Source organism: Bombyx mandarina, chromosome 01 (genome assembly GCF_030267445.1).
Source record: "Bombyx mandarina strain Sakado chromosome 01, ASM3026744v2".
In the NCBI taxonomy this organism is placed as follows: Eukaryota; Metazoa; Arthropoda; class Insecta; order Lepidoptera; family Bombycidae; genus Bombyx; species Bombyx mandarina.
In genome coordinates, this window is record NC_143208.1 from 11,200,596 (window position 1) to 11,426,027 (window position 225,432).

Genomic DNA, 225,432 nt, shown 5'->3' on the forward strand with positions numbered 1-225,432 from the left:
TGGCGGGAGCGCGAACAGTGAAGTTGTGGGATTTGTTTTATTTTATCTGATTAGTGTTTTTTCAGGTTTAAATGAATAATCACGGTGGTTTATTAACTGCTTAGTATCTGTGAAAGTACATGTAAATGTGGGAAAACGAAACAAAGCCGCTGAATGTAACTTCTCTGAATCCTCCAAAAAGTCTACTAAAAAAGTGGCAGTAAATGATCACCATTTTGCTGAGATTATATTTCATCTCATATCATCTCATCTCCTTTCATTTCGTTTTCATTTCATTTCCTGCCATGTTTCATATTAATCAACTTCATTTCATTTCATAATATTATCATTTTTCATAAAAGTTTTCATTAAAATAAAAATAAGATTTGACCTAAAGATTTTAGTTACCAGGTCATAAAATCCCTTAAAAAAATACACAGCAACACACATCAAATCACAGATTATCACAGTTTACGCCACACGATATGTACATATGACAAAAAATATTAAAATCATTTTTCAATGCTAGATGTTTCATTGTAGATATTTTTATATAATAAGTAAATTAAACATAGCATGCAACAATGTGATAAAAATAAGTAGAAAAAATGGGGTTCACCCATACAATTCTTCTAAGTGTAGTGCTTTATCTTCCTATCTTATTAATTTCTTCTAAAGAAGTGCGTGAAAAAAATGAAAATTGCAATAGCACTGAGTCTGAACGTGTTCAATACGAGTTCACTACCGATGTTGTTAAAAGTCAGCACATAATAACATTTAAAGGATACTATCCCAGGAGCACAAGAGAAAATTATGTAAATGCCGCTCTAACCAGTGCAGGTGTAAGTATCCAAATATTATTATGAATTTTTATGAGAAATGCAACAGAATAATAATTTACAGTAAAATATAAAAATACAATGCTAGGTTTTAATAAATCTAAATATACGTTTCATTTTCAGAATTATCATATTATTTCAACCCTTCTATTGTACATATGCCTTCTTATGAAACTTTACTTGCGTCATGAAATAATATTTTTAAATACTTACTTCATTTTTTACTTTCATCTTGTAGTAAACGCATTGTATTGTAGCTAAAGATAATATTTAAAAAATAAGTAACTTACTCCTGGAAAAGATTTTAGTTACTCAAAAACTAAAGTCTTTTTTGCTTCTCTTTGCCTGTCTATGCTACTAACCTTGAGAGGTTACACTATATTCACCCGACATGTACAAGGTTTACCCTAGCAACTTTGCTTAGGACAGTGCTTTGCTGAATCTACCATCAGAAACGCTACTCACTAAGAAGATCAGGCGATAAACTCAGTGGGTAAACCATTCGTCACATTTGATTTGTTCGACAAGAACTATAACTGCTGGTTGGAATACCTTAAAGCACCAATAGTGGATCAAAAGGATCTGAAGTTAAAAGACATCTTCAACCATTGATGTTGTAATTATAGAACTAGGACTAGGAGTAGGACTAAGCAGACTTTGGCCCTTTATTCTTTTTAAGGTGGATGATCTAATTCAGTTTTATATATCAATTGCTTACTAAAACCAAGAGCATTAGTTGCACATTTGACTTCATGCAATAACTTTATGAGTAATTTGAGTGCAATTTTGGCCTCATCCATAAAATCTCTTAGAATTAAATCTCTCAATAGTATCATCAAGATAAAATTATACCTCATTAGGATGACAATGATATTATTTGCGTAAAGCCCTAAATTGATGTCCTTAAATGTACAAATAAGGATTTTTTCTTGTTGCATTTTATTTTTTTATAATCTGAACCGACACTCTCATTGAGGAAATGGTATAAAACTACACACAGATAGCCAAATATATTTCATAAATAAATAAATAAGCCACTATAAAAGCAGAACTAAAATGAAACAGCCATTGCATTTATACAAGTCCTAAGGTTAATATATAGTAGAGGCGGATCTATTGGACATCTATTTAAAAAACAATTAACAATGCTAACTGCAATCATATTTAAAAAAGGCTTGGGAAGCTTGGTGGCTCTCAATTAGTGGTTAGTGCTTGGAGGGATAGGAAACCAGGTCAGAAATATTATCTATCTATCTCTTAGGTTTATGGCGTTTTCTTTTAGATTTCGCCAATGTCAAGTGTATATAATACTCTGCTTTCTATTTCTATTTCTATTTAACGAGCAAGGTCACAGATATTCACTAAGAATTAAGTGAGTAGCTAAGAATGTTTGATGACAGGATCTCTGTTGATTTACCTAAAACAAATAAGACGCACACAATATATATACAGGGGTTAGTTCGATAAAAGTCAGACAAACTACAGCTTATTATGGTTAATGAATGAACTAAGAATGTAAACGAAAGGAGAGTTGACAAGGGAAATAAGAGATTTGAGATCAATGGGGTGAGGAATATCAGGAGGAAGGAGATCATAGAGGGAGGAAGATAGACGACAACTGAAAAACATGTGATTTGGAGAGCTCAGAAATATTAAATGTCTAACCTGTCATTATTATTTTTTAAATAATAAGTACATGTTATTGCTATCCCACCCAACTAACAGTATTCCAAATTTAAATCATCAATATGAATAAAAAATATATGACTGCTTATCTTGCAGTGAGATATTGTGTTATTGACATTTAGTGTGAATGTATGTATTGTTATTATCAATTTCTTATCATTTAATTCAGCCAGTCTTAGTGTAATTAATAATAAAAACTACAGTGTATACAAAGAACAGATAGTAATATGACACTATCAACTTCCGCATTTAAATTATGTTTTTATTTGTTAAATACCCATGCCAAATTGTAGTTTTAGTTATTTTAGATTTATAAAATTTTATAATATAAAGAGGAATCCTATGTTCATAGTCGAGCAATGACATATGTAGTGGTCAAGACCTGTGTCTATAATCGAGAAGTGGCTCTCCAAATGAACTATATTGAATTTAATTTAATTCAACCATCAGCTGTACCAGCTCCACAGTACACTTCCATTATGCTCTAAACAGAAGGAGTCCATTCAAATTTTTGATAATCCTAATCTATGGCTTTTCTAATTGCTCTAAACTTGTGCTTTTAAATTATCATGGCTTCATCATCGATTCAGAATATGCGAAAAACTTGAAAAACTTAGGGCTGGCTTTATATGTACATCACACAAATTTTATAAAGCATTATGTAAAAAAGATGATTTAATCTAGAAGTATCAGGTCTGAGCTGTAACAAAAATAATGTTTGTTGTAAAAAAATACATTAATTTTACTACCCAATATTTTGTTCACAGATAACAGACTGGAAGATTATTAAACGCAACAATCCAGCCAAAGAATATCCTAGTGACTTTGATGTTGTCGTCCTAGAAAATGCAGGAAGAAAAGCATTGGAAGCCCTGCAAGATCACCCCGCAGTTCGACGGGTCACAGCCCAACGTCAAGTCACACGGTCCATAAAGTATGTGAAAGAGGTAAGACAAATATAGACTAAATAAAGCAAATATTTACTTACTAATTTATTATTGCACGGGCAATTTATATTTAAAAGTGATTGTACTTTTTTTTTCCGGGCCGAGGGCCGAACCTCCTACGAAGTCCCCGCGCCTAAGAGGCGCGCGGGGTATGTGAGACTCAACGATCTGCAGGTGTTGAGATCAGACCGCGGGCCCAAGGAATTTAGGGCCCACCCACTAAACGACTCCCCTGCACTCTTACACCCGGCGTCCGATCTCCGTCCGGGGTCAAAACCCGGTCAGAGTAGGGGGGTTCCCGCGGTCAACACTACAACCAGACACGCGGCGCCACCCCGAGGACGCCCGACCGACCGGTCGTCGAGGCGATAGTCGACGACCAACGACGTCAGTCTCCGCGGTACGGCGGCCCTTCAGGCCGCCCGGGCGATGCCGCTGGTGTTCCGGGATACCCCGCTGGGCCAGAACCAGCCTGCCGGGTCGGAACGCGATACACCGCCGACCGGGTTGCTCTTCCACAGTATGTTCGGCGACGACAGCGACGACGAAAATGCGGACCGCATCGCAGTCCGCAGCCGCCGACGCGTCGTCCCGTCCTCCTGGTGCCAGCGCGCTAGAGTGACGGTAGCGTGCGGCGCAGTCTCAGCCCCCTTAGGTCGCCCCGTGACCATCACCGGGAGGAGACTGCCTCCTCATAGGGGCCGGAGCTGGACAAACGCCCTCCTCCGACTCCCGGCTCGACGGCGGCGGCACGGCGCCGAGAGGGAGGAAGAGTTCTCCCTCTCCCGTTCCGCCGCCTCCTTCTGCGAGATGGTGGACTCGCAGAAGTCGAGCATCGCCTGCCAGGACTCATCGCTGCCGAGCATCGCAGCCACGACGGTCGGAAGCGACAAGTCCGGTCCTATTTTTGCAACGAGGACGCGGCGCTGCTCCGCGAAAGCGGGGCAGCACGCGAGCGTGTGCTCCGCCGTGTCCTCGTTGCAGCCACTGCAATGGTGGCACTTCGGCGTCGGCTCCCTCCGGGCGACGAGGTGCAGGTAGCGACCGAAACAGCCGTGTCCCGTGAGCACCTGCGTCGCTCGGAAGGTGAGACAAAAGTGATTGTACTGGCTTATCACTATAACAATTTAGAGACATAGTGCATGAGTTGTGAGTTTCATTTGGAAGACGGTATGTATAAAATCTATAGAGAAAAAAAAAAAAAAAAACCATAGCCACAGTACAGAGTTGGAAAAATATCTGTATGCTGATTTTAATCTTACTTCAATTAACTTCCTTACAATTCTTACAATTTTATCAGCATATACTCAAAGTACGTATTATAAATAGAATGAAACCTTGGAATCGAACCAATGAACAACAACAACATTGTATCTTCATGTGACACACTACATTTTATCTCACAACATCTATACTAATATTATAAATCTGAAGAGGTTGTTTGTTTGAATGCCCTAATCTCAGGAACTATTGATCCAATTTGAACAATTATTTCAGTGTTAGGTAACCATTTATTGAGTAAGGCCATTATAGATTTTTCTGGATTTCTCCAGGATCTGTTCATCAGATCTTGATGATTACGGGACCATTTGGGAAGTCTATCCTTTCGAACAAAAAAAAGGATTATCCCAATCGGTTCAAGCATTTTCGACAAATCGGTGAACATTCATAGATAAAAAAATTATGATCGAATTGTTAACTTCCTCTTATGAAATCGGTTAAAAAGCGTGAATTTGGTACCTTAAATAGAGCTCCTTAACATTCTATTATTCATCAAAATATTTTCAATTTCTACGTAATTGCAGAGGCGGGTAAAATTTAGCATTATGCCAAAGAAACTATTCCACGTGGCCGAAGTTGCGAGCAAAAGCTAGTGTGATATATTTTCAATGAACATCTTTAGAATTTATAAAAGTAAATTTCAATATGAAAGTATTTTGTTTATTTTATATTATTTATAGCATTGATTTTAAATGTACCAGATGAACCGACGACATAGTGAGAATTACTGGGTCACGTTGGATGCAAGTGCAAGTGGCATTAGACCGCACTGGAGATCAGTTGGAGAGGCATATGTTCAGAAGTGGACAGTGGACAGGCTGAGATGAATAAACGAATGAAAAATCTTGTTGCATCCTGTCCACAGTTTGCTTATTTTGTAAAAAAAATTGTGCACTATCTACCATTAAGTATTTGTTATTAGGTATGTTTTCCTAAACCTGATCCAAATATTTACTTTCACTTACATTTTATTCATTCAAAATTGCCAAAGAAGACAGACAAAAACAGGCCACCAGATAGTAATTTGATGTCTTATAAACATCACCAGTGTAATGCAGTTGGCACAGTCAAACCACCAAATACACTTTTAACTCACTTTTGTACATAAATGTCAGAGTATTATAGTAATACCGGCATAATCGAACCTGTAGACCGAATGGTAAGTAGTCGTAGTGGTAGTCGACGTCGCCCAAAACACGTCATTACGGATCCTCCCGATCCATTAACGGTGCTTTTAGGTACCACAAGCACTGTTCATCGTACTCGTCGAACCCGTCGCTTACGACGAAGGGACGAGCGAACTAAGCCATAGACACAGCCCACTGAGTTTCTCGCCGGATCTTCTCAGTGAGTCGCGTTTCCGATCCGGCTGTAGATTCTGCGATGCACTGCTCTTGCTAGGGCTAGTGTTAGCAACATTCCGGTTTGAGCCCCATGAGCTCACCTACATGTTAGGGCGAAGCTAAAATAGCCTCTCAAGGCTATCGGCATAGGTAAGAAAAAAAAACCACCACCCTGCCTATTTCTGCCTTGAAGCAGTGATGCGTTTCGAATTGTAGTGCGGGGAAGTGGTTGTATTGTAAAAACCGAGACTTTAGAACTCATATCTCAAGGTGAGTGGCGGCATTTACGTTGTAAATGTCTATGGGCTCCGGTAACCATTTCACACCAGGTGGACCATGAGCTCGACCATCCATTTAAGCAATACGGAAATTACGTTTATTCTTAAGAAAGCATCTCAATTTTAATACATGGCTTACAAATAGAACTACTTCATTGCACCAAAAATATTACAATTACAGTACAAGTTTTCTAACATTGTTTAGTATCTTAGTAGTCATCATTAGTAGTCATCTTAGTATTTCATTGTTTCTGTCGACGATATAATTCAAAAATGGAATTCTATTTAACAAAAACTAGAATAACAGATCTGATTTCGTAATAAAATACAAATTGAAAAGTTGAAAAAAGCTTTTGGCGGGATTTAGTATTATTTATTAATCGATTTAACAAAATTCTCCACAGCAAATACACAAGGACATCTCAGATTGGGAATCTTTCTATGACACTGTATGTTCTCTTTGTTTAGGATGAGTGTGGATCAGGGGGCTGTTTGTATTCTGGGTGGCGGAATTATCGCGGAAGAGGACTGCACTCTCTTCGGAAAACTCGTGACGTAAGTAATTTCTTTATTTATTGCTTATATGTGCTAGCTCACAGCCCACCTGGTGTTAAATGGTTACTGGAGCCCATAGAAATCCTCAACGTAAATGCGCCACCGACCTTGAGATATAAGTTTTAAGGGTCTCAAGTATAGTTACAACGGCTACCCCACCCTTCAAACCGAAACGCATTACTGCTTCACGCCAGAAATAGGGTGGTGGTACTCACCCGCGCCGACTCACAAGAGGTCCTACCACTAATCCATTTTGAAATGAGATCGTAGTCTCAATTGTATTGTATAATGGCTGTTCAAACTGGAACGCATGTCTGCTTCGTGACAGAAATAGGCTGGTGGGATGGTACCTACCCGTGCGGGCTGACGCGCGCTACTTCGAGAGATTACGCAAGTTTATGAACTATGCTGATTATAATTTTCTTAAAAGATGTTATTTCTTTCTAGAGGACACGTGCTAAAATTTGTATATCCTATTAGCCTATAAAAATATGTACCTGCCTGTGGAATTCGAACACGGGCAAGTTGCTTCGATACGATTACTCGAAGCGTCTTATCCTTTAGGCCAAGATAACTTCAACGTTATTAATATATAGGGCATCATTATTATTGTACCCAGGACCATCCAAATCTTATTATTTCCATTCTATTCTATTCTAAATATTCTATTCTAAATTTTATTTTATCGATTTCATGGCACACATAGGATGATCGTAATATATAGTGATATATATTACTTTTTTTATCCTATTGTATTATCCACGGTCCTTGATACGTGGCAAACTTTCAACATAATCGAACGTCTTGAAATTTGTATCAATTACGTATGAAATATTCCTTTACATAGATACGTTGATAAGACCAGACCAATAAAGACGTTTTAAAAAAATAGCTATTATACTCTTGGTTTATACGCCATGCGCGCTGGTCGATGATACCGAGAAGTTGTAAATTCGTTTACGTTTCATGAATTACGTCATTCCGAAGTTTGGTACACGCATAATAATATAATTGGGTTTATGAACGCTTTACCATGATTAAACTTCGTTCAAGGCCCGCCGCTAATTCTAAGCTTTTGTCATTAATTTATCGCCAACGCTACATTAGGGCCGCGTTTGATATCAATAACTCACCAGCATTGACGTTTCCCCCAGTCTTGTAGCCGAATGGGCTTTTCCAGCTACGTCCGGACGGGTAGGTTAGCTTTCGGGCTCAACCTGACAAAATTGCTGACACTAGCCCTAGCAAGAGTAGTTCTTCGCAGAACCTACCGCCGGATCGGAGTCGCGATCCACTGAGCAGATCCAACGAGACAGACACTCAGTAGGCTAACCATTGACTTATTGTTTATTTTAGCATCCTCCTGAGAACTTCGCGTTTCTTTCACAAAACGATATCGAAGGTTATTCTAAAGTAATTTTCAACTTCGTCATCTCTCCAGCGAGCGGCTATGTTCTGAAATTTTTTGACTAAATACAGAGTAACGCCTCCGGTAAACCGGAGCCCATAGGACCTCTCGTGAGTCCGCCCGGGTAGGTACCACCACCATGCCTATTTCTACCGTGAAGCAGTAATTCGTTTCGCTTTGAAGGGTGGGGTAGCCGTTGTAACTAATTCGAGACCTTAGAACTCATATCTCAAGGTGGGTAGCGGTATCTACTTTATATATGTTTACGGGCTCCAGTAACCGCTTAGCACCAGGTGGGCTGTGATCTCGTCCATCCATCTAACCAATAAAAATATCTACAACGTAAACGCCGCCACCCACCTTGAGGTATGAGTTCTAAGGTGTCAGTATAGCTACAACGACTGTCCCACCCTTCAAACCGAAACGCATTACTGCTTCACGGCAGAAATAGGCAGGGCGGTGGTACTTACCCGTGCGGACTCACAAGACGTCCTACCACCAGTAAGTCTACAATCGATTTTAAAAATTTCAGAATAGCAGTCTTTTAAAATGTATCATTGATTGGGTTTCATTACAGATGTATTCGTACAATTGCCTACGATTACAGTTAATTTACGTCAATTGATATTGTTGTAGAATGGATACACGTCACGCAAACTATTACGGACCGTCCCACGCCAGATCACCTCTGTGTTGAAAGCAGACGTTCTTTGGTCTCTTGGTGTCACAGGTACTATTTTTTATTAGTATTAAGTTAATTTTATTTAGAAACTAGCATTAAAAATTAACATTATTATTTATTGTCATTATTATTAGGAAGTCCAACACTCATATAAATATTAGCCTATCCATTAAGTACACGTAGTTTCTACATGAATACCGAGTTTCAAGTCAAAAGGTGGCATGGTTCAGTAGTTATAACGGAAAATCCGTAAAAACCACTGTAGATTTATATATTAGTATAGATAAAATATGAACTGTGTATAATTATATCTTAAGGCAACAAACACACCAAAACTTGGTCAGACGCAACGCCGAATGAGTGGGGATGCGTGCAAGCGCATGGCCCTATGGGTTAGTAAGAAACTTGTCAGGTGTACTAATCCGCATTAAATAATATAAAAAAAAGTTTTCGGAAATATCTATATATATATACCTTTTTTAGAAATTTCATATTCATTTATGCAGCGTGGTCACATTATTCAGCAGGTTTTAAAACCAACCGACCACACGACATACTTTTATACTTTTATTTAATCACCTTAAGTAGGTACTGCATTTAATGTAGCAAACAGTTAATGTAGGCATGATGTAAAGGTATCACTAGAACTGTAAAACTTTATTAAACTCAAATAATTGATGAAATTCTACATAATGATCAATATAATCATCATCTTGCGAAAAAAAATTTGCATCTGCACCATCGATTTCGTGGTATGATTTTTTTTAAATAACGCCTCTATTTTTGCCTATAAATACGTGTATGTATTTCACGCATTGTTTCTTATACATGATCCTTTCAGATGTTTATTTATTGAATTTCTAATTCCGGTTGTGATATTCGTATTCTCGCCACAAGGCGATGTTTGCGAGAAAAATAATTTAAAAAATTTGCTAAAACAAAATAATATTTCCCTAATTAAAATATCAATCAACTAAATCACATCGTGGAAATGTAAAATGGATTGATTATAAAATTATGCTCCGATATTATTTATCATCTTTTTTTGAAGATTATGATATTTTAAAAGAAAGATAACAATTGAATTTAAAGTATCTATTAATTGAATTTAAAGTATCTAATAAGCCTGAAGTCCCGACAGTTCAAAACTGTCTTTATGGTTTGCGTTTGAATTTGAAGACCTCATTTTGCCTTTATCTTGCATTAGCACCCTGCAACTAAACGATAACATGAATTATATGAATGATGATACTATGAACGGCCGCCTGCCAAGTATTGGAATCAACTGTGAGAATCGATCTTAAAAGATGTTTTTAAATTGAATGATTTACTCTTTTTTTTTTTATTGCTTAGCTGGCTGGACGAGCTCACAGCCCACCTGGTGTTAAGTTGTTACTGGAGCCCATGGACATATACAACGTAAATGCGCCACACACCTTGAGGTATAAGTTCTAAGGTCTCAGTATAGTTACAACGGCTGCCCCACCCTTCAAACCGAAACGCATTACTGCTTCACGGCAGAAATAGGCAGGGCGGTGGTAACTACCCGCGCGGAACCACAAGAGGTCCTACCACCAAAAACACTCTGCTATTGTCCCACGTATTTTATTTGTTTAGGTAGAGTGTTGTCTTAAACGATTGAAGAGAGCGCCTTTGAAAGATGCTACTTTACAGAGTAACTTTTGCTTCAACTATTAGCAATATATTGACTCTGTTTTTCGCCACATGTCCATTACAGGTGAAGGTATAAAGGTGGCCGTGTTTGATACCGGCTTAGCTCGTAACCATCCTCATTTTGGGCGGATCCGTGAACGTACCGACTGGACGGGAGAGGACACATTGGACGACGCCTTAGGCCACGGAACGTTCGTTGCCGGAGTAATAGCTTCGAAGGCCGACTGTTTGGGATTCGCTCCCGACGCCGATTTGCACATCTTCCGAGTATTCACTGATAATCAGGTATTTAAATACGAAATATTTATTTTTTTACGCGCACGCTTTAGAGAGAGAGAGAGAGAATACACTTTATTGCACACAAAAACACAATTTACATACATTTGTACAATAGGCGGTCTTATCGCTAAAAGCGATCTCTTCCATACAACCGTTTAATTTCAGAAATTCTGGAAAATATAAATAATATAGCAGGTATGTTGCGGTGTACTATATATAATACATTATTATAGAAAATACATACATACAATAAACAAAATATATACCGTTAATATATAATATGAAATATATACCAATATACATACTTACATACAATACATACTAATATACTTACATACACATAATGCATCAACAGTATGGAAATCATAAATGATGATGCAAACAAACAGCTAAGCAGATAGTAGTGTTCCTTAACCATTCTTTTAAAAAAGGTTTAAAGTTGGAGCACTCCGGACTGCTTCCAGCAGAGAATTCCACAATCGAAATCGATTTACTAAATTTTGTTTCTTAAAGATCGCTATTTAAATCTCAACAGGTTTCATACACTTCGTGGTTCCTGGATGCGTTCAACTACGCAATAATGCGCAAAATAGACGTTCTCAATCTCAGCATCGGGGGACCGGATTTTATGGATCATCCGTTTGTCGACAAAGTCTGGGAACTTAGTGCTAATAAGGTAATTTGGAAGCAAAATATACTTCAAAATTTTTAATAGTATTCATATTTATCATACGTTGTTAAATCATAGTAATCAAAGGTGGTAGGACCTCTTATAAATCCGCACGGGTAGCTTCCACCACTCTGCCTATTTCTGCCGTGAAGCAGTAATGCGTTTCGGTTTGAAGGGTGGGGCAGCTGTTGTAACTATACTGAGACCTTAGAACTTATATCTCGAGGTAGGTTGCGCATTTACGTCGTAGATGTCTATGGGTTCCAGTAACCACTTAACACCAGGTGGGCTGTGAGCTCGTCCACCCGTCAGTATAGTTACAAAGACGCCACCCTTCAAACCGAAACGCATTACTGCTACACGGCAGAAATAGGCAAGGTGGTGGTACCTACCCGTGCGGAATCACAAGAGGTCCTATCACCAGTTCTCCCTGTGATGGTGTATGGGGCCGAGATATGGATGCTCACAAAGCAAATTATGACCAAAATGCAAGTAACACAAACAGCTATCGAACGGGCTATGTTAGACAAAGACGTACCATGTTCGTCTTTGTCTAAATGCTGCTAAAAAAAATTCGTTAACGTTTTTATAAAGTTTACTACGCTTTATGCTAATGATTGGTGCTTTTCTGTACCTCAAGCACCGGTCATCGTCCTCGTCGAACCCGTCGCTTGCGACGAAGGGCTCGACGAGTAAATTAACCCTCAGACACAGCCCACTGAGTTTCTCGCCGGATCTTCTCAGTGGGTTGCGTTTCCGATCCGGTGGTAGATTCTGCGAAGCACGGCGCTTGCTAGGGTTCGTGTTAGCAACGTCATCAGGTTTGAGTCCCGTGAGCTCACCTACTAGTTAAGGTTACGCTGAAATAGCCTCTCAAGGCTCTCAGCTTAGGTAGGAAAAAAATAAAAGTAAATGACTTATTTATTTGTTTATACCAGGTAATAATGGTATCGGCGATTGGTAACGACGGTCCTCTGTACGGCACACTGAACAACCCCGCTGATCAAATGGACGTCATAGGCGTTGGCGGTATAGGGTTCGATGACCGCATCGCGAAATTTTCGTCGAGAGGAATGACAACATGGGAGTTACCACAAGTGAGTTTAATGTCATTAAAGAAAAAAAAAGATTTGAAAAAGAAATAATTTATAGTTAACGTTTTGTAGCACTTAGATTACCGTGCAGCATTTCCGAGTATGCAGATTGTCTCATCGTAACAGGGTGATGCTCTACAATACTTGCATACATTTCGTCTTGACCTATGGAAGTAGTTAGTATTCGCTCGCATTGACTGCATGCACATAAAATCTCTCCAGGTCATCCAATCTCGTTCTGCAGATTTCGGAGCAGTAATGTTTGCAGCATTCATAAATAATCGTGGGTGTATCGTCTAAACGTTAATGTAACGCGAAGTTTGATTAACCACTGTCTTGAAGATTATAATGTGGATAATAATAATAATAATAATAAAGGAATAACTCATACACGGTCATCCGACTTCAAACTGTACTATGGAATCCCCTGTACTATGGAAATCTGTGATTGATAAACACACTTGTATATGTCTAAATATATATAGATAATAAACGCTCAGACGAAAAAGCAATGTAGGAATCGAACTCACGACAATCGAATCAGTCCAGCGGTCGGGCTCTAGTTATTGTACAAGCGAGTCAGTCATACGTCTATATGCGCGGAAAATCTTTGCTAAAATATACATAAATTAAAGACATAGGTTTTTTTTTTGTTTTAGGGTTACGGTCGTATGAAGCCCGACATTGTAACATACGGCAGTGGAGTACGTGGATCGAGCGTGAACGGTGGATGTAAATCACTTAGCGGTATGACCTTAATCATTTTATATGATACACCAGATGGAACGAAGACCTAGTGAAAATAGCTCGGTCACGTTGGATGCAGGTAGCAACTGGACATCAATCGGAGAGGCCTATGTTCAGCAGTGGTGGTAGGAACTCTTGTGAATCCGCATGGGTAGGTACCACCACCCTGCCTATTTCTGCCGTGAAGCGGTAATGCGTTTCTGTTTGAAGGGTGGTGCAGCCATTATGATTATACGGAGACCTCAGAACTCATATCCCATGATGGGTGATAGCATTTCCGTTATAGATGTCTATGGACTCTGGTAACTGTGAGCTCGTCCCCCCATCTATGTAATATAAAATAAAAAATATGGCAGGTTGAGATGATGATGATAAACGTCGTAGAAGGAAAAACTGCTATATCTTTGAAAAAATTGTCACTCGAACATAATGTAACAAGATAAGGCTGGGTTAAAGATTAAACTAGCGGCTCACATGATGTTAGGAAGCTACCAAAGGTCATATACATCACGATTTACATGCCCCCCACCCATTTTTACACTGGAGTCTCATAAAGTCTCCAGTGTACCTACTGTATAGCGAATACGCGATAAGGGTAAAAACTCCTTATTCGCGGTTCCTTCATTCGCGTTTTCACATTTGATGGATCTAATCGTCACATTGATAAAAAGGATTCCGATATGTAGGTATCCAACGGAATATCCTGTGTGAACGCGTTTTTCCATATTCATTTCTGTATTCGCGGCTTATTTACGGGTCATACATATACCCCGAGAATAAAGAGCTTTTACTATATATACCACTAATAGATATATGTAAATAAATCTGTCGGCTTAATTATGATAAAAAAGAGTCTTTCCAAAAAACAGGTACATCGGTAGCGTCGCCGGTTGTAGCTGGCGCCATAGCGTTACTAGCGAGCGGTGTTCCACGTCAGAATTTAACTCCGGCATCTGTTAAACAAGCCTTATGCAGCACAGCGCTAAGACTACAAGGGCCTAACATGTTCGAACAGGGACACGGGAAATTGGACCTTATCAGCGCTTATCAGGTATGAACTCTGGTTCCTTAATAGGGTTCCTTAACAAACTCCTTTGCCTTAAGGCTTGCAATAAGAATAACCAGAATGTCGACTTGGTCAGTTTTGGACCGAGAATATAATTTTTAGCGCTGTTCATCGTAATTATCTCCTGCCTACTTAATTCGGTGGATGGTGAAGGCGAAAATACTACATTTTGAATTGAACCAATTGTTCTTTAAATACTATTATTATATATCTTTAAATACTACTACATATATTATACTTCACTTAGTTTTCTTGATACTATAAGTAACATTAATTATGTAATAATTACGGCAACGTACTATTTTCTTATCTGTATTCTACCCAGTTTGTTTTGGGTTTACTGGCCAAGCCAGCCGGTCGCTTAAGCCTTGTTCGGACTAGGCGAGTATTTTAGTCGAGTACCGAGTAATTTAGTGGCTAAACTACTCGCCCGAAAAAATAGAACAAAATGGATTGACTTGACTAAATTATTTACTAACCTACTCGACTAAATTTTTGGTGCTCAGACACATTTAGCTACTAAATTACTCGGTACTCGACTAAAATACTCGCTTAGTCCGAACAAGGCTTTAGGTCGGTTTTATTAATAAAAATGTAACTTCAGTGAAGCGAAAAATACATAAATGAATCTAAATCTTGAAGCTTCAATGAATAAGATCGAATTTCGATAGTTCAGCGAACACTGGTTACCATAACAAAATGTCAGTGTTATTTATTAAAAAATATCCTTTGTTCTCGGTCAGTTCCTCAGGAAGTACGAGCCGCAAGCTACATTAAGCCCGAATTACATCGACCTCACCGAATGTCAGTACATGTGGCCGTACTGCACGCAGCCGCTGTATTACAGCTCGCAGCCAACGATCGCGAACGTGACCGTCATTAATGGACTCAGCGTTGTTGGGAATGTGGTAAGCTATAATACGTTACGTTTAAAACTACGTATAATGACTGATAAATTCCTGTCCTATTTACTGGTGGTAGGACCTCTTGTGATTCCACGCGAGGAGGTACCATGCCTCTTTCTGCCGTGAAGCAGTAATGCGTTTCGTTCTGAAGTGTAGGGCAGCCGTTGTAACTATACTGAGATCTTAGAACTTATATCTCAAGGTGGGTGGCGCATTTACGTTGTAGATGTCTATCGGCTCCAGTAACCACTTAACACCAGGTGGGCTGTGAGCTCGTCCACCCATCTAAACAATAAAAAAAATGTACATTTGTATATCAGAAAGAAGTCTCGTGGCATCCACATCTGCCCCATGGCGTTCTTCTCTCGGTGTCTTCAGATTACAGCGATGTCCTTTGGCCTTGGTCTGGCTGGTTGGCCCTCAGCTTCACAGTCCGGGAAGAAGGGGCTAACTTTGATGGTATCATCGAGGTATGTACATATAAAACTATAATATAAAAAAACAATATTAAGCCTTCCCGCCTTTATATCGTACCGCTCCCGGTCAGGATATTAGGCTAAAGTAATAAATATATTGTATTGTTATAGGTCTTTGATACGTGGTAGGCAGTGGTTTGGTACGCAGCGGCTTGGCTTTGCCCCTAGCATTGCTGAAGTCCATGGGCGACGGTAACCACTCACCATCAGGTGGGCCGTATGCTCGTCTGCCTACAAGGGCAATAAAAAAATAGTGTACAAAAGAACATTACATATTTAAAAAAAAAACAGACTGCAAAAACATAGATGAAATTATGTCTGTTCTCGATAAAATCTTAAAGTATCAAAATTATCTATTAATCGTCTTGTGTTAGTGTCGAAAATATATGTGAATAGTTGTCTTCAAAAATCTGTTCATCATCATCGTAACTGTGTTCGAACAGGGTCACGTGAACGTAACGATCGAAAGTCACGACGATACAGGTGATAGAACAATAAAGAACGCCACACTCACATTGCCGATACGGTGAGTCCACACTGTATGCTCTAATAATTATAATAAGTTAATAATCACATCTCCAAAATGTTTGCCTTGAAAATTATCTACATTTACGTGTGTGTTGAACTAAACTTTAAATGTTTTGTTTGTAAAAGTAGCAATTTATTACATTTTATATTCGATGCTAGCAATCGATGTGTTTAGTACTGCAGATTAAAGAGCATTTCTTTTTTCTCCTACGTGAAGAAAGTGTAACTTTTTCTCCCTGGGTACAAGTGCGCATGCGCGTTAGTGTCTACGTCTGCTCTCACGCACATAAAATTCTCTGCCATTGTTGTGCTGAGGTAATTTGCAATATTGTGTTTAGTGTAAAAGTGAAATAAACACTTGGTGCACAATGTACTATTTTCTACTAGTATATACGACACGGTGTCAAATGCCATACAATCAATCAATGTCAAGTAGTTAATAACTACTAATAATAAAGACTGGTTTTGTTGAAAAAGACGTAACTGTCAAATGAACAGTTCAAATAGCGATATTGAAGTCGCGATATTGAAACGCTTAGAGAAAGATAATTCCACTAACAAAAGTTTCTCAGTTTAATATTAAAAAAAAAAAAAAACAATAAGAAAAACCATAATGCCAATGCTTGTTTACATCATAGAGCTCGAGTGATCCCAGTTCCGGTGCGATCCCGGCGTCTCCTCTGGGACCAGTTCCACAGTCTACGTTACCCCGGCGGCTACTTCCCTAGGGACGATCTACGAGCCAAACACGATCCCCTCGACTGGCACGCTGATCATATACACACCAATTTTAGGGACATGTACAGGAGATTGCGCGAACACGGATTCTACGTTGAAGTCATGGGTGAGTACTGGGCCGCGATATAAATAAGGAGTATTAGTGAGTACTAGCGATCCCGCAGTGGTCGAAATTCGACTATAATTAACTAAAATTATAAGTTTGAACATTATTAAGGTTCTATGGTCAAAGATTATTATTATACTTTTTTATTTTATACTTTTTTATTGACAGATTTCTCCAAGACTACACTTAGACAAATATTAATTGCAATACACAATAAAACAAACAAACAATATTTAATCTATTCTCAATTTGACTACAGTCTGTAGGCAATAAGAAAAGTTTGATAATAAACAAATAATATACATGCACTCCTTCTCTATATTCTTTATAAGTGTGGGAAATTTTATACTCCTCCGTCCGTGAAATTTGCGTAAAAATAGATACAAAGTTTTTGCTTCACGTATATATATTAAATATATAGATTAGTCCATAGACAAAATAAAGTGGATGCCACCGCCCTCCTCGAGACATGAGGTCTAAATCTCAATTGTTTGGTATAACGGTTGTCTCACCCTTCAAACGCATGGGTAACACCAGAAAGAGTGCTAGTACCTACTATGCTTATTAAACAAATTAAAAATGTTGTCGATAGGATTTTATATTCTTTTACCGTAGAAATCATTCGTAGACAATGTGCTTAGTGCATAATTCATTAGAAAAATTGCTACCTGCCTGTAGGATCCGAACACTGGCACAGTGGCATCGCCCGATACGAGTATACCGAGCGTCTTATCCTTTAAGCCACGACGACTTAAGATTAAGGGTCGTGGTACGCTATGCAAGCACGCCAACGTCACCGCTCCAACCCAGCGATTAGCTTGTCATTTGAATTTGACCCTAAAATCGTATGTCGTATAATATTGTTACGCGCTGGGGTTCGGGATAAATAAAATTCTACCGAATCACAAGTTAACACTGAATACTTAAAACACTTCACTACACTTTAAAATTCTCAATTCGCTTCAAGTGATCCGTTCGCTGTTTCGCTTCGAGTAGTTCCGATTACTGACTGACTGCGTGCTTGCTATCCCTGCAACGTTTTTATAGTCGGTACCACATCCCTAGAATTATCGAGAATATTCCACACATCTCTAGTATTGTGTTTCCGCGATCTGACAATAGATGGCGTTGTACTTCTCGAGTGTTCTAGGTGCTACTAGATCCTTCGATATTCGTTCGGCGATAGATGGCGTTACTCCTACCGGCGTAACAATATATTTCATAACGTCAATATAAAAAGCCAACAGCGGTAACTAGCGGTAGCAAAATTCAATACATAGCCGTGCCGCAGCTATGCCCTTACAGTGTGCCATGACCTTAACTGTGATTTAATAGGTACACCCTTAACATGTATCGACACGTCGCTCTACGGCGCCCTGTTACTCGTTGACCCCGAAGATGAATATTTCCCCGAAGAGATGGCAACACTGAAGAAAGCCGTTGACGCTGGACTGTCGTTAATCGTTTTCGCCGATTGGTACAACGCTTCCCTTCTGCGGCACGTCAAGTTTTACGACGAAAACACAAGGCAATGGTCAGTACCTACTATGAAATTGAGCATGACAAAAAAAAAAAATCTAATGTGTTTATAATACAGTTATTTCGAGACATCATCATGATTTACTTTAAAATGTTAAACTATAACTTGAAAAATCAATTAGATAATATATCATTATGTATTGAGGTTTTATTAAGGACTAGCGACCCGCCCTCGCTTCGCTTCGGAAACATTAAAAAACACATGAAACCAAAAATAAAAAATAAAAATAAAATTAAAAAAAAGTAGCCTATGTTCATCAGGGACAATGTCGGCTTCTAATGGAAAAAGAATTTTTCAAATCGGTCCAATAGTTTCGGAGCCTATTCGAAACAAACAAACAAACAAATCTTTCCTCTATAATATTAGTATGGACTAACACAAACATTTTAAGGATTTGTAATATATTTTTATTGTATTTATTTTCAGGTGGATTCCTGAGACGGGAGGATCAAACGTTCCCGCTTTGAACGATTTACTCAGCATGTATCAGGTGTGGTAACTATTTACTAAATCTTCAATAAAAATAATATGACAGAAAATGTTCTGTTGGCTCTGTATCTTGGCATAATACATAGTATTATAATACTTACTGCTCTGGAGAAGGATCTCAGTGTTGAATTCCATGTCCTGTGTGACACCCACGGGAATAGATGGTGCCGGTCTAGGTCATCACACGCCACATTTATTTTTATTGCATAAATGGGTGGACGAGCTGACAGCCCACCTGGTGTTAAGTATTCACCGGAGCCTATAGACATATACAACGTAAATGCAGCCACCCACCTTGAGATATGAGTTCTAAGGTCTCAGTATAGTAATTGTGTTAATTTGTATTTTTACCTAATAGGTGGCGCTGGGCGATCGAGTATTTGAAGGTTCGTTCAAACTAGGCGGACACCCGATGTATTACGCAAGCGGAACTCATATACACAGCTTCCCTGAACACGGTGTACTGATCACGGCACCGCTCAACGATCAAGGGCAACAGGTAAGAACAGTACATACAGTCACATAGGGCGATGGTATTTAAATGAGCAACTCGTATAGGTCAATAACACATCCTGTACCTCACAAATTTTAACGATGATTTGATAGCTTTAAATATCTTAATACTTATTAGTTTATTATCGGTAGGTATTGCTGAAGTCCATGAGCGATGGTAACTACTCACCATCAGGCGGGCCGTATGCTCGTCTGCCTACAAGGGCAATTAAAATAAAACATAAAAAAATCACTTTAAAACGTGTTACAGTACCCGCCGATAAATATTGCACATCGACCGTGGGAAAGAGACGGTTAATTGTTGCATCGTAGAGCATTATATCTGTCGCACATTACCTAATTCACACTTAGTCTCTATACACACCGGATCGTAAGTGTTTCGTCGCACACAGGTAACGCTCTACAACAAAAACAAAATTAGACGACTGTCTCTTTCTAAATATCGATGTGCAATATTTATTGCCTGGCACTGTACATTGTTTTTTTAAATTAAACTTTTTGTTCTCTCAGATAATATCAGGTGAAAAGCCGGGGGCTGCGAACAGCAAAACGGAAGTCACACAACCGTTGCAAGTCCCGATACTAGGTCTCCTACAAACTGATGGAGATATTCATGACTATTCAAACGATACCGTGGATAAAGTACCTAAGGTAAATAGATTTGATTCTGATACGGTTAAACATAAAATACAGGATATGAATACTATAAGCTGTTCGAATTACAAATTCGAACCTAAATCTGTAAAATAATATAGTATTTAAATAAAAAATAATTATATAATATTTTCATCATTACATTTCGGAGTTAATTTCCCGTCACCGTCAGTTATCGATTTTGAACCGTGTGTTCTCTGAACGTTATAACGTGTCTTGAAATCCTATCAAGCGCCAGGCAGAATTAAAGCTCAGTTACTCCTTTGGGAACGATGACTCCTCTCAATTAAAGAACCGACATGGCCGTCATAAGGCCATAGAACAAGACTTGACATATCTATATAAAATTAGGCACAGACAAAAATAGTTAACTATCGTTTCGTCCTCTTTAACCGATTTTCTCTTTGCTTAGTAGATATTTATATATATATATTGTCATTAGGTATAATAGCCGGCAAACTTCTTGAGCATTTGTTGACGTAGTGGGGGTAAGTTCGCGCATGGTACACTCACGTGCAAAAACATTACTTACTCTGCGTCATAATGCTATTAAATTATTAAAATCAACATATGTATTTATTTATATATTTATTAGAACATCAACAAAACATATAGGTTAATAATTGTAATAATTTAATCTTGGGGTAAAATAGATATTCCTTCTATTAAGTCAAAACTAGAGCTGTTGCCAGGTCTTGGTTCAGTTGAAGCGAAGCTGGTATTTGTAATTTTTTTTTCGTTATCATAATCTTAACCATCATCATCATCACTGTTTTCATCACACGAGTCGCTATCATCGTGATTAGTCGACATAGGGCTCATCAGTGTAGTTTACAACTCGGTCGATTCGGTCTTCTTTTTTGTCTATAATTAATTATTTTTTGAAGATATTCGATTCGTAATAATCGAATGTTACTTTTTTCAATTACCAGCTTCCGATTATTTTCTGTTCTTTGTTTCCATCTAAAGCTTAGCTCTTTCATAATACGTCGTAAGCTTCATTCCGAGCCATTAAAATTTATATCTTCTTTAAATTTTTCGAAGCCTTTCTACGGTACGGAGTTTCGCTGCTTGTTATGTAGTTATTATGATTACATCTTTTTATTACAGATTGAACGAAACTATCCATTCCGCTAACTTTCTTCTTCCCTGATCTTTTCTTACCCGGAGTCCGAAACACGGCGGGCAAGCCAGAGCCTTTAGCTTCCTTAATAATGCACCTAACAGTACTCACTGATGGTTTTGTTACTTCCGAAGTCTGTTTTAATTTTTCCATATCATTCTTCCCCTGTTTTATAATGAAGCAATATACGTCGTACACAATTTTTCTACCCTTTCTTTTGAATACTACACCAGTTTGTCACGGCATAGTGTATGTTTTATAAAAAATCAACAAACACTCATCAAATAGCAATGGCAACAAAGTCCACAAGCAATTATAACAAATAACTTAACGATTAATAACGATAGACTTTCCACTGTACGCAAGCGTACTTTTGGGAGCAAGCGGAATGAGGGCGCGGTGCGGGACGCAAGGTTCGACTGATCTACCAATAACGCGCTCGATACGATTTCCCCTGCCGTCGCGCCTCACCCTCACCACCAAAGTGATCTAAAATTCGGTTCTGCGCAGTCAAGGTCATTTGCTCAAGAAGTTTGCCGGTTACTATATTCTTCATTTCTTTAATTATTGTATTCCATCTTCGAGCTGATGAATTGCCAATGTTATGTACGCCATTATTGTCACATGCATCAGGTCATGAATTAAATAGTTTAAGTTATTTTCCTATGTTAAATGTTTGTGATGTGGCTGTACTTTTTTAAATAAATAAATAAATATTGATGAGCTTTAAACTCATGAGAGCTTGGGTTTGAAAAAGTTACTATCATGTCCATAGAAAAAAAATATATAATAGAAAGGTGAATTTCAAAAATTGATCGTTAGGCGGTTTATCTGTACGAAACGTGTCGTTTTTTAAATTGCAGTCTGGCCGCCTGGTCGTTTACGGAGACTCATCTTGTCTGGAAGGTGGAACCGCCCGGAACTGTCACTGGTTGCTTTTGGCCGCTTTACAATACGCAATAGTGGGTCACGTGCCTCCAGCTCTCAAAGAAGCCGCAACGCCGCAAGAGAAACGCGTCAGAGATGTGCATATAATCCCTTCAGGTGCATAACTTCAAACTCAACACATTATTTAACCAAGTTTAATTATCCTACGAGATCAAGAAGAAAATTTCGTATTTGTGTGACAAAATACTGTCAGATTTGTACTCCTATTAGCCATGAAGCCAATGACGCCTTAATAATCATCCGGTCTACGATAGGTAGATCGCATCTGTACGTAAAGGCTTCGTAAAACAGAACGCGTACTTAGCGCGCGTCAGAGCACTAAACTGACGGTGCGCTATGACGCCGAGATGTGTTGTACTACTATGGTAACATACCGTCAAATAGAGCGCCAGCGCTATAGCGCTTATTGCGCTGGCGCTCTGACGCGCGCTAATTACGCGTTCTGTTTGACGAAGCCTTTTAGGACGCTTCGACGTCAGGTGTTGTAATTTTTTACAAAGTTTATTTTAGCGTCCGCGTGAATGTGTATTAAAATACTGGATAATGCCCGGAAAATTGATAGAATTACTTAGAAAATACCCTTGCTTATGCAATGCCGCATGTGAATCAAATCACTCGACATCTTAATACTTTTAAATTTTCACACTGCTATCGAAAGGCACTATGATTTGGAGGATGTTACGTTGCATCAAGGAGCGTTGGGCTCATTTAGTCAATTTGTGTGACATGAAAAGAGCGCGACGTTAAAACGCAGCGCTAAGTACGCGTTTTGTTTGACGAAGCCTTAATAGTGGCATTTCGTCTCTGACTTCATTGTTGTTGCTGTCGTTGTTGTAGTTCTAGAGTACCGCTGTATGTCAGGGTCATATGTACCCGCTGGTACATATGACCCTCACAAGTTGTCTCAACTTCACCCTGTCTTGCGCTTGCTCCATTACGTTAGTCCAGGTCAGACCAGCAGATGTCGCTCTCCGCAGTACATGCCAAGTGTGTACAAGGCGACCAGGTCTTCTCTTGCTGTCATTGTGCTCTTATAATATTCTAAGTGTAGTAGTCAATATAGCCCGTTAAGCTGGGACTTTCATTTTAGTATGCGTATGAAGATTTTACTGAGCATCGAAATCAAAGGAACACAAATCACTGGAAAAAGCGAACACTAACAACTTTCTCCAATTTAATCTTATTCGTAGAGATTTCGTTTCAACCGGACACTTTTCTATTCAACAGTGAAGCGAATGAATACTGAATTAAATTAAAAAGTGAGTTGCGGGAAAGTAATGGCAAAATGAGCAAAGAAAAAAAAATTAACAAAATTATTTCTTTTATTTCTGTCGCGAATTAGTTACGCGTCCCAATTCGAGTATTTGAGATAACAGTAATACAAGAAAACTGTGATTTTGACCTCATGCTTCAAGGCTAGTATTCGCGTTGTATGTGTTAACCGTTTCACATTAAGTAGGCTGTGGCGTTCGTACAAAGCAATAAAAATTAATAAATAAGAGCGAGTACATACACATTAGGCGCTTGGAGTAGCTTTGGGCGCGGCGTTTAACGAGCATTACCAAGGTGTTCATACTACTAGCTAATATTTTATTTTTATAATCTGGACTTTGCATGTCCCATATGTTTTGGATTTGGATTATTTGGACGCTTTTGGATTTCATCTATAATCTGATCAATTTCTGATCAGGACCGCGCGTTTTGAGATCCAAAAGTTCTTTCGCGCTCTCAGAAATTGAACGCACGTTGCGCGGGCGTCAGCTGTGCGCTTGTAGATACATGCGCCGCCATTTTGCTGTACATTTGATCGCGCGCTTTCGTGTACGGTGCACGTGTATAATGGAGATCGAACACTTCGATACAGATTTATTTATAGATGAAATCCAAAAGCGTCCAAAGCGCGCAATGTGTACCCGCTGTAATTGTTGCATGAACGTAAATCCATAGAACTGCCTCGACGTGCCGAAGGGGGACGTCTCCATGTCTACTCTCGCGTCCTATCGCCGGATGGAAGTGGACCACGTCCAATACCAGAATGCTTCAGTCCTACACCGCTACCGCCCCAGCCAGTACACGCTGCTCCATCTGCCAGGACATTGGCTCCTAGACATCAGCCTACAGATCCTAAGAGTATCGGTGAGTATTTTATTTATTATTTAATATATTTTGTACACACAGCTGTTAGAAGAAACACGACAATAAAGATACATAATACAAGGGCACTACTTATTTCATGTTGAAATCTCTTCCAGTAGGCCCGGCCCGCAAAAGGAAAGAAGAATTAGGAACACAAACCTAGTGCATACAGTAAACATTACATATAATATTTGTAAACATTACATATTATTATAATATTATTTGATTTGTTTGAATTTAACGAATATAAATATTGGTATACTAGCGACCCGCCCTCGCTTCGCTTCGGAAACATTAAAACACACATGAAACGAAAAAAAAAAAATAAAAAAAATTTTAAAAAAAGTAGCCTATGTTCATCAGGGACAATGTCGGCTTCTAATGGAAAAAGAATTTTTCAAATCGGTCCAGTAGTTTCGGAGCCTATTCGAAACAAACAAACAAACAAATCTTTCCTCTTTATAATATTAAGTATAGATTTCTAACAATCTATTCTAGTTAGACACACACTAGGTCACGACTTATTATTAGTAAACTTGGAAGGAAAGTATTTTGTTTTAAAAAGGCTTTCAAGAACAGTATTCGTTTATTCTCTGACAATTCGAAGGTAACATAGTTTATATATGTGTGCTACAAAAGCACTCAGTTAAGTATTTCCAACTGTCACACACTACACTAACTCATAAAGCTTTAGTCTACGCACAATGACTGTGTTGTCAAAGAGATGGTATACCACAAAGTTAACATGACATCACTTCTTAAATATTTAATATTATTCTTTGAAATTCTGCTGATACAATACAACAAAGTTATAGTTTAATGAGTCTGTCTAAAATTGCGCGCCAAAACGCTGCTTGTCAAATTTTTAATAATTAAAGTCACCGTTGAGTGTTAAATTTTGAAATGAATTAAAAGTTCCATGGTGTTTGTTGGGCCAACAGTGAAATCATTATGAACGTAAGATATTATGTTTTCGAGAATTTATGAAATCAGATGTTCTGACAGGCGTTTCTTGACACTAGTCCGGAATATATTTTTTTGCTTTTATAGTGTTATATCTTTATGTTTTCATGTTGTTAATAATGTCACGTTAATTTTGAAATAGCAATATATATTTTTTTATTGCTTTGACGGGTGGATGTCCTCACAGCCCACCTGGTGTTAAGTGGTTACTGGAGCCCATAGACATCTACAACGTAAACGCGCCACCCACCTTAAGGTACAAGTTCTAAGGTCTCAAGTATAGTTACGACTGCCCCACCCTTCAAACCGAAACGCATTACTGCTTCACGGCAGAAATAGGCGGGGTGGTGGTACCTACCCGAGCGGACTCACAAGTGGTTCTACCACCAGTAAGATTCGTGAGATTGTAGGTAACCTACTACCCAGGAGTCTAATACTTGCAGGTCCTCCAGAAATAGAAGGCACCGAACCAGCGCCCAGAGCGTGGCGAGGAGCAGGCGCTGCGCCTTCCAGAGTTCATCCGCAGTCGGAAACGACACCCACTAGTCTAACGAACCGAGCTATCACACTACTAGCGATCGTCACTGCTATATACACTGTCGCTCAGCTGTGGAAGCGGTGGGGCCGCAGGATCCGGAGACGCAGAATCATCTCTCTAGCCACCTAGCACAAGGCCAAGCCTGCTGAAGGCAAAAAGAGAAACCACGCCTGACGAAGTCGTCAGAGACTATCACCGGGGCCAAAATAAATAATGTATAGTGACGTCATTATTCGCCACAGTGATAATCTGGTGCCGAACTCATCACGATTCCCATATTGATATGTGATAGTAAGTGTTATTGTATAATGATATAGATAGAGTTACGTATCCACGTACTTGTAACAGTGATTAATGTAGCGAATGCCAAAATCGAATTGTATGTTTATAATTACCTAATTAATATTAAATGACTTTTTTTACATACTTTTACAATATTTATTGTAACGGAACATGCGGTGTCCATTTTAAAATAATTTATTTAAATTTACTTAAAATGTATAATTTTTTTTTTTTTAAATAGTTAATGAGTGTGTGTTTTTTGTTTAGTTAGTGTGTAATTACGTTATATTTTAATATTATTTGCATTAATGACCGACCAAGATATGAAATTCATTTTAGTTGAGAAAAATACGTTTAAATTTGACATGTTAAAAATTAAATTAAAATTCCAAGGGGCGCTGAGGCTTTCCTTAAGCGAACCATTCTCTATATTGTATCTCTATATATTTATCAGTTTAGTAAACATCTAACAATATCAGGTAATGAAAACGAAATACAAACTACATATTTCTTGTCTAGACTATGTTATCTCACGACTTCAAAACAACTAACCTTGACCATTTACTTGAGCTATTGTAATTATCTCAATTGTACTATAGAAATACAAATTAATATATCCAAGGTAACGGGTCCACTAGATCTTTACACTGTGTATCATATTTTTATCTTCGTCGTGTCCAAATGGGCTACGTATATATAGTCCACATTAACATGATCAGATTCATCCGAATCATCTCTGTATTCTTAACATGTTTTTTTTTTTTTAATTATTAGCTTAATCTTTATCCATCTACGTGTAATGGAATATTTCATTGCAACTCTGATCAACTTCAAGATGCATGACTAATTTGAAAATTTCACCCACGTGTCAAGGATAATTGAGAATAAAATATTTATTTTATAATTTTACACCATCTATTTTACAACGAGGCGAGATAACGAATCATCAGTTTTAAAAAGTATCGTGATCAGACCAAACGCTCTGTACTTAAAACAATACGTTTCGAATGAAGAATATCCCTTTTTTATTCAAGTCAGTGTACGTCTTGACCTCCTATAAAGTACCCCTCGACGTATGAAAGGGAATGTGTATTCATATTTTGGTGGTTGCAACCTTTCCAGTTTCGCCGGGGCAGAGGGGGTAAGGCCTTTAGGGGTGGGATTTGCTAACAGCTGCCCCTAGCGCCTCTATCTATCTTAGCATCTACTACCGAATCGAAATCGCGATCAACAACACCCTATCGGATGATACGAAAAAGTATAGACCAAAAATTTTTTATTATGTCTAGTATTATTACCTACCACTATTTACTCTGCACTACCTTTGGTTGACTGGTAGAGAATGCCTTAGGCATTAAGTCCGCCAATGTAAATTTTACATGAAGTGTAATAAATAAATAAATTATCTATGGAATTCTGTCTAGGAAAATATAATTTAGGTCACGTGCCGAGCATTATATAAAGGAAATACGATTATTACGATAATAATTAATACGAAATTATAATGGAAATACCATTTACCGAGAAGTAATGCGGAATGGATTTTTCACCTACGTATCGAATGAAAAAACGTTTTTAACACGTTACCATAGTAACGGTTACCATGGCTACTTTAGTTTATCCCTGCACCTTAAGCTGTAGTTTCAGTAAAGAAAACTTTGGAAACAGACATTAAGGAATCGAAAGGAATGTCGTGACTTGTTTTTACTGTTAATTACGTAAAGTTAATACAGTGGTAGTAACTGCATTGATGTATGAATTCGCAATAAGAATATATAATAATGTTCGTTATTAGAACAAAACTCATTATTTTACTTCGAGTTCCTTGTTAGTGGCATTATCCTATATATTTAAATTTAGTATTTATTATTATATTTAAATAACATTAAGCTATTTAACGTAATATAAATTAATAATAATTTATAGTATAGTAATTAAAATATTTTAGGTGCACTTTTAGATGAAAATATTTACGTTTTATTTGCAACTTGTCTACTCGGGTTTTTTTTAAATTTTATTGCTTAGATTGGCGGACGAGCTCACAGCCCACCTGGTGTTAAGTGGTTACTGGTGCCCATAGACATCTACAACGTAAATGCGACACTCACCTTGAGATATGAGTTCTAAGGTCTCAATATAGTTACAACGGCTGCCCCGTTCTCCAAACCGAAACGCATTACTGCTTCACGGCAGAAATAGGTAGGGTGGTGGTACCTACCCGTGCGGACTCGAGCAATAGCAGGCGATATGAATACAATAAGATCATATCAAGGAAGGCCGGAATTTCACTCGGTATATTAAAACTCGTCTGGAAGATGCGGCATAGACATCTTATATTATTGTATTATTTCGAAGAGCTTTCGTAGGAGGGTCTTACGTGTTTTTCACTCTATAAAATATTGCCTAAAATGTTATACTACGTAAGTACTTAATGTGTAATTATAATACGTAATTTAATTGCGATAGTTATTATTTAAATATTATTAGTTTTATAAATGATTATTATAAGGTCATGATATCGAGAGCATAATACTATTAAGGTGTGGTGAACAAGATTATTTCAAATATATTCAAAAATATAGGTACACATATTATATGTCATAAATAAATTTAACATTCCATTAATTAAAAATTCTTAAATGTGTTAGTCATTAACTACATAAAAAATAAATAACCTTGCATATTAATCTAGTATATAGTATTATACATAAGTAGATATAATTTTAATGCAATATTTATAACTCGATAGTACTCATAAAATTGTTTCAACGTATCCCCGATCCAGTTTGTTATAAATAAGATATAAACATTTTCACGTAACATAACAAATAAACATATCCAACAACTTATTTTGAAGTTGTTTTTTTTTTTTTTTATAATAAATAAATATTTACTAACAATCACGCCACGTTAACTGGTCCCGTGATAAGTTCGTAAAGAACTTGTGTTACAGGTACCAGATAATGGATATAAATATAAGATTTTTATTATACACATACATATATTTAATATACATCCATAACCCTGGAAAAGACATTGATATTTATCATACAAATATCTTCCCTTGGCGGGATTCGAACCCGCGACCCCCTTGTGTAGTGACCATGTCACTTACCACTACACCAGACGGCCGTTTGATTTAGGTAAATTACGTTTATGAAATGTTCGATCAAAATTTTTAAATGAAGCTGTCACGTAAGTTCTTGTAGAGATTTTCGGCCATTGTACGTTACGTAATCACATGTACTTATAAACAAATAGCGTTATTATATATGAGTCGTCTATTATGAAAGGTGGCAATCTGTGCATTTGAAGAAAAAAATGTTATTGATATGTCAATACAGATTGATTTGAATATAATCGTCTCCTTCAAAGAATACGGTTCAAAACCTGCATTAAATAAAGGTTAATACTTAACCTGTTATTTATCTAAGATGTCGTTCAGAAGAGTTTTGTGACTGCCAATAATTGTCCAAAAGTCACATTGCCGGCTTTGATAATAGTCGACTCATTTCATCTTTACGTTTAGTAGTATTTATTGATAACGGTAATAATTTAGTGACTTAAAGAAAGAGGCATCTGAAGCTTACAAATGTTTAGTGTAAAAGCTGTAAATGTAATTATAATTAATTAATTATAATGCATTGAGAATATGTTAAAGACGATACTACTTAGCTGTGATGAAATGGTATATTATTTATTTATTTATTTATTTATTTATTTATTTATACTTTATGCACAAAACAAAACTTGTACACAGGCGGACTTAATGCCATTTAATTATTTTAAAATTATGTACCTAGTGTTTGATTTCGGAACATCAAAGTGTCAACGAGCGAAGTCTGCTATGACACTTTTTAATACGCTTCTATTAGCTTCAGACATATGTATGTATGTTTGTAATGGAATCTTTGAACATGATTTTGACCCCCTTCAAAACGTCGGATTAACTCGAAATTTGGTATACTTATTAAGGACTGATGACAATTCAATAGTAAAAATATCGAAAAAATTTAAATTCAACTAAAAAATAAATAATAGATTAAAAAAACTAACAATATACACATTTATAAAAAATCCAACTAAAAATAAAAAATAAATATGAATGAATTTGAATTAAAAATAATGTAAGAAAAAATGATTTTATTGTAAAAAAAAGCGTGGGGTGCACGGTATCAGTAGTTAGAAATATTTTATGAACAGATATGAGTAGAAGGGTTATTTTGATAATATCCTGAAAAGCACCCCATACTTTTTTTTACAATAAAATCCTTTTTTCTTAGACTATTTTTAATTAAAATTTATTTTCTATTTTTTACTTGAATTTTCTATAAAAGCGCATTTTGTTAGTTTTTTAAACTATTATTTATTTCCTATCAATACCAGCCGATGAAGCGGCGTCGATTTTAAGATGGCGGCTAAGCGTCGGTTTTCAAATTGTATTTTTCGCAGGTCGTCGATCCGATTGTTTCACGGGAGAGGGGCCAAATGTTGCGTTGTGGTAAATAAGCGTGGACTGTATTTATTGCTTTTGAGATATTTATGAAAAATTAAAGATTGAATATAACAGAATTATGAAACCGATGCGTTGCTCTTGGCGGCTAGAATTGAAAGGAAATGATAATAGTTTAAAAAAACTAACAAAATACGCTTTTATAGAAAATCAACTAAAAAATCTATTTAAACTATTATTTATTATTTTCTTTACTGTTGAATTGTCATCAGTCCTTAATAAGTATACCAAATTTCGAGTTAATCTGACGTTTTGAAGGGGGTCAAAATCATGTTCAAAGATTCCGTTACAAACATACATACGTCTGAAGCTAATAAAAGCGTATTAAAAAAGTGTCATAGCGGCGTCGCTCGTTCACATTTTGACGTTCCGAAATCAAACACTTAGTATTACATTGCTTAATACATTCGCACCTTTAGAATGAAACTGGCACATATAAAAAAAAACACACATATACTTATATCACAAAAATAGTTTTGAATCTATTATTTGAAGGCAAAATAAGGAGGTCGCTTCCGTATTGAAAATATTAATAAATTACTAACTTAAGCGAACAACAACACTTATTTGTTTTCAAATTAAGCATAAATTAATATGTAATCGTTTACAAAAGTGCTTCTTCATAAGATGTGACTACGGAAACCGCGCGTCGCCTACGAAAATATTTGTAAAAACTTTCGTAGCACAATCTTATTGTATCAGGGTTCGTCAACACTTCCATCTGAACTGTTTCAAAAAACAGATATTGTAATAAGAATATTTTTTTTTCATTTTTTTTAAATAATTTATGTATCAAAAAACATACACATCACTATTTCTCGCGTAATAAATAAATTTTAACATTGTCATCACTAGAATTGTGCAATATAATTTTGTTTAATTAATGTATTAAATTAATAAAGTTATGTCTACGTGCCTTTTTTAAATTCTTAAAGTTTATTTATTTATTTATTAATTAATACTTTTTAGATCGCCAATAATAGGTTGATCAAGTTTTTCCTTAATGTTCCTTCATCGTGGAATTCGTTCGCAAACACGTGTTAAGTATGTTCTTCTTCTTTGTCGTTTCCTCATTACTGAGGGTCGTGACCGCCTTGGTCCAGTTTTTGCACCAGCTTCCTCCCATGTTGCCTGCATTCGGCCTGCTTAATGGCGCCCGGGACGCTGGTGTTTGTGGCCTCCTTGACAATGTCCGTCCACCTGGTTGGCAATCTTCCTCGACTTCTCTTTCCTTCCACGTGACCTACAACTATTAATTTTTCCAAGTTAATAAAAATTAATATCTGACTGTTGTATTTATACTTCAGCACAGTTGGAGCTATCGGCAGGAGCCATTCGTCCACAAACGTTTCTTTGCTATTATTGAAAACGTCCAATGTTTATCATACTGCGTTTTTTGTAATGATTTATGTCGATATGAACTAAAATTGCATCTCAAAAGGATATCGCAATAAAGCTGGTATGAATTTTAAGTGGAACACAATAATGCTTCATAATAACGAGACGGTTCCTATGCGACAGATTCAGACTTCAATCGAGCCCTAACAATTGTGTTCATTTGGGGCGTTATTACGCTTTATTGACTCAATTCAAATGTGCTCAAATAATCGAGAGCTGTGTAAGTCGAAAAGCAGTCTTACGCGTATAAATATAAAGTATGCAACGATGCAATTGCATATCAACTGTGCGAATATTGGACTTTGTACGGCTTATTAACAGACTTCAAAAAAGGATGAGGTTCTCAATTCGTTTTTGATGTCGTCGTCGTTGTCATTTTGATTTCGTATTTTGATGTTTCTTGACTTAGCTTATCAAAGTTTCAAAATAGATTTAGAAATTCTTTTAGTTTATTAGTTGAAACTTTTAAGAGTTAGGAAAGTAATATACTTTCAGATTGGTTACATAGAAATTTCATTAAAATGTGTTTAGTAGTTTAATTTTTAAATCAACAATCATTTAGTAAAAAAATATAAACATTTTTTACAATCATCTATTTGTCTATACTAGTAATGTTGATTATAATATTAATAGTAATGATTATTAGGTAGGTAACAAAAACTTCATTTTTGAATGACCATTTTTGCATTTAGCGCTATGCGCGCATCGTAATAATTCGTGTTTAAAACTGGTCCAACTTCATAGTGTCCAATTTATTTTGTATTTTGGATCATGCGCGTGCAATGGAAACTGCTAATATTTTATCATAACGCATATCAAAAAGCACAAATCACGAGCGGCAAATTCAATTTTCTTTCAAGATCGCTTCCTGCAGCGCTACAAAATTTTACAATAATATTTTAATTAACATGGATTAAGGGCGGCCTCTTTTGTTATTAAAACTTCCCACAACTCATAAGACATGTATAAAATAATATATATTTGTAAAATTCAATTTTAATTTTCGCATTGTTAATTAAGAGAAATGTATTAAGGTCAATAGTTGCCAATGACCTCGTTTTCAGTCGAGGCTATTGCGATACTTAGTGATTTTTTATTCAGTAACAGTTAGAGCGCGCTTTGTTTTCATAGCCTTTCGACAAAATAGATTCTTTTTTTTATTGCCCTTGTAGGCAGACGAGAATACGGCCCACCTGATGGTGAGTGGTTACCGCCGCCCATGGACTTCAGCAATGCCAGGGGCTGAGCCAAGCTACTGCCTACCGTTGAGTACTCTCCACAAGCCTCGTTTGAAGAAGGACAAGTCATAGCGCTCGGGAAACACCGTAGAGGGGAGCTCATTCCATAGCTGGATGGTACGTAGCAAAAAAGATCTCTGTGAAACGCACTGTGGATGAACGCAGTGGCTCCAGGTAGTATGGATGAACTCTACTCCGGTGGCAGGCGGTGAAAAACTGTCTCTTTAATAAAACTTCAAACCCATATATTATTAATGCAATGAAGAATTTTATTTTAATAATCTTTTCCATATTGTTCAACAGCGTAATGGCTAATGTCTCATTTGAGTAGACGTCTTTGAACTACAAAACGCTTCGAAAGGCCTCGCTAAGGCGACGAGGTCATTTTCAAGTTGCACATTTGTTGCAATCACAATAAAATCTAATTATAACATGTCCATTATATTATAATAAAAAGCGATTGTAATATTTGTTTGTACTTCTCAAATAAATTTACTGTCTGTTCTCAAGTATTTACGCTACACAAACAAATTCAGGAAACCTTCAGTGAATGAATAACGAAATGCTTACCCACCAAAAACAATATAAGAAAAAGAGAGTTGTACTATGTAGTGCCATTGTATTTGACGTACAAGTGATATAATTTATACAAAATCTTGACTTCGCAAACAGAATAATAGTTAAAAAAACATGTCTCTAACGAACTTTCTGTTCGGGCAAGGAATGCTGTTGCAGAATGTCGTGTACATAACCCAGTTAATGTGTAGCTTCCTTAGAGTACCGATACAGATTATGAATTAAATAAATATCTATTAAGACTTAAACCTGTCATACCCTTTACACTACGCTGCGATCAGATTGTGAGATTAGACATTTAAAAAAAATATCATCTTATTAAAAAGCGTCCCAAATTTCCCGGACTGACAGGCTGTTAGATTTATAATTATTATTATGTAGAATAATAAAGAGTAACTATACATTTTGATAGAAAGAACGCAGACAGTACGTAATTTACCCACGTATGTATTTATAAGAGACTTGAGGGAATAGATCCAGACACATAATATACTGTAATGTTACATAAGGGGATGAAAATCAATGGCGGTGCGTCGGTGCAGTCCTGCTGCATCGCGTCCGGTACTACGGTGGCCAGGTCGGCGCGCACGCGCTCTACATGCGTAAGCCATCGCCCAAGCGATCGTTGCCCAGCGTTCACTCACTGCCACAGCCGTCAGTTAGCCGGCTTTATCGCTCAGTTAGCGCGCGTGAATCGTCGAGTTAGCACTATTCGTTAAAAATCAGCGTTCGCGATGTCGTCGCGCATGTACAAGCCCACTGATCATGTCATCAAGAAATCGTATTTACCATCGATCCAAAAATACAAAGAAATGTATGAAAGATCACTCACTGAATCGGAACTGTTCTGGACCGAGGTCGCCCAAGAATTTCAGTGGCATGTAGCACCGAAGCCGGGTGGCTTCATGAAATACAACTTTGACATTACCAAAGGAAGGGTCTTTGTAAAATTTATGGAGGAAGCCGAGCTGAATGTGTGTTACAATTTGCTCGATCGCAATGTCAAAAATGGTTTCGGGGATAAAATTGCCTTTTTCTGGTAAGTTTAAATAAAATACTCATCTATACATATATTGTGTATGTGTATGTATGCTGTGCGAATGCAACGACAAGATGCGCAGGTCTATTGATTTTGATACAAACAGTATCTATTATTACATAATGTGCACCGATGCAGCTCCCGTCATTGTTTGCGCACAGCGAGTTTGCAAAAGCTTTAATAACTTTTATAGGTTTTTAGTTGCAGGTCTTCGTCGTGGAGCTTTTTCAGTTGATCAATTCGTATACGCAGTATGAATTGACGCTTAAAGCTCACAGTCTGCCATTTTTATTTGTATGTAATGTGTACTTTACACTTATTGCTGAAAAATATGCAACCACCGCTGTTTTTTTTATATTTTAATCGGAATATTTGAATAGAAATTAGAATCACACACACATAAATAATGTACTACTTTAACATTTAAATTGTATTGAAGAAGCTTTCGTTGGTTTCATTAGGTTTACATTGGAAATTATTTTGCTTTATGATATAAGTCGATCGATCGATAAAAGATCTCAAGTATCGGGACTTTTATATTGAGTAACAGTTTCCTAACATATTATTATATTATTTATGGTAAGAAAAAATCTTTACCGTAAATCTTAAAGAAAACAATTAATTACAAACATTGGTAAAAAAAAACTTTAATACTTGACAATAAATGCCATAGTTCTAAATGTACGTAAGAAATTTTTCAAGTTTATTTCCTTATTCTATATTGTAAACAATACTTGAATTTATATTTTTGTCACAATGTTATGTTGTACCTAAAACGGATTTAAAAAAATAATTAAATAATAAGAAATTATCTCACAAAGATATTAGGTAGGTACCAAATCAGAATATTAATTTAAGGAAATTTAAGAATTTAAAAACATTAACGAACTTCAAACATATGTACGCTAAATGAAATATACAATTTCGCAGTAATGAATTTCAAATTAACATATGGAAAGTACGATAACAACATTGACTACACGGTCACATTAGACTTTCGCAATTTGGTTGATTTAAATCAACAACAAGTTAAACTTTTAGATTGTTAATTAAGCAAACATAAATGTGTTTGGTTTAATTTATTGAAATCTTAGTTTATGAAAGAATTATTATTTGCGGCATATTTTTTAAATTATTCTCTTGAAATTTTCATTTGTATTGAATTAAAATAAACATTGTGAATTGGCTACTTACTCATAATATTATGCTTAGACGTAAATGAAACAAAAATGATGATACAAATGACTAGAGTTATTACATCAAAACGAATATTTATCTTATCACGAAAACAACTTATAAGCAACCATCCAAGAGATGTTTTGCATTTGAGATAAAAACACAGTGCATCCTTTTTATTTCTTGATAATTTAAGTTCATTGAATCGAAAAAAAGGGGTTAAAGATCAATGTAACGGGTAAGGTATTCATTGAATATTTAAATCAATATGACCTGATATGGATTCAATTTATTTGCAAGAAATGCGCTTGGGAACCATATATTTTTAGAATTATACTTTAGCCACGGACTTAGTACAGTCTGATCTGGTTTCGTGAGAGAATTCGGCTCATTCTGCCTAACCTAATTTACAAATAGTTACAACTAGTGATTATTTTTTGATTCAGAGAGGTCACAATTATTTTTTATTACGTCTCTTGCACATCATCTCAAATTAACACATGTAATATTTGCCGCATCTTGTTGGCTTTTCCCTTCTCTCAGTAGAGGAGCTTGTGAACGCACCTTTTTTTTGATAATATGATAGCGATTCGCTGGACAGAATTCTTTTTTAACCTGTTGAGGGTTCAGCCAGAAGGAAAGACGTTTTTAACAACTGCCCGAGCGCCATGAAATACTTCCTAAATACTTAACATCGTCGGTTTGTGCTAATTCCTGCTGTTTATCAGTTGCAACGACATCCCGATGCATGTCCACATTCAGCACGGGCACAACTCAAATGTAAAATACTCAGATCTTGATTTCGCCCGATAAATGTGGTTTCTCTCGATCGATCTTAATGATCGTATAACATACGTGTCTACAATATTAAAAGCTTTAAACGTACCAAGATTGTAAACAGTCAACGTAGCCCTAAACACGGATCCTCCCGATCCATTAACGATGCTTTTAGGTACCTCAAGCACCGGTCAGCGTCCCCATCGAACCCGTCGCTTGCGACGAAAGGCTCGGCGAGTAAATGAACCCATAGACACAGCCCACTGAGCTTCTCGCCAGATCTTCTCAGTAGGTCGCGTTTTCGATCTGGTGGTAGATTCTGCGAAGCACTACTCTTGCTAGAGCCAGTGTTAGCAACACCTCCGGTTTGAGCCCCGAGAGCTCACCTACACACTAGGGTAAGGCTGGTATATTGAGCATAGGTAGGAAGAAAAACCAACCATGGTACTTGTAACGGGTAGCTATAACAGAACATAAGATATTTGACAGCTGCCTGAATCTTGCTAACGACATTTTCAAGATAAGTTTGAGACAAAGTAAGTTCCGAAAAAGAACACTGGAGCCGGCTTACAGATCAATTTGATCTGCGCGGTGTAAGATCTTCCCTTTAGCGTTACTCCCAAATTCTCATAGGTCTCAGATTCACAAATAAATTTTAGAACCACACTACTTAAGTTGTAAGTATTGAAAGTTTACAACTTCACCTCTCTGTACACCTGTGACCGTATATTTAACAACGCCAAAATTCATTTACTAAAATTGTCGGTTACTTTAATTTATGCTATCGATGTGCGGTACTCGGGTCTGGTTTTCTAATAGATCTGTATTCAGTTCGCATTCCTGGCTCATTAGTCGTGTAGCCGATGGCTTTCCGTGGAGGAGAGGGTTAATCTGCGCGAGATAGCTTTACGCGACACAATCCTGAGCAATTTCCGAGTTCTGTTTGGCGTAGAGATCGGGCGCTCGGGTGTTAAAGCAACGGAAGGTTTGTTTCGTGGGTGTAAATTCCTCATCTCACCCCACAGCCCGACATATAGAGTGATGATCAGGTGATTCAACCCTCCACCAAAATTAAATTTCGTCTCAACTGCACCCGACGTAAGCCGGACCTATTTTACCGACAAAATTTAAAGATTACAAAGGCTATACAGTGTACTGCGAAGTACAAACATGGATAGACGCCAAAGTTAAAACACAAAGAGATTTAATGTCTTTGTGACCAGCGATCTCAAAAGGAAATCACATAGGTATCTGGAGCATTGTAAAGAATGCTAATGTTAAAATCTGTCATAAATTTAAGGTCCAGAACTTTTACAAAATGTTAGAAGACTTATGTTTTGTTCCAGTTGAATTCTCGTAGAATATGTTTATGTTTGTTCCAGTTGAATTCTCGTAGAATATGCTTATATAGTTCCTACTTAAAAAAGTATATCGCCGCACCTTAGGAATCGAAGTGACTTAACTAAAAATTTTAAGAAAATGAGTTTTGTACTTTGAACGGCTTATAAACACGTATTTATAAATCAATTTAGGGCTTAAGGTATTAAGATTCAAATTGAAAAATTACGATTCTTCCGGAACATTTTTGGCGTTTACCTACTAAAAAAAAAGAACTTTGGATTAAGCCACTTCAATTCTAAAAGTGCGATATATATAGGGGAAATTTCAAAATGGACAACGAAAATACATAGTGTACTACGTCTTACAGCCTGAATTACAGAACATAATATAGAAACTTAAAAATGTAGGTCTGACATATTTCATTTAACAATAACATGCATTTACGACGCCAAACTCTGCAAGCAATAATAATAACACAATAAAATAAAAATAACATCTAGTGTATAGATAGATGCTCAGACGTATAGACGACATATGTAAATTGTTTCTGATGTTATAGTTTGGTAGGACTTACCGGCTTACAAGACTGCGTTACTCATTTTACTCCGCACCGGTTGTTTTAATACAAACAAAGTTTGCTTATTTATGAAGCAAAAAACCTAGTTTCCTTACAACAAAAAAAGGATTTTTTGTGTCTATTTCACGATGAGGTCATACTTTTACGTTCTAATTTCCTATTAAACTTGGAAATTTCTCTTATAATATTACGATTTGACTATTAAATTTAACGATCTTTATTCAAATATATCCAAATAATACAAGGATTGCAAAATTTTTTTTTGAATCATTTCTTTCAGTTATATCACTTATTAATCTTCCCAAATACTTTCCGAATAAAATACTAGTAAATTCTGGCTATGATTATTGCTCATTATTTGATGGACAAACACTTGCACAAACAACTCACGCGTCACTTATCATACGTTGATGGTGCTATGTCGAAACCTGCTCTGTAGTGTCACTAATAGCTCTAAGTACTAAGTTTCAAATCAATTATATAAACGCGTGAACGCATACAACACGAACGAATAATCAATCAACCCTATAAAAAATACCCGATTAGTAGATTCAGGTGTAACTATCATATATATTATCACAATTTAATTTCAAACTCCTGTTTGAAGGTTCACAGCGGCAATATCACACAACTCCAGGTAGGCTGTGAGCTTTTCTATCCACGGCTAAGAAAACATAAAATAAATTCTGAAAATAATTGAGTTTTTTTTTAAATCATGATTATAACGAGTGGTGCAGTCAATGTAATAACTAGCGGTACAACAAATTAAACTTCAAACTGACTAGTATATTCAAGTAATTGTTGACCTTCCTAAACTGTTTGTTTCAAGGTATTACTTACGTACGTATTGTGCTAAGCCAGTTACCAAGCTAATATATATATTTTTTGTTTTTATAATTTTGAAATCTTATTTTATGTTTGATAACTAATGTGAAAAAATTGAAATCTAGGATTTGGATTGGATTAAAAGCTAGTTTCCGAATTTCAGTTTTGTTATTTAGTAAACGGTTCATTATTGTATGTTTATAGCTAACTTAAAGAGCTAACCCACTTGATAGATTGTAATTAAACTGTAAGGACAGTTCTAAAACTTAGAGTGAGTTGACTGAGATTGTATTCGCTTGAGGCTATAACAATCATCACTGCTTTAGTTCTATTTTTTGAACTTGTGTTCAAAAATTAGATCTAAGCTAACGTCCCGATTCTCTTCTTAGGTACAGTGATATTATACTCGTAGTAAAGAGTGTTTAAATGAAACTTGTACATACGTTTAGTATAGAGTTAAGAATTTTAGAATTGGGGTTTGATAATGAAATGACTCACTAATTCTATACCAAAATCTAGTCGTTTCGGTATTTGAATATTGGGATTATGTATATTATGTAGAACAAATCATGCTTATAATTTAATACATTCGTATCGTATATTTTTGATCCGTAGATCATGTAGAGTATTGTAGAGTATATGACACGAACTTCTTCAATATGGATATGTTTTATTAATCAATTGCATAATTTGGAATTCTTTGTAATCTGGTTTAATTCCTATTTATAGGAGTAGTATTTCTTATTTTCTTTGAATATTTATGTCATTAACGTCAGTTATTTAATTTTTTTTGGTATTTAATAGTGCGAGCTTGGTTGGTTGCCTATTTTTAATATGTTTTGCTATGTGAATGTATTAGACTGTTAGTTTCCTAGATAAATAAAATAAATAACTAACGTTTTTCTTTTGTTTTTTCTTTTGCGCCTTTTTCAATTTTAGGGAAGGGAACAGTCCGGATGATTATACGCGCATTACATACCGGAAACTGCTGGACTTAGTGTGCCAGTTTGCCAATGGTTTGCTGGCCAAAGGAATCCGTAAAGGAGATCGCGTTGCAGTCTACATGCCCATGATCTTGGAGGCAGTAATCTGCATGTTAGCCTGCGCTAGAATTGGTGCTGTACACACAGTCGTGGTATTTATCATTCAGCATTTAAGAATACATTCATATTTAATAATAACTATTTTGGCAAAAAAAAAGTAGATTCTTTTGTTGTATTGTTCCTTAAGATATTATGTAATTATTTTCATTATCATTTGATACTAGTATAACCCGACCACGCTTCGCTATTACTATCGTCAATTTTATGAAATACACAACACAAGAAGCAATAACCATTACAAAGACCACGCCTTAAATGCCAACAGTACCAACGATAGTTGTACAAAGTTTCGAATTATAGTGGAAAAAAAAATACGAAACCCATTTTGATACAACACTAACAAATGAATATTCGTTTTTAGCTATTAAAAAATCTCATAATGGTATTTTAGTTCGCAGGATTTTCATCGGACGCTTTAGCGGAGCGCCTTTCCGACGCTAAAGTTAAACTTTTGGTCACCGCTGACGGAGCTTGGCGCGGCGAACGCATGTACGTGTACAAGAGAACCTGCGACGATGCCATAGAGAAGGCTAGAACATTCTTCAAGCATAGAGTGGACATGTGTATGGTCGTAAACCACCTCGATAGAGTTACACCTGGTGGTAGTTTGAAAAGCGAAATCAAAGATCTCGTGAGTACACTTTCTTCTACGTCGCTTTCTTCATTGCTGAAGGTCGTGTCCCTGAAACTTGACCGTGGCCTGTCTCGTGAGCTGTTTCCATCTCGTCCGGTCCTCAGCTTCTCGAATGGCGGTTGCGACTGGCAATATATATTGATATGCTTTTTTTGCTGTAATCCTAGAAAACATTTTATTTTTAGTATAATTGGAATGAGGAGACAGATATCTGGTGGCACGAAGTGATAGAGGGGGAATCTAACATTTGCCCTCCGGAATGGGTTGCCGCCGAGGATCCATTGTTCGTGCTCTACACAAGGTTTTTATCTTTAATATATAATATTAATCTTATTATATAATTTTCTACGAGGTTTTAAACGTAGGTTTATTAGTGAAGGATTGGAAATGAATATTGAACGTGTGAAAATGCTCGTAATAATACCTTATAAATAATAGTTTAAGAAAATTAACAAAATACGCTTTTATAGAAAATCCAACTAAAAAATTTAAAAGAAATTTAATAAATTTGAATTAAAGATAGTATAAGAAAAAATGATTTTATTTTAAATATCTTGGGGTGCTTTCCAGGATATTATCAAAATAACCCTTCTACTCATATCTGTTCATAAGATATTTATAACTACTGATACCATGCACCTCACGCTTTTTTTTAAATAAAATAATTTTTTATTTCACTATTTAAATTCATTTCAAATTTTCTAGTTACATTTTGTATAAAAGCGTATTTTGTTAGTTTTTTTAAAACTATTATTTATTTTTCATTTTTTAGTTGAATTTCAATATTTCAATATTTTTTTTCAACTTTTTTTTAAATAATGAATTGTCATCGGTCCTTAATAAGTATACCAAATTTTGAGTTAATCCGACGTCTTGAAGGGGGTCAAAATCATGTTCAAAGATTCCGTTACATACATACGTCTGAAGCTAATAAAAGCGTGTTAATAAATATAATATTCTTTCGGTGAAGCGGTTCCACTGGTAAGCCGAAAGGGGTTGTGCACACTACCGCCGGGTACCTGATGTACGCAGCCGCCACGTTCCGATACGTGTTCGACTACCACAGGCGCGATGTGTATTGGTGCACCGCTGACGTCGGCTGGATCACCGGACACACATACGTTGTGTACGCACCGCTGGCCAACGCTGCCACCTCGGTCATGGTGAGTAATGAAACGAATGGATTTAATGACACGTTCTAACATCGGATGATGATTATTGAGGAAGAAAAAACCTTATCCCACCGCGACGGAGCAAGAAACATGTATTGACGAATCCCCCGGATTCACTATCGGTGTTTTTAGGAATTGAGGGTCCGTCACCGGCCACCGTCCTCGTCGAACTCGTCGCGAAGAGTTCGACAAGCTAACTAGACCATAGGCACAGCCCATTGAATTTCTCGCCGGATCTTCTCAGTGGGTCGCGATTCCGAACCGGTGGTAGATTCTGTGAAGCACTGCTCTTGCTTGGGCTAGTGTTAGTAAATTCTCCAGGTTGAGCCCGTGAGCTCATTTACACGTCCGGGCGTAACTGGAATCGACTCTTAGGCTACCAGGGAATAGGTAGGGATAAAATCAATATTAAGAAAGCAATCTCAGGTTTCAAAATACTGGTGCTAAAATTAAAAAAGTAAAATACAATTTTTTCCAATGTTTATAATAGCCTGATATTAATAGATTAGAAACAAAATCATATTGAGTTTAATAATTAATTTATTTCAGATCTATACTAGATCTATATCAGATGATTTCTAGATCGGCTTAAAAATATTTTAATAAAAAAATAATGAATTTCACTTTCAATTCAAATACTATTATAAAGCAAGCTAAGGGATCTGGAGTATGAGAGCTCATATTCTGGGAGCAACCCGGGGGTGAGGTCCGTCTGGGAACCCTATTCATGACTTATGAAATCGTTATCGATTTGTAATAAATAGAAAAAAAACCGCAGCCGCACACCAAAGCAATAGCTTAAAATAGCATCGTCGCAGCTGATAAAGGTGCGCCATGTTCTCGTTTAGGTGTTATATATAGATCGAACATTGACATCATTAACAGATAATGCATCGACACAAATAAAACAATGGCTTTCTACATATTAGGGAAATATCAGATCTGTAGTTTTACCAATATACCTATATATACGGGATCGTATAATTTGTGCATGGAAAAGTAGGTACTAAGATTATGGGCAGAGGAGGAAACCATTTGTGAACATTTATTAGAAAAATCATACAAGGCACATATAGTCGCATCACATGAAACGTGTATGTATGTATACTGGGCTAAATTGCGTAAATATCTGGACTGAATTCAGTACAATTGCAAACCATAACGATATATTCGATTATGAACTATTATAGAGATGTGTAAACGTAAACAAATATTGTGATAATAAAAATGTTACTAATGTTGTTAAAAGATTTAGGTAAAACACGTTTGCAATGTCGAGTGTGAATGAATTTAATATGCATATATGGCAATATTTGACTGTGTATATCACGGTAAAAATAATGTGCATCATATCTATATTACAGATAACATGTGCGGCAGCCCATTATCACGGATTGAATATGCAAATGTAACATATAATTCATTATCTTTTCATTCATAACTAAAACAGGTCATGTATCTAATGTTTTCGTTCTTATTATTGTAGTGAATGCCATTTTCGTGTTATCGCGTCATTAAATCTCATAATAGGTTTCGTGGAGATGTTATCAGGCTTGAGGTGATTGATGTGATGTTTGAAAATTCTCAAAAATATCAGGTTCGGAGCGGCTCCTAGACTGTATAGATTACAAAACGTGAATACTCACTTTGAATAGTAGACTTTTACGTCTAATTGCATTGGAATTACGGTTTTTTATATGTGAAAACTGAAAAGAAAGATTGCTTCGTGGCAAGATTGGTCAAAAATATCGTACGACGATTTCAAAGTTTATTAAATAGGATCGTGATTTTTGTATCATTATCTTAAATGAAAATAACACTACTAGTCCTTATGAATACTGTGATATTATTAATTTCATATATAAAAAACGAAACAAAATAAATAACTAACAATATTAAAACGAAGTAGAATACTAAAATATTTTAGTCGTAAAATATTATAATAAAAGATTTTTTTTTGCATAGACGATTGAACGAACTCACAGCCTCCTTGAGACATGAGGTATAATTCTAATTTGTATAATATAACGGCCGGCCTATATTAAGTACATTCAAATATTGTACATACAAAAATATGGTACCTGCCGCCGAGATGCGAACACTGGTCAGTCGTATCATACGGGCGTCTTATACCTACTTTAGGCCAAGACAACTTCACATGACAACGAACTTCGACTGTTTGCATAGAAATTGTACAGATTGCCAATCTATCCTACTATTTTCACGGATATAGTACCTACATTGACCTTGTCCAATTTTACAGCATACGTCAAAATATGAAATCGAAAATAAAATCCTGGGTATTCACAGCTATTCTAATAATATTTGTGTTTGAGTTTTTATTTACAGTCACGTCTGGATTGGAGATTTTTGAATTTTGAGAGGAAAAAATAACCAAATTACGAACAAACTTTCGAGTATGCTAGGAAAGAAAACGTCATCTTTTATTCTTTTTTTAATAGTTCGAGGGGACTCCCTACTTTCCGAAGGTCGATCGTTACTGGAGTATTATCAACAAGTACAAAGTGACGCAGTTTTATACTGCGCCCACTGCAATCCGGGCTCTCATGGCCCATTACAACGAGGAAGATGGCAATCTGACCATGTAAGTTCTGATCGTGTGCTTACCACGTTTTTAAGCGATTTAACTGTTTCTATTAATTTATGGAAAACAACCAATAATTTATTTATTAAATAATCTATGTTATCAAATAGTTAACATTAATGACTAATGATAATTATCAAAATAATTATTTTACGCGAATCATTTGCCGCCCATCACTTCAGCAGTTATATTTCTGTAGGTATTCCAAAGTCTTATCAGATAGTTGTAAATGTAACAATGACCTTTTAGAATTCATTTAATATGTTTTATCACTTTATAATATTAGTTATAATTTTAAGTCAATCATTCTGTGAGTAAGATCAGAGATAACCCTTTGAAGAAAGTTCGTGCAATATAAGATTTGCTTTATATTTCGCATTTCAATGTTCGATAAAATAAATTTAAAACCAATGGGCTTGTTGATATGGCATTTATTTTCGTCTCGATTAAAAACCATTTATCTTACAAATATGAGCTACATACGAACGCGTCTATAATATCGAATTGTATGTATAATGTAAATAAAAAGTATATAATTTATTGTAATGAATTTTGAGAAGAAACTTTAAATAGAATCAAATTAATCTTGGCAGTATGTTAGATCAATACTGATCGAACTTCAAGGTCGACTACACTCTTACAAGACAATATTTTAATGTTTGGTAACACAAGTACGTATGTATCCATTGTATTTTTATAAAACATACAGAAGAGATAAATATATTATGTAGTATTGTAGGATTTCCGTATTTATATCACTGCCTATGAAGCAGATAAGAACTATTATTATGCACTTTTGATATTCAAATACTAACTATAATATTTTTTTTTCTATTCCATTCTCTTCTATCAGCCATCATCTTAACACTGACTCCTCTCTCTCTCTCTCATATCGTCATTCACACGCTCTATCCATTTCTTCTTCGTTTTCCTAAACACTATTTTCATAAAATTGTACATTGAAAGGCCGGATTTGTCGAGTCTCCGTGTGTTGGGAAGTGTGGGTGAGCCTATAAATCCGGCGGCCTGGCTGTGGTACTACACCAGGATTGGGAAAGAGCGCTGTTCTATCGTGGACACCTTCTGGCAGACAGAGACCGGGGGCCACGTGATCACCGGACTGCCTGGCGCCACTCCCATGAAGCCTGGTGCAGCAGTAAGTTACCCAAGCTACAATTTTGAAGCGATTACAGGACTTTTTTTTAATTGTAAATATAGTGTAATGGCAATGTAATCACCCCTGACCGTTGGATATTGTGATCCACAAGGAGAAGAAACACCCGGTCTACTATTCCTCGATGGACACCTTTCGACCGAAGCAGGGCTGGGATCGTACCGTCATGATCGTGCATCTACCGAATAAATCCAATCGTACACGTGTAAGTTTTTGTACATGGTATTTCTTGAAGTGCTCCCACAACAAAATTGTCATGGCTGAAATTTAGTTTCTTCATAGCGGCTTTATATTTGAACTGATGTGAACTGTGCTACAGATGTGCTTTGAAAGTATGTGTATGCAATATTATATTATTATGAACATTCTTGAAACGATTGCTATATTAAAACGAATTAATTTAAGTCATCTATCTACATATACTATAGCTCGTAATAAATAATGTTATAAAAACGCCATAGGTTTGTTCGTGACAATGTTAATTTGATATGGTTTACAAACATGTTATTTCTATGTTATCTGCCATGAACTTTTGTCAATTTGTCAATGTTTTGTATTGATGATCACTTTGTTGGTGCGACTTAATAAATAAATAAATAAATAAATAAATAAATAAATAAATAAATAAATAAATGTTATTAATACACACGAATAACAAATGGACGTTTAGTTGGACGAAAGCCTATATATCATTCTTTCTAACAACTTTAACTCTCTAAATAAACAATGTATTTATTCATAGTATTACAAAAACACAAAGTATTTTAATTATAATGTTTACTATTTGAAGTTCTGATATGTATTTGTGTACGAAATTCTAATAATACTAAATTTCTGTCAAAAAGTATCTAATCGTTGACATTCTATTTGTATCCGTCTTCTATAATCGGAAAAAATGTTCGCGGTTATACCTTTAAGAAAACAATACCTTGGATTAAATTTTTAATGTTGTTTTAATTATTCTTATAAATATGTTACTTTGTAAGTATATGTATTTGTTACTATATTTTTATTTCGTATGAAATATAAAATGTATTTTATATTGTACCATGTATCTACATATAGTAAAAGTTTGAGGTGTTGAATTGATTCGTTGGATCAAACGAAATTTATATTCTTTAAACTAGCAGTGCCCGCGACTCCGTCCGCGTGGAATAATGACTTTGGGCAAGAGTTTTTGGACATATCTTTTGATTTATAAACACTGTCATTTGGGTATTTAGAAAAAATCTAATTTAAAGTAATGCTTCTCTATACACGACATTAGACGTATAGCCATCGAGGATCGAAGCATACAGGTTGCTAGGATTGCTAACACGTGACAGATAAAGCTGACCGTGTGAAAAGCAATTAACACTAAAGCCTTCGTCAAACAGAACGCGTACTTAACGTCGCGCTCTTCAATTGACTAAATGAGTCTCTCCTTGACGCAACGCATTCGCCAAATCATAGTGCCTTTCGATAGCAGTGTGAAAATTTAAAAGTATTAAGAAATCGAGTGATTCAGATGTTGCATTGTATAAGCATGGGTATTTTCTAACTATTTATATCATTTTTTCGGGCATTATCTAGTATTTTAATACACATTCACTCGGACGCTAAAATAAAATTTGTAAAAAATTACAACGCCTGACGTCAAAGCGTCCTAACGCCGCGACAGAGCGCTTCGTATTTATAGTGCTGGGGCTCTGTTTGACGGTATGTTACCTTAATAGTACAACATATCTCGGCGTCATAGCGCGGCGTTAGGCTCTGACGCGCGCTAATTACGCGTTCTGTTTGACGAAGGCTTTAGATCTACACCCACAACTTTTAGCGTCTGACCTTGGGCTTTATTTATTATTATGTATTTACATATAGTTAAAGTTTGGGATGTTCAATTGATTCGTTCGATCAAACGAAATTTATATTATTTAAATGAATGTTTCCTTTTTATAAAAATTACAACAGTAAAACGGTCATCGTACAAAAATGAATCTATGATTTCCGTTTGAGCTCCATACACCCACTTTAATGTGATTTGTGTTTATATGAATTCGGCGATATATTTATTTATGCGACAGGTATCTTTTACTTCTCTTCGAATTTAATATTTAAGATAAATAATGACATAATATATTGGATGTTTAGATAAAAATTAGTTGTTTGTTGAATGCATCTATGTAACAGCTAGTTGGTGTTGTAATTAAGCAGAGATAATACCTAAAAGAAAAGAGTTTGGTACTTACTTATTATTGTTTTATAAAGGGCTTCCCGTTCTTCGGTGTTGAACCGAAAATCTTGAATGAAGATGGTGTCGAAATAGAGGGACCCGGGGAAGGCTATCTAGTGTTCGCACGTCCATGGCCCGGCATGATGAGGACTCTGCTTGAGGACCAGGATCGCTTTGAAAGGGTCTATTTCAGCAAGTTTCCTGGTTACTACTGCACCGGAGATGGTAAGATCTAGGAGAAACTATACATATTTAATGTAACTTTTTACACTTAAAGATTCCCAGGACTTCGCGGTTTTTTTTTCTGTCATTACATAGCCATTATTTTGTAGGCGTGAGGCGCGACGAAGATGGATACTTGTGGATCACAGGCCGTATTGATGATATGCTTAATGTGTCTGGACATCTCATGTCTACTGCTGAAGTAGAGGGCGTTCTCGCCTCAGACCCCAGGGTCTCTGAAGCGGCAGTAGTGCCAAAACCCCACGAAGTTAAGGGCGAAGCACTGTATTGTTTCGTTGTACTCAAAGAGGGGTTGCAATTCGACGCTGATTTGGTTAAAACATTGACCTTGCTGGTGAGACAGAAGATTGGAGCATTTGCCGCCCCTGACACAATCCAGAACGCTCCCGGCTTGCCTAAGACTCGTTCTGGAAAGATTATGCGCCGCATTTTAAGGAAGATCGCCGTGGGTGACCATGAAGTGGGCGACATTTCTACCCTGGCCGACCCCGGTGTCGTTGAAGAACTCTTCAACAACAGACCTGCTGAAACGAAACCAAAAACTGGCTAGGCGGGCTCGCGACGAGAGCCGTTTTTTGTTCCTGATAACGTTTGAGGCATTTATTTATTTTTACATGACTATACTTTTTTTTTCCATTTCCAGTATCCGTCCGCGGTATACCAAATCAGATATTTGTCGAGTACTTCCAAATATTTTTATTGTATTGTCTGACGTTGATATGGATGATGTAACAGGTCCCCTACGAACATGATCTATTTTTTTTTTGTATTTTTTGCTTCCAAATGTACTTTTTATTATGGATAAAAAGATCCTCGTAGATCGTTTGGTAAAAATTCGTATTCGAGAATTTCGTGCTGTGTTATTTGATAGTAAGCACTACTCGATGGTGCAGGTAAAGTTCGTAAAAGCGAAAAAAAAAAGAACGATCATTTGATGATGTCTATTTTATTTATTGAGCACTTGGTGTTTTAATTTTAATGTATTTATCGATAACCATTCCATAAAAAAGAAATATTACGGATTATATATATATTAATAACAGTGTTTTGTGTACTTTTTTTTTTTTATAATAAGAAACTCCGCATGTATTTTGATACGCCATTTAAACAGAGCATCACGAGTAAGTTAATGTTTATTTTAGTTATTTAAGAAACGCGAAAGCCTAATAATTTTCTGGAACAGGTATTTTTGAATCTCAAGCGTATAAACGTAAGTCGTAAGTTATGCATTGGCTACACCGGGCACTCTGGTGTAACCAAATATTAGAAATTATAATATATTATGTAGAACTAAACCCTGAGCGTGGTAGTCGCACAAAATCTCTCTTTAGAATTATTATTATAAATGTGTTGTACTACGTTTTAACACGGCATTGTGTATTAGATCGTGTCGCACTTCACCATACTCTACATAAACGTGAGGGTTATTAAAATATTAAGATTAATGAGTCTCTTGGTGTTTGCTTAACATTTAATTTAAGCATCATTGTAGTTGCTACTATGAGCAGGTACGCATTTGACTTGTAATCACAGTATGGTACAGCCAAGTATTAATATGAGCTTACTGTAACATGTTCTACGTTATAAGGAATAACGTTTATAATTAATCCATTTTAATATAATACCCACCTATGGACATGATAGTTTGAATCTTCGTATTCAATATTTTGTCGTTTATGTCATTCTAATATGTATTATCATAATCATGTTCACGTGTTTAATATGTTTAAACGTATTCATTCGTGGTAGGCTTCAGGAAGCAAAACTGTACGAATATATCTTACCATCGCGATATTCGATTTTGTGAGAAAATGTTCTTGTGATTGTACGTCTTAAAACATATCAAATCGTGATATCATTTGATGATATTAAATAAATTGGTGGTCGTAAAATACAATGTCTATTTATTTATTTATTCAACGATAATATCTTTAAAAATTCACAAACTAATTAAATCACAAAACATTAAAACACACACACAAAAAAAAACTGTCATATTAAAATTATTACATGAATTCATTAAAAAAGTTTAGAGTAAATAAAAGAAAGAACAATAATTAAATAAGATAAAAATAAAGATTCTCGCAGAAAATACATATTTTTTATGTGTATTCAGTGCATGGAAGGAATTTGAAAAATAGAAATCGATTTGCAGCTTGAAAATGAGCAAAACACACGACAGTACTATTTAATAAAAAAGAAAAACATGTACTAATCCCTACTTTAGTATTTTGAGATATACATAATCAAACAAATTCAAAATAGCTTTAATGCAGAAATGCCCCGCTTTGGTAATTCCTTCAAGACTGGTTATGACTTGGGACAATATGGAAAAAAGATTGGTGAGTACAATAAAATAATTTAATGATACGGATAATCGGATATTATCGAAGCATAAATGTGCAAGAACTACACGACAAATTGAGAAACTAATTTTAAGTTAAGATTTATTTATTTTTCTTTTATCGAACAATTCGTGCTAAGCTTTTAGTGCACAACGACTATCTGTGTTTATGTAGTAACAGCAGCGAAATACGGTAGACTGTCGAGATTACATTTCTTATTACCAAAAAACATTTGTTGCGAGTGTGATGTTTTATTATAATTTTTTACTTCAATTAAAAAATGTATTTGACGTTTTGGTTATTGGAAGATTTTATTTGGTTTTCTGCTTCTTAGTTGGTACCGGTACAGACTGAATAGTTCTGAAGTAAAGGCCGTAGAAGACGCCGGCGGCTAGGAAGAGGATCGTTGTTAGCAGCACGATATATTCAGCACGATTCCTGTGAAAAGACGTTTTGAAACATATTCAATTCGCTCTTTTAGTATATAACGCAATAATCATTGCGTATTCCCACTGAGTTTCTCGCCGGATCTTCTCAGTGGGTCGCGTTTCCGATCCGGTGGTAGATTCTGCGAAGCACTGCTCTTGCTAGGGTCAGTGTTAGCAACTCTCCGGTTGAGCCCCGCGAGCTCACCTACAAACGTTAGGGCGAAGCTGAAATAGCCTCGCAAGGCTATCAGCATAGGTAAAAAAAAAAAAATGTGTATAAACAACCCTCTATTTTGAAAACCTCAAAATGTTCACGTTACTGAACCGTAACAGTAGGCTATTTTCGAACATATTAAAATACTGTTTTATCCTAATTCAAACACTATTGAATTTTCTTGTAGGGTTCAATTTACCGAAGCTGAGATGGAGATATCCCTTTTTACGTTGCATTATTAATTAGTATGAATTATTTCTTTCTGTATTATTTATTTCTTTATTTAATATATTTTGTACACACAGCTGATAGAAGAAACACGACAATAAGGATACAGAGTACGAGGGTACTACTTATTTCATGTTGAAATCTCTTCCAGTAGGCCCGCAGAAGGAAAGAAAAATTAGGAACGTTTTGTTTGGTTAACTACAAAAATTAATCAAAATGGCTATTTTAATAATTTTATAGGATACTTACGTGAATGGCGTACCACAAATAGTGTACCAAGTAGCACCATTTGGAGGCTTCTTGCCGCCAACGCAGTGGAAGTCAAAGTAACCCTCGTCGTACTGGTCCGGGCAGAAGTACTTACGTTTGTACAAGGTCTGAGAAAATAAATCGGATTTTTTATTTTGGCCCAGGGTCAGTCGTCTTCGTTTGCATCTGACAGTATATTAAGCAGAGTTTCTTATTATTTATGCATTCTGTTCGATACTGTATAGATTTTAAATAATTGATTTAGTTTTCCCGAGAACATTGGCACAGAATTAAGGAAAGTAATAAGCAGGTTTAAATAATAAATCTTGGGGCATACCTTCACAGTCGTTCAGTTAGCGACTCCTGTGTATTTTACATAAGATTGAGACGAAATAAACGAATTCTTCCTGAATTAATGGTGTCAAATCCTAACAAAATGCCTCTTGGATTTCTTAATAAAGTTGAAATTTTATTGCTTAGAAGCTGCGAATTTGCTATTTTTAATCACCATGCAATCGATTTAGTATAAAAAGTGAGAACAAATTCGACCTTTGGTCATTTTTTTCTTTGCGAACGTACACAGACTCATCATCATCATCAGCCTGCGGCAGTCAAACCTGGTCTAGTCTCATAAACAGACTAATCTCCCCGAAATATTAGGAATAATTGAATCATATATATAGTCGATCGTAAATAATGCCTATAAAATAGAAATTTAATATTTATGCGGAAGACAAAATAAATATAAAAGCCTTTGCTTCCTTTAACTGGCTATTTAACTGTTAAGTTGGTTCATCTATTAATGAATAAACAAATGAACAACTCATGTTTTGAGAGATGCGGCGTCATCCGCGTCAATACATGCTTTTATTAGCAGCCCGAAGCTTTGAGCTTTTCGAAACGTCCGAGTTAATTGAAATTTAGCACACTACTTATCACCAATGACCATAAAATAATTTCCTACCTACTATATACACCTACATAATATCCTACCTATCCTATCCTTCAGCACACAGAGGTCCACTACTGGATTTAGGCCTCCCCTCAGGTCTTCTAGTTACAATATATCAACTATTTTGTTTATGACTCAATTTTTATTTTAAAATCATCATAAATACATATATAAATATATAATAATTATAATAACCTTTTTTTTACCATCATTATGTTTTTCTGTACCAATGTACCACACGTCGTTGTATCATTATGTTTGAAGTCGTCGTGGCCTAAAGGATAAGACGTCCGGTGCATTCGTATATAGCGATACAACGGTGTTCGAATCCCGCAGGCGGGTACCAATTTTTCTAATGAAATACGTACCTACTTATCAATTGTTCACGATTGACTTCCACGGTGAAGGAATAAATAACATCGTGTAATAAAAATCAAACCCGCAAAATTATAATTTGTGTAATTACTGGTGGTAGGACCTCTGGTGAGTCCGCACGGGTAGGTACCACCACCCCGCCTATTTCTGCCGTGAAGTAGTAATGCGTTTCGGTTTGAAGGGTGGGGCAGCCGTTATAACTATACTGAGACCTTAGAACTTATATCTCAAGGTGTGTGGCGCATTTACGTTGTAGATGTCTATGGGTTCCAGTAACCACTTAACACCAGGTGGGCTGTGAGCTCGTCCACACTTCTAGGCAATAAAAATAAAATAAAAACTATTTTACTAAAAATAAACATAGATGGCTAAATTTCTACTTTTTAGTTCGGCTATTTACAAGAAGGTGTTTTTTTTTGTTTTAGTATCATAGATTATTAAAATTATAATTAAAATACATATATAAATACTAATATAAATGCGAAACTGAGTTTGTTTGTTATGCTCCCATGACGTAACTACTGGACCAATCTAAACTCGATTTTTTTTTTCAAAAACAATAATATGTCAGTGTTGTAGTAAACGAAAGATAAAAACACAGAAAAGAGTACCTTTCATCCAGCAAACAACTACTATTACCGAAGGATAAATTTATTTCTATTAACACTAGTGAAGCTGCATGTAAACACTAGTAAATAGTAAATACAAACAAGAATCGAGCAGGACATGAAATTAGAATTTTCTTTTACCCACATATACGTTATTCGTTCTTTAATGTGTTGTAATATCTTTTTATTTTATTTTGGTAAGCAGATTGCGAACGTACTCTATATTTTAATAAAAAATTACCGGTTTTAAATAAGAAACAAATGGAAAACATTATTGTGCGAAAATCATAGCCTTTTGAAATATTACAACGATTTTATTACCATTGTACTCTGCACGCTAGTAATAAATCAATACGATAGAGTACTTAGTGCCTTAAGAAAGTTTTCAGGTGAGCAATAAGTAATGATATCATAATTTAAAAACCCCGTTGCCTTTTGAACTAGTAGCTGTGCCATTGTGGAATTCAAAAATCGAAATTAATTTTCTCTTCCTTCTAATATGCCTCATTTCAAAGTAGCATAACATGCCTATTTCGGGTGGAATTCGGGACGAGCCAAGTTATCGTTTTCTGGCCTTCTTCAGTTTCGAATAAATAGGTCGTAAGATCAGAAAAGCTCTCGTTGGCTTAGCCGCTTTGTTGGCACTACATTTTTACGTTGATAAATTCTCATAACTTAAGAAAAACCTCTTTCCCCAAAAAAAACCACGGGAGAAAATTATAAAAAAAAAGTAAAATAAATTTCTCCTAATTCTTGGATGAAACAAATTACGAAAATGAATATAATCTTGATCTAATTCTAAAGAGGTCCCGTGCCATCCGCATGAAAATAATGCGAAATATATCTCTTTTTTATGTACAATATATTTATATGATTACTGGTGGTAGTACCTCTTGTGAGTCCGCACGGGTAGGTACCACCACCCCGCCTATTTGTGCCGTAAAGTAGTAATGCGTTTCGGTTTGAAGGGTGGGGCAGCCGTTGTAACTATACTTGAGACCTTAGAACTTATATCTCAAGGTGGGTGGCGCATTTACGTCGTAGATGTCTATGAGCTCCAGTAACCACTTAAAACCAGGTGGGCTGTGAGCTCGTCCACCCATCTAAGCAATAAATAAAAAAATCGCGGCCTCTTTGATATCAATCAGAAAGCGGACCCAACACCTACCCCAATACCTGGTGTCAAAGTCATAATTGTAAAGCATAACTGCTGTCCCGTCTTTAAAACATGAAGGCATGTGTGCTCTGCGGTAGAAATATGCAGGATGGCGGGACCCACCAGTGCACACTTTCAACACCCCCTTACGCGGTAAAAGTCGGTTAGTAATATTGATTTAATACTCAGAAAACGTTTCCTGCTTTGTTGTCGTTTACGACACGAGAAGAGCTTGGCTTATGCTATTAAGCAAAAGGACCGCACAGGTAATTCTTTACTATATTTTTTAAGCGTAGAGCAGCTAGCTATTCGCGGACGACGTCCAAGGTATCTGTATCTTTTCCGTTATTATTACACGACATTACAAAAATGCGTTTTTATGTACCAAAAATCAAAGCTCCTTACATTTATAGCTTTGAAATTGTTTCAACCCCATCTAAGACGTCATTGATTACAAAACGTAATATAAGTTTGATATCAGTTTTCACTCTAAGTGAAAAGATTTACAATTTTCTTAGGAAAACAATTGAATAATTTATTTTATAAAGTTTCTAAAGGAGCCGAATAACGCAGCCCCGCAAAGCTTTTATTTGGAGTAATTCGATTTTTCATCCAACTATGCCACTTTCAGGTACCGCTCGCATTATCAAATATAATTTTTATTTTATATATGTATTACTTAAATTACAGCAAACAGAGATATTCATTTATCACAAGCCGTTTCATGAATACAATTTACATATATACATTAATAAAGTAAAACGTTCGTCATTGGTAATAGCATCACTTGCAAACGTCTGGATCGATTTAGCTGTTTTGGTTATTAAAAGCTAAATGTCGTAATTGTCTAAATAGGCCTTTCATCAAATAAAATTTATTGTATGAACAACTATCGGCTAGCTTTTCATTAAAAAAATCGCCAAAAAGCTTTCGGCTAGCAAAACACAATCCTTTTTCCGATTTTGGCAATATTAAAACATAAAAGAGATGAAATCTAATTCATAAAAAAGGGTTTTTTAGACAAAAATCCAACCCATTCCGTCTGTGAGTTTAGCGCCGCGTTGCGGTATTTCCCACGATTCGCTTGGAGTTGAACTCGTGTAGCACCTAGAGGGCACCAATTTGAAATTATCAGGTTTCCATTATTTTAGGCATTACCAAATCTTTTTTGATATGAAACTATTAACCGACTATTAAGCTAGTAAATATCTAGAAAAAATCCAAAAATGGGAATTCAAACTCATAAACAGAGTCTCGTGTCGAACAGACTTCGACGAACTTTGCTGATCGTAGCATAGAATTTAATTTTTTTAAACATCATTTTAATCAAATTAATGACTGAATTTGCACGAAAACATTAAATTACCTATATTATACATCGGTTTAAATTTATAAAACACATTTTCGTAAGAGGACTTCCTTAAGAATGAGCATCAATTTTTTTAATGTTAACTACCTATTCAATTTACATCAACTACTTTTTTTGATCTTCTTATTAAATTTCTAATTGGAAAATTATAATTTTCATTATTTTTCAGTGACTTTATATCCAAGGGTAACGGAGTTATCAAGGAAAATCCTGAATCGCGATATCAAGAATTCGCATGAAATTAGTATATAAGGCGGGGAACGTTTTATACAGTCGGGAGTCCGTGGCTACACAGAGAACCGGTGGTTCGGGGGAGAGCCGGCCTAATTCACCCTTTCATATGTTGTCGTAAAAAAAATTGAGAAACACAAAAAGAATAGAGATCCTTGAGATTTCACCACTGCTGCTGTAGCCAATTTGACTCTCATTTTGTTTCTCGAAACAATTTTTTAAAACTTTGCTCTAAAATGTTTATAATGTTATTTTTGAAATAAAATATGTGGAATTTTTAAAAGAAAAAAAAAGTTCTTTTTTGTAATTATATAATTATAAAAACATTTAAGAGTTTAAAAAAATAAAAAAAACGCCCAACAGCGCTTAGTATGAAGAGGGGAGAGGGGAGTGCTGCCCTTTGCTTTATTGATTTCTCTTCGCCTGAAGGGCGGCCCTATTCGGCCAGACATATCACAGTTGAACCTTACTAAGAACTATGATTCATCATTTTCACAACTTTCGAAGCTCATTTATCGCTAACTATTGATATTAAAAATTAATTCAGAATATTTTTATTCTTATTTAACGCAACGTGAAAATTACTCTGCAAATACGATATAACCTTACATAATAAAAATAAAACATAATTAGAAAGCAAATAGTGGGGCGTAATTCCCAAATATGGTATTTAGAAAAAAAAACAACGTTCAGTAAAAATTTGAATCGACACTATTCAGAAATCAGAAGAACAGTAAGAGAAACAAAACTCAATTATAAAACTTAAGTGTCACAACGTTTCATAAAATATAATATGCACCTGGATATCTAATTCCAAACGTGCACATCGGGAGGGAAGAGTACCGGTAATTAGGCTTAGGCAGCGTTATTATGATACTATTTAAAATCGTCAAGTTCAAAGGGCGATTATCAAACAAGATTGATTCAACGAAACATGTTGTCAAATGCATTAAGCTTCGATCGTCGAAGACACAATTGATGTGTAATAACTTCCGTATTAAATTTTAAGGAGCAAGGTATAATGATTTTGCGACACAATATATGTATGTGTCACAGACAGAAACGCTGACGTGTCTGACCGGGTTCACAAGCGCTGACAAAACGTTATTAAATCTACATTATGTAGTGTTAAAATCAATGCACTTATTCAATTAGAGTATACAAAACAATGGGACTGTTTGAAAAGGAAATATGCTCAATTTATAATAATTGTATCAAGTGGCGGTATTATTGCAATTACATTCATTCGTACACTGACTTCTCGTCAGTATAACGGATACCGCAAAACGAAATCAATTGAATACTTGTTATGTTTGCAGTTTTGGGAGCATTTAATTTTATTTAGTTTAATTTAGCCTCCTGTTATATATGTTTATGAGTTATATTTAACGGAAGATTCATGAGATATTATAATAGATTTATGTCATTTGTATTGCTATAGAAATAACTATTACCACATCAAGCTTCTGTTTGCTGTAAAAAACTGAAACAGTCTTATAGAATTTCGGACACGGTTTGCGTTAACAAGGCTTATTTATGGCTCTCATCGTTTCGGTTACATTCAGTAGGTAAAAAAACTCATGAATACTCCGGCTGAGAATATTGAATTACAAAACTTATATTGAAAACTATTAGAGCACTTTTTTAAATGGTTTGACGCTAAAACTATTGGAACAGTCGTGTTCGTTTTGAGGCAATCGTATTCAGTTTGAAACAGTTCAGCGTGTATAGTTTCAAAGACTAATAAATACATTGGATTCGCTTTTCAAATTTACTAATCACATTACGATTTCTATAACTGCAATCAGTCAATACAAAACGAATCGTGATCTCCGGTCAATTATTTTTGCTAAAATAAAATTTATGGAGTGCAAGAGAATTATTTGTAACTATACAAGTTTAAAAGCTTCCTAGTTGCGTTTAATTTCGCCGCCGAACATTGGGTAGTATAATTCAGAATTTACATAATTTAGGCACTAGTCTGAATTATGTAAATTTACGAGAGAAGAAGCATGGAAGCTCGCGAAAAATATGAAAAATTAGAAATCGATGAAAATCTAAAATCAATGAGATTTTATAACAGTTATATTGTTTATATTTAGTAGGTTTTGAAAATATTTTTAATCTCTTTTTTTATTTATTTATTGCTTAGATGGGTGGACGAGCTCACAGCCCACCTGGTGTTAAGTGGTTACTGGAGCCCATAGACATCTACGAAGTAAATGCGCCACCCACCTTGAGATATCAGTTCTAAGGTCTCAGTATAATTACAACGGCTGCCCCGCCCTTCAAACCGAAACGCATTACTGCGTCACGGCAAAAATAGGCGGGGTGGTGGTACCTACCCGCGCGGACTCACAAGAAGTCCTACCACCAGTAATATTACGCAAATTATAATTTTACGGGTTTGATTTTTATTACACGATTTTATTCCTTCACTGTGGAAATCAATCGTGAACTTTTGTTAAGTACGTATTTCATTAGAAAAATTGGTACCTGCTAGCGGAATTCGAACACCGTTGCATCGCTATATATAAATGCAGTAATTCCACTGTGTAAGTCCACAGATAACAGTAAGTTCCATAGCTTAATTTCTTAATTAAACTATCCTAAACGCCTTCCTTGTGATCGACTTGGGCTACGAGAAAGTCCGCTATCGGTTTTTTTGTCAATCTACCAGGCATGTATTTTGAGGGGATCACATCATTTTATTTAAACTGAGTACAGTGGGGGGGGGTTCATAATTTGAAAATAATCATCAGTCATGTTAGAAGTGAACACGACATTGACCCCGCTTTGAGGCCGGTGTTGCTAAACTTACCTGTCCAAAAGGCGTGACTAAACTAGCTACTTCATTGCATGGACCGACCGGCTCGTGCAGTCCAGTAGACCATTCCCTCTCTGGGTGGAAGAACACAACAAATATCCAATATATTACGTAGTGGAGGGCCAGTTGCAGTATCAGGATGTAATCTACAAGAGTAAGTCTGAAACAAGATTTTATTACTATTATTTTTCTTAATATCATAACACAAGCTTATGACTCGTTTGACAAATGATGATTGAATGATAGGACATATTTAATTTCAATTTTACGATTTTCGTAAATGTTCTTCTAGTTAGGTAATTAAAATCGTATAAATTTAGGACTGAATTAAATCTACTTTTAAAACGTTTTGGTGATAACGGACGACCACAAAAGCTGTGTTTGAAGAATATTCGAAATGATTTAAAGTAAAAAAATAACCGCTAAATGAAACCGCAAAAAATGTTTTAATTATAATCATTTAAAATTATATTAAGTGTCAGGGAAAAGTGGTAGAGATACATAAGTGGGATGATTTAAAAAAAAAAAAACTATTTTAAGATTCATATCTCTGGGTCAATGAACTTGTACGGACGCGGCTAACGTCCGTCAGTTGCCATGTGCGATTCTCGTTCCCCAAGACCTTGGGGTCTTTTACATGGGGACCTTGGGGACCCCATTTACATTTTTTAAATCCTTTATCTAATCCCAAGATTAGATAAAGGATTTAAAAAATGTAAAACCACAATAATCAGTATTAATATTTTTTTATTTTTTTTATTGCCTTTGTAGGCAGACGGTCATACGGCCCACCTGATGGTGAGTGGTTACCGTCGCCCATGGACTTCAGCAATGCCAGGGGCAGAGCCAAGCCGCTGCCTACCGCAAATTAATAGCTAGGAAACGATAATTGGTTTTACCAAATTATTAGACAGCCGTTCCACAAACATACATATTATTATACCTAATTACTGTTATTCCTACAACAACAAAATAGCGTTGTTCACGTTTCAATCAGATAACACTATTTGCTTTCAATCTCGAGGGATCTAAGCCAAGGCTGCTTCTTGATTACTACGCTCACGTGCCGGAAAGCAATCTCCTAGGTTGCATTATCTAGTATCCTCTCGAAGTTGCTTCGGAAATGGTTTCTTGTAATGAACTTATCGGAATTGTACTCACCTTTCCTTGGATTTCTCTCTATCGCTAAGCAGCCCGTGGATCACGAAAGTGCCATAAATCGCAAACAAAAGGAAGAATGTGATCTCTGAATGTATTTTGTATATGTCGTGGAGCGGATGGTAGATCGGTACGAAGAGGAGTACACCGCCTGGCATCCCCAGGATCGTTGCTAGAATTAACGTTTTCCATTCCACCTTTTTGCTAAAATAAACGAGCCATTTAATTACTTTTTTCTAACTGAACTGCACTGAAAATTTGTGTCCTTGACTAGTGAACGTTTTTTTTTTTTATGATTGAAGGATTACTGGTGGCCCGGAGGCCTTTCCAGTTTCACCAGGACAGGTGGGCGAGCAAAGGCTCAGCCAGGAGGGGTGGGATTTGCTAACAGCTACCCGAGCGCCTCCGAAGGAGACCTAACAACTCAAGAGTAGCTGCTTCGCGAATGAATCTACTACCGGATCGGAATCGCGACCCGCTGAGAAGATCCGGCGAGAAACTCGGTGGGCTGTGTCTGTGGGTTAATTTACTCGTCAAGTCCTTCGTCGCAAGCGACGGGTTCGACGGGAACGATGACCGGTGCTTGAGGTACCTAAAAGCACCGTTAGTGGATCGGGGGGATAGGTCTATAATAAAGCATACTCCATTCTACTTACCCCGCAGAAGCCCACTGTCCCACTTTCGGCGCATACCAATTTCTGATCGCAGTAAAGAAGTAGAAGAAGCTTGCTGTGAATGTAGCGTGGAAGTAATAGGAGTTCCAAGGAACCCAGTAGTGACGATCGAATATGTTAGGGTCAGTGTCGTGCCAGGTCCAGTGTACGAACTTGACCGCCACAATGTCGTAGGGAATGTCTATCAGTACAGTAACCAAGCCCACCGCGAAAGGCTCCGCGTAACGTGGAAGATTCAGCTTTGAGACTGCATACGCTGCGTGGTAAATAAATGCGGGATCTGGAATCAACAAAATTCTATTATTAATATAGGATTATTTAATTAATTTATTTATTTATTACATTTTATGTATTGGTGTACATCGGCGGATTTGATGTCTAAGACATTCTCGACCAGTCAACCAAAGGTAATGCAGAGAAAATAATAGTTGGTACAATAAACCATAAATTAAACACATATTGCCTTTTTATACCGTTGATGAACGAGCTAATAATCCAAAGAGTATGTAGTGGATACAGGAGTCCTTAGGCCACACGAACGACGACACCTAGTTTGAGACATGAGGTCAAAGTCTAAATTATATCGTAATTCAAATTACTTTATTGGAGGTAAGACATGCACGGGTAGGCAAGACCATTTTGTATATTCCTGCTTCCAAACAATTAGTTAGTTTGAAGAACGGTCAACTGCCGATATAATTATCATGACGCAGTGGTAAACGAAACGCATCTCAATCATCATATGTAAAAAATACTTGAATGTTTTATTTTTAACAAGATGTCATTATCATATTCTCTTTATTCTTTATTGTACACGCACAGTTAAAACAATATAATAATTACGAAAAGTTATAAAAAATGGCGAGCTTAACTCAACAATTGAGCTATCTACCAGCTAACCGTTCTTAAAGAAGGTGAGCTTTACGTAGGTGGGTAGAAAAGTACAATCTAATCAATTTAAGTTAGTTTAATTTTAATTTTAATTTAATTTAACTTAGTGATACAGTACACAATAACAATAATAGTAACAATAATAAATAAAAACACTAATACATAATATATCAGACTATATACATACACAATTAAACACATAAATAACATAAACATACACGTACATATATGTATAATGAAATACATATTCATTGTACGTATTTGTAAAAAAACATTATCTTATTGACGCTAATCATTAAAAAGCTGTATATTTTACAAGAATAACGTAAAAGCAATGACGTGTTCTTGAAACACTATTTCATGGTAATTTATTGTATTTTAGGCTTATTCGTCGACACACACATACCTACTAAAACGAGTATGAAATGCTTATCCTTAAAATGTTATGTCATTCTTTTAACGAAGTTCATCTATGGAGATAATGTAAGTATCTAGTTGCGTGGTTGGTTTAATTCTAAATTTGATAACAAAATATATTTGTTTGTTTTCGTTACTGACTTTATTGTTTTTATAATAGTATTAGTCATTAGATTTTGAAGTCGTCGTGGCCTAAAGGATAAGACGTCCGGTGCATTCGTATGACGCGATGCACCGGTGTTCGAATCCCGCAGGCGGGTACCAATTTTTCTAATGAAATACGTACTCAACAAATGTTCACGATTGACTTCCACGGTGAAGGAATAACATCGTGTAATAAAAACAAAACCCGCAAAATTATAATTTGCGTTATCACTGGTGGTAGGACCTCTTGGGAGTTCACACGGGTAGGTACCACCACCCCGCCTATTTCCGCCGTGAAGCAATGCGTTTCAGTTCGACGGGTGGGGTAGCCGTTGTAACTATAGTGAGACCTTAGAACTTATATCTCGAGGTGGGTGGCGCATTTACGTTGTAGATGTCTATGGGCTCCAGTAAGCACTTAACATCAGGTGGGCTGTGAGCTCGCCCATCCATCTAAGCAATAAAATAAAAAAAAGTCAGACAGTAATAGCTGAAACATAAGCCTTGAGAATAAAATGATTTGCTATTTCTTTTTTCTATCGCAGTACATACTCCAAGCATAAACATAATAAATGGAATTATTATGGAGCACTCCCATAACTTGATCTAAAATAGCTTCTTAATAAGCCTATGGTTATTGGTTGAAACTATATTTATGGGATTTGATGGTAGAGTTTAAGGACTATTTATATCAGACTATAGGCTTCGTGCACCAATACTTGCCAGAAGGCCTTCTGCTCTTCCTAAGCCTACGCTTGGTACTGCTCTGTATTAATCTCGATTTGATTATTATTCGTGATTCTCCATTGACTCATAATGAAAGCAAACCGTTTTTTTATTATTGACTACTGGTGATCAAAATTAGAGTAATTACGACAAAACCGCGTGTCAAAACGACTATAATAAATGGGTAGTAAACTTCAGACTATAAGGAAACTTGGATTAGTTCGGAATAAAGTGATGCTGTGTAGGTAGGATTTGGAGGGTATCGTTCATAATAAGCTTTTACCGCTAAGGAAAACTATCGATTCAGATCTCTACTGCCAACCACTGATAATATTGAAGCAAGAAATAGAAAAACAAAAATCCGCCAATAACAATGAACAGAAGGAAAGAGATTTTCATAATAATAGCGCCAGACCACACACAGTTATCGAGGAGATATTTATCTATTGTTTATTTATAAACAGTTTCACAGTTTAGTTCTGTAGCTTTTTTTTTCATTTGATAAAATGAGACATTTATTTTTGTACATTATTACATGACACCAAGTATTATTACGTATGCTTTTATTACATGTATGTTTTTTTTTGGACAATGTGAGGTGGGACAATCAAAGTAAATAAATATTATGCTGTACGTAAATTAAAATGTGTTCACAACATTTTAATGTCAATATTTAGTTTGGTAGTCAATAGTTAGTGATTTCAACTGCTCTAATAAATACAATTGTTTAAAACTGTCCACAAAGTTTGTCTTTCACACACAATAATTTGTAACAATTCATTAAGCTTCACTTTGTTTTGTTATCTTGTAACCTTGTTTATTGCCTTACATGTACCGTTTTCAATTGTATATTTTTCAATTAGTTCTCTTCACTTATCTTAACCCTAACGGCTTTGATCTTCAATGTATCAGTGTGCTTAGCGCGAGTTTTTTAACGTTCTCGATAGCGTCAAAGTTAACTAAAATTTGTATTGACTTGGAACGATTGCCTACGTTTGCGCTAGGGCAGCTGTTCCAACTGCATACAAATTTGAGTTAACTTTTACGCTATCGAGGACGTTAAAAACCTCGCACTAAGCACACTGAAGTTAAGATAAATCAAATTATTTGGAAACTATACTTTGTGCATATGTTCTGCGGTACAAGTAATTTCTATAATTCGAAGTCTTCGTTTTGCAGTCATTGAAAAACTGAAAATGCAGTGGGGGTAAACGATGTGAAAATTTGTAAGCGAAAAATCAAATTCATGCGCTCTAACTGAACACAAATAGTAAATACGAGTTCCTCCCTTATTAATAGAAATACGACCGTATTACTAAAAAAATAGATCATTAAATAGAAATAGTAATCTTTGGTTCTATTATTGTAATTTCTTCTTTTAAAGGAGGGAAAGAAAAAACTGTCAAAACCAATATTGCTAATACGGGGTTCGTCAGTAGTTTCTCAACAAAAAAAGAAAATCCGTTAAAAACCAGAATAAGAGCCCAGGACCGGGCAGTAATGACTGCATCAAGCTCGCTAAAATACTTTTATTGATACCTCTTACAATAAAATATTGGAAGAAGAAATTGTGTCAGAGCAATGGACAGAATCGGAAATTAACTTACTATGTAAAAAGAGCGATCCTAAAGACATAGGAAATTACCGTCCGATAAGTTCTTGCCTATACAAACTCTCTGAATCCTATCTACTACACAGAATATCGCCACAAATAGACTCATGCCAACCCATGGAGCAAGCGGGATTCAGAAGTGGATTTAGCACAATACATCATATTCACACCGTAGACCACTAGGTCATCGTATGTTGAATATAGAAAACTGCTCTACATGGCTTTTGTTGACTTTTTTCCTACCTAAGCTGATGGTCTAGCTAGAGAGACCATATCAGCATTACCGGGAGAGGTTGTTGACTATAAGAAAGATTTCGACTCTATCTCCCATAAAAGATCTGGGAAGCATTAAACAATCAAAACATAAACGTAAAGTATATAAATATTATCTATTTGTGGCGGTACGTGTACATTCAATAAGGGAACACTTAGTAGATGACTTAATCAAGTCTGTCCACCTCGTGGGTGATAGGCCGCGAGAACGTTGGAGAGATGGAGAAAGTACTAAGCACAAAAAGAGATTCTCAAATCGCAATTACCGTTTAAATTGAAAAGGATACTTTTAGATACAACAATTTTACCCTGTCTAACCGATGGCTGCCAAACGTGAATTTTGATCACAAGGCAAGACAAAAAATACGGACAATACAGAGGGCAATAGAAAGGAACTGCTTAAACATAAAGTTGAGAGATAGAGTTAGAAACATTAAAATTTGGAAAATAACTAAGGTAAAGGATGCTCTACACTTTTCTCAGTCTCAAATGGAGATGGGTTGTCCATGTTGGAAGATACGATTATAATCGATGGACAATTAACACCACAAAATGGAAATGACCACAGGGCGTGAGAAATAGAGGTCGCCCGGGTACCTGGTGGTAGGACGAGATTGTATCCAAAGCAGGAAGAGACTGGATGACCACTGCTTAAGATAGGGAAAATTAGAATTCTTTGGTGGAGGCTCTTACCCTGAGGGGGTCTACATTAGAAGGAGATTAAATTGCATGAGTAGTAGATTTATTAATGTTACTTAGTAATATAATTACTAAATACTAACTTAATTAAGCTCTATATAATTATTGTGGAATCAAATAAAGCTATTTTACTATCATTATTATTTTCTTTTATTTTTGTTTAGTTCCTATTGGTAGCTTTATTGTAATCATATATATTTTTAATACCAGCTTCTTTCTTGAAGAGTTTTCTTTTTCAAAGCAAAAAGGTGCTGAATTGTTTTCAGATTTGGATTTTTTTTATTGAGTAGCTTTTATCGATGCATTACTGCATTCAAAATAATTAATTTGGAAATAGTTTTATTTTTTTAATTCAAAGTATAAAGATAATATTATGTGCTTTGCTTTGCAAGGTGGACAACCGTTCTACAATTAAGACTTCGACCAAAATGGGTGACGCCGGTCAAATTACTCTTTCTATGGGCGCAGAAATATGGGTGACGCCGGTCAAATTACTCTTTCTATGGGCGCATAAATACAAACCTTCGTTGTCGTTAGTGAACAAATAGATTATACCTTAACTGTAAATAAAGATAATAAAATTTAAATACTCACACAACAAAATTATATGTAGGGGCAACCGGGCTCCCAGGAATATGATAGGGGTCTGCGAATGCCAGAAATTATCGTACTCTGGCAATACGAAATGCCAGAAGTTATCTGCGTAAATCCCATGAAGTACGGTACCGAGCCAAAAATAAGGCCATCTTCCGCCTTTTTTAAAAGCTGAAAAAATACGTCACTTACGTCACTACGGATTAGAGACTTCCTATTCAAATAATGACATCATTAAGCATAGCAACAGTCAGATCAGACCAGTCTATAGTTTGTTACTCATCAATGTCTGGGCACTACTGATGGTAGGACCTCTTGTGAGTCCGCGCGGGTAGGTACCACCGCCCTGCCTATTTCTGCCGTGAAGCAGTAATGCGTTTCGCAATGCGAAACGCAACCGTTGTAACTATACTTGAGACCTTAGAACTTGTATCTCAAGGTGGGTGGCGCATTTGCGTTGTAGATGTCTATGGGCTCCAGTAACCACTTAACACCAGGTGGGCTGTGAGCTCGTCTACCCATCTAAGCAATAAAAAAAGTCTTGTACAATTTGTGACTATAAAACTCATTTAAAAATTGGTAGTGTCACCGGTCCGTCTTCAGTCCTTCAAGCATTAAATTAAGTTATGGTATAAACACTAGTTTATTAAAAAACCAGAGCGAGGCTTTATTAATAACTATATATACTAAATATATATAAGATATCAAAGAAGTAACTAGGATATCATCTTAAAGATATATATAGTTTTATATTGAAACGATTATAGTGGGAGGACGAGCTCACAGTCCACATCGGATAGTTGGAGACAAGAGGCCGAAGTCAATCGTATATCCGGTTCCGCCAACCTTTGTACTGCATACCATGATTGCTTGGCAGCAGCTTAGACAGAATGATGGTACTTATTTAGTCTTCATTACAGAATTATTCAGTCATATTAACGTATCACTAAGACAATGTGATTTAAGGATTATACTTACCATGAAATAATGTTAAGAGGCCAGCCAAAACGTAAACGGCCTGAGATATTATATATGTAGGTTGGGCAGCCCACAATTGCTTGATGTCATTTTTTCGGACGCACCAATCCAACCACTGTTGATAATAATAATATGTTAAAATATTTTCAAAGAAAATAAGCACAGTTTTCAGTAAGACCAGGTTATTGTGTTTTGTGCTCGCTGCCACTGTCCTGGACTTCCTATTTATTCTCGAAGCAGTCGCTTCAAAAAGTCTAATTTAATAGTTCGACTTCTTTTCTGAAAATGGGTTATAATTTCAAATATGTGGATGGGGATAAACGTGGATGTAAATATATTAAAATACATTAGGGCTCCAGCAATCGCTTAGCATCAAGCGCATTATAGCATCCACTTATTTACAATAAACAGGCATGGTGGATTAGCATATAGGTACATAGGCTAGAATATTGTTTGTTGTTGTATATTACTTCTTACGCAGGCTTAATTTTTATAAACAAAACTACTTATGCGAGCTTAAGACACAAGAATGTTTAATTTAGATTTTTGGCATCTTCAAAAATATTTTTTCCGATAAACCCATTCACTATACTTAAAATTAGTTTAATAGTAGTAATTAGTGTAATTTAATAGTAGTAATTAGGATAGTTTTTCATTTACTCAAAAATTAAAACAGCCCCCATTGAGAAATGAATTATTTTCATTTATTTGTTTTAATTAATTATTTTTCACAAGGTGGGTTTAAAAGGTTCAAAAGGTGGGGAATATTAACAGTTAAATGAAACACAAATATGTATTAATAATCAAGTTCGGCCTTCATTTTCTCTTCAAATCAAAGATTACGGAAGGACTGCGGAAACAATTATTTGAATTGAAGCCAAATGTTTCTTAGCTTATCAAACTATTTCATAAACGTATGTATGATATTATAAGTTCGGTCACATTCTAATCTCTATATTATATAAAAGTGAATTGCTGTTCGTTAGTCTCGCTAAAACTCGAGAACGGCTGAACCGATTTAGCTAATTTTGGTCTTGAATTATTTGTGGAAGTCCAGATAAGATATAAAAGGTAGATAAATATGAAAATGCTTGAAATTAAATAAAAATAACAATTTTGTTTTTCCTTTGATGTGTCCCCCTTCGGACGGATTCGTTTTGTTTGTTTCAAGTTTATTTTATACAAAAGTTTAGGTTTTTTATTTACCGATTGAGGCAATACGAAGTCAGCCGGATCAGCTATATAGTTTACTATAAATTTCAAACACCAACCATTGATACTTTGATAGATATTTAAATTCGTATTTAATTAAATTAATATATTAATTTATCACGCACGGTAAGCTCATCAGCACTCTATCAAGGATGGCATGAGCCTTTAGAACATCCAGATTAGAATAAAGTCCACATAGCATCGATAGTATTTAAACGAGAAAGTCACATCATATTTTAGAATATCTCAGGCATCACTTCTTTTTTTTTCCTACCTATGCTGATAGCCTTGAAAGGCTATTTCAGCTTCACCATAACGTGTAGGTGAGCTCACGGCGCTCAAACCGGAGTGTTGCTAACACTGGCCCTAGCAAGAGCAGTGCTTCGCAGAATCTACCACCGGATCGGAAACGCGACACACTGAGAAGATCCGGAGAGAAACTCAGTGGGCTGTGTCTATGGGTTAATTTGCTCGTCGAGCCCTTCGTCGCAAGCGACGGGTTCGACGAGGACGGTAACCGGTGCTTGTGGTACCTAAAAGCACCGTTAATGGATCGGGAGGATCCATAATGACGTGTTTTGGGCGACGTCGACTGTTTATCATTCGGTCTACAGGATCGGGTATGTAGCTTCCAGCGGCCACGACATGAGGATTCTCATGTCGTGCCGCCTTCTCAAAGTGGCGCAATGGTGAATGTAGATACTTATTGACTGATGGCATCACTAATTAAAACATATAGAACGGCTGATTAAACATTATGCAAGTTGCATTCAACAACTAGTGTCGGACGGCCGTAATTCAAAATAAAACCAGAGATAGCTTCCCAATACATTATATATATATGATGATATATTATATATGAATATTTGTATAAAACATTAAATTCTGTAGACTGCTAAAGAATTTAATGTATTATAAAAATATTCGTCATACTACGTTTGTTTTCATGTTGATATTCTATATGTGTCAGGCAAATATCAGAAGTCCAATCGCTCCAGAGCTTGATTAGAAATGAAATTTGACTACCAGAGTCGATGAGTGCGCAAAGAATATGAAAGAGACCAGATGAGTCACGCACTCCAACGTTAGCAGTAGCTAGCAGAACTACTGCGCTACCACTCATGTTTGTAAAAGTCTGCGTCTGTGGCTCTTGGCTAGAAGAACATGGTGGCAGTCGATTGGTCGATAAATTACTTCTGGACACATCCTCGCGGACTGTGTCAGATACATCTCGGTGGAGAAGCGTGGGATGGTTCTGACTACAATTTTTTAATTGATACGTGTTAACAGTTAAAACCGCTAGCCGCTCGAGCAATAATTAATGTTTTCTTCAATCAATTTAAAGATAAAGCACGTCGCAATACTAGTAGGTCCTGAACCGAAATTTCATCTGTCTCCATCGACCTCGATCTACCTTTCTTAAGTACTCTACATACGATGCCTTCCATTTCACGGAATGCGACATTCTTCATCAATCAATATTTCATCAATATTTGAAGGAGAGAATAAAATAAACGAAATTGTTTTGTAATTACGGAACCAGTATAAAATTAATTAAAAAACTTCAAGGTCAATAACCCGTTTGCAAACGAATGAACCAGGTAAAAAAGGCGTTTGTGTCAGTTCGTATACCTGATGTAAGTATTTGAATATTAAAAATACAAAGAACCGTTATCACCAAACGATATTTATAGGTAGGTAGGTAGTACGGAAACGAAAACTGAACAAAATAAAAATTCACTAATAAAGTTATTATTTTTGTCGATACGTGGACGTTATTTGATTGCGACAAAACAATATTGGTTTAGAGAGAGAGAGTATTCTTTATTATACCCAAAGGGAATAAACAATTCGAAACATTCAATACAAAAAAGTACATTTGACGGTCTTATCGCTAAAAGCGATCTCTTCCAGACCAACCATCAGGTCGACAAGAATCACATACGGAACTTGTCCAGCAAGGTATCCTAGGTCCCCCATGTACGTCTAGGATTTAACAAATTAGTAATTACACGTACGCATCTGGGACTGCCACACGGAGTTCCTGGACGCGTGCTCTGTTCTAGATTCACTACGCTTTTAATTGATAAATAAAATTGAGCTTCACACGCGATCGTCAAATTCACAAAATGTCACATTTATAATTTGCAACGAGGACTAGACGGTACAATCGTCATAAAACAAACTCTTAAGGTTACGAGTATCGCAATTGCACATCTAAAAAGTGGTGCTATTTTTTTTTATAATAAAATGTGTTAATTAACAGTCGCAATGATCGCAATTGAGCTAGCAAAGTAAATTAAACTAGTTAATAAGTGTGCCTACATGGCAAGTGTTAATATTCTTTTAGGATATAACATAACCAGCCCACTGAGTTTCTCGCCGGATCTTCTCAGTGGGTAGCGATTCCGATCCCGTGGTAAATTCTGCGAAGCACTGCTCTTGCTAGGGCTAGTGTTAGCAAATTCACTCAGGTTGACCTGTCCGGGCGTAGCTGAAATAGCCTCTTAAGCTATCAGCGAGAACAGGTAGGAAAAAAAGATTTGTAAATAAATGTTATACAATTAACGAAATGTTAAGATAAATTTAATTTAATTACTAAAGATTTTTTTCGTAATTATTATGAACTGACCGTTTCCATCTCCGCTCTAGTAGTCTCCATTTTATGTAACCGTTCGATGTCTGCGCTTGATATGTACTGAATATAATTTGTTGAATCTTTTCGCTGACGATAACATATCGATATCCGTTATTTTTTATCGATATAAGTATTGTTGGCCAAGTTTATCGTGTAAGATTTATAAATTAACCTAAAAATATTGGAATTTATCAGAATAGTATCAGTATTGACAAATGCTAATAAAGTCATAATGAAAATGGTTCATAAACATAGAATGCAATAAACTAGTTAGGTACTAATGCGCGTGTCGTTTTCCCTAAATTCCACCATTTGGCATGTGCTGGTTAGTGTTATCAGGAGGATCAATAAATGTGTTTTTATGCAATATAGTTTATAATAAGACTATAAAAGTCAAATCGGATTTAACTGTACGTGATGTAGGCTAATCGATCCCGGTAATAGACAAGCTATAATACATTTGGCTATCGAATATCACGAGTAGGTATAGGTATTTGAGAGCTAACAATCTATACTTCTATATCTATACTTCTATACTAATATTATAAAGAGGAAAGATTTGTTTGTTTGTTTGTATTGAATAGGCTCCGAAACTACTGAACCGATTTGAAAAATTCTTTCACTGTTTGCAAGCTACTCCCGAGTGACATAGGTTATAATCTGTTTTGAAAAAAATTAGGGATCCTGACTAAAACTACAATAATGTAACCCAAGGTGTAAAAAAATTACCTAAAATATTATTTACGTCGTGTGCCCTGCGAAAACTATTGATGATAGAATAAAATAATGTACTACGACTTTGTAGAACACATTATTATTTACGAAAAGTGTCGCAACAGCAAATGTCTAACTATTATAGTTGTGCTGCAATAAGTGTTATTTTATTTTAAAAAGTAAAACAACGTCAAATATCGTTGAAATTTTTGTAAAGACTAGAGCGGAGCCTGAGCGGGCGGCCGCTTTTATATAATATTACTGTTATATTTTTCTGATATATAGATATATTCGTTTGAATATCTGTAATATTTGACAAGGCGCACTTTACACCATGAATCATACGTAAACAATCTTTGTAATATACCTTTAGTCCTTTTATGGTGAAAAGTGAAAACTATTCATTTGCTGAGTAAGTAGTCAGTAGAGGTACTTTGTTTAGCAAATTAATATTTCGAAAACGATGACAGCCCACGGGCGAACCCGGGTCACAACTAACCAACAGCTATATTTCAACAATATTCTATAAACCGTTAATGAAGTTTAAAAACTCAAGCGATAAATCGCTTAATGAACTTTCGAATAATTGATGTACAAGACAGAATTTAATCTAACCTAAAATTTGTGAAGCTAGTTAGTTTACATAGTTAAATATGTTTGATATGTTTGATATCTAAATAAATAGTTGACGTGTATTGTCTATCGACTGTTTCCATCTCTAGCAGTATTTAATCTACTCGCTACGTGTCTCCAACTAGTGCCAACACGAGTGCCACATATTCGTACCACCTGAAACTATACACTATCCGGCTCACAACATAACAATATGGAGATTATTGTTCGAAATATTTTTTTTATTTGGAAGTCAATTCAATGTTATGTTATCATTTGTCTTTATTATTTAACTTGTTCGCACATGTGTAGGTATATTAAACATAATTACAACGGTAACAGCATCATTTACTTTGTCATGCCGACTGAAATTAATATTGTATATAACATTTGAAAGAATCATTAAACAATTTTATGGACTATTTGCTATTATTATTAATGATTACTTTTTTTAACGACAACGAAAGGGCCTTGTAAAATTCTAAAGTCCAACATACCCAAAACTGCCGTTAAAAACATAGTAGTATAATATGTATTAACAGTATCTCCTTTAAATAACTTGAAACCTATGAATGGTATTATTTCTACCATTACTTACGAGAGTTTAACGGGAAAGAGAATCTGTCTTATACGTAATCATTCATTTGTATTACTTTAGGTTCTCAACCATCCGACCAATATAGTCTCAGGCCCTGCCAATTTATTTTTTTAAATACATTTCAACTCTTAAATATAATGGTAGAGCGGCCAATGTATGTATTGAGGTCCGGTGGACAGATGCACTCACCGCTCAACTAATGATAAATTACTGGAGCACGTAGACATCGCACAGTACTTCATTTCTGCAGCCCACCTCAAGACTCGATGTCAGCTTTAAATCCATCAAAATGAATTGTTGCTATGTATGTATTATTAATTATTCTTATCTAATCTGTTATATATAACAGGCTGGTTAAAATAAGGTAGAGTGTACAAAAGAAGCAGCAACACAACAAAATTAGAAAAAAATATTTTGGGAGTCGTCGTGGGTTATGGGATAAGACATCCGGTGCATTCGTGTTGAGCGATGCACTGGTGTTCGAATCCCAGGCGGGTACGAATTTTTGTAATGAAATACGTACTCAACAAATGTTCACGATTTACTTCCACGTTGAAGGAATAACGTCATGTAATAAAATCAAACTCGCAAAATAATAATTTGCGTAATTACGGGTAGTAGGGCCTCTTGTGAGTTCGCGCGGGTAGCTACCACCACCCTGTCTATTTCTGCCGTGAAGCAGTAATGCGCTTCGGTTTGAAGTGTGGGGTAGCCGCTGTAACTATACTTGAGACCTTAGAACTTATACCTTTTTTTTATTGCCTTTGTAGGCAGACGAGCGTACGGTCTACCTGATGGTAAGTGGTTACCGTTGCCCATGGACTTCAGCAATGCCAGGAGCAGAGCCAAGCCGCTGCCTATCGGCAGCCATATCTCAAAGTGGGTGGCGCATTTACGTCTTGGATGTTTATGGGCTCCAGTAACCACTTAACACCAGGTGGGCTGTGAGCTCGTCCACCCAATAAGCAGTAAAAAAAAACTAAGAACTAAGACATGGCTTACCCTCGTCATTTGCCAATAGATCTGCAATAGTTTTCTCGGTATCGAATGGAATATTACCTAATTGATCTCAGCTAGTAGGTACATAATGAGCCTCGAATGAATTAAATATTCTTGTTCTTTTATTTTGGATTGAATATTGAGTTGAAACACTAATACCCAATCACATTGTCAAAAAATATGATCAAACATTTAAAAGATTTATCGGTGTTTAGTTATATGGTGTCCACTTAATTTAAATTCTTCATGGCTTAAATCTTAGAAAAGAAAGACTTTCGATTTAAGAACTATATTGCTTTTGCCTGTTTAATTAAATAACACAACAGCAAACATTTTAAAATAACTACAGGACTTTTACCGTGAACGTGAGGTATTAAGTTATGTAGATTGTTTTATTTTATAAATTTAGTGTTTCATAATTCATAGGTAATTTAGGATTTAATACAGGATTAAAAGTATAATAATACTGACTTATTTGTCGGTTACTATCTGTAAAAATGCACAAATGTAGAAAAATAAAACAACCACAATACTTAAATGAACTCTGACTGTATACCTACCTTTTTTACAAAGATATTATTTTAGTTTATCTCATTCAATGTCTTGAATGTTGTCTTATTGGGTTTTTATTGTATTTCTTGCTTTAATTTCATTTAATAATTAATTTCATTCAATTTTAAATTTGAGTTCGCTTTTCACTTCAAACATAATTTCAGCCTCTGTCACAAGAGCTTTGGCATAATTGGCTATGTTCTCTCTCCTGTCCTATAAAAATAGAACTCTAAGGATTTATTTTATTTTCTCTGAATACTTACCTACTTATCTATTAACCTAATCTGTGATACATATAGGTATATACCTACCTACAAGTGTTTAATCTATGCTACCTACCTACTACCATAGATTATACACTTAATATATTTGAGACCTACTACCTACATAAATAAATCACTTGCTTGGTAGGATAATAGGTTACAAAAAAGAAGGAAGTAGATACAGAATGTTTAACAATATTTTTAAAATATCGCGAAATTTAAATATCATTTCCAATACTTTTATTAAAAAAGGATCTGTCAGTAATGTGAGATTTAATACGAATATTGCAAATATTATGCGATCACAGAAGGTCAAAAGAAAAGAAGAACCGACTGAAATATACAAATGGATCTTACTGGTAAGGTTAAAAAGATATGATTTTATTCAATTTTGAGTTCGATTTTAGGCTTTCATCTTACAAACCATAAGAGTAAGCAGGTCTAAGAACTGTTAAAAAATGTAAGTAATTTTATTTGATGTTGATTAATTCAAATTTGGCAAATAGCCTCTTACTCGAGCATCTTTAACAACAAAGTAGTTGAAACATCATAAGTGTATGAATGAAAATGAAAAAAGAAACATGAGATAAAATAGTAAAAAATTCTTGATGGTATATTATTTTTTTATCATGTTTATTTCTATAGAAAATTCTGTCTATTAATTTGGTCCTGTTTGTAATGTAATTTTAATATTTAGAACATTAGAAATTGTAAAGGAAAAAAGAAACATCAAATCAAACAGCAAAACAATCTTGTAAAGCAGTAAACTATTCCTTTTGGCCTTATTTTCTGTGTAATTTATGTTAAAGATAAAAAGATGACTACAAAAATAATGATGATGAATCATGAACATTTGTATTAATTTTTGTAACACTTATTAAGCTATTACATATTTTCTCATCAATATAATATATGTAGATAATATATCACACAGGCATATATTTATTTTTAAATTTTTCTTTCATTCCAGATGATACCGGTTACTTCCTTTACTCTTGGTTCATGGCAAGTGTACAGGTGGCAATGGAAGCTGGGGCTCATTGACATGATGCAAGCTAAATCCAATGCTGTCCCAATCGACATGCCAAAAGAGTATGCTGATTTCCAATAATGAATTTAACTTTTACTTTCTGTAAAATTATGTTTGCCTTCACAGTATTTCTGATTTTTTTAAGTATTACCAGAATTCATAGACACTGCAATATGAATGCAGCGACACACCATGATATAATCTTAAAATTTAAGGTGCATTGTATCTACTACTACTATGGGTACCTTTCTGCACTTGTAGTTGATACCTACTTTCATGCTAACTCACTCCCATAATATAGATTGTATGCTAAATTAGAAACATTGTGAGTTTGATTTCATTAAATTTTGAGATGCTTTTGAGATGCTCAAACAATTATTATATTTATCTAGAATTATATTAATATATCTAATGAAAAATTGTGTTTCTCAAGCTTTTCAGAATTAGAGAAAATGGAATATTTACCAGTGAAAGTAAAAGGAGAATTTTTGCATGAAAAAGAGATATTAATAGGTCCTAGAGCACTCATAGAAGAGAGTTCTATCACCAATAGAGTTGGTTCACTTGTATCTGACCCAAAAAAAAACCAAGGGTGGTTGGTGATCACTCCGTTTAAGTTAGCTGACACAGGGTATGACCAAAATGAATGAAATACAATAATACTATTATAAACAATATGTTAAATATAGAATTTTTTAATTATCACATTTTGTTAATTTCAGAGAAGTCATCTTGATAAACAGAGGTTGGATTCATCAAAATTTAAGGCCCAAAGAAAAGCGAGAGCCATCTTTAATAAAGGGTCCTGTTGAGCTAACTGGTGTTGTAAGGTTAACAGAGAAACGAGCTCCTTTCATGCCTAAAAATAATCCAGAAAAGGGCTCATGGTTTTACAGGTTGAATTTTTTTTATTCAATGGCCTAACTCATTCCTCATGACAACTCTTTGTGGAAAAGCCTTCTTTATTGCCAATAATGAACGACAAGCTTGCAGTCCATCTGATTTTAAATCTGCAGTTCATTTGAATATATTTGAAACTATTAAATTGTTTTTTTTTGAGAAGCTTAAAAAAAAGCAAATTGAGTAAATATTTATTCAGCTTATAAAAAAAAATATGAATTTTGTCTGAATAGGTTAAATTATGTGCAAGAATGTTCATAATTAATAGTTTTGGATATTTCTGCTCTGATCTACGATTACTATTATGATAGTAGTAGTCCTCTGAAGAATTGTTTTAAAAGATTCAGTCCTGATTGAACATGTAACTGGCAAAGTAGTTTAGTTAAACATAAATATACGGTAACTTTGCAAGTAGAACAATTCATAGTTATTATGTGGATGAATGGCTTCACTTTATATACAGCGCATTTTCAGAGAACTATCATTCTGGAATTGGAATGTCTCATCAGCCTTAACTATTATACTAAGGCATGTATTTCAAAAGATGGTTGAAGAGTCCTTAGATTTAGGGAATGAGCTGTTTTGCTAAGTTTTTGTCTTTGTTGGTGTTCATGAGTGACAGTAATTAGAATCTGGTGACTCCGTAAGTTAGTCTGTCATCAAAAGCATTAAAAATGTTATGAATATTTTGATCATGATCACTTGTTGAAGGCAGAGTATAATTGTGAACATTTGAAATATTTGTACTCACACACCCATACTGACGTTTTGATAATACAAAAAAAAATATAATATGTACATATGTTTAATCTGGCAAATTGATTGATCTTCATTGTTTTATTTTAATTTTCAGAGATTTGGATCAGATGAGTGCTCATATTGGATGTTTGCCGATTTGGTTGGATGCAAAAGGTATCCCAGACCCACCTACTGGTTGGCCAATCCCAAATCAAACCAGGGTAACATTGCGGAATGAACACTTTTCGTACATTGTCACATGGTATTCTTTGTTTGCATTTACTAGTATTATGTGGCATCGTTTCTTCATTAGAAAGTTACCATTATTGTAAATAAAGACAAAAAGTTTAATAGGTTTAGAGCATTATTAATTTTAATGTTACTTAAGTCAAGCGCTAAATAAAATTGTTATTTTATTTCAATTATTTATTCAATTTCAATTTATAGCTAGTTTACAAAAAAATACATAAAATCATATTAGTGATGTTACGGCCATTCGCACGTCTTTTGTATTCACATTCGTGACCTTTTTTTTTTATTACTTAGATTGGTGGACGAGCTCACAGCCTACCTGGTGTTAAGTGGTTACTGAAGCCCATAGACATCTACAACGAAAATGCGCCACCCACCTTGAGATATAAGTTCTAAGGTCTCAGTATAATTACAACGGCTGCCCTACCCTTCAAGCCAAAACGCATTACTGCTTCACGGCAGAAATAGGCGGGGCGGTGGTACCTACCCGTGCGGACTCATAAGTGTTCCTACCACCAGTGATTACGCAAATTATAATTTTGCGGGTTTGATTTTTATTACACGATGTTATTCCTTCACCGTGGAAGTCAATCGTGAACATTTGTTAAGTACATATTTCATCAGAAAAATTGATACTTGCCTGCGGAATTCGAACACCGGTGCATCGCTATATACGAATGCACCGGAAGTCTTATCCTTTAGGCCACGAAGACTTCATTTTTTCGTTTTCGACACCGTTTTTCTCTATGTGTGGTAGAATGGTGAGTTGAGATATTTCATTTATTTATAGGAACGATACCTACTCGTTTTGAAACATACAAAATCGCGTGCGTTTGCCGTTAGATCGTAACTCGACTGGCTTATAAAATAAACTAATGAAATTCCAACATCCATTCCTTCCTATTGAATCTGTAAACTTATATACATAATTTCTTATTCTTTAAGAAAAAAAAAATATTTAGCACTTATTATTTATCTATGACCCTGTGATAACACTTTGTCCTTCGCACTTACTTACGTAACCTTTTTGTTTCCGTCCCTCGTTTGGATGGATTTTACTTACAATAGGTATGTAAAGTATAGTATGGTCGAAACTAGAAGATGAGCTGAATAATTTATCTGCAGAAAATGCGTAACAATTTATAGAATTATCTCGCTTTGCAAAATCTCCAATTGGTTATGATATACGGACATTAAGGGTAGGTCAAGATAATTTTAGTGTCTCAGATGCCCACTCTAGTACCCAGACAACAATGGGCCAATTTTCCTATAAGTATCAAAGACAAAAAAATATTTTGTATTAATAGGATATTATTTACAAAATTATTTAACCTTCCTGATCGCAGCTCTCTTAATGCTACAGAAACCATCCCATTTCAACTAACCAAAAGAGCAAAAAATATGAACTATTTAAATAAAAAAGTGGGTTGGATTTTATTTCAAATATCTTTTGTTCTTACGAATTTGGCGCAAAAGGGACATTAGCAATCTCCTATACCCCTATCTGTAACGTCTGTGGCTTACTAATAACGGCATGTATACGCAAGAGTTTAACCAAAGATGTATTTTTGTGGATATCACTAGAATTGAAAAAACACTTGATTTGAGATCTTTTATTTCAATTTAAAATAAATGAAATAATATTAAATAATTTACAAAAGAAAGTCACGGGATATATGTTTTTATAACAAAAACAGATTATATATAATATATATTTTCAATACATCTAAATAATGGGTTACACTTCTAGTCAATAAATGGCTAACAATTACATTTAAAATACTTTAACGTATGTGTCGTCGTTATACTGATTTATAACATTTTCAAGTAAGTTAAAAAGTTAAAATTTGGGACTTAGACTTTACAATTCGACATTCATAATTATTATGGGTTTACAAGAGGCAGTTTCCAGTTGACATTAATGAGTAACTATTCAAGAAAACAAAACATGACAAATTATTATGGAAGCATGGTTGTATTTTGGAGACTAATAAAATAATCTAATTAATATGTTTTCAGAGTGCATTTTAGTAGTATTTTCAGAAGAAGACGTTTTCGTTAATTCAAGTAGAAATACGACATTAACACGCAAGTTATTCAATCTTTTTAGATCGACTCGTGCGAATCCTCGCATGCGGGGTGACTACGATACTAATTTACAACTAAATGCCTATACACTACTAGCCTATCTTTAGACAAAGATGCTCTTGGCTGGGCCTTTGCTTGCCCACCTGTCCTGGTGAAACGGGAGAGGCCTCTGAGCAACCAGTAATCCCTTATTAATAAAAAAAAAAACAATGATGCTGTAAAAACCGATTAGTCTAAATCATAGTATGGAGTTTGATAAAAAGAGGCGTTAAATAAATCATTGTTGAAAATGTAGTATAAAATATTTGTTTTTTTTTTTAATATATAGATATACGTCATATAAAATAATTATGTAGATTGACTAAGTAAAATATTAAATTACGTTAATTAGAAATATAATTACATGTAAAATATACATCTCTAATAATAATACAGAAGGATAATCAAAACATAACGTAATTACAAAAACAAATGTAAAACAAGAATTGTTATGTATAAATTTATAGGATTAGAGAGCATGTCTAAAATGAATAAATAATAAAATTTCTTGACCTGTTAACATATTACTTGAAGATTTCCATTTTAAACAATTAAAAGTATTTTACTTAAAAAAAAAATTATTTAAAGCAAGAGATATAAAATCATTTATATATATATATATACTTCTTCTAATGTAGATAATAGGCCATTTTCAAGTTGCGTTTTTTTGAAATCATATAAAATTGTCAAGGAATAAATGTCAAGTAACGAAATTATCCAAATAACCAACGAATTATTGTTTCTCCTGATTACAAGTAGTCACTTTTTAAACTTAAGAATAAAAAGCATACAGGATATAATAGAAACATTTTCGGACATCGTGAAGTAAGGACGCAAGAAAAATTTTGTTATTAGTCTTAATAATCCAATTTTGTAGTTCCGCTTGATTGTCATTACCAATTGGTGCTTAACTTGATAGATTAAATCAGGATGAAAATGTTAGCATTTAATGAGAAGATTTATGCTAACTTTATATAAACACAGGCAATCTAACTCAAAATTCAAGCGGGCAAGTCAAAATTTGATACATGTATTTGTGGTACATGGGTAGTATCAATTTTGGGTATAGTCTTAAAATCGCAGAGGCCCAGCTCCTTCAATTTCCACTCCCAACCCATGGTTTGTACTGCATGTAGTGTTTGAGCCTCGGTATGCTGACGTCGAAGCATTCCCTCCTATTTAGAAAAAATAAAAAAAATCAAGAGTTAGTAAAAATAGCTTCTTTTAAAAATTCCTTTTGAATTTATTTGTAAATACACGTGTATTGGAAACACTCACTTTAATTTTTTCCCATTTGTCATCCACCTCTTGAAGCCAAGAGTTAATCTGCCTTCCGTTGCAACGTGAGCGCTGCGCATTTCGTTTCTCTTCCTGCTCTGGAGCTAGCACGTTGTAAACTTCTCTGTCACGAAGAATCGTACAAACAGAGAAGGGCAGGGACTGTCGAATAATAAACTACTACAGAATTTATTTACACAATTGGGTGCAACTTGAATAAACTACAGGTTCACTGACATTTCTTTTTATAAAAAGCTAAGCATAAATATCATTGATGAAATCAAAAACTTTATATTTTTATATCAAGATTCATTACATAATTCAGCACGTGTTTTACTTAATTTTGTCGCCTCTTGAATTTTAAACATAATATCAGTCACCTGTCCAATTAGGATTGTAATTACCTGATTAGCTACGGCGCGTTCAGCGCGCCCGTGCACTCGAAGTATTTCTTGTTCAACTGCCAGCACAAGCTTTTCTTTTTCAACCAGATGTTGTATCCGTAAACGATGCCTTACAAACGAGATTATATTAATAAAGAAACATTTAGTTAGCAAGTAATCTTACATATAAGATGACAAATGTTCTAAAAGCCCCTAAACCATTATATTGTATGATCAAAATATAAAATACAACTAAACAAACATGGTTTCGTCAAGATGTCTATTAAATAAATCCGGTATGCTACTTCCAAAACATTACCACTACCACAATTTCCACATTCCACGTCATGGTTCAGTTGTATGTCGAATACTACAAAAGAACAGTCTACTTTCCATATAATTCCTATAATTTCCTTGCGTCTACGCCTACGCCGCCATCTTGGTTATTTATGATATGGAATATTAATGCTAATACATTGCAATTGGACTTCAACTGAATGTCTCAATATGGATGGGAACAGTAATCCACTAATCGTTTATTACTAATAAAAATGTACATAAAATACTGTGTGCACCTTTCTTTCTCCTGAGTCATAAATTCATTTATCATTTGAGGTGGCAAATTGTGTGGTATCTCGATTTGTGGCTCAGGATTGACATTCCTTTGTAGAGTGTATGTACAACGATTCATCAGATATTTATTGAAATCTTTTGGAGGTTTTGGTTTGACTGGAAACAAACCACGTTGACGGTGATGAATCTGTGAGCAAAAAGAAACTTTTTACATTTCTATCTAGTGAAATAAAGTTTTTTACCATACAACCCTACATTGAATCTAATAATATACCTGTTTCCGTATATGTATGTACATCTGATACGGGTTGCTGTGTGTGATATTATGACTGAGGGAGCTGGCTTCTTGTGTGGAATCGCTTTTCGATTCTCGCGAATGATCCTTGGAGGATTTTAGTTTTCTTTTTCTTGGATGCAACTCTAAACAGGAAGAAGAGTGGTTAATCAATATATACTATATACATAAAAACGTAGTTAATTTATTCGATCGTTATGATTATTATTTCCTTTGGCTTAATTTTGATGATTATATCACTTTCAGAAATCCTAAATATGGTGGTATTTATCCGCTTCGATATTACGAAAACTTACCCAATTTGGTTTTGCCTTGTTCCGATCTACTGGAGCCACTCGATGTAGAAACAGTGTGATCATCGTGACTCTAAAAAATGAATATTAATGCTCTTCAATTTTACATGTTCTTTTAAAATTTAACTATGAATTCTCTGTTTAGAATCATTGCATAAATCAAGAACACTTATTTTAATGTGAATATTGGTCTAGAGACAGACCTAAATTCAACAAAATGTGCTAGTTTGGTTGGTACAAGTATCTTCTGGGTGTATTTTATTCAGAATTTCGCTGATTTATAAATATTTACTATCAGTACTTTTAAATTATTTATAATATTGCTCAACGATCCGACGTTTTTTTTTCATTTTAGTTGACAAATAATTAAATGACTGTAATGACACTAACTGTAAGAATAGAAAATAATCTCAAATGACTCCTACCATTCTTTTTATTTTTTTAAGTATGGCAATTGATGGGATTATTGCCAGTGTCAAGTTTTTAAAATCTTCAATTATTACATATATTCATACTCTGTTACATGAAAAATTAAATGGTGTGAAATGAGAAGTTGATTTATTTAATACTATTTTATTATCAATTGAGATGAAATTAAATGAAATGAAATAAGACGGGATGAAATTAAATCTCCTTAAAATGGTGGTTATTTAAGCCTTCAGTGGACTGGAAGAATCCGATATGCTACGTCCAGCGGTTTTATTTAATTTTCCCACATACGTGCACTTTCATAAATGCTAAAACAGTTAACAAGCCACCGTTATTACAAGTTCAAAGCCTGAATAAACTCTAATATAACAAAATAAAACAATCCAGAAAACTTTGTTTTTGGTGTTCCCGCCAAAAAAAAATTATGCGTTCGTACAACCCTTAGTTGCATAGCATCATTAAAACCAAGGCGAGCTAGACTGGTTTTACATTTTATATCAATAAAACATTAAAAAAACTTACAGAGGGCGGTGGACTTTTGTTCGTGTTTAATTGGTTTTGTCCAGCGCCAACGTGCGGTGACGTCCTCTCTTTGTCTTTGTCGTCATTGGTTCTATGCGAACGCAGCACTCTCTGCCCGGCCTTACAAACAAGACATTTGTTTTATCTTGAGATTATGTTTACCTGACTTAGACGCGTCATTTTACTCCATTTCGCATGCTACGTAATTAAAAAATACTATTCGAATATTTTTGCTATGCAATGTCTCATATTTGAATCGATAATAAAGCGTCCTAATCAGGTAAAGTGTTTACAACATTTAATAACAGAGTACAAGAATATAAACTGAAAGGAATACACAGTAAAAAGGCACATTTACCTAAATCTTTGAGTTCATTATGATCGCTTTTTGTTCATAGTTATTTATGGTTCAATTATTTTGAATAAATTAAAACTAGTTTGCCAGACCAAAAATTTGTTATAAAATATATATATACGACTTTTTAACATTATATTAGATCATAATTTACTCTAAAGATACTAGAAAAAGAATAACATAGAACATCGAGGGCTCAAAAAAATAAAATAAAAACAGACTGAAAAATCAAATCAACTCATTAATACAACACTTATAGTTTGTTATTAATCCACAAAAAAATAATGTTTTTCATAAAGATGCGGATTAGATCTCTTACATATGTGGTAGACTTCCTTGGCCACGTTAACTGAAACGTGCGAAATGTCGGAAATTGTAAAAATAGTTGTACCCAACTTAATTATTAAGATAATTTAACATTAGGGGGAGAACAATAAATGTCGCGCGATGGTTTTTGAAATTCAATTTCATCAAAACACATTAAATCTTTAACTGCTTGATGCTAATAAAATTGATTTTTATTTATTATAATTTAATAGTATATTGTGACATTAATTGTATACAATGAAATACTGTAAACTAAACAACCATCGTTATTGAATTGATAAGAATATAATATTTAGGGATAGTGTAAATCAAATATACATCTAAGTATTGTTTTAGTACCGACCTTGACGTATGGCTGCGAGGCCTGGGCATAAAGTAAAACGAATATGCATTAAAACTGCGTTCAGTTCAAATCTTAATGTAAAGTTTATGATCAAGCAAAATAATGAAGTAATCTAATGAGTATGAGGTGAATTTCAATGTGCTTTGTTAGTTACACATTAACGTTATATTTGACGTAATAATAATATGATCTATCAGAATAGGAACAATGTCAATAAATTGAATCAATAACGAGTAACCTATTGTGATTATTTCATAAACCGTATATGTATATACTATATATGTACACACATAATATACATACATATGCATATATACATACTACAAATTTTTATTAATCTGGTGAATTAATTAGGATTAAATGAATATAGGGATGTTTCACATTTTTTTGTTTCGTTTTGCATACATATATGTTTCTCCAAAAAATACCATTGAAATATGTATGTATACCTATTGTATAAAAAAATCATCGATTTGAATTGTAAAATAACAAAAGTTAATATTTTATAGTTATTAAGTGATGGATTAGTAAATACGTCGATTTTATCGAGCTTGTCCCATCCAACACATCCCAGACTCAGACCGCTATCTTATTGCCAATAAAATCATAAAACTTATCGGATGCACAGATAATTATGTTATTTAAAAACCACCCAGCTCCACCACCATAGCTTTTCGTTTCAGAACTGTTTTTTTTTTTAATTTGCCCTGTTTTGTATTTTCGATGAATCTATTCATTATAGATTAAATGAGTAACATCCCTATTTGTGACTCTTGCTATTATATTATTATGTAACATGATTTATGGAACTTTAACGGGAGGATGATTTAAATCGTTTTAGCTGATGACGTTAAACATGAACCAACCTTCCCGCCTTCTATTGTTCTTTTGTCGTCCGAATTTCCGTCCGAGCTGTCCGATGTCTGTCCCGTGTCGGTGCTTGTGCACGGGATTACGTATGGCAGGGTTGACACACTACCCCGACCTTTCCCGCTTCCCCTTTGACCTGGACACCCAAAAGTAAAGACGAGACAAATTCTAAAAGTACTGATAAAAGCAGGAAGTGCATAATATAATGTGACATTTTTACGTCCCGAATAACCGGGATGAAGAATTTTGTCACTATTGTATGTTCCATTACATTAAGTTATCATCCAAAAGATCTTTTTTTATTGCTTATATGTGTGGACGAGCTCTCAGCCCAACTGGTGTTAAGTGGTTAATGGAGCCCATATACATCTACAACGTAAATGCCGCCACCCATCTTGAGATATGAGTTTTAAGGTCTCAGTATAGTTACAACGGCTGCCCCACCCTTCAAACCGAAACGCATTACTGCTTCACGGCAGAAATAGGCAGGGTGGTGGTACCTACCCGTGCGGACTCACAAGAGGTCCTACCACCAGCAAAAAGAAATTATCCCTCAAATTATTAAGAAGTGAGGTTATTATAGTAGATATAGTAATCAATGAGTGAATGAATGAATGATGAGAATGATTAAAAACCAAAAATACACTACTAACCTTCGCCTTCTTGTTCGTTTCTACCGCCAGAGCCCCCGGCGCCACCCGGTATCACGATCTTGAGTGGAGGAACTTTAGGCCCTGATGATTCTTGCGTTTTCTGGTCGTCCGTGTCTTCACTATTATCTTTACTACTATGTGGCTTTGGACTTGCCACTGGACTTTTTCTATCTTGCTTGTTTTGCGATCCCGATCCACCTTTGGAGCTTGAGGACTTACTCTGAATATGATATAATAATTATTTTAACAAGGATTGTGTGGGAGCCGTTTCCGAATCCTAAGCCTACGGGGGTGACAATAATACTATCAGAATTAAAAAAAAAAAAATTACTGTATTTCAAAATAATTCACAATTCAAGCATTGTTGCAGACGATAAAACTGGAAAAAGAGGGGGTTTCACTGTTCTTCTCTCACTCTCTTCTCTTTCATTATCTTTTAATACCGTGTAACTGCTTCTTCAGCGTCTTGAAATCAGATTCCTCAGGTCTTTTGTTTTGTTTTTGGAAATACATAGTGGTTGCGCTGGTTTAAAACTGTTAGTTTTTGGTTTCGAAAAATAGCAACATTTAATTTGGTTTTGCAAATCCTGTCCCATCCCTTATCCCTCACTTTACCTACCGACGCGTGCGAGCGAGATCGTGTGGCGACATCGACTCGGGAAGAAATGTAATGGCTGGACTACCGCGCGCGCGCTTCGTGTCTCTGTTGTAATATATATTCGTAAATAAGTGAAATTGTTGGGCGTTTCTCATCGCGTAGCGGTACGAGCCTGCAGTAAGGACTACATAAGGTATTGTGCATCCTTCCTTTACCGCAGAACTGCCGCTTCTTATCGTTTCTTTCCGCAGTCTGTGTCCTTCATTTGCAACGACCAAATTTCAAATATTTCGAAGTATTCGCTTATATCGCGTCTGCACATAGGAATCACATCGGATAGCTCAACAATTCCACTACAAAAAATTAAGCAAAGTAGTTGTTTCTCTGGCTGAGCGTGAAGAATCATTCTGCGAAAACGCTGCTTTCGAACTTTATCCAGAACACTTGTGACAACCAGATATTAGAGACAATTTTGCATCACAACTTTTCGGAGTAGACAGTCCGTGCGAAGAATATGGCTATCATGTTTCTCACGCTGTATCTTCTCTTCACCTTTTTTATGGATATTTTTAGTAGGAAACGCTCAGCGTGAAGATTGGCTTTCATATTCGAACAATAATCGATCATGATCGATTAATAAATCCCATGTTTCGTTGCGTATGAAGACGTCAAATTCGGTCAAATCGTGGGGTACCATCTATCTAGGGTTTCATCTTGAAACCCAATCGAAGTCGAATATAATACTGTTGCGACTTTGCGAACTAGGGCCATAGTGAAAATTAGAAAAAGCATAAAGCTAACATTTTTACGTGTTAAATTCACAATACCAGTAATAAGACTATTCATGTAGTGAAAAAAAAAAAAAAAAAACTAGTTGACTAAATATATCGCTTTGAAATACAAAAAAAAATTAAAAATATCCTCATCGAGCCATACTCAAACTATGTTTGAAATGTCCTTAATGGTGGGCAGCGCTTTGGTCCATGTTAATTTGCAACGGTTAGTACTTACCATTGGGTGGATCGTATGTTAATTTGCTATCCACGGCGTGTGATGCATTTAAGCGACAATTAACAGAAACGACATTGGTCGCAATCTCAACGGCCTTTATTCCAAGAGACTAACGACTTCGACTTAATGTCTCAAGGTGAACCACAGTGTTCGCATTATCATCTCAGATAGCGACTTAACATTAGGTGGGCCGATCTATTCAGCGATGCTTATATAAAATTATTGTCTTCAAGATTTATTATGAGTCATGAATGTGTCATTAGAAGAAAACAAGAACACGAGAACTTATGATTTGAAAATAATACCTTTCCACCGGCACCTTTTCCTTGAGACTGCATTCCGCTTTTTCCTGAAGAGCCGCCACCCGATCCACCCTTGCCAGAGCCCTGTGCCCCTCCACTTTTGCCGAGTGGGGCAACGCCTGTCTTGCTTGCAGGACCAGGAGGTTTACTGTTTGTTAACATGTAAAATTAAGAAGACTTACAAGCATCATCCCCATGTGCTCATCGCTGGTGTGTACTGTATCTATGTATTAAGGACAAATTTACGAATAAGCTATCATTACGACCTTCCGGAAGTATTAGTATTTTTAAGTCGAAATTCTGAGCAATGTTAAAGATCGAAGTCTTATGGAAAATATAGTGAAGTAGGCTTTTAAAATTATGACGGGAATACTCCAACAAAACGAAGCGATACTGCAAGTTTTTTTTCCTTAAATGACAGTAAAAATAGAGTATCAGTTTATTGTTAAAACGATAAAGATATTCTTTACCACGCAAAGCTATCCAATAAAACGTACCGTCCGGGTCCTCCCCTAGCAACAGGGGCTGGTTTACCCATCGGTTCTTTTTCTTCATCTTTCCTCTTCTTTCGTTTTGACACTTCATCATCAGCTCCGTCAGTTTCTTGGTTATCTTCTGCATGCTGTCGCTTATTACTCGTGATGTCGTCTTGACTGGACGACACCACGCCACTACTTAGCTGCGAACTTTCTGCGTTAGAGAAAAAACTTATATCTTTAATTTAAACTTTTCTAATAAAATTAACAATCTTTGTTAATTTACTAAATGTTGATTCGAGATTATTTATTTCAATTCTACTATAAGCAAATGATGTTTATCGTTGAGCACGATGATCAGGATAAGAAATGATAATCTTGAATCTCTGATCAAGGAAATTACCAACACTTAAAATTTATTTTATAGTTTCGTTTATATTATTACTTATATTTTACTGTGAACCAACCACAGCAAATGAATATTTCTTTGATCATAATTCATTGACATTTTTCTTTTTTTCAAGTCAACAGTGTATAAAAAACGTTACAAAATGAAAAATTATTAAAACTAAGCTTATTCAAGAAAAGTATATAATATAAATTATTATGGAACAATTTTGATTTTCATAAAAATCTAACTGGTTTTTCATCACATGTGTTCCTTTTCCAGGCGACAGGAAGATCTTCGCCTCCATATTGTTTTAAGTCTTTCAATTTGTTAGTTTCTATTGTCTTTCGATTTGTTAGGTTATGAAAATTATCTCAACATTATCCATCTTATAATGAATTTATATAGTCTTATTAATTGAAATTCTCTTTCAACTGTCCTGCCGATACATGCCGATGCCGATCACCTTTTCAATTTACTGTATTACAGTCAACAAAAGACAATTCATATTTTCATAACGTACTCGTATTTTAGTATTTGTTGAGATTTATTTTTCGTTTAATATTCATCTATTGGATATTTTATTTTGACAAATTAAACGAGGACATGTGCAAAACATTGGTGTTCGATTTTCGAAAAACAACAAAAATAAAGTAAACTGATGATATTATTTTTACTGTCCATATCTTAATTAAAAAAGCGATGACATGACGTGGCACTTGATTAAATTAATAAAAATTAAATGTGAGTTTTCAATTGTAAGGTTCACCAAACCACACTTGAAATAGTACACTTCCGTTTTACCATCTCTGTTTTCCGTCGATCCTTTTTCTTGCGAGGTAGCATCTTTGCCTTCGAAATTTTCGCCCTGCGCTAGGGTTTCCATGTTGTTCCGCTTACTGCATTCACTGTTACCACTTGCATTGCCTTTCTTGACGTTATCATCCCTTGCGCGACTGAGGTGTGTTGCTCTCGCGTTACTATCTGTTGACAATTCGATGCGATCCCAATAAGTGTACCAAATATTAAACCCCGATGTCGCAAGCCACGCTGTCAGCATTCGTTGTCCTTATTGTCACTATGCTCAACGCAAACCTGTATAAACAAGTACAGCACAAAGCCTACGTACGTACATAAAGAAAAATTCCTCTTCTGGAATACCAATACTTTGTCGCAACAAGTAGGTAATGTGTGTTCAAAAAACGGTACAAATATGGAGCACGACATTGTATCAATTTATTAAATTAAAAATAGTTAATGCCATTTTATTATATTATGTAGAGAGGTTTACTTAAATTAAAAATAGTTAATGCCATTTTATTATATTATGTAGAGAGGTCGTAGGATAATCATCACTAGTAAAATTTAACGATCGTCAGTAGTTTCGTATCCCAGACCGAAGTTTTCAATGATTTTAAACCATTTTCTTTCCTAAGTGCATATAAAATATAAATTTTTAGTTATTGTTGTTACGCATACGCATCGCATATATTCCTAATTTGAAGGAAAAGTTTAAAACGTTTTTAACGATCATCAGTGTGATCCTGCACAGTGTCCTTACAAAATTTCGCTCTGTGTATTTAAACTTGCAAAAGAGATGGACGCACAAAGATAAAATTCAGAATAATTTTACTGTGGATCTCTAAAGCTTGAAAATATTAAACGACGCGTGTCCTACAATTACATCCCTTTCAAAATTTTGAAGTAAATGAAAGTATTTGATTGTGAAAATAAAAACTTTGAACAAATATTTTAATATAATAATTAAATTTTAGTAACAAATAACTCATAATTTTGGTTCCCAGAATGTGAGCGATTCTCCAAAGAACAAACTAGCAATTAAAAATCAGAAATTGTTACACACGCAGACATATTCAAATACTGAAATTATAAAGCTACGTACTGGTTAAGCACCGTTTTTCGAATCGAGTTATGGTTACGATTTATGGCATATTCGAAGACAGCTTTAATTTGTATTAAAATTCTGATAGATGGTTAACGATTGTTGGATATTGACAACAATATACTACTCGTAGTATTTAATCAAAAACGAGACAAAATGATCAAGACTCAAATGGTGTCTCACTTGAGTTTGATGTTGAGAAATTGACCTAAAACAGTTGGGTCAACTGAACAAAAGTATTGTTTTGAGATTTGTATCGGTACCTTACATTGTTTTATAAAACAAATCTTATTGATAAGATATTCTAAGGCAATTGCGTTGTAAAGTAACAATATTATTAAAAGTGTGTTGTACTACTAATATTTTAAGTGCTTCATTTAAAAGATAAAGATGTTGTTCATTGAATAACATTGATTTTCCGTATTATTACAATTAACTACTACCATAAATATAGTGTCTCCCTGCATTTCTTCCATATTCAAAGAGCGATTCGTATACCATTCCCTAATAGCTTAATAACTTGACGAATTTAAAACAAAAAAAATAAAAAGAAGCACTTGTCAGAATAGGACCTTCCTTGTGATGCAATAACAAAACAAAAAATTATTAAATCGGCATTTTACTTCTACTTTATCAATCTTACGATCTACAAAAATACCTAGTATTTAAACATTTTTAGTCATTTCGGTAACAAGGAGGTTTCAAATTACATTTACATGTACATTATTGCAAATGTATGTTACATACGATATTTATTGATGATTCGGTAACTACGCATTCCAAGGTCCAACAAATAACTTTCGAAACTCTTACCGAATTGATGACGGTAATAAAAATGCACTTGCACTTTATTTTATTTTCTTGTTCATTTAAGTATTAAATTATGTTGTTCGAAGTAATAGCTCAAACTTTCCAGCGCTATTATCCAAACATAATTAGACATGTCTTAAGGTACATTAAAAAAAAAGGTCCATTTTAGCGTGCCAAATATAAATCATTCTTCCATCACACGATGCAGCATCTGAAGATAAATGCTACTAGTCCGGTAACCTTCGACGAAGTATGGCCCAATTAATTATTATGCCATATGAAGTGTAAATCTCCGTTGGAAGGAGTCACTTTAAATTGCAAGCGGGTCGTGCAAATGCACGTCACGCGAGAACAAGCTTTCATTTGTTCACAAGATATTGCCATCAGCATTTTGTATATCAGCATATCCAGTAACAGAAACAATTCGAGTTGCGTTGTCTTGCGAATGAAGATCGCGAGCCTTTTGGTCATAAAAGGGATGCGGTAGTTAAATCGCCACACGGTATTATGAACATTAGAAGGCTTAACGGAATCTAGTGTAGTGGTAAGACGTCTCCTTGAAAGAATTCAATTAATTCCACAAGGGGTCCGGTGCTTCTGCGTCTTTGAGAATGCCGGGGAACACTAAATTAACCCTAAGCCCTTAATCGTCATGTGGCTGCGACCATCAGGTTGCGACTTGAAAGTGGTGTTAGGGAATAACTTTTTGAACATTCGAACAGCAGATTGACCATTGCCGCTTACCCGTAAAATCACTACTTTGTATTTAAAGGTGTTTCGTTATTTGTATTGTTTATTCTACAAATACGAGCATACGAGTATATACTCAAACTAACAGAAAGGTATTGTGGGCAGTGTGATGTTGCTGACGGAAAAACTGAGTAATGACTCGTGAGTGACATAACGAGTAGTGCGTCAGCCACCAGGACAGACGTACCTCGGGGTACTACAAAGCGGACCGGCGACGACAACGCAACTCGTAAAAATTGTCGAATGTTCTTTTATAGCTTCAGCAATTTTACTCACTCATATTTATTCGAAGGTTAATTAGCATCATTTGGCGAAAAGCAGCGTCGTCATTAATTGTTGCATATTTTAGATGTCCCGAGCGTTCTTTACCGATCCCTCTAGTATTGCTACATAGTCTAGTGGCCACAGTCGCTTAAGGATGTCACTAATGCCAGTAGTAATAAAGACGGTACTTAAAAGTACTTGTTTTATCCCTTTACTTATCACATTTTTGCCATGGAAAGTGCTAATAGCGTTATAATTTATAGTATGCATATTCTTAATATTATAATAATATTATCAAAAAAATATTATTTTGGTTTTACATGAGAAATAATTAGTAATTTCAAAAAAAAAATTCAATATCAGGTCAATTTACATTTTGCACTGACCACTTATATGCTGATATTTTGTTATCACTTATTTAAAGGAATTTTAATAATTGATGTCTGACCTTGTCTCTAATGTAAATGTACAAGAATGCAAAAATAACAATGTCCAATTTCAATTTGATGGTTATTCACAGGTGTTGAGAAAAGCCACTGTAGATTAGATTTTGAAATGGTATTTAATTTTGGTCTTTTCTTTGGACAGGTTTTCTTTAAATAACACCGAAAACGCGATTGAATAATTTTCAATGAGATAATGAAAAGCGTAAGTACTGGAGGTATTAACAGAAACACTACAAAATAAAATTTTCACAGCTAACAGTGTAGGTACTATAGGTACTTTTTTTTTTTCGGGCCGGGGCCGAACCTCCTACGAGGTCCCCGCGCCTAGGGGGTGCGCGGGGTATGTGAGACTCGACGATCTGCAGGTGTTGAAAGCAGACCGCGGGCTCAAGGAATTTTAGGGTCCACCCACTAAACGACTCCCCTGCACTCTTACACCCCAGGGTCAAAACCCGGTCAGAGTAGGGGGGTTCCCGCGGTTAACACTAAAACCAGACACATGGCGCCACCCCGAGGACGCCCGACCGACGGATCGTCGAGGCGATAGTCGACGACCAACGACGTCGGTCTCCGCGGTACGGCGGCCCTACCAGGCCGCCTGGGCGATACTATAGGTACTGCATTAACTTTGGCCAAACACATTAACTACTGTTTCCCTTTTGTTTCTATCTGTACTGAATTATTAAATATTATTATGGAAAACTTATCAATGACCTGAGTGTCTGGAACCAAACTGTTAACAAATGGCAGCAGTTGACTGAATAATGCATAATCACTAATAGATCACTCACTCTAATTAGAAAGTTTGAACTTTGAAATACTCAGTTTATAGTTACAAATGTAGATCATGTGACATGTGTATGTATGTTTAATGTTTACCAAGTTTTGTTTGACTACAAATTTTTGTAGTTGATTGTAATAAAATAATTTAGAACAAAACATTATTTACTTTTAAGGTGAAATGTAATAATATTCTCAATCTTAGGGTGTTCATTAATTTCGAAAACCAATAGATACTGCTGGTAATCACCACAACCCTCAAGTTGATTTTTAAAAGTACGGAATGATTTGCCTTTTGAATGACATACATACTTGTTTATTATATATTAGAAGTTATTTCAGTACTGACACAACAGTGCATCCTCGTAACTAGTTAGTTCTAAGGAAGGAAAATATATTGTTATTACTACTGCTGTCGATGAGGAAACAATTGTGGCATTTGGGTAACTTCTATTTAACATCAGCTTTAATAAAATTATCTTCAATTACGTTTTCTGAACAACTTACAAAATCAGTAAATTGAAAAAAAAAATTTTTACTATGATTTTATATGAATTTCTATTTTTGTGTTCTTATTCAGCATCTTGAATTTTAAATCTTTGATATGGTTTTATTAATAAAATTCAGAGGGAAACAAAAAAATCATTTTCACCCAAAAATAAAATAAAATATAATAATTAACTACATTTAAAGTTCTATGTACTTAGTACTTTAATTGGATTACTTTTTTCTTAACAGCAACTCTCCACAATATCCACAATTATGTACTTATAAATAAAACACACGCTGTGTGAATTCTAAGCAACAGGACAAGTTCAAGAATGTTCAATACCTACCTAGCTATTAACAACTACAAACTTTGTTTTGACATTGGCAACTGCTAAGTGCAATGATCTCATTACAGAGTAAATTTAATAAAAGTATTTATCATCATTACGAAACTATTTATCTAATTTGAATTTTAATTGAGCTATGTAAAACGTCACTTATCTACTAATACATATATTAAATACTTGAAAAAAATAACATACTTACCTGCATGAACTGTGAGTGTCGAATATACTATAAAACTATGGACGAAACTTCACTATTTTATGCGTGTTATCAGCGTTGACGAGAATAAAATCACCTTAGTAATTAACTATGAGAAATTAAAGATCTTCTTAATAACCACATTGTCATGTTAGGTGATTATTATGAGTTTACACAGGGGTCATAGCACGATCGTGAGTGTACGGCGTGCAGTAATCACGTAAACGTTCGTAACATAAACAAAAGCAACCAAATTGATACTCCTGATTGATATCAAAGAACGTTCTTCTTTTAACTACACGAGCTTATACACAGCAAAAAGGTTTAATGCCTTTTCGTACTCAAAAATTACGAAAATACCTATGCCCAATTTAGCATACGAAACCGTTATGAAGTTAGCTGTAAGAGCGGACCATCCGACTGTTCAGACAACACGCCCCACAACGTTCCGTAACACGAAGAATTTTGTAAGGTCCCAAGCGCCGTTAACTGTTTTGTCGATATTTTACTTTCATTAATATAAAAATCATTTCATTATGGAGAAAATTATAATAATAATTTATTTAATTTGAAATGATTTTTATTTGTTACATATCTTGTTTTATTGGTCTACAATGAAACTTTTATGCACACTGAAATAAAATGAGTTCAGTGTTACCAGCGTGAGTTTCAAATTTAGGAGAACGAACAAAAACATTTCGATTAAAATTTGAAAATAAATACATCAGTAATTATTTATATTTAATTTTATTGTATATATTTAAATAAGTCATAAAACTAATATATTTTACCGTAATTAGTTCACAAAATTTAAAAGGTAATTTTAACACTGATAGTAAATTTATTTTTCATTAGGACGCTGTATGTATTATTTTACAAATATAAGAAACGAAAAATTAGCTGTTATTTTTCCGAAGCAAGCAATTGTATCCAATTGGGTATTTTCTAATCGACTCACCGTGATGGCCTGAACTGTAGCATTCGTTTTAGATGCCCATTCGAACTTGGTCCTGCAGCATCATCAAGGTAGAGCAGGGAAAACGTATGTTCGAAACCGCAAATTTGAAAGTTAAAAGAATATTCCTCTCAAAGCTAAAAATTTGTTAGCGACTGTTAAGTAGGTTTTCGCCAAGACGGTTCAGCTAACAAAGTTCTTGTGTACTTTGGAGACCTTGAAGAGGAAATCTTCGCCGGCTTTACTATTGGATCACTAGAAATTTTGATGAGTACTTGTTAATGTCCGTTGCCATAGACCATAACCATGAATATTGTTCACATTTTTCAGTGTTCTCACCCTCGATTTCAGCTTGCCTTGGATGGTAAAACAATTATGGTGGAATTTTAGATTGCTGTCAAACACTTGGCGGTGAACGTAACAAAGAATGAACGAGACATTTTGGAAATCAGACACAAGCTGCGCGTCGGATTCAAGTAATTTTGGAACGAGTCGCGAATACTGAAGGTAAGATGATATATCCACATCGGAATAAAAATTCCATTTCTCTTTTATTATATTATAGCCTTGTTTGAATAGTTTTATAATTCTTTTTTTTTTGTTATTCATTTATGCCGATATTTACGTTTGTTCATCACAGACCGTAATTAGAACAGTCAACTAAAATCAACACAATATGAGTCAGATAAAGTTTCTGATGAAAACCGAATCAATTTGTTGTGTCTCAAGTAACGTGTTTTAACTACTTTGTTTGGCAGCCGTTCTTCTCTTTTTCTTTTCTGACAAGTTCAAAGTGTTGCCAATTCAAAATAGAAACGGTTACTTTTTTCTTTCTTTTACAAGAAAAAATATCAATAATAAAAATGTGATACTCAAAATGAATCAAGTCTCGAGGTGCCAGTGATTGCGATTGAATTTTAAGGACTGGGCGACCATAAGTTTTATTAATTAGCTGCTGCTGCCGAAGGCTAATATGATACAGCTATGCAGGTAGGAGTCACCGGTATAGTTTGTAATAGCAAGCAAATATCCGCAAAATAAAATCTTAATGCTTAAAACTAGGTGTATAATAGGCGTTATTGTTTTTTTTAGTTAATCCTGGTAAAATGACTAAAAAAAGTCTAAGAAAACAAAGTCCCAAAACGATAACAACTTATCTAAAGCATTTCTATAATACGATCACTATAGCCCAAGAGCCCGTGGGCTCTACCTGTATGTATTTGACCAGACCTGAATTTTCGTACATTGAGACCCCTATACCTACCATGCATGAGGTGGGGACTCACTAAGCTCAAAGTGGTCGACGCGCCGAGCGCTCAGGTAGAACAGGTACCGATTTTGACGGATTTTAAATCCATTTGACCACGTCTGCCGTTTTGAAATTTTGAAAATATATGATTATTATTATCGGAAAATAAGAATGGCAGACCATTATCGCGCATTTTACTTTGTGGCAGACCACTTTGAAAATGCTAAAAAAATATTTTTTTTAAAGTAATTGACCAGATCTGCCATTGATATAATAATATGTTGTTTATTATAGTCTTAAAAACTTATATTGATCACGGCAGACCTCTACATTGCGTACACACATCAACATATAATAAAATCTTAGCTACTATCCGGCCAGATGTATATTATGTTTTCCGTTCACTGTTTTAGAGGAATATAATTTACTTGCGATTTACTTTAGCAATGTAAGTATTGACCGAAATTAATATTTTTTAAATTCTATATACTAAACTTCAAATTTTTTATGGAATAATTATAAATAATACGGTATAATGCTGATCAAAAATAATTCAATTCCTCATTTTTATCATTCAACATTTAACTTGCCAGCTATACAATGCCAAAAAATCTAGTGATGTAGATGATGGAAGGTTCCAGCTATTCGTTAGCAACTATAAAGATTCAGACATCAATGAAAATTATAGAAAAAAAATTCAAAATTTTGAGGCAAGCTCAATACCACCGCGTAAGAGTGAGCTTTATCAACAAATTTTGAGGGCCCACTATATTACTTCTATTTGGAGAAATGCTTACAAAAAGCAACCCAGAACTTTAGACCCATTGGAGTATGGTTGGATTGAGCAGGACAACATATATGCCTTCAAAAGGTTCGAAGGTGACCAACTTCCATATTTTGTGAGTGACTTCATCACCAATGTTCCTGGTAAGTTGATAACAATTCTTTCTCGAACATGTTCAGATGAATTTACGTTCATTTTACAATTTATGTTTTATTTTTGCAGTATTCGAGTCAATGGATGATGAAATCGAGTCGCCTAACGATAAAGATGACTCCGATGATGATGATGATGAATGAAGATTGATATATATATATATATATATATATGTAATGCATGCATGATATATATTTTTAACTGATTTAACACTTTTAAATTTTGTCTTGACGAAATAAAAATGAGGAATTGAATTATTTTTTTATCAGCATTATACCGTATTATTTATAATTATTCCATAAAAAATTTGAAGTTTAGTATATAGAATTTAAAAAATATTAATTTCGGTCAATACTTACATTGCTAAAGTAAATCGCAAGTAAATTATATTCCTCTAAAACAGTGAACGGAAAACATAATATACATCTGGCCGGATAGTAGCTAAGATTTTATTATATGTTGATGTGTGTACGCAATGTAGAGGTCTGCCGTGATCAATATAAGTTTTTAAGACTATAATAAACAACATATTATTATATCAATGGCAGATCTGGTCAATTACTTTCAAAAATTTATTTTTTTAGCATTTTCAAAGTGGTCTGCCACAAAGTAAAATGCGCGATAATGGTCTGCCATTCTTATTTTCCGATAATAATAATCATATATTTTAAAAATTTCAAAACGGCAGACGTGGTCAAATGGATTTAAAATCCGTCAAAATCGGTACCTGTCCTACCGGAGCGCTCGGCGCGTCGACCACTTTGAGCTGAGTCCCCACCTCATGCATGGTAGGTATAGGGGTCTCAATGTACGAAAATTCAGGTCTGGTCAAATACATACAGGTAGAGCCCACGGGCTCTTGGGCTACTAGCAATTTGGCACTATACTATTTCCATTTCTTTATTTTCTCGATGACAGCTCCTGTGGAAACTTGAACGAGCGTCTTTTTTACATAATCTAAACATTATTTATAAAAATATGACGCTTACGCACGTACAAGGTCATAGCAGAGTCGGAGAAACTGATAGGGATGGAGCTATCGATAAACGTAACACGATAACAGACCCGATATTTTTTTACAATGTGTAGGAAACTAAGCTATTGCCGGATAATTTTGTACAAATTTATTAACTAATATTACATTTCATTACAAGATGTAAATAAATTATGTTGATACTTTATTTGTTAATTATATTTTAATCAAAATCTGGTGAATCGTCACTGTCACTCGATGAGCTCTCACCATCATTTATTATAAGTTCCTGTACTTCTATATTATCGATTCCCAGATGAATTTCCCGGCGTACGAAACTTATTTTCCTGCATGTCGCTTATACCGTAAGCTTCGGTAGTAATTTTTGAAATAGTAGGGTTCACTAATTCCTAATGCGGCCAAAACACGCTCTCGCACTTGCCACGGTGGTAATAGCGGGCCACCATTTTGATACTCTGCTTCAAAGTAATTACGAACTTTGATCATCAGGTCTCACCTGCTTTCTCAGAAGAGATCCTTTAGGCATTTTGATATTTGACAGCTGGGCAGCAATTAACACGGAGGAACACAAAATACACACCGTAACGTATGGATAATGTGAAAAAACTCGGCGAACAGAAATGTAGTGACGACGGTCCTGTTGCGAGTGACAGGTTAAGACAAACACAAAATGGCGGTGGGCCATTGAGTGTTTCCAGCTTGAAAAAATATATTTGAATGTTTTTGTTGTATTTGTCTTTGTTCAAAACATAATAAATATATGCGATCGATATCATTACTTATTTGGTCACAATACTACAACTATCAAATTAGAACTGTCATCGAGAAAATAAAGAAATGGAAATAGTATAACATAAGTAATGACTTCGGAAGGTTTCTTTAATGCTGCGTGCACAATTGACAATTCACATTAAATCCGGCTATTCTACGTTACAGACCGGGAGAGGGATTTTTCAAGATATAATATCTATGGCCTAGGACAACTACTTTAAATCACGTTGATCATGAGCTCGTTCACCGATGTAGTGCAACAAAGCAAAAAAAAAAAACAAGACAAAACATATTTACCTTAAATAGAAAAAAAAATTACCTACCTACCGATATTTCAGTAACACTTCAGCTTCTGCCTTTAAATTAAATATATAAAAATGAAACCCGTTTTCCGTTGTGACGACATAACATGAAAACGGCTTGACCGATTTGGCTTTTTTTTTTTTTGCAGTTTTCTAATACTCTGTACAAGGTTCTTACGGAAACAAATATTAAGAAAATCTCTCAGAAATATTGAAAAATATACATTTAATTTTGCATATTTATTTGTGAACTATTCCACGCGGACGAAGTCGTGGGCAAAAGCTAGGTAAATATAAAAATCGAAAATGTTAATTAACATTGTTTGCGACTAATATACGCTATGATTACATCAGAAGGTTCTCAAGTTACGTATATTTATTTGTTTGTTCAATGTTGTGATTTTATATTCATTCGATCATTATAATGCAACACCGGACATGTGTGCATGTAGAGCAAGCACCCTGGATCCAAACCAGCCTTTAGGTTAAGGTAGTTTTGACGTTAATTTTGAGTTTTTGTTTTATAATTTTTTTGCTTTTGTTCTATTCCGAGATTGTAGTTATTGTTTTTATTTAATTCTGGTATACTATATGAAATGCTAATGAATGTAATATGGATGCAAAATCTGAAGTAAATGAAATAAATAAATAAAATAAAATAATTAGTATTTTCTTAAAAGAAATGGTACCTGCGTACGGGTTTCCAGCAATGGCATAGTCTCATCGATCGATACGAGTAAGCAAGGCGTTTTATTCCTTAGCTCACTACGATATTGAAAACTACTAAGGTATTTTCGACAGAGATGTTTAAATATTTAAACTTTATTTTTCGCAATAATGAAATAACACTTTTTTTTTACCGTTTAAATTACACACCAATATCATTTACTTCTTTGCTTATTCCTTGTTTGTTCCTTTAGTTTTATAAAGTACTAGCTGACCTGGCAGACTTCCTAGTGCCTCAATCGATAAGTAAAAGACCTAAACTTTTGTATAAAATAAACTTAAAACAAACAAAAGGAATCCGTCCGACGGGGGACACATCAAAGGAAAAACAAAATTGTTATTTTTATTTAATTCCGAGCATTTTCATATTTATCTATCTTTTAAACATTCTCTGGACTTCCACAGATAATTCAAGACCAAAATTAGCCAAATCGGTCCAGCCGTTCTCGAGTTTAGTTATACATAGTACGTTACGTACGGTACGTTACTAGGCTGCACTAAAAGAATCGGGAATGGAATATTTCCACTATTCCTGTCATATTAAAATCTTTTTAATTGAAAACTCCTTGGTTTTAAAAATCGAATACCATTTATTTATTTAAAAAAAGATTCTCGGTCTTGTCACGAGGTTTTGTCAAACTTGTTTAGTCGTTGAGAAAATGGAATTGACTCGAGAAAATTCAAGAGCGATGATTTATTATGACTTTCGAAGTGGTTTAACACAAAAACAGTGTGTTGACCGGTTGATTTCTGCATTTGGTGATGAAGCCCCATCCAAAACCACAATTTATCGCTGGTTTGCTGAGTTTCAACGTGAACGTGTCAAGCTCAGTGATGATCCCCGTCAAGGTCGTCCAAAAACTGCAGTCACCCAAGAAAACGTTGATGCTGTGCTTAAGCTGATTGAGGAAGATCGACATGTGACATACCGCGAAATTCAGGCAACTTTAGACATTGGCATGAGTCAAATACAAATAATCTTGCATGAACAATTAGGTGTAAAAAAGTTGTTTTCCCGATGGATACCGCATTCGCTCTGTGAAGAGCAAAAAGCGGCTCGCGTTACTTGATGCGTCAGAACTCTCGAAAGATTACACGCAGGATCCTCAAATGCTGTATACAACATTGTATCAGGTGACGAATCCTGGATATACGCGTACGAACCCGAAACAAAAAACCAGTCACGAGTTTGGGTGTTCGAAAATGAGTTTAGCGGTAGGCAGCGGCTTGGCTCTGCCCCTGGCATTGCTGAAGTCCATGGGCGACGGTAACCACTCACCATCAGGTGGGCCGTATGCTCGTCTGCCTACAAGGGCAATAAAAAAAAAAAAGGTAAAGCCAACAAAAATTGTTCGTTCACGGAGTGTTGAAAAAAAAATGGTGGCCACGTTTGTCTCCAAAACCGGCCATGTTACGACTATTCCTCTTGAGGGACAAAGAACGGTTAATACAGAATGGTATGCTAGCATTTATTTGCCACAGGTCGTTTCTGAACTCCGTAAAGAGAACTGCAACCGCCGCATCATCCTCCATAACGACAATGCGAGTTCTCACACCGCGCACAGAACAAGAGTTTTTAGAGCAAGAAAACATAGAATTATTAGACCATCCGCCGTACAGCCCCGACCTAAGCCCTAATGATTTCTATACTTTCCCTAAAATAAAGAATAAATTGCGTGGACAGAGATTTTCATCACCTGAAGAAGCTGTAGACGCCTACAAAACGGCCATTTTGGAGACCCCAACTTCCGAATGGAATGGTTGCTTCAATTATTGGTTCCATCGTATGGAAAAATGTGTCAAATTTCGCGGAGAAACTTCGAAAAGCAATAAATACATTTTTAAATAGTAATGTTGTGTCACTTCGTTAATTCCCGAAATTTTCAGGGCCGACCTCGTATTGTTTTTTGCTTTTTAGTAAGTATTTTTAACGCAGTTGAGTTTTATACAATTTAATAACTTCTCGTTCAATTATTAGCACATATAAAATATTAAAATAACATATCTTATTATTCACCACAGCTGAGATGAATCTAATGACACCTCATATTGAAATTCGTTAAGATAGAAGATCGAGATACAGAGAATCTCTTTTAGTATGTATATATTGCATATAAATTGCTGAAAATTGCATAGTAAAGAAATAATATCAATAAAAATACTGATTTTCGATGCTCAAAAATCACTTCTAATGCCCACATAAAGACGATACGCGACCGTGCCGCCTTCATACTAGGACGCCTCTACCCGACGATATGCAGGCGAAGTAAATTGTCCCTTAGAAATAAGATGACACTCTACAAAACTTGCATACGCCCCGTCATGACCTATGCAAGTGTAGTGTTCGCTCACGCGGCCCGCACTAACTTAAAATCATTCCAAGTCGTTCAATCCCGTTTTTGCAGTAAGTATCTACAGTCGGCATCGATGCGCCATTTCGATAAAGCGGCACGACACGAGAACCCTCTCATCGTGGCCGCCGGAAACTATATTCCCGATCCTGCGGACAGAATGGAAAGCAGTCAATGTCGCTCCAAACACGTCATTTCGGATCCTGCCGATCCACTAACGGTCCTTTTAGGTACCTCAAGCACCGGTCATCGTTCTCATCGAACCCGTCGCTTGCGACGAAGGGCTCGACGAGTAAATTAACCCTCAGACACAGCCCACTGAGTTTCTCGCCGGATCTTCTCAGTGAATCACGTTTCCGATCCGGTGGTAGATTCTGCGAAGCACAGCTCTTGCTGGGGTTCGTATTAGCAACGTCGTCAGGTTTGAGCCCCGTGAGCTCACCTACTAGTCAAGGTTAGCTGAAATAGTCTCTCAAGGCTCTCAGCTAAGGTAGAAAAAAAAATCTAATGCAAATATATAAATGAACTTCTTTCGAGAGAGGTCTCGATACGAGAAATGTATCGATACAAGAAATACTCAAAAATATATTATTTTAATATAAAATGGCAATTCCATATTTTAAAAAGACGATAAACCTTACTTAGGAAATTCTGATCTGATAAACAGATATATAGAATAACATGCCACGCACTTTTAGGCTAAGTGCATTTAGAAGAAAATTTTCCGAACTATTTTGTTCGATGTCATGTCAATATGAATGAAGAATGGATTTACGCATATTATTATTATTTTTCCGGCCTGCCCTGGCAAGAGCAGTGCTTCGCAAAATCTACTAGAGTATCGGAATCGCGTTCCACTGAGGAGATACAAGAAACTCAGTAGGTACGCCGCATATTATCAACTCAATGGCTCACGGTGAAATTTAAAAATGGCAACCCTTGTTTTTTGATTCGATGACCCTCGGACGGAAACTCATTATTTTGACGTGTACTCAACTGCACTAGATGCGAGACCCCTTTAACGGTATAATAGCAAAAATCATTTCTTAGTGATTACTTAAGACATTAAGTATAGGAGCAATTTGGCGTGCGCGATGATTTATACCTGAGTTTTTTTCGGACAACTAATTTTGTACTGCCATAAATATAATAATCCACAGGACACATTTTATACTTATTCATTTTACTGCAGTTTCATTTGAATAGTTACCAAAAAAAGACATATTAACATTATGTACGTTATGTTCAAATAGGTTAATTACTTCAAATTCATAATGGTGTTTTAACTACCACACAAAAGTCCATGCATAGTGCAACATTCTAAACATTCCATTTTGCTTGTTAACGTGAGGTACTTTGATTCCGATGATATAGAAACTAAAGAATAATGCAGAGAATAACACAATGTGGAAGTATTTTAAGAAAAAAAGTCGAATATTTTACGTCGCGGCCACACATTGGATATACATCTATATAATAATATTAATACGTGAAGCAAAAACTTTGTATCCCTTTTTACGAAAATTGCGCGGACGGAGGATTATGAAATTTCTCACTCTTATAGAGAATACAGTGAAGGAGAACAGAATGCTAATATTTTTTTAAATTATGCATTAATAATACATTAAATCAATAAAAAAACATTAAGCAACACTACCATGTATTTGACACACACTCATATTTATAATCTATGTTTATTGTCAAGCTTTTGTTAAGCTTAAAGTCTGTGGTCAAATTGAAAATAGGTTAATATTGTTTATCCTTAATATTATTTGTCTACAGTGTAGTCTTGGCGAGATCTGTGATTATAGAAGTATAATAGTTTTTGACAATTGAACCATAATAATGTTCAAACTTATAATTTAAAGTTAATTATAGTCGAATTTCGACTGCTGCGGGATCACTAGTTTCATTTAAATAGTTGTAGTTGAAGATAGTGAGCCTGTGTAACTTTGACATTTCATTCAATACCTAACGCCAGCCCACCCCGTGTGTATTTAACACGTTGACTGCGAGACTATATGAGGAATTTTTAGCCAGTACGTATGAGGTCTTTCCAGGCAGGTCTCAAACGGTAAATAAGTAAATTATTTACCGTTTGAGACCTGATAGGCCTCAAAAACGTTTTCGAATGTACCCATACTTATAGAAATGTGGACTTGTCTTAATGCACCAAGCGAAAAGTTTTGATTGCGGCATCAGGGAATAGCTGCGTGTGGGGCTTTTAAGTCGCATAACGCAGACGACGTGTTAAGACAAATAAAGAGGATCTGCACGCGGTCACATTTTGTCCAAAGTAGCCGGTCATCAAATCGACTAACTGTGGTCAATTAATGCACGCACGATGAATACAATGCACACAGGATGCATACAATGCATTCGTTTTATTTAGGTACTTGATTGACACGATGACCTCGTCGATCTGATCGATTGAATTCATAAAACAATATCCAAAAGGACCAGTAGTAGAACAGTATTAATCAATCGAAATCGTAAAAAAACGAGCCACTGGCTTATAAAACATTATATAAATCTAAACGGTAACTAACGGTTGTTCTATAGTCGGATTTTTTATTAGACGAAGTCAACTGACGTTTACTGTGTTGTCAGTTTTTGATGAAATAAAAATAGTGTTGTGACAAAGTGAACGATTGAAAAACCTCCTGAATTAATGAAATTGCCTCGATTGTCTAGTGAATAGTTGGTATGCCGAATTGCCGATATCGGGTACGGGATTCGAATTTTAGGCGTGTTTTGTACATACCAACGAGTTTTCGACGAAATATTATGTTCCTATAGTATCTACCTGACCTGAATACCGAGTGTTTTAAACATTAAGAAAAACATTGCGGGGAAGCTTGTTAGACTGTCCTATTTCCAATACATCATATAGTTGAAACTATAGATGTATAAAATATAACAATTATAGGTAGGTTATGAAAATAAAAAAAAACTGATTGTAGTTACATACTACTAGTAACGTATATTGGAGCACTTTAATACAATTTTATTGTAAAATATAAATAATATTCTTTTATAGTTTGAATTTAATGATTAACTCTTCACACTCATTGTTCATTCATGTGATTGAACGAGAACCGAACGCATCACTATTACTTTAAATATAGCAACATTATTTCACAAAGTGACATTAGCTACTGTCAGCTGGCTTCGTCTAATTAAAAATCCGACTATAGTTGGAACGTACTCATCAAAATTTGTTGTTAGATTAGGCTATGAATTCCTACTTCACTTTGGGTATATTCCACGACTATCTATATAATAATTGACGAAGCATATACCAGATTACACGAGTATTAATGTCACTCATTCATTTTTATCACTCATTTTTATGAGTAACTGAAATTAAGTTCAAGTGCTTTATCATGTTTTGTTTTTCCACAAGAAAAAATCGCCGGATCCCCACCTGCCGCGCGGTATTTTTTTTTTATCCTACCTCTGCTGATAGCCTAGAGGCTATTTCAGCTTCATCCTAACGTGTGTAGGTGAGATCACGGAGCTCAAACCGGAGCGTTGCTAACACTGACCCTAGCGAGAGCAGTGCTTCGCAGAATCTATCACTGGATCAGAAACGCGACCCACTGAGAAGACCCGGCGAGAAACTCAGTGCGCTTTGTCTATGGGTTGATTCGCTCGTCGAGCCCTTCGTCACAAGCGACGGGTTCGACAAGCATGGTGACCGGTGCTTGTGGTGCCTAAAAGCACCGTTAATGGATCGGTGGAGTATGTGGGAGTTGAACCTCACTAAAAACTCCTGCCGCTCACAACCAGCGCCCTACCTCGGCCCGGGTCGGATCCCATTCGGGGCTATTGAGACGGCAGGACAGGGTTGACGCAGAGCATATTACATCCATCCCGCTTGATCATGTTTTAGCAAGTGTTGGCGCAAATTAGATACTAGGTGAAGATATAATTAAGATTCAATAAATAATTGGCTATATAATCTTAAAACCAAACTTGAGCTCAAGGTTTATAATATAATCCAATATGCAGCCGCAACAGTTTACAAAGTTTAGTCTTTGCTTCATTAGTTTGTAAATTTGAAACATTAAAAGCAAGGGAAGTTGTGAAAGAAAGTAGCGTGAAAAGTATTGTTAGAGAAAAAAAAGAAAATTTATAATGATAGAACCGAACTGAAAATATTTTGGTTTAAAAAATTTTTTTTAAGGTGTTAAGACTTTAGGAATATTTTAAATCGTCTTTTGTAGTCGGCTTTTAATCGTGGACGTATCACAAATTCGTAAAATAATAATAATAATACGTATTAATCAACTGCGGTGAGGTCGCGAACCACAATACATGAAGTTGATTGATGAGTCCAAGTGTCCGGAGATGACGCAATAATAAATAAATTGAGGGGCCGCGGACTGAATGGTGCCGTGCGTCGACTGCCGTGTCGTGCACAATAAAATGTACAGCTTGACTAAACTACAACATATTAAACAGCTTGCAATCAACACAACATCAACCAAAATTCGAATACTGAAATTCGATAATATTCTTATATAGTACTTACCTAATTCTTATTATTATAATTAAGAGCTTTGCTTCTCTTTAGTTTATCTAAATTTAATGTATCGCAAATATAACACTGTCAAGTACTATCAGTAGAATCACCGACATTTGTCTGACGTAATCCTTTGTTATGGTAATTTTTATCCCTACTCATTTAAATCCGAATCAATGAAAGAAAGGAGGATAAAAATTGACACTTTTTTTTTTTAAATTATATCGTAAGTTGCCTAAATATTAAACATTTTAAGACACTTAAATGATTAAGTGAAACTATTTGGTTGCTTAGCAATGTTATATCGTTATAGTACAGTGAGATCTGGATATGTGTAATCTCTAGTATAGGGATTTTTATCGATTTTTACACGTTCTGAGCGTGAAACAAAAAATTAGTTTTGAAGAATAAACTATTATAGTTTATACACTTTACTTATTTATAAAACCGAAAACAAAAAAAAAACTTACAACCTTACAACAAATAAATTACGAGTTACATTAGGTACTACAATTCTAGCTACTCTAATCTGACCATTAACTTAGCAACCTTGTTTAATGAGTGTTCTATAGGAGATTGAATAGAGATGCGATCGCGTTCGATGCAAACGTGTCCGTACCACAGCCCAGTAGTAAAGTTATCTTACTTATCCAGGTTTCACTATATTACAATGTCGCATGGATTTATACAGAAACAGAAAATGGATACATAAACAAAATGCATTCGCAAGATATTCAAAGCCTGGTTAATGTGTTACAATGATACATGAGTACACGGCAACAAGCACATACATAATACGAGCAATCAGTTTGTAGAGTATATTTTAAAACTCATATTGAACGAATTCGAGTCTTATCATTCAAATAACGAAATAATTATTAATTTTATTATAAATTTAATTCGTGAGTAAGAGATTTAAAAACACTCATATCTATTTATATATCTACAACACTCGCTAAAGCATTAAAGACCGGCGCAGTCTTTACCAGGTTAACCTTCCTCACTTAACCCAAGGAAGTTATTAAGCTCAACTTTTTAAAATTTAAATTATTTCTCTTCCGTATTTTAGTGTATAAAAAAGTTTTATGCAACTTTTTGCGAAATCATATCACATAAAACGACATTTTAATATAAAAGTACGTCACTTCGAATTTATGAAAAGAAAAAAGTCATCTCAATATCCCAAGTCCAAACAGCAAATTTTAATTATCTATTGCTTACTACATTCAAAGTCTTACGAATTTGCAGACTTTCTTAGCATTTTTTTTTCATAATAAACGTCAAATTTACAGAAACAGCTCAATGTGTGCTCCGCCTTGCTCAGTATACAGCCTTGTTCGTCGGGATATGGCTTATGTGGCATTTCGCACCGTTGTCGGTGTTATTAATGCGAAATCCGATCTAACACGCTGTTCCATCTCGGAAATCAATGGACAATCGAAGAAATACACTCTGTCCTTCACATAACCCCACAAAAAAAAGGTCCAAGGGTGTGAGGTCCGAAGAACGAATAGGCCATAGCACCGGTCCCCGCGAGTAAAATGTGCCAGAGCTTCATCATGCTGAAACACCATGTTTCTTTGGTTCTCATAGTAATTCCAGTTAGCCACAGGAAAGTCGTCAATGGCCTTTTCGAATTCCGTTTGTAAAAACGTTAGATAGTTGTTACCGTTCAGACGTGATGGCATAATGACGGGACCGATGACATGCCCGTCATAAAGGCCAGCCCACACATTCAGCCGCCACTGGTGATGGAATCTGCCCGCCGTGAAGCATGTGGGTTCACACGAACCCAAACGTGATCGTTATGCATATTTGAAAGTCCTGACTTCGTGAATGTTACCTCGTCCGTCCAGTGAACATAGTTTACGTAATTAGTTTTCCTCTAACTGCTTGAGGTACCACTCGCAGAAGTTATGGGTCAAAATCGGAGGGTATCAGCTCCTGTGTACGGCGATAAGGGTAACGATTATCGTCACGAAGAATTCGTCAAACTGCCACATGGTTTATATCGAATCTTGTTCCGGTTCGCCTCGTACTTGTGGTCGGCTCTTCTTCAAAATGCTCTAACACTAATTAAGCCTGCCTGGCATCAATTTGGTTTGGACGTCGACTTCCAATAGACCGTTGAAAAGAGCCAGTGGAATGTAGTCGTCTTGACATGTTCCGAAAACACTGGTACGAAAGCAGCCGTCGCTGTTCAGTGGTGGGTCTACCGTCGATAAATAGTTGCCGATAATGATAATCGAGTTCGCGAGCACGATTTAAATTGCTACCTTCATGGCCTATGCTCATATCGTAATATTCCGAGTTAGAATGCACAAAATGTTGGGAAAAAAGTTCGAAGCAGTTGTAGGATATCGATTAGAAGATTTGAAATTGATTTTCTCCAACTTGACTTTAAGTCAGTACTTGAGTTTAATGACATCCTTGTATTGAGGTAGCAAACATTTATGAATGAAAAATAGAAAAACTATTAAAGTCGACAATTAATAGGTAAAATAGGCCTTTCTGTTAAATAATCTGGTTCTCTGACATGACAGCTTACTACGGTTGACAAAATTTTTGGCTTAAATTTTTACGGGGTATTTTGTAACATTGTATAAACAAAAAACGTCATTTGCTGTTCTTTACCTTGCTTTGAATCGTAAACAACAATACTTGATAATTTATTAAATATGTCTGCATTTGTGCCGTAAAAAGCATTTTTGCGTAAAGTTTTATTTCATCATATTATGAAAAAAGTTCTGTTGAAGCTCATCGTATCTTAGGGGAAGTGTATCGTGAACATGCTTTAGCTGAGCAAACATGTCGGAAGTGGTTTACACGTTTCAAAGCTGGTGGTTGGAAGACAAGGAGCGAACTGACCAGCCGAAGAAAATAAAGAGTTAGAGGCATTGCTCAATGAAGACTCACCTCAAGCACTTCAAGAATTGTCTATATCATTGGAAGTTGACTTATCAAAGGTAAGAAAACGTCTCTTTCAACTCTTAAACATTAATTATAATCCAGAAGGAGGGACATTGAGTCCCGTATGAACTGAAACCAAGGGAAATTGAGAGGCGTCTTTTGAGGTGTGCTGCTTCAACGGGAGGAAAGAAAAGGTTTTTTGCATCGAATGGTGATAAATAATGAATCTATTAAGGTCGGTCAACTATTAACATCAGTTGCAAAGCAAAATATCCATAGGTCTGTGTACTTGGTGGGATCAGAGGGTTGTGGTTTATTATGAACTGCTGAAATCGAAAGAAACCATAACTGGGAATCGCTACCGACTGCACTTGATGCGATTGAGTCGTGCGATAAAAGAAAAACGGCAGGAATACTCCGAGAGACACGACAAGTGTTTTTGCTGCACGAAAATGCTCGTCTACATGTCGCAAAACCTGTACAAACGTACCTAAAAACACTTAATGGAAAGTCCTACCGCACGCGTCGCATTCTCCAGATATCGCTCCTTCAGATTAACCTTTGTTTCGTTCGATGGCTCATAGTCTGTCTGAGCAGTTCACTGTACACAAAAAAAAGATTCGATTCGTGGATTGCATCAAAAGGCGAGGCGTTCCTTCGACACGGTATTTTTACCCTGTCCGAAAGAAGATCACAAGTAATAGAAAGCAATTGGCAATACTTTCATTAGTGTATTTTTTTTATTTTACATTGATTTTTTTTTTCATTAATATGGCTACAAATACATTTGAACACCTTACAAATATTATGAGATATTTTTTTTATTACTTAAATGGGTGGACGGTCTCAGTATAGTTACAACGACTGCCCCACCCTTCAAACCGAAACGCGTTACTGCTTCACGCCAGAAATAGGCGGAGTGGTGCTACCTACCCGTGCGGATACACAAGAGGTCCGACCACCAGTAATTACGCAAATTATAATTTTGCAGGTTTGTTATTTATTACACGATGTTATTCCTTCACCGTGGAAGTCAATCGTGAGCATTTACCAAGTAGGTATTTCATTAGAATAATTGGTACCCGTCTGCGGGATTCGAACACCGTTGCATCGCTTGATACGAATGCAACGGACATTTTATCCTTTAGGCCACGACAGGTCTTGTAACAGGAAGTTAAAATAAAATACCTAGCCATTTTAACAAGCGTCAATTGTATGATTTTTATAGCTGCATATATCTGAAAAGCTGGTTAAGCATTTCATCTAATTCTGGTTTTCTGTGGTCCTGCTTTACTAAATGTTTGGTATATTACTGATGCAAGCTTCAAAATAATTCCTTCCACCTTTATTCTTAAACATGGTTCCACATCCACATTTTTCTACTCCCAAATCATATGAAGTGATAATATAATATCTTTGAAGGATTCATCAATGTTCATTCAATTTGCACAATTTATTCATTGAGAATTTGTTCCGATCACCTAGCAATCACTTTGAAATGACCTAATGTTTTTTTTTGTATCTTTTACATAATTCATACTTGCTATTAATTAAAAAAGAAACAGACTATAATTATTTGACCTGTGTAAAAGATCATCAACTGCATATCAGGTTAATTAGATGCGAGGCAAGTGTTAAAAAAAATATCAAAATAATATTACAGATTGATTTAACTTGTAAAATCTGCGCCCATCTTAAAGCTTAGGATCGAGATAATGTGTCAACTATAACTTAGGTAACATTCTAAGGGGTATTTGACTAGTTTAAATAAAACATGATGCCAATTCAAATACGACGTAAATAACAAATAGATACAAATTTTTGTTGTTGCAAATATATTTCGACTGACGATAACAATGAAATCAATTCAGTCAAACTTTGTAACAATTCCCTAAGCAAATTTTGAGTATTTTATGAGTCAAATACCCATCAATCTGTCATCATCATTAATAATTCTAAAAATACAATCCTCTTCATAGCACGCTCATCAATGTGATGTTTTTGTAAAATATATCTTATCTCTTTTATACCAACAGTCTTGTAATTGTATCAGTAATTGTTATTGTACGTCATCGCGACCTAATGCATTTACACGATAAATGTGATTTTAAATTGGGTATCAAGAATATTTCACATTGCATTTACTAAAAAAAAATCATTTGGCTTATGCTGTTAGTGGTAAGCATAAAACAAATGAAATTAACGATATAAAGCTTTTGTGATGAATTGTTATTTTCATAATCTGTTTTTTTATTATTATTGGCAATGATCAATTTCCACATGATTTTAAATTTTGTAAAATCCCAATTTTACCATAACTAATCAATGCTAAAGCAGAAAAACCAGAGAAAACAAAAGTGTAAATTTAATTTAGACTGCAAAACCTTTCCTTGATCCAATTGTGAAAAAAATAAACAAACTAAAAAGAAGGTTTAAATTAACATACCCTTTAAAGACTGTAGATATTCATAGATGTGTGGTGCTGCGTAATCTGATGGCATTTTTCCCTTGCTGTTCTTCACAAATGGGTCGGCTCCATGCTCAATAAGAAATTTTACCATCTTTAAGTTGCCAGACGTAGTGGCATCATGCAGAGGAGTGTCATCGTCCAACCCTTTTGCATTGACATTAGCACCACCATTTACGAGCACCACTACAACCTGATACCATCCATAGCTGCATGCTTCATGAAGAGGAGTCCATCCTAGAATTGTTACAGTTATGTAGACACATAGTTTTGTAACCATGCAGACATTTTGTTTTTGTGATAACTTTTAACAGTTATGACTAGAAGAAGATGAAGTAACACAGTGAAATAACTAGATGTTGCCAGTTTGATTTAGCTGCAAACAGTTTTTTTTGTAACTTTACTAATGCAAAATATCACTATTTAGACTTTGAGGCCGACTTGCATGAGATGACTCCAGGTGAGTCCTAAAAGCTACATAAAATTATCATTACCCTCAATAAAAATAATACACTTAATAATAATTATGATTTTGTTACAAATAACAACAACTTTTTAATGACCATCAGTTTGATACTAAGTATAGAAATCCATTCTACTCACTAAATGCAATGTAATGGAAAAGCTGACAAAAAAATCATCGACATGTGAAGCAAAACATATTATGTATGTAATTTGGCCTATCTATAGTTTTACCAATACTAATTTACCACTTAGTTAAATACCCACAGGACCAGCTTCATACAGTTAGTCTTGATTTTGGTATATGTTACACATAAAGCAGTTATTGTCATTAATTTTTTTTTTCAAATTTCATTGAGACATTTTGCAAGCCGGCCTTTGTATATTTTTAAAATCACTATTATATGTATGATATATTTTCTCAAAGTGAAAATATATGACATAAGGTTTGATTGCAACTAGATTCAATTAAATAAGCTAGAATTCAATACACATAAGACATTTATACACATACACATGAAAACAAAGTTAATAGCAAGCATATAAATGTAAACAGATTCAAAGCCATCACATACAGAACAATTATCTTTACAACAAACACAAACAACTTATGCACAGCCTTATCACAACAAATATAAGCAAGGGAAAACATGCTATGTAATAATTTAGCAACAACATTCATACAGCACAGTTACTGACAAAATCTAGTTAGAAAGTTTAGCTGTGTATCAACTAATTACAGTCTGTTGAACAATGATTGTAGTTTCTAGCCATAAATTGAAAAATTTACATCAACTACTTAATTTATTATGATTGATGAGGATGTAAACATTGCAGTCGAACCGTTTAATGAAAGTAAAACATCACATGGAACACTTTTACTAAACATTTAGTATGAATACATTAATCAATAGATGCATATTACAACATAAGCAAACACTTGTATGTAACTTAACATCAAAATGTACTTGTCTAAATGATGACAACATATCTTTAGTTGATGATGACTGCAACTGCAACTAATAGTTTTCTTGCCATAGTTAGAAGAAAACTTCATAGAACTATTGGGAGCTATAGAGTTGAGGAAAAGGTAACAAAAATTCATGTTAAGTATTAAATTGTAACAACATTTTGAACATTGTTTAAAAATGATCAACAGTTTTCTGCTTTAAATCACAATGGGTCGACAAAACCCTGCTCTTTCCCTTCATAAACATTTTCCCTTGTGAACTATTATAAACTGATAAACAAAATAGGATTTAGTATTTTCTAATGTGTGTAAATATGTCGAATCGTTTAAATAATGGATAACACAAATTTTTATTTAAATATTAAATTTAATATAATTCATTAACATTGTGAGTTTCAGTATCACTGCTATGTGAAATTATACAATACTTATCATCTTAAATTCACACTTCAAAATTATACACAATATGAAATTTATGATTAGTACAGAAGCAGCATAAATACACTGTTAATATTGTTAATAATAGAAATAAAGTTGAATTAAACCACAACTCCCGGATATTAGGACACACATGGTAAACATTATTATTTGTGTTACATCACTTGAGCAGTTCAACAGTAAAAACACTTACCAGCAAAATCAGGAACATCCGGATCTTGACCCTGATCAATAAGCTTTTTCACTTGATCATGGTCTCCTCTAATAGATGCGACATGAAGAGGTGTTTCGCCACGCTCGTTGCGTTGTTGTCTTGTACGCTTTCTTTCTTCTGCTGGAGTCGGAGCGGCTGTACACGGAATTGGCGGGAAATTACATCTCTTTTCTGCAGACTCAACCAACCATATGTATACAACGAAGCCAAACCTGGAGGAGCATCTTGTGATGATATTTGCATCACCAAAGCCAGCTGCTGCCGCTCCGACATGGGAGCTATGACTTGAGTCCGAAGCGAGCCGTCAGACCCACGGCCGGAGCCCCTCGTTCGCGACGTCGACGGCATGGTCTGGGCATAACCACACGGCTAAACGTAAAATAACACTTACGACGCCGTAGAACAACAAGACATCATCTACACTGGATCACTGACGCGCTAATATTTTACACAAGATGTGCGACAACTATAACTTCCTCTAAAAACTAAACAAGCTTCGAGCTTCAATACATTTTTAAAAGTCACAAACACGTAAAATTAACACATTTGACACAATATTGTGATGAACCATTGAAACTAAATAAAATCTCAGAAAATCAGTCACTAAGGTAAATAATCATTAACCAAATGAAGGTAGCTCGTACAACACTACAAACAGACATTTCGATGAACGAATCGAAACAACGAAAACGTTTACTTGAGATGAAAATTGTCTATGGCAAATGCAATCGATTTCTTCCGAGTGCGTTTTTTTACAAATATAGGACATAGGTCCTGAGAGATACAGGGTTCCTAAACTATTATTTTCTTATCCAGTGACGCGAATAATGTACCAGTGTTCGAATCTCGCAGACAGATAGATACCTTACATTACATACATACTTATAATAACTTCACGAATGACTTCCACTGTGAAGAAATAATGTAGTAAAACTCAAGCCCGCAAACACTTCAATTTGCGTAATTACTGGTGGTAGGGTGTGAGTCCACACGGATAGTTACTACCACTCTGCCTATATATATGCCTTGAAGCAGTAATGTGTTTCAGTTTGAAGGGTTGAGTAGTTGTTATACTGTAAAAGAGATTCAGAATTCATGCTTCAAGGTGGGTGGCGCTATTTACGATTTACGTTGTTGATGTCTATGGGCTCCGGTATCTTCATAACCCCAGGTGGACCACGAGCTTGTCCCCCGATCTACTCAATAACAAAAACAAAAATGCGTTCACTTTGTTATGGCCATCGAAAGATGTACTACCGAAATCGCGTAATAGCGTTGGGAATGGACTCTTCAAGATAATGTTAGATGAAAATGAAATATTTTAGTTTCTTGCTTGATAGGAGTTGATGCTTCAACTGTCAGTTGAGGTATACTAGGACAGGATCCCGGACTGTAGAGGCGATCAGTGCAGTTCTTATTTATTGGGTAAAGGGTGGTTACAAGTATTTTTTTCTTTCCTGGTTAACGCAGGTGCTCTTGGAACAACGAATGAGCAAGTAAGACCTTATCTTTTGGGGTAATCTGAACATTTCTGGTGAAACAGATATCACTGGAATTCATTCCATTATGGATTTTCAGCTGGCGACTTTTTTTTGTATTCAATTCACTGTTGGATTAAAATGTTAGACCACAATGCACTCACTGTGAGAATTTATGTCGCGAAAGTCATCGATAAAATATGGCATACCTCAATTCTGTTGAAGAATCATCATACAGAGAATTCTTGAAAATCTCTACAAGTATGTAGATCGCTAGTTTTCTAAAGGTCGAATCTTAAAAGACGATCGTTGTCTTCGATTCCTATTGTAGGTACCTGATGTTTGCATGCTTTTCGCATTGCATAACAAGGTCAATAACTTGTTATTTATTGTTGGCATGCATAATTAAATGAATAACGTTGCGGAAGGTGCACAATTCACCGGGTGCAAGAGTTTCTGTAGCGTTGTTTTGAAGGAGCGATCAAAACATGTGTTTGAAGTCTCGGAACAATTTGAATCGAATCTCCGATTTCAATTAATTAAATTTTGCTCAATGAAACAAGACAATACAAAGGAGGAGGTTTTTTTGTTATTCCGCTGCAAATCCAAAGAACTGTTGAAGGTATTGGTATTCATGGGTTCCATGAAATATCGACGATAGCGTTCAATAACTTAATCATTTAAAAGGAAAGTCGATTAGACTAACACTTTGTTTATCTCTCTCTCTCTCTCTCTCTCTCTCTTGAATCGCTTCTATCGCTTCTAATGCTTCTGTTATCTCGTTACCATCACCCCCACTCACTGCTGGAACAAAGCTCGTCCATATGACCTGGAATCGTTGCAATCTATATGCATCTGTCTAATCTATCTTTTCCAGAAATCATCTTACCGACTACCATTCGATTCCATGGTGTTTCCTCAGTGCTACGATATGTCTTTTTTCCTACGGCAGTGACGAGAGAATATAGTCGTTATATTAGCTGCTATTTGAATATGGTGCCGCATAAAGACAATTTGAAGCAATAGTTAAAAAAATATACCTAGTCAACTAATGTACGATCCCACTTTTCTTTGTGTGTTCAGTTTAAGACACATTAAGTTCGCCCGGTTACGCTGTTAAGGTGTCTCAAGACCATCAGCTTAGGCAGGAAAAAAAACAAGAAAATGGTAGCCATAGATAATTAAAGATAGCTGGCAGTGAAGGGTAGTAAACATTATGCTTCTACTTTCTACTATCGAAAATACAGGAAATTTTACAAAAACAGTCCCTATCATAGATTATACACATAATTAATTATAATACAGTTTCTACTATTTTCTACTGTACATAAGTAGTCTTTCCATGACCTATGAGTTGTTGTTGGCTTATTACACATAGGCGGCTAGCGGTTAGTCTTGCCTGCAAAGAAGAAACTTAGGGATTTATTTTCTGTTGAAATGGCTTAATTTTCAATCAAGCCAGTAAATTAGTATTCTCGTGATAAGCTTAACTATCTACAATATTAACTAAATTAACAGGATAAACTGATCAAAATGTGGCGATCAACATTAACACTATTAAGAAAAATTGTGGTTCCGTCGCTGAAAGAGAATTTGCAGCAATCTAAAACATTATTTTCCACTAAGTCACGGCCTAGATCGACGGTGAGGTTAACACTCATCAGTGCCGGGATAGGAGTTCTTGTTGGAGCTGGCTATGGAGGTTATACACATTACAAAATAAACGCGAAAAAACGTACACTTCCTCAAGAAAACGAAGAATATGCATTTTTAAAGCAAGCACCCAAGTACACACCGCAGTATTGTGTAAGAGAAAAATTACTTATTCTAATAATAGTTTTTAAATTACATAAAATAAAGTACCTACAAATGAGAAAAAAAATAGCCATTTTCAATATATTATATATATTTATTTATTTTCAATCTAGGAAAAAAATGTTCTTGGTTACATAAAAGAGTATGGCCCTGTGGAGTTGAGTAGAGAATAGTAATGTACATCTTTTTATTAGTGTAAGAGATATTTAGCTAGAATATTACTTTCTAACATATTCAAATTCAAATTCAAAATCATTTATTTCAACTTGGATGTCATCAAAAACACACTTGTTGAATGTCAAAATGTAAAAGAAAATGTTAACTCTACCACCGGTTCCAAAAAAAGCCACAGTCCTGAGAAGAACCGGCGAAACAAACTCAGCGGGCTTTTTTTTTTTTTTTTGTATTTTCTCAACTATTTTCTTTTTTTTTAAACAAGAAAACATATTTACAGTATACAAAAAAACAAGTCAAAAAAATACAATTCAAATAAATAATAATAATAATGAAAAATGAAAAGGCCAGGAGCGAACGCCTCATTCCCACGTAGTGCCATCTAGTAAAAAATCCTTAACTTTATAATATGCCTTGTTGCACAAACGTTCCTTGACAGTTTTCTTAAATCTATGAACAGGTAGTAGTTGAACGTTTTGTGGGATCTTGTTGAAAAGCTGTACACCCAGCCCCCTGAAAGAGTTGCTTATTTTCTTAATTCGAGCCGCCGGCAACGCAAGCCTATGTTTGTTCCTAGTGTTCACATTATGCAAATCGCAGACTCTGGGGAATTCTACAATGTTTTTACGCACGTACAATAAATTTTCAAAAATGTATTGGGACGCTAAAGTTAGAATTTTGATTTCCTTAAACTTGTCCCTCAAGGATTCCCTCGGGTGCATATTATAAATAGCACGAATAGCCCTCTTCTGCAGGATGAAAATCGTTTCAACATCGGCAGCATTGCCCCATAGCAAAATGCCATAGGACATAACACTATGAAAATAACTGAAATAAACTAGACGTGCCGTATCTTCATCAGTATACGTTCGTATTTTTTTTACCGCAAACGCTGCAGAACTAAGTCTATTCGCTAACTTGCATATGTGAGGACCCCACTGCAGCCTGGAATCAACTGTTATACCAAGAAAAACTGTCGAATCAACAAGCTCCAGTGTCTCTCCACTTACATACAAAAATTTACAGACATAATTTGATTGTGAAAATTTATACTACACAACAGAATGCTTATAATTAATACAGTGCCCATGTATTTTGTAATTTTGAGAAAATTTGAGTATAATAATATTATTTAAAACATTTCATTTCAAATCAAAATTTTAATACTGTTATAACAGTGGAAATTGAAGTTGCTCATAAAAAAATATAAAAATATGTATTTTTATGATTATTGAACATCACTTTAATTTGTTAATAAAATGTTTGTGTGATAGTGAATTAGTCTAGTTTCAAACAATTACATAATATTATATGAAAAATTCTTCACACATTGGCTCCCATTGCCTCCAGTATGCCAATCAGGAGCCATCCTGTTAATAAAATCATTCACATAGGAACATCTTAGAATTTTTCAGCTCAAGTCACAATTACAAATTAAAAGTTACATAATAAAAATGCTCCTTATTATATTCCAACATGTGGCCTTCCCCTCAGTGCATAATATATATTTATTTATTTATTTGTTTGTATTAATAATGACACTATTGCTTAATGATGTCCAAGAAAAATGCTTAAACTTATATGAATTTGTTATATTTGTGAGGATAATTGATTGAATTTATTGATTAAAATATTTGAATGTTATGTAACAATGCTAATTACATTAAATAACAGTTTAATAAGTTATTGCAATAAAAGTTGTATAGCTCAGAAATAAATTATTTCCTTGTTCACATTGTATTACATAAATATTAAATATATCTTTTAAACTTTGCAGGTTATAAATGATTCAGATACTAGTAATCTTAGCTTAGTTCTGTTCCAATACAGAACCTGTCCATTTTGCTGTAAAGTCCGTGCCTATCTTGATGCCCGTGGTATCAGTTATGAGGTAGTTGAAGTTGATGCTGTACTTCGTCAAGCAATCAAGTGGTCTGGTTATAAAAAAGTGCCTATTGTCCTCGCTAAAGTGGATGGAGGGTACCAGGTATGTAAAACATTATGTAAAATGATGTTGCTAAAATCAATCAAATATGAGTTACTAATTATGATTTTAATCTTTCAGCAATTACTTGATAGTACAGCAATAATATCTATCCTTGAAACATATTTATTAGACAAAAAATCTCAATTAACTGAAATCATTAAATTTTATCCTGTATCTCAATTTGTTAATGATGCAGGGAAGAACATAACAGAAATTACCAATAAATATTTCATAATGCATAATTCTCCATTAAGTAATGACAACGAGAAGTCTGCAGAATTGTGAGTCAGTGTTTTTATTTTATTGTAATGAAATAATCTTGCTGGTTTTGGAAAAATGAAACATGGTTTCAAACTACAATAAGAGTTTCAACAGTCAAAAGATAAACTTGATAGTTGCTAGTAAAACATCCAATGAATTTGAAGCTGCGATTAGAAGATGCCATTTTTTATATATTCAGTGCAACAAGCCCTATGATATACATACATATATGTGAAATTTGCATGTTAATTTCATTGCAATTTCTTAAGTCATATTTAAAAAAATGCAAAAACACTGTTTAAAGTTGCCTGTAAATCATTTGTCTAGTATGAAGTTTATTAATTTTTTTTTTTTTTTATCAAGTTGCATAATTTCACATTGTTATAGGTAGAGTATCTCTTGTCTGTCTCTACTGACCTTATCTGATATATTCTCTTAATCAAACACATTAAAATTATTCACTTTCTATGAAGTTTTATCACCATTACAGGATATTTGTAGAATGTGCTGTAAGCATGTAAATTGGTGTGCACTCAAGAATTAATTTACACAAATAAAACAATGTGAATGGTAAAATAAAATATCACAGATAATTGTGATCGTTTTTTATTTATTTATTGCTTAGATGGGTGGACGAGCTCATAGCCCACCTGGTGTTAAGTGGTTACTGGAGCCCATAGACATTTACAACGCAAATGTACCACCGACCTTGAGATATAAGTTCTAAGGTCTCAGTATAGTTACAACGGCTGCCCCACCCTTCAAGCAGAAAAGCATTACTGCTTCACGGCAGAAATAGGCGGGGTGGTGGTACCTACCTGTGCGGACTCACATGAGGTCCTACCACCAGTAGATAGATAGTTTATTAGTTTGGATTTAGCTCAATGTCCTTAGTTTTTAACACTGCAAATGTGGATAAAACCAACTATAACAATTACCTACTTTAAGAAAATTATGTATAGAAAATATTTTTTGTACTAAACACAGTCTAAATTTTATCTGATATAGTTTTAGGACAGGATATAATATGGGTATTAGTACTTACTATTTGCCTTCACTAGCTTTTGAAACTATTTTGTGTCCTTGGCATAACGTTAATGATTTTTGAATTGAATTTTATTTGACTCGTAATGTTTTGGGAATATGTTTGCTTCAGATGTTTGCCTAGTTTTACTTCAGGTGACCTAGTAACTTCAGTGGCTTTTATATCTTGCATTTTCAACTATTAATATTATTTCGCACAATAAACAAGACAGCCAAGCCATAAAAATGGAAAAACCTACATTTCTTAAAATTCTAATATAAGAAATAAATTTATAACATGAAAACTTTTTATAACAATTTTTTGTTTTCACCTGCACTAAAAAAGAAAAAGAAAATTGGAGTTGAAATCAAACCCTTAAAGTTATTTATTACATCATGCAATTTACATGATGTAAAAGCTTGTTGCAAGATTTACTTATTTTCAGCTTGAAGCTTTTTTGTGCCTAGTGCGAAACACTTCCAGATTATAATAATTTGGAGCTTTCTTTTTATTTTTTCCCATTAGTGAGCAAAGAAAATTATGATAATTTAACTGCAACAATTGCTCATATTTTTAATACTGTAGTGTGAAGTTTTCATATTTGACACTGTAAAAAATGGCACTTTTTATAGGGAGCTTTCCTATTGGGATTTCAGGATCATTTGCAAACAATTTTTTGTAATTCTAGTAATCATAAACTTATTACAATCGTTTTATTTATGATTTTTTTGCCTTGCCTGAAGTACTAGTGCCAATTTGGTAGCTAAAAATAGTCAAACAATATAACTAAATAAAACATTGGATGTTAATAATAATTACAGAGAAGAACGGAAATGGCGCCAATGGGCTGACACTGTTCTGGTGCACACATTATCACCAAATGTTTATCGGACACCGGGTGAAGCTTTAGAAACATTCAAATGGTTTGAACAAGCGGGGCGCTGGAAAGAATCGTTCCCGGACTGGGAATGTGCACTCATGGTTTATGTCGGAGCTGCAGCTATGTGGATGATTGCCAAACGACTTAAGAAAAGGTAAATTAATATGTAAATAATACTACCGTTTAGAGCAAAAACGACATTCCATTTCATAATGGTTGTAGTTCAATATCAATATTATTTTTTTTGCTCAGATGGGTCAACGAGCTCACGGGCCCCCTAGTGATAAGTTGCCATAGCTCAAAAACATTAGCGTAAATGCCGCGACCCGTTTTTAGACTTCTGGTCCATGTCACACTTGTAAAGTAATTTTTTTTAAACAGTGATTTTAGGTATAAATGCCGGAGGTTTTTTATTTTTTATATAATACTTATTTTAGTAACATGATGAAAGGCGATTGCATGCAGCAGAGATGCGAATGTTGCGATGGATGTGTGGAGTAACGAGAATGGATAGAATACGGAATGAATATGTTAGAGGAAGTCTGAAAGTGGCACCTGTGACAGAGAAGTTGAGGAGTGCACGTTTGGGATGGTATGGACATGTGATGAGACTGAATGAAAATGAAGTTGTTAAGAGAGTGTGACTATGAATTTGGAAGGATTTAGAGGAAGAGGTAGACCTAAGAAGAAATGGATGGATTGTGTGAAAGACGATATGGGTAGGAGGGGAGTGAGCGAAGAAATGGTATATGATAGAAGAGTATGGAAGGAGAAAACATGTTGCGCCGACCCCTGGTGACTGGGAGAAGGACAGGATAATGATGAATGATGACTTATTTTAGTAACAATCACGCCACGTGAACAGGTCCCGTGCTAAGTTCGTAAAGAACTTGTGTTACAGGTACCAGATAATGGAAATAAATGTAAGATTTTTATTATAACACATATACGATACATAAAAGATATTTTATATTTATCATACAAATATCTTCCCTTGGCGGGATTCGAACCCGCGACCCCCTTGTGTAGTGGCCATGTCACTTACCACTACACCAGACGGCCGTTAATGCTAATTTTGAAGCCTTGATTGTTTTAATTTCAGACACAATATTAGTGATGATGTTCGTCAGTCTCTTTATGATGCAGCAAATGAATGGACTATCGCAGTAAACAAAAAAGGAAAACGATTTTTTGGAGGGGATGTCCCTAATTTAGCAGATATCACTGTGTACGGAGTGTTAAGTAGCATTGAAGGTTGCATGGCATTCAAAGATTTAAGAAACAATACTCAAATCGCGAAGTGGTATGATGATGTTAAAAACGCAATAGAGAGCAGGATGGGTAAAGTAGAAATAGCTCACGCATAATCCATCTCATTCATATTCATGTGCCTTATACTTTTTTTTTTAAATTTACACACAGGTTGGGAATAATGGTATCGCCCTCGGGGTGGTAACGCTTACTCGTGCTCTTTTAGAAACGTTCAGTAGTATTGTTGAAACTAAAATGCATAAAATTATGATATTGAAAATAAACGTCTTTTGTTTGTGACTACCTAGATAGTTTGGCATGGTCCGCTTTAAGGTGATAACGTCGTTCCCACTCTGTCGAATTCGTTGTGTTATTTAATATTCTACAGTATTGTTGCTTCACTAAGATTACGAGATACTGTTATGTCAAAAGTTATTCATTTTCATTTATAGTTAGATTCATTAAATGCGAATAGATTGTAATAAAATGTACGAGCTCATAAAAAAAAACTGTTTACCACCATTGGTTACTTGACTTGTTAGTCTATCTTGTAATCTTTTATAATGATGATCTTCACTAAAGTGGCGGGAACTTATTGGGACACCAATAAGCTTAGAACCACAGAAGTCATGTTCAGTCATTTAGTTCTTTTTCTTCACACTTGGTAGTTTCTGATTATTTTGGTTAATAATCTATAACTATTATATCCCTTTTGTCGAAGAAGCATTAAATTAAAAATAAAACAGTACAAAATCATTCATCACGTTTCTTTTCACATTTCTAATTCATTAAAATTGTATAATTTCAATAAAAAACCCAAAATATATATATATATATATTTCTGTGTTAAGTTAAGCTTAAAGAGTTGGAAGGCAAGTTCTAGAAATATTTTAGCAGTCGATTAGTAGTCAAAAATAACTAAAAACATGTGATAATTTCATTAATACGATAGGTGACCGTTGTTTATGCGTTACCTTTCTATTTCAAAAGTTAATGAAATATGATTTTAATTGATTAGAAGTAATTGACAATATATAAATTAAAAAAAAAACTGTAATTTCACATAAATATATATGTATGTATGTTAAGTTGTTATGATTCTAAGTTAATTTTGTTGCATGTATGTAGTTTATAAAATATGAATTCTATTACACTCGAGATCTCGTTTCGCATTGGCCAAGGATATTGTGCGAAACGAACGATAGGTAATCGTTTTTTGTAGCATGCAACATTACAGTGAACATTAGTTTCAAAAAAATGGTCATTGTGTAAGAGATTGTTGAGAGCAAAGCTCAACTACACGGAAGTATTAAACTAATGTGATGTTATTTCTTGAAATTAAAGGCATTAATTGTTGTTAAATGTTTTTATTTTCTAAATAAATATATCTACCGGAGGCATGTGTCGCATACTAACTCATAATTATACACTAAACCATTTAAATTTCGAAAAGTAAACGATAATTAATATGAAATAAAAATTAAAGTTTGCCTTTCAAAAAATCGTGTACCCTTATTAACTATCAAGAACAGTTATATACTAAACAAACGTTTTGATACTATGAATATTATTATATCCAATTATATAATTCCGTATCTTAAAACGTTATAGTTCAAATAATGCTCAATTTTTTTTGAAGTGGCTTAGGCAGTTAATTTTTTTTTTTGATATTATGGCCTGGTATGGACCTTTAGGCCAGCTGTTAATTTTTCATTAAATTTAAGTACAGACTAATTTCAAAGTTCTTTTTTATTTTTGTTATTGTTAATCTCAGCACGCGATTTGGGTGTACGTCAGAGAGAAACCACGATTGGCCACGTCCGGAGGGGTGGTTGCGGTGGCACCTTCATTGCCGTCTGTCACCACGTACAGAACAAAAGGCTTGGCTCCAGCTGTGGAATGAAAATCTCTTAGAAACATGAACTACGTTTTTTCTGTTTGTGGATGTTGATTAAGAAACTGTATTCTGTGTTCAAGGCCCTCGCTTCTGTAGATAGAGATGGAGTCTGTTAATCTCGAGCTTCGATCAACAATAGCGACGATCGGTATAATTTATAAAATTGGTGCGGGAATAGGTTCACCACAAGATCATGATTTATTTTTTCTTCCGAATTTAAGTATATTTATTTATTAGGCACATAATACGCATTACAAGCTAGAAAAGAAAAGATACACAATGAATAACAACAAGTAAATAAAATTGGATTTTAATATAAGCCATGCCCGCACAACTAATCAAGACAAATGTGCTAAGTACACAATGTTCATTACAACTTTACCATAGGACAAGACAGCACGATAACGATAACCAATTCAACTTTTAATGTAAGGAAGTAACAATAAATCACAATCACAAAGGAAATCACATTAAACATTAAACAATTACACTACCTAATCTACTATTAACATAGAGGATGCCCTTGATCATTTTTATAAACATCGCTAATTTATATGTAAAAACATTCAATTCAGTTGACGACTTTGCTAGTTCGTTATAGGTGCGAGACATTCGGGTAATTGGATTATAATAAGATATGTTGTTTTTGTAACTTTTTTTTTATATCTGAATATAGATGATATCTGTGCCTATGCGTTTTAAGTTGTGGTTTAGTTTTGTGATCACTTTAATCAAATCAAATCAAAAAAAAATTATTCAGCATAAATGAAAGTACATACTTATTGAACGTCAAAAGAACTACCGCCAATCGAAATCAAGGTCAGAATCAGCGAATACCATTATGTTTTGAACACTTCCGAGTAATACGATATGAAACGTCAAGTCTGTTTCTAAATCTTAGTGGCCTCATTGGTTAGTAGTCAAGTAGAAAGCAACTGTCAAATCAAAAAACTCAACAAACTGAAGCTAGGTACTTACTTTGGACCGGGACAAATCCAAGACCGCAAAAGCGGTCAGTGCCAACTGGTACTGCAGTGGCGGCAACAACAGGGTTTGGTATCACGACGAAATCCGTAACACAAGCGCCGTCGTTGACTGCCCCCACCGCTGTGCCCAGTACTGTATTGTCGGCACCCTCTACGTCGCCTGTTACCGTGAACGAGTACACATCGTTCCCTGTCTGAACATAATTAAAATTCGGCTTACCTTCAGTAGATACCGGGATAAATATTAAACAAATTACAAAAGCCTATCGATAGACAATGAATGCATATCTTTTGACTTGAGCCATGGAAGTGTTTCTTTGGTAGTTGGGCGTATTGGGAGCCTGCATGGGTATGTACCGCCATGCAATACAGTTGGGCGTTCCGTGTTAAAGATTAAATTGAATTCACGTATCTCAGAGTGGCATTCATATTCATCATCATCAGCCCAGGGACGTTCACTATTGGACACAGGCCTCTCCCATGATCGCCATTACGGCCGGTTCAGTGCTGTTCGCATCCAGCGAAGTCCCGGGACCTTCAGCAGGTCGTGGGAGGTCTACACACTGCGTTTTACAGTATGGGGTTGTTACTCGAGAATTTTTTGGCCTGTTATCTGTTTTACGAGTAAAGAGCCTTTTTTTTATTTTTTATTGCTTAAATGGGTAGACGAGCTCACAGCCCACCTGGTGTTAAGTGGTTACCGGAGCCCATAGACATCTACAACGTAAATGTGCCACCCACTTTGAGATATAAGTTCTAAGGTCTCAGTATAGTTACAACGGCTGCCCCACCCTTCAAACCGAAACGCATTGCTGCTTCACGGCAGAAATAGGCAGGGTCGTGGTACCTACCCGTGCGGACTCACAAGAGGTCCTACCACCAGTAAATCCAAAGCCAAAGCCTTGCCCACTGCCACTTCAATCGCACTATCCTTCGAGCTATGTCGGTTACCATGGTTCTCCTGCGAATAGGTACTCCTCATTCATAATTCGATCTCGCAGGTAAACTCCTAATATGGTCCTCTCTATTGATTGCACTTATATTTTCGGATAAGCAATGTTTGTTCTGTTATAGCTTACCTGAGCGTATTGTATAGCACAATATCCAGCCTCCATTCGAATACAAATACCGTAATTCAAATTCGCAATTTGTCTAGTGCCTGTGACCAAGGAGCCACTGAGAACCGTATTAGCTCCTGTACCGTAATTGAAACTATTTATGGTGTCCGTAATTCCTGTGTAATACTGCAGGCAACCATTAGGAGCTGTAAAATAAATGATGCTAAAATTAGGTAGACATTTCCTTTCAGGTTAATAACAATCTAAAATATTTATATAGGCCGTCTTGAACAATTCTTCAAACGACCTCTTGAAGCATGCGATGCATTACACTGTGTTTGTAACTAATGTTTCTCTGTAAGCTTAAAGGTACTAAAGGATCGGACATAGTTTGTAGATGTTCCGACCCTTTTCTGATAATGTAAGATTTTAGTTGTGTCTATTTTTGTTTATCAGAAACAAACAAATGAAAATAGAGTATTTATGACTAGCCTATAATAGTTTACCTAAGCCAGGACAATCGCATCCCAATTGAGTAAGTCTCATATTCCATCTCCTTGAAAAAGTGGTAGCCAGAGTGGCTGTCACAGCAATTGTAATCGCTGCATTTCCGTTAAAATCTACGAAAATCGTTTGTCCTGTGAGGTCGCCGCACAACGGTGGAACTATCGTGTTTCCACCAGTAATAGTGATAGAATCCGTGACACAGACACCATCACCATCAGGCTGTGCTATCACGAAATCCAGAAAATCTATACGAAGCTGCAAAACACATGAATTCAAATATATGTATATCTTAAACCATGTTAATGGATCTTAGTTCGCGGTACTGATGCTAGTCTAGATTTTATTCTGGTGCGGTAGGGTACAGCCATCCTTCTAATTTTATCAGCGATGTCCTGATGCTTTTTGAGTTGATGAGTAGGATAACCACGAATTCAACACAATTGCGAAATCGACCTCATTTCTCAAGTGTGGTAGCAGCATTCAGGTTGTGTTTATGAGCTCTGATAACCACAACAATAGGTAGTCGAGGCAGCACTCACTAGCCCATTTACAAACTATGAAAAACGAATAAGGTTTTTGTAATTTATTATATTACTTGGCAGATGTTGTTGCATCTGTTAACAATAAGTGTACATGCTTGTCCACCAGCATACGCTGCCGGATAACCGGGGCTTGTGAAGTATGTATTGTTTACGTTCGTTGTAGAGCCACACGTGCGGGAAACTGCAAAACAGCATTATCAGATAAAATTACAATTTAAATGCATTATAACACATAAGTTGGAAGAGATGAAAAACAGTCATGAGCTGTAACAAAATTTTATGAGGTCAAATAAAAACTAAAATTTTTAACCTACATTTTATTTCATGAATAGCCTGTTACAGCCATGATTGCTTGTAGTCAAAAAAGTATTTGTAATATTAAAAAAAGTCAATCAAAACAAAGTCAGGTGGTTGCGAAAATATTCATATTTTATGGTTTTAAACGAAAATTTTCCCGATAAGCAGATTTAGCAAGTACCTAATTGTATTATCTGCTTAAAATATAATTTAAAATTATGTAAAAAAACATCGAATAATCGGTGGGAATTACCAACACAACATCTTCCTCTCCTAGAAGCACAAGTTCCCGTGATGGTTCCATTAAGGTTGTTGCATTCTCGTCGCGCCAAACATATACCATTCATTGTATTGGTTGACGAACAGTCCGTGTTCGCGAAACGGACGATACTTACAAATGGAAATACTGAAATGCGTTTCAATAGTATTATTTATATAACATACATTGCGTCTTGCCATAAAAAAGTTCTAGATAATTCCTAATCCTTATGGCATGGTAATTTATGTAAAATAATATGGCAGACAGATGTCAGGTTCGGATTAAGTATTAGCTTTAGTAGAACTATTGAGGGAGATGAATTCTTTTTACGAATTAAAAGCATTTGCTCTTGAGGTGTAAATAGCATTATCAAATACGACCTTGTGTTTTTTCTTCCTACCTATGCTGTTAACCTTGAGAGGCTATTTCAGATTCGCCCTAACATGTAGGTGAGCGCACAGGGCTCAAACCGGAGTGTTGCTAACACTAGTCCTAGCAAGAGCAGTGCTTCGCAGAATCTATCACCGAATCGGAAACGCGACCCACTGAAAAGATCCGGCGAGAAACTCAGTGGGCTGTGTTATTGGTTATGGGTTAATTTACTCGTCGAGCCCTTCGTCACAAGCGACGGGTTCGGCGAGGACGGTGACCGGTGCTTGAGGTACCTAAAATCACCGTTAATGGATCGGGAGGATCCGTAATGACGTTTAGGGCGACGTCGACTATTTACCATTCGGCCCACCGGATCGGGTGTGAAAATTAATTTGCCCTGCAAAACACCTAAACGATTTTATTTATAATGTACAATAACGGCACTGACTTCTACCTCTCGAGCTGGTTTAACATCGGCGTTGAGATCAAAGTAAACGACATTTACCACTTTAAATCAGAGGGCACATTGAAATTGTATTTTTTCCCCTTAATATTGCTCTATTTAATCGCAATAGCTGGATTTATCGCATTGCTGTGCACAATTCTAAATAAAAAAATGTGTACTTACATATTCTTCCTTCTCTTTCTTCGTGATGGTCCAGATCATTGTCAAATTCATCTGCTACTAAATCGTGCGTATTATATATCGTATTTGCCGTAACAGCTACGAAAACTGTTATTATAATCAAATAAGATTTTCGCATCATTGTATTAGTGTTTTACTAAAAACGTTTATCGAAATTGGGTCAAATATTTTCCACTAGACCGGAAGATGGTACGTTTGACGACAAAATGAGAGTACAGTAGTGTATCTGGTATAAATAAAGTCGGTAACGGTCACATATTTGTGTAAGCTGTTTAGGTTGTTACCGTTTTTCGTTTAGCACTTGACGGCGACCTGACCGCTAAAAGTCCACTACTAGGTCACGCCCAGTTCTATTATTGCATATTATTTTCTATTTGAAAGACCTTTAAACGTTATTATACTTTACCCAGACTTCATCCAGACAAAATCTTAAGTTGTCGTCCTCAATCATGGTCCTGAGCAAGTCGAGCCTTTACACGGGGCATACAGTGTGTAATTTAGAGAACGAAGATAATTATTGGAACTGGCATTTCCCAGCACTATAGTACTGAAAGATGTTACTAACATTATTTTATAATAGGATAAGGATAAAAATGTATTCTCGTGTATTATAATTATAAATAATAAGGAATAGATTGATATGAAAGTTTGGAAAGATCGTAATATTTCGAATAGGACCAAAATACATCTTGTGCACTCACTGGTCTTTCCAATCGCTCTCTATGGAGCAGAAACATGGACCATAAAAGCAGCTGACCGAAACAGAGTTGATGCTTTTGAAATGTGGTGCTGGCGCCGCCTATTAAGGATTCCATGGACAGCCCACCGCACGAACATCTCGGTCCTACATCAGCTTAAAATGGAGAACGCTCAACGCCTGTCTGCCACCTGTCTGCAACGCATAATGCGCTACTTTGGCCACGTTGCCCGCAGAGGTGTAGACAAATTGGAACGTCTGATGGTCACTGGGAAAGTAGAAGGAAAACGTCCTAGAGGCCGGAGCCCCAAACGTTGGTCCGACCAGATCTCCGAGCAAACCAGCGGACCACTTAGCGCTGCACTTCACCAGGCATCTGACCGGAACCGATGGAGGCTGACAGTCGACAAGCTAAAACGGAGTCACGATCCTCAGCAATGAGGGAGCGATGGAGAAGAAGAAGAAGATATGAAAGTTTGTTAATCAATCACGCAAAAATGGCGGAAAAGATTTGAATGAAATTTCTCATAAAAATAGTGTATAATCCGGATTGATACTTTTTATAATTGTTAGTGAATGTAGGATATATTAGCTATAATATATACGGCAGTGTGTTTACACAAACAAACAAACTACTGGTAGTTTATCGATCAGAGAGCATAACTCTATATCTTAGGAAAATCCAAAATTCTTAATTCTTTCTGTATGAAACATTTAAATATATGTATAAAACCACGGGGGATGGGCGTTTCCATGGGAATATGGATGGCGATTGCCATCTACCTTGGCGTTATATTGGGAATTACAAAAAAAGATATTTACACTTAGCGCAGTAAATGAACATTATTTTCCATTCACGTTAGGGTACTAGTTTATTCTTTATATCTTGTGTGTATTTCTGTGTATATATTTGTACATTATTTTAATGAAGATCCCAGAAAAACTTTTTCTATTGAAATTGAAATTATAGGTTGTTCTACTTATGGGCTCAGATATATATTAGAAAGTTCTTGACAAATGAACCGTCCAAGCTTTCAAAGTCCACTCGATTACTACAGTTTTTCTCGGCTTTTATATATGATTGAGGGATTACCGGGGGCTAGGCTCAGCCTGGAAGCCTGGCATTTGCCAACATTCGCTGCCCGATCGCCTCCAAAGGAGACCTAACAACTTAAGAGCAGCTGCTCACGATTGAATCTAATACCGGATCGGAATCGCGACCCGCTGAGAAGATCCGGCAAGAAACTCAGTGGACTGATGCATGGGCTAAGTTGCACGTCGAACTCTTTGCCAAATTCGACGAGTACGGTTACCGGGGTCCCTAAGCCTGCTCCTAGTGTTAGAGCTGAAGGCGTCTAATCCAAGACTTATTGGATCTGATGGATCCGTAATGATGTATCTAGGATGGCTAACCTACAAAAGCGGGATTGTAGGGATTGGAGGGTGTCTGCGCGTGCTCGGGCCGCGTGAGCGAAAGTCATGACGGGTCTTATGCAAGTTTTGTCACCTTGTCACTTTGTTCCGAAGGGACATGTTACTCCGCTTACAGATAATGGGGGACTGATTTTATATGTGGGCGGAATGTTATGGATGCGTCCAGGATGGCTCCCCGTTACTTGACTTTCCTGGTCTAGGGTATGGGTTGGCCGAAGAGGGTGATTGGAGATATGAGATTCCTCCTCCTAATGCGTGAGGGAATCCGTGTAAAGTTTCTTCTTATTAAATAGCACCGCTGTGCTTTTCATTGGATTGATGTCTATGCTCCATTTTCGGAACCACTGTCCGAGGGTTACGGCTGTGCTCTGGAGCTTACTCACGATTAGAGATTTGTTTCTACTCGAGTAGTAAGCGGTCGAGTCGTTTGTCTCGGCTATAAAGCGGGCTAATGTAAGGGCATAATGCAATAGAGCCGTATGCGACTGAACCGCACATATTTCTATGAGAACAATGTAATAATTTACAATGCAAAATTAATGCTGGTCTTTTCCTCCTTTGGTCGCCACGTGATTTGGTAACCGTGTCTACTGTTCGTCAAGGTACTTGTTTAAATACCGTTTGAAGTCAGTATCCGCCAGTTACTTGGGCCTTCCTCGAATACGTTTAGGCAGAGGTTGCATGTGTATGTTGGGAGGTCGTGATGCTGTCCACGTATTCTTCTCTATGATGCACACCATTTGAATTTGAATGATGTTCTTTTACTTTTGATGTGCGGTGTCATTCTAAATTATATTTTCTCATATACAAGTAAACACAATGTTTTCACGTATTATTTACGTTTTAATTAATTGCTATAGCGGCTAGTCCACCCTTTTAGTGTGAGCGATTGCTACTAAAGTTTGACTCGTGCTGTCAAATATTTATACTGTAAGATGAAAGTGTAGTTTTCTATCTGTATCCCACGAGTGAAGGTATTTTTTTAGACCTAGGCCTTGAAGTTGGTATTTAATAAATTATTTATTGGCTTTAATTTAATACTTTTAATATTTCAAGTTATTTTTCAGTTCCGGTGCTGAAGCTTTCTTAATTTCAATATCCAGATCCAAACGATTAACATATTCGTACATGATGTAATTAATATATTTATTGGCTATTATTATACTATAACATTTTCAGTTGAATATTAGATAAATGTTACTGTGTGGAACGCTGTGTTACCATAATTAAATTCTCATGGCTCCTTCTTTAAGCCAACCTCATTGTGGGTTCTATTCCATGAAATTCAGGCAAGGCGAAAAAACTTTGGACTATTATTGTAAGAAAGGCCTAACATAGTATTAACACCGATTTAGGCCACCGTAAATATCAAATTCATCATTTTCTTTACTGTGATCGGCGGATGTTGAAAAGGCTATAAAGGTGCTCACTTTTATCTGCTTGCTTAAAATTAAAATGATCAATTATAGGGATATAAGAATACACTAATTTCATAAACGTGACTAAATTTAATTTGTTCTTAAATTGTGTAACTTCAATAACATAAGTTGCAATATTAGGTTTATTCATTTGATATAGAACAACGCTCTAATTTGCTACAACCAATTTTTGGATAAGATCGAAATGAAATGAATAATAAAATATGATGGCAAGATGACCTGGTATATAAAATTAGACAAATATTGGTTATAATCTTCAATAACAACAAAACATCACGTATTGGAATATGTAGCAAATTAGTTTGATGCTTCGTATATATTCGGATTATTGATTTAAAAAAAAAAACAATTGAGTACGGAATTTGAAACTGATTCAATACTTTTCTTTGAAACTGTAACGAATTTGCTTATTATTATTTAAATATCCTCATGGAATTTGAATTGTATGTCATGCTACTTTCGAAAGTAGGTATTTTTAATACGCACAGTTTCAAGGAAGAAGGTGAATTTTTTCTCAGGATACTAGAACGAGGGAATTGAAAATTAAATATTATTAACATCAAGTGGCCATTAAATTAAACAAGGTTAGTAATATAAAAATCACACTTCTGAGAACATTTACGAACTAAACACTGAAAACACATTAAGACCATAATTTTCCGTGAACATAAATTATAATTACATTTGTTTTTTTTTACATATAAAAGCAATTTAAAACATGTCATTGGTAATAAATTATTTTGTGACTTAGTCAACGTACTTATCTAGGTTATTAAGTAAATTATACGCCTTAAAATTCAAAATGATATAAACATAACTTAAATAACAGAAAACAATCAAGTGGCATAAGGATTAAGCAAGAACAAAGAAACAAAGGTATGACCGTGTTTACAAAAGTTCCACTTAAATCTAAAGTTATGTCTCTGTTACTAACAAATACAACATAGTAAGTACATAATATTATGGCAACTGCAGACAGGTTGATGGCAATACGTTTGCTTCTATAGCACAAAGGGCGTAGGTACAATTTTATAACTAAATTCATTGTGTCATCGTGTTATTAAATATAATATAGTGTAAATTTAAGTTATATGTTGAAGTGCGCCTAGTTTAAATCTTACATAATTCAAGAGGCACTGGATTAAAATGCTATTTTACAATATTAAATATATCAAGGCAATAAAGAAGGCACAATTTATATGAGACAAGTTAAGGCACCTGTTTTGTAAATTAAATTACAATTATTTTAATGGCATCATGGTTTCATATAAAAAAACGAACGTTCCCAAAAGAAAGGTTTGTATTTAATAAACATCAAACCAGATACGACTAGAAAATATTAATATGACACTATTTATCATTATGTAATTAATTAATTAATTTCTTATAATTCCATATTGTCATGACGATAACATGTCTATTTAAAACAGCTTTAAAAAGCGTACCTTGATTCAAAAATGTAAATTGTATGAGGAGCGGTTGTTGATGAAAAACCTTTTCAATAAATAGAACGCTATGAACCAATATTACCTACGAGTGTGGTTGTACTGTTTCTTACAATTTTTTCTCAAGCATCATATCTAAATTGTGTTATTAGACGAATAAAAAGTAGCAATAGAACAGTCCAAATATCCCCAATTACATTACAATACAACATTCATTCAACTTCATTTCATAATTTTTAATGCACCTGAGTTTTTTCGTTTCTAAACTTAGCATTTAGTGTTCATCTGTTGGTTTAGCAGCCATTACATTAAAATGTAATTTCTAAATAAATGAATATTTCAATTATTAGCAGGACAAAACTATTATTTCAACATACAGAATGAAATGCGTAACGTAATTTAAAAAAAAAAAAAATTACGAGACCCTCACTTTTATTTTACACATCACGGATAACGCTTAATATTTCGCTTGAATTAATTGACATATAGGTAATTTAATTCATTTCTAAGCTTTGATTTATTTTAAAATTGTATTTTCCATTACTTTATATAATAATATAATAATGAAGTATACAGAGTAGCATTTTCTTCGGTTTTTGCGAGTCGTAGATATAATTAATACTACTTTTACGTTTTAAAATCGCGTTTTCTATTTTCATTATAATAGTATTTTTAACTTTCCGAATACTTTACAATTTTCGTAGTCACGGACGACCAAGATGTTATTTGTCGACGTTTGAGTTTAATGCTGATATAGTACATAATGACAATAAAAATGCGTTATTAAACTGTAAAACTAATATTAATTATGAAATACACGATGTTTTCTTGTAATACCAACTGGAGCGCTGTATTATGATTGTAATATTAACCTAGTCTCAAAAATTCACTAAACCCACGGCGTGCTATACTTGTAATCATTGTAAAAGAAGAACATTGTATAAGTAACTGTAAAAAATAAATGGTTTTGGCTTTTATGAAGGTACTAATGTATGGTTTTACAAAGGTACACAGTAGTAATTTCCGAAGAACATGTTCGTAATTTTACAAAGATATCACCAGTCTGCATTTTTTTGTCTCCTTATTCTGAAACATTCGTTTTCTAGATTCGAGTTCGTGGTTATATAGTATTAAGATAATTAAAAAAAAAGATTTTGAACTATACACGTTATTACGTTTTTTGTTGTTAATTTTTAGATTTTCAAACATGTCTGTGTATTTCTGTTTTTTAAGTTTAGTGCTTATAAACTTTGCTTTAATAATTCTGCATTTAACATTTGCATTTCATCTAGATGTTTTTTCCATGAAATTTGTCGTTAGAATTTTGCAAGGAACCGTCAATTAATTTTTATTATTATTTTCCTATAAATTTATGTTGCTTTCTGAAAAGCAGTCAGTTTTATTCAGCTATGCTTCGTTCACTAGTAGTCTTAATTTAGGTTCTTAGTAAACTCTCGTAAATATGATACTTGAGCGTAAATGCAAAAGTAAAAGCAAATGCGCAGGAACTCATAAACATATTTACTGTTTTAGTTATATTTCGTTTATAATAAAAAGGTACAAAAGTTAAGTATAAAATACAACTCTTTTCTTCGATTTTCATGAGTCGTTGTTGTAATAAAAATTACTTTTAATATCGCAGTTTAATATCGCGTTACTTACTGTCGATATATTGGTATAGTATCTCCGAAGTTTCGAAAACTCCACAGTTTTAGTGGTCACAGAAGATAGATTGATTAATAGGTCTTAGTAGTAGTTTTAAAGGTAGCTTTAATGAATAATATTCATACTATACATATTATGTAACCTTTTTGGAGATATTTTAAAAGGAAACAGCAGTGGAAAAAATAACAAAACACACCAAAGGGAAAAAAGTCATATTTTGCTCTAAGATATTCGAGTGAATTTTGATTTTATGAATACATCTCATTTTTATTTTCCTGGAGTGCTTCGTGGCAGACTAGTGATACTTTACCTATGTAACCTATTGTTACTAATGGCTAATAGCGATGGCAAGCAAAACGTGTAATTTTAAACTTGAATCCATTTTTATTATTAAAGCCATGTAAGTTTTCAATGTCGTTGATATAAACGGTATTGGAGTCATTTCCGAAAATGATGACAGATGCTAGTATTAGCGAATAGCAGTACGGTTACGGTAGTATCAAATCAAATTTGATTTTTTTTAAACGTGACACGCGTTTTCTGTTTTCGGCGCGTGGGAGCTTGGGATTTAGGACGTTGGCGTGTGACATTCACCGGGAACGATGTTTTACAGCCTGTACAGCGAAACGTTATATATATATAGCCAAATTATGTTATCACAATCGTTAATTAAAGCTGATCCTTTTTAGGTTTAGTAAATCAATGGGGCAAGTTGATGAACAAAATATAACGTGAAATAGCTAAGGCTGTTTTATCATGCATCCTTACTCCAGAATACTTTCGTTAAAAAAACGCCTACTTGGCAAATGGTCAGACGGTTGTCATTCATAAAGGAAGCTATGATTTAATATATCCACGAATGACGCTAAGTATTTTTTGGAAACCATACGACCTACCGAATAATCCTGTCAATATTTGATTTAAATTATTTGAAGCAGTAATTTAATTGTCTAAAGAACTCACTAAGGGCAAAAGTCATCCTTAATAGTATTTACTAGCATGCAAATTATTCTCTAATTAATTTCCGAATTAGAAAGTTATAGACATTTTCAAGACCACTATTACTTTTAATAACTCGTTTATTTCATTAATTTCTTAACATCCACAATTCCGATAGCTAAAATGATAATAAACGCAAAAGGTTCTTTATTTATTTTATTCAAGCGAGTAAAATAAATAGGTGATAATGATGATGATTATATATTTTCTTTCAAATGTCCATTAAAGACGAAGCTCCATTGCTATCACCAAAGAGATGAACAAGTGGTACCAACTATTCCGCGATCTTGATAGTTCACGTCGTACTAACTCATCATGTTATTATGTTGTGTTCTTTTCGTAATATTATGTAAGAGACCGGAACAAAATGAAAATGAACGGGTCTTAAATTATTGTTTTTTGTTGTTGTTTCGAGTTTTAATCATAGCCGTAACTGAAGCTTTTGCTAATAATAGTACCGATAACTCTAATTACTGCTTCAGTTCGATTTGGCTTGAGCCCTTTTTGGACCAGGATCTTTAATGACGATGATGGTTTTCGTCCACCTTCCTAGTCTCATGGCTCAAATGATGTTGGCAGTCAGCGGAAATCTTACAAAGTTGAATTGTCACCACTCAACCACAGACAGATTACGTAACAGTCTCAGTTTCATTCGAATCGTAACGCACATACATTTACCAGGTGGCAGAAGAGAATTTTTTTTTTATATACGTAATTTAGCAACACTCATAAAGCCGTTATTAAATTAAGTTATAAACATTTAAACTGCTATAATATTTTACAAAGTATAACTATAAGTACTTAATTTTAGGGCTTACGTACCATAATGGCAATATTAGACAGCTGATAAGTGTTGTGGCTTTTGTTAATTAAAGATGTGATGAAATATATTATATGGTAAAAAAAAAACTATAATAAATTGAGACTAGAAAGTGTAGAAATACGCTAGTCCGAATGAAACGAACTCATCATTGGAAGCAACGTGACACAGTGATAGTAAAATTTATATAACAGAACAAACATTTAAAGTTTTAATTTGCACAGGACTTCCACTTTATCTTATAAATTCTAAGGGTCTCCAAATAAACAGGCAACGGTTGTGATGTTTCCAATGATGAAATAGCAGTCATGACATTCGAAGCCGCGTTTGCACAATAGAACTAAAATCTAACTACTTACTGATATTTTTTTTTTATATTAATATAATAAAGATAATATCTTGGATATTCCTTGCTCTCTTATCATCTTACAATAAATTAACTAATCATATCTAGTGAATACTTGGAGCTGTACGTCGTATGATTAATTTGACGACATCATTGCTACTGCGGTGAGCAAACGATTGTACTTACAACTACTTTAATATTCATTTTAATGAAGATCAACTATGTGTTACTGTTCTGTGCTTAGGTTGATCATAATTTGTGTCCTTATTCAGTGTTTTGAGAGAGACGTTTGCACGTTTCTCAAACATTTTATCATATAGCAAATCTATTAAAAAAAACAATGTTATTTGAGAAATTATGGTCTTGAGTACTTTTAGTACTTGTACGCAGTAAACAAGGTATTGGTGAAATACATTGTTGCCGAAATAAACTTAGCAATGATGTCGCAATTTCTCAAAGCAAAACTTTGTCTGGTGTTAAAATATTCATATAAATACTTGATCTATCAATTAATTCTGCAATTATGACTACAGTCTAGTCATTAACTATTAAGTAGGTAAATTAATGTAAAGCGATTTCCTTGGTAATGCTGTAATACATTGCAAGTAGTACACTGTTGAGTGACTAAACGGGAAATTAAAAGAGAACGACTCTAAAAAGTTTTAAATTCTGAGAAGTTCACAATTGTCCATTTTAATGAATCACTGCTGTTAGATTCCTGAATTGATTTTCGCTTTAGCAAATTAAAAAAAAAACAAAGTTCTGTCAATGTCGATAGCGGGTGCTCGCCGTTACAGCACTCCGTAGAATGTATCCATCAGGTTCACATCCAGATCGCACTCAAGGAAAATGCTTTCATTGCATTCTTCCTGAAAGTAAACAAAAAATAAGAAAATTACACAATCGAATATGGTTAGGTAATTTTACAGAACATTTATCGTTTGTGTTCTATAATGAACTAGCTGACCCGGCAGACTTCGTAGTGCCTCAATAGATAAATAAAAGACCTAAACTTTTGTATAAAATAAACTTAAAACCAACAAAAGGAATCCGGCCAACGGGGACACGTCAAAGGAAAAACAAAATTGTTATTTTTATTTAATTCCGAGAATTTTCATATTTATCTACCTTTGAAACTTTCTCTGGACTTCCACAAATAATTCAAGACCAAAATTAGCCAAATCGGTCCAGCCGTTCGCGAGATTTAGCGAGACTAACGAACAGCAATTCATTTTTATATATATAGATTATAATTTGTAGAGAGTAGTTGAGACTCGGATGCGATCCACAAACGGATCAGACTCTCAACAATCTGCTATCTGAGGATCCTTGGCTACGGTCACATTGGCCGCCGACAGCCGGATAACTTAGACAAAGTGATTGTAACGGGCAAGGTGGAAGGAACAAGACCCCGAAGCCGATCACCTAGCCGTTGGTGTGACCAAATAACTACCATAACTGGTCTGCCAGTTGCAACCGCCCTACGAGAAGCCGAGAACCGGACAAGGTGGAAACGGCTTACGAGGTAGGCCACGGTCAAGTTTCAAAAACACGACCTTCAGTAATGAATAAAGCGACGAAATAGATAATTTGTGGTTGAAGAAAATATTTCGAAAAGCGAATTATTCGTTTCTAAGTTTATAAATTTATTTGAGCTAATGACGGTACGGTGGTTCGTACCTGAGTGGCAATCGGGGCGGGCGGTTGCTCGCCGCCCTTTCTTGCGTGTCATTTAGAAGTCTTCGGCAGGTGCCGCTTATTGTGTAGAGCGAGGTGGTCGGATCTCGCAAAAGATCTCTCACAGACGGAGCATTTGAAAGGTTTCGCGCCGGTGTGCTTACGGTAGTGTCGTGTTAATTCGTCGGACCGCGCGAACCGCCATTCGCATTCCGGCCACTGACAAGTATACGGCTTTTCTCCTAATAAAAAATAGTAATCAAACGTCATTAATAGGTTATCATTCATAATAATTAAAACGAAAATATTTCGCAAATAGCGTAGCACATTTAAACAGCACAATCATCACTCGCGATGCCAGGTATCGATTTTTTATTTGATCATTAGCATTTATATACTTGATGTTTAATAAAACGAGTCTGATTAAATATTTGCTTACCTGTATGGATCCGTTGGTGAGCTTTGAGATGAGAACTTTTCGTGTAAACTTTCGTGCAACCTACAAAACCAAAATTCGAATGTCAGTGATGTCTAATACTTAAGAAGAAGTCGTAAATTATGGAGAAATTATCATCCTCGTCCTGATCATTATCATTAGACGTTCGCTGTTGGACATACAGCATATCAAACTTTACAGTCGCGAGAGGCTTTCGATAAATTTTTCGTGCTTACTGGCACTAAGAGTCACTTCTTTCTAATTAAATCAAACAGGGATACTCTGAGGACAGATTTTTGTTCTTTCAAGCAACCTTTAGAGTTTTATATAAATGCTACAGTTAGCGGCATGATGAATGATGATGAAACATGAAATAATTAATTGGGAGCAAGAAAATCTTTAGTACATTTTCTAGAATATATGTAAAAATACCTTAATGTTAGTGTATAGTTAAATAAATCATAAAACCATAAAAGGATGACGTAAAAGAAACACCCAAAAAAAGTAACAGAAACAGTCACTCCCTATGGCGCGTTGCAATGGAAAAATTATATTAGTGGAGATATAACCCAAGGAGGGTTGACGTCAGGCAGGTGGCCTGTCGTAAAGTTCCTGCCAGAGATCTAAGCAGCATCATCAGAGGACATGCTGCGCCAATTCCACATAATGTGGCTTAAGGACAAGTATAAGAAGAAGAAGCTACAGCTAGTGGCTATAAAAGGTAAAGAAAACTAAGCTTAAGGACCTATTATTTTCTTTGAATTTCTATATGACCTGTGCTGATGTTATTACTGCTTTCTGTCTACAGTATCATAGTATCGAAAAGTGGCTATTCTAGCTGGAGGTTGGAAGAAGTTCTTAATGATCCAGCAAATTATACACATAACTAAGAGACGTGAATACGTCAGAGGGTCCTACAACATTAGAAGGTTCTTTCTTCACTTATAATGTTCTGACTCCGGCTACATCTAGCTTGACTATATTTTTATATAGTGCAGTTCTTCTTCATAATTTATTCCCACTTTCCACCTCTGATTGTACTGATGGTAGAGCGTAATGTAGCCCCGCACCGATGACTACCAAGACCATACGACCTTGTTCTACTGCGAAATATGTAACGGCAGCGTTCACCTTATTATTTTTATGGGCCTAGTTCGATTTATAATTCCGAAGTAGTCTATTGTCATATTTTTAAATAAGACCACCATTTTTGTGCCACACTTGTGGTTTCCTCGAGTACGTTGTTTATGAATTTCCTATCAATGAAATTCAATTTTCTATTTTTATCCTAATTTTGAATCTTAGCCTTTAACCAGTTGTCACTCGGTCGCCTATTGTTTTGGGAGTCATAGTAATCTCAGACAAGACATATGTCTGTATACATATCTACTTTACAGTAGCAACTTTTATATCAACGAATAAGAATACCCATGAAATCACAATGATGCACTCTTCGCTTTTCAAGTTCAGGATTATTTCGTCTGTTATACTTCATAGGAGGAGGGGGCGCGAGCCGCGAATGCTGCAGCGGTGCGTGTACCATCGGTTGCGGCGCGGGCGGCATGGCGTGCTGTTGCGGCATCGCCAACGTCTGTGGCATGGTCTGGTAAACATTCGAAAAAGTCTTATTTAATTTTAAAATTGGTTTGTTCTATATATACAAATAGCACACCTAATGTACCTGCTGATGGTGTAGATGCGAGCCTGGATGTGGCTGCACTTGTGGGGCACGTAGATGCGGAGGCGGGTGGTACGGCGGCGGAGGCGTTCGCCGTGGCCCTCCCTGAAAAATAATACATTTTTCGTTTCCTCGTCGTTTATATATAGCTCACAGAATCTTCAATGGTCATGCATTATTATAAACAGTAGGTATTAAATATAGATTTCCATTTAAGTATTGTAGATTCGAGTAACGTTTATGCTTATCTCACTATTTTGTCATGAATTCCCGCGTAATAAATCAGACTTTAACCAAGAATAATGTTAATCGTTTCCTTACCTTTGTCGAAGATTCAACTGTAAAAATTAAAGAAGAACGGCAGACATACATATTTTAGATCGCAATGCAGGAGATGGTACCATCGTTCGCAAGGGATATCGCTGAGCACCGTTTTCGGAGATATTTACCTGCATCGAGTTCCCGGGACTGCCTTGGTCGGAACCCGGCGGCGTCAGCGGCGACATGTAAACGAGTCGCGACGGCGGATACTTGGCGTACGATGTCGGCGGCTGATGTGGCTGCTGCTGCAGCTGTGGCGGCTGGGGCTGCGCGTACGCAGGAGGAGCGCACAGCCTTTCCGTCTTGATCTCGAGAGGACTGAGTAGCGGTGTAGCGCATTCTTCGAGCAATGCTTCATCTGCTTCCAATTTGACGTGTGTGGCTCCCAACGGAGCGAGCATGTTCGCATTCTCGGGGTCGATGTTTCTGATGGAGGAGGCAATGTCCTCCCACAAGGCAGGACGGAGGAACGCATCGTCGCGGGAGGAAGTACCGCCATCGAAAAGGTCCATGTGGGCGGGCGCAAGTGAGGCGCCCTCCTGCTTGCACAGCAGCGACTCAAGTTCCGATGTCTGAAAGTATTTATTTAAAATTTTAATATTAATGTTAGATATTAAATTACGATAAGGCACCCTACTTTTTCCTAAATCATAGACATATTACTTAAATTTAATCGTACCGAGGTGGCCGGGTACGATGACTGGGATGAAGGAGGTTTAATAGTACACGGTATTTTCTGTGTACAGGATGGCAATAAGACTCTGAAATAATGTACAATAACATTATTTTGTCAATGAGGAACATTTTTAGTCTCATCTGATTTTATTTAGATAAACTAACTGGTTTAGTTTACTTTAAAGAGTACAGTGGGTCTCTAATACTACGTTTACAAATAATTTATTGATCATTGTTCATGTTATTTTGTGTTACGTAGTAAGTGCCATGCGTTGGTAAGTAGGATAGTTATTAGTAAAAAAAATGATGATTTTATCGAGGAAATTCGACAACCCTGATATACACGTGGATGACATTTTAAATTATATTAACATTAAGTTAAAATACTAATGTTTAAAATAATTTGGCCATGAACATAATTTCAATTACGGGTAATTTGAAACTTTTTCTTATAATCTTTTCCATAAATTAGTCTCTTACTCAAAGGTTTTCAATACAAGCATTCACCTATTATTCTTATTTTTAATTTATTGCTACTTAGATCATAATTAATATCACCAAAAAAAATCTTACATATCTTTTAAACTAAATCAATATAGATCAATGAGTCTAATGGTTATCTTAAACATTGGAACAAGTTTTTTTTGTGATTGGTGGTTTACTGGTGGCCCGGAGGCCTTTCCACTAACTGGTGAGGACCTTTTGTGAGTCCGCACGGGTAGGTACCACCGCCCCGCCTATTTCTGCCGTGAAGCAGTAATGCGTTTCGGTTTGAAGGGCGGGGCAGCCGTTGTAACTATACTGAGACCTTAGAACTTATATCTCAAGGTGTGTGGCGCATTTACGTTGTAGATGTCTATGGGTTCCAGTACAGGCCAAAAAGCCAGTACAGGTGGGCGAGTAAGGGCTCAGCCAGAAGGGGCGAGATTTGGTAACAGCTACCCAAGCGCTTCCAAGGGAGACCTAACAACTCAAGAGTAGCTGCTTCGCGAATGAATGTACTACCGGATCGGAATTGCGACCCGCTAAGAAGATCCAGTGAGAAACTGATGACAACGGGCTGATGCTTAGGTTAGATTGCGCGTAGAACTGTTTACCGAGGTCTCTACTCCTACTTTTAGAGCGGAAGGCGTCTAATGCAAGGGTTATTGGATCTGATGGATACGATGGATACGCAATGTAAGGACGTGTATTGGCGACGACAGTAACTGGCTCCTGCGTGATTAGGATTCGGGGAGTAGTCAGCGGCGGCAACGATTGGAACAATAGCGTGCCTACGTCATTTTAATAATTCCAGGTAACATAAAATAAGTAAATTTACCTTTAAAATATACTTTTTTTGTTTCGCTGTACGTTTCCGTACATCGACCTCCACAGTGACTGAGCCAATTCACATATTATTTTCAGTTATCGAGACAGGCTTGAGCTAATATAATTTAATGTTAACCTTTTACGAATCAATTGACAAATGAGGAAAGGTATCCATTTTAAAGCGCGTGCAGTAAAATCGCGATCACGCTTTCTTTTGTTATCCAATAATAATTCGTCTGGTCGGTATTTGACAGAGTACGGCTCTGTGCCGACGCGGACGGATCCATCAGCATACAATAGCTATCGACCCACGCGCGGCCACAGGTGACGACCAAGCTTTCTATCTCTTCGTGAAATATGCTAACAGATATTCATATAATTCTCTGTTTGGTTATAATTGCGATGAAACTTAATAGCCATGGAGAGGCTGTATGTTTTATAATTTCTTAAAATTATTTAGTTAATACCTACTTTCTTAAATTTATTTGAATCTGCTGAACGTTAACCAAAAAGAAGCTCTACGTGAGAACACATAACATTTTAGAATAAGATATATTTTTTAAGTACTATTTATATGTGTGTTTTCTTTAATTAAATACAAAGATTAAAAAGACTGACCGAACGAACGTTACATAAAGAATGCTGACTTATTTTGTACTATTCAAACATTATATTGTTAGATACTTTCTTGTGGCCCCGTTTAGCTTTTACTAAATTATGGCCAAACTAAAAGCAACAAATGATTATTCACAAAATGTTCTTTGCTCAAAGAGTAGGTATTTGCCGATAAGAAATGGTACGCAAATACGTGTATGTATTGATAAGCTTTTGTCCGTTGTTTTATCTATATTTACCTTTCTATTGTTTACTTGAACTGTTGAGGGAGGGGCATTACTTTCGTCATACATGTACATATGTACATAAGCACATATGTAGGTTTGGTCGATACGTAATTTGCCGTAGTTATAAATATTCTCACTTGCATTCATTAAGGTTCTATGTCAGTTATACACAAGAATGTAGACAATGCTTTTTATTTTTTTCTTTAGTTCTAAAAGTATAGAATACGATAGACTTAAATTTAAAAATACCGATATTTATACAATACTTGTAGAATATACACAATATTAATATAAATATTAAGCTCACATAAAGATCAGACAATTGCAAATCCATATATTTATTGACGGTATAAATTAACGTGGGAATGTTTAAATCTCGAATATACAGAACATAAATTCTTCAGCATAAATTAAAGTTCATAATAAATAGTCTAATCAAATTTAACGGTTACAGATTTACAAATAAACAGGTGGGTCTCAAACTAAGCGAGTAAGCGACTTGTGCAGAGGGATTTGTATCGTTTAGAACCTCCGCGGAACAGCGCGGTGTTGCAAGCACTGGACCGCGCAAATTCCTTCCATGACCTTTGTGGATGGAACGATTGCGTAGCTGCTCCTCCAGCATGAGACCGGCTTGAGCAACCACCAGCACAGACTAAAACTGCGCAGATCGGACATCGTATCGAAGGCGTTGTTCGATACCAATCTTAATTATTAATTCTGTTACGGAAATTGCATCAATAAATAATGCGAACTAGTTGGGATATATAAATATATCCGAGTATATATACATATTTCCGATTGAATATAGTTTTAAATTATGAATTATGAGTTTGTATTGTGTTATAAATATTAATGTATAAAAATATCTGTTGTGTGGTGTATGTTGGTTGGTATGGTTGTATGTTGTATTGATATTTTATCTACGTTTTAATAGATCCTTTATGATTGATTTCTTGTTTCGTTAGGTGACTTCAACTGAAAAAGAATCAGTTCACACAATTCTCGGTTTTTTTTTCAAATGATTAAAAAACAGAAAATCATGTCGTTATGTTTCGAAAAAATCGTAACTATCATCTCTTTTCATAGTTTAGCTCGTTTTTTAATATAAATAATATTCTAGTTGAAATAAAAAAAAAAATTGCTTTGAAATCAAAGAAAACTTTAATAACGATGAATTTGAACAATCAATTGAATTGTAATTAAAAGCGTGACATATTCGCTTCCAAAACGTCTATTTTAAATAGTAAAAATAATAAATAATATTAGCAATTAAATTATTCTTTGTAGATAGTTAAGCGCCAGTCGGTGTCTGATTCGCTTCAGTTTAGCTCTTTTATGAGTCTAGCAAAATCGGCCAGTTTATATCGCACAGACGGCTATTGTGAAACTATTGAACCTCCCGTTGGCTTGCATCCGCGTCTCTGATGAAACACGCACTTGCACTAGATTAAAATCTGATAGATTATTATTTATTCGGGGCATTCAATAAAGCAGGTCAGGTTTGCAAGTTTCATTCAATTCGATACAAAGATTGATGTGTTCTATCGAATTGGCGCAATCCTAGAGTCGTATTTATGTCCGAGAGGCGTTTTTCTAGATCTAATCTGACGAAATAAACGTGTTTCAGAGAGAATAATTAATAAACACACTATTTTAATATTTCAAACGTTGACAATACGATGGTAATGCGGACGTTGCAGTGGTAAAATGTTATTGGAAACATGTTCTTAAGTAAGTAGAACTGCAATGAATTTCAGTGTGGAATAAAATATTATTTATTGTACACTAGCTGACCCGGCAAACTTCGTAGTGCCTCAATCGATAAATAAAAGCTTAAAATTAAACTTAAAACAAATAATAAGAATCCGTCCGACGGGAAAATCAAAATTGTTATTGTTATTTAATCTCGAGCATTTTCATATTTATCTACCTTTTAAACCTTTTCTGGACTTCCACAAATAATTCAAGACCAAAATTAGCCAAATTGATCCAGCCGTTCTCGAGTTTTAGCGAGAATAACGAACAGCAATTCATTTTGATATCTATAGATTAATATAAAATCAAAACAAATACAGATACAAAACCTTATATACAAAAAATACAATGGGCGGTCTTATTGCTGAGAGCGATATCTTCCAGGCAGCCCTGAGCTGGATAATCACCTAAGGATCTTTCCTTTCCGTTTTTTACTTTAAGATCGGTGTACTTAATTCATATCACACAAAATGTTCAACAATTTAATTACAAAGATCTGTGAGCGCGAACGCTATTTATAAGCGCAACGTCTTAAGGAAACATGATAGGTGTACATTAGGAATATTATAAACTGAACATGGAATCAGATCTAAAGATATGGGCTCCCAAGGCTGCTTCGCAAATGGGAATGGGCAGGTCACGTCTATCGCACAGAACAGATAACCGATGGGGTAAGCGTGTTCCGCAGTGGGGTTCCGCTACTTGGCAAGCGAAGGACAGTTTTGCGATGCCTAGAAATTACCCGTGTGTAACGGGTGACGGCGCTAAATAATGTTTAAGGTATATTTCTAAACTTTAGTGTGGAAGTAGCAGTAAGTTAGCCAATTAACGGTTAACTGCTGTTCTGTGAACGGACATTTTTTTTTTGTGTTAAACCATTTAGTACAATTCACACGCACACATCCGATAGCATTTTTCAAAAGAATAATATAGCTGCGTTATTTTTACTTATGCAGAAAGTTCGGTCGCCAATTATGTAGCATATTTGAGGATTTAAATCTATTTGATATAAAGGCTATAGACATGGGTTGACCATTAAAAAAAATTATAGGAACTTTTACAGTAGGTACGGTACCATTAATTACACTAGATTCTTATCGATAATTGTATATAAATGTTGTATGTGTGTATTACGTACAGAAACGCTCAGTGTAATTTTGCCTTCGCGAAAGAAATGAGACGTTGTGATTGGTGATCATCGAGATAATGACGTTGACGCATAGAGCGTAATCGTACAAAAGGTTGCGTCGCGGCGCCGACACGTGCTCGTCGAATTTTCCACCAATAGTGAGCGGCGCCACAAATTGTGACAACAAAATAATATGGCGGCTTGCTTTGCTACCTGAACTTCACTATTGTGTGCTTGATTCGAATTAAACGATTTAGAATTTTCAATTACGGGCACGCTCTCGACAGCACCATGCACTGACAATGAATTATCGTGAAGCCTTCGAATATTTTACCTTTAAGTAATTTGTATGATTTGTAACAAAAAGCATTACTGCCTCCGCCAATCACAGGCTCGCGTGTTACCAAGCAATACGCGAAGGCAGCTCCAATTCTTCCACACAAACACCTCGTCGAAATTAAATGCTAATAGTTTTACACGGTAAATAGCAACGGAAATAACCACTCTCGAACCACTGTACCTACTTGTTAGATGTTAAGCCGATTCAAGAAAATTATGAAAAAGTCATGTAAAATAATGCGATTTTTGTTTGGAAACATTTTCTATGACTTTCAAAAAACAACAATTCAAATTCAAGTAGTTAATAAAAAAAGTAGCCGTTAAATTAAAAGTAAAAAACTGTTCAACAAACTATTCAAAACGTTGGAAATAGTATAAGGGCAATAAAAAACGCAAGATTAAAATGTAAAAGTAATTTTAGTTATTTATACGGCTTTTATGTAGTAAAGTGGATGAGTTCATAATAATGCGAAATCATGACAATTTCTGAAAGCGAAACTATTTTCGCTGCTGCTGTTTTTTTAAATTCGACCCTTAATACCTAATTAATAATTTAGCTATTGATCAAGCTGTTAGTAAAGTGAACGTCCGCTTTGTACCCGAACAAATGAATCATTAAATAAATATAAAAAGCAACGAGGTCAGGTCAGAATGTTTATTGTACAGCGAATCTACATGAACCTCCCTCGGTGGGTGACTGTGTGCTGATTAGTTTTAAGGGACAGTTCGGTACGGACATACTACGAATATATACAAAAATACATTACGTTATAAATTTTTTCAATTCTTTTAAACGAGTTCCACGTTTTATTTGATTAAGCTTTGTTGTACAACGAGAGTTTTGACTAAGTCACTGATCTGCACAATAATTGTGGATATTTTATTTCAAATATTTATGCGGTATTTGCAATTGTGATTTAGTTGATCGGTTCGCGTAATTCGAACACAATTACCGAATACTTTTAGATAATAATTGTAGTTTAGGCAACACGCTTTGAAATATAGATTAGTTATTATTTAGTGGATTGGTAGAGCATTGATTTTTAATTAAAAACTCGGGACATAGCTGGCCGGTTTCAAAATGCATCCCTACATGAAATGAATTAAAAAACTCAATCCCGTTATGGTATTGTTTGTACAGCGTGTCGAGACGTCTGCGTCGTCGGCGCGCGTCGCTCTGTTTCCATAATTCAACAGTACGCCCACTCCAGCCATTCTTCAATACGTAGACTCGCACCGAGCTACGATTACACGTACACTCTTAATGTAAAGCCTTAAAGCTTGATTTTAGATCGGATTTTTGATCGGTAACTGTAAACGCGTCGTCGATGTAGGTAATCGCCGCCACATCACGAGATAACAATTATCCGTAAGAACTATTGTTGCTGCATTGTGAAGGAAATTAAACACGATTTCATAAGTGTATGGTAATTTTTTAAATCGCTCTAATTATGAATTTATGTATTTTAACGTGATCATTATCATTTCGTTCAGTGCTCGCAGAGTTTTACTCGTATTTATGGAGAATAATGTTAACTAAATTAATGAATTGTTTGATTTGATGAATTTTTATTTGTTTTGTTTCTGTTTAGAATGCATGTTTAACAAGATTTTTTTTAATTCATAAATTTAAGGATTTGATGTTATAGAGCTAGGAAAACATTCGTTCTTACAAATAATTTAAAAAGTAAAAAACCGTAGTCGTCCTTTTCAATTATTTACCACATAATTTTACTATCCATTTCTTCTTTCATCTTCAGTCAAGATATACTTACGCTTGTTCCGGAACTGCTATTGATTTAAATAATTTCTTAATGAAAAATACACTATTAATTTATCAGTTAAATTCATTACACTTGGCTTAAGCTATCGAACTAACTTCAGTAACTAAAGTCTGAAGAACGCAATCAAAACCCTATGTTAGCTAAATTTTTATTTGAATTTAAATTAGAATTTACTTCGTTTTCTGATCTTCTTTTTACTGATATGATATTTTTTATTCTATATTTTTTAGTGTTATCGAGGGATTAAACAACCAAAGTATTTGAATGATAGACTTTATAACCCGTTTGCTTTGTTGGAATCTACAATAAACAGGTGATGGTGAATATATCTTGAGAGAATAGAATTGATACCGTGCTGGGAGTATTTATCGGTTGGGCGGGCTTGGGCGGTGGATCGATACAAGGCCGCCCATCGTCAGCAACTGCCGAGGGTGTCGCACGTGCTCCCCTAAATTTTAAACGCGAAACTATGTAAATGTATTTAGTAGATAACATTAGGGGAATTTTCCGTCTTAGCATGTTGTACCTTTAATTTTATTGCTGTATTATTTGAAGTTTGAGATTCAATTTATATTATATATTTATATGATACTGACGTCTTCACAAGTGTGTTTGTTTCGACATAGTTTCTTTATTGAAAAAATTTATAGAAATTGAGCACATAATCCTACAGTTCTTAATATTGTTCCTATGTTAGCTATAATTTCTCTTATGAAAATACGTATTTTACAAAGCCAATAATGAGTTGTTTAAAACTACATATTAAATTCTACGGCCTATTTCGTAATGAAGTTATTTCATATTTTTTTACTAATGCGTCGTATTACGTAGACGACAATATTAGTTACTAGTTAATGAAAAAATTTCAAAACGTTCCGAAGGTCCCACGGCACTGTCCTAATTGAGAATTAAAAGAATTGTAACGCGAGTAATGTTTACATTTCCCATAATTTTTGGTAAATGTTGAATTAAGGGGTGGAAGCGCGTGGCGGGCACCCGGTTTGCTACCCTGAATGTGAATTGATTGTTCGACTTTTATCGGCCTTTCGTAAGTATTATGTTTTAGCATACAATATATAACCTAGAAGCAAAATTATATTGGTTACTAGCTGACCCGGCAGACTTCGTAGTGCCTCAATCGATAAATAAAAACCCTAAGCTTTTGTGTATAAAATAAACTTAAAACAAACAAAAGGAATCCGTCCGACGGGGGACACATCAAGTGAAAAACAAACTGGTTATTTTTATTTCATTTCGAGCATTTTCATATTTATCTACCTTTCAAACCTTCTCTGGACTTCCACAAATAATTCAAGACCAAAATTAGTCAAATCGGTCCAGCCGTTCTCGAGTTTTAGCGAAACTAACGAACAGCAATTCATTTTTATAATTCATTTATATATATATATATATATATATTTAAAGTTATCAAGGAATTAATAACACTTAACAACTTCATTTTCATTAGAGAAATTCACACTGCCCTATATTCTTGTAAAAATATATTCATAAGCATTCAATTTAGGAACGTTGTTAGATAAATTTTACATTAAATGCTCTAATGCTTTCGATATAATTTGAGCGCGAATTATCCTCCACGACCATTATACGAACCGCACACACGGTGCGTTAACGTCACTTATGCAAATTGTGTAATTTTTCAGGAGAAATGTTGGAAAATTCAACATCTTATTATATATAGTTCTGTTAGACTAAAGAAATAAAAACGATAATACGTATTTAAACTACAAACTTTAAATTTCATCAGTAAAAGCAAACATCTCACTGATAACTATTAAAAAATGTATTTTCTCATACTCAGTTCAGTTTTAACAAAAATTGCATGTGTGACTCTATATTACCGTGTGTGCGACATTATGTTATATTTATAACTATTGACTATAATAGGTATTTAAAGATTAGCTAGATTGAAAAAATATAACAGCAGACACTCCGGGACTTAGATTTATCTATTTTTCTCCTTTCTTTATTGTTAACGACAATTTGCAAACTTTTTTGTAAGTACCATTAAAGGTCATCATTAGCCAAAAGTCAGTAAAGAAATAAAGAATGCCGGTTGACAAACAGATGAGAAAATGGTAAAGAAATTTATTTTTGTCTATTTATATGTTTAAGGATTTTCAAAGTTTCTAAATTTTGATTATTAGATGTTGAAGTGTTTAATTTTTTTTCTTTCGTTAACTTCACCGTAATGTTCGGATAACGGATATGTGATAACGTTAATAATATTTAGATTTTTATTTAGCTTATATTATGATTATATTTAAAAATAAGTGCATACTACTGGTGCATGTTGTACAAAATTTGAATAAAAGTTCAGACATTTTTTAAGATTTTTGTAAAAATTCTTGGAAGTGAAAGCGTGAGTATGAAGTGAAATCAAAATTCAACGATGTCGGTTTTTGAATATCAACTTCATAATAAGATCTTGTCTTAAAATTTTACACTGAATTCAATTTTATTGGATCACAATACTGAATCGATTTTTTTTATTACAATAAAAAATTTAATAAACAATATCATTATGTAGACGGGGACTATAACAGTGGCGACTCAGCGATCCTCAAAGACAAGAATAAGCTACTGTTTCTCCTCATTACATTTCGAGAATTATCATTTTAATATCTTAAAAGCGATTGTAATATTTCCAGTGTAAAACAGAGACCGACACCGCTAGCTTCGTTATCGTTTCGAGAATCAGAAATCTGATTGTGTGTGAACGAAGAAGGTCTTCGTATGGATGCATGTGCAGATAAACACGCATTAGGCCGTTAACTTGACGTTGTACATGTTTTCCTGCATTACTCACGAGCTGCGTCACAGAGCTTTCTCGATGATTTGTCAACGCACCGCTAAAACATATCTGATTGTATTTAATATTCGTACTTGCAAATTGTCACTTGAAAGATGTGCTCGAATCATTAATTCACCGAATCATGAGTACGTCCACAAATTTCATGAAAATTCATTCTGATTTTGATCAAGTAGACCCCCGGTCGTTATATATATGAACATTAGCAGTGTTATTTACAAATCACCGTATGAATATTCATAGGTCATCCCCTCGTGAGGCCGTAGGGATGAGCAATACTTATTGTTATAGCTTTAATAATAAAAACATATTAGCCGCATCGCATGTCTGTCTTTCCGTGACCGAGCAGTTTTACACCTGGCCGAATGGGGAGACGGGGCTGTGGAGGATCGTGGGAGGGCAGACAGGGGTTTGTGGGGATAATAGGGTAAAGAGGAGGCCAAGGGGGCGAGAGCACCGTTTGTCAGCGGTCAGCTATTAATGAATGTGCCCATAATGTTTATTATGCCCGCTGAGCAATTTTTGGGTAATACTTGTAACTCATCGTTGTCTAAATTAACTGTCATGACTATCGGTCGTTTTGTTTTAATGCCTTCGGAAACAAGTATTATTTTTTCATTCCATTGAAACCATCGATTATGTACTTAGTACAAAACGACTTTAAGAATTCCTTTGGCAGAATTAAATTAAAACTGACGATATTACGAAATGACCAATTGAAGCGTATGTTATTGTTATTTTACGAAGACAATTAATTTAAGTATACACTAAAAAGTCATCGGATTTCAAGAAGTACTGATACCCGTAGATAGTTTATAACCTTGAAATGTGAGGATGATGACTCAATTGTATTAGAACAGTGCTAATGTTTCTTGTGGATGAGAGGGAAATTATCACGCGTTTTGGAAATGATCGGTCATTTTCGTGAGGCTTGCGGGAAGTCTATATCGAGCAGTGGATTTTTGTGGGATCAAGGAGAGAGAGAGAGAATTTTGGAAATCGGAAGGCATTATTACGACTACTTTTTAGGAGAAATCCTGCGGGGCTACAAAGACATTACAATACAATTTACTTTTACAGGAAGTAGAGGGAGAGCTAGGGAAAAAATGGGAATACATTTTCAAGATGAGCAAATGGGCATGCGTCATATTTGACGGAAAGTGCTTACAATCGTTTATACGCATCAACCTACAGAAGTATTATTAAGTCCTAAGTCTAAGTGGCATGGATTAATGTCCGGATCGACTAATACTGTAATATAAAACTGAAACTTAGGACTTATGTCTGAAGGTGTGTCCATCTGTTTAAGCAATAAAGAAGAGCTATCTGAGATTATTTTAAAGAATAACGTTCTTAAGAAGAGATATGTTGCTTTTAATTATGACAATCTCCATCTATACTCGTAATACGTAAATTAAACTTCTAAGAGGTTACTGGAGAGGTAAAAAATCCTCTCATTCGCTTCCTTATTGCACACCGCAAAACATTATATCTTAATCGATGCAACAAATACATTTTGCTAAGACATTCTTACTAAATTGAACAGAGAAATCGTTCTCATATTATGTCCTATTAGATACGGATAAAGAATGGCGTGTTAGCTGTCACATCTGACGCCGGGGAGTCAAAGTGACCACGTGCCATCGTTTATACGTTTAGCTTCATTTTATTATTATAATGAAATTATTTTGGACAGGGGCCGTTCGCGTGCACGCCACACGGCTTCACTTACTCCCTTTGTACGGCTATGTGGCCATTACCTCATTAAAAGATCCCCAATTCTAACATCTGTATGTGGTTAGTTTAACTTTTTGAATTAGTGGATGTTTTAGTTGATGTACGGAAAGGTGTGATTTAACGACTTATCTATTACTTTATTTCGGTTCTGAGATACATTGCTAATCACGTATATTAGACTACGTGATTATTTATGCCGTATCGATATATCGAGGTAATTTTATGTACAACATTGTAGATTTGTAATTATTTTTGCCGAAAAAATAACAGGAATAAAAACTTCGGTTATGTTGTTTGTTCGCATTAGGTCTGTAAAACGGTCAAGCGTACTGGTTCCCCTGTACGACGAGTTTTAAAACTTTTTGAGTCTTCGACCTCAAATCATCAGTCATCCGAAAATTTTGAGTAATGAAAACAATATGCAACGAACCAGATTTTTTTTCGAATAAGAGTTGTTCGCTCTGCATGTTTTTTTAAGTGTAGACTGTTCAAGTAAAGTAAGCTTTGAAATGGTCGTTCTCGAAGTTTTTTTTTTTTTTTATTGCTGAGATGGGTGGACAAGCTCACAGCCCACCTGGTGTTAAGTGGTTACTGGAGCCCATAGACATCCACAACGTAAATGCGCCACCCACCTTGAGATATAAGTTCTAAGGTCTCACGTATAGTTACAATGGCTGCCCCACCCTTCAAACCGAAACGCATTACTGCTTCACGGCAGAAATAGGCAGGGTGGTAGTACCCACCCGCGCGGACTCACAAGAGGTCCTACCACCAGTAAAGAAGTTCATTGAATTAAAATTAATCATGACCTGATCAAGCTGAAAAAACATTATCAACCACATTTGAATACAAATATTATATTCACGCAGTGTCAACGAATTTTCATTATTTTAATGTACTACGGTTTTTAATTAAATGTACTTCGATGATCGAAGTTCCGCGGCAATTAACATTCAAACGAGATAAACAGTTATTCTTAGCGTCGTATTGAAAACTTTTACTTTCGAAAATGTCAATTAGTAAAGAAGAAGTGGTAGGCAGGTAACAATCTGGGAAGAAGGGGGTCGTTGGTAGCCGACAAGTAATTAGCTAATGGAATCGTTCACCCCACCTCCCCTACGGCTTAGTGCCTACAGTATGCCTCGCGGTCCGTAATGGATTGTGGCACGCTTGCCGCGTTGATTTCACATCTCGGTTTTTTACGCTTATTTATAATTCAATTATTTTTGATACCTTTGAAATGTATTCACTCAAACATATTATATGAATTGATAGTTAATGTAAAGTCGTTGTAAGGTATTTTCCTCATTTGTTTAGATGCCGGACGAGCTCAAGGTGTCTCGGATGTTAAGCGGTTGCGGAAACCAATGTGCGACACGCATCTTGAGACATAGATATTCAAAGTAAGAAATTTTTTTTTCGTTCCTAATGATTTTAACTAAAGTGTATTTAACAGAATTAATTTGAACAATAAATGGGTGTAATTGTATCGTATTTGAAAATTTGAAATTTTAGATGTTCTTTGGTGCTTTTTTTTACGAATTTCAAAATAGGGCAAACGATGAACAGTTAGCTATTCAAATAGTAATAAAGACTTCACTAAATAGAAACCCGTTTATAATTTATTGATTTAACAAGTTTTGAATTTTGATGTTGAAAGAATGATATTTTTTTTTGTAGCTATAATAATATGTAGGTATGTATGTAGGTTTAAATTATAATCTCGCACTTTATGAGCTTTCGAACAGACTTTACCAGCTTTATACTTATAATATGCTATTTTCATGTATCAAATCTCGTTGCGTTCTTTCTTTTTTATTTCAAATTTCACAATTATATTTATTGAGACGGATCGTTATCCGTCTATAGCATTATATAGATTTGGTTGACATTAGATCAAATAATTTTCCATAATAATGGAAATGACACTTTTATAGTTAGTTGACTGCAATAAAAAACGCATAACTTGTCCTCTGACGTAAATTGAATGAACTAGAGGAGGAGGTGAGAGTTGTTCCGTCATCATCAAACAATAATAAACTTAAGCTCACTCGGGACAAGTACGGTTTTCGTCTGTAGTTTGTTTTCGGAGTCATAAAATTATAAGTACAGCGTAGTGGAAAATATTACGGCATGGTTAGAAATGGGGTTTATATTTTTACTGTAGTTGATATACGAATTTTTCTTTTAGAGTCTATACTTTTAAGTTTTTTTATTTTCGAGTAATATTTTCTGAGGATCTTTGGAAAATTACAATTACAATAAGTATTAAAATTTGCCACGTGTAGGCGTTAACATTTTCATTTAAACCACTATTAAATTTGACGTACTTTCTTTACTTGTAATACTTTTATTGAAAATTATATTGTTACAGCAATGTTGTTATAAAAAAGTTCAATTTTTATCAAATTTATTTTATTAAAGATATTACTAATGCTTAAGGCTTTATGTAAGTTGTTTTTATTACATATTTAGTTTAGCTTTTTTACTTTTTTCTTGATAAAATGATTTTCCGTAATAATATTTTTTTAAGTAAAAAATATAGGTGAAATATTAGACGCATCAGATTTAGAAATGAACTAGCCGTACTCGCCCGCTTCGCTGGGCATTTAAAATTAACATTATTATTTATTGTCATTATTATTAGCGACTCGAACACTCTTTTAAATATTAGCCTATCCCTTAAGTACATGTATTTTCTACATGGATACCAAGTTTCAAGTCAATCGGATGCATGGTTCAGTAGTTATAACGGAACATCCGTAAAAACCACTGTAGATTTATATATTAGTATAGATAAATAAACACTGATCCTGAGATTAAAACTTAAAACTATTTAATCATGCAACTTGCCCACTGAACCAGACATAATGTAGTACACAGCGGTATTTGGATACCATGAGACTTGATTTATTCAAATAAGCTTATATTATGTATGCTATTTAAATACTTTATAAATATAATATGAGGTAATCCAATGAGTCATGCCGACAGACATATTGTCTGCTCAACTAGTTTCTTGTAACTTTGCGTATCAAGTATTAGTAAATTTATTCATTCCGTGGCTTTGTTCCAACGTTGTTTCAACTTACTCAATCATGCTAATGTAACAAAGCGATAAAACTTTAGCATAAGATAATGTCTAAGCTTATATTATAGTCAATTTCAGCGCGACATCAATCTTATTATGAACTAAGATGAGATTGAATCATATTTTTACGCATCAAAATTAAAAATGTCATAAAACTTATTCAATTGATATTGTAAGATGAATATTTTTACGTAGCTATGTACACACATGACTTTAGTATTTTCATTAAAGCATCGGTGGACTAAAGCATGCGCGACATCAATCTTATTATGAACTAAGATGAGATTGACTCATATTTTTACGCATCAAAATTAAAAATGTCATAAAACTTATTCAATTGATATTGTAAGATGAATATTTTTACGTAGCTATGTACACACATGACTTTAGTATTTTCATTGATTTTCGTTATCCGTAAACACAATCGAAAACTAGTTTTACAGCTCCTTCTCAACGCTAGTATTGTTGTTATTATTTTCGATGGTTCGAGTATAGGTAATCTTTCTTTAACACGGTAGATACGTTCCTACAGAGTCCCATGTTGTGCGAAACCATGTTATATGAGATTAGAAGCCAGCACAAAAAGGAGAGTAATTCTTCTGAAAGAAACATCTCAACTACACCTGTATTATTTTTTTACTTATTATACATGGAAAATAAGCTGTAAAATTTTAGGTATTCGCATATATTGTTTGTTCATAGTGCATAATATAATTTTCTAAATAGTTTTATCTCGTTATCGCGTTGTAGAAATTCCGTGATATAAGAGGGTTTTGGGGATTCTTTTCGTTTTAGAGTGGAACCGTCTTGTAAATGTTATGGGAGAGTATCTGTACTTTACAGTTTCCGTGATCATGAATTACTGATTTGTTTTTATTTTATTATTCCCCATTATTATTATTATTATTTATTATTCCCCACGTTTGCATTTACTTGTTTGCTGATTTTTCCAAGCGAAGCAGTATGCGCGCGCAGATTGACGTGTAATTTCATTACAAACCGCCCAGCCGCCCGCCCTGTGACGTGATTGGGCCACGCATAGGATATAAAATATAACAGCTTTGCAACGCTCCGATCATATTCATGTAGCTTTGCTCATATTTCAAATTGATGTGTTTATGTTACCATAAAGTAAAGCATAGATCTAACAATGTTTCAAAAAAGATCAGTCGTATTGTTGCTCGTTTTTTGGATATATAGTTAAATGTAAATAATGTAATTGTTGGTCACAACAAAAAAGCACGAATGAGAACGGAAAAGATAGACAAATAAACGGCTCAAACGTTTTAACCATGTATGAATGACTACGCGAAGGAATGCGGCGCACGCGACTCACACACACCAAAATTTATTTACATATACACTCGCAAACGACATCATAAAACAAGTTATCTTTAAACACACATTCTCAGACAGCGTGTCTACACTAACGCACACAATCACCGGGGACGCTCACGGAGAAAATTCTTTTAAGTGGGTGTATTGTTTTTTTATTCAAATTTAAGCAGTTATAACTGATTTATACACATTTATAACTCAAAGCGTATCTTTAATTAGGACTGTGTTCAATAATATAATGATAAGTATAAAAATATTAATTACTCGCTATTTTTCATATCGATTTTAATTTAAACGGAAAACGATAAATATAATATAAAAATAAATCTGTAAAATATAAAGCAAATTAAAAACAAACGTATTCGATTCTCTAAGATTTTGTAGATGACTATGTAAATTATGAGCGTGTATTATGTTTTGTATGAAATTGTGAAATTCATTGCGAGCACGAAGATACTCGTTTAGTTGAATGGCGTAAGCAAGGTACGAGATTACTATTAGCCCGTTACTTGTCTCAATGAATGGTGCCTCTCAATAGCGCCCAAAAAGACTTCAACATTTTTGTTGGTTTAAGCGAATCAAGAATACGTGCCAAGTCGTAATAAAATTTAAACGTTATCTGCAACCTTTTGTGAAACGTATTAAGTTACATTTTATTTAATGGGACATACTAAATTATTTTACAGTTAAGTAATTTGTATGTTTAGTATTGTGTGAATTGAGGGAACGCAGTTCACTGCTTATTTTAAATAGGTAATCATTAATTTTCGAAAGTCTTCAATATGCTGAATTCTCTTCTGTAAACAAATATTATCTTGGACTGTAAAAACAATATATGAAACACAATTTGAATTAGAATATTGTAGATTTGTATTAATAAAGTTGTTTCTTTACATCTATAGAGATTATTATCCTGAGAGGAAATGTAGTGCGTAAGAATATGCGAAGTTTTATTGCTGCTTTGGCACAGGGAACTAGCCCAAACACCCACACGCCTCCGGAAATTGTACTGATGGTATCTCAGATTTAAAGTAAGCATGCTGAGCACGATTCCGTCATTAGTAGGAATTGTGCATTTTTGCTTTGCAAGAAAGGAAGTTAAGATTTGATAACGTCGAAAAATTTGGTTGAAATGTCAGTGAACTTCGTACATTTTCCTGACAAGCTTACAGAAGGTCCTAATAAATGGGTAACTACGATTTTAATGTAGATGCTTCCAGCTAATGTAGATGTGATGTAGATGACTTCCGGCACGAAAAACCATATTAAAGGTGTCATATTGTGTCCATTTTTTATTTAATATTTAGATGTGCAAATAATAAAATTTTAGCGTGTGCAGACGCGTACAAAAATAGTCTTTTACTATTGATATTTTTAAAGCATTCTAAAAGTCAAAGGCTTCAAAGTTATTTATCTGTTAGTTATGGTCCTGACTGTAGGTATATTTTGCTGTAGTTGGTATATTGTTATTAATCTCTGAACGTGTAAACTATAACATGTCAACGAGTATTCTTTGAATATAGGTCAGTCAGTATACGTAAAGACTATTGGTCATAGTGTAACGAAAGTCAATTATTAGACATCACCATCTTTAATATTTTTGCCCCAATACGATTATGCGTTCTCATTTTCAGGGTAGGTAAGCCGCTATTTCTTACCTTATGTTTTCAGATTAGTAATAGCTTGCTAGTAGTAGTAGTAGTAGTAGCTTTTATATAATGGCATTTACGCATCCAATTAAAAGTAACTTAGAAAGAACATAAATATAATTGCGCATACTTTGTTTGTTAAAGTAGCATTTAAAATTACCGCTGATATACATTTTGAAATACTTTGTACAATAATAGGAAGTAATAAGTACATAAGTCATGGGCTATTCGTATGTCAGATTCGTGATCTGTCTGTTAGTATGTCTGTCAGAAAACTGATCTTTTAATCACGATGATCCTAAAATTATAAAGGAATTTTCTGGCACTTACTGGATAGCTTTACGATAAACAAGGTAAAATGATTAAGTTACAATTCCAAGGTTTCTTTTAATTCAAGTTGTTCCTAGAGCCTTTTGCCTTAGAACACAACGTTAATATTCATGGGATACCCATAGTGACATATGTGGTTATGAGTGATGAAGTCTCATCTTTATTGTTAGAACAGCTATTTAATCCTTGAAATGCATGAATATTTTACGTCAGATGTAGGTAGAAAAAAGGTGGTTGGTATCTTAGAAATACAAAAAGTACTGTCAGCCAAAGTGTGTGCTGTGAGTTCTTTTAACTGATACATTCATTGATAGATCTGGACATGGATATGGTATTTATCACCAATATGGGAAACGATGAGATGATAATCACCAAATTAATAAAAAAATGGCGGTCATAGAGATTGCCGATAAAAGTGAAAAGTTAGAATCGTAACTTAGGATCTTACTATTAAATTATGAATATTTTTATTTTTCTTAAACTTAAACATATATTTATTTAGTACTAACTATTGTACTGCACAGTGATTCTACAATTAAACAATTAAGATATTGAATAATGAAACTCGACACTATTTGAAAGCGGCTAAAGAAGTTTTTACTTAAAAAAAATAAAAACAAATTTTTTTGTTTGTTACAAATTTTATTGTTACTAATATTTTTTTTAGTTAAGTAGGTGTAGTGAATCTCAAACTAAGCAAAATTTTGTATCTTGCACTCAGAAATTGAGTACACCTTCCTGAATGCGGTTTCAAAGTACATAATGGTTAACTAACGTGCTGGTAGTAAAAGTATTTATTCCTCGCTGCCTAGGCCAGTAGTGAGGCGAAATGCGCATATAGAATCGTTCGGCAATCAAGTTTTTTTTTATGTTTGAAATATTACTGGTGGCCCGGAGGCCTTTCCAGTTTCACCAGGACAGGTGGGCGAGCAAAGGCTCAGCCACGAGGGGTGGGATTTGCTAACAACTGCCCGAGCGCCTCCTAAGGAGACCTAACAACTCAAGAGCAATTGCTTCGCGAATGAATCTACTACCGGATCGGAATCGCGACCCGCTGAGAAGATCCGGCGAAAAACTCAGCGGGCTTATGCATCGGTTAGCTTGCACGTCGACCTCTTTGTCGAGTTCGACGAGTATGGTTACCGGGGCGGCAATCAAGTGCTCCAACTCGTACAAGCCTGTTGCGCTAGGTACCTGGATTCTCGACACAATCGCGCTAGGACCACACAGTGCCAGATCCAGCTTCAGTCACTACAATCTGCCCTTTATACACTAAGCCCGCACTATGAACTCTGCCTAGAATGTTCTTCAATGAATACAGAATTTTAACTTCGGACTGCTTTTTTTCGTTCCGATAGCTCTACGATTCCCAAATGATTCACACTAATTTACAAGCATGATAACTTTATTGATATTTTATGCCAATAAGAAAAAAAAAGCATTTTTAAACTAATTTGGCTATGGGGGTCTATCAGTTCGTTTTGGAAAAGAGGTCTCTTGCTTAAAATATGGAAGTTCCTGTACTAGTTTAACCTACTGTTTGTGATATTTGAATTGTGTTCAAATACATTTTATGAGAAGAGAAAACTTTTTTTTTTTTTAATTTGGTCATGTATCATCCATATTGACCTCTTTCGCTTTTCCTTTTTGTACAGTTGATTATCCTATGTTCAATATCGCCTATCGTCTACTGTGGAATTATGAAAATTAAGGTTTTTCATTCGCATATTCGGATATAAGATCCGTGGAGAGGTTTGTCGTCAAAGGCAGGACTGATAAGAGGAAGGCATCTACTCGACCGTGGATCTTCTAAATTCAAATCTGATCCCTTTTAATTGCCGATACTATCCAAAAATGCATAAGGTCCTGGTGAAAGCAGTTGATAGTTAAAGGGAATGGGATGCGTTTCGGTTTGAAGGGTGGGACAGCCGTTGTACTGTATAAGCGGAGACCTTAGAACTCATATCTCAAGGTAGGTGTCGGCATTTACGTTGTAGATGTCTATGGGCTCTGGTAACCACTTAACACCATGTGGGCCGTGAGCTCGTTCACCCAATTAAGCAATAAAAAATAATAAAAAATACTCTTTACCAAACCGAACAGACACGTCACGTCAATGTGTTGGTTAGTGAGATCGAGAACCGGGCAGTTACAATTTATGAATGGAGCTAACGGGTCCCTCGTTTTTGATGGCTCATTAGCATCAAGTCATAAATTGTCGTCCGAATATCACTAAATCCAAGTTTACAGTACTGTTGTTGTTTTTTCTGTCTTCTAAAAGATTCTATATCAATTTCAAACTAGTCATAAAAACAATTTGTATGAGGCTAGTTTGGTACTAAATGCAAAGTTTAGAAAATTATTTGCTGTAAAGCTATTTTGCTAGGCGCTAGAAAAAAATCTAAGCATACACTTAGAACAGTGTTAGTTGATCCTGTTTCTTTCGTTTGTCATGAAACCTAAGTCCAGCAGTAGCCAAATTCAGTTTGATTTATATACTCACTATCAGACGAAAGGAAAAAGTAAATTGACGATGTTACCTCAGTAAAGCAATTTTAGTACATCATTTCTAACGGCGTATCGAATTAGCTAGAAAGCGGCTGTTAAAATTATGTCTCCATAAATTGTACGAATGTCTGTCGCCCAGAGTAAAGGCAACAGTCAAATCCCCGCAGCAGTTTATATTTTGTTATTTAGAGATCGTTGTTGCTCTTTTTGCAAAGTTACATTTTTATCTCTCAAATCATGTAGAGAAATCGAAAATTTCGGAATCCGGTCTTGTTATGTTCGTAATGTCTCAAGGAAAGTGTTGTTTGGTGTGTTTCTGAAGAACGCGAGCCTACTTAATACGTTGAACAACAAAAATGGGATACTTTGTTAACCGATGCAGTTATTAAAAATGATTATGATGATAAATTGGTCAAACATTTTATTAATTAACTAGCTGATCCGACAGACTTCGCAGTGCCTCAATCGATAAATAAAAGGCCTAAGCTTTTGTATAAAATAACCTTAAAACAAACAAAAGGAATCCATCCGACGGGGGACACATCAAATTGTTATTTTTATTTAATTTCGAGAATTTTTATATTTATCTACTTTTTAAACCTTCTCTGGACTTCCACAAATAATTTAAGACCAAAATGAGCCAAATCGGTCCAGCCGTTCTCGAGTTTTAGCGAGACTAACGAACAGAAATTCATTTTTATATATATACTAGCGACCCGCCCTCGCTTCGCTTCGGAAACATTAAAACACACATGAAACAAAAAATAAAAAATAAATAAAAAAAAGTAGCCTATGTTCATCAGGGACAATGTCGGCTTCTAATGGAAAAATAATTTTTCAAATCGGTCCAGTAGTTTCGGAGCCTATTCGAAACAAACAAACAAACAAATCTTTCCTCTTTATAATATTAGTATAGATATATAGATTACAGAAAATGTAATCTGATTATAAAGGTTAAGGGAATCACAATATAATAGGAAATAGTAAAGATAAATTAAACACTCTCCTGATATAAGACGAGTCTTACAACAAATATTTGAGCTTCAAATCGAGTGCGCTTCAAGTTCTCCAGTGTTACTCAAGTGGAAAAGCGAGGAGGTTCACACGCCTCTTAAAATTAGGGATGGCTTCTAAATTCTAGCTTAACTAGTTGGTAGGTGATTGGCATTACTGAAATGAAAAATAAGTGAAACTTCAAATTGAACAAGGCTTGCATTGCCAGATTTACTGGTGATAGGACCGCTTGTGAGTCCGCGCGGGTAGGTACCACCGCCCTGCCTGTTTCTGCCGTGAAGCAGTAATGCGTTTCGGTCTGAAGGGTAGGGCAGCCGTTGTAAGATACTGATATCTTAGAACTTATATCTCAAGGTGGATGGCGCATTTACGTTGTAGATTTCTATGGGCTCCTGTAACCACTTAACACCAGGTGGGCTGTGAGCTCATCCACCCATTTAAGCAATAAAAAAATTTTTTTTTTCTTGTGTTCCGAAATCAAACATAGTGGGGCAAAACAGTACATATTGCGGAAATCAACAAAGTATTGTATTTGTTTCTTAAAATGTGATTTTGTTAACGAATAAACGAAGGCATCAAAAACTCTAAAATAAAATCTTTTAATTCTGATTTAAAACAAATCTTATTAATTTTCTAAATTTGATTTGTATGTACTTGTAATAATTAATATTTCTACGTAATGATTTCATTAAACAACTTTTCATTGACTCAAGCGACTCCATCGTTGTTTTCTTCAATTTAATTAAAACATAATAGATTAAGCTAAAAATACAGCGGGTACATTACCGATACTGTGTACATTATCGATCGTAGTTTTGGCCTACCAAACAATGTCATATTACACCTATGTGGTATGACATTGTTGACATCGCTAGAAAATTGGTCTACGAACGATATAATATGTAGGTCACCGCCGTAACGGACCTAAAAATCAGCGTATGAACTAAAAACTAGTCACCCGTAATTGAATCTTGGGCTATCATGTGCTTTGTTACTTGATTTCAATATGAGTTGTATTTCATACTGTAACAATTGGGAGACATTGTTATAGTAGGTATTCTTATATTCGAGTTCCTCTACTGCTGTCTAGCAGCGGAGAAAATGTAACTTTCAAAGATGCTGCTCTCAAGACCGAGAGATTGCTGCAGCTACACCACTCCCTCAAGTTTTTGTCCAAGAGTGCCGCTCTTACTTATTTTGCCAGAGATATTGAGTTGTAATTCTTTTTGTTTCGTTTTGCCAAGAAAATTATTGATGCTTATTCAGTATTCCACAAATAGGTATGTTCTTTTCTTCTTTCTTTCCTATTACCCGATATAGGGCTCGAATCAAATCCTTCCATTTACATCGGTCTTGGGAGATCTGTTCTAGCTCCTCCCACGTTATGCTCAAGACACCTAGCTCGTGCTCCACCGAACGACGCCAAGTTGTTCTTACAAATAGGTATAATACAAATACACATAGGTACAATACAATAATATAATATAATACAATATATAATACAAATTTATTTTTCGGTATATTAATAAGTGCGACATTTAATTCCAAAATTATGAACTGACTTCGAAAACTTTCATTAGTCATATAACTATCCAATTTAATTCCTATATGAATCTACTTGATCCAATCCGAGGATATGAATGTACTCGTATATAATGTTATGTCTTACAGTAAAATAAGATAGGAACTTACAGGGTTATACCTATTTCCCCCTCGACCGGGTATCCGTAAAAGGATTCCCCAGCGTTAAAAAAAAAAAAGGTTTATACCTATTTATTTATTTTATATCCTTTAAATATAAGTCTAGTAACAAACACGCGTTCATGTTTTATCGATCAAAATATCAATTATGATTATCCAAAATGACGTGGTTTATAATGTTACAGTCGTTCCTTTTCGTCTTAGTCCGTTGAGGGGAGACCATCAAAAATCACATCGTCTTTTCGCATTAAAAGTGTACAATTTCCAAAAATACTCGAAATTGAGTTAATTTTCGGAATCATTTGGTATCAGCAGTATTTTTTGCATAAATACTGTCAAAAGAGCGCAGTTTAGTTTTAGTATATTTTTTTTTAGTTTACCTATATTTTGACTACTACGAGTATTAATAAAATTAATACACAATTTTATCTTACTTTAAAGGACAGATAATGTAACTGGTAAAAACTAAAAAATAAATGTTGCAAAGATGATTAATATTAAAAATATCATATGTTAAACCTTTAAAATACTCTCCTGTAAAATTTTGTAAGTTTTGAGATTGTACACTTTTAATGCGAGAAGACGACATGACAATCAAACGCCAAGATGTACGTTCGCTATGAAGTTTAGAAACTTGATAAGGTATATTGGTATAACTGTCGGGGTCGCGGAACATGGGAACCGAGTCGTCGCCCACGCAATTCGCAACCGGTGCGCGGTACCTTCGCGCGGACAAGTGCACGCGCCGATCTTAGAGATACGAAGCCGAAACGTACCTACATGCGCCGTTTAACTGTGCACACGGAATTACAAGGCATGCGGCTACGAAGCGAAGAATGAATTTATTTTTATATACAAAAAAACGTATTTTGAATTATTCGAAGCGTTCCCATAACAGAACAATTTATGTGTTCACATCATCTAAAAATTCACCAATACAAATATTTATATAAACTAGTGGTCCCCCGGTAGTCGAAATTCGACTATAATCAATTGAAATTACAAGTTTGTACGCTATTATGATTCTATTTTCAAAAAAGCTATTATCCTTCTGTAATAACAGACTTCGCCAAGACTACACTTTAGACAAATATTAAATAAGACAAACAATATTAAATTTATTATCAATTTGACTACAGACTATAAGCAATAAGAAAAGTTTGAAAATAAACAAATAGTACGCATGCCTGTGTGTGTCAAATACATGGTAGGGTGTGGCTTTTTTTTGTTATTGATTTCATGTATTTTTTAGGCATAATTAAAAAAATATATTTTGAAATTTCACACTCTTCCGTCCGCGCAATTTTCGTAAAAAAGGGTACAAAGTTTTAGCTTCACGTATTAATATACAGATTTAAAAAATTAAGTGTACCTTTGTGATTTCAAAATAAAGATAATTAATTATATTCTATAAATTGATTAAAACAACAATATGTTTTTTATTTTTTTCGTTTGTCTTTGTTTTATGTGGTTGTGTGTTTGTTCGGACTTTTATTGGCAATGATATTTATGAAATGCTAATTAGACTTATTAAATACTTAGGGTTGCTGCGCAAAAATTTTAAAAGCGTTTTTAATGTATCAAATATTATGCATATTTTTTTACAAATAATATACGGGACTTACGTGCTACTAAATAGTTAATACTAAATGCACGCATTTTACATTTTGGACTTTCTAGTATTTTAATTTTAGCTTTTGAAGTAGTCTTGTTAGGATTGCTTGGGAAAGCATTTAAATAAATTACACAGACTTCTGAATTTTGAATGAAGGCTTTTCTTCGTCCAGTCTTTCATACGTCCTTTTGTACAAAATATAAATGTTGTTTTAGCGTTAATGGTACACAACAGTTTAATATAATTCGTCAGTATTATGCACTTTTCGAGTCTTTAAAATTAGTAAATGTAGTGATAGTGTCGAAGTTTAAAGTAGAATCTGCGTTAAAAGTTAGTATGTAATAACATAATTGTTTCAAAATCGATAATAAACGTATTTAACGTGAATATAATATCACAACTAAAATAACTTTTCTTTTCGACTGTTCATTACATTAATGACATCATCGGGGGTATAAAAGCGAATTAAAATACTAGTTTCCTAATTTTTTTTCGATTATGTTAAAGCTCCAGCTAATTGTTTGTCGGGCTAATTTATTTTTAACACGTGCTGAACAAGTTTTCAGTTTTCAATAAAAAAATGTTTACTACCGTGGTGAGATTCTTAAACCCAAAAATCTTCAGAATGTATGTATTTTATACCTTTAAACGAGCAATTCTTGTATATATATAATCTGAATCTCGAAAACGGCTCCAACGATTTTCATAAAATTTAGTATACAGAGGATTTCCGGGGCGATAAATCGATCTAGCTACGATTTATTTTCAGAAAATGTTGTTTTATTCGTGTTTTCAATAATCAACTTTATCGATAATCAACTTTATGACTCTTCCCGACATCTATTGGCGAATAATAATACTATTTTTCTTAATTGAAAGCAACTAACTGCTTTAAAGAAGAAACAAGATGGCGTTATCAAATATCGAGCAAAGCTCGGTCATCGTCTAGTAATAATTATTCGATATCAACAATGTAAACTATAAGAAATGGAATAGAAATAGCCTATAGATTGTGTAACAACTATTTTCTCCTTTTAATCGATTAGCTCAGTGATATCGATTCAGCAAAACATCGAGTAACTATCAGTCAAACAGGTTGCGTTCACTGGAGACGTCATTAAATGCGACCGAAAAGGTATTAGTCTAGTCTTAATAAGGAACGCTTTTAGTTTGACTTCGCCATCGGTAAGAGTACCCAAAGTACCTAGCTATATCTGTAACCTCAATATATGAGGGATGAGGAGCTTATTTAAAAAGATGGCGATCAATCCAATAATAAAGTATATTTAAAAACCACTTGAAAAACGGCACCGAATGTTCTGATATATCTGATTATACCGTTGAAACCCATCGCTAGATATCACGGTGACGATACACCTACTAATTTCAAAAGTAAAATATTGCGTGCCATTTACAAGGAGTGCGTTTTAAAGCATCAAAAGCGTTATAACGAAGTTTTCGGCTCAAGCGAATTGACTCGGAGATATCGCAGAATCTGATAAACCGGTTTCCTTTATTGTGTTTCCGTGTTGAATGACAGTATTTGATGACTTTAAAATTAAATGATTCACACAAATTTTATGTTACTAAACCGAGATTTCTGTTAAATTCACATTTTCGAAAATGCAAAAATTTCAATTTTTTAGTCATAGAAAAATGAGTAACTGTGTGATAGGTTTTTAATCGCACATCTTTGATTTGCCGTTTGACATGTTGTTATTAATTTAATGGACATTCTTTATTTGTTTGCATGAAATTATTAAAAAAGTTTTCTTGTTTACGATGATATACGGCTGATTAATATAATTCAACTGGTCGGGTAGCCACCATTTAAATAATTTCATTTGACACATGTCAGCTTAAGAAATTTCAATCTTTTGGAATCCGAATGGTCCCCGAACGCAAACACGAATTTAAATTTAGAATTAGCATCACGCACGTTCTCTCTATCTGCTTCATCTAAATCGGCTTTGCCCTTAGCTCCAGCAGTAAAGGCTTTTATTACAAATTGAACGCTGTACATTACTGGGTTGCAAACGAAACGCGTTTGAGGTACGGTAACAAGACTAGCCTTGTATGTTATGGTCGAAATCACCTTTCGTATGGCCAAGTACAATGATCAGCAGAGTTTTAAGCTCATTTGTCATCGGAAAGATAATAGTGAGTGTTCGTTGAATCGACAATGGGTCATATATTCTTGTTGTTGTTATGCACAAACTCACAAGTGATCTGAGATATGCTTCATCTCGTACATTAGTTCGAAATTATGTTATTCAACATTAAAACATTGAAGTGCAGTTCTATAGTACAATTCGATGGTACAATTCGATTTTGGATTCCGCTTATTATCGATATTGCTTTTTTCTATTATTTTATGTCTCAATGAGCAAATAGAATTCTGTTTGAAGCGTTGTCATATTTCACAATAATCGTATGTCACTGTTATGGGACATAAAGTAGTTCCTTGCGGCTACCAGAGTTTAGCGGACGCAATAAAAATCGTTTTTTACTGGGGCGTTCGAATACCATGATTTAAACGTTTACTCTTTTTTTTTAATTACCAAAAGACAAAAGATAAACTGTTGACATTACATATTTATAAAAAAAAACATATTCATAGTGAATAAAAAGAATTAAAAAATTCTACAAATTTTTTAAAAACAAATTAAATTACTATTATTATTATTAAAAATTATATTATTAGTCGACTAAAGAAATATTGTAAAAAGATTTAAGAGAAAAAGAAAAACTTATTAAATTCGAAAACGGTGATTTAAATGTACTGCTGCTACTAAATATAGCTTGACCACATTCAATAATATCTTGAGTAGGGCTGGTACGAACTTGTATAATATATGATTAGAAAGGCAGTCCACCTGACTTGGGCTCTTTGTTTAAAGGGCTGTCTGAAAACTAGATTTACAACTTGTTGTCTATGGAATCTTTGTTTGTGTAATAAATCAAAGTAAATTTAATTCGGACATCTTTAATCTTCATTATTTTGTTTCATTAATCGGTTCGTGTCCTTTTAACTACCGGTAAAAAAAAACAATCATAGTTTTGCTTATTTTATTACTATAAAATTTTATTTATAAAAACCTCTACTTTTGCTTCTACTCTTAAAAAAAAAAACAATCTTATCCGTGGCTTCGGTGCGTAGATGATTTAATACACGCGTATAAAAACTATAATATAAAACATTTACATAAATACCGTTTAATCACAAAACACTTTTTTATCTTCGTTATTAACGATTTGAAAATTACAACTAAAGCGGTCTTGTATTCATTCAATCAACTAGTGGATTCAGTAGTATTTGTTAGTAGATCTCTAATTTCTAGAGAACGGCAATAAGCGGCAATATACGGCGGGCCTAGCGTTTGCGGCTCAACACGAGTCGAATGCTTGAACCATGTTGGTACCTACTTCCCTCTGGTATTTCACATCGCATAAATAAAACAACGATCCTAAATTAAATCGATAAGGGAATGAAATGTTAAGCAAATGTAACACTTTAATTGTAAAGGTCGAACGACAAAAGTTCAAGGATAAGTTTCAGTTTTTCTGACAGTCATTTTACGTAACGTGTTCATGAGCGGTCACAGTGGCTATGGTTGACATTGTTAATGGCATAGGTAAGGCTTTGGTTAAAACTACAAGGTCATGAATGTTGATACGTAAACAAGAAATCATATAATATCAAACATGACATCTTAGTTATTTCATATTTAGTCATACGAGCACAGTTTTGTAAATTTTAATAATGAATAAGCTTAAGAAACGTTTAGTTCTAAATAACTTCAGCTTACAAACGAGCGCACCGAGATTAGCTAATCGGCCAGGCTACTTCGGATAATTAATCGATTTACCGACTCGGCCACATTCACTACAATCGATACTTAGGTCAAAGGTCATAAGTTCTGCTAAACAAGGACAGCTAGCATTTTCACAATACCGCCGTGTTATTCCGCTTGAAAACGCGAATCACGCCTCCACATCGGAGTGGGATAGCACTATCGATAGTGAAATGTTCGCTTGATACAACATCAACTAACTTTAGGCCTTTGGCTTAAGGTTGCTTTTGAATTGCACGAACTCGCGGTCACGATTTCAATATTTCTCTTCAGAAGGTATTTGGTATTTCATTTCATTGTGTTTGTTATTATCATTTAAACCTCTAAATCTTATTATATGGTAATGAAATAGTTACATAAACGATTCGAGTAGTTCGATGCTGTTCAATATTTGACACGGACCACAATATTTACACTAAATTGTATATTTAAGCAATTTCCCGCACGAGAACACATTTGTTGGATAGTCAATTGTTTAAAACATTTTGATAAAGCGCAGTGAATATATTCGAGTATGTAATGGCTACGGAATTTGAATAAAAAAAAACTTGAACATATTTAAAAATTGTATAGCGATATTTAAAATAATTTTATAGTACGGCCATCTGGTGTAGTGGTAAGTGACATGGTCACTACACAAGGGGTCGCGGGTTCGAATCCCGCCAAGGGAAGATATTTGTATGATAAATATAAACGTCTTTTCCAGGGTTATGGATGTGTATTAAATATATGTATGTGTATAATAAAAATCTTACATTTATATCCGTTATCTGGTACCTGTAACACAAGTTCTTAACGAACTTATCACGGGACCAGTTAACGTGGCGTGATTGTTAGTAAATATTTATTATTATTATTATTATAATCTTAGTGGAGTATATGGTTTTAGTCATGTAGCTAATGACAAATAGTATGTAAAGCGTAATCAACGGAATGCCCACCTAACTCAGACCACAATAACAATACCTATTTATCGAAATACCTTTAGTTTATACTAGCGCCCCGCTTCGGCTCCGCTCGGGTCTTTAACAAAAATTTCAACGATATTCGCCGTTGTTCTATTTTTTTAAATAAAAGAAAATTTATTGCAGCTATAATAGTTATAAGTATAATAGTTAGACATAATTATGCTGTCGCTACACTTTTTGTAAACAATAATGTGTTCCACAAAGTCGCAGTGCATTCTTTTATTCTATCATCAATAGTTTTCGCAGGGTACGCGATGTAAAGAATATTTTACGTAATTTTTTTACACCTTGGGTTACATTATTGGAGTCGTAAGGATCCCTAATTTTTTTCAAAAAAGTATATAACCTATGTCACTCGGGAATAGTGTAGCTTCCAAACAGTGAAAGAATTTTTCAAATCGGTTCAGTAGTTTCGAAGCCTATTCAATACAAACAAACAAACAAATCTTTCCTCTTTATAATATTAGTATAGATAGTATAGAAGTATAGATTACTGTCTTAGTTTTGAAACCCCCATAAATTTATATATTAATAATATAATATGTAATAAAAAAAACAAAGAAGAATTCTTTACACTATCGAATTATTAACAATTACAACTATATTATCTTTGAAATGTTCAAGAAGAATATTGAAAATTTCAATGTTATGTTATTAAGGAATTTACAATATAATATATGTATAATATACAGTACTAAGATTGTATCATTTCTGTAGAATTTATTTTACATGTTTAACAATAAATTATATAATCCCTAAAGCCTAAGATAATAAAATATAGCCGCGCAATTGTCTTAGTTGTATTTTAATGAATGTACATCATAATAAAACTAAGCAGTGAAATTTAATACAAATTGCATTTCAACAACACAGGCATGTTATCTTGTATCAATGTTTAATCGCAACGTAACATTCAGAACGATAATCTCGATAATAGTATGCATTCATAAAAAAAACACCCAATAGAAACGAAATACGTATTTATTTATATAGCTAATGTACCTGAAAGATTAAAAGGTTGCCGTAAATTATAGGTAGTATTGTTTAGTAAAAAACGTTAATTCTCCTAAGCACTATAACCATTTTAATTATATGTTATATTCTTCAAATAATTTATGATAAAAGGCAAAGTTTGACTGTACCCTTGATAACTACTCATAATCAGGTGAGTAGTTCTTTCTGACAGCAAAGAAAATAATAATTGTAGCGGTCGTTTCTATGAGAAATTTAAATTCAATGGAAGACGACACAAAACAGAAGAATTATGATCAGAAGAATTATTATCATTGAATGTAAGCTTAACGCTATTTTGTGATCTTTTAAATTAAAATATACCTTTAAAATACTTACGATAGAAGTATTTGGATTAATATTTCATAATTATTGTAAAAAAAGAAATTTCAGTTAGCGTAATAGCGACTACGGAGTGGATGGTGAAGATTTCAATAATGAAATCACAGCCGAACTATTCCAAATAAAGATTTTAATGTGACGACATTTAATGTTTTTAATATCATAATTCATCACTTTGGGTATTTGGCATACAATCGGAAATGTTTGCAATTAATTAATCTTTGTTCCACCGATCACTGACACGACATCATTATTGTCAAATTATACCCGAAGTACTTTGATTATTTTTATCGTTTAGCACCTAATTTGAATTTTAATGATTGTTTGAAGATATTCCTCTTTCATATATTGAATTAGGGAAACCATTCATGCCTTAGTAATTTTATTGATGTTGCACTTTAGTTATACCTTGCATTGTGGAATGAATCGGGGGAGAAGGTAAACAAAATTCTAATTACATTAACTACATAAATATATACTTATTAAGACGATTCATTTCAAAAAAGGTTTTAATTATTTATTCATGAATGTCAAATGTCAGATCAGTCCTTTTCGCTAGAGAAAAATAAAATGATTCAAAATTTTCAGAACTTCATTTTTAGCAGGTCAACTGCCTTCGTAGCGTTTTGGAATGTCGCTGTAATACGTCTTATCTACAACGAATATCCACAACTCAGTGGTTTTTTTGATTATTTGGTTTAAAAATAATTAAAAGTACAAAATGTGGGTCAACAAATAAAGGTGGGGTTCGCGAAACAGTCGGGTTTTTGGACTTTATCTTCATTCACTTCACGTTTGCAGAAATATCGATAAGATAACGTGAATATATAAAAATATACTTGAGTAAATAAAAAATGCACGTTGTCCAATGATAGCAACTTTGAACCACTTGTCCGTCTATACACTTTGCATTTCCTTTTCCATGATTTTATATTCTGTTTGGATAGATATATTGGCAAAGTCATTTCACCGACAAAATGTTTTCTGTACATGACAATTCATATTATGTATGATTAATCGCGAAGAATCGGTTCAATATGAAGTTCTCTGTTGAGTTTTGGTCGTCGAAAACACGTAAGAGACATTTACCTCGACAGCCGTAAATCTTTCTCAAACATGCATATGACCGGTAATCGAACTCGTGGTACACTAAGTCAAACAAGGTCACTATTCGACAAAATCGAAATATGCTCAGAACATAAATTGTTAAGCATCTAAGCAAAACAAAAACAAACATTATCTTAAAGCACCCGCGATACTGCGAAACAAACGAAGACTTCTCATTCTGGAATGGTCTGTTAGTATTCAATTAAGTTGAGATAAAATAAGTCCGATATTTTACAATAACACCAACCGAGTGTGATTGTAAAACAAGAAAGCTTTATCGAAACATAAAGTACGAGTAAAACGGGTCCAGAACTAATCCTAGTATCTGGACATATAAAGTGAAATTGCAACGAGTTTATCAGTTGCAATTTCATTATTAAGCAGACAACCAGCTTCGAGGTGTATTCCCTATTTGAATTTTAAACGCATGCTCAAATTTCTCGAATCAATATTTTCAGCTAATATTAGTTTATCATTATGTACCTACAAAGAATAAAAACTTTTTATACACAAGTTTTAAATATTTATTATCTAAATGGGTAGATGTAAAACAGATTATATTTGACTTTTTATGGACTTTTTGGCGGGAACGCGAGGAGTGAAGTTGTGTGATTTGTTTTAGGTATTTTGTCTATGTAGTGTTTCTTCAGGTTTAAATGTGTAATAATGGTGGTTTATTAACTGTTTAATATCTGTGAAAGTGCACAAGTGTGGGGAAATGAAACAAAGCCGTTGGACGTAACTTCTCGGGATCCTCCAAAAAGTCCACTGAAAAATCTCAGTAAATGACCACCATTTTACTAAGATTATATTTCATCCCATATCATTTCATCTCATCTTATTTCATTTAATTTCATCCCAGATGATTAATGTCTCAAATTAATCGCTTCATTTCATTTCACTCCATATTATCATTTTTCATAAAAATAAGAATGTATGTATAAATAAAAATAAGACATGACTTAAAGGTTTCAGTTACCAGGTCATAAAATACCTAAAAAAAATTTGACTTTTTATATCACATTTTATGGTACTCTAAAATAATTGCAAAACAGTATGTATAATAATTCTTATAATGAGTATCTATTATGAATGCGATCATAAATATCATTCAAAAGAAACGAAACGTAAATGCGATATTGTAAAGTATTTTTGTAAATTCTAGAGGGCTATGCTTTATATAATAATATATCTAGATTGTGGCGATTATCTATTAAAATTTAACAGAGAGTAATGGCAGAAATACAGGAAAACCAATGGGGTTCAAGATATATATTTTTAATGGCATTACTAGCTCAAATTATTGGAAATGACATTTTCTTGACAACATCGAACAGTGCAGTTAACATCGGTGCCGTCGGCCATATCATGGTCACAGTAGCAGGTTATATTGTTCTAGGTATACCATTATTGTACATGGAGCTTGCAGTGAGTCAGTTCACGGCTAGAGATTGCCTCGATATATGGAAAGCACGAGCCTTCTTATCCCACTTAGGCTATGTACAAATTGTATGTCAATTAATTTTAGTATTTAATAATCACATAATCACCTCATTTATTATATATTACTTATTGATCACTTTTGAAAATCCTATACCATATTACAACTGTGGAGAATGGGCAACTGCAGATTGCAATATGATCGAATTGAACTATACTGTGAATCACGAATGCCTATTGCGCGGTGGACCCAGATATTGCAATAATCTATATAAGACTTTTCCAGAATACCAATTTTGGAAATATTTTTTGCTCGGCTATCAGCTAGACCATAAGCATGTGGCGTGGCGTGTGCTCTTAGCTTCCGGCGTGAGTTGCGGATTCATGTTCTTGTGCTGTTTTAGAGCAAAACAATCAGTACGATGGTTCATAAAATTCACGACTATTTTTCCTATTCTTGGTTATTTTATATTTTTGACAGTTTCTATGTTACAAAAAGGAGTCATAACATACTACGAGATCGCTTTTGATACTTCGTTTGAAATGTTCAGCAGCAAGTTTTCGGTCCCTAAAATTTTAACGGAAGTGATAATCACATTAAATATTGGAACCGGTGTATCGTTTAATATGAGTGCCGGCAATTCATTCCGATCTCCGTGCTACTCCAACGTGATTATTATGATGGCGATATGTTCATGTTTGGTCTTGCTCGTTGTTTGTACAACTGTAACGATGTCTTGTCCGTATTTTCACGACCGCGGCTTCGACCCCGTCGTACTATTCGAATATCCCATTTCGTTATTATTCGAAAAAGTCCCAATGTTTCTGAAGTTTTATTCGAATAATCGATTGTGGTTGGTGCTTATGTTTAGTAGCAACGCTTTTCATGGCTTAAATTCGAATGTAATTCCGATTATTAATTTTCAAGATATAATAATGAGGAGATTCGAAAAAACTGTAAATTATCCTGGTTTCATAACGTTAGCCGTAGTTAGTGTGATGTTCTTGTTGACGATTCCGGGTCTGGGTCATTCGGGGCTACAGTTCGCAATGGGCTTGCGTAGATTTGTAGCACTCACGTCAATGCTTTTAGTAATAATCGAGGTGGCTGTGTTCATCTTGTGGTACGGCTTGGATAGGTTTTCCGAAGACATCCATTTCATGCAAGGCTTCCAATCGAAAAACTTAATTAAGGTTTCTTACTTTCTTTCTTGTGCGATAACAATTTGTCTATTGTGCAGTGAAATCTTCTTTGATATTATTAATCCCAATCTACCCACGATTCGATTAATCGCATTATATATGTCCATATTGTGTGTAGCTGGAAGTGTTCTGATCATATTAGTAAGATTGTCTGTGGCGGCTTTTAAAAAACGGTTTCGAGAACAAGTTCAATTAGATATCACCTGGGGTCCGAGAAGTGATGTTTTATTGAGGAGCAGAGCCATGTTCACGGCTCGTGCTATGACTAAAGAGTATTTGTATAGGCAGTACCACATCCAAGCAGGAATTCTCGCTAGGCAGAGAAGAGCCAATGTCAGAGATCAGGGTATACAAGAAATGTAAAATTCGCGACTTGTCAAAAAAATTTAATTTCTGCGTGTACTTAATTGCCACATCTTGCTATTCCTATAGATTAAAACGAATTTAAATCCTTTCGATTCTTACTTAAAAGCTAGTTCAGCTAATGCTACGTGAGCTAAAACAAAACATTAATTTAAATATTTTTAGGAGGCTTAATCAAAAATCATAAAGTTAAAATACTTATAAATTGATGTAATTATAATACTTAACATAAATGTAAATTATACTGCTCTCCGACAATAGAATCATGGAAACATTTACACGAACATTTCACGTTTCGCGGCTTCATATATTTTTATTTCGTTATTTAATTAATAAATTTTCAAGAGAACACCTGTTGGTTTTTTATGGTGACTCATAGTAAGCTATATTATATTATTATTGAACTAGTATTCGGAATAGCGTAATGCGATAAGTCGATGACTCACCGCCGAAAATATTAAATCTTGAATACAGGTATTTCGTTTTATTATCGATTATGATTGGCTCGCGAATGTGAAATGTGTTAAATCGATTTTTTTTTTTTTCGTAAATCATTGTGAATAAATTTTTAATAAATGTGTTGTGTTTTCTTTGATTAATGATGACTATGCACGGGTTGCCCGTTATTTATTTATCATTATGATTTATCAGTAATGAATAAAATGTTTAAAAATGAAAAAGCGCATACTAAAGATATAGAAAAAACACTATTATACCTTATTCTATTTAACTTTGAATATACAAGTTTTTTTTTAAATTCCGTATCTAAAGACTATAATCAGCCCATGCTAATTCATCTGCCATTTTTTTTTTAATAATCGTTTATTTCAACTTAGATGTCAGTATGACACACTTGTTGAATGTCAAAATATAAATAACAACTCTACCACCGGTTCCAAAAAAAGCCACAGTCCTGAGAAGAACCGGCGAAACAAACTCAGCGGGCTTTTTCTTTTCTTTTTTGTTTTTTCTCAAATATTTTCTTATTTTTTTTAAATAAATAAAAATATTTACAATAAAGGAAAAAACAAGTCAAAAAATACAATTAAAAATAATAATAATAATAATGAAAAATGAAAAAACCAGGAGCGAACGCCTCATTCCCACGTAGTGCCATCTAGTAAATAATCCTTAACTTTATAATATGCCTTGTTGCACAAACGTTCCTTGACAATTTTCTTAAATCTATGAACAGGTAGTAATTGAACGTACGAACCATTATTTTTGCTTTAGAAAAGTATTATTTATTACATATAAGGTGAACGAAAGAGCCCATAGACATCACAACCTGAATTCCGTCACCCACCTTGAGACACGATAATGAATACGACTGCAAAATGATTGTCTAGCCTTTCAAATCAAAACGCACGAGGTTTTCTTTGTAGAAATGCACAGTTTCATATTACCTACCCTTACCTCACTTACCTATCGGGCCCGGGGTACAAACGACCAATTATTACGCAAATAAAAAAATGCATATATTATTTTCATTACACAATATTTCTTAACTGTCAAAGACGCTTGTGAACAAATATTGTGGACGTACATACGTTGGTACCTGCGTGGGAGATTGAATACCGGCATAGTCGCATTTTGATACCAGCACATCATGCAAGCTATCTTAAGAGAACACGATGACTTCAAAAACTTTGGATACCGTTTTTTGTTGCAATTTGATATTCTTTCCAAAATACTGATTGTATTGGATTCTTTGCTGAAAACGATGACAGGTTGTGGTGATCACTAAAACAACACGCACGAAGGCCTAAAAAGTCAGATTTCAAAAGAATCAATTACAGGACTAAAAGTTTTAATAACGTGTTTACAGAGCACGCAATGTAACAATAATTAAGAATCAACTTACGCGCAAGTTCAACGGATAGGAGGTGAATCGTGGGCTCTTTGAAATTGAATCCTGAACGATTTTCTTTGGACCACGAGCAGTGTGTATCTTTCATTAACATTGGGAATTCAGTAAAGTACATACACTAAAGCACAGAATTATAAGACGTGGTTGCCCCAGGGTAGATTGACGACAGAGTCGCATGACTACATTGGGCGCCTTAATTATAATACGAACGCTTCTAAGCTATGAACTGAAACAAGCGATGACATCATTCTCGAAAATTCTGTTCTGGATTAAACGATTTCAATTACCTACGTGATTATAGGCGTGTGTAACATAAAACGTATTACTGAATTTAGTATCTGCCTGACAGACTATCATCACCTTTATTACATTCTCAAAGGCTATAAAAAAGAAAGTCGACGATTTCCTCTTTAGCCCCCCGCCTACGCCTGCGTCCGAGTTTTTTTTTTAGAGAATAAAAATCTTATGAAACAAAAGTGGCGCGCCAAGCTGTCTGCTATTAACGTATGTCGCAACTTGATGCGATCATCTCGCGTTGCATCGTATTCGTTGACTCTCAGAGAACGACTTATCCAATGAAGTTTACTACAAATGAAGCAATGAACAATAAAAATATAAACCCGCTATTTGATTTATTCAAAATACTCTGATAGGCACAATATTTTCATGATTATATAATTTAAGAGAACACCTTTTCCCGACTTGCCAGATTCCATATTATAATATTAATTTATTAAAAGATCGTTCAATAATGAAAGTATGAAGCTGTTTCCACGTTGCGTATTCCAAGGTTCAACAGTCTTCATTTATAATATGTACGTATTCACTAGTGGCGACTAAGACGAGTGCAAATCCAGTTCGTGGCACATTGCGTCATACAAATGGAACATTTAGAATGTTTGACCCGACGTCAAGACCGACCAGTAGGTCCGCTGCCGCAGCGAGGAGCCCGACCGAATTCCGACCATTGTCACGACCGACACCTAACCACCGTGCACTGTTCACTCTACCTACTTACCACTTGTGAGCCGATTAATCTTGATATTGCAAAAGCTCGCTTCGATTTAAAACATAAAACTGTTGACTAATCTATTATTTTACGTTGCCTACTTCTCGTAAAGGTCTCCGTTGCATAATTATTAGCTACCTACTAAACGAAAAAGGTGACAAATGCGATTTTTTATGATAATAATAATTGATAGAGATTGTTCCACAATACACAGCACTTGGACCGGTTGTTTGGGACCCATCAGCGTACGTCTAATACTATCTACTGAAGCATACATTCCGTGATTGCACAACATTTTACATTTACAAGAAGTGTCCAAATTGAGTGTGTAAGTTATTGACTGGTTGTCGTTGTCTAAAGAGGTCTTAAATTCTTCGATAGAAATACGACGCTATTTTATCGGGCACGTTAAACTGTTTTGAACAACATTCTACTAAAGTGTGATACTGTTATACTTGGCGCAGAAACGGTTATTAAATACACGATTCTCTCAAACACTTTACTGGTGGTAGGGCCTCATCTGAGTCCGCACGGGTAGGTACCACCGCCCCGCCCATTTCTGCCGTGAAGCAGTAATGCGTTTCGGCTTGAAGAGTGGGGCAGCCGTTGTAAGGATACTGAAACCTTAGAACTTATATCTCAAGGTTTGTGGCGCATTTACGTTGTAAATGTCTATGGGCTCCAGTAACCACTTAACACCAGGTGGGCTGTGAGCTCGTCCACCCATCTAAGCAATAAAAAAAAACGTTTTTTTTTAACTTTTACTACTCATTATCACGAAAGCCCTTATGGTTAATAGTAGCTACGGTGAGTCTATTTGCTTAAACACAACCATTTTCCAACAGCAGCTTCAAAGTCATCATCCGCTCAAAGAAACGGCAAAATTCTTTGATTGTCATTTTTCAATGTGAACAATCATCAACACGATCGATAGTCGACGATTGGTCAATCCCACACAATTAATGGGCTGTGAGCTCGTCCAACCATCTAAGCAATATTAAAAAAAGACACACATATTGCTGAATTGTTGCATAAATATCTCAGATTTTGGATTCCAAAGACTGCCGTGTCTGTTAATTGGTCAGTCTGTGGGCAATAATAGTCGGCGATCACTTTCGACGGAGCAGGTTGTCGGGCCCGCCTCCCGCGCTCGCCGCACGCAACTCCTGCGCATGTCGGCAACAACTTAAAGGTACTGACTGAAAAACAGTAACGCGAAACACAATCATTTTGTACGTGCATCACGTATGTACTCTTTGAATCACTGGTGGTAGGACCTCTTGTGAGTCCGCACGGGTAGGTACCACCGCCCTGCCTATTTCTGCCATGAAGCAGTAATGCGTTTCGGTTTGAAGAGTGGGGCAGTCGTTGTAACTATACTTGAGACCTTAGAACTTATATCTCAAGGTGGGTGGCGCATTTACACTGTAGATGTCTATGGGCTCCAGTAACCACTGCACGCCAGGTGGTCTGTGAGCTCGTCCACTCATCTAAGCAATAAAAAAAAAAACAGATGTCTAATGGATTAATCGAACTCACGTCGAAGGTACAACTCATGAATTAGATAAATCAACGATTCAATGTGAAATTTGAAATTTCAGTGAATTTTATACGAACGTGCACCTAGTTAAAACAAATATTTTCCTCTAAATAGACCGTCCTATAATCTCTATATTATATAAAAATGAATTGTTGTTCGTTAGTCTCGCTAAAATTCGAGAACGGCTGGACCGATTTGGCTAATTTTGGTCTTGAATTATTTGCGGAAGTCCAGAGAAGGTTTAAAAGGTAGATAGATATGAAAATGCTTGGAATTAAATAAACATAACAATTTTGTTTTCCCTTTGATGTGTCCCCCGTCGGACGGATTCCTTTTGTTTGTTTTAAGCTTATTTTATAAAAAAGTTTAGGTCTTTTACTTATCGATTGAGGCACTACGAAGTCTTCCGGGTCTTGAAGAGTTCAGTCAAGACTTTTTTTGTTGCTTAGATGGTTGGACGAGCTCACAGTCCACTTGGTGTTAAGTGGTTACTGGAGCCCATAGACATCTACAACGTAAATGCGTCACCTACCTTGAGATATCAGTTCTAAGGTCTCAAGTATATTTACAATGGCTACCCCACCCTTCAAACCCAAACGCATTACTGCTTCACGGCAGAAATAGGCAAGGTAGTACCTACCCCTGCGGACTCACATGAGGTCCTACCACTAGTAAAAATTAAAGTAAATTAAAAGATATATTAATGAACAGTACAAGTTACGTTGTATTAATTTTTGTATTTGACAAGCGGGGTATGCAAAGATGTCCTACTGTACTAAGGGTATTGTATACATAACGGTGGGTTTTGTTAAGAAGAGTCAACATAACTTGTTTGGCCCTAAAGCAGTTTCTCAATGACCGTTCGTACAACGGAAGTTTAATTGCCAATCAGATATCCGCTGCATAATTATGTTGTACTGAATACCTGACGTCAATTAAGCATGCGTACGTACGCCTTTTAATTAATACGTTCACATAATAATAGCAGTGATCCTATTTAGTTTACTCTGTGATGCCGGTTAATTTGTGTTAAATATGTTTTTGTTAATATCTTAGTTAATCATAAAGTCTACGCTAAATATATATATTTTTTTAATATAACGCGCGGTTCTGAGAAATTTTATTATCACTTATTTTAAACGATCGTTTTTTGTTTTCAATATTTAGACTTCTAACCAAAGACACGAAAATCTTTGTTTCATTAAAATAGCTTCTCGCGTTGATTTCTATTCAACGGATTATAAAGATACGACATTGACATGAAAAGAATTCAACTATATTGCAAAATCATTAATATTTATGCAAAAAAACCTCAGTAATATTCAATCTTTTCATGGTGACGCGACAATAATCGTAGTCATGTCACATTATCGATCATCCTTCAACAGGTTTCGGTAGGATAATCAATACTTGGCCTTAGTTCCTAATAAAATCTCAGAGATGATAATTGCTTAAGGAAATAATACGTCATTTGTGTCAGTGGATGATTTATGAAAAAAGTGAGTTAAACGAAGGAAAAACATTAAAAACAATAAAGAAAGTAATAATAATAATATAATGTAATTATTAAATACGGTACTATGACAATACTACAGATGAATTCATGATGAATAAATTTACATAAATAAAATAGTACTAATCCCCGTACTACTGTTGTTTACGCTGATGTTAATGAAAATAAAACTAAAAGGATTTTCACGATATTCACAAAAAAATAAAATATTTCAGATTGAACTTGAACTCCATTTTCAAACTAATTATTCCAAACTACTTACTGATCAAGATGTGTTGTTATATATCGAGGTGTAAAATGCTATTTGGTTTAAGCGACATTTCATTTAATACGCGACATTTTTCTTTTGTTATCAAAGTTCCGTTTTATCTGGTATTAGTATCAAGAATTCGATGTTTTAATGGAGCTTCAATTAAGCTTAACCCATTCAAATATCTGAAGAAGACTTTACGGTTATGATATTTTTCTAAAATTTTAAACTTGAAATGGCTCTCTTGTAAAGTTGCAAAAATGTCGCTTTAACCAAAATATGTATATGTAGGGATCATAATATCACATTTATCCGCAATCTTAATTGTTAAATTTGCAAAATCATATTTGTTAATAAAAATAAAATAAAAGTCTTTTACCAGCTTAATTTTTTAAATATCCACGTGTTATATTGAGAAGTCGATTAGAAAAACAGAAAATGACTACATAAATACTGAAAAGAAAAAGTTAACTAATACTCGTATATAATAACAGACGAGTATTCTGTCTTTGAACTACAATTAAATGTGTTTAGTTTAACAATTCCTGTAATAGATACAAAATTAAAAAGGAAAACACGCAAAAGGAACTGAGACCCTACGTTGAAGTCACCATCCGACTGATAAGTGTTTTGAACGTGTCAATAAGATAACCAATGCAAATAGAGTCGGCGAGTCGATGACACATGTAGCCGGGACGAAATGCGATTCGTGCTATACTAAATAATAATATATTTTAAAAATAAATTTCTATCGAAATCCATGTTTTCAATGCTGATAAAGTAGTGAAAACATTAATTAAATAAACACACGTAAGAAGACAATGTAACAGTCAAATTGGGAAACGTTTTTAAAGAACTGTTGAGATTGAACCGCCGTGAGCTGGCAATAGTACATTTCGATAAGTGCTACTGCTGCTTACAGTTTTCTGAATAGCCAAGGGCGCATCCAAGCTGCTGTATCTACCGCTTAAGTTTCATTTAAATTTCTAGAAATATTTATCACAACATCGGGTTAGGGGAAGTTTGACTAATTACAGACAAATATTTAACAAAGGTACATTTAAAAAAAAGGCCGTATAATATATAAAGTGCAACCAAATCCACTGAATGGTAAAACTGCTTATCATATTATTTATTTAAATCTTCTTAATTAACTATGTTAAATGGTGTTCTTGAATACAAAACAGCTGGGCCCTAAGATAGAGTTGCAGGTACCGGAAAGATATAGACAATAAGAACTACGTCCAGACCTTATATAAAATGCGATTAACGTAGACTTCGACAGGGATCTTGTATTACGGCAGTTAATAAATAGTAAACACAAAATCAACTTATAGCTTTTTAACTTCGGTTCGGTAGGCAGCGGCTTGGCTCTGCCCCTGGCATTGCTGAAGTCCATGGGCGACGGTAACCACTCACCATCAGGTGGGCCATATGCCCGTCTGCCTATAAAGGCTATAAAAAAAAAAAAAAAAACTATAGTAGGTACTCCTCAGTACACGATCGTTAAACGATGTTTCTGCAATCACTCAGCAAACCGGTCAATGAAATATCAACCATTTAATTTGTACTTGAAGGAAGCAAATTACGTTCATCATTTCCATAAAATATAGAATAGAATACAATAATGTTTGCATACCTGACCGGCACTTAGTTGCGGCTTTCAACAATTTTGTCTTATTATCACAATATGTATTATGCAATATGGCAATAAACTGTTTTATTTCGTTTAAAAAGTAAAGGTGAAATCTTTTGATGTGTTATGTCGTTATTTTGTGTGGATCATTTGCCTTTTTAAGTTTAAGTAAATAATAAGGTAAATACGCACTAACTATTTCGAATTATTACCGAACAAATTTTATTAGAATAATCTCTCTATCTTTGCATTTTGCCGCGCAGCTTAAACTAGCCATGGTGTACTGCAACTTTGACACTTCGATAATTTCGATCGAAACAAAATTTCTAAATCCATACAATTTTACTCAATATTGAACTAAGCACTCGAAATCTGAAACTAATTACGGCATGGAATGTTTTTGTCATCAATTCTCTAATCTCTCTTCTACTCAGATCACAGAAACAGATTTACCGTGGGGTCATACTAAATTATTATATGATCGCAAGAAATAACGTCATTAGACAGTGAGGTCTGTTCATATTTAAATTGATGTTAAAATTGGCAATAGAAATCTCAATTTGCAAAAAAAGGAAAATATTAACGCGAAAACCACATTAAGTTTGATATTAAATTTTTAATAAACAACTTTTTTTTTAATGATTCTCAAAGCAACCTGTCTCTAAGCGGCTATCGGATCCAATACGCGTCATAGAAAAACCGGACTCGGACCGGAACACTCCTGAGTTGCTTCCCGGTTGAAATAGACCGGATGACATACTATCGCAGTCATTTGGGCCACGCATAGTTTTCAGATCCATATAATAAACCCTGCTATCATACAACGAATAATATGACTGAAATGAACAGTTAACGTCATATTTTATTAGGTACTATCTGACCCGGCAGACTTCGTAGTGCCTCAATCAATAAATAAAAGACCTAAGCTTTTGTATAAAATAAACTTAAAACAAACAAAAGGAATCCGTCCGACGGGGACACATCAAAAGGGAAAACAAAATTGTTCTTTTTATTTAATTCCGAGTATTTTCATTCATTTATCTACCTTTAAGCCTTCTCTGGCCAAATCGATTCAGCTGTTCTCGAGTTTTAGCGAGACTAACGAACAGCAATTCCTTTTTATATATATGTATTATAGAATTAGCGTAAACCACTAAAATCATATTGTATAAAGTTTACACGACAACATCGTATTTGACATGCGTTTTTGCAAATCAACGATGCGACCGGACACGTGCACCCACGCTGAATAAATATAACACGAATTGTGATTAAACAAAGCGGTTTAAGAGAAGTCGCGAGTACATCCGCTTCCAGTTTTCCGCCGACGTGTGTCAACATGACCGCGGCCGAGGAATGTGGCGAATGGCCGCAGGTGACGAGCCGCGCCACGCCGCAGGCTAGAAAGCGCTCGAGATGAGAACGCCAAATGGGACAGGCCCTTAGCGTTTCACACTGTCAGCACTTGCCACGAGCCCTGAAGACCTATTTTCCGCCGGCCAATTGAAACACTACCTTCAAACGAATCAAAAGTGATAATAGCTTAGCAATACTTTTACTAATTAGTAGGCATTGCGTATTGAATTATAAAATGTAGAAGAATATAGTGACAAAAGACTCAGAAGAATATAAAATAACATTATCACATTTACAATTAAGACATTAATCGATTATTCCAAAATATTGAGAAAAATGTTTAGTATCGGTTCGCATTCGTAGAGCTTTCCATTGAGCGGAAAAATGCACTGCCGAGCCGGTTTCTTCATACCTTCCGGATTCCCAACCTGCTACTCTAGGTCACACTCTACCATCTCGCTCACTCCTATGAAACACGACTGAGATTGCAAGATCGATTTGGGGTCGCGTCGCCCTAACCCAGATTGTCTGTTCTCCGCAAACTTTGTAATACCGCCTGGTCGACTGGACGACCGTTTCTTATAAGGGAATTTGAATGTAGTTAGACGACAGGTTGCTTGGAAGCCGTGCGGTATCATTCAAAGCACTAGGTGAGAGGGCAAACACGTCAATTCCGAAAGATTATAATCCTTATTCTTTCTTATTAATTAGAATCCTTGAAGATGAAAATAGAATCGGACATGCAAAAGTTTTGAAAGGGTCATTCTATAGATACGTTTTAAGTTTACGTGGTGTAGTACCAATTTGACGTCACCCGTACTAACCTATGCGAACGATATTTCCTTCTTTGTTTTTCTCTAATGATAGACGCAAAGGAGCGAAAGAGTCAAGAATATGAATGAAAGTAACGTTATTGTCGCGGCGACTACAATCAGGGAACGCAGCACGAATAACGTTTAAAATATTTCTCTCGTTAGCGAACAGTTAGTTTGAATTATGGCAAAGAAGTATTGAGATATTTCCCAAAGTGTTATTATGTTACGGACATAAATTGTTTTTAGTTTTACCAAATGAACAGTATAATGTATTTGGTTTCAACCGGTGAAAGTCGACGTAACTATAATTTGTTGATGAAGTAAAGAGCTTAGCAAAGACGTTTCTTTTTATTTATTTATTATGATTGATCTTTGTTTACTAAAATTTAAATGGAAAGTTTCGTAACGTTCTTTATTTATAGTTGCGTGAAAAATGTCTTATAAGGCGGCTTATGCACAAAGGTTTTTAATGCGGCCGATTTTCGATTAAAAATCGATTTTAGCTATACAAAACATTTGAACGTATTCGATAAACACAAAGTTCGATGACGCAACCTATTGCTCAATTTTATATTTCTCTAATACTTAAAGCAAAACTGAACTACAACGAAATTATAAATGCGAAAGTAAGTCTACTTGTTTCTGTATCTATTATCTATTCTATCTGGATCTATTAATAGATAATGTTTTTCAAGAAGTAAATAATTAAGCTAAGAGTGATACAGAAAGTTTTTCTCGGTAGAAATTAACATTTCCTATGGCTAGGCTTATTTAGAAAGGGATTTTCAGAATTTATAAATTCATTCTGAAAGTACACGCAATAGCATGACAGATTTTTCGTCTTTTTTATTTTAAGGGTGCTGTTGGTAAGATTCTAGTGACAGCAATAAGGGCTTTTTACAGCGTATCGCAATTCGATTATAATTGAATATAGATTCATTGGAGTCTTATTATTAGATATTGCATTGTTTCGTTGGTTTTGCGATCAAACTTTATTTAATTCTGATTCTTGATTTAAGTTAATGGATTACTTAATTACCTTTAGATGCAATGTAATAACGAGATAAGGCTCAAGTACTGTGTGTACTATTCTTCATCAAGTGCTTTGAGATTTCATGACTCCTTGCTCTTAATATTCCTAATTGAATTGTTATGGTACCTAATTATATAAATGACTTGATTTAATAATTATATAAATAAATAATTTAGTATCAATATATGTTTATAACCTTAAAGTATTCGAGTTATCTCTGTTGTAATTTATACAGTTGAGTGATAGTAATAAAAGTTTATTGAAGATGCCATTTGTGAAATATGAATTAAATGGATAAGCAAGGGTACCGCTCGCTTCATTCAAATTGATAAACTGTATTATAATCTATGGTAAAGTCTTTGTTAAAAACTCTATGGTAAAATCATTCATTCAATTATATATATTTTTTCTAATATATTTCACTTTTAGATGGAACGTCAAGGTAAGCGGTCGTGTTGCGTCCGCATTTCGAATATAGCCTGATACCGCAAAAATAATGCAGTACAGCAATATTGGTGTTTTTGATGATCCGATAAATTAAAAGAACTGAATATCGGTAGACAAATAAATAAGAACTATTACATTAAAAGAATAATAATTTTGTTTTAATTAGGTATGATAAACGTGTTCGTAAAATCAAGTTCACAATATTACTTCGTTCGAATATACAATTAAATGTCAGTTTTCTTAGTATCAGTCGTAGTTGCTTATAAGCAAATGTAGGTTTTTAATGTTTACTCCTTGATATACTCGTATAGTGATAAGTGGCCAAAGATATCGACACATTTACGTACGTCTTTAAAACCGTCCTTAGTGACATTCAGGTTAACTTGTCACGCTTAATGTTAAATTACTAAGATCATATTAACTGTAACAAAAAAATTATGGGTTAAATTACTAAGATTATATTAACTGTAAATTTTTTTTATGGGTGATAGACCATGCAGGATTTAATTAAAGGTTTTCTCGTCGCTTGGTGTTAGGCTGTTGTTGAAGCAAGAATAGACGACAAAAGGTGAAAAATGTCACCCACTCAGAGACATAAATTTAAGTCTTAACTTTATTGAAAAAAGAGCTATTATGCCCTTTTATATCGGAATATGAGGTTGCAGAAATAAACAGGACCTAACAATTCGTGCGGACTTACAACACGGGGTGAGCACAAACGAATTTAAGTATATCTTTTTAATTTATTTTATAACTACTGAAACACGACCAAGCTGCGCTGTAACTATTGTTAAATATATAGGTAGTAAATGGAGCTAGTAAGTAATCCCTTTTCGTTACTTATCATATGTTGATGAAAAAGACATACTCTGCGGTGGTAACAACAAAGTTTCGACTTATTGGGATAAACAATATTCAAACGCATCGTCTACCAATAAGAAACATACTCGTATATATTCTTCTTCTTCTTCCCAGTCGTACACCCTTGACAGAGTGGTCGTGGTCATGCATCAGTCGGATCCTGCGATACCGATGCTATTGTGATGCGACGCCATGCGGTACGGTATTATTACATATTTATAAATATATATGGAATATTATATACATTATATACAGATATATAATATTTTAATTTTTATTTGCTGAAATGCGTCAGTTGTGTTTTGAGATAGGCAGTGAAAAGATTTACTCCAGTCATTGGTACATGAACTTGTCTACAACCGTACCTAATTGGTAAAAATAATACAGACCAAAAACAAAACAAACGAATACATATATAATTTTGACTGAGCGTTTTATGAATCCATCCAAGAAAGAAAATAGAGATAGTTGATTTGCCGACATTTCATCCGGCATACAACATCAACTAATTTTGAAATAGAAAAAAAAATGTATGCTGTTCTTTTTTTTTATTGCTCTTGTAGGCAGACGGGCATACGGTCCACCTGATGATGAGTGGTTACCGTCGCCCATGGACTTCAACAATGCCAGGTACAGAGCCAAGCCGCTGCCTACCACAAATTGTTCGTGTGAAATCGAATCCGTTTTTGGATTGCGGTAGGTAGGAGACAAGATGACAGGTGTTAACTTTTTCACAGCCTATCTCAAAACATAAGTAACACCTCTAAGCTACAAAAACGAAACTAAAATATACACATATTTATAATTACATTGAGTATACCCAACGGCAGCCGATTGATTCCTTTCCTCGATTAACACATGTATTTGGTTACAAAATTAACTAATATAGAAAAGAATACATCGACGTACGCACACATAATGGCATAATCGATCAAGTATTGAGTACGATCATTGTGTTGGCTAGTTGGACCGTGAATCCTGTCCCTGGGAGCCGATTGCCGACCCTCACGTCTATCTCATTGACGAAGCCGCTTACGCAACTCAGCACGGGCATTCGACTGTGTCATTTGTCAGGTAAGAGTATTATTACATACTAATGTTAATAATTTATATGTAATTTGACTAATCGCGATACGGAATGACCTTTGAACCGGCCCATCGCCCTCAAGTTAAGGTCGAAAATGCCGTGACGAATTTTGATGATGCGGCGATGATGGCGGTATTGCTTTTGAGGGCTCCTATTAAATTAATCGAAATAAAAAAATCGATTGAACTGATTTTAGATACTTCCATTTTAATGAGGAAATTGGTTGCTGTGCTTGTGGAGAATTTTGAAGTCGCCGTTCTTTGAATGAATGTTTTTTGCAATGAGTAATTATGTACTTTCGTCACGTCGGCAAATTTAGATTTTAGGTAATCAAAAGCTTACTTTTCGTTTAGATTTCAGTATAGTGCCTTATTTGCCTATTATATTTCAAATCTGGAAATTAATATAGTTACGTATACTGATTATTCAAAATACCGGTAACTTATACTTTTTTTTTTTTCTACCTATTCTGGTAGCCTAGAGAAGCTATTCCAGCGTAACCGTAACTAGTAGGTGAACTCACGGGGCTCAAACCTGACGACGATTCTAACACGAAGCCTAGCAAGAGCTGTGCTTCGCAGAATCTACCACCGGATCGGAAACGCGACCCACTGAGAAGATCCGGCGAGAAACTCAGTGGGCTGTGTCTGAGAGTTCTTATACTATACCTCATACGTCAAGTACGTGTTTCATTAGAAATTATTCCAACCCCGGCATATTCGCAACGCTTGAAACAAGAACACCATGCGTCTTATCCTTTAGGCCACGGCGACCACTACAGTATTATGTACGGAGCACGTGTTCAAAAACGATAGTTTCAGTTAGTAACAGCTAGCTTGGTGTTAAGTTGTCATTGGCGCCCATAGACATGACAACGTGAACGCCACCCACGTTGTAACTTGAAGCAGAAGTCTCTATTTTACTACGCAGCACTTTCGAACCTGACTAGAGACACTTGTTTTTATCCCGGTACATAATACGCCATACGAATGATAATTCAATCGAGAATATTATTCCTTTATACATTTTTAATTTAGAAAAAAAAATCGAATCTAGTTTGTTCGCATCACTCGATACGAGTACACAAGGCGTCTTACTTATCGGGGCACGGACGCGTGTGCGCTACTGATGGCTCATTGACGCCAATAAATAAATAAATAAATAAATAAAAATGTGTGGCGTCGTGGTACACCGGATAGGAACGAAGTTCCTTATTATAAAAATATTAATTTTAATTTCCATTCGGGTATACATTTTTTATTATGATTTTTTAATTAATAAAAATAAGTAAAAAACATGTTATTTTTTGTACGTTATTACAAAGTTAAGTCGTAAACTGTGTGCATTACTAATAAAAATCTTACGTTACGGACGTTTCTTCCCGGTTAGGGTACCCCTACGCATCGTCCCATAAGGAACTTCGTTTCAAAAATTTTACGTTCATTATTCGTGAATAGGGTACCGGTAAATTTAATCGTAAAAGTAGCGATGCGCATTCCTAACGACGACATTGCTCGTAGATTTACTGAACTAGGAACAGAACAATGGACGATGTCACAGTGCCCGCCGCTCTAATGGCGCGTATAATATTATTTTACACGCTGAACTTTACCGTGTAATAAACTAATCACGCTACCCTGAGATATTGTGGCGGACTGTTCAACTCGTATGCTGTTACAGTGGCTTCGGTAATGCAATAGAACACAGGAATCGAATGTACATAAATAAAGTTGTAAGATATTATTTTTGTTAGGTCATACTGGTTAAGCTAATGCGCATATATGGTGGGCGAGACGCTAGCCCAAACAATGAGTTTAAATACTAAATTCGTAAGGTCAATATCTCATTATTCCAAGACAAAACGGAATGCGTGAATGGTTTGTAGTAAAATTATTTATTTCTTTTCATTGAGCGTAGGCAGACGAGCTTACAGTACAACCAAGCCGCTGCTTGCTAATAATAACAACAGTCTTATGCAGTCGTTTCAGAAAAAGCCAACTTATCTCTTGCTACATGTGCCGTCAAAGAAAATTGAAATTTTGAACGGAGTGAAGTCGTCGTGGCCTATAGGATAAGACGTCCTGTGCATTCGTGTCTAGCGATGCAACGGTATTCGAATCCCGCAGGCGGGTAACAATTTTTCTAATGAAATATGAAAGGTACAACTGGTATGACCTAACGTAAGGAAAATTATACTGTAAGACACTTAACAGCGACTCTATTAACCAATTAGTGCAATATTCATAATTTTTCATATAAACTGAGTATCACAGTAAATAATTTTATTTATAATATTTATTTGAATAAAATACAAAAGCTATTGCCGATGACTACTAATACAATAGTTAAGGAAGTAACGTGATAATCTCAGAACATCGAGTCAATTTCGTTTTTGTACATTTGTAATAATCAAAAGAACATGCATGAGTGATTAGGTTTGATGGAAATTAAACTTTTGGCTTCCCTCATACACTTCAACTAGCTTGGTAGAAATGCAACCGCTTAAATGATTTTGTCGTTTCACTGCTTACTACTCCGTTGCTCATGTTGGCATTAAATATAGCGTTTATGAGGATGTGTGATGATTACATAATATAATTCAGTTTAAGTTTCGCCTTTGGAAATTGCAACAATTCCAATAAATATGTGTATGACCTATATACCATTATCAGATATCATCTTAGGTTATATTTTGGGTCCATGTAACGTAATGTAATCATTGCCCCTCGTGGACACTAACAATGTCAAGGGCACATGGACGATTTAAAAAGAAATTGAAACAGTACAGGAGAAAATTTTAGTTAGTACAGCCGCTTCAGAAGTTTCTTTAATGTCGAGATTCAAAAATATGTATATGTAAATGTCAAGCTAGGTGCTTTATTTATTTATTTTCAGAGACATTTTTGGGGGGTAGCTATAAAAGGAAGATCTTCCTCCAAGTGATTTGTAGGCCGCGGCTTGGCTCTTCTGGCATTGCTCATGTCCATGAGCGACGGTAACCACTCACTATCAGGTGAGCCGTATGCTTGTCTGCCTATACGGCAATAAAAAAAGCGGATCACCGGTCACCGTCCTCGCCGAACCGAATTTGCGACGAAGGGCTCGACGGATCTTCTCAGTGGGTCGCGTTTCCGATCCGGTGGTAGATTCTGCGAAACACGGCTCTTGCTACGGCCAGTGTTAGCAAAACTCCCGGTTTGAGCCCCGTGAACCCACCTACACGTCAAAGAGAAGCTGAAATAGCCTCTCAGCATAAGTAGGATTAAAAAAAAAGCGGATCAAATTTCTCGGTAGCGACGGCTCGATTGTTCGGAAATTATCTTGAAAACGTCGTTAGCGAGATTCAGGCATCTGTGAAATATTTTTTCGTAATGTATGTTAGTTGCCCGCTACAAATTTCACGACAATGTATATTTATGTTGGTGTGGTATGTGCATACATATATCATAGTGCTTTTTTTTTCTTTCCTACCTATGCTGATAGCCTTGAGAGGCTATTTCAGCTTCACCCTAATGTGTAGGTGAGCTCACGGGGCTCAAACCGGAGTGTTGCACTGGCCCTAGCAAGAGCAGTGCTTCGCAGAATCTACCACTGGATCGGAAACGCGACCCACTGAGGAGATCCGGCGAGAAACGCAGTGGGCTATGTCTGTGGGTTAATTCGCTCGTCGAGCACTTCGTCGCAAGCGACGGGTTCGACGAGGACGGTGACCGGTGCTAGTGGTACCTAAAAGCACCGTTAATGGATCGGGAGGATTTCGTAATGACGTGAACTATATCATTGTGAAGAAGAACATTCGAATTTAATATAAACGTTCAAAGTTCAAAGTTATAAGAAAGCTGCATTCGTTTTATGCGTGTAACACTAGAACGCAAAATATTATGTTATAATAAAATAAACATACCGTTTAATGATGCACGCGAGCGTAAAAGGCGTGTAGGAATGACCCAATACGATTATCGAGGTATGAATTTCTAGGTAAATGCTCTCAGGTACGTAGTCAGGTAACAAATTCATATAAATCGCTTTGTCTGCATTCTCGTTAAATAAAACTAAGGATCATTTCCAATGAAAACATTGATTTATGCTGATAGTAAAAAATATGAGTATTAAATTCATAACGAACCGAATGAAGTTAAAAGGTAATGGATACTGAATCTCGAGACTGCCTGTAATGAATTTGTGTAAATGAATTAATTACTCTTGAGAATAGTAAGTTAACTTTATTTATATTAAATTTAATTTTATAATAATAACAGACATACTCTTTATTTTATGGTTGATCTTGTAGATGTTTTACTGATTTAGGTGGTAGGATCTCTTGTGAGTCCGCACGGGTAGGTACCACCGTCCTGCCTATTTCTGCCGTGAAGCAGTAATTCGTTTCGGTTTGAAGGACGGGACAGTCGTATAGTCGTAACTATACTGAGATCTTAGAACTTATATCTCAAGGTATATATCTATGGGCTCCAGTAACCACTTAACACCAGGTGGGCTGTGAGCTCGTCCATCCATCTAAGCAATAAAAAAAATTATATTAAATTTTATAATAATAACTCTTATGGACTCTTTATTTTATGGTAGATCTTGTAGACTAGAATTCACTTTTAATTACTTTGAATTTGGATCTAGCAGCTGGAGTTGAGTGGTAACTGAGACCTACCACAAAGTAACTACAAATTTCCCACTAATATCAATCAATGGTTCGTATCGCTACGCACCTGTTATTTCGAAATGATACAAGAAAAAAAAACTCGAACGCATTAACGGTTAACTGTTATCAACGAATTGCTTGAGTTACGTTCATCGATACGCGAAAAAAAAACTGGATTTCCATTCGGCGCTTATTTGTAAAATTGCACGAAAAAACATTAAATTCTTCCGGTATGAAATCGTTGCCACTGATAACGCGCTGATTTAATCGCTTATAGCAACGCACTGTGTATTTAAAACAATTGAATCTAATTAACGAATACTCAAATATATTAATGTTCTAGAAATACGCGGGTTTTTTTTTTTAATTTTATGACCTGGTGACAGAGACCTTTAGGTGATATCTTCTTTGGAAAAATACGCGGGAGAAACATTTTGAAGAATATGCGCCCGATTCAAAAATCGTACGCTCAAATGTAGTCCAACAAACTAAGCTTGTATTCGATTAGATTTATTTAAAATAATTTTCTCATAAAATGTTTTAAATACGTTATAATTTAAATAATTCTAATCAAAACATAAGACTAATAACTAAAATACACAAAGTACACGATTAAGAATTTTGCCGACACACAGTAAGAATTAGTATTTCAATGATTAACTGTGTATAAAGCATTTTTTTTAAATTGTCTTGTTTCTAAGCTTTGAGAATAAGTACAGTAAGATAATTAATTACATTATATCATAATGTAAGTTTTGCCGTATCAAATTTCCCATTTATTTTGGTATAAAAATTATGAACCTTAAATTATTTTCTAGTTCAATTGATTATTAATTCAAGATGGCTGTTTACATTTTCGCGGTCTATGAGTTTCGGAATTATTCTTAATTTAAATGGCTGTAGTTTACCCCGTTCATGGTGATTAACAATAAAGCATACGGCGGATATTCCTCTGATCGTATTTAAAGCTGACAGCAAAAGATCAAACATGCCGAAAATATATATTTAGTTAAATCATATTTATCAGTTGCTGTGTATTCTTATTAATGAATAAATTGACCGCAAAGCGCATTGACTATCCGGTTCATTTAAATGCGATTCCCATACGATCGACACGGTGGATGCCCTGCCACAATGACGTCTACACAACTTATGTACCGTGTAAATTGGCCTAATCTGTGTACGTTATTTTATGCTTTTTATACTATTTTAGCTCCAATGAACTGTGTATTTTCATATCAAATGTAATTCTTTACGTTACAAAGCATGTCAGATCTATATCAATTATATTTGTACCTTTGTCGTTAAGCTTTAAATTTTGTTGTTATTGCTTACTTATTGCTTTTACTGGTGATAGGACCTCTTATGAGTCCCCACGCGTGGGTACCACCACTCTGCCTATTTCTGCTGTGAAGCAGTAATGCGTTTCAGTTTGAAGGATGGGGCAGCCGTTGTAATTATACTTGAGATCTTAGAACTTATATCTCGAGGTAGGTGGCGCATTTACTTTGTAGATGTCTATGGCTCCAGTCACCACTTAACACCAGGTGGGCTGTAAGCTCGTCCACCCATCTAAGCAATAAAAAATTTAATAAAAAAAGTATCTTATAGTACCGGTATGGTGAGGCTTAGGGGAGGCTCATATCCATGATTGGACGTCTCTTGGGCTGAAAGATAGATAGATAGAAGAAGGTGATTGATCTTATTTAGATTTTTTATGCGCGCATAAATTTAGAAACATTCAAATTTTACCGAAACACGAATAAATTGTATTACAATCGCATTGACGTTGTCGTATCCAGATTTCAATATTTTTTTTATGTCTGTTACGTGAATTCAAAATTAATCAACAAAATTTTCCATTTTTCTTTCACTAACATTTTTTACTATTAAATGGTAGACAGTGTCACACAACAGACCTTATCTGTATTAAATTATCTATCTTTATTAAATAACCGATTTTTATTATTGTAAATAAAGTAATATTTACTTTTTCCCTGTAAGTTAGACAATTCAGTTGCAGCATTATTTTAGTGACGCATAGCTAAGATTCCCGTTTATTGTGGGATTCATTTAAACATGCACAGATGTGTCGTTCATACGTGACAATGTCACAACACTATACAGAATACGAATTACTTTAAACTATCACTAAACGGTGTACAAGCAAAATTTGTTTTTATTGTTAGAGCGATAAATGTTATTTTAGCTTAGTTATTTTGTTTAGAATTTGTTGATTAGAAACCCATTCATTCATATAGTGCCTGTCTATCGGTACTCTTAGGGATATGTCTTGAATTGACATTTGGATAAAGTCCCAACGAAGATTTCATTTTTCAATAATAATTATTGGTCTGCTACGACTGCAATTTATGTATGTACATGAATTTGGTTTTTATAATTTACTAGCTGACCCGGCAGACTTCGTAGTGCCTCAATCGATAAATAAAAGACCTAATCTTTTGTATAAAATTAACAAAATGAATCCGTCCGACTGGGGACACATCAAAGGAAAAATAAAATTGTTATTTTTTTATTTAAATCCGAGCATTTTCATATTTATCTACCTTTTAAACCTTCTCTGGACTTCCACAAATAATTCAAAATCAAAATTATCCAAATCGGTCCAGCATTCTCGAGTTTTAGCGAGACTAACGAACAGCAATTCATTTTTATATATATAGATTAGTGTTCGCGGCTCGTTCAAAATTTGATCACAATTCAAAGTAATATTAAATCGCAATAAGCCTTAATATTCATTTTGTATATTAGATTTTCTCTTTTGTTTTATTATTGTTATTTTTTGGCCTTCATTTGGCATATTTATTTTGCGATCTTCTTTTTGAAACATTAGTCCAATAAATCATTTTATGATGTGATTCCATTAAAAACACAATGTATTTTTTGTTTATTTTATAATGCGATACCAGAACAATAATAATAATATAGCATGTATCTAGTATGACTAATTATCTGATATATTTTTAAATTTTCACACATCTCCGTTATCGAAATAGGATTCGAGTCTATCTTATGCATCGTGTTAAACAACCTTTTATAATGTGAACTACATAATACTAAATTGATATACAATAATTATGTAGTACGCTGGCGGTAAGGCATGCTACAAACTAGCACGGATAGATACCATCATTTTGCCTGTGTTTGTCGCGAAGCAATCATGCGGTCCGCTTTTTACTTATGCCTCTGGGTTTCGGTAATCACTTCAAATTATGTCGGTCGTGTGATTCACGTATTAAAAAATACTAGAGGTCCCGCAGCAGTCGAAATTCGACTATAATTAATTGGAATTGTAAGTTTGTACACTATTATGATTATATTTTATACTTCTATAATCACAAATTTCGCCAAGGCTACACGATATAAAAATATTAATAAAGACAAACAATATTTAATCTATTCTCAATTTGACCACAGACGTCAAGAACAAAAATTTGACAATAAATAGTATGCATGCGTGTGTTCGTCAAATAAATAGTATGTAGTGTGTGTAATGCTTTCTTTATTGATTTAATGTATCTTTTATGCATTATTTTAAAAAAAAATTAGCGTTGTGCACTTCTTCTCTTTATTCTCTATAAGTGTACAAAATTTCATACTCCTCCGTCCGCGCAATTTTCGTAAAAAGGGATACAAAGTTTTTGCTTCACGTATTAATTAAAAAATATATTTCAGCAGTTTTGTTTTTCATTCATCCATTTTTATGCGACCAAAATTGTTTCATTTGCCCTCTAAGGCGTTCCGGAACATAACGCTTTCAAAATTACGTCCGTACATTTGTAGTACCGTTTTGTTTATTTTGTTCAATAAATATTACCAACAAACAGAAACCGATTTACCGTATTTACTCATATTATATTCGTGTCGTCTCAAAGCTAAGCATGAAAACACTAATAAACTAAGCACGAACTTAAACCGTTTCAGAAACCATTATTTGGAAGTTTCCTTCGAGTCTCACCAAAACAAATAGTATGTATTTGGCAGTAACAGCGTTGACTCCTAACTACCTTGTGATTGCCATCGAAGGCTGTATCTCACCTGATTGTAAATTATTATTATTTTTTACTTTTATTGCTTAGATGGGTGGACGAGCTCACAGCCCACCTGGTGTTAAGTGTTTACTGGAGCCCATAGACATCTACGACGTAAATGCGCCACCCACATTGAGATATAAGTTCTAAGGTCTCAAGTATAGTTACAACGACTGCCCTACCCTTCGAACCGAAACGCACTACTGCTTCACGGCAGAAATAGGTAGGTTGGTGATACCTACGCGCGCGGACTCACAAGAGGTCCTACCACCATTATCAATAATCTGGCGAGCATAGCCGAACTGTTTCCTACTATGAAAGTCAATATGAATATTGACGATAAATTTTATCGAACAGTCTTAGTTCCCGCGAGAAACTTCTATAATTAATTTCGATATGCGTAAAAATATTAATTTGAAATCTAAAATGTACTAACCTGCATCTGAAACCAGGAGTCGAAGAGCCCAGCGGCGTGCGTAGCTCCAAAACGGCCGCCGCCCGGGACAATCTACAAAAATAATTTAATTACCCATCTTTTAATACATTGAATGTAGATTTTGGAGGTACATAAACACACACAAACATATCTACATTTAATTGTTCGATTTATTCAATCACGTATATTCGTGTATTCGAAATAGCTTTGTAGTTATCATTAGACTTTCCGAGAAGGTTTTCAGATCAACGAAACGATTTACGTCACATCTTCAATGATAATCACGGCGCATCATGAATTTATTTGGTTAGTGTCTAGTTCTATGCGAGATATACAACTAGATGTCTATGCGGAGGGCAGTTTTTTATTAAATTAAAGACGCTTTTTAACTGAATAATTGAAATTATGGGCGAAAGTATGTTTTACTGCGGACATATTTTGTGGCTGCGTTTCTAATGCCAAGCATGCTTTGCGATTTGAAGGGTAGCATTATATGTATGTAACTAGTCTGGCCGTAAATACTGTTACATAAAACTTTTCTTTTTTTCAACTTTTTAATTATTTTGAATTTGTAACACGTATGTAATTTTAATAACTATAATTCTTTCGATTTTGCGCCATTTCAAATATTTATATTTTGTCGTGTTCATTATCAAATTACAATATGGAATGGGGTGCTAAAGAAAATGGGATTGCAGTGATCACCTTGCACAAAGTGAGTATGGAGTCGTTTGTCATATTCCAGACACTTCAAAAACTGCTAAGTTTTGCCGTATGTTCGTATATAGTACAGATACAACAACATTTCGTCTGTCAAAGACCAGAAAATATTGGGCCGGCCATGTGCTTTAAGAAATACAAAGGTGTTACTGTTAAAGCTAGAATTCGTCGAAACCCCATTAGGAAGCAAAAAATCTTATCGCGAGAAATGAAGATTCCCGCTAGGACTCTGTCGCGTATTATTATAAAACAAGACCTGAATCTCGGTCCTTATCGTTGATATACAGGACATGCCCTAAATCAATCTTTACAAGTAAAGAGAGTGGATCGATCAAAACGCCTTGTGTCGCGATACGCAGATGAAAGGCACAGAAATATCCTCCATACCGATGAAAAAAATTTCACGATTGAAGAACACTACAATAAGCAAAATGACAAAGCTCACAGTTCTAAAGAAGCTGCTCAAGTCAACATCCTGCGTCAGTGATGGTTTGGTTGGGAGTGTCTTATCAAGGAGTCACAAAACTACATTTTTGTGAAAAAGGAGTGAAAACTTCAGCCAAAGTGTATCAAGACTGTACGTGGATCATGTTGTGAAAGCTCTCAGCAATACATTTTTTACATACCGTGAACTTTCCAGTAGGACTTTGCATCTGGTCACAAGGCACGAACTACCCAAGCCTGGCTTGGAACCGACGTTCCGGACTTTATAAGAGCTGAAAACTGGCCCTCATCTAGCCCAGACGTCAACCCTTTAGACTTCAAATTATGGTCAATTTTAGACGAGATGGCCGGCTTTAAAAGACACTTCGACATTGAGTCTCTAAAAAAATATTTGAAGCAAGCAGTGGCGAAATTTCCTCTGGAAACTGTGCGTAAATCCATAGATTCGTGGCCAAACAGATTAAAGGCCTGTATAAAAGCCAAAGATGGCCATTTCGAATATAATTTTTTTCTTTTTTTTTCTGAGACTTTTAATAAATAAGTAGGTATAAATTTTAATAATATTACATTACTTCATTTAAAAAAATGCCTCTTCATTTGTAGCGGAACTTATGAGCGGACTAGGTATGTATTATTGTATTGTGTTTGAATCTTCGATTTTCTGTCCTAGAAGGTTGACGGCATTGATGTTGTGACGTCTACGATGAGACGATGCCTTGAGGTGGGCCGTGAGTTTGTTTGCTTCTGTGCATTAGACGCTATTTCATTCATCATTGCTTTACACTACGCGCGCGTGTAAGTACATTGCGTATCTATATATGAATACGTGTACTATGAAATACGTACTCAATAAATGTTCACGTTTGATTTCCACGGTGGAGGAATAACATCGTGTAATACAAATCAAATCCGCAAAATTATAATTTGCGTAATTACTGGTGGTAGAACCTCTTGTGAATCCGCGCGAGTAGGTACCACCACCCAGCCTATTTCTGCCATGAAGCAGTAATGCGTTTCGGTTTGAAGGGTTGGGCAGCCGTTGTAACTATACTTGAGACCTTAGAACTTATATCTCAAGGTGGGTGGTGCATTTACGCTGTAGATGTCTATGGGTTCCAGTAACCACTTAACACTAGGTGGGTTGTGAGCTCGTCCACCCAACTAAGCAATAAAAATAAAAAAAACGTGAAGCAAAAACATTGTACCCTTTTTTTATTAAAATTGCGCGGACCGAGGAGTATGAAATTTCCCACAATTATAGAGAATATAGAGAAGGAGTGCAGACTGTTCATCTTTTTTTAATTATGCATAAAAAATACATTAAATTAATGAAAAAAAGACATTACACACAATACTATATATTTGACTCAACATACGTATATATTTTGTTATTGTTTAAAGTCAGTGGTAAAATTGAGAATAGATTTTGTTTGTCTTTAATATTATTAGTCTATAGTGTAGTCTTGGCGAAATCTGTGATTATAGAAGTATAATGAACCATAATAATGTACAAACTTATTTATTTCAATTAACTATAGTCGAATTTCGACTACTAGGGGACCACTAGTTTTATCAAATCGGCTTGCTTTTGTGATTCTTTGGTCTCTAGAATCGCAGAATAGTTCTCGAGAGATACTGGATTGTCAAAGGATAAATATAACACGATATAGTATTTATGGATAAATAGCCCTCAAACTATGAAAAGCCTTACACTAATGAACCGACTAGTTTCTGTTGGCAATATAAACTAAATGTGGGTATTATTTAGGATTTATTAACTTATTGACGCTTACATATTCTTTCTTAATTTTTTATTTATTACTAGCCGAATCCCGCGATTTTACCCGCGGCTATTGTCATACCACGGGTGACGCCGCGCGGTGAGTCTAGTTTAAAGAAAGTAACCTAAGTTACTCCTTATATAATCAGCTACTTATCAGTGAAAGTCCCGTCAAAATTGGTTCAGCCGTTCCAGAGATTAGTCGGAACAAACTATACTGAGATCTTACAACTGATATCTCAAGGTGGGTGGCGCATTTACGTTGTAGATGTCTATGGGCTCCAGTAATCACTTAACACCAGGTGGGCTGTGAGATCGTCCACCCATCTAAGCAATATAAAAAAAAACAGACAGACAAACAGACAGACAGACAAAATTAAAAAAAAATGTTATTTTGGTGTATGTACTGTGTATTACGCATTTAGTAAAAAGTGGTTATTTTATTATTACAAACCGACACTCCAATTTTGTTTATTTGTAATAGATATTTAGTTTTAGGTAGTTTTCGTTGATCAAGGTAGCAGAAATACAGGCTGATTAATGTATTTATGTTATGTTATCTATAACATCAGATGAAATGCTAAGATCACTGGTTTGAGATAATTTTCGGAGCGCGTTTCATTATTGTCGTTTTGAGATATAAACATCGCCGCTACCCGCATTCGCTTCGGGGTGAACAATTTTGTTACACCCTCTGCTGTGATGAATACATAAAATATGTTTACTTTCAATGAAGAATTTGCCGATATTTTACTTAGACTTGTACGTTTGGCGGTGAACGAGAAAATCAATAGACATAGTCTACTGAGTTTCTCGCCAGATCTTCTCAGTGGGTCGCGATTCCGATCCGGTGGTAGATCCTGTGAAGCACTGCTCTTGTTAGGGTTTTATTTTTTATTTTATTGCTTAGATGTGTGGACGAGCTCACAGCCCACCTGGTGTTAAGTGTTTACTGGAGCCCATAGACATCTACGACGTAAGATGTGCCACACACCTTGATCTAAGGTCTCAATATAGTCACAACGGCTGCCCCACCCTTCAAACCGAAACGCATTACTGCTTCACGGCAGAAATAGGCGGGGCGGTGGTACCTACCCTTGCGGACTCACAAGAGGTCCTACCACCAGAATTTGCTACCAGATGTTAGCAAATTCTCTCAGATTGAGCCCGCGAGCTCAACTACCCGTCCGGGCGTAACTGGAATAGCCTCTTAAGCTACCAGCGAATAGGTAGGCTTAAAAAGAGAACAACGAGACGAAATATCCTTCACCGAGCGGCAGTTTCACCAGGACAGGTGGGCGAGCAAAGGCTCAGCCAGGAGTGGGATTTGCTAACAGCTGCTTGAGCGCCTCCGAAGGACACCTAACAACTCAAGAGCAACTGCTTCGCGAATGAATCTACTACTGAATTGGAATCGCGAACCGCTGAGGAAATCAGCTCGATCTCCCGACGGGTCGAATGTTCGGAGCTTGTATAGATACAAAATTATCTTGAAAATGTCGTTAGCGCGATTCGGGTTTTTCTTAAAGATAATAATTACTGCTACATACGTAGTATTAAACTTAATAATTGATTTAAAATGTCTATCAATTAAAAACGTTCAACAGAAACTTACTTCGTAAATTCGAGGCTTACACTTCAAGGTGCCAATCTTTAAGTTTTATTATAATGGTTATATTATTATATATATTTTTTGTTATATATAATAATGAATAATAAAGGAGCAGCTCCTGAGGCTCCTAGATATTAAATACATCCTACCTAGCGACATGCGGTCAAAACTTTGATTGTATTTTAAGAAATATTATCCTATCTATCAAATAAGAGAGCTTGATGGTAAAAATAATCCGAACAGGGACAACAATCAAAACCTCCTTACAATCGTTGTGTGCATCACTATATAACAATTATTATATATTATATACATATAATATAATATACATAATAATATATGTAATAAAACATTTAAAAAAATAATTATTATAAATTCCAAAAGTGTTTCCTTTATCAATAATTAGTCGAAAAAGTATCATGGCAATTGTTTATTAACGATTACAAATTATAATTTTTGTAAATCTCTTATAAACTTAAATTAATGTTTAGTAATCGAACGCACGGAATAGATTTTTCTTTATCGGAAACTGCAGGTGTCCTGCGGTTAATGTGGCATCGAAACTGTATTTTATTAATAATAAAACAGTTTACAGTTATGCGCGAGTCTATGTCGTACTCCGGTCCATAAAATGTAATTGTGCAAAAAAAAAAGTCGATCGGGTGGATATTATTATTCTCCTTTGTCGCGTGGAAGCAAGACGGATAATAAAAAAAACAAAAGAGGGTAAAGTTGTAAAAAATCAGATTATAAAATTTGACGCTCACACAAATTATCAAAGCGGTCAACAATTTTTGTTTGTTTGTTTGGAACGATAGGTCTGTTTTGAATTTAAATTAGAATAAAAAAAACTTTTTGTACTCATTGTAACTTACATAAGTCACTATATTTCTAACTACACATAAGTCATTATATTTCGTTGTATTATAGTATTTATATATTATAATGTAGACATTACGTAAATCATTTAGTGTCTACATTTTACGCAAATGAAACTTTTTAGCGAAACGAATAGGATGAAATTCGGTTCGCGTGCCGCGTAACCCGTGACCGACGGACGGCGTTGAAGTCTTTTTAATGCAATACAACGGTATCGGATTAAAGCTTCTTAAAATAAATACTTGTATAACCTAATTGTATATTTATCATCGCTGTCAATTGCGTGTACAAATATTTTGAGATACTTTGGAAAATATTATTATTATTATTATTACTTAAAATTTGAGTCCAATCGATGAATAGTGGTTGAAAATACATATTTTTCATTAAGTATTGTTGAAATTTTCGTGCCGTAATGAAATTTAATATGTTTTTAAATCAACCCGCTAAATACATTTAAGATTTCTTGCAACAACTTGAAATTCCATTATTATGTTTACAAATAGTTTAACATAATTTGTTTTTAGTGTCCAATGTTCCACTAGTTCTCAAGTAACGTAATATTGAAGGCGAATTTATGTTATTTCCGCGTTTTTTTTTTGTGTGCTATAAATCGACGTTGTATATCGATACATTTTGTGTTTGATCAGTAATCTCGGCCATATCGCGCGACAAATATGCATGTTGTACTATTATTATCTTAATATATACGTATATACATATATACACTTCCACAGGAAAATAACTCGTAGTTTTTTATACGAAATTCTTTAAGTGAACAACGCCAACTTGAGGTTCTGCTTAATGCCTAATTTTGAATGTATGTGTATACAACGGAGAGTACCTACAATAATAATTATTCTAACGGAATTATTTGCACACAAACCAGATTTTGCACGTGTCTGTAGATAGATGCTTAACACAGTTATAGTTTAGCTTAAAATCGTTACAGCTGTTTACAAAGCAAGCCGCGTTCGCGGGCTAATTTTCGTGTATAAAGATCACAAAGTCCCGTAATTTAGGCACTAGATAAGCGTTTGAGATCACTGTCGGTCTGCGGCAAGAACGAGTGTCGGTACCTGGTCGCCCACTAGGTCCTCGGGCGCTCTGATCACACAGCAGGCCTCCATTCCCGGCCGGGCCGGGTCGCGTCGCCTGCGAGTCTCACACTGAGGCGGTCCTGGGAGTCGCGCGGAACATCGCGCACGCCTGCGCGCACTCACTCCGCGCAACGAACTGCGTGCGTGATATCGCGCGGCGGTCGACCTCTTCCGCGGGGTAGCAATGAAAGTGATTACGTTCTTGCGCTACTGATAACTGGGGCTAGTTTCCGTTTTCCAAATTATTGCCGGTTAACCTGCCATTGATGATTTCGATTGTTCGTAATGGAGTATGAATCCGTCAAAAGTCCACATAGCAACTAGTAATATTGTTGAGTACTGCATATACTCATCAGTTCAGATAAAAATTTTCACGATTGACTTCCACAGTAAAGGAATACTGTCGTGTAATAAAAATCAAACCCACAAAATTATAATTTGCGTAATTACTGGTAGTAGGAGATCTTGTGAGTCCCCACGGGTAGGTACCACCACCCTACCTAATTCTGCCGTGAAGCAGCAATGCGTTTTGGGTTCGAAGGGTGAGGTAGCCGTTGTAACTATACAGAAACCTTAGAACTTATATCTCAAGGTGGGTGGCGCAAATGCATACATGCATGCACAACGTAAATACGTTGTAGATGTCTCCAGTAACCACTTAACACCAAGTGGGCTGTGAGCTCGTCCACCCATCTAAGCAATAAAAAAAAAAAAGATTTTCGTGATAACTAACTAAATATTGAACTAAATAAATTTAGTAAAAATGGAACAACACTAGCGAGTCTTGGCTATTGTTAGGAACATAAATTGAAATCAGAACCACGTTCTACAATACTGTGTGCTACATTGACTAATGCAGTACTGAGAGTAAGTGGCTTACGATAATGAAGGTTCTGATTGTGTTTTAGCATTGAATCTCCTCGTCGCGTTTAGGTACTTTCCAACCAGATAGTCTAAATAGCTATTATTTACATTGCACTAAGCATAATTTGGAACAAAATGAGGAAATCCGTCGAAGAACCAAAGTAACCGACACAGCCCTAAAGATTAGTAAGCTTTTTTTTATTGCTTAGATGGATGGACGAGCTCACGGCCCACCTGATGTTAAGTGGTTACTGGGGCCCATAGACATCTACAACGTAAATGCGCCGCCCACCTTGAGATATAAGCTCTAAGGTCTCAAGTATAGTCACAACGGTTGCCCTACCTTGAAGTGGCAAAGTGGCAATGGGTCGGACATAGGACATATTATGTGTTGCAGAACCGATAGCTGATGGAACAGACGCGTTCTGGACTGGAAACCATGTACCGTTAATCGCAGCGTTGGACATCCCCATACCTGTTGGACTGATAACTTGCGGCAATATGCTGGAGAAGATTGCGTAAAGCGGAGGACCGTTCATTGTGGCGGACTATGGCAGAGGCCTACATCCAGCAGTGGGGAGACACATTCTGGTGATAATAAGGTATAATTTGTTTGCACTAATTAGAGTAGTTTAGTTTTTACATCTATTTTTGTTTTATAATTTTCTATAGGCAGGTGAATTCACGGCCGATCTAATTTTAAGTAATTACGGGATACAAAGCGACGTGGACGAAGCTATTCTGTATCTGTTATAATGGCTATTCTAGGCTTCAAATACGCGTAATAGTTTCGCAGCTGAGTTAGACGATAAGGGTACCAATCGTGCTCTAGTACTTAAGAGGCTAGAAATTAGGAAGTTAGAGGCTGTAAAGTACGTAACTGTACTAGTATTACGGACCTGTAATAAGTAATTAACAACAGCATGAGAAGATGGGTATTGGGTGCTTATTTCTTTCTTTTTTTATTGCTTAGGTGGGTGGACGAGCTCACAGCCTACCTGGTGTTAAGTGGTTACTGGAACCCATAGACATCTACAACGTAAATGTGCCATCTACCTTGAGATATAAGTTCTAAGGCCTCAAGTATAGTTACAACGGCTGCCCCACCCTGAATCGGTTTGAAAACCGAAACGCATTACATATTCACGGCAGAAATAGGCAGGGTGGTGGTACCTACCCGCGCGGACTCAGAAGAGGTCCTACAACCAGTAAACCTTCTGTTGAATAGCCGAAAGCTGGACGTAGGTATTATTAAGATTCTTTTTCTTTGCTTACCCATCTTCCAGTAGCTTCATGGGCCTATTCTGGTTTCAACGTGATTGGTGGACGAGCAGATTGGGCTTAGCCTGAATGAGTTTCCTAACATCTGCCCTAGCAACAACAGTGCTTCATTGAACCTATCTTTGGACCGGAATCGCGTCCCGCTGGGGAGATCCGGCAAGAAGCTCAGTGGATTCAGTGTTAAGTTGCATATCGAACTCTTCGTCGCCCGATGACCAAAACCTGGAATGCTTAAAGACATCGAGAGTGGATCTGGATGCATGGATTTTTATTGGTGGTAGAATCTATTGTGAGTCTGCACGGGTAGGTACTACCACCCTGCCTATTTCTGCCGTGAAGCAGTAATGCGTTTCGGTTTGAAGGGTGGGGCAGCCGTTGTAATTATACTTGAGACCTTAGAACTTATATCTCAAGATGGGTGGCGTATTTACGTTGTAGATGTCTATGGGCTCCAGTAACCACTTAACACCAGGTGGGCTGTGAGCTCATATACCCATCTAAGCAATAAAAAAAATCTGGAGGATACGAAAAGACATGTCCATCATAGTCGTCGTGAAGATATACATTCCTCACATACCATGGTGTTTCAAGTATCCTGCAAAAGCGGGACTGTATTACTTGGAAGGTTTTTGTGTGGGTGCTCACCGTTTGAGTGAACACTACACTTAAATAAATATAATTAAGATCCTCGGACACAAACATTTTTAATTATCTTTTTGTTAAGTAATAATAGTTCTTTCAGTTATTACTTTTTATAAACACAAATATCGTTCACACGCTTATTAATTAGCTAATTAATTATATGTTGGCCAAGTTGGCGTCCAAAATGCTGGGAGTCCTCAACAGAGCAAAGCGGTACTTCACGCCTGGACAAAGACTTTTGCTTTATAAAGCACAAGTCCGGCCTCGCGTGGAGTACTGCTCCCATCTTTGGGCCGGGGCTCCCAAATACCAGCTTCTTCCATTTGACTCCATACAGAAGAGGGCCGTTCGGATTGTCGATAATCCCATTCTCACGGATCGTTTGGAGCCTCTGGGTCTGCGGAGGGACTTCGGTTCCCTCTGTATTCTGTACCGTATGTTCCACGGGGAGTGCTCTGAGGAATTGTTCGAGATGATACCGGCATCTCGTTTTTACCATCGCACCGCCCGCCACCGGAGTAGAGTTCATCCATACTACCTGGAGCCACTGCGGTCATCCACAGTGCGTTTCCAGAGGTCTTTTTTGCCACGTACCATCCGGCTATGGAATGAGCTCCCCTCCACGGTGTTTCCCGAGCGCTATGACATGTCCTTCTTCAAACGAGGCTTGTGGAGAGTATTAAGCGGTAGGCAGCGGCTTGGCTCTGCCCCTGGCATTGCTGAAGTCCATGGGCGACGGTAACCACTCACCATCAGGTGGGCCGTATGCTCGTCTGCCTACAAGAGCAATAAAAAAAAAAAAAAAAAAAAAAAATGTTTTAAGTTCTTCGAGGTAATATCGTTTTACATCTAACACTGTTTTTGAGAAATACGCCTTCTATGTTTCATGTTGAATGTAGTTAAAATATATAAAATAATAATTTGAGCTGTTCAATATTATACTAAAGTAGTGAACAGATGAAAAACGTGTAAATGTTAATGCTGTATTAATTTGTTTTATACGCATTCTATTGCTCAACTAAAACTTTGTTTTATTTGGCTCTTTAAGTAAAGTATAGACTTGTGCACGAACACGAATTCACTATTCAAGTACCTAAGTCGTTTAAAATATTTCGTAATCTTTGAAATTTATAATAATAAAATCGCTAAATTTTATTAACATCGTAAAACAAATGTACCATAAATACCATACCTAACATTTGTTAGTTACGTACTTGCTAAACTACTAATAGAATTTGAACGTTAAGTTTCTGTTAAATACTGTGATGTATTTTTCTTTTCCCTACTACTATCAGCCCACAGACGTCCACTACTGGACATGAATCTCCCACGAAGCTTCCCACAGCGAGTTGTCCTGCCCTACTGTCTACTAACTATTAAAAAAAACCCGGCTCAACGTTTTGATTTGATAATGTACACGAGATATGAAAGTAAAATATTTACAAAACAGCAGATCTAGGCTACTTTCTTGATAAGATTCGCTATGGTGGGTAACGTTTGACGATTAATACAATTTTTTTAAATTTGTTTGTGTATATTTACAGAGTTTTTGATGTGAAACTTCTTTCGGTTTTTCAGACAGATCAACAGATTCGTTACGGTTAGAGAGAAAAGATACAATTTAGGAAGAGCGAGAGTGAGAAAATAGACAGAGCGTCTCGCGAACCAATCGACCGTGGAGAGAGGGAAAAGACAAAGCGAGTTGGGTCGTTTCTACTATACACAGCATCCCTATTACAACAGAAATTTGATTTAAGGAAAAATTAAGAAAATCACAATACTGCACACCTCAAAAAGAAGTTTCACTTCTTTCATGTGCACCAAGTTGTAGGCGCAAGATTTTAATTTTTAATTAACGATTACCGCTATTTCTACATTGAGTTCTCGATATTTGGGCGCTGTTTGTCCTGTCAAGCGTTACAAATCATGGTTACACTGTACAAGGTAATAGACAGCCGCGAAAGTTTAAAAACAAATTGTTCTATTTGTTTTAACGGCAATTCACACATTATTCGGGCATCAATTAAATGATCATGAATTTCCGGAACAACTTCTGTTATTCTCAATTCATTAAGCGTAAAGAACCACTGTCTATAGTTTATCCTCCAGTTTTCAGTAGACACAACTAAATCTAGTTTCACGTCTCAATCTCGCTTTTATCAACTTCACGAACGACTTAAAATGAAAAGTGTAAAGTATAAATAAATAGAAATAATAAAATTGTAAAAATAAAAGCGAGATTACTCCATAAAACTAGTTTTATTTAAGCCCCTACCATTCCTATTCGGGGTAAACGTTCGGCTGACGAAAATTCCGTTTGCTGTATTTAGGTTTTTCATACTTAAATATATTTGAACGTAGTTATATTAAATGGGATATCAATATCTTGTTTACATGCTACAGAGCATCTAATGAATGAATTCGTAATTCGTTACTATATTTAACTATTTTTTATACTGATTGTTTCGATTGATCTTGATTCTTCAGCTAATTGCTTTGGCTATACTGTACTAATATAGATTACTGTACCGTAGTTCAGATTCCCCATGTTTCTCTTTGTTTATGATATTAAAAGCCTTTATTTGTTCTTATATTGTTGCGCTTTAAGATAATCTTAGCTTGGAACCGTCCGATGTAGTGCGTTAAATTGCTAATAAGGCCGAAAACATCCCAACAACTTCTCTTTAGAAAGTTTACCCCGTTTTAGTGAAGTAGAAATCCGATAGCATCAAGAAGAGACAAATCGCTTCTTAATGAATATTTTCATTTCCTACTATGTTTTTGTTTGGAATAAAATTCATTCAAATATATTTAAACATTAATAATATAATTGAATTTCATAGTTTGTACATCATCGGGTGTTATCTAAACGTTTTTGACCACGGGCCGCTGTCAGCAACCGTACGCAAAACGTTATTCGCTACCTAGATTACTTGATTTTGATATTGAAAATAATTTACTTTGATTCAAGCTTGTATTAAGTCCTACTGATAAATCATAAATTTAATATAAGTAATAAAAAACATTAGAACTTAATTATTTCAATCAAAGGCCCATAGTTGTGATACGACTATTTGTGTGTAGGTTTTTACTGTCATTTCGGGAATGAATAGGATTAATAAGTTCTTCTAATCTCTCCGGTCATCGTTCTCAACGATCCCGTCGCTTGCGACGAAGGGCTCGACGAGTAAATTAACCCACAGACACAGCTCATTGAGTTTACCGCCGGATCTTCTCAGTGGGTCGCGTTTCCGATCCGGTGGTAGATTCTGCGAAGCACTGCTCTAGCTAGGGTTCGTGTTAGCAACGTCGTCAGGTTTGAGCTCCGTGAACTCACTAACTACTAACTCGGCGTTTATTTTTTATTTTATTGCCCTTTTAGGCAGATGAGCATACGGCCCACCTGATGGTGAGTGGTTGCCGTCGCCCATGGACTTTAGCAATGCCAGGGGCAGAGCCAAGCCGCTGCCTACCGATCTAGAATAACCTCTCGAGGTTACTAGAATAGGTAGGAAAAAAAAAAACTAATCTCTAAACAGCAAGTTTCCAAAGACCCTATCTAGATAGCTCAGAGAATTCACCATAAGAAACAATATCTAATTCAATTTCCAGTTTGAACTATCACTTGCTAGTGTTATCACGAGGGACTTGCTCTGTGGAACGAGTCGACTAAACAGATAGATATACTTAGCGGCATATAAGAGCTAGCGATGTCTTTATACAATACACATAGATATCAGCCTATATATACGAGTTTTGATTACTATTTCCGGAGTCAACAAGGTTAATTGAAAAATAGATCCATAATACAACACAGGAGCATATATTACTACAACTAAATAATAAAATGCCAGTCGCGATTCACTAGTATATTATATCAATTTATAATTTCTGTACATACTGAATTCACTGAGCCATTGATTTTAATAATAGTTTTGTAAAGAAATTTTTTAAGAGGTTTCTTAAAGATAGAGTTCCTAATGTAAAGTTCATAATAGATCTTTACTCATGAAGTTTCCGTTTTATAATACTGACCATTTGAAACGTAATTTATGTATGGCTGGAAATGAAATCAAAATTCTAATGAATATTATTTTAAAACTATGGAATTCTATATTCAAATTCAGTCATTTGTTTGTTGATTAGTGTTTTGTTTTTACTACATAATATGTGTCTTTCTCAGGACAAAAATGAAAGTGTTTATGGAATACAAGATTCGGTGCGGGAGAAATGACGCACGAACGGCTTACAATGACGTGATTAATTGACTTAATGACGTGTACGGAGTGAATGAACACTACAATCGAACGCACGACGCGTTAGTGGTTTAAAGACTTCAGATGTAAAAAAATTGATCTATTTTTTTTATTGCTTAGATGGGTGAACGATCTCAGAGCCCCCTGATGTTAAGTGGTCACTGGAGCCCATAGACATTTACAACGTAAATGCGCCACCCACCTTGAGATATAAGTTCTAAGGTCTCAGTATAGTTACAACGGATACCCCACCCTTCAAACCGAAACGCATTGCTGCTCCACGGCAGAAATAGGCAGGGGGCGGTACCTACTCGCGCGGACTCACAAGAGGTGATACCACCAGTAATTACGCAAGTAATAATTTTGCGGGTTTGATTTTTGTTATACTATGCTATTCCTTCATCGTGGAAATCAATCGTGAACATTTATTGAGTACGTATTTAATCAGAAAAATTGGTACCCGCCTGCGGGATTCGAACGCCGTTGCATCGCTAGATACGAATACACCGGACGTCTTATCGTTTACGTCACGATGACTGAATTTTCAACCGTGATTGCCCGAAAACTAATATCAACAATAACCATCTAAAAGTGACAGTGTAAGATACTCAATCTAAGGCTGGGTTAGCAGTAGCTTTCAACATTAGCATCAAAATATTATTAATCTAGTTGCACCGAATAGGCAAGATAAAAAACTTGATTAATTGTTAAGTGAGTCCTTTAGTTCACAAATAGAACAGAAAGCCGCTATCAATCGCATTGCTTTAGACTTTTATAAAGAAATGGTAGCTAGTAATAATAATAATAATAATTCTTAATTAAACACATGCCGTATAGTCCGTCAATTCATGCAGGAAGACTTAAATATTCTCCAAGTAGAAAATGAAGCTCACTTGGCATAGGCCCGTGATCTTCATTATACCGAAATATCTTAAGTATTCCGAGAAACACAATATAAGAATATAATAATTCTTATAATGTTGGCACAATTATGAGTATATTTTACAATACTGTTCATATGTTTTAAATTTTATTTCACAATAAAAAAAATGACAAAAAATAAAACTTTAATATAGATAATAAATTAATAAAAATAAAACTATTTGTACCATAAGTTACTATATAGTTGTAACTATATTTTATTGTATAGTTAACATTCATATTTCAAATAGTTAATACATACTTGAATAAACTGCATAAAGTAAGTCTGAACTTCATCGAGAAAGATCAAAATTTCAGTTGAACGCATTATATCTGCTAGATAATAAACGCAACATAAAGTCGGTATGATGAATTCTTCAAAACATTATGAGATTATGATCACCGTTCAATTTACTGTTTCTAAGTATATAATATACGCTGTCTCTTAGTCTATTATCTATAGTTACACGCGCGTAGGGTCTGCATGTATGTTTGTGTCTGCTTTCACTGCCCGTTGACTGCGCAGTTACTGTTTTTATTCACATTATAGATGCATTAAACACGATCTTAAATAGGATACTCGATCAATATTAGATTTAAAATGTCCTCATGCACTGCGCAATGTCGGCAAAAAGCGCTTTATTATACAGTAAATAATTTAAGAAAAGTACTTGTTAAGTGGTGTTTTAATGTTAATTGTTATTGAAAAAAATGTTTCATTTGCTTGTTTGCTGGTGCTAGGGCGTTGTTTGAGCCCGCACGGGTAAATATACATCTGTCTATTTCTGCCGCAAACCAGTTTAAAGTTCTAGTTTGAAGGTGCAAATAACTGTTATACAATAAATAACAATTGTGTCTTCGATTTCGCGTTACAAGGTGAGTGGAACTTTCACGTTGGGATGTCTCTGAGAATGTTCGTAATACATTTGAGATAACTTCTTCTCTCTCTCTATCTTATCCTCTTCTGTAAAAGTACAACGTGTTTATTTTATGATATCGGATTTGATCGCCACTTTGAGAAGGTGGCACGACATGAGAACCCTCTTGTCGTGGCCGCTGGAAACTACATACTCGATCCTGTAGACCGAATGGTAAACCGTCGACGTCGCCCAAAGCGCGTCATTACGGATCTTCCTGATCCATTAACGGTGCTTTTAGGCACTACAAGCACCGGTCACCGTCCTCGTCGAACCCGTCGCTTGCGACGAAGGGCTCGACGAGCGAATTAACCCATAGACACAGCCCATTGAGTTTCTCGCCGGATCTTCTCAGTGGGTCGCGTTTCCGATCCTGTGGTAGATTCTGCGAAGCACTGCTCTTGCTAGGGTCAGTGTTAGCAAAACCCCGGTTTGAGCCCCATGAGCTCACCTACACACGTTAGGGCGAAGCTGAAATAGCCTCTCAAGTCTATCAGCATAGGTAGGAACAAAAAAGGATTTGACAGAATACCATTTCGATCAATACTATCATCGTATTATTTCTTACATCATCATACTTGAATGGTTTTTTCTTTAGTTAACTTTTACGCTATCGAGAACGATATACAACTCGCACTAAGCACACAGTTATTATCAAGGCAACTAAGTGTTTACAAATTATGATTATAATTCATGTTTACAAAATAAAATTAGCACGATGTATTTGTAACATTACCTTGGTAACGTTATATTTCAATCGATAACAAGTAGTTGTAAAATATTTAGATGCTCTCTAAGCAAATCCCAACTGCAGCTCACATATTGCTGATAAAAGTTATTTCATAAAAACCAGACGGAATTCTTTAATAGTCCTATAATGAACGGCATTTTGCGGGTAGACCTTCTATGAAGTAGACCGACAACCTAGTGAAGATTACAGGAACCTCTGGATGTGGATAATGAACTACACTGTGGCTAATATCGGGAGAGATTTACGTCCAGTAGTGGACCCGATCGATGATGATGATAACAATTATAATAGAACAATTACTCCCTTGAGGCACGAGGTCGAAAATGCAATTGTATATGACGATACACACGAGTAGCGATGATTTTCAGTACATCAAATATAAAATGTTAATAATAAATGATATTACAAAAAACAAAAAGAATATGAGTTGACAACAAGCAGGAAAAATATAAATAAAAAATAAACTTGTATTTATCTCTGGCAATCTCTGTACAAATTCACAAGTTAATAAAACGTCTTGGAATTGGTGAAAATTACGTTGAAAGATTTATTTGCTTACCTAAATTGAACTAATTAAAATGGTGCTCAAAAATAATGAATAAATTTAAAGTAATCTAGGACAGGTGGTTGAGTTCAGGCGCAAACCCACTTATAGCGAACAAAAAATAGCCGATAATAATACTAAAATAAAATAAAAATTGAACTCTGCATAAAATAAAGACGATAGTTTAATAGCTGAAACATGTGACGAACAGTTTTTGTAACTTGTTGTTTTAGTAATTACTCATGAGTTGCGCCTTGAAAAAAAATAAAGCAATATTTTTTGTTAGAATGTTGCTTCAAGATAGTTTACATGATTAATTTTCCGCTTTAACTAGTACCTATAACTGCCGTAGGTTGCAAAACCCAATCTTACCCAGGTAACAAGATAGAGATGGTAAATTTAGTAAAAAAGAAACTGCTATTTTTCATATCACTCTCTATAACAGCCTCCTCTGTTTAACAGTCACCTTTCAGTGGGTATCTAAATTTGTATCTAACCTAACCTAACCTCTGTACATTCTACTGATTTTATTTAAAATGCGTGTCAAGCTTAACGATGCTTAAAATCTTTTTATTCAAATTTTATCTTTATGCATAGCTTTCATCAGATATTTACAGTGGTATATTATTTTTAGTGTTATATTATTGTAAGTGTGAATATTAATTATATAATTTTAGATGGCATACATTCATATTATGACGTGGCCAGTGGTTTTGGTTATTCTATTATTAGAGAACACAAATATATTTTCTGAGTACTTCGATAAAAATACACAACCATTTAATCACCAACGCCAACAATTTTATTTTTGATAAGTTCGATTGACGTGTAGAGCTTACGGCTACGGTAAGCAGCGGCTTGGCTCTGCCCCTGGCATTGCTGACGTCCATGGGCGACGGTAACTACTCACCATCAAGTGGGCCGTATACTCGTCTGCCTACAAGGGCAATAAGAAAATTTTCCACATAAACTTGACCGTACACATCAAAGTCAAATAAACGATATTCATTTAATTTAAATAATCATCAATAACCTTCAATCATTACGCGTGTGTACCCATTTAATATTTTAATTTAACAGTTCAGCATCGAATACATTTGTTTTGTCTTTTAAAATCATCCCAATAAAAGCTGTAGGTATGTGATAACGTTTTATGTTGGCATCGTTCATGGCGAGCGATAATGTCAGGGCCACGCAGAAGCCACTACCGATCGATAAGTCTTCTAGAATTACGTTCAAGGAGACATACTGTAACTCGTGCAATATCGAGACAAGAGTTGCATTCTAAGGTTCATGGGGCGTGGTATAAAATATTTGTGGATACCTGACGTGGATGAGGGCAATGGTTCAAAGGAATTATCTCTCGTACTCGCACGGCGGGTACAAAGTAGATGATGGTTTCCATTTACGTGGAAAGGTATTTTTAAGAAACAATGAATAAGAAGAGCATTTTCAACAAAAGGGACTCCTTCTTCATCGCTTTTTTCATCACTGAAGGTCGTGTCCTTGGAACTTGACCGTGGCCTGTCTCGTGAGCTGTTTCTACCTCGTCCGGTCCTCAGCTTCTCGTAGGGCGGTTGCGATTGGCACACCGTGTGACCTGGGCTCGATACGCCGTCTGATGGTAGCCTGATCGCTTACAGTTTCATTTTGTACTTGGTCCACTTTCGTAGGGTTACTTACTCGACGTAAGGTTCGCCGCAAGGAGCGGAGATTGGAATGGAGACTGTGGAGAGGCTAAGTGGTTGTTATTTTTATACTGCCAACTATTGCGCATCACACATCCTAGAACCCCAAAAGGGATAGCAACTTATAATTTTAAGATCAGACCAGGTGCTCAGCAATAGGAAATTCAAAGTGCAGTTTTAATCGGGTTCGGTATTCGATCCGTATCTTTTTTATTTAACGGAACCACTAGGAGATAAATAAAAGCATTAAAGCAAAATTAATAATAATAATAAATATGAGTAACGTAATTTTTTGTAGATAGTGATAAAAATATATTAGTAATAATGATTGTAAATTAAATCGATTATACATTTTGAATTTAAAAACTTGTTACGTTCATGCCTACGGATCTTTTAACCGTGAATACGTATACAACAGTTGACATCCTTAGGTACGCCTCACAGAAGAAACTCAATCCCTCATTTATATGAAAGAGCTCAGTTTTTAACATAGCTAGCTCACAGACAACAGAATAAACAATTTAGCGTAGATTGCTTTAGTGTAGGAGACGTGCAAACAATATCATTCACAATATTATATTACAATTTGAACGCGAAGAACCCGGATAAAAGAAATTGTCTTCTAACCTATTTTGCCTCCTACTGTTTTATGTCCATCGTACATACAATGTGTCGTTAAATAAAATAAATAGGAAAAAAAATATTTCTAGATAATATTGCTTTTTTAACACGCTCTTTTAAAGTTAGTTCGCTTAGTTTAAGGTAGTTTATAGTTAGCTTAATCTTTAAACGTTTTCGCCGACTTTAGGGCGTCCATGTTTCCCATACTTCAAGCACATAAGAATTTCATTTGAATGTGGAGATATAATTTTGTACATATATGTATAAGGCGAATAACACTTTGCGCTCGGCTTCATCCAACACATTTTTAATCAGCTTCTATTGTGTAATAATATTACACTGCAATTCAGATTTTAATTTCTTTTTTTTTCACGTAACGCTAGGCTGGTAGAGATTTCTTGAAGCGATAAGATCACGATCAGAAGATAAGCTCTTATAAATTATTTCATCTGTTTCTTCTTTTTCATTCTGTGTATATAAGCATATTCTACTGTATTTTTCCAGTTGGTTAACATCTATGCATGTCTAAGGACTTTATCCCGGTTCTTCAGACCCACCGTTTATTAGCTCTTACAAATTTAATAATACTTTATAGATTTTGTATGACGGCTTCACGGCTTACCATCTCGTAACCAGAACGTCATGCAGATACACCCCAGTTTAGGCATTGTTATGCATATTTTCACGCCCTACATTCTTGACCCGCAATATACACATTGTAAGACATCCCTTATACCATAAATATCGTTCTGACAAAGTCATCGCTGTGTTGCAGTAAAAGAAGCATTTATTACTACTTTTAAACATTGGTTTGCATATTACTGTAATTTTTAAAATAGGTCTATACAAAGTGATCTCAATCTTTTTTAATATTAATCACTACGGTGTACTCGTTTCGAATTATTTGCACAGGGTTCAAGTCCCACAGGTTTGTCCCGACTATTCTTATTTTAATAGTTTGGGGTTTTGTGTAATTAATGATGATATGGCGAACCCGCAAGAGTGTGGGTAGATCATGCTCTTACAATATCCAGAGGTGAAAGGCTTTTTAGTTTAAGCGACATTTTTTAAACTTTACAAGAGAGCCATTTAACGTTCAAAATTTGGAAAAAAAAATCTAGAAAAAACAAACTTCTTTAGCTATTTGAATGGTGTAGACATAGTTGAAGTTCGATTAAAAACATCGAACTGTTGTTGTCTTTAATATTAATTAATGAAGTCGTGCTGGCCTAAAGGATAAGACGTCCGGTGCATTCGTATCGAGCGATGCAACGGTGTTCGAATCCCGCAGGCTGGTACCAATTTTTCTAATGAAATACGTCCTTAAGAAATGTTCACGATTGACTTCCACGGTGAAGGAATAACATCGTGTAATAAAAATCAAACCCGCAAAATTATAATTTGCGTAATTACTGGTGGTAGGACCACTTGTGAGTCCGTACGGGTATGTACCACCACCCCGCTTATTTCTGCCGTGAAGCAGTAATGCGTTTCGGTTTGAAGGGTGGCGCAGCCGCTGTAACTATTATATAACCTTAAAAATTATATCTCAAGGTGTGTGGCGCATTTACGTTGTAGATGTCTATGGGCTCCAGTAACCACTTAACACCAGGTGGGCTGTGAGCTCTTCCACCCATCTAAGCAATAAAAAAAGACCTTGAAAATAACTTACCTTTAAAAACGGACCTTTCATTACAAAGATACGAGTCATTAACTCGTAAATTTGCAATTAAAGGTCCGTTTTATTCGTCTATTAACCGAAATGACGCTTAAACCAAATAGTCTTTGACCGCCTCGATATGGTTCTACCATATTTACTACCTCTGTCTGTTGCAAAACTCATGAAACCTATGACTACCCGTCCAACCTTATCCTATATTATATATAATATAACACGGTACTTTGTACATATTTAGTAATGTAGGAGTATCTACTGTGTTATAGGAGGATTACCTGATTACTATATACTAGGTAATTACTACATAAATATTGACATCTATACTAATATACAAATCTACAGTGGTTTTTACGGATGTTCCGTTATAACTACTGAACCGTGCATCCGATTGACTTGAAACTTGGTATGCACATAGAAAATACATGTATTTAATGGATAGGCTAATAAATATTTATATGAGTGTTGGACTCCTTAATAATAATGACAATAAATAATAATGTTAATTTTAAATGCTCAGCGAAGCGGGCGAGTACGAGTTTATAAAAATCTAAAAAAAATACACAACCACTATATGTTTTATTAGAAACATCAGCGTTTAATAGGAGCGGCGCGAGTTTGCCGCCTCTAAATTGATTTTAAATGGTAGACGATGCAAACAGCGTGTATGTATGTACATGTAATGTTTAGTTCGCTCTTAATTGAGGATCGAGTCCATGATTTGCAATTTTCAGTAGCCTCGAACTTATATTACAGTTACATTTACTTTCAATAGATGCAAATCAATCTTGCATATGTATTTGTCGTTTGAGACTTGGATAACACACAAAATTGTTTTTGGTACTGTGGTTACTTTGTGAAATAAAAAGACGCGCCGTTTAACTATGTACCGTACCGTACCGGTAAATACTTCCCGCCACATTTTTTAAATGCTGAATTACGTAAATTAAACATTACTAGATGATGACCGAGCTTCGCTCGGTTTTTTTTTTGATATCGCCATCTTGTTGTGTCTTTAAAGCGGTTAGTTGCCCTCAATTAAGAAAAATAGTATTATTATTCGCCAATAGATGTCGCGAAGAGTTGATTATTGAAAACACGAATAAAACAACATTTTCTAAACAAAACGGAGCGAGATCGATTTATCGCCCCCGAAATCCCCTGTATACTAAATTTTATGAAAATTGTTGGAACCGTTTTCGGGATTCAGATTATATATATATTAATATACAAGAATTGCTCGTTTAAAGGTATAAGATTATAATTTAGAAATTTATATTTTTTACTTTTTTTTTTATCTTAAAGTCACCGCTGTGACCTCGTCAATATTTCTTGGCACGCATAATGTCGCTTAGGCCGCACGGAAACTGAAATAGGTTAGTATATAGTAGTAAAACCGTTAGTATTATTATTTTTAGTAAGCTGTTATTTACCTATTTGATAAAAGCCCTAATATTTATTTTGAAAGTTTATTCTTTTATTTCGTTGTTGCTATCCAAATGCTATTTATTAAATAGAAGCAAATCATGCAACGCGTAAGCGAATCAGAACAAGAAGAAATAATATATTAATATCACACAAGAACCTTTGTGCGTAACAATAATTGTTTAAGAACGTTTTAACTGAATTAAAAAAGT

General features: G+C 35.2%; 9 protein-coding genes and 2 long non-coding RNA genes across 21 annotated transcripts; 7 read left to right on the forward strand and 4 right to left on the reverse strand.

Moving 5' to 3' along the window:
- The first annotated feature begins 438 nt into the window (after positions 1 to 438).
- Positions 439 to 26,611, forward strand: S1P (membrane-bound transcription factor site-1 protease). Its single transcript, XM_089730090.1, has 20 exons — positions 439 to 821; positions 3,272 to 3,451; positions 6,822 to 6,908; positions 8,953 to 9,046; positions 10,737 to 10,957; positions 11,487 to 11,627; positions 12,560 to 12,718; positions 13,375 to 13,462; positions 14,332 to 14,513; positions 15,272 to 15,436; positions 15,754 to 15,903; positions 16,353 to 16,435; positions 17,076 to 17,281; positions 18,617 to 18,815; positions 19,248 to 19,311; positions 19,669 to 19,809; positions 20,334 to 20,474; positions 22,464 to 22,644; positions 24,496 to 24,684; positions 26,091 to 26,611. The coding sequence occupies exons 1-20, from the start codon at positions 588 to 590 to the stop codon at positions 26,312 to 26,314; spliced, it is 3,129 nt and encodes a 1,042-aa protein (XP_089586216.1). The 5' UTR covers positions 439 to 587; the 3' UTR covers positions 26,315 to 26,611.
- An 8,213-nt stretch (positions 26,612 to 34,824) lies between these two features.
- AcCoAS (acetyl coenzyme A synthase) lies at positions 34,825 to 50,967 on the forward strand. Of its 2 annotated transcripts, XM_089730095.1 has the most exons (10): positions 34,825 to 35,231; positions 40,867 to 41,062; positions 41,422 to 41,661; positions 41,850 to 41,965; positions 42,635 to 42,827; positions 45,299 to 45,441; positions 46,408 to 46,597; positions 46,710 to 46,820; positions 48,863 to 49,052; positions 49,160 to 49,769. In XM_089730095.1, the coding sequence occupies exons 1-10, from the start codon at positions 34,927 to 34,929 to the stop codon at positions 49,618 to 49,620; spliced, it is 2,145 nt and encodes a 714-aa protein (XP_089586221.1). In that variant the 5' UTR covers positions 34,825 to 34,926; the 3' UTR covers positions 49,621 to 49,769. The 2 variants fall into 2 exon arrangements, with proteins under 2 accessions (XP_089586221.1, XP_028035438.2); XM_028179637.2 differs by lacking the exon at positions 46,710 to 46,820 and having other exon boundaries at positions 34,826 to 35,231; positions 49,160 to 50,967.
- On the reverse strand, positions 50,958 to 72,241 carry LOC114246943 (uncharacterized). Its single transcript, XM_028179707.2, has 8 exons — positions 72,063 to 72,241; positions 68,219 to 68,333; positions 67,241 to 67,411; positions 61,867 to 62,164; positions 61,214 to 61,414; positions 60,047 to 60,212; positions 52,535 to 52,662; positions 50,958 to 51,853 (listed from the first exon to the last, which is right to left on the reverse strand). Exons 1-8 carry the CDS (start codon positions 72,090 to 72,092, stop codon positions 51,727 to 51,729), a joined length of 1,236 nt encoding a protein of 411 aa, XP_028035508.2. The 5' UTR covers positions 72,093 to 72,241; the 3' UTR covers positions 50,958 to 51,726.
- Positions 72,242 to 75,906: 3,665 nt separating this feature from the next.
- Positions 75,907 to 78,899, forward strand: Surf1 (surfeit locus protein 1). The gene is made up of 5 exons (XM_028179639.2): positions 75,907 to 76,165; positions 76,777 to 76,898; positions 77,270 to 77,467; positions 77,559 to 77,732; positions 78,590 to 78,899. The coding sequence occupies exons 1-5, from the start codon at positions 75,992 to 75,994 to the stop codon at positions 78,804 to 78,806; spliced, it is 885 nt and encodes a 294-aa protein (XP_028035440.1). The 5' UTR covers positions 75,907 to 75,991; the 3' UTR covers positions 78,807 to 78,899.
- Positions 78,900 to 80,324: 1,425 nt separating this feature from the next.
- Positions 80,325 to 116,895, reverse strand: LOC114246926 (uncharacterized). Of its 8 annotated transcripts, XM_028179679.2 has the most exons (17): positions 116,421 to 116,894; positions 116,188 to 116,343; positions 114,104 to 114,361; positions 90,754 to 90,933; positions 89,583 to 89,775; positions 89,089 to 89,233; positions 87,175 to 87,394; positions 86,518 to 86,657; positions 85,652 to 85,672; positions 85,301 to 85,330; positions 84,627 to 84,746; positions 83,679 to 83,748; positions 83,362 to 83,507; positions 83,090 to 83,274; positions 82,536 to 82,644; positions 82,132 to 82,293; positions 80,325 to 82,028 (listed from the first exon to the last, which is right to left on the reverse strand). In XM_028179679.2, exons 1-17 carry the CDS (start codon positions 116,554 to 116,556, stop codon positions 81,855 to 81,857), a joined length of 2,445 nt encoding a protein of 814 aa, XP_028035480.2. In that variant the 5' UTR covers positions 116,557 to 116,894; the 3' UTR covers positions 80,325 to 81,854. The 8 variants fall into 8 exon arrangements, with proteins under 8 accessions (XP_028035480.2, XP_028035484.2, XP_028035481.2 ...); XM_028179683.2 differs by lacking the exon at positions 90,754 to 90,933; XM_028179680.2 differs by lacking the exon at positions 85,301 to 85,330.
- On the forward strand, positions 91,095 to 91,398 carry LOC149503545 (uncharacterized). Its single transcript, XR_016323623.1, has 2 exons — positions 91,095 to 91,234; positions 91,287 to 91,398. It is a non-coding gene; the product is annotated as an uncharacterized LOC149503545 (long non-coding RNA).
- A 2,013-nt stretch (positions 116,896 to 118,908) lies between the features above and the next one.
- On the forward strand, positions 118,909 to 126,434 carry Su(P) (prostaglandin E synthase Su(P)). Its single transcript, XM_028179697.2, has 5 exons — positions 118,909 to 119,492; positions 121,453 to 121,662; positions 121,741 to 121,943; positions 123,769 to 123,981; positions 124,930 to 126,434. The coding sequence occupies exons 1-5, from the start codon at positions 119,220 to 119,222 to the stop codon at positions 125,192 to 125,194; spliced, it is 1,164 nt and encodes a 387-aa protein (XP_028035498.2). The 5' UTR covers positions 118,909 to 119,219; the 3' UTR covers positions 125,195 to 126,434.
- LOC114246937 (uncharacterized) lies at positions 125,101 to 133,267 on the reverse strand. The gene is made up of 7 exons (XM_028179698.2): positions 131,625 to 133,267; positions 130,619 to 130,771; positions 130,122 to 130,249; positions 129,526 to 129,781; positions 129,041 to 129,225; positions 127,954 to 128,155; positions 125,101 to 126,970 (listed from the first exon to the last, which is right to left on the reverse strand). Exons 1-7 carry the CDS (start codon positions 131,761 to 131,763, stop codon positions 126,849 to 126,851), a joined length of 1,185 nt encoding a protein of 394 aa, XP_028035499.2. The 5' UTR covers positions 131,764 to 133,267; the 3' UTR covers positions 125,101 to 126,848.
- Positions 133,268 to 135,261: 1,994 nt separating this feature from the next.
- Positions 135,262 to 210,052, reverse strand: LOC114246939 (uncharacterized). 3 transcript variants are annotated; one of them, XM_028179702.2, is made up of 8 exons: positions 209,615 to 210,052; positions 203,101 to 203,172; positions 144,728 to 145,171; positions 144,282 to 144,383; positions 144,029 to 144,203; positions 142,604 to 142,663; positions 142,168 to 142,406; positions 135,262 to 141,356 (listed from the first exon to the last, which is right to left on the reverse strand). In XM_028179702.2, the coding sequence occupies exons 1-7, from the start codon at positions 209,663 to 209,665 to the stop codon at positions 142,216 to 142,218; spliced, it is 1,095 nt and encodes a 364-aa protein (XP_028035503.2). In that variant the 5' UTR covers positions 209,666 to 210,052; the 3' UTR covers positions 135,262 to 141,356; positions 142,168 to 142,215. The 3 variants fall into 3 exon arrangements, with proteins under 3 accessions (XP_028035503.2, XP_028035502.2, XP_028035504.2); XM_028179701.2 differs by having other exon boundaries at positions 144,029 to 144,224; XM_028179703.2 differs by having other exon boundaries at positions 144,029 to 144,224; positions 209,422 to 210,052.
- Positions 158,330 to 211,028, forward strand: LOC149503546 (uncharacterized). Its single transcript, XR_016323632.1, has 3 exons — positions 158,330 to 158,410; positions 193,836 to 193,945; positions 210,897 to 211,028. It is a non-coding gene; the product is annotated as an uncharacterized LOC149503546 (long non-coding RNA).
- LOC149503547 (sodium-dependent noradrenaline transporter-like) lies at positions 178,788 to 181,097 on the forward strand. The gene has a single exon (XM_089737619.1). The coding sequence runs from the start codon at positions 178,817 to 178,819 to the stop codon at positions 180,539 to 180,541; it is 1,725 nt and encodes a 574-aa protein (XP_089593745.1). The 5' UTR covers positions 178,788 to 178,816; the 3' UTR covers positions 180,542 to 181,097.
- Positions 211,029 to 225,432: the final 14,404 nt, after the last annotated feature.

What these genes read in the sequence shown, in the direction of transcription:
- LOC114246939 (XM_028179701.2), bottom strand. Translation starts at nt 209,665, where the DNA reads ATGGAGGCCTGCTGTGTGATCAGAGCGCCCGAGGACCTAGTGGGCGAC. An exon ending in AGGACCTAGTGGGCGACCAG is followed by an intron (nt 203,173 to 209,614) that starts GTACCGACACTC and finishes TTATTTTTGTAG; the next exon opens with ATTGTCCCGGGCGGCGGCCG. An exon ending in GTCCCGGGAACTCGATGCAG is followed by an intron (nt 144,384 to 144,727) that starts GTAAATATCTCC and finishes ATTATTTTTCAG; the next exon opens with GGAGGGCCACGGCGAACGCC.
- LOC114246943 (XM_028179707.2), bottom strand. Translation starts at nt 72,092, where the DNA reads ATGGAGACTACTAGAGCGGAGATGGAAACG. An exon ending in GGACAGTGGGCTTCTGCGGG is followed by an intron (nt 61,415 to 61,866) that starts GTAAGTAGAATG and finishes CGTTTATTTTAG; the next exon opens with CAAAAAGGTGGAATGGAAAA. An exon ending in TAGTCACGCCTTTTGGACAG is followed by an intron (nt 52,663 to 60,046) that starts GTAAGTTTAGCA and finishes TTATTTTCTCAG; the next exon opens with ACCTTGTACAAACGTAAGTA.
- S1P (XM_089730090.1), top strand. Translation starts at nt 588, where the DNA reads ATGGGGTTCACCCATACAATTCTTCTAAGTGTAGTGCTTTATCTTCCT. An exon ending in ATTTACTCAGCATGTATCAG is followed by an intron (nt 19,312 to 19,668) that starts GTGTGGTAACTA and finishes TTTACCTAATAG; the next exon opens with GTGGCGCTGGGCGATCGAGT. An exon ending in TCAACGATCAAGGGCAACAG is followed by an intron (nt 19,810 to 20,333) that starts GTAAGAACAGTA and finishes TTGTTCTCTCAG; the next exon opens with ATAATATCAGGTGAAAAGCC.
- Surf1 (XM_028179639.2), top strand. Translation starts at nt 75,992, where the DNA reads ATGTTTAACAATATTTTTAAAATATCGCGAAATTTAAATATCATTTCC. An exon ending in CCAATCGACATGCCAAAAGA is followed by an intron (nt 76,899 to 77,269) that starts GTATGCTGATTT and finishes GTGTTTCTCAAG; the next exon opens with CTTTTCAGAATTAGAGAAAA. An exon ending in AAGGGCTCATGGTTTTACAG is followed by an intron (nt 77,733 to 78,589) that starts GTTGAATTTTTT and finishes TTTAATTTTCAG; the next exon opens with AGATTTGGATCAGATGAGTG.
- AcCoAS (XM_089730095.1), top strand. Translation starts at nt 34,927, where the DNA reads ATGTCGTCGCGCATGTACAAGCCCACTGATCATGTCATCAAGAAATCG. An exon ending in TTGTTCGTGCTCTACACAAG is followed by an intron (nt 41,966 to 42,634) that starts GTTTTTATCTTT and finishes CTTTCGGTGAAG; the next exon opens with CGGTTCCACTGGTAAGCCGA. An exon ending in ACGCTGCCACCTCGGTCATG is followed by an intron (nt 42,828 to 45,298) that starts GTGAGTAATGAA and finishes TTTTTTTAATAG; the next exon opens with TTCGAGGGGACTCCCTACTT.
- LOC114246926 (XM_028179679.2), bottom strand. Translation starts at nt 116,556, where the DNA reads ATGCCGTCGACGTCGCGAACGAGGGGCTCCGGCCGTGGGTCTGACGGC. An exon ending in ATCGACGGAAAACAGAGATG is followed by an intron (nt 89,776 to 90,753) that starts GTAAAACGGAAG and finishes TCTCTAACGCAG; the next exon opens with AAAGTTCGCAGCTAAGTAGT. An exon ending in CCTCGCAGCCATACGTCAAG is followed by an intron (nt 85,331 to 85,651) that starts GTCGGTACTAAA and finishes CGCACGTTTCAG; the next exon opens with TTAACGTGGCCAAGGAAGTC.
- LOC114246937 (XM_028179698.2), bottom strand. Translation starts at nt 131,763, where the DNA reads ATGATGCGAAAATCTTATTTGATTATAATAACAGTTTTCGTAGCTGTT. An exon ending in GAGAGGAAGATGTTGTGTTG is followed by an intron (nt 130,250 to 130,618) that starts GTAATTCCCACC and finishes GCTGTTTTGCAG; the next exon opens with TTTCCCGCACGTGTGGCTCT. An exon ending in TGGATTTGTCCCGGTCCAAA is followed by an intron (nt 126,971 to 127,953) that starts GTAAGTACCTAG and finishes TTCATTCCACAG; the next exon opens with CTGGAGCCAAGCCTTTTGTT.
- LOC149503547 (XM_089737619.1), top strand. Translation starts at nt 178,817, where the DNA reads ATGGCATTACTAGCTCAAATTATTGGAAATGACATTTTCTTGACAACA.